The 252,783-nt window shown below is 39.0% G+C and overlaps 3 protein-coding genes and 1 non-coding gene across 8 annotated transcripts in view; 2 read left to right on the top strand and 2 right to left on the bottom strand.

Moving 5' to 3' along the window:
- Positions 1–12,136: 12,136 nt before the first annotated feature.
- On the bottom strand, positions 12,137–225,733 carry slc12a5a (solute carrier family 12 member 5a). Of its 3 annotated transcripts, XM_062997492.1 has the most exons (27): positions 154,829–155,043; positions 99,096–99,125; positions 79,650–79,744; positions 76,594–76,725; positions 56,751–56,897; positions 42,549–42,603; positions 40,970–41,100; positions 36,799–37,046; positions 35,347–35,558; positions 35,002–35,169; positions 33,991–34,089; positions 31,455–31,512; positions 31,164–31,338; positions 29,752–29,870; positions 29,569–29,667; positions 27,926–28,045; positions 27,537–27,641; positions 26,273–26,441; positions 25,329–25,524; positions 23,945–24,114; positions 20,065–20,196; positions 19,783–19,890; positions 18,881–19,006; positions 16,286–16,473; positions 14,148–14,162; positions 13,263–13,396; positions 12,137–12,470 (listed from the first exon to the last, which is right to left on the bottom strand). In XM_062997492.1, the coding sequence occupies exons 1-27, from the start codon at positions 154,881–154,883 to the stop codon at positions 12,379–12,381; spliced, it is 3,378 nt and encodes a 1,125-aa protein (XP_062853562.1). In that variant the 5' UTR covers positions 154,884–155,043; the 3' UTR covers positions 12,137–12,378. The 3 variants fall into 3 exon arrangements, with proteins under 3 accessions (XP_062853562.1, XP_062853561.1, XP_062853563.1); XM_062997491.1 differs by lacking the exons at positions 99,096–99,125; positions 154,829–155,043 and adding an exon at positions 225,589–225,733; XM_062997493.1 differs by lacking the exon at positions 99,096–99,125.
- On the top strand, positions 73,189–73,301 carry trnal-caa (transfer RNA leucine (anticodon CAA)). The gene is made up of 2 exons: positions 73,189–73,226; positions 73,256–73,301. It is a non-coding gene; the product is annotated as a tRNA-Leu (tRNA).
- A 9,016-nt stretch (positions 225,734–234,749) lies between the features above and the next one.
- Positions 234,750–239,658, top strand: nat8l2 (N-acetyltransferase 8-like 2). Of its 3 annotated transcripts, none has more exons than XM_062997494.1 (3): positions 234,750–234,793; positions 235,143–235,211; positions 238,203–239,658. In XM_062997494.1, coding segments are annotated over exons 2-3 (687 nt in total). In that variant the 5' UTR covers positions 234,750–234,793; positions 235,143–235,210; the 3' UTR covers positions 238,889–239,658. The 3 variants fall into 3 exon arrangements, 2 of the variants coding, with proteins under 2 accessions (XP_062853564.1, XP_062853565.1); XM_062997495.1 differs by lacking the exon at positions 234,750–234,793 and adding an exon at positions 234,990–235,066; XR_010013147.1 differs by lacking the exons at positions 234,750–234,793; positions 238,203–239,658 and adding an exon at positions 236,195–236,467 and having other exon boundaries at positions 234,998–235,211.
- A 10,383-nt stretch (positions 239,659–250,041) lies between these two features.
- LOC134316931 (1,25-dihydroxyvitamin D(3) 24-hydroxylase, mitochondrial) overlaps positions 250,042–252,783 on the bottom strand; it is a 7,996-nt gene continuing 5,254 nt past the window's right edge. The window contains exons 7-12 of the mRNA XM_062997490.1: positions 252,646–252,783; positions 252,270–252,436; positions 251,288–251,366; positions 250,944–251,141; positions 250,701–250,812; positions 250,042–250,598 (exon numbers count right to left, since the gene is read on the bottom strand). The exon at positions 252,646–252,783 is cut by the window's right edge and continues 8 nt beyond it. Coding sequence (XP_062853560.1) covers positions 250,702–250,812; positions 250,944–251,141; positions 251,288–251,366; positions 252,270–252,436; positions 252,646–252,783 — 693 coding nt within the window. The 3' untranslated portion in view covers positions 250,042–250,598; position 250,701. The remainder of the gene's footprint in view (positions 250,599–250,700; positions 250,813–250,943; positions 251,142–251,287; positions 251,367–252,269; positions 252,437–252,645) is intronic.

The following is a 252,783-nucleotide window of genomic DNA, read 5'->3' as shown; positions in this document are numbered from 1 at the left end:
TAGCTGTTTAGTAAGGAAGGTTTTTGTGCTTGTGTTTACCAGCAGTAAATCAGATGTGAATGGCAGTAGAAATCTAAACAAGTTAGAGTTCACTTCTTTTTAGGGTAGTCACAGGGCATTTGACTTATGCCTAGTTCACACTACATGATTTTTGCCCCGATTTTCCCTCGCCGACTGGTCGGCGCTATATTTGCCGGCTCAGGAACAACACTGCGTTAGTTCTGTGATTGACAGCCTAGGCTGAAGAGAGATATCTAGCATGTCAAATATCTGGATCTGAGTCGCCCAACTGGCAATGAGTGCTATGTCGAACAGCCAATGAGAACGCAAGATACGGTGTGAGGGGAAACCCGGGGGAGGAGTTGTAAAAAGGTGGGACAGGGGCATAATATAGTTTATATCAGAATACATCAGCACACACAAGTTTTACAGTATTTCTGACCTCATCGTTCTCTACAAAACAAAATATTTATTAACCTCCAACTCACTATACAGGGTGGGCCATTTATATGGATACACCTAAATAAAATGGGAATGGTTGGTGATATTAACTTCCTGTTTGTGGCACATTAGTATATGGGAGGGGGAAAACTTCAAGATTGGTGGTGACCATGGTGGCCATTTTGAAGTCGGCCATTTTGGATCCAATGTTAATTTTTTCAATGGGAAGAGGGTCATGTGACACATCAAACTTATTGAGAATTTCACAATAAAAACAATGGTGTGCTTGGTTTTAACGTAACTATTCTTTCATGAGTTATTTACAAGCTTCTCTTTGTTTACAGCCATTGACATGTCGCAGAGGTTAACACGTGAGGAGCGGATAGAAATTGTGTTGATGTCTGGTGAACGCAGTACCCGGGTCATTGCAGCAGATTTCAATGCCTACGAGACCACCCATCTCCCATGCTACAGTTAGCAAACTGCTTGCCAAGTTTCGTGAAACTGGTTCAGTGTTGGATTTGCCAAAATGTGGACGCATGAAAACTGTCACTAATGAAGAAACATCAGTGGCTGTCCTAGCTTCATTCAGCAAGAGCCCACAGCGTAGCACTCGCCGCATGTCACTGGAGAGTGGCATCAGTCGAACATCCCTTCGGCGGATATTAGCTACTCACAAATGGCACCCTTACAAACTCCAGCTGCTGCAGCATCTCAACGAGGATGACCCAGATCGGCGCACTGAATTTGCAGAATGGGCAAAACAAAAATTGGAACAGGACCCTCAGTTTACACAGAACATTTTGTTCAGTGATGAGGCAAACTTTTATGTGAATGGTGAAGTTAACAAACCAAACCACCGCTATTGGTCTGACACTAATCCACATTGGATAGATCCCTCCAAGACTGTTGGAACACAAAAATTGATGGTGTGGTGTGGTATATGGGGTACAAAGATAGTGGGGCCATTCTTCATCAATGGAAACCTCAAGGCCACTGGATATTTGAAATTGCTACATGATGATGTGTTTCCCTCTTAATGCACTGAAGCTGGCACGTTCCTGAAATTTTAAAGATGGTGCACCACCACATTATGGGTGTCCGGTCCGAGCATTCCTAGATGAACAGTTTCCTGGAAAGTGGATTGGTCGTCGTGGGCCAGTTGAATGGCCCCCAAGGTCTCCCGATCTGACCCCCTTAGACTTTTATCTTTGGGATCATCTGAAGGCAATTGTCTATGCTGTGAAGATACGAGATGTGCAGCACCTGAAACTACGGATACTGGAAGCCTGTGCTAGCATTTCTTCTGCGGTGTTGCTATCAGTGTGTGAAGAGTGGGAGAAGAGGGTTGCATTGACAATCCAACACAATGGGCAGCACTTTGAACACATTTTATAAGTGGTCAGAAACTTGTAAATAACTCATGAAAGAATAAAGTTATGTTAAAACCAAGCACACCATTGTTTTTCTTGTGAAATTCTCAATAAGTTTGATGTATCACATGACCCTCTTCCCATTGAAAAAACTAAAGTTGGATCCAAAATGGCCATGGTCACCACCCATCTTGAAAAGTTTTCCCCCTCCCATATACTAATGTGCCACAAACAGGAAGTTAATATCACCAACCATTCCCATTTTATTTAGGTGTATCCATATAAATGGCCCACCCTGTAGAACAATCCCTGCTGCTTGTGTAGCCAAATCCACTCAGATTCTTTTTTTTTTTTTTTTTCTCCTTGATTTTACGCCGCATATTGGCGTACAAACTTTGATCGCTCGCTACTTGTTGACGTGCATTTTTGTGGTATCATTTAATCCCTCGTCACTTCTTGCTTTTGTTTTCGTGACAAAACGTAGTTTGGGAGACCAGAGAAGCTCGCCTGCGATTCCTGTTGGTGATAGATCGTGTATTGTGAAACCCCCTATCGCCGATCAGTCGTGTAGTGTGAAAGCCACACCGACTTGAAAGACTCCCGATTACAAGAGATGAAGTTGTGTAGTGTGAACTGTACAGCGACCTGACGACTTGGAAAGTCATGTAGTGTGAACTTGGCATTAGGCCACTGACTCAAATTCAAGCAGAAAATGTCTGGGAACCAGCAATTAACCATTAGTCACAACTCCTGTTTTCTAAAATTTGTAACTTATTAAGAATAAGAACAATAAAATACTGACCACTGCACCTTTGGTTTGACTGAAACACTGCACATGTGTAATAAAATGGCATTGGTTTATTGCATTTTGTGCTGACGAATCTATAAAATGAAATGGAATTTGCCAGAAGCCATCGAGAGAAAGCATTAGAAATGTAAAACTACATTTTTTTCTTTTCTACCATGTACCACTATAGATAATATTTATTTCTTTAAAATATTATAGTTACACTGACACAAAAAATAAACACTTTAACACTAAACATCTATATACAGAACCCCCCACCGACCTGGGTCCAGTGATCCTAATACTTTTTGTGCGTACATACTTCTGCGCACACATGCATACATACACACACAAATGATAATCACAGTAAACAGTTAGTCATACTAGGTGTATACCAAGGAAAAAAGTCAGAACATCTACATCTTTGTTTTTTTGTTTACATCCATTCTTTCAAACATTTATACAAAATGGTTTGCACATCTTTCATGAGCATAAAAAGAAGCTTAAAGGTCTCAGACTGTGAATATTAAGATTTTTTTTTATTTTCTAAATGTCATCACGTGGTGTCACTTTAAAGTGACATTTACTTTCATGGGATACCTGATTCCTGGCTCTAAGGCCCCTGGATCCTCCAGAGGACATTAAGAGAATTGATAGGCTGGAGGACCTTTTGAGATGCACAGTTTATGACTGTTGTACCACTTAGGCTGGATAATGATTCGTTTTTTGATCCATGATTAAGGTGGATGCCTATGCACTATGTGGCATGTATATCGAGAGCTTTGGTTTAAGACTAAATCAGAGACTTGTTTAGGTTTAAATAAACAAGTCTTTGGCTTGGTCTAGTATAACATTGACTTTCTTAGCCAACTCTCCAGCATTACTATCACTGTACTTAATAGAGTATATCTAGTTGTGTTTAAGGCATTAGTGGAGATCTGTTAAAATTGTACAATTGGTTTGTACTCTGGCTTTATTAGACCTTTAAGCTACTTTTGTATTCAAAACAAAAAATATATAGAGAGATATCCTGTATGTCCAAGTCAATTTAAATATACTTTGGTAATCAGTTTTTTTCAGTCAATAAATTAACTCTATATCATATTAAATTAAAATAGCTTCTTCTTAGTACAACTATAATACAAAATAGACTTGGGTAAGCAATACACTCATTTATCCTACCCTTCTAACCTACTGATTTACCCAAATAAAGCATCTGTATACAATAAGTTACACAACACAGATTGTAAAAAGAACACATAGGCATTTAACCAAATCAAAATATTCATAATGTAAATGTAATACTAAGAACCACAAAACATTGAAATATACACTGAGTTATATTAACTTTTTCAGGATAATGTGCATGCGTCGAGATAGACAACAAAGCTGGGCTCCGGCTCTGTTAAAATCGCTTCAGCTGGACATAATCTGGTAAACTTTAAATATAGCAACCTCATCCCAGCTGATAGTGCTCCTTAATAATAAATACCGAGGTTAAAATGTAGCTTTGAACTAAACATATCACAATCTTTTTATGCATCATTTTTAATTTAGACACAGGTAAAACAAAAATAAATAACGTATGCAGACTCTTGTCTTTACCACAGCAGGCTGAGCATGACAATGTCTAGGGTTAGACTTTTATTTCAACCCTGATACCTTTACTGTCCCACAATGTCACTCAATACAAATAAATAAGTAAATACCTAATTTCAAATTAATGTATTTTTCCATACTAAAAACTGTTTAAAAAAATGTCAATAATATTAACCAGTTAACCAGAGCAAATTACGAGTCACTGATGTGGCGCACCAATGTGACCAGTTTTGATGTGCACACAAACAGCTGCAATCTTTATTGGGCCCACTTGTAACCATTTTACCTGATAACTGTAAGTGATGTGTGCTGATAGATTTTAATAATATTAAAATGTTTTAATCATTATCATTCCAGTAAAGTGTACTGTAATAATGTATTGTCAACTCATATGATAAATACGAAAACTGAACCTAACCTGAGGTTTATTAAACCTAATAATAATCTGATAACGTAAAAAAATCAAGCTGGATTAAGCACCAATGGCTGAGGAAAATAGATAATAAATGTATAAGTTAAGTCTGCAAATTAAAGTTTTGCCAGTAAGTTGATCTTTAACTGTGTATTTTATTAATCCTATATAAATTTAGTTAAATGAGGTTAATGTTCTGTGAATATAATTTGTGGACAGCAGATTTACACCCTGGGTAGGATTTAATTCAGTGACTATAAAATCAATTCAGTGAAATATAAAAATTATAGGAAAAATCAATTGGGATAGATCTTACTCTTTCTCTTTGGTCAATTGGTGTGTCTATGTAAATTTTACATAGACCACATTACAATGGACAACAATTAAATTGGTATCAAACCTCAAAATAAAACTGTTATCAAGAGCCTTTAATATTTATTATTTTACAAATAATAAAACGTTTCTTGATTGTATTTCTTCCTGTCATCCAAGTGTTATTTATCACTTGCTAAATATTAGCAAGCTTTGCAGAGCTCAGCAAGATTTTATTCAGCACAAGGTTATCCATTTGCTTACTGAGCTAGTTTCATTCCAGCACAATCACGCAGTAATGAACGAATATCGAATCATCATCTAGTGCCCAATATACACCAACCAGGCATAACATTATGACCACTGAGAGGTGAAGTGAATAACACTGACTATCTCTTCATCACGGCACCTGTTAGTAGGTGGGATATATTAGGCAGCAAGTGAACATTTTATCCTCAAAGTTGATGTGTTAGAAGCAGGAAAAATGGGCAAGTGAAAAGATTTGAGCGAGTTTGACAAGGGCCAAATTGTAATTGCTAGACGTCTGGGTCAGAGCATCTCCAAAACTGCAGCTCTTGTGCGGTGTTCCCGGCCTGCAGTGGTCAGTATCTATCAAAAGTGCTCCAAGGAAGGAACAGTGATAAACCAGTGACAGGGTCATGGGCGGCCAAGGCTCATTGATGCACGTGGGGAGCGAAGGCTGGCCTGTGTGGTCCGATCCAACAGACGAGCTACTGTAGCTCAAATTGCTGAAGAAGTTAATGCTGGTTCTGATAGAAAGGTGTCAGAATACACAGTGCATCACAGATTGTATATAACAGTTTTGTCTGTATACTTCAGCTACTGGCCTAACTACCCATGTACTGTAGGTACTGTGGTCTAAACAGAATAATAGTTCCAAAAGTGTATTATGGATTAGTTTGTGCAGCTTGAACATTTAACTACTACTATATTATAACTTCAAGGGTTTTTACAATATTTGTTCTCTAGATGCAGCACTACATGCAGCTTTGGGACCTGCATCCTTCACTTTCATTTTTGCTTCTTATGCTGTATTTATGATTATTCATTTTTAAATGTGACAGTCGTAGATGCTTGTTCTTTTTTGTCATTTTTTTGTATGATATCACTATAATTAGTTTAAGTAATTTTACCTTTTATAATTCATACATGTATGCCTTTACCAAACATTTAGTTTAGGAACAAAATATTCCCTGTATTGGTGACATTTGGTCAATCTCAGCCATTTGTTGTCTTGTCCTTGACAATCCTAAATAAGTATTCAGCAGTGCTAATGCAGCTGGTACTATTGTTGCTTATTAGGTAGGTTTCATTGAAGTCCATTGCCTGTTGTAACAGAGCCGAGCCCAGTAGTGGAAGCGCTTGTTCATAGTCTTTGATCAATATTTATAATTCTACTGCAATCACATTTTAATACAGTGCTGACGGGAGTCAAATGGTAGGTGATGAGGTGGTTAGGCAGGGCAGGTTGTGTTTGTGATTGAGTTAGTGTTTGAAGGGTGCCAGTGACAACACTGATTTAGTATCCGGTACAAAATATATATATATAACACTTGTTCAAACACCTGTTTTTTGACTAGAGGATTAAAACAAGGGAAAAACAAAGTAAAACTTTAGAATATGTCACTACTCTTCAGAACGAGAACCATTATACTCAGGTAGTATGTAAGTGCTGAGAACATCATCATGTTCTGCAATCTCACACTGTAGTGAACATGAATATCTATCACCTTCTTAGAACTGCACTACACACTCTTGCCACTAGAGAAAGCTTAACTCAACTCAAAATGATCCAGCTCAGACAGCAGAGGTGACCCAAACGACATTCGCCAGAATTAACGTCAACCCTGTGTAAAGTGCATTTCTGTCTCAGCCACCATAGAACAGATGTGACATACACTCCTCTAGCACACAAAGAGCACTGATGAAGGTCATGGCCTACAAAGGACCATGTTATATTCTTACATTTATGTAGGACAAGGAGAAAAAAAATTATACACACACACAAATGAAAGCCAATAACTCCCACTTTCAAGACAAATAATTTTGAACATAAAAAAAGAAAAACTAGGGATGTACCAACTTGATACTGCTACTGGCCCAAACTTCCAGACTGGTAAAATATCAATTATATTTTCAATCATCTCCAGAAACACTGGGAAAAGGACTGGAAAAAATGCAATTTATTGCACTTATTCACACTCACTCAGACAAAGGAATAACTTAGAGCAGCCTTTAGGTCTGTATATTCAGTTCACCTATTAGAATGTCTTTGATAGGTAGAAGGAAACCCAGGAGTTTTCAGAAGAAAGCCTTACAGAAAAATGGAGCACACAGCAGACTTTAGGCACACAGTAACCAGAGGCAGGATTAAACCAAGGTCTACAAAACTGTCCAGCCCCGACACTCCCTACTGTCCTGATACTAGTGTAGGATCTGATACAGGATACAGCTTATACAGACTGATATATTAAACAGTATGGATCTTCTGCATGCAAGAGTGCTGCTAGTAATTCTAGGTCCCCAAAAAGAATATTGCTCCGTGCCCTTCCAGCTATGAAGTTCTTGAATAATTAAAAATTTTCACCCTACTAGTTATGTCACTGTTTGCTTGATTAAAAGACACAAAGGGCCGGCACGGTGGCTCAGTGGGAAGCACTGTCGCCTCACAGCAAGAAAGTCCTGGGTTCAATTCCCAGGTGGAACGCTCCGGGTTCTTTCTGTGTGGAGTTTGCATATTCTCCCTGTGTCTGTGTGGGTTTCCTCCGGGAGCTCTGGTTTCCTCCCACAGTTCAAAGCCATGCAAGTGAGGTGAATTGGAGATACAAAATTGTCCATGACTGTGTTTGACATTAAACTTGACCTGATAAACCTTGTGTAACGAATAACTACCTGTCCTGTCATGAATGTAACCAAAGTGTGTAAAACATGACGTTAAAAAAAGTGAAAAAAAGGAATGTCTGGCAATAGAAAAATACAGATAAAAGCATGGAATAAAGAGTGAGAGATGAGCTACAAATGAGAGAATTACATGCAGAAACTACTAGTATAAATCTTAGCCTAAAAGATTGTGTTAAATTCAAAATGCTAACTGAAATGTTTGACTGAGCAAATCCGGTTGCTTAAATTTCCACACGAGTGTGATGAGTCTCGCTGTCTGCTTGGGCAGTTCCCTAAAATTTGATGGTGACTGGAATATCAGGCTAAAAATGTATTATGCACTAGTTGAGCATATACATATATAAGAAAAAAAGGCTGGTACATCCCTAGAAAAAAGACTAATCCCACTAAAATCTTACAGTACAACAATGGACCAGTGCAGAAGAGTAGTCATAATATACAAAGTCAAAGGAACAACATTCATACCACATACCAAACTGATCGAATTAACAGGAATCTATAAATATCAAAACACAACAGTATATAATGCATCCAGAACTATACCCGTCAAAGGCTTTAGAAAACAGTCACTTTGGCATGCTGCTATCAAGCATTTGCACTATAGCCATCAGCAACATGGCTCCAACAGATGCCCTTTCCTCCCTATTGTTTCTACCCTTCTACATACAGTGCACATATCAAACCACTAAAACAAATATTCATACACAAACCATGCAAACAACGATAAAAAATACAAGTGATCATTTTAAATCTTTTTTTTTAGACCAGCTAATGGTCGTCTTTTCTGGAAAGGCTCAGTCTATGCAGGCAATGCATGAGCAAAGATCTACTCATATACGTATACGGTGTGCTGATATTACTCAAAGCAGATCTGAGTGCGGTGGCTCAGAACAAATAGTTTGTTGTATAATGGACTAAAAACAACCATTTCCGCATATGGCCAAAAGTATGTGGACACCTAATAATGAGCTTGTTTGATGTTCCATTCAAAACCACAGACATTAATATTGAGTTGCCTTTTTACTGCACTTTACTGGGAAAGCTTTCAAATATGTCTAGGGGAAATGGTGTTCATTTCATTAAACAAACCTTCTCTACATTTATCCATTTCTAAGCTGTGTGGCTGAAACATCAACAATTAAGAGATGTGCCCACATATTTTTAGCCATATAGTGTGTGTTTTGCTATTGGATTTCATCAGAAGGATGTCAGCAAATAGTGGTTTGAGATAAACCTTAAGAGTTACACAGAAAGTCTGAAGAAAACCATTCGATTAATAATGAATTAATCACCAGCACTGATATGTCTAATCTTTACTACATTTTATATTCTTTAAATAGTTTTGTTTTATGTACATACACACGATATAAATATATTCACACACTAGCAGCATTCACAACTAATGAGAGGTGTTTAAATCCTTTGAAATGTAAAATATTGTAATTTTTAGGTTACCTATATCTTATATATCTTTATCTTATATATGTATACTGTATGTCTTATTATATATATATATATATATATATATATATATATATATACATATATATATATATATATATATATATATATACGTTTTTATTAATAAATATATTTATGTATACTGTATCTGAATACTATATAATAACGATAGTTTTAAGTGCAAGTGAGTGAATAACAGTTATATTCTCATGAAAACTAAACTATAGCCATGTTTGTATTTATGCTGTGAAAATAGCACAAAGTAAGACCGGCATATATAAAATAGTGTATATGCATACAAAAATAATGCGGTGAATACATGATTTCTCAGTTCGGATTCCTGTAATGTACAATCATTTCTAAATGCACTTTTTAAGTGTGTTTTTATGTTTAACTTTTTAAGTTAAGCTCTCATCTAGACTGAATGTAGACCTATTATATGCATACGATTGGCACTGCAGTCTTACTGCATAGAGTTTACGTTGGTGGAAATTTAAATCTATGGTCTAATTTTAAACTCGTACTAAGGACGTCTACGTTTATATAGCTTAAAGCTGCAGTATGTAACTTTTAAATAAAAAAATGGTAAGTCTACAATTTTAATTCATAGCTAAAAGCTGCCATGTTGAATTTGGCAGTTCTTTGAACTCATGCTTCATCCTCTATCTAAACTTCTTAGGAATTACATTAGAAAGACTTAGAGGCAGAAAAGACTGGTGTTTACATGTCTGGGCACCAGACGGCATTGCTGGTTAACTCTATACAAAATTTAGGGTTGCTTTGTTTGAATGCTGATGTCTGTCCTTGGGGCTCTGTCTTTTAAAAAAAATATGGTCAGCTACCCAAGGAAATTGCTTAAAGAATCCAGAGAACAGCTTGTGCTGCCTGGGATCCAGTAAGGTGAAACAGCTGTGTCTACACAACAAGCAACAAAAAGCTGCACTAGAAAGTTCTAGGCAAATAGTTGGCAATCCTTTATCTTTTACAGACTAGTAGCTGGTGTGTAACAGTTTATTGACTGTTACATACATTTGTTCTGTAATGGCAGTGTTAGCTTGGAGCTTAAGGTACTAGACTAGTAACTGGAAAGTCAGTGGTTCAAGCACCACCACTGTTGGGAACTTGAACAAGGCTCTTAACTCTCAATTGCTATGATTGTATAATGTAACAGTTGTAAGTTGCTTCGAATAAAAGTGTCACCTACAGTTTTTAAATTAAAGTGCTGGACATCTGATGCTACAAATGTTTTTCCATATTTGTGTAAGTAAAATCTTAGAATTCTGAAAAGCCCTATAGTTACATACTGCAGATTTAAATAATAATAATAATAATAATAATAATAACAATAATAATAATAATACAGCTGTTTAAAACTGTGCAATACTGCTTTTTTTACTGCTCATATGTTTTGCATGTGGAAACAATTCTTTTATATGGCACATGTATTGTCTATATAATACAGCTATTAAGAGCTTAAAAAGATATTCTGGTGTCATCCAATATAGATAATATATAAATTTGTTTAAGATAGTTTAAATAGATCTGTAAATGTAAATGTAACAAACATACTTTTATCTTTTTGTAAAAAGCTGAAAAGTGTCACATTCTCGCATATGGAACATACGCACACAGGTATCCGCATACAAAAACACATGTACATGGACACTTATTTAATGAATCTGCAGACTCATTAAATCACTTGTTGCACAGTGGCTGCCAGTGCAGGTTGAGTGCTTGTAAAGGGGGCTACAGTACAGTAGGGTACACTTTCCAATGCCACAGTGCAAAGCTTTATGCCTTCTAAAAGCATAACAGTGCTCACCTCTGTAATATTTTCTTAACAGAGATTCAGTTTGAGAATTCAAAATTCAAACAGGGTGAGGTGAAGTAAATCTGAACCACTATTTGACGTATATTTAAATGGTAAAAGTGGTGCAATTTACTTAACTTCACTCTACTGCACTGATATTTCTCTGTGCCTCAGAAATCTGCAATTTCATCCACTTATTTCCTTAAATATACAGTATTTTGTAAAGTTTCCTCTGTTACTTCTCTCAAATAACACTGATCACTGGTATACGGCTCATTTTTTTCTTCTTATTTGCTATTTTGACAAGTCACAGAGCTTCCCACTCATGTGTTGGCACATACTGTGGTTGGCAGGGAATAGCTAGCCACGTCCGACCAGGAGATGTGAAAAGATGTGGCATACAGAAAGAATGATTAGACACATACAAACAAATCAAATAACAGAACTGTGCCAAGAAAACAAATCACTTTTTAGTGCAATCCAGACATCTAATTTTTTCACTTTGAATTTCTCCAAGCCATGCCAGTTGGCTGGCAAGCACGGCTGCATCGGTCTGAAACGTCATAGCACAACAGTATTTACATGGCTGTCAGCCCTCTTCATGCCAGATGAGGCATCTGGAAAATCAGCCTACAATGTGGGAGAAATGGTCCACTGCCATCTCTATCAACTTATCCATCCGAGTCCATCCCAAAATTCATCTTTCCATCACAGTGATGTGATTACTGAGTGATTTCAGCTTGCCTGACAGCTGTTGTCCTCCTGGCAAGTTCCGTTTTTTGTAAACAAATAACTAAGTATGAATAAATAAAGCCCTAAGAGGAACGGACATTGCTCACCAGCTATCCTCTTTTCCCAACTTTCAAACATCTCCTGATTGGATAATAGGTGTACAGGGAATGCAGGAATGCAGCAAAAAACTTACTGACATCAATAGTGTCCCTTGTATCATTCGTAACACTGAACTTCCAAAATCACAGATCATCTGATTAGTATAAACACTGAATGATTCGGCCATATGAAGGATTGGGTGGCAATGATAGAACTCACTGGAGAATTAGTAAAATGGGCATTATTGAGGGCTAGTTAGAAACAGGAAGGGGGTAGTAACATGGCCCATGATGTCTCCATATCAAGATGAGGTAGGGTTACCTCAGGGAACACTGGGATATTGCTTAGATGTGGTACAGGAGTGGTTTGAGGTTGGCTATGAGGAGGGTACAATGTTGAAGGGGTGGGGCAGGGTGATGCAGCTGTTCTTTCAAGAGTAGATGGTGATGACCTCACGGCCTCCACCACGCACAAGGAGGACCCGGTTGAGACCCTCAGTTAGGACTTCAAGAAATTCCATGTCTGTGGGTGTGAGGTTAAGAAACCATTGCAGATTTATGTAAGCACATACATGTACATCCCAAATCAAACAAGAACAATGTTTGTGAACCCTGTGTAAGTGCTTGATTTTAGTATAAATTATATAAATACAACATGGTCTGATCCTCTTGCCATAATAATAGACAAACCCAGTCTGCCTAAATCAATAACAGCTACATTTTCCATAACTGCTTGGACTATTTTCACTGGAAAACACAAATGTCTTCTTTTAAAACCATTCTCTTGTTGACTGACATGCTGGTTTTGACTGATTGTCTTGTTGCATCATCCATTTTGATTCAGCTGATGAGCTGCTACTTTCACATTTTTGTGTAAAATATATACTATTTTCAATTATTTCCAGGTCCTGTCCATGTTTCTATTTCAAGCTCTGCAGGTCCTAAAGTAGCAGAACTGCCCCAAACTATGACGTCACTTTTGCCAAATTTTATTTATGATAAGGGACAAAAACTGAGGTTTTAGAAATCTAAGTTTTTGTATGTGTTTTGCTGTTATATTTGGACTCAGTTTCCTGTTCTTGCCATTGTTTCATGTCCTTACTGCATTGCTACTATAGCAACAACTAGCGATGGTAACCATGCATATAGTTATGTCAATTACAACCCCTGTGATAGACTGTTGACCTGTCCGGGGTGTTTCCTACCTCTCGCTCTGTGAATTGTAACCACCGCAACCCTTATGAATGAATAATTACAACCCTTATTAATTAGTAAACAATATATGCTTTACATACTAAGTGTAATTAAAGGATACAGTTCTCATCCCCAGTCCTATTTTTGGGAGGTCCAGGCATGTTGAGCAGGACCAGCTTGGCCTCCCCGGATTTCTTTATTATTTCACCATTAAGTCTGAGAGCAGTGTGCATACGCCTTAAGTTGGACTGATTGCTGAAAAATTAGGAATACAGAACAAGAATCAGAAATTATCATCAGTACATATTGTGATATATCACTATGGCCTCTTATACTATGGGCACACAAATACTAGTTTCTGGCTGGTTAACAGGTGGGCTAACATACTTTTTCTTAGAATTATTTTTAAAATAAATGCTTGTGTTAAAATGTAACCATTTTTAAATGCAGAATTCATCTACTAGCCAACCAATCCAGAAAGCTCAAGCTCTCAAGTTTTTCAGTGGTGCCATCAGCCTAGTGAGGAAAGGTTGACAAAGTTTCTCCTAATTGCTGCTGCAGAAACAAGATTTCTGCACTCTGGTTGAGTGGCCTGCATGACTGGTGGATGATTAACAGGGGGCATAGTGTCACTCTCCGTATGTGGTATGGCATTTTGCAGTTGGCAGAAGAATTGGAATTACTGGATTGGGAGAATAGGGGAAAATGCCCAAGGCCTAAAAAGAAATAAATAAATGAAATAATAATAAATATCCTTAATGAGATTTGTGTAAGGAATCTGTTATTTTTAGATAAAAACAAAAATTGTATTATTAAAAATCTTTCATAAAAACTAAAAAAAAAAATCTTTGCCTAAAAAACATTCCAGATGTTAGTTATTAAGAGATAATTAAAGGAGGTCTGAAGTGTTCAAATAAGTGGCAAATGTCCTGGATTTTTTTTTATCAGATGTACCTGATAATGTGTCTAAATCTATATGTGTATATGGTAAAAGTAGAATACTCACAGATTTTCCCACTCTCTGCAGCAAGGCAAACAGACAATACAATATTATAACAGATGTGTTTAAGATATGACTTATCTTATCAAGACACCTTTACCCATCTTATAGCAAACAATCAAACCTCTTTATGGCTGCCTAACTTTAATGATTAACCTTTTACAAACAAATAAAGACTGAAGTAGAACATTAAAAGTGTTTTTTTTTTTCTGGATGAGAACATCTCTTCACTCTTCACTCTTATCAAATCATGGTCTATAAGTAGCATGATTATGCAAATTGGGACTTCCGAAATTGCTTAAAAAACCATACACCAAATCCAATATGAATTGATTTAAATGTATGTCAAATTACTGCACTACCAATAGTATTGACAATACAGTACTTGAATACTATGTAATACACAGTATGTAATTTTAAATACAGCTAAAACTATTGATGCTGTACACTAATTAAGTTAGCAGGGTGGATACTAACTGCTAACACAATCTGGTATTGATAACTATGAGAAACGAATGATATTAAAATAAACATTACTATATTTTTAAATATTTTAACTTCTATAATATGTATGTGTATGCTGAGAACTAGCGAGTTAGCTAAACCTTGTATAAACTAAGTCACACTAAAAGTAAAAGCAAGTGGAGTTTCAGTCCTAACTGGCATTATTGATTTTTTAAAGTGCATTAACAGTATCCATATGAGTTAAAAAATACTATAATAAACTTTATAATGTTTTATGTAATGTAGGTAACTTGTGCACACAGCAAACAGGCTGGCAGCTAGCAGCTACATTAACAATCTGCATGTGTTCTGGGGCTTTGTAATATCTAAAATGTCATATATGACTGGCTAAAAATGGCTTTTAAGCTTAATTATCCTGCTTTAATTATCATTTAATGTAATTTGTGCTTGCAATGTTGTGTAATGTTCTGTTTTTGCTATTACATGACAGATAGTGTATAGCTTTAATTAATCAAAACCCTACATTAACTTCTCACTATCCAAAAAAGACTTTTACACGTTGATGATAAACCTGACTTCAAACACAACTTCTACAATCAGACTAATTAATGCTAACATTAAATTAATTTAATTTTAATTAATGTTTTAGAATTTTGGTGTTTTTTTAAACACCATTTTCAGTTCGAAATGTACTATTTGTCCAGCAGATGGTGCTGTAGCACTACACCACAGAATCAACTACACTGGCCAAGAAGCCATTTTCTGAGCACTGAACATACTGTACGTAGGTAACAGTGGCGATTTCTCTAAGACTGCAGGGGAAGCTCAGCTTCTCCTAAAATGTCAAAAATTAAATGGTCAAATATGTACAGTTGTGTTAACATTTCATTGACTACAAATGCGTTAGAACACGTTCATCTCGAAGAGGAGTTCGTTCAGAATCAGCTACTTATCACAAATCGACTGACTCGATTTTGTTAACTCCCATAGCGTCAATGCATTTGCCCGTAGAAGCTGAGCGTCTATTCACTTCTATGGGGCTGCATGGAACGTTTTTTTTCATTGCTTCAAAACTCCCCGGTCATTGGATAAATGCCATGATTTTGCCCCGCCCCCGGACACTGAGCATGTCTGGGGGTGAATGGAGCTGTGGGCGGGTCTGGACGCTGAGCTTCTGCAAGATGATTGGAGGATCAGTCGAAAGGCTGAATCCCGTTTTGATTGACAGCTATTTTGAGATCTACACGTCACTTAATCACTGGGAGCTTCAGTCCCATCGCGGATTTTGCGAGTGAAGTCGAAAGACAAACTGCAACCCATTTCTTGGTATTTACTTGGTGAAATTACTTGACCATTTCCATTGTTCATTATGTAAATAAAACACACTCATAGTATTTGTTTCAGGACACTGGTCAAGTCCCTGGAAAAGACGCCTACTTGGTACGATAGGATCACAGGCCATTTTCTTGAAAAGGAATGGAGGGCAGAATTTATGTATAAATAAATTGACAAATTTTATGATGTAAGCCGACAATGAGCTTCCCCTCTTTGAAAGACCAGCAGCTGCCACTGGTAGGTAATCATCTGCTTTTATCACAGTCTGACTGGATTTTCATCTGTAAAACCTTCTTTAATCATTAGGAAAAAAAAAAAAAAAAGAACAGTGTGTTGACACTCACGGCTTCATATTGAAGAGATCTTTGATAGCGCTAGGTGTACCAGCTACTGGATTGGGCGGTTCTCCATCACACTTGGCCTCAGTCCAGGTCATCTGGACAGCTGTGCTGGGAGTGATGGCCTCAGGAGCAGGACTCTGAGGGGTGGCGGGAGTCGGTGGGTTGGTGCTTTTATCATGAATGAGCTGCTCCTGCACAGGTTGGGATACATTGATACGCTGAGAGGCAGGGCAGGGTAGGGCATATATAGGGCAGTTTACAGGCATGGATAAGTGAGGGCAAAGATGAAAAAGAGAGAGCTGTTATGACTAAGGAAATTACTGATCTAACGTCAATGTGTTCAGTGTGTGTTTGTCTCTCTCTGTATATGTGTGTGGTTGTGTGTAAAAAAAAAGAACAATAAAGTGATATTTTCACCAATGAGTAATGGTGGTACAGCCACAAGTCTGCCAAGAACATGGCAACCAAAGTGTAAACAATATACTAATAGTGCCACCCTAAAACAGATGTTAAAAAAGCACAATGATAATCAACAGCAATTATACATTTTTTAACCAAATACATTTATTATACACCAAAGGGCCAGAAATTTGTGGACAGCTAAAACACAAACACCACAACCATATGTACTTAAAGATCTCCTTCCAAGACAATAGAGACCAATATGAGTTGGTCTATCTTTGCTGCTATTACAGTCTCTACTCCTAAACTTTTTAGTATTTTTTTTTAACCATTTTTAGAACATGAATGCAGCGGTTGTTCTTCTTTTTGCGACAAAATCTTTAAAGAGGTTGAGCACTAATAGTCAGTGATAAGTCCTAGCTGAGAATAGCCATTTCTCATTCTAAAGGTGTTTGATCTTCCATAAACTGTGTTTGTTTTTCCAACTGTTGACACAAAGTTAGGAGCACAATATTCTCCAGAAAATTACTGTGTTCTCTAGCTACGCTGCTATGCTGTAAATACTGTTTTTAATTTTGTTTTCTATTTTATTTATGCTTTTTCTCCCTTTTTCTCCCGATTTAGCATAGTCCATTTGTCTTCCATTGCTGTGGATTCCTGATATACATGCAGTCCTAGTGGACCCCTTCTTTACGCCCATGCTTCTGCACAGGCACCTCTGTCTGCTAACCAGGGTCTGTGCACAGCATTTGAAGACCCCATCCACTTGGTCCGGTCATATCCCCACCCAGCAGACATGGTGGCCAATTTGTGTCTGCTGCAGGCACTGCCAGTTGTGCCCGCTAGATGGCGCCCAGCTGATCGTTTAGCGGAGCCGAGATTCAAACCGGGGTTTCAGAATCTCGGCGCTGGTGTGCGAGCGGAATATCCCGCTGCGCCACCTGGGCACCCAATAAGTTTTTGTAGGCACTAAAATAACAATATTAATGTTTACTTTATGACTTCAAAAATCTTGTGCAATAGATTTAGCAAACTTTTGGCCATGCAGTGCATGTACAGTTTTGGTATATTACTATATATGGTTCAGTGTGGAAAAACAAGCATTTATATATTTTCTTTTGTTATTTCATATATTTGTAGTATATTCACTTTAAATGTATACACTGGATGCTCGTGTGGCCACTATGCTGGGATCCAGGGTATCTATCAGGGCTATCTGCTGGTCAGGCGTCTACCTACAGACGTAACTGGACAGCATGGCTGGTGTTGCGTTTGTCATGTTTATCGAGAGAGCTCTTTAATCTCTTGGAGTTATATTTTATTTTACATTTTATATTCACCTTTGTTATATTCTTTGATAATCAGCGATTGAGGATTAAGAGCATAACAGAGGCAACTTGGCGGAAGTGGCAACTTGGCGGTACCTTAACCACTAGTTAAGTCAAATTCATTTGTATAGTACTTTTTACAATAGGCATTGTCTCAAAGCAACTTTACAGAATCCAGGACTGACAGATCAAAAACCCTGTTAGGCAAGCCGAGGGTGACAGTGGAAAGTTAAAACTCCCTTAAAATTACAGGATGAAACCTTGAGAGGAACCAGACTCAGCAGGGACCCCAATCCTCTGTAGGCTATCATTGCCCTAGTGCTTACTGTCCACTGAGTGAGCCAAGCAGCTAGTGTGTAATCTTTAGTCACAGTTCCTTCTAGCGCTCTCACCTCTTGGCTTTAGTTATTTTGCTTCTTTGTTTCCTTTATTTCTTGCTTAACGATCAGGTTCTCTCTGTTCTCTCTGACTCTCTACAGCATCGTGTCAAATTCCACCCTGAGCGGTTAGATTTATTGTCTCTGTTTTGGCCAGTGTGAGCGTCATTTTAAATCCCACCTCAAGCAATAAGATTTTTCTTTCACACTGTGATTGTGACTGAATTTTAGATTGTATGGCTACCTTTTGTTCTAATTCTGTTGAGCCACTGCACTTGTGTTGGGAATTAACTTGGTGTTCAGTCATCCTAGTAGCCTTTCATTACCACATTGCTTCATTTAATGGCACCAAATAAAACAACAACAACAAAAGTAGTTTTTCCCTACTTTTCTACCACTTTATGTAGGAAGGAAGTCCAACAGATGTCTGATGATTGAGGGCATCATTATTATTATGTATTATAGTAACAAATGTGATATTTCATTGTTACCTCCTCCTCTGGTTTGTCCTCCTTGCTGCTGGCTACTGGTTCCTCAGTCACACTCAGCTGGGTTTTAGCAGATGCAGGGTTCTTGCGGCGAATTGAACCACGTGAACTATCAGTGATGCTTTGGATCTGCAAGAAAGACATTTAAGATTCATTCACAATATAATTCAGCAACATGCAACACCATGTTTGCACCAACATTTTTTACATACTTCATTATGATTAGCGTCATAATGGGTCCAACCACTTGGAAAACTCCCAGTCTAGGGGCAGTTTAGAGCAGCCAATCTAACTTGTGTTTTTATAATGGTTTGTCCAAGTCCGAACCAAAGTCTACTCATACAGGAAGCAAATAAGAAGGAAGCTGGGTTGTCATAATGGTCATCATGTGCAGACTGAGGGTAAGACGGCAATTATTTAATGTAGTTAACATTGAATCCACAAAACAATGTGTGCAAAGGTCAGGGGGTCTGAATATTTTCTAAATCCTTTGTATGAAAGGCATAAAAAAACAAACATGATGAATTAAGACTTTAATTATGTGAGCTTTATTTGTATTATTTAAAGTCATATAATAAAAAGCAGTTCTTAATAGCAAACTCAACAGATTTGGACCTCTGGACCCGACAGAACTAAAACATTTTATTATTAGAATAAAATTCTACTGTTGGTTGGAATAAGAGAACAGTATTAATGTGTAAACAGCTTAAAACCACAGCAGAATGATGTTCTGTTTTACTTCATTAGCACTTAGCTTAAGGCAGTGCTTTATCCAGTAATGACAGTAGTACTGACAGGACCATTGATATGCTGAGAGACATTATAGCAGAAAAATGTATTTACCTAGGACTTATGGTCTTGTCAGCTTTAAATGTGCGTGTGTGTGTGTGTGTGTGTTGGCTTGCCTCCCGCTCACGCTCTGTCTTGGTGAGATTGATCTGCTTGAGGATCTCAGAACGCTGCTCCATAATCAGGGTTTTCTCATAGGTGTAGGCTGATATGTCGCCATCGTGCTACAGACAGAAGGAGATTAAGAGAAAATTGAGAAACCTGCTCACAAATCTAAAAAGGCCAAACATTTTTAAATACGCCACAAAAACACCAAAGCCAGAATAAATGTAAAAGAGAAAAATGGGTAGAAATGGACACAGAGGGAAAGCAAAATCTTCTCTATCTGTGATCCTCACCATCTCCACAACTTCCACTGCAGCATCTATACGCAGGTGGTAGAGGAAGGTGGTCAGGTCCTTCTTCATCTGAATAGAGTTGTCATCCATCTGTGCCACAGTGAAGATGCGCATCTTGCACTTCCTCCACACCTTCAGAACAATACAACACACAAATACACACACCATAAAACATCAACATTTCTATTATGGTTTGAGGTAAAATATAAAGTATATGTAGACAAAGTCAAAAGGTTACATAAATTTTTAACATGTATATTATAGCAGCATTTTATGAGAGGATTCTGTATCTGTTCTTTTTCTGTGGCTGATTAATTGAATCATACTTTTACAAAGTTACATATGTAGGTTTATTTACTATATTTATTGTGGGTTTTCAAGTATACATTATTAATCTAATATACCCTATTAATATAATATAATATAACCCTAAATCAGAAAAGTGACAGTGGGACAGTATGGAAAATGCAAATAAAGTAAAAATGCATTGTTCCTTACATTTACTTTGACTTTTATTTAATCACAGACAGGATGAACCTGAGATATTTCATGTTTTATCTGCTCAACTTCATTTCATTTATTAATAAACATCCATTTCTGCATTTCAGGCCAACAACACAACTCTGGGCTCGGAGGCATCTAGGATGGATCACACAGTGGAAACGTGTATTGTGGTCCGATGAATCAGAATCCCAGGTCTTTTTTGGAAAAAATGGGCGCCATGTGCTCCGGACCAAAGACGAAAAGACTTTTCAACAGACTGTTATCAGCAACAAGTCCAAAAGCCAAGGTCTGTCATGGTATGGGTCTGTGTCAGTGCCCTTGGCAAAGGTCATTAACACTTCTGTTATGGCAGCATTAATGCAGAAAAGTACATTGAGATCTTAGAGCAACATATGCTGCCTTCAAGACATCATCTTTTCCAGGGACGTTCATGCATTTTTCAACAAGACAATGCAAAAGCACATGCTGCACACATTACAAAGGCATGGCTGCAGAAGAAGAGGGTACGGGTACTGGACTGGCCTGCCTGCAGTCCTGACCTGTCCAAAATAGAGAATTTTGAAATGAAAAATGCGACAGCGACAACACCGTACTGTTGCACATCTTAAGACAGATTTGCAGAAAGAATGGGACAAAATAAAAGCTGAAACACTAAATCACTTGGTCTCCTTGGTGCCAAAATGTCTTTTAAGTGTGGTGAAAAGGAACGGCAACATTACAAAGTGGTAAAAGTTTTACTGTCCCAACTTTTTTTGGAATGTGTTGCAGGCCTGAAATGCAGGAATGGAAGTTGAGCAGACAAAACATGAAATATCTCAGGTTTATACTATCTGCAAAGAAATAAAAGTCAAAGTAAATATAAGAAACTCTGTGTTTTTTAATTATTTGCTTTTTCCATGCCGTCCCAATTTTTTCTGATTTGGGGTTGTACTAAAAAACTATAAAATGCGATAACACATGACCTCAAGTGTTCTATTGCTTTTATACAACAGTTTTTACAAAATAAAGAAAGAAAATAAATCAAAGAAGCCCTGAATTTCATAATAAATATGCTTTAATATTGACAATACCTTCCGCCAAAAAGTAGTTCCACAACGAATATAAAGTTTAACACTACAAAGCAGACATCCCAAGTTGCAAAAACTCATTTCAGGGAGGTAAGAACAACAAGAAGAAAAAGTCAAGAACTTCCGAAGGGAAAAAAAAGAAATAAAAAAACCTCTCGCACACACCAAAGGATATAGGTGAAAACAGAACTACTAGATACTGCTAACAGGGCTATTAAGCTAACTGTTCACGTTACAAACACATTAATTTTCCCTACAAAGTGCACTAGATTGTGTATCAGATCATGGATATATGTTCCCTACATAGAGCACTAGATAGTGAATTAGACAAATGGTTATGTTCCCTACACAGTGCGCTAGATTGTATATCAGATAACGGATTTAAAACGTGACCGGGAAAAAAAGTCTGTGTCGCCTGCGTGCGCGTTTGTGTGCATGAAGCTTGTCGTTAATGGCAACGCGTCAGCGGAGTAATACCATTGTGGTGTGAAAAGACCGTGCTGTTGTCACGAATATCAGCACGGCTAGAACGCTTCTCAACCAATCAGATTGTAAGGTCGGAACTACCTGTTGTATAAAATGCAATAACCAACAAAAACAGGTCTTCCATGTTTTAGAAGCTGCTGAAACATAGGTAAAACTTTTTATGGTCAACGTGTTTTGCAGCACAATGGGCGTAAAGCCTAAAGATGCCCCTGCTTCTGCCTGAGCATTAAGGTGCCAGATTTTTGACCTCTGTGTAGGAGCCAAAGTAAATCCTGACAGTAAATCTTCTAGGATGATGTAGCTTTAAGAAAGACTTAAAGCTTTAGGTAAACGGGTTCTCTGAGGGACAACATTTTTGTGAGCAGAGCTTTTTAAATTAAGTTAAGCTGGGAGCCACAGGGTTCTTGCAGTGTCTACTTTGTTGTTTAGCCTACAGACAGGGAGTAAATCAAAATTATGTGTAATATAATATATTGTTAATAATTTGTCTCTGCTGTATGCTACTGGAGCTGTGTGGATTAAACATGTGTAACACTGGGCATAATGCTCTAGCCATACAGCTTCTACACATGGTTCCAAACAGTCAAACTAGCACTATTTATATAAGCATTGAAAGGTCATTAGCTTTAGTATTTATAATTAATAATGAAGTGATTGCATAAGTTACATAATATAACTTTACATCACTAAATTATTAACGTACACAGATCAGGCATAATATTATGACCACCTTCCTAATATTGTGTTGGTCCCGCTTTTGCTGCCAAAACAGCCCTGCAACTGTGATGCACTGTGACACCTTTCTATCAGAACCAGCATTAACTTCAGCAATTTCAGCTACAGTAGCTCATCTGCCACACGGGCCAGCCTTCACACCCCACATGCATCAATGAGCCTTGGCTGCCCATGACCCTGTCGCCGGTTTACCACTGTTCCTTCCTTGGACCACTTTAGATAGATAGTGACCACTGCAGGTTTTGGAGATGCTCTGACCCAGTCGTCTAGCCATCACAATTTGGCCCTTGTCAAACTTGCTCAAATCCTTACGCTCGCCCATTTTTCCTGCTTCTAACACATTAACTTTGAGGATAAAATGTTCACTTGCTGCCTAATATATCCCACCTACTAACAGATGCCGTGACAAAGAGATAATCAGTGTTATTCACTTCACCTGTCAGTGGTCATAATGTTATACCTGGTTGGAGTATATATGTATGGTTTTGACCCAGCATAGCTACAGACAAACATTTAGGGTGGCTGTATTGCACTAGTTTCCCAACTGTCTGTGTTGCTTTCGCTGTTATTTAAATGTGTCTACATTTTGTTTATGTTAAAAGTTATGCTGGGAGGATGGGAGTGCAAATTTAAAGTAGACACACAGTTATTACTGTGATATTGCTCTTACTCATGTACCTATTTAAATAAATGATTTTAATTACGATTTAGCAAAACCTGTAATTTTACTGAAGTAAGTTTTGGTTACTCGCACCACTTCTGGTATATAACTAGGCCTAAGTGTTAAACAGGAGTTTATGTGCAAACCATTCAGGGTGCTTGGGTAACACAGAGGTCTATATTGCCTCAGCATGTTTCAAGTTCAATTTTGACCTTGAAACGGTCAAACGGTCTGAAGAAGGAAATTACCTTCTTGCTGCAGCAGCAATACCCCTACTGTTAGGTCAAGGCACCGGCCCAAGTGGTAGAGGAATACAAAAAGATTACTGTGGTCCTCCATATGTGGTAATACTTTGTAAAAATCCATTTTACACATGTTTTTGTGCAAATTACGCAAATTCAAACTAAAAAATATAAAGAGGACTTACCTTGTGCTGACGCAGGAGGAATGGCAGGAGCATAAGCATGCCACCATCATGAACGATCCACCAGACGTCGATATGTCCTTCAGTGAAGCGCTCACTGTTGGATGGGAATGCTGCAGTGTTCTTAGCCACCAGCAGAGCTTTACTCGCAGCTGTGGTCTCTCTCACCAGCTCTACAAAGTGGTGATGATATTTTTTTACAAGTGGTCAATTTCACATTGTGTTTTATGTGCAGTTTAAAATGTACAACTTTAACAAGTGTTTAAATTGATATATATTAATGTCTACAACTTATTAATTTACTTACTTTTAGTACAGCCTCAAATCCACCTATCAATTATCATTTGAGTTCTTTTTTTAAGTAATATTTTTACTTTTTTTATTCACAAAGAAATGCACAAATTAAACTATCTATTAAACTTAATATATATATATACTGTATATATACTGTATGATAAATATCTAGTCTTGTTTTGCCCTTTACTGCATAGGTATCTATGAAAGTAATTTATGAAGAGAAGGTTGATTTTTTAATATTTTATATTATATTTATTACAATATTTTAAACAATAAACACTAATGTAATTTGTTTATCCTTTTAGTGGGTCTGGCAGCACCCTTATATGCTGGGGACCTTTTTGGAACAATGAAGGAATACCCACTAGACAGGGCATCAATCTATCACAAAGCACCACACACCTACAATGTATTTACTCATTCATACCTAGTGGCAATTTAGAACAGCAAACTACCTTTTGCATGCATTTGTGAGGTGGGGGAAAATGGATTACCCAGAGGATACCTTTCAGAAATTATTAAATTAGAATTAAATAAGTAATGTTTGTTTATTAGGATTTTAACATCATGTTTTACACTTTAGGTTACATTCATGACAGAAACGGTAGTTACTCGTTACACAAGATTCATCAGTTCACAAGTTTAATGTCATACACAGTTATGGACAATTTTGTGTCTCCAATTCACCTCACTTGCATGTCTTTTGACTGTGGGAGGAAACTGGAGCTCCCAGAGGAAACCCATGCAGACACGGGGAGAACATGTAAACTTCACACAGAAAGGACCTGGACTGCCCCACCTGGGGATCGAACCCAGGACCTTCTTGCTGTGAGCCAACAGTGCTACCCATTGAGCCACCGTAATAAGTAAAGCTTTAATAGTATTTTAATATGCGATAAAAACAAAGAGTTTTGGATAGTGGACTAAGCAAACTAAGATTATGGACCAAATATCAGGATAATTAATCTCTCACTTTAATTCTTTGCAATACTGCAGAGGTGATTCAATTCAGATTATTCGAGCCCTTTTTATTTAGCAGTTAACATTTACCTAATAGAAAGTGTAGTCTGACCATTTGAGCTGGACTCACCGATGAAGTTCCTCCAGTGCTCGTGGTCCTCTACTTGTTTCCAGTTACGTGGCCAGCTAAGGAGCACAGTGTTGTGCTGGAGGCCTCCTAGTCCACTAACCTGCACCAGGTGAGAGGTGGCATCGCGAATGTTGGATGAGACCACCACCTGACTGAAGCCTTTCACTTTCTCAGCCTCCATCAGCTTCCTTAGAGACTGTGAGAATGAGAAGGACAAAGTTGTAGACTATGGATAAAGTAAAGGTGTTCATGTATGTACATAATGTAACTGTTTTAATTGCTACTTCCACTCCATTATGTGCTCATTTCGGCTCCCCGAGATCTGTCAACAGCACATTTAGCACTATAAATAGTTCAACATTTAAGGGTAAAAGAGTATGAGGATGGCCAGCAATATGATCAATGGATACAATTAGAGCAACATAAACATACACAATACTGACTGTCACTATCACTCACACTAAACTTCACCATAGGACTGTACCATTGCACATGCACTTTAACTGACACTCTAGGGTTAAGCTGCTGACGCTGCCTCAGACCTGTCAATACACCTTGTCAGTGATGCACCTTTGTCTTGTACCTTGTCAATGCACATTTGTCTTTGTTTATGCACCTTGTCTAAGCACCTTTTATGTATGCACCTTTTCCCCTCTCCCTCATCCTTTCTCCCCTATTGTTTTTGCACTGTTGTATTTTGTATCTCTGCCTGACAGTGTTTCATTATACTGTACAACCCTGTATTGTATAATGAAAATAAAGATGAATTGAAGTAAATCTAGTGGATAAAATATTACAGTTGGTCTTGAACATGAGAAACTAGTAAATTCAAATATAATTCAAAGAGGAAGTCATAGAAAAAAGTTATTTATAGTTGTTTTAGTATAAGTTAAGTATAAATTGCAGCCAGTCATGCATTGTATGTAGTTTGAAACAGACCCTACCTGTTCAGCTTGTTGGGCCTGAGGATGGTTGTCCAGAAATGTGCCGGCCAGTGCAGTGCCCACAATGGTAAGTCCTTTTCCTGCCTTTAGCTGACTGGTAAGTGACAGCAGACGTGGCTGCTCGACATTCTGCTCTGCATCTACACTGACCAGCACCAGAATCTGAGGCCTAAGAAAGAGAGAGAGACAGAAAGAGTCTTATGAGTGTTAATTATGTCTAGCTTAAAGGACTGATGGCACTGAAGCATGAATTCATGAATGTGATGGCTGTTCTCATATTAAACACCATCATATCGGCACCACACCTGTTATTTCTCTAAAGGCTAGCTTTTAACAGTTTGCATTTTGTAACAGTGGACTGCTGAGCACAATAAAGGTCTGGCAAAGGTCCTGTATGTATTATGTATTCTACATACAAGAGTAAGTGTGGTCACTTAATGCTATCTTAGACTACAAAAGCAAGTGTGGTCACTTAATGCTATCTTAGAATACAAAAGCAAGTGTGGTCACTTAATGCTATCTTAGTGTACAAGAGCAAGTGTGGTCACTTAATGCTATCCTAGTGTACAAGAGCAAGTGTGGTCACTTAATGCTATCCTAGTGTACAAGAGCAAGTGTGGTCACTTAATGTTATCTTAGTGTACAAGAGCAAGTGTGGTCACTTAATGCTATCTTGGGGAACAAGAGCAAGTGTGGTCACTTAATGCTATCTTGGGGAACAAGAGCAAGTGTGGTCACTTAATGCTATCTTAGTGTACAAGAGCAAGTGTGGTCACTTAATGCTATCCTAGTGTACAAGAGCAAGTGTGGTCACTTAATGCTATCTTGGGGAACAAGAGCAAGTGTGGTCACTTAATGCTATCTTAGTGTACAAGAGCAAGTGTGGTCACTTAATGCTATCCTAGTGTACAAGAGCAAGTGTGGTCACTTAATGCTATCTTGAGGAACAAGAGCAAGTGTGGTCACTTAATGCTATCTTGGGGAACAAGAGCAAGTGTGGTCACTTAATGCTATCTTAGTGTACAAGAGCAAGTGTGGTCACTTAATGCTATCCTAGTGTACAAGAGCAAGTGTGGTCACTTAATGCTATCTTGGGGAACAAGAGCAAGTGTGGTCACTTAATGCTATCTTAGTGTACAAGAGCAAGTGTGGTCACTTAATGCTATCTTAGTGTACAAGAGCAAGTGTGGTCACTTGATACATTCACTTACAGGTCATTTGTGTATCTAAATGTGTGTTTGTCATTTTGCTGTCTAGTTTTCACCTCCAGTTCTTGGTGTGTGGTGGTCCCTCCTCCAGTCTCATAAGGGCGAAGCGTGCTGCACTCAAGGACAGTCCCCGTATGCCATCACCCCACTCCTTCTCCGCTCTGTCAACAACCCAAAACAACCTAAATTAGCCCCCCCCCATACAGATACACACTAAAAGATGTAATCCTGTCCCTGAACCATTTCCAAGCCTTCCTCGTTTTTCGGTCTTAGGTCATCAAATAGCTTGACACTCGCCGAGTTTAAAAAGAAAGGCACAAGATAAATCAAATCCTGGATCAAGTTCTGACTGGGAGGATTAGACTGGAACAGAATCAGTGACACGCCAAGTGCCAAAAAACCAATCTGTTCTTTTTCCCCACCATCCCGTTGGTTTTCCACTCACCCCCGGAACTCGATATACTTGTAGATACAGCCGGCGATTGCCATGGCAATGATGGCATAGTACCAAGAGCAGATGAACATAAGCGAGAGACACAGACTCATACCCAGAAAAGACAGAGTCCTGCAGAAACAGAGAAAGAGAGAGATATATTTAACATTTTTTTGATTTATGTCTGGATGTTATGTCATGTTATTCTAATTAAGTACTACCATACTTCCTTGCAAAAAACAAAATAATTCAATAAAAAAAAGCCCAACATTTCAAAACACAAAACTTCTGATGTCTTAATAAAAATAATTTGTCAATAAATTGAAAAAATAAACCACTGGGAATTTAAACATCAACTTCAAATCAAATCAAATTCATCAAAAATAATTCGTGAACAATAAGAGCCATTCCATTATCATCCAGGCAGTAGTTCCTGATGTGACGGGTTGGACCCAAATACTTTGTGACAGCACTATTAGTATGTGACATGAATATACACAGTCAAGTCCCACTATTATGACCACTTCATACTTTCGACGGCGGCAGCGCGGAGCTCATGAAGGAATTCATGTTTCGTAAGCTGGCTTGGTGGGTATATAAGGTGTGTGACAGGCTGTCTGCACATACAGTATATTCCTCGTTGCTTTCCTGGGGTGGATGGGATCTTTTAGCAAGACAATGCGACAAGTCACACGGCTAGAAATGTCCGACATTGGTTGGAAGAGCATGACCAAGACTTCCAAGTACTACCCTGGTCCCCTAATTCCCCAGACTTGAACTCAACTGAGCATCTGTGGGATTACCTCAATTGGTGTGTTTGCTCTATGGATCCTCCCCCACGCACCCTCCAGCAGCTGCAGTCAGAATGGCTCTAGATACCTGTGACAACCTACCAGGATTGAGTCACTCCCAGGTTGTCTAGCTGCTGTCTGTGCTGCTCACGGCGGTTACTCTGGATATTAGCGGGTGGTCATAATAATGTGACTCGACTGTGTAGCTATGATGTGCCATTTTAAAAATACATTGCTCTTTTTGAGAAAGTAGCACCTTTGGTCTCATGTTTGCAATAAACAGCTTTTAATCATTAAAGTTTACCTGCTGTTAACATCCTAATTGCCCTGATTCCATGGAAGATTGGTTGTGGAGCTGGACGTTGCAGCAATTTAATGTAACTTGATGCTCGCTTGTTTATAGAGCATTTTACCAACTTGCTATTTTAACTATCATGCTTTTGTGCAATGTGCTATTTTGTCCCACCTCAGAATTGAATCATATTTATTCACCTTAAAAATGTCTGGCTTTGAAATACACTGTCTGGCTTTTTTAGACATGAGGGGTAGAAGTTTCAAACACTGATCCACTCTAATCCACAATACAGCTACCTTGTGCCTTAAAGTTTTCCTTTTCCACAATGCAATACACTGTTGTGTGCTAAATTTACATTTACATTTTCAGCATTTAGCAGATGCATTTGTCCAAAGCAACTTACAGTACTGTGACAGTATACAGTCTAAGCAATTGAGGATTAAGGGCCTTGCTCAAGCTGGCAGTGATGGGGCTTGAACCAGTGACCTTTCGATTACTTTCGACTACTAATCCAGTACCTTAACCTCGAGGCTACAACTGCCCTGCGCGCTGGTGTGTGCTATACACACCAGTGGTAGAATTTGAAGCGGGGTCTCCAGTTAGGGGTCCGTAGTAGGGTCTGTACAGCACAGGCCAGGTTCACAAACATGTAGCACATCAGGAAAAACCTGCAAAAATAAAGAGATTTATTTTAAAATGTGATTATGATAATAAATAATAATGCATTGTTTAATTTGAATCAGAGTGTTTACATTGAGAGGATAGGTGCAACAGAGTCCAGAGAGGCGATGAGGATCCCAATCTCACAGATACAGGCAGTCAAGAGCAGAGCCCATGTGGGTTCACCGTTTGCCTTGCCGTGGCCGAATACCTATTGAACACATGCATAAATTATAAACAAGAAATGAACAAGAAGAAATGTTGTTTACATTGACATTTTTGGCATTTAGCAGACACTTCTATCCAAAGTGACTTTACAGTTACAGTCTGAGCAACCTGGCAGTGGTGGGGCTTTAACCAGTGACTTTCTGATTACTAGTCCAGTACCCTAATCGTTAGGCTTCAGCTTGCTATATCTGGGTAGGTTTAAACTTGTTGTGGGTATGTGCTTCTTTTAGTGGGTATCATATGTGCCTATAATAACAGAACTGCTTGATTGTTTAGATACATTAGGCATCAAAAAAGACCTATTTATGCATCAATAAAAATGTTTTATGTAATTGAAAGAACTAAGAGTGGTGGAATCTGCTCTTATTGGGGCATAAAACAGGCTAAAGGTCTGCCTGAAACTTTTTTGAGTCTGGTGCCACCCACTCCTACACTGCAAAAAAATATTTTGGTATTTATTTCTCACCCACAAGCATAATCCACACGTAGCAATGTCACCTTAAAGGTGAAGAATCATGCATGGCATGTCGTGACAGTGTTATTTAATGATTTAACAATTTCTTACTCACTCACTTTCTTAACTGCTTATCCAATTAGAGTCACTGGGGGGCCAGTCCATTACAGGGCAGACACACATACACACACACACACACAAACATACACACACCCATTCACCTATAGGGCAATTCAGAGTCTCCAATTAACCTGACTGCATGTTTTTGGACTGTGGGAGGAAACCGGAGCTCCCGGAGAAAACCCATGCAGACACAGGGAGAATATGCAAACTCTGCACAGAAAGGACCCAGACCGCCCCACCTGTGGATCAAACCCAGGACCTTCTTGCTGTGAGGCGACAATGCTCTAATAATTTCTGCAACTGTTTATTTAATAAGCAAATGGTTGGACTCATTTTTATACACATTCAATTTACGTGATTTAAACTAGAAAACCTTGCTGCAAACCTAAAAAGGTTCAAGGCCAATTAATTCAATTATTGTACATTATTCCTAAATATTTCCTATGGCCATTTTACAGGATTTATTGATAATATTTTTATGCAGCTGTCATTTATTCTATTTATTTGACCACCAGCTCTTGCCCACATTGCAAGCTATTGCATCAGGACTGGCAATAATATTCTAGTGCAGCATCAGTTTTAGGGACTGGCAGTGACAAATAACTGTAAGAGAATGCAGAAAAAATATGTGAATTCACTCTAAGATCATTTGCTGTATGTATTTATTTTTGTATGTTTGTGTGTGTATAAAAGACTCACTCTTAGAAACGGCACTATCCCATCCCTGGCTATGGCCTGCATAAGCCGTGGAGCTCCTGTCAAACTCTGAAGCCCCGCCCCACAAGTAGAGAAGAAGGAACCAAAGACGATGACCCAGGGAGATGGCCACGCCAGTGTTCCTATCACTAAATTCCCTCTTACTGCCTCACCAAACCTGCAGAACACACAACCATATAAACCATTATCAACATCTTAAAAATATATTCGTTCTAAAAAAAACCACCAAAATACTTTAAATTGTATGAGAAATAAACATTGACTGAATCTTACTTATCCCTCAGTACCGTTCCCTCAATGCAGCAACCAAACAGCACTACTGAGGACATGTCTGAGACAGAGTTATAGAAATCAACCACCTCAGTTTCTACTTAATAAACACATCAAAGGAAGTTAGCTCATGCAGTATTAATGTTATTGATGTTCTCCCCGTGTCTGCATGGGTTTCCTCCGGGTACTCCGGTTTCCTCCCACAGTCCAAAAACATGCAGCCAGGCTAATTGGAGACACTGAATTGTCCTATAGGTACCTAGCTGCTAGGATGCATAAACCAGTGCATTGTAGTGCCGGTCCCAAGCCCAGATGAATAGGGAGGGTTGTGTCAGGAAGGGCATCCGGCGTAAAAACTGTGCCAAATCAATAATGCGGATCACGATCCGCCAGTGACCCCTAATAGGAGCAGCTGAGGAAATAGATAGACTCAAGTGAAAGAACAAATACATATTTAAGTCAATCCTCAATATAATTTTTTAAAATGAATAATACATTCAGTATTTCAGTCAAGTTGAAGTATAACAGCTTATAATAATTTTTTCCCCCTTGTTCTCCCACTTTAGCGCACCAATGCTGGTGCCTGCTCCTGATTGGGGAGGACTAGGCTGCTCCATGCCCCCTCCGACACGTGCACAGCAATCGAACATCTTCTCACCTACACTTGATGAGTGCAGTGCAGTACAGTGCTGTGTACGGAGAGCCACACCCTCTACCGCACCCCTTTCCCATCTCCGTGCAGGCGCCACCAGCCAGCCAGTAGAGGTCGTAATCGAGAGAGAGTCACCATCCGGCTTAATCCCGCCCCTATCTGAACAACAGACCAATCGTTGTTCATGTGGCCGCTCAGCCTCAGCCGGCAGGCAGAGCTGAGATTCGATACGATGTATTTGAGATCTCAGCTCTGGTGAACAGCGTATGCTTTACCGCTGCGCCACCTGAGCGGCACTTTAGCATTTTTAATAAATATTTTTTTGTTGTTTATATTGTACAAAAATGTGCTGTTGTTTGGTATTTGTCAGTGACAGTTGAAGGAATGACTCATTGTTGCTTGCTAATATGAGCTTCAGCTTTGTTATGTCGATTCTACTCCAATTCAATGCAAAGTCCTCTCACTTCTCAGTGCTTGTAATTAAATAGTCGATTTTTGTATCCACCACATAGTTACACATGTGAAATGAACCACACTTGGCGCTTGATGTGGCTAATTGATAATTATTATTATTAAATGCCTTCAAGTTGATTCCTGATTCCTGGTGACCATGCAGATAGTGTTTCTCTAGAACATCCTGTCTTCTGTTTGGCTTGATCATTATTTCTTTATTTGTATCTATTCATCCATTGCTGGTCATATTCCTATAACTGTATTTATTCATCTTGTCGCTGTCCTCGTCCCATTTTACCTTTAACTCTATCAAGCATAATTGTATTTTTTAATGAACTGGTTCTTTCTTTAATGACCAAAATAAGTGAGCTTCAGTTTGTTAATTTGGGCTTTGACTAAGAGGCTGAATTTGATTCGGTTGAGGATACATTTCTTTCTTTTCTTTGCCATCCAAGGTACCCTCAAAGGCTTTATCGATATTTGTTCTATATCACTTTATTGTTGTTCAGCCTTTACATCCATAAAGAACCGCAGAAAATACCATAGTCTGGACAATTCTGATCTTTTTTTTTTTATATTTTCTTTATGCATTTTCTCCCTTTTTAGCATGTCCAATTGCCCCATTGCATCATGCTTCCTCTCCACCAATGCCAATCCCTGCTTTGATTGAGGAAAATGAAGTTAGCCCATGCCCCCTCCGACACGTGGGCAGCATGCGGTATGCATCTTATCACCTACACTTTGACGAGTGCAGTGCAGCCTAGCTGCGTGTACGGAGGGACACCCTAAGAGCACTCTTTTCTCATCTCTGTGCAGGCGCCATCAATCAGCCAGCAGAGGTCGTAATTGCACCAGTCATGAAAGGGGGACCCTATCCGGCTTAGTCCCGCCCATATGAACAACAGGCCAATCGTTGTTCATGTGGCCGCTCAGCCTCAGCCGGCAAGGCAGAGCTGAGATTCGATATGATGTATTCGAAATATGATACGATGTATTCGAGATCCCAGCTCTGGTCCCAGCATGTGTTTTTACTGCTGCGCCACCTGAGCGGCTGACAATTCTGATCTTTGATAAGAGATACAAATTGTTACATCTGAAGATCTTTGCTGATTTCCTCATTCTTGTTCTACCATTTGCCATTTGGTGTCGTATTAAAAAAAAAACCTTATAAGTATTAAGTATACCTGTAGGTTTTTCTTATAATATGTAGTAAGTAAACATGATATTTATTAATATTAACTTACACCAAAAAACAGTGACAAAGTACATATTCTTTTCCCACTTCTGCTAAATCATTTAAAATTGAACAAGCTGCTTTTCCTTTTTTGCCCGGGCTAAACTGATGAGTTAATACTATTTAATATGTAAGGTGTTTAATAGGTTAAAGTAAAGAGTATATTCTTAGGAAGTGTGTCTGTGTAAATATAAGGATACAGATGAAGGAGGTGGTGGTGATTGCCATGATGGTGCCAATAGGGATTGACTTCTGAGCATCACGCAGATCACCTGAGCGGTTCGAACCCGCCATGATGCCTATTAAAAACACACAAAAATACATATAAAACATCTTTAAAGTTCTGTCAGCACAAAAAAAAATCCTATGATGTTATGGTTGCCATAATGATTCAATGTAATTTTCTTTTCATTTGCATCAACCGCTTCATCTGGTCAGGCTGTAGTAGGTCTGGTTTCACTGGGAGAAACTGGGAGCAAGGCAAGAATACCTTGGAAAGGGCACCAATTCATTGCAGGGCTTCGGCCACCCCTCCTCAGACATAGCCAATCAATCTGTGTAGATTCACGGCCACCCGACAGCACAGGTCGCATTAGATCACTGCAGCATCCAAGCACAACACATTGTTTTATCAAATTATTACAGCAGTTTAGTATGCTAGTCCACCACTGAGGAGAGTTTGAGTCTCAGTTATACAACTGGCTTGGTCAGGAGTTCAGCAGATCAACAGACACAACTGGCTGTGTCTGAGGGGGGTCAGGGTTACTCTTTATTGTTGCAGCCACAGGGAATCTGGATGTCTGGTCAAGGCACTAACACAAGTAGCAGGAACACACACATAGTATAAAGCCACTACTGCCTGGTATAAAGAAGCAATCAGAGATGGGCACTAGTCTGTGGCTCTTCTCGGCCAACTTAGAGGTGGTGCAACCTGTTTATAAATGTCTTTTTGGTCAAATAGCTTAATCTAAAAAAATGTAAAGAAAATTTATTTATTTAATTATACATGGATGAGCACTCCATGCTCTCTGTATTCCCTCATCAATTGAAACATTTTAAGAAATTTATCCAAAGTAGTTTTCAAATGGACTGAATGAACTAATGGCAATGCTAATAATATAGTGTTTTAATCAGCAAACCTAGGAGGACAATTTAGTTGTTTCCCCATTTAAGATTCAGTGTTCTGTTGGTGCTAGATCCTAAGTACTGACCTGTGACAGAAGGGAAGTAGATCCCAACCAAGAGAGTAAAGAAGGTGGTAATGTCAGCTAGCACAAAGTTTTTAGTGTTGGTTGGCACAGCATCTGGGTCTTCCACAGATGAAAGGCCCACCTTTGCGACATAAGAACCCTTCTCCATGTAATTTCCAAACAAGTTCTCTGGGAAAAAAGAGAGAGACAAATGAATAATGTTAGCATGACAAAAATGCAATTTTATCAAGCTGGTGCGGCTATTGGTAACATCTATACTCTAAGGAGCCTAAAAGCTAAGCTATAAATCATTTTAGGTAAGACGTTTGGATAAAATACCAATTCTGTGTGTATGTGTGTTCGTACCTTTAATAATGCCACTAGTAATTCCAGGAATGCCCTGTATTTCAGTCACATTGTTGTTGGTGAAATAGCTGTCGCAGGTAGCATTGAGCAACTCCGAATCACAGAAGAGACTCCAGAGTTTGGTGGTGACTGTGGCATTATCTTTCTCTATCACCTTGGCACATACATCAAATCCCTTCCACACCAACGTCCGGTTCCCCAGAACACACACTCTGAACAAGATAAACATCCAAAAGAGATTTTGTTTTATATTCAATTTTTTTCAAATACACAAATCACCTGAGCCCCTTTTTTAAAAATTGGATTTATGCCTCTTTGCTTTTCCAATAAGACCTACAGCAGCTGTTTTTCCAGCCATGTTCAGCATTTGTTTTGTGTCCACCCAGGGCTGCGAGATTCTCGTAAGTAATCCTACACTGTCATTTATATTTAGGCATCATATCATTCCTGCTTTTACTATGTCAGTTTAATTTTAGGTTTTGTGTTATTTGGTATGATTTGGTAGTTTTTTGGCTTAGGAAACACTCACATTTATTCAAAACATCACATCTTAAAGTCTGAAATGACATGGGTTTTTATTACTATTAATAATAATACTATATTAAGGCCAAAAGTATGTGGAAACCTTACCATGAACTTGTTATACATAGGAAAACTATGAGACTTTATACAATGTTACCCCCCTCTTTGCAGCTATAACAGCCTCCATGCTTCTGAGCAAGCTTTCAACAAGATTTTAAAGTGTGCCTGGAAGTGTCACAGACCAAAGTGCCCATGCTAATCAGAAGCAACTAATAGCTGGTTTGATACATCCTACTTTCTCTTGGTCAAATGTGTTGTTTAACCAGAGAAGAGATGACACCAGGATGCACTGTAAGATAATTCAACTGTACAAGTAGTAGAAAAAAAAACTACTTGGTAATAACATGGTAACAGGTACCACAGGATTTTTTTAGAGGTTTAGAGGTTCCTGTCTTGGTGGGTCAGAAGTTTATTTTATATAAGGTGGATGGTCATGATAATTTGGCCAAACAGTGTATAATTTATTTTATATAATTGATTTTACACTTGTAGGAAATGGGTGTGGCTGTAACACTTAAACCCAGTAGTTGGGAGGGGTGTCAACACAGAATTAACCATTAATTAATAAATAAATTATTATTTAGTATTTTACTACTACAAAAGATTTGAGTCCATAGCCAAATATGTATATTACTACTACTTTTACTAAACATTTTGCTACTTTACCCACCTTATTACCTGTACCCTCCTTAAGACTTTAATAAGAGTACTATAGGAGGACTTGTCAATGAATACTAATTTAATTAGCCTATAAAAGCACTGCTACTAAATACATATTGTAATAGCCCGCAATTTACTGAACTATTTGATTTAACCAACTTAAGCTTTTAATAACACAAAAAAAGAACTAGAAAACCATCTTGTGCTTACGGAAACACAGGCGGATCAAAGGATGTTTTGATGACACCAGCATAGACGGCCAGGATGGAACAAATAACACAGGCCAGGAAGACCAGTGCCAGCTTATTGACGTACTTCACCCCTACAAACACCACCACCACCATGAAGGTCAGCACTATGGAGCCATACACTCGCATGTTATTTAACATGGCAGCCTCAGCTTCTGAGCCCTCCAAATCTTCCATTTTAAAGATGGCTGCCTGTGGCACTATATAGATCTACAGGTAGACAGAAAGAATTAACAGGTAAGATAAAAAGTGTCAAATAACTCGGTAAATATGCAGTGCATTCACTATAGTACTGTGTTGTAAGCAAACACAAATAGAACAATGTATAAATACTGGGAGCAATTGAACACTGAGAAGCAGTAGCTTACAACATACAACTATATTTACCTCAATAAAGTTTGCAACAATGAATGGCTAAGCCGTGCAGACTTTTGTGAGCAAAACTCTACTTATAATTAAAATTAGTGAACTTGAACTGCTTTTTAATAGTGCTTTTAAAAACAATAGTTTTAATACTCATTTGTAACAAGAAGCTGTTTAACTATTCTTAAACACATTTAGTATCTGTGCAAATCTAACTAGAATGCACTAGCATGTAGGCGTTTATAGGAGGAGGTAATTTTCCCAAAAGCAAACTCAGTCACATCACATATTGTTTTTACCTAATAAAATTAAAAATAAAACAGCACTAATGAACATAGATTTATTTATTAATTCAGAAGAGAAGGCACACTTCAGTAGTTAAGGTGCTTGACTATTGATTGGAAGGCTGTGGGTTCAACTCCACCAGCACAGAGTTGCTACTGTTGGGGCCCTGCTAGGCTATTAAACTTTAATTGCTTGTATTTTTTGTCACATTTGTTTCTTTGGTTAAAAAACAAAATGCCTAATGTAGTGAAGTATTAAGGTGTTTATAATGCAGACGGAGATGCTCATGAACAAATCTGTATATCCAAAATAACAGTACAGAATAAAACATAACATTTATAACAGTACATACACTTTTAGCATTTAAAAGTGCAAAAATATGGGCTACAGTCAATTACTGACTGTTAATCAATAGAAATAAATGACCTTGTTATTTAGGTGGTGGACCAATCTCAGCACTGCATTGACACTAATGTGGTAATGACATGGTCGTGTGTGTTACTGGTATTAGTGTATCAGATGCAGGTGCAGCCAGAAAGATTTGGAGCTGCTCAGGTGGCGCAGCGGTAAAACACGCTAGCACAGCAGAGCTTACATTTCGAACTCGTTGGTTCAAAACTCAGCTCTGCCATCTGGCTGGGCTGGGCGGCTATATGAACAACGATTGGCTTGTTGTTCATACAGGGTGGGAAGCCAAATAGGAAACCTCATAACTGATGCAATTACGACCTCTGCTGGTTGGTTGATGGTGCCTGCACAGAGTCGAGGGATAATGTGGACAGGGTGTGACTCTCCGTACACAAAGCTGATCCACAGATGAACTCGCTGTGTGCAGGTGGAAATATGCAGTCAGCTACTGCACACTAGATTGGGAGGAAAATTTTAAAATAATAATAAAAAAAGATTTATAGCAAAACTGGGTGAAAATTAAGCTTTTGGAAAGGCCTTTTAATATTTCAACTCTATTAAGAATATGTAGACTGTACTGAAAAGTCTGTGTCAGTAAATGATAAAAAAAATGACTAACGTCATCATATTTGTGCCAAAAATCACTGCCAACAGTCAAAAAAGCATCTGTGAAAACAGGCACTAAATTTGGGTGAGAAGGTTTGGATCAAAATAAGCGTTTATGTTCAATCCTAAGGTGTTTGAGGTCAGGGCTTTTTACAAGCCACTGAACGAAATGACCTTTAAAAATGTTACCACAAAGCTGAAAACATATAAAATTTTATATTTTTTATGTATAATTGATTTTATACACATGTTTTACCACTGGATCTGAACTCTAATAATTAGATGACTCTGGCTGAGGAATAACACCAACCTAAAACTCATTTTGTTCTGTGCCATTGTAACTAACTGAACCAGTCTGGTGTGGAATTAAGCATATAGATTACTTACCATTAAGGCACATTAATTCACTTTCTAATAAAGCTAAATGGGAGCACGTTGGACTTCACAGCCCCTTAAGTTTTATATCAGAATGCCTTGAATACTGCACAGTTAGTTAAACTGATTTCCACTTTACCCACAGGAAAAATTCATACGTTTTTATGATTTAATGAATGCCCACACATGCAAACGTGTGGATGGCTAGTTGTCATGGTGACCTATTCATCATATTACATCTCCAGGGTTACAATTTGTGTCAAAGTCTCAAAGCGCTTGTTTAAATTAAATTATTTGTTTCTTTTCCTTGACAGGAGAATAAAACTGGACTGAGGCCACTGAGGAGCTCACCTCCAATAATGGTGCACAAAATGTTAACTTAGCAGCAGTATAAACACCCATGGGTTCTGAAGGACACTTAGGAATGTTAATGTGTGTGTGTGTGCGTGTGTGTGGATAACTTAAAGCAACCTGACATGCTCATCACATTTTCATTCAGTAATGCACAATGTTTTTCTTCTACTCAGTAATGAGAGAGTGAGTGAGAGAGAAAGAGCGAGATCAAGAGAGAAAGAAATTGATTAAATATAGGGGAGCAACAGAGGTAAACCTTGGTGAAAAAGCAACAAATAATAGGTATATACACCGATCAGGCATAACATTATGACCACCTTCCTAATATTGTGTTGGTCCCCATTTTGCAGCCCTCATACGCAACAAACTGTGATGCACTGTGTATTCTGACACCTTTCTATCAGAACCAGCATTAACTTCTTCAGCAATCTGAGCTACAGTAGCTCCTCTGTTGGATCGGACCACACGGGCCAGCCTTCGCTCCCCACATGCATCAGTGAGCCTTGGCCGCCCATGACCCTGTTGCTGGTTTACCACTCTTCCTTCCTTGGACCACTTTTAATACATACTGACCACTGCAGACCGGGAACACCCCACAAGAGCTGCTCAGTCGTTTAGCCATCAAATTTGGTCCTTGTCTAACTTGCTCAAATCCTTACACTTGCCCATTTTGCCTGCTCTTAACACATTAACTTTGAGGATAAAATGTTCACTTGCTGCCTAATATAACCCACCCACTAACAGGTGCCGTGATGAAGAGATAATCAGTGTTATTCACTTCACCTGCCAGTGGTCATAATGTTATGCCTGATCGGTGTACATCATGTATCCCAAGAGCAAAAGGAGAAAAGAATCACATGTGAAAAAAGGACTCCAAAGTATTTAAATGACTTCAATACAGAACAGATTATCCTACCAAAGGAGAAAAAAGACTCCAACAATCTTAAAGTATATGCACACTGATTTTAACCATTAGTTAAATAAATATACAAATAATTGCATGTATAAGATTAATTAAGAACACAAATTGGCCCATAGCATGTTTATGCCTGACTATGAGCTTATTAGACATCCCATTTCAAAACCATGTGCATTAAAATAAAGTTGATCTTCCCTTTGTGGCTATAATAGCCCCCACTCCTCTGGAAAGCTTTTCCACAATATGATTCATTCATTCATTCAAAAGCATTTTTATTGTCAGACTTTGACCCTAGTCGAGGAGAGCCAAGACTAACACACGACCCCTCCAACACGTGTGCAGTAGCCGACTGCATCTTTTCCCCTGAAATGATGGGGGGGGGGGGGGGGGGGGGTGTCATATGTGGATCTGCGCCTCCAATTGTTTTTAAAGGTATTTTTTGGAAAAATGGTCAACGCTTTATCAAGATCAGGGTCGCAGTGGTTTCAGTTTTCTCAAGAATTACTGAAAGTATTACAGTTACACACCCTGGAGAGGAAGCTAAACCATTGCAGGCCCTCAACCACCCACTAGGACGAAGCCAATGATGTCTGAATGTACATATCCGACCAGCCTATAGCACTGTGGTCAAACCCTGGATTCCAGTGGTAGTCGGCTATAATAATTCACTGCTGCGCCACCTGAGCACACCCAATAATAATACACACACTGAACCATGTCCCATTAGAAGGTCAAAGACTTGTTGCATTAGGCAATGTGTCATTCAACTGTCTACTGGCCCAAACCTACTGGAATTGTGAAAAAAAGCATAATATCCTCATACCAGTAGGATCTCTATACAGCCCAGAATGTACATAGCTCCAGCAAAAGTGGTGCCCAGGTAGAAACAGATCCCCACAGCGCCACCAAACTCTGGACCAAGGGAACGAGAGATCATGTAGTAGGAACCTCCAGCTGTTAAAGCACACACATACAAACATCAGTAATAAAGTCAGCCACACTATTACACAGTGCATTTCATTTACTAGAAGTGAATTTTGTATTAGTGCTACTCTGACAAATCAGAAAAGCCCCCAATTACTGTAATTCCTGATATGTAGAATAAATGAGAGGCTGTGTACAGCGTGGACACAAGGACAAGGGGCTAATATTATCCTTTTAGTATTGGAGCCAGCTATTTTCTCCACTCTTGCTCTGCTCGATCAGGAGGTGAGGCTGAGACTGTTTATTTAATATAGAGTTTAATTAAAGATAATGGACGCATAAATATGCGTTTGGAGGACATTGATCTAGACATAGCCAGGAGGTACTGTTGCTAGTAGTTGAAATTTAAAGCAATAGTTTCCTGATCTGTGGAGTGCTTTGCCTAGGGATTGATTAATTATTCTATGTACATGTTCTTTCTAGTAGCCAGTTATTTAATGGGGTTTTATTGATGTAGAAAATATGTACAATACGTATTTGATTTTGAAGTCATTATCCCAAGTTAAGGAGAGGTTTATATAAAGGCTTTCTTTGTTGGCTTTTTTCTTATTAACAGAAGAATAGTAACCATGACAAACAAATGCTGGCAGTACAAAAAAATTATATTGCTAACCTCTTTTTTACATCAGGAGGAGCCACTTAAGCTTGTCTCTTGTTATTCCAGATCTATTCCAGAACTATCCATTGCACACATTCTCTCTCTGACACCTAGGGCCAATTCAGACAGACCACTAGACTGGTCACCTTCTGCAAGTTTTAGAAATGTAAAAGATTGGACTCTACTAACTGTACCACTAAATGCCTTTATATTATGGCAGCTTTTTATAATACAACCCCAAATCAGAAAAAGTTGGGACAGTGTGGAAAATGCAAATAAAATAAAAATGCAGTGTTCCTTTCATTTACTTTTATTTGATTATACATATTAACTTTTATTTCATTGCAGACAGTTTGGACCTAAGATATTTCATGTTTTGTTTGCTCAACTTCATTTCATTTAATATACATCCATTCCTGCATTTCAGGCCTGCAACATTAAAGTGGTAAATGTTTTACTGTCTCTACTTTTTTTGGAATGTGTTGTAAGCGTGAAATGCAGGAATGTTTATTAATAAATGAAACGAATAAATGGATGTTTATTAATAAATGAAATGAAGTTGAGCGTACAAAACATGAAATATCTCAGGTTCATCCTGTCTGCAGTGAAATAAAAGTCAATGTAAGAAACTCTGTGTTTTTTTTTTATTATTTGCATTTTCCATGCTGTCCCAACTTTTTCTGATTTGGGATTGTAGATCGTTTTAGATTTTGGACTAAATGTCTAAATATTATTGAGCAAGGGGAATGCAGGTAGTGAATATAAGTAGTCAATAGTCAATACAGACAAATGTATGGGTAGAGGAAAGGATGTCACTTACCTGGTACTACTCCATTGGTGGCAATGGCACTCATCGAGATTGCTGTCAACATGGTCTGTGTAAACAGTGCACAAATAAAATTTGTGATTAAATATGTTTATATGTCAGATTTTATAAGTATAATTTAAATGCCTAATATAGTCTTACAACTACAAATGTATATAAATCAGAACCATGGAACTGTATGAAAAGTTTTCATAGAAGGATTGGTGGTTAGCAATTACACATGATTTTTTACATATGAATTTTAATGAAATCCTGGCACATTATCTTCATTTATTTGAATTCTTATTCATAAATAATCCACCGCCTATATTATAGTACATCAAAACCTGTCTGAGGTATACTTTGGTAAACATTAAATGCAAGGTAGAAATACAACCTGGACACAATGCCCTTGGGTGCCTGAGAGCACTCACCTATTGGAATGAAACCAGTGTATCAGTAGGAAACTGTCATTTTTTATTAAAAGACAATGACTAAAGGTGAGGATAAAACCCAGATCCACAGAAAGGCAGTGAACCCTGGTCCTCAGGGTGTGTATTCATGTGCAAGAACCCAACCAGCAGAATACAGGCATCATTAGAAATCATAAATTTATAATACTTTTTATGAGCACTTATTGTAGCATATGTTACAAAATGCAACGCAATATAATGAAGAATCTGTGCTTTGCTAATTCTCTTGAATCTTTATTTTACTGACAAAAGTAGAAAGAAAAGATTTTCAATGTTTTCATTTTCAGGAAAATGATTCCCTGAATCCCTGAATTGAACTGACTGACAATTCTCTCTTAAAGTTTGGCACAAAATGTTGAGCCACAACCCACCATTAAAGACTGATCCTTTGGTGGATCCCCCATATGACTCCTTCACTTGTTACCAATTTACCTGCCATTCTATAAACTTTTCACTCTCATTTCGCCTCTGTCCCAACTTTTTTGAAGTGTGTTGCAGACATCAATTTCTAAATGTGTTTGTATTTACAAAATATCATGAAGTTGATTAGTGAAAACATTGGAAATCTTTTCTTTCCACCTTTGTCAGTTAAACAAAGATTTGAATGGTACTTGCTAGCAGTAAACTGTAAATGAGGAGTAGAGCATCTAGTCTCATTTTAAATAAAAATCGGGTTACCAAAAATGAAAAGAAAGAAAAACTAAGACAGGAAAGAGAGAAGAAAGGCAAGATAATTTTTTATGATACTTTCTTTTTACTATTAAAATTACATTAAAACTTTAAAAGACCATTTACCACCTTTGGAGGGTAACGGTCTTGGGTATAATAGCATATTCCATTGTAAGCAAAATGTTTTGTTTTTTTTTGAGTTGGCACAGCCTGGGGTGGTGTGACCTTATGTGATATCCTTTCATGTGATAGAGAATGAGAGTATGAGTGTGTTATTTAAGGTCAGGTGTGTATTGTGTGAAGTGCTGGAGGTTAGTGTAAATCAGATTAAATGAGTAATGAGGACTCTAAGGAGATCTGATAAGCCCTTTATTGTTTAAGTGCTTTATCTGATGAAGCCAAAGTAAAGACAAGTCCACTTGCACTCTATTAGACAAATTATAGTACCCAATGTACACTCCTAATCACAGTAGAATACACAAATAATCTTACTAAATAAATACATACAGTATGCTAATGTCATGAGAAATATATGCTCTGAATGGCTGGGGAATTTTGTATGAGCTGGAAGCTAAAATCAATCAGTTATAACATTTAAACTCCAGTCAGCCTGTATTACTGGGGCAAATACCCTAGTTAATGGAAACCCTTTTCTAAAGCTTGATTATTTCTGAGGTCACGCATTTAATCGTCTCTATTTAACTAATACGTGGTAAAAAAAGAGTCAAAGCACCACATTAAAAGATTATTCACTTCGCTGATCAGCAACTAACAGCATGTCAAAGCCATACAAGAGCTCTGACAATAAGCATTTAGATATATGACATTTTAAAGCATTTTACTGAGTTCCAGTAAGGACAGGTGATGGATGGTAAAGGTAAAGGCACATCAGTCACAATAATTAAAAAATATGCTAATGCTTTCTGGTGAGTGCAAGTCAAAGCTCAGTAAAAGAGGACTGGTGTGGTTGTAGGTTTTCATACCAGCCGAGCACAAGCACATTTGATTCTTGCTGTTTAATACGTCAGTACTGGTCTTTAAACCCATAAGCAGCCATGTTGACCGTTTGTGGATATGATTGAACCCCCCTGTTTTACAGGATAGCTAATGAACTAACCACGGAAATTAATAAAAAAAAAAAAACCTCTATAACCAAGACCTAACAAAAGCTTTAAATCATAGGCTTAACAAAATTGGAATTTATAACAATACAGCATTTTGTAATCAGCTTATATTAAAGGACAACAAGCCAACTTACTGTAAAGAGCACAAACCTGAACCCCTACACAATGGTAAAAAATCTAATATGGTCTGATGAGTCAAATATAACAAAATTTTCTACATAATGATATTTGTTTTGTTTGGAGACTGCCAGGAAACTGGCCAGCACAGAAAGAAATCCATAATGGTTTGGGCAGCTTTCATATTGACTCATTTTGTCCAACGATCAGTTTGTATGTTCTGTAGCCGTTAACATATACTGTAAGAGTTTTATAAGCATCAGGATGACGTCAAACACCTTTCACGGACTTTACAATAACCAGAATTAAAGATGGAATATAAGAAGTGCAGACTGTGAAGCAGGTCTCCACCTTCTTCACCCATTAAAAACGTTAATTTTCCAACTGAGATCAAGATTTTTCCTTGAAGAATGCACTAACATTATTCTGGATGTGTATGAGAACATTCCAAGAAGGATTACAGACATAAAACATCACAATCCTTATTAGCTTGTTTAAAAATATACTGTTACCAGCTTCATGGTAACAGTATGGGCCTCTATATTTAAATTTGCCTTCTCAAAAATGTATTTTGGACTGAATACCAGTACTTCATTTTTGTATTCTGAATACTGGTACTATGGTGCTACCCAACCCAGGACACTGTAGATAACTTAAAGTACTAACACTACCTGCTGTGCCACTGTGCTTCATATCAGTCTAAGGAAAGATACCAAAATAAATACAATAAAGTAACCCTAATCTATAATGGCTTTCTGTGGTAAAAGTGCAATGTTTACCAAAGTGGTGTTGGTGTAGTCTCTGTAAATGCTGGGACTGAATGTGTCTACTAATTTCAAGGTGTGTTGCCTTGCTCAGGTACATTAAGAGCACCGTGAATACATGTTTACACAACAGCAATCAAATTCACTATAACCCCGGGGTCAAACCACAACATACTGAGACAATGCCGACATTTTAGTACATGATTTGAAAACGTAACTGTCCTTTAAAATACCAGTATGTAAAAACAGTAATAAATGTACACATCAGCTTTCACTTGACCTCCTGCCATAAAACAAGGCCAAGTTATGTGCTTAAAATGGCACAAACGGGGGTGGCTCTGTTACTGGTATCCAGGGCCATTATTAATGTTTTAGGTTAGCCCTGGACATCAATTCTTCTGGATGAGTAATGTTTCTCTCTATAAAATAATCAGTTCTCTTTGCATTCCTGTTGCCATGAGAAACATGCTATAGTGAGACGTTGCCTTAGCTGCCTACCTCGTCAAGGTTCAGCTTTCAGCTGGCGAAAGCAAAGCATGGCTTCTGCTAGCCACGTACACAAGCACAGAATGATGAGATGTTGTACGCTTGTCTGGACTATGAAGGTACTATAAGAACTGGAACGATTGTTTAGAATTAGCTCCAATTTTAGGGGTGTTTCTCATGGGTCCACGGGTCCTGTTTCTCCATTTTTGGTGCATGGAAGCTTTACTTTTACTGAACATAATTAGATCAAATGGCCTGAGATGCAAATGTCACATGACTTTCCACGACTGTCTCTTGATTCACACTGTAGCTACTAAATAAATGATCATATGACTGTATTACTGTTATTTAGACATTGTGATTAGAAAAGAACATACACTGACCAAAGGCAAGGTTTGAACTCAGGTTCACTCACTACCTGCTGCAACACAATTTTATTCTATCCTCTTGAGACCCTGCGGTCACATATTCGGGCATTGCATTTTGGCTTTGTTATGCCTTATACATCGTTCTGCTTAACTTAGACCTGTTGTCCCCATTAGTAGACACTTTTGTCTGCCATCTAGTTGTAGCAAAAGTACTAGACAGTAAATAAGGTAAAACAAGATGCTGAAAAAATCAAAGCTAGGGTCTTTTTTTAAGTGCATTTTCTCCCTTTTACTCCCGATTTTTAGAGCGTCCAATTTTTACCCAATTGCGTTAGGCTTCCTCTCTTCTGGTGCTGACCCGAACTGATACACGTCCTGTCCGATAAGTGAGCAGTAGCCGACTGCATTTTTTCACCTGCACCAGCCGAGTTTATATGCGAATCAGCCCTGTGCACGGAGAGCCACACCCTGATCAGCATTATTCCTCTACTCTGTGCAGACGCCATCAACCAGCCAGCAGAGGTCGTAATTGCATCAGTTATGAGGTCCCTATCCGGCTCCCTAACCCTGTATGAACAACAGCCGAGCCTTGTTCATATAGCCGCCAAGCCCAGCCGGATGACAGAGCTGAGAATTGATACGATGTATTCGAAATCCCAGCTCTGGTGTGCTAGCGTATTTTACCGCTGCGCCAAGATCTTAAGATGTTATTATATAAATTAAGTTTAAGTTATAAGAGTATTATTATTCATTATCATTAAGAAGTGGCATTGTTATGTTGCAGGTGGTATTAAACAGTTTCAAAGACCTAGGTTTGATCCAAATATCCACCTACAGCCTGAGTGTATTTTCTTCAGGTACTTTAGTTTTCTTCCAAAAACATTTGTTTAGGGACTGGGAATTGGCAACACCGTCTAATGTCGGAGTACGACATTAGACGGCATTACGACATTAGACGGTGTTGCCAATTAAACTGTTCGGAACCATTTCAGAACCACTGATTTACAAAATATGCTTCCTGAGTCACTTACTTACTTACTTACAAGGCTGTAATATATGTTTATTTTCATATTTTACCACTGCTTTACCCTGGTCGGGCTGGCGATGGGTCCAAGTTCCCCAGACAGGGCACCAATCCATTCCACCCCAACATCTTTCCCCCGAAGGAATATCCAAATGTGTCTGTATGTAGAAGCCTGACCATCAAATAGCACCATTGGGGATTCAAATCCTGGATCCCAGCATAACTGGTCTAGCATAATTTACTGCAGCACCACCAAAGTACAAGCCAGTAATAATTATACAACAATCCCAAAGTTACGTACTGCAGCTTTAACTGTTATAACCCTGCATCCCTGGTCTGGACTGGTGATAATAATGACAATTTTACCTTAGTGTTAATAATACAGATTCCTCTATTTACCTGATTTAAATGAAAGATCTGAGACATTAGTCAGAGAAGAGAGAAGCAGAGAGAGAGAGAGAGAGAGAGAGAGAGAGAGAGAGCTTGGCATTAACACTTTCTATAGAGCTTAAACAGACATTATTGAATCTGACGTACTGGGCTCCTTTAGGGAGCAAGCCATTTTGTAAATGCTTGATCTTGGTAGTTGATATTGGTTATCTGGAGAATAGAGACTCAGAAATGCAGGCTGACTCTTAAACAGCCTTTTAAAACACACACATCGAGCTCTCTGGGTGAAAAAAAAATCTGAGGAAAAAAATCTATTTTCAGGCCTGTACCAAATGCATTTTTTTTGTAAATCTAATATAGTATAATACATTTCTCACAGTTAATGGAGCCAGTGATAGCTCAGTGGTTAAGGTACTGGACTAGTAAACAGAAGGTTGCCGGTTCAAGCCCCACCACCAGCAAGTTGCCACTGTTGGGTCCTTGAGCAAGGCCCTTAACCCTCAATTGCTCATCGTGTTCAGATCATTGTGTAAGTCGCTTTGGATAAAAGCGTCTGCTAAATGCTGAAAAAAAAAAAAAAAAAAAAAAAATGTATAATATGTATATGTAATAATAAACAGCTGAGACAGTAACAAAAAATGTAAACATTTAATGTTTCATCTAACCAACTATATTGTTTTTGTCTATATTCATTCATTTAAAATTTGATGGCAGCTACATTTTTTTACAGTTTTTTTTTTGATGCATACATTGTCACCTAGATACTCATTAATGCTCTTTTTATAGACATTTACATTTACTGCATTTAGCAGACGCTCTTATCCAGAGCGACTTACAGAAGTGCTTCCATAGTAAACATTACCTTACTCTAGTTTAAGTAAACAACAGTCCAAGAACACAAATCTGCTGAAACTCTGTTAGAACCAGTAATTTGTTTTTGTTGTTGCAAGAAATGAATAAGAGCATTAGTAAGTGAGTAAGTACAAGTCAGCTTAAGTGCTTAGTAAAGAGGTGGGTTTTTAATCATTTTTTAAAGACAGCGAGAGACAATCATGATGGCATCAGCTTTTAGCTAATTTGTGGAAAGTTTAAAAAGGGGTGTTTTTGATCGTCAACAAGCTTTCAGGTCTAAAATTACGACTGTGATTTTGCTTGAGCATGTGTTAGGAAAAGAAATAGTGTGTATTTACAGAAATCCATTAAATATTTTTTTTATGCTGATTTTACCCCTTTCTGTTTTTAGATACCTTTCCCAAACACATTTTACCTACTGTCCCAACTTTTTTGAAATTGGCTTCGTATTTATTCATTGTCATGATCATGGTTGTGGGTGGACTTAAGCCTGGCTGAATGGGAAAACAGTCCATTGCAGGGCACCTGTGTATGTACAGTAGAAAGCCTGACATGTTAACTTGTGTCAGTGTAGATTTGGCTTTGTCCCAACCCCCATATAGCTGTATGCAACTGGATGCTGCCTTTAACATATTAGTATTGAGCATTAGACTTTCAACTAGCTTACTTTTAATATTGTAATTTCTATTTTTATAAATACAGTCTTAATAACAAACTCTTTAATAGTTGCAAAATGGCAGAATATTCCATTATAACCAGAAGTTTATGTACATAAATAGCACAGCTTTTGAGTCCAGTTGAACCCACAAAAAAAAAAAAGCTATGAGTCCAGTTCACTGACTTAGCATTGCTAAAGAATGAGTGGGAGTCACTTTATTTTCATCATTAAAGTATTTTATTAAATCTTAAAACCAGCTGCTTATTTGTTTATATAGGTAACATCAACACACACCTAGCAAGCTCGGGCAACACTGTTGCCTCACAGCAAGAAGGTCCTGGGTTCGATCCCCAGGTGGGGCGGTCTGGGTCCTTTCTGTGTGGGGTTTGCATGTTCTCCCTGTGTCTGCGTGGGTTTACTCCGGGTGCTCCGGTTTCCTCCCACAGTCCAAAGACATGCAAGTGAGGTGAATTGGAGACACTAAATTGTCCAAGACTGTGTTCAATATAACTTTGTGAACTGATGAACCTTGTGTAATGAGTAACTACCGTTTCCTGAATGTAACCAAAAAACATGACATTAAAATCCTAATAAACCAAACAACCTAGCAAGCTCTTGTTTCCAGCAAAGATAGCATAGATGTTGCGAATGCTAAAAATATGGGAGACAGGTCACAGACCACCATCAAGCTAGTTGCTAAAAAAATAGTAAAATATACAAACATGTAAGAATTCTGTATCAAATTCTGAATATGTAGATTCATAATGATTTATTAATAATTAGCGTAATATGTCAAATTATGCCACAACCATGATTTTGTTGATTTAGGGGACGTTAGTTCATAGCTAACGTTGGTTAATTAGCCTGGCTTGTGCGAGTAACAAATAAAAAGCTTTTAAAAGACCTCATCATCCTCTAATAGTACTCTAGTTTCTGTTTTATGCACAAGAACGATTCATTTGAGCCAGAAATCATTCTGTATATTTAGAATCGGCCACCCGAGTGGGTTTAACATTAAAAAATCATTTTTTCAAGTTCTGGGGCATTAAAATCCTTACAAAGAGCATTACTGGAAACATCAAGCATCTGTAGAGAGCAAAAGTAACAAAAATACCATTTAATTACCCATAATTTACAACAAATTCAAATGTGAATATATAGCACTGTAATTATTTTAATCTTCAATGACAGTGATTGTTTTAAACTGCAATTTAAGAAAGAAAATTATACAGGACGGTTGTTTCCTTTAGCACAGAATAAAAACTGCTACATCCTCACCCAAAATGGTGTGCCTAATTGGTGGATTTAAAAAGGCAATTCATTGTTTTCTGTGACTTCAATTGCTGAAAAGGCACCGGGGACTATTCTTCCATTTTTGACTAATGACTAATTAGAAAGGACACATTTATTTACTGCTTTATTTGTTGTTTATTTGCATTATGTTAGGGTGGCTTGAGAGCCTATCCTAGGAAGACTAGATGCAAACTGGGAATACTGTATTTAGTCTAATGCTAATACAAAGACAGATCACCTAAATCCAGGGTGAATTTCCACCTACACAAAACATTTCTGAATCACATCCGATCCACTGCATCTTTGAATAGATTGAAATATAAAGGAACATTTTTATAGAGACAGTGGTTGTGAAGTGACTAGAGCTGTGAGTTAGCAACTAAAAGGTTGTGGGTTCAATTCCCACTCTGCCATGCACCACTGTTGAGCCCTTAACCCTCTCGGCACCGAACAAAGAATTGTATTGTATTGTATATGTGTATATGTATACACCAATTAGCCATAACATTAAAACCACCTCCTTGTTTCTACACACACTGTCCTTTTTATCAGCTCCACTTACCATATAGAAACACTTTGTAGTTCTACAATTACTGACTGTAGTCCATCTGTTTCTCTACATACTTTTTAGCCTGTTTTCACCCTGTTCTTCAATGATCAGGACCCCCACAGGACCACCACAGAGCAGCTATTATTTAGGTGGTGGATCATTCTCAGCACTGCAGTGACAATGACATGGTGGTGGTGTGTTAGTGTGTGTTGTGCTGGTATGAGTGGATCAGACACAGCAGCACTGCTGGAGTTGTTAAATACCGTGTCCACTCACTGTCCACTCTATTAGACACTCCTACCTAGTTGGTCCATTTTGTAGATGTAAAGTCAGAGAAGATCGCTCATCTATTGCTGCTGTTTGAGTTGGTCATCTTCTAGACCTTCATCAGTGGTCATAGGACGCTGCCCATGGGGCGCTGTTAGCTGGATATTTTTGGTTGGTGGACTATTCAGTCCAGCCGTGACAGTGAGGTGTTTAAAAACTCCAGCAGCGCTGCTGTGTCTTATCCACTCATACCAGCACAACACACACTAACACATCCACCACCTAAATAATACCTGCTCTGTGGTGGTCCTGTGGGGGTCCTGACCATTGAAGAACAGGGTGAAAGCAGGTTAAAAAAGTATTTGGAGAAACAGCTGCTTGGGTTACCACAGCCGCTATGGGTCAACATAAGTACGTTCAAACAAATAATTTCACTTTTAAGTTTTACCACCATTTTATCCTGGTCAGGGTCACTGGGTGCAATGCATTAACACACCTCGGGCAAGACCCCCCCCCCCCCCCCCCCCCCTTTTATCTCACTGCATTTTCAACAATTGTGTAATGCTGGTCAGGATTGCAGTGGGTCTTGTTTTACCAGGAAACACTGGGCATAAGGCAGGAATACCTTGGACAGGGCACCAATCTATTGCAGGACCTTAGAAATAACACCCCCATCTCAGAAATAACCAATCATGTCTGTGTAGATGCCCAGTCAACTGATAGCACCACTGAGACATGAACCTGGTTCTTCCGTATTACCCATTTTATCACATATAAATTGCATCTTGTTTTAAATATTGTACAATTATTCTCAAAAATACGTTTTGATTAGCTACTTTTATTCATGGCCAAAAGCCTGCTAGCCCCTTTTACCACAAGTCATTGAAATATTTTCTGCTGTGACCCAGAGGCTTATTCTATCTTTAGCTGCATGCTGCCCATAAAGGAACCCACTGGAGATGAGCTTTAAAAGTTCACGCTCGGTTAAAAGTATTCAGACATGCCCTACATTGCATCTTACTCCATACTTGGCTGCTACAGGACATCTGGTTAGACGTATAACCTTAAATGTAGAACGTTCTGAGGTCTGTTATAGGTTTATTTATTCATTTATTTAGTGTACATCTTCAGTAAGTGCTTTAACCTGGTCATAGTCAAGGTGGGTCACTTTTAATGACACTGAGGAATTGTGTTCCATCTCTTTAGTACAAATTTACAGGCTTTTAGAAACACATAACACTGTTCTGGTGCCTCTTGTTGTCTTAAGTCTACCTAGTAGAAAATGTGTTGCTTTTTTCTTTGTCTTCTGTCTGTAAATATGGTTACCATAACAATCATACAATACAGCATAATCGAGCATTTTGTATAATTTGGATACTTGGATACTTTGAATCACGCTGTATAACACTTCACTGGTTCGGGACATCATTGAACACTGAGCCACTATCAATCTGGCTGTCTGTCTGGCACTATCTATCTATCTATCTATCTATCTATCTATCTATCTATCTATCTATCTATCTATCTATCTATCTATCTATCTATCTATCTATCTATCTATCTATCTATCTATCTATCTATCTATCTATCTATCAGTGGCGATCTCTCTAAGACTGCAAGGGAAGCTCAGCTTCCCCTAAAATGTCAAAAATTAAATGGTCAAATATGTACAGTTGTGTTAACATTTCATTGACTACAAATACGTTAGAACACGTTCATCTCGAAGACGAGTTCGTTCAGAATCAGCTACTTATCACAAATCGACTGACTCGAACTTCTCATACATTCCTGTAGCGTCAATGCATTTGCCCGTAGAAGCTGAGCGTCTATTCACTTCAGTGGGACTGCATGGAAGTTTTTTTTTTCATTGCTTTGAAACTTGCCGGTCATTGGATAAATGCCACGATTTTGTCCCGCCCCCGGACGCTGAGCGTCTCTGTTGGTGAATGGAGCTGTGGGCGGGTCTGGACGCGGAGCTTCTGCAAGATGATTGGAGGAGCAGTCGAAAGGCTGAATCCTGTTTTGATTGACAGCTATTTGCTGGCCATTGAGAGGAAAAGACGCCTACTTGGTACGATAGGATCACAGGCCATTTTCTTGAAAAGGAACGGAGGGCAGAATTTATGTATAAATAAATTGACAAATTTTATGATGTAAGCCGACAATGAGCTTCCCCTCTTTGAAAGACCAGCAGCCGCCACTGCTATCTATCTATCTATCTATCTATCTATCTATCTATCTATCTATCTATCTATCTATCTATCTATCTATCTATCTATCTATCTATCTATCTATCCATCTAATCTATCTATCTATCTATCTATCTATCTATCTATCTATCTATCTATCTATCTATCTATCTATCTATCTATCTATCTATCTATCTATCTAACTATCTATCTATCTATCTAACTAACTAACTAACTGTCTGTCTATCTATCTAGTCTGTCTGTTTGTCTATTTGTCTGTCTATCTATCGTCTGTCTGTCTGTCTATCTATCGTCTGTCTGTCTGTCTGTCTGTCTATCTATCTATCTATCTATCTATCTATCTATCTATCCATCTATCCATCTATCCATCTATCCATCTATCTATCTATCTATCTATCTATCTATCCAACTAACTATCTGTCTATCTATCTATCTATGCTCTACTTAAGTTACAGTAAGTGGGATGTAAAATAAATGTGTAGAGAAACTGTTATCTGACACTTACAGTGGGGTTTTGTTTAATGTTACAGCTCATAAACAGCAAGAAATGCAAATACTTGGTCAGCATACCAGAACAATAACACTGGCAGTATCAGTCTGAAGTGGCTGCATGGTGCCACAGCTGGTTGAGTGGGTGCTGGACTGAGGTAATTTGTTTTCCTCTCATGACTCAAAATCATGAAAACAATACATTGTTTGCTTTAGATTGCCCCCAGATATTAGAAGGTGAGCAAATGTGTGTGTGTGTTGGCCTGTCTAGGGGGTCTTTCTGTTTGCAGCCAGTGTATTCCTAAGGGAACTGGGTTCACTGAAACCCTGACCATGATAAAGCAGTTAAAAATGAACAATAAGTTCAAACTGGAGCTCAGACCGGCACAGCTGCTGGATCACAGATGAGTCGTTTGTAATCATGGGATCGGATGAGCCGTTTGTAATGACAGGATTACATTTTGGAGAAGCAGAAGCATAACCAACGCACGTCCCAGTTTGCTCTGTACAGAACAAATTAGACAGCAGTTTAAATCAAGCGGTCAGGTAATTGTTTCTAGAACAAGTACAGAGTTTTTTCCACTCAATATGACAAATGTGACTAAAAGACAGAAATACTTGCACATTCTCATTATTTCACACTAATTTTAGCTTTGTTCAAATGCCACAGATATACTGGTGTATGACAAAGGAATTTAGCTCTGTCCTAGATGAACCGGGGCTGGATCTTAATTAATGACTATTTTGTCATTTCACTTCACAAAACAGCAATGCTAAATTTGAGGATGATAAGTAGTAATGTTCCTTTTTTAAATAGCTTAAGCTGACAGTGACATACTGAAACTGAAAATGTAAACAAATAATAAAATGATAAAAAAGCATGAAAGATTCAAAAAGGAAATAAAAAAATAACAATAGTGAAATATACAAGTAAAAGAAAAAATAGAATAAACAGAACACTCACTTTCTAAACAGCTTATTCTAATTAGGGTTGCGGTGGTGCTGGAGCCTATTCCAGCTCTTAATGGGTGCATTCACACCTTAACACACACACACACACACACACACACACACACATTTAAGGGCAATTTTAGTATCTCCAGTTAAACTGAGTGCATGTCTTTAGACTGTTTGAGGAAACTGGAGCTCTCAGAGGAAACCCCCACAGACACAGGGAGAACATGCAAACTCCACACAGAAAGGACGCACACTGCTTCACCTGGGGATCGAACCCAGAACGTTTTTGCTGTGAGGCGCCAGTGCTACCCACTGAGCCACCATGATGCCCCAATTAGCAGATTAATGATACAATTTAAAAAAATGCAAGCTGTCTAGGACCTGAGCCCTAGGACCTGAAGCTGTACAGCCCTAAATTATAAAGCTGCTTCCACCACACTTCACAGTTGGAATAAGACACATAAACAAATTTAGTAGCAAGCTTTAAAGATGTCTGCATCTTTTTACTTTTATTTTTTTTCAATAAATTAAATCAGACTAAACAACAACAACAAAATAACTTGAACTTGATGTTGTGGGAAAATTCCAATAATAATAATAATGATAATAATGATAATAATAATAATAATAATAATAATAATAATGATCATTATCATTTAAGTGGAAGCTTTCAGACAGTTTCAAAACAGAAAATAAAACAGACAGCATTAAATTAAAGATCCTTTTAGACCTGTATTTAATTAAAAACATAAGAAAGACAATATACGAGGGATCTTCAAAAAGTTTCTGCACTTTTATATATTCGATGGAAACGTTGAGGGTGGGAGGAGTAGTAATTGGTCGTGTCTGAGAGACTGAGAGAGAGCTCATAATCCGGATTTAGCGCCATCTGATTTTGACCTTTTTAGACCACTCAAAGAAGCTTTAAGGGGAAGAAGATTTTCATGCGTTGATGTGAAAGCAGCAGTGCATCAGTGCATTTTTTGCTGATGGTAATGAAAAGTTGGTATGACACAATTCTTAATAAATAGAGTAAAAAGTGCGGAAACTTTTTGAAGAACCTTCGTGAATGTCTTTGTAATCTATTAATATAAAGTGCAGGTTCCAAGCCTGGATAAAAATAAGGTTTGCGACAGAAAGGGCATCCGGTGTAAAAACTGTGCCAGATCACGTATGCAGACCAGACTGATCCACTGTGGTAACCCCCTAAATACAGGAGCAGCCAATAAAAACACCTTAAATACTCTAAAAGTGGAGAAAATGAATAAATTAAATAGTAAAAAAATGGTAAAATTAAATGATAGTGTTCTGGTATTGTTCATTAGGTGCACACACAGATTCAAATGACATTTTCATACTGGCCAAATGAACCAGACTAATGAAGCAAATTTCTCCAAATCACATGGCATGGAATAGTCAGTTTTAAGAGCTGACTGGAGGACATAGTAGAGAAAAGATAATAGTGCTGGTGTAGAGAAGTATAGTATGTATATGTTTTAGGCTGTGTTTATTTGAGACTTGCTCACCGTGGAGCAGCACATGAAGACGATGATGAAGGACTCGATGACTCCTCCAATGCCCACCATCCATGTCATCCTCAGAAACAGAATCACACCCAGAATATTTTGCATACAGGGAAGATAAACCCCCATCAGCGTTCCCATCCGTGGCGCCTGTAAAGAGAGATAAACTGGTTTTATTTATTCATTTATTTCCACTAAACTATTTATCCACGGTGTGTAGGGCACTACTCAGAGACATGGGGTGCAAAGCAGGCATTCAATTTGGGAGCATTAGCTTATCACAAGACAACACACACTCACACATTCTTTTATTCACTCACACTTAGGGGCAATTTAAATAGCCGGATCACTTTCTGAATGTTTTTGCAAGGTGAGCGCATGGGGAGACTAGAGTACTGTGGCTGTGCCCTAGAGCTGTTATACATTCACACACACTCTCACACACATACACACACTCACACTTAGGACATATTTTAGTTACTCAAAAAACCCACATGGACACAGAAGAACAAGCAAATTGCACACAGAAAGAACCCTGGCCATGTGGGAATGGGAAACAAACCCAGTCCCTTCTTGCTGTGATCCTACAGCACTACCCACTGTACCATCATTCATATACAGATGAGACAAAATAATGAAAACAACTCAAACACAAAATAATCAATGCCCAGACATGGGTAGTGTTGAGAATGCCAGCTGAGATTGCAATTCTTCTTATGCAGGCAGGGTCATACATACATAGATGACACAAAGGCTTATAGCTTGTAACGCAAGTGGCTTTTTCTATTAAATCAACCCGTAATAAATAAAAATAACATGTTAGAAGATCCAATAATCCATGCAAAACCGAGAAAAAGAATTCTATGTGATATTAGGTTTAACCTTAATGATTAGTTTAGGCATTAATGTGATCTAATGCAATGCAGAAATAATGTCTGACAACTAAAACGTAATAAGGAAATGTTATTAGATTAAATAGACTGCTATACAGTCAGATGTCATACATTCAACCTCACATCAGAAAAAAGTTGGGACAGTATGGAAAATGCAAATAAAATAGAAATGTAGTGTTTCTTACATTTACTTTGACTTTTATTTGATTGCAGACAGTTTGAGCCCAAGATATTTCATGTTTTGTTTGCTCAGCTTCATTTCACTTGTTAATATATCTCCATTCCTGCATTTCAGGCCTGCAACACATTCCAGAAAACGTTGGGACGGGGGCACTTTAGGGCTAGTAATGAGGTGAAAAAACTAAATAATGATGTTAAACAGGTGATGTCAACAGGTGATTGTACAAAAGCAGCATCCAGGAAAGGCTGAGTCTTTGATGAGCAAAGATGATCAGAGGATCTCCAGTTTGTCAACAAATGTTTGAGAAAATGATTAAAATGTTTAAAAACAATGAACCTCAAAGAAAGATTGAAAAGGATTTGCATATTTTTCCTTCTACGGTGCATAATATCATTAAACGATTCAAGGAATTGGGAGGAATTTCAGTACATAAAGGCCAAGGGAGCAAGCTAAAATAAAAGCTGAAACATTAAATCACTTGGTATCCTCGGTGCCAAAACGTCTTTTAAGTGTGGTGAAAAGGAATGGCAAGATTTAAAGTGGTAAATGCTTTACTTTTCTGGAACGTGTTGCAGGCCTGATATGCAGGAACGGATGTTTATTAATAAATAAAATGAAGCTGAGCAGACAAAACATGAAATATCTCAGGTTCATCCTGTCTGCAATCAAACAAAAGTCAAAGTAAATGTAAGAAATGTAAGAAAGTAGTGTCTTTTTATTATTTGCATTTTACTTTTTCTGATTTGGGGTTGTATTTTCCTGGTTCTGTATGCCTTTTCTGGTTCTCATCGCCTTGCTAGCAGCAGGTTTTTCTAAAAGCAAAATATACACCTGCGGATCAATAGTACCCTCACACATTTACAAGTCACCCATGCCGTGGACCCTGATGCACCCTCATACTATGACAGTTATTGCCTTTTGCAGGTTTTGTCGATAACACTCTGAATGGTCCTTTTTGTCTTCGACATGGACAACTTAATTTCCTTTTTTCCAGAAAACAACCTGAAACGTAGACTTATCTAAGCAGAGAACACATTTTCACACATTTAGAGTTCCCTTTCACTGTAGTATGCTCATTAGATTTAGCATCATTGTCCTTTAGCGCACAGTATAGGGTGTTCATTAGCTACAACAATTTCAGTTTAAAGAACAACATTCTTTTTTAACTCTATTTTAAGATTTTATCTATTTTGTTTTTCTTGTTCAATAACCAATATGTTTCTAACACAAAGCAGAAAATGCTTGCGTTTGATTAGCTGCAATTTAGCAATTAATTAAATGACCAGCTGTTTCCCAAATATTAGATTGGCATAATGGCATTGGTGGCTCAGGTACCTCAGGTTTCTAGTGACTGTGCATCTCAAACAATCTACAACTTTGGATTAGTGGTGAGAAAAGGATGTGCAGTGAACCATGACTCTTGTTAACACTGTTGCTATTCTTGTTGAAAAAAAGTTCACAGCCTTGTTTGTCGTGACCCTAGAATAATCCAGAGTAATGGTCTGCCAACAGCACTTTTCTCCCTCACAATGGACAGCTAAAAGCTTTCCAGCGGTGCTATCCCACCATTTTCCTGTGTCCCTTTGTAACTGGGAACATGGGAATGCTATTAAAGTTAGCTCCTCCTGATGCTTCAGGATAACAATAATAGGAAGAGCCAGCAGGACTTTGCAGTGTAGCGGATATACCGTCTCTTTTCATAATAGAAAAGTGCTGTTTCTATAAAAATGAGAGTGTGAATATAAGGTATAATGGGCATCTGAAGATAAAGACTATCAACAAAACAGAATCTGTACCAGGTACAGCACAAAAGAGCATAAACTATACAGCAAATACATAATAAACACAACCAAATACATTGTAACACTACAATTTAATCTTACAATTTTATAAAAACAACTACGGTCATTAATTAATTAATTAATTAAATAATTAATTAAATCATTCATTCATTCATTAATTGTCTATCACCGCTTTATCCTGTTGAGGGTTGCTGTGGGTCAGACAGGACACAGAAAGGACCCAGACTTCCACCTTTCTTGCTTTGAGGCAACAATGCTACCCACCGAGCTGTCCCTCATCAAAAAGAAGAAAATTTGCACCCATGGTACCATCTGGTAGAGTTTATTAACAGTACCCACACAAACTCAACCCACTGATGTATAACATATCCTCTAATTCTAACAACCACAAATCCACAAATTTGTAAACTGTACACCCCTATTTTGGTTTCCCCAGTTCATAAATTCAGTTCATAGATTGAAAACCAGGGCAGCAGGTTGCACATGTGGTGCACAGACACAAAGTTCCTGGGGTCCTAGGTTAGATACACTTTCAGTCAGTGTATGCACTTTCTCTTTACTGGCTTCCCTAGTACTGTAGCTGCCCACATTCCATTTAAAACAATGATGCTTGCCTACAAAGCCAATAATCCTCCACCCAGAACTCAAGGAAGACACACATCAAGGCTCTTTTCTGTACTTGCACCCAAGTGGTGGAACAAACTTCCTCTGTCTGTCCAAACATCTGAGTCTCTCAACATCTTCAAAAGACGATTGAAAACCTTCATCCTTCATCACCTCTTTACTAAGCACTAAGCTGAGAGCATGTACTTACGAACGCTCTTATTAAAAAAAGAAAAACAAACAACTTTGTTGTTTACTTGAACTAGAGTAGGGAAATGTTTACTGTGAAAGCCCTTCTGTAAGTTGCTCTGGATAAAAGCGTATGCTAAATGCCAAAAATGGAAACGTAAATTGGCTGCTCTTAAATTGCCTTTTAGTAAGTGTGTGAGTGTGCTTATGTGTACTTTTTTATTTGATTTGACCCTTAATTCACTTGTCCATTAGTTGCTATATCAACACAGCTTTGTTTTATGTTTGTTTTTTTACATAAAAAAATGTTTGTTAAATATTTTGTTTATGCATTTTCTCTTTTTTTTCTCCCGACTTTTTAGCGCATCCAATCGCCCAATTGTGTCACGCTTCCTCTCCACTAATGCCAACCCCCGCTCTGATTTGAGGAGAACGAAGCTAACCCACATGGGAAGAATCCATATGCATTTTGTCACCCACACTAGGCGAGAGCATATATGCGAATCAGCCTTGTGTATGGAGAGACACACCCTGATCCGCACTTTTTCCCCGCCTCCACCAGAAGTCGTAGTGGAATTTTCTATGATCTGAAAAGACTATGTTCAAAACAGTGACGTTATTGCAAGAGACTAGTAAATATGAATCACATTTAAGCATACAGCTTTTAAAAATACAGCTTTGTCTATAGGTAAATACACCAAATAGACCAGATCTTTAGTGTAGATGTAAAACAAACTACTCACAAACACTTTTTTTCTAATTACAACTGCAATCAATCCTATAGGATATTTTTAATCATTTATACCAAAATGCTTGCAGTGTTCAGGACTGCTCTGTCCAAGAATATTTCTGTATTTGGCACCATTTTGGAGCCAGCTTGCCAAAAAATTGTTGCTTTGTCACCGTGTTGGCTGGAATGAGTTCTCATTATCAAACAGGTGCTGTGTTGGGCAGGTGAGAGTGTTAAAAATCAACAGTGCTTGTCAGAGGCCACTTTTTCATTGCATGTCTGCGGAATTGAGGTCATTATAGCCAGCTCACATTCAATTTACTCTTCCAGTAACTGGAGCAGGTGTGTAATCCACCTCCTCTGCATGTGTGCAAAATTTATGACAGTGTGTGTGTGTGTGTATATATGTGTATGTGTGTGATTCTAATTTCCCCTGAGGTGCCCAGAAGCAGTAAGAGACTTAGGTACTGTGGCAATAGAGAGACACACCAGATGCCCAGAGGCCCCTTGGGAAAGATGTCAGAAGACCCTGGCTATGTGGACTCAGGTGCGACAGTCCCACTGCTAGGATTGCCAGATGTTTAGCATTTTAATCCCAGCCATCCTGCTGCTATGCCAACCTGTGCCACCCTGCTTTGGACACCATGTCAACCAGTGCCAGGCACCACCTGCCCAGCTGTGGGGTTCAGATGTGCAGGATGTAGATCCCACAGTACAAATTCTATCACTATATCCACACTATCACTAAAACATTAATGATACTTATTAGGAAGAAGTACATGATTTATTTTAATGTGTGAATATGGATTACATAATATTTTCAGCTTCTAACTGGACAGGAAGTTAAAAAATCTGCTAAATCAGTTTCAGTTAATGCTAAAAGAATACTTTCAAATATTAAAACCTTAATTTAAATAGGCAGAAATGCACCACACATTTTCACTGTGATAGGTCAGAACTGCATACAGGCCAGTCTAGCAACAGCAATTACTATAAAACAACACTGATGTAATATGTGCAGACTGTGGCTTGGTATTATCTTGCTGGATCAAGCAAGGACATTATCTAAATAGAATTACGTGTTGCAGGCGGCACGGTGGCTCGTGGGTAGCACTGTTGCCTCACATCAAGAAGCTCCTGGGTTCGATCCCCAGGTGGGGCGGTCCAGGGCCTTTTTGTGCAGAGTTTGCATGTTCTCCCCGTGTCTGTGTGGGTTTCCTCCCACAGTCCAAAAACATGCAGTCTGGTTAACTGAAGACACTGAATTGCCCTATAGGTGAATGGGTGTGTGTGTGTGTGTGTGTCTGCCCTGCGATGGGCAGGCGCACCGTCCAGGGTGTTACTGTGTGCCTTGTGCCCATTGAAAAGCTGGGAAAAATGCATCAGAAGGTGACTATGTAGAAAAGTGATGTGATTTGTCTTTGAAATTCTTAATAAATAGAGATAAATAAGTGCGGAAACTTTTTGAAGAACCCTCATACAAGTTGATGAGTGACTTTCAACTTTGCGCCAGAGACAATCTGAATAATTATTTTCCTCTTTGGCCCAGAAAACATGACATTTATTATCTACAACAAGAATTTAAATGGTGGACTAGTCAAGCACACATTTATATTTTGTGTTGGTATATCTCAGATGAGCTTTTGCCTAGTGTACAGAACTTTGAAATGGGGTTTAAACCTAATTTATAACAGGTCCATTAAAATTAAATAAGAGTTCTAAATTATACAGATGAGCTTTTGCCTAGTGTACAGAACTTTGAAATGGGGTTTAAACCTAATTTATAACAGGTCCATTAAAATTAAATAAGAGTTCTAAATTATTGTGGCTAGAATGCAACAATGCACCAAAAACAACAAACAAACCAAATGATTTTGCTTTTTGGGACAGTGGTAGCCTAGTGGGTAGAGCTTTGGCTATCAACTGAAAGGTTGAGAGTTTGAATCCCAGCTCTGCAATGCAGCCACTGTTGGGCCCTTGAGCAAGACCCTTAACCCTCTTTGCTCCAGGTGCGCTGTATGATAGCTGACCCCGAGCTCTGACCCCAACTTCCAAAACAAGCTGGGATATGTGACAAAAGAATTTCGTTCTACTGTACGTCTGTATATGTATATATGACGAATAAAGCTGTTCTCACAGCTGCCGAGCGGCAGGAGGTACAGGAGCATCATGTCAAGAACCAGACGGTTTCGAGACAGCTTCTTCCCCGAGCCATCAGACTGCTGAACAGCAATGGACAAGCACACCCCTCATAATCAACACAGTGATCTCCACAAGAACCCCCACCATACACACCCCATACAACCCATTCTGCACTCTGCACTTTACTCACTCGAACTATACTCACCACACCTGCACACATACCATGTATAATTCATATCTTGTACAATAACTGTACAGCTCTGACTTATTATTCCAAATTTTATATATTTATATTCATTCACATATCATATTTTTTGTACATCTGTACAAAGAGTCTTCGAGTAATCGATACCTGAATATATTGAACAAATCTGTTTTACTCAGTTTAAAGAGCTCAAGGGGTGCTAGGGTGGTGCAGCAGTTTATTATGGTAGCCCACTACTGCTGAGATCTGAGGTTTGAATCTTAGTGGTGTTATCGGCTGGTTGAGCATAAGTGTCTATATCTTGGGGGGGCTGACCAAAGCCCTTTGATGGATTGGTGCCCGGTCCAGCTTATTCTAGCATTTGATGAAAATGAAATGAAGTGAAATAGCACAAAATTTGGGAGAAATAAATGACATTGGAGTTTGCACTGTATAACCAACAGGACACAACAAAGAAAAAATCAATATAAGCATAAAAGTTCAAAAAATATTCTTTTAAACAAACAAAAAATACCCAGATATTGTAACAGCTTATTTGTTTGAAATGGAATTAATAAGTTGCTTTCTATTTCTATCTTTATCTTTTTTTTTTATCTTGATATTGCTATTAAAATGTGTATGAAACCACCAGCCATAATACAGCAGTGTAAGGGTGTAGGTAGAGATGAGAGGCAAAATGAACCAGGGATAGAAGACAGAGGTTTTAATATGACCCTGTCACTTTGCTGCACCTTTAGCAGCTGACAGCGTTAATATTCTCCTGCCGAGACGAAGTGAATTATGAAAGAGCCGAAGCAAGACAGCGAACACTTAAAGGCGAAAGAGGCTGGCTGACAGCTTCATACAGATTAGCATAAGTGTGTGTTTGAGTGTCTGTGCAGCATCAGGTATAACTTGTCAATATTCTGTTTTTTCCTGTAAATTTAATAGACTCTGGGGGAGCACGGTGGATCGGTGGGTAGCGCAGTCGCTTTACAGCAAGAAGGTCCTGGGTTCATTTCCCAGGTGGAGAGGTGCAGGTTCTTTCTGTGTGCTGTTTGCATTTTCTCTTCATGACTGTGAGGGTTTCCTCCAGGTGCTCTGGTTTCCTCCCACAGTCCAAAGACATGCAGTCAGGTTAATTGAAATTGCTAAAATTGCCTTGTATGTGTGTATGTTTGTGTTTGCTCTGTGATGGATTGGCAACCTGTCTAGGCTGTTTACTTTCTTTCACCTACTATGACCCTGAATAGGAAAAGTTGTGCTAAAACAGACAATGAATGAATTAATGAATGAATAGACTAGAATTCGGTACATAAGAGCAGGAGAAATAGAGAACAGTAATGCCATAGCGCAGTGATTTCCAACCACCGGTCTGTGGCCCGGTGGTTGGGAATCACTGCACTATGGCATTACTGGTCCATGGGTCATTTATTACCGGGCCGCACAGAAAGAATAAATAATTAGAGATTGCTACAAAAGCAATGAAAACACCGCTTCCATTTCCAACTTGCTATCTTTGTGAAGCATGACTTTGGTGAGTAGTATTGTTATTCACTTTGTGTTTTTTATTATGCTCGCTAAATAATTTTATTTTAATCCCTCACCCCCGTCGGTCTGTGAAATTATATCTTATATAAAACCGGTCCGTGGTGCAAAAAAGTTTGGGGACCACTGCCATAGCGAATTTGAAATGGTAAAAACAGGCTTTAGAAAGTTTTAAACCTTCTGCACTACACGGTTTTACTCTCATTCTCAAGCCAAACCTACAATCCCAAATCAGAAAAAATTGGGACAGAATGGAAAATGTAAAATTAAAAATGCAGTGTTTCTTACATTTACTTTGACTTTTATTTGATTGCAGACAGTTTGAACCCAAGATATTTCATGTTTTGTCTGCTCAACTTCATTTCATTTAATAATAAACCTCCATTCCTGCAATTCAGGACTGCAACACATTCCAAAAAAGTTGGGACGGAAGCAATTTAGGGCTAGTAATGAGGTGAAAAACTAAATAATGATGTGATTCCAAACAGGTGATGTCAACAGGTGATTGTAATCTGTGGTTAGAGCGGTCGCTTTACAGCAAGAAGGTCCTGGGTTCAGTTTCCAGGTGGAGAGGTCCAGGTTATTTCAGTGTGCTGTTTTCATGTTCTCTCCATGACTGTGAGGGTTTCCTCTTACAGTCCAAAGAAATGGATGTTTATTAATAAATAAAATAAAGTTGAGCAGACAAAACATGAAATATCTCAGGTTCATCCTGTCTGCAATGAAATAAAAGTCAAAGTAAATGTAAGAAACTCTGTGTTTTTTTTTATTATTATTTGCATTTTCAATACTGTCCCAACTTTTTCTGATTTGGGGTTGTAGATTCTGATACTAAAGTGTGTCTTTCTAGTGATAGTATGATTATATGATGTCACAGCCTGCATTGCATAGTGTGGAGACAAAAGCTGCATTACATACTGTGTTAGTTCACCAGCTGCATAGAACTACTCAAATATAATAATAAAAAAGATTATGGGAAGGTTATCATTGTCTGTTATCTTAGATAGTGACAATGTTAATCATAGCTTTCCTACCTGTGCTATTTTCTTAAGACAGGACTGACCAGTGCTAGCTTGAACGCTGCTTGAATTTGGTGGACTAAATTGTGGATTAGCCATCCTCTTTGATTATAAACTGTATGATGCTCATATTTTACCTTTAAGTATCAAAAACATATTGTTAAACCACTGCAGTGTGGTGAGGACAAATATAAATGAATAAAACATAAAGCCACAAATGATCAATGGGAATCTAAATATGAGCTAGCATTGTATGCTTGTGCAGTGTACATTATGACCACTGATTAAGAAAAGACATATGGTCAGAAAAAATACCACATCACCCCTCAGACCTAAACAACATATCATCTGACCTAAAAAATAAAACATCCTCACAAATCTCACGTGATTTGAAGCTTTTTTTTTTCTTTTACAATGTGCACCACCATCTATCGTGGTTAAATATGAGTGTGAAATTTCTGCTTAGGGTAATTATCAGCGCAATCAAGCGTGCAGCCAGAGCAATGCAACATGACATGACATTAATCAAGGTACTGCGGCTGAATTTTAATAAGGAGATTCAGCTCAAGGAGGAGAGAAGGACCTTCGTTTGAAGACACAGCAGAGCAACTGAAACATTTTATATATACAACAATGTAAAAGACAGAACCACAAGAAAATTATCCTAGTTATCTAATTCTTCTACATTTTACCACCGCTAATCATTTGGGTGATTGGGTTAGAAGCAGGCTACAGAACCTGGCTAAAGCCTATCTTAAACATTCATTCATTCATTCACTGTCTGTTTTGCCACTTCTTTATCCTGGTCAGGGCTGCAGTGGGCCTGATTCATTGTGTAAAAAGCAGGAAACACCCTGGACAGGTTGCCAGTCCATCACAGGGAACACACAGGACAATATGTAGTAGCTCCAATTAACCTGACTGCATGCCTTTGGACTTGTGGGAGGAAAGCAGAACACATTTACATTTTCAGCAGTTTGCAGACGCATTGATCCAAAGCGACTTCCAGTACTGTGACAGTATACGAGTGACAGTATACGATCTAAGCAACTGAGGGTTAAGGCCCCTGCTCAAGGGCCCAACAGAGACAACCTGGCAGTGGTGAGGCTTAAACAAGACCTTTTGATTACTAGTCCAGTACCTTACCCGATAGGCTACAACTGCCCTAGCCTTCAACACATTGAGAAAACCCACGCAGACACAGGGAGAAAATACAAACCCCACAGACCTTAGCTGTCTGGCTGGGAAATCGAACCCAGGCCCTTCCTGCTGTGAGGCGACAGCTTTACCTACTGAGCCACCGCATGGCCACTACCGTAAACAAGTACATAAAACTAAAGGATCATCATTGTTTTCCAAAAATGGACGACATATTAGTGCAGCAGCAAGTGGATGACACACAGCATTCAAACTGTAGGGTATCAATCAGGACTTTTGGTTACTAGCACTTATTCATCAACATTTCATAAAAACACAGTTCTGACACCCAAAATAACATACAAATGACTGTCTAATCATCTCAGTCATAAAAACCGTTTCTTTCGACTGCATCTGGTCTCTGTGACCCCCACTGACAGACTCTCTAGCCCTCATAGACGGCACATCTTGCACAAAATCATTTGCACATCTGTGATGTTTCACTTTAACATTGCAGGTTATCTATAATATAAATATCTATATATAAATGCAATTATCTGAACTTGCAACTACACAATACTATACTGCTCATACTGGGAACATCTGCACCAGACACTTTTCTCCATCAAAACTCTATCTATTGTATGTATTTAATATTACTATTTTTTTTTTATTCTTTCTATGTGATGCACCAGCACACCAAGTCAAATTCCTTGTATGTGAAAACTTACTTGCCTTTGTGTCATCATGGCATCAGTATCTTGTACAGCAGGGGTGCCCAATAGGTCCATCACGATTGCACAGTGCACGCTGGTAGATCGCGCATCATTCAAACAGGTCAACGTCATTGACATGAAATGTGGCCACTGTTTCTTTAATTTGCCATTTGTTACCATAGCTACGCCTCAGCCTGCCTAAAGCACCGCAAATCTAGAAAGTTTTCATTCATCAGTAGACAGTTTGTGCCATTTTTGCATTTTTCCTTTTGTAACCTACACTGTTTGTAAAGATGAGTGCACAACCAAGCACAAAGAAACCAAAAACAGTTCGATTCAGGCAAGAACACTGCAAAGACGGCTGTTTCGTTTGTACATGAAAGAAGCTGATGGAGAGCATTCAGATCGCATGTTACATACAGAAATTCATATGAAGTCAAGGGCCTCTGTAAGTTTTGGAACTTGCTGAAAGAGGAAAAATATCCAAACATAAGAAAATGTGCCACATATTTGACAGCATTTTTGGATCAACGTACTTGTGTGAATCAGCCTTTTTCAACATGAAAATAATTAAGTCTAAATATCGGTCCACCCTTACTGATGAACACTTGAGTCTGCTCAAGTCTGCTTGAGAATTGGCATCAGCCGCTACTGTCCAGACTACACAAACCTGACACCATTCAGACCAAATCATCAGAATAAGGTTTGTGTGATTTTCCAGTCTTTTGCCCTGTAATGCTGAATATCAATATAGGCAACTGAAGCGCATTTAAAAATAATGAGGCCATCCTTAAAAAGTAGATTGCGATGACCTGTCAACTGAAATAGTAGCTCTCAAGCCTCGAAAGTGTGGGCACCCCTGTTGTATAGCATCAAATCAAGCACTGATCTGAGCACACTTACCGGTAATAATTGGCTTCAGGTGTGAGTGGTGCACTAGCCCCATATTTATCTATTATCTGTGTTTAAACCAGCCCAGTTTACCATTATTTATGTAAAACGTCCAAAAACATGCAAACATAGCAAGTATTAGACAGGTCACAATCACCTCAGAAGCATAAATCATGATAAAATGAGTTAAATCTGAATATTTAGGAAAAGCAAATTAGAGATCTAAAGATGTAATTTTTGGTAGTGACATGAAGAAAGAACACAAACAAATCTGGAAATTTAATAAGACCAGATGTTACGCAGATTTCTTTAAGTGAGGGAGCTCAAGAGGTTTGTGGTTGGCAGAACGTCTATTACTGACATTAAAGATGCCATGTAGATGTAGACAGGCATTTTAATAATCTGAAAGTTCACAGAAAAGATCACGTAGATAAATTAGTGAATACCTGAAACTGATCAAAAACCACTAGTTGACTAAAAATGCATGTCATGTTGAAGCAGGTACATTTTCAGTGGTATAAATCGATCATTTCACTATTTATATTCATTATCAAAGCAACAGTGTGGGGTGGTAAGCGCTTTGTGACAGAGGCACCAGGTGTAACCCCTCTTCTGTGAGATTGGAGAATGAAACCAATTGCAGGAGACTTAACCAAGTAAGGCAAACTATACTATGGCTGAAAAGCCACACAAACAACTACAATTACTAAATAAATAAAATAATTAAAGTCGAGAAATCAACAACAAAAAAAATCAACCAATCCTAAGGTGCAGCCTGAAGCGGGACCCAGGAATAGAAAAACAGACGCTGCACCACTGGCTGAAAACACTGCATTAATACTGCACCAGTAAACACAGTAAACACATGGACAGACCTGAGATAAAACAAAAGAAACAGACAGAGAAAAAAAAGAAACAACAGTGGAAAAACAACCACAAAGCTGCCACACCACCCGTGGACAAAACTCATAACAACATAAGGATGCCTGTGACAACTACAGAACCAAATGTCACTCCCATTCAGAAACAAAAGCTGGAGAGTGCTAACAGAAGAGCCAGACAAAAGAAGCCAGTCGAAAAGTTTGAGGACTCAGCTGGTATGCTTTTAAATGTAACATTCCACCCAACTGTGCTCCCTGTGCATCTTTTCACCTGCACGAGGCGAGTTCTCATGCCAATCAGCCTTGTGCACAAAGAGCCACACCCTGATCAGCATTATTCCTCTACTCTGTGCAGACACCATCAATCAGCCAGCAGAGGTCGTAATTGCATCAGTTATAAGGTCCCTATCTGGCTCCCTACCTGGATGAACAGCAGCCAAACGTCGTTCATATAGCCACCCAGCCCAGCTGGATGGCAGAGCTGAGATTCAATACGATGTATTTGAAATCCCAGCTCTGGTGTGCTAGCGTATTTTACCGCTGCGCCACCTGAGCAGCCACTGCATGAATTCTCAATGACATACAACTCTCTTGTTGCATTTCACTTAAGCTTTAATTTTATTTTATTTCCATAAACTGCTTCATCCTGGTCAGGATGACCACTAGGATGACAGAAACACTGTCCACAAGGCAGGAATACCCTGGGCAGGGCACCAATATTTCGCAGGGCTTTGGTCACCCCTTCCCCTCAGATATAGCCAATCATGTCTGTGTAGACGCCCGACTGACCAATGCTGTAGAAACTTGAACACGAATCTTAGCGGTGGTGAACTAGCATAATAGCATATTGTAAGTAAGTAAGTAAAATTTATTTATATAGCACTTTTCACAGATAAGAATCACAAAGTGCTTTACAAAAGCATTGCAATACAAAATATATACACTCATCTACATAATAAAACACAACATAAAATAAATTAAACAATAATAATAAAAAAAAAATTTTGTGGTTTATATGTGCATTTATATATGCACATATAGGCGCTGTTCGCTGGAAATTTTTGGTTGGTGGATACTCATACCAGCAAAACACACTAACACACCACCACCATGTCAGTGTCACATGTCAGGCTAACAAACAGCATGCAGAGAAACAGATGGACTAAAGTCAGTAATTGTAGAACTACAAAGTAAGTGTGTGTATATATATATATATATATATATATATGTAGGGGTTCTAACACGTGATGTCGGCTATAATAAATGAAAATTCCTCTATTTCTCTGAAGAGTAAGCCGAGAGTTGAGAAATGCACCGACTGACCCTCTTAAAATGGAGGCTGATTGGAGCGCAGCTGCTTCGTCGACAAGCTAATTACGTTCAAGACGCACTCTGAAACTACGACAAGATTAAACTTTGACTCTCCAGTAACTGTACCAGGACAAATCCTCCTCCCTCTCCACAGTTCTGCAGTTGGAGACAGCTGGAATCAAGAACAAAAAACTTTCACTGGTGTTCAGTTGTGCTTCTGCATAATATCACATGCTATATATTATGACCAATAGTATGTGGACACCCCTTGTATTTAAACAGTCCAATTGTAGTTTGGGAAAAACACTTTCTTGATTTGATATGATTGTGCACAAAGCAAGGTGCCTGCACAGAACAACTCCAGGATGAACTAAAACATTGATTGAGAGCTGTGTCAGTATCTAACCTCACAAGTGCTTTTTCGCTTAAATGGCCACAAATTTTCATCAATTCCATAATTTTATTAAAGCCTTCCCAGGAGAGTGGAGGCTATTAATAATATCCATGTTAATGCCCCTGGTTTTGTAATGGAATGCCACACACACATGCCATATAGTGTATGTCATGAGAATAGAGAAAGCACTTAATTTTCATTAAACACTTTTTCCTGGTCATGGTTGGCTGGTCGGCTGATAGATCCAATAGATTCAAACTCGGATCTCAGTGGCAGCTAGCATAATGGACTGCGGTGCTTTCTGAATGCTCATGAGAAAGCAGTCATTTATATTTTAAAAATGTATTATGTTCCTGATGCCTAACATTGTAAAGGGATCAAGCCCCACAGGTACCAAGTTTCTACTCTTGGGCCCCTGAGCAAGGCCTCTAACCATCAGTTGCTTTGATTGTATTTGGGTTAAAACTGTAAGTTGTATTGTCCAAACTGATGAGATCAGGAATGCTGAAAACTACAGACTTCAGATTTAATCCATCTTGCCATTAATTCTGGAAGGTGCCTGATTGGGAAAGGTTTTATTTTTCTGTACTGTATATATAAAATTAATCTATATCTACATGTATATTTAAGTATACCAAAACTATTTCCAGAAAAGTTGGGACATGTAAAATGCAATAAGAAGAGGAATCTGTGATTTGTTAATTATCTTAAATCTTCATTTAACTAACAAAATAAGAAAGAAAAGATTTCCAATTTCTACTAATCAACTTCATTGTATTGTGTAAATATAACATGTAGAATTAAATGCCTGCTAACAATCATGGGCATGTTCCATCACCTTTCCTATTAACAAAGCTTTTAAAGGGTTTAAGAACTGGGGACACTAACTGCTGCAGTTTTGCATGTTGATTTTTTATCCATTCTTGCTGCTCAACAGTCAACTCCACTTCATAATGCATCATGCGTTTTAATTGGAAACAGACCTGGACTGCAGGCAGGCCAGTAAAGCACACACACTCTGTGTCTATGAAGCCACAATGTTGTAATTCACTGATGCACCCTCATACTATGACAGTTGTTGGCTTTTGCAGCTTTCGCTGATAACAGTTTAGATGTCTTTGTCACAGAGAACTTTTTTTCCAGAAAACAAGTTAAAATGTGGACTTATCTGACCACAGAACATGTTTCCATTGTCGTTCAGTCTGTCGTTCTGATATGAGCTTTGGTCCAGGTCACTCAGTTTTGTTTCTGCATAGAATTTCGTCTAGCTTTCTTTTTGCGTAAAAGAGTTTCAGGTTGCATTTCTTTATGCAGTGGTGGACAGTGTTAAGTTACAACAGTTTTCCAAAGTACTTCCGAGCCCAAGCAATGTCGTCTAAAGGGTCAAAGGTCACACACATTCAGTATTGTTTTCCATTCTTGCCCTTCATGGACTGAGATTTATCCATAGTCCATTAATCATTTCACAATAGTATGAAAGGTAGATGGTGAATTACCTAATATCTTTGCAGTTTACATTGACAAATGATCTTTTTGAACTGACTGACTCTCTGAATTCTCTCATGAAGTCTAGAACACGGGGTGAGCCACAGCACATTATTGTACGTACAAACTGAGTTTTTGCTGGATTCTCTTGTCATACCCAATCATGATTTCCTCACCTGTCACCAATTCACCTGTTTATTACGTAATGTTTAAAAACACTGTGCCTTTATTATTTAATGAACTTTTCATACTTATTTTGCCTCTGTTTTAACTTTTTTGGAGTGTCTTGCCGGAATCAAATTGTAATTGTGTTCATATTTATAAATACAATTAGTGTCAGGATGGCCGAGTGGTCTAAGGCGCCAGACTCAAGGTTCAAAAACCTTCCAGTATAGTGGAGGATTCTGGTCTCCAAATGGAGGCGTGGGTTCAAATCCCACTTCTGACATAATATTTTCTTGAATTTCCTCTGTGGGGAACAATAAAGAGTCTTCTTTGATTCTTCACAGATTCTTTGAAGTGAAGGGTAGAGTACAGAGCACCTTTACCAATAAGAAGTGTTCAATAAGAGCTGTTCCTACTTTAAACCTTCTGGGACCTCTATGTTTAAGGACAAAAGTTAGTGAGAAAGAAGACAGTTCAGATCTGTCATCACCACCTGTCTCACTAACAGTTACACTGCTCATCAAAAGTTTGGGAACACGTTGTCTGTTTTTCCAAAAATTGTAAGATATTTCTTAACCTTAAACACACTGTAGATCTGTGAGAGTTATTTGAAAAAGAACAGGTGCTGACTGGAATGTAATGGCCTGTATAGCCATCTGACCTTAACCTAATTGAGCTACCCCCAGAGATGTGGATTTAAAGTTTCCGCAAAAAAAAAAACACAGCAAAAGAAATATGGTGTCCACCAGCTCCATAAACTTTATTGATACAAAGTGGCATTTTTGAGAAAAAGCAACAGATACAACTGCTTTGGGGAGTTTAATAGATGTTTTTGAAGTTACTGTTATATTAATTGTCTAAACTTTGTCGGACCCAATGTCAACTGCTTGACCTTGTTCTTATAAAATGTTTAAGAATGAAAACACTGTATCTGCCAGTAATGCCAAAAACTAATCTTTCTTTTCCTTACTCCAAATTTTTTTTTTCCATTTTTGGCACAGTCAATAGTTATTTTAGATTCCAGTTTCTTTTTTGCCACCCGGCTGGTCCTGTTGCAGGAGCAGGGGCGGCTCGTTCCTTAGGGTGATCGGGCGACGCACCACCAAAGGGCGAAAGGGAAGAAATTTTTCTATCAACCAGTGTTAAACTAGCTGTGACTGTTCTGGAGTCTGTCTTGCCTCTGAATATTGTAGTCCAATCAGCGTCGAGTTGTGTTCCGTACAGTACCGCCCCTTTTGGGGCGACTCCACTCTAAGTGAAAATCGCCCCGGATCGCTCTCATAGACTCTCATGTTAAAGCTCTTTTTTTCGAACTGCAGGCACTGTAATGCATCACACGTAATCGTTCCTTATTTGGAAACTAAACATGGTGTTCCGTATTTTTATCAATGGGAGAGAAATGCTGCAGGTTAGACTGAGACAGAAACAGAAGGAAACTGCTGCTACCGTGGAAATTAGAAAGCGTTTGGTTAATATTTTAAGTAGTGTTCACTTTTAGGCTTAGTAACGCCGTGTGTGCACAGGTTTATCAGCGTAACAACCTGTTATTACTTCAATGTTTGAGTAGCGCAGTGGATAGAGCGTATCGCGCATATTTTTCCGCCCTAGGTTCGAATCCGGCTTAGGGTGAAAGTAAAGTAACACAAACAGAGCCGGCACTTTTCTCACTGCCAGCTAAGCAACGCAGTCCAGAACCGGGGCTGCAGTGTGTCAGTGTGAAAATGGATTATGTCAAAATATTGTTTGCACTATTGAGAAAAAAAGTTACATGATGTTCTTTATGTTGTTTTGTCTAAAATATGGTTCTGATTTATTATTATAAAGAATGATAATAATAAATGTTAAACAGCCTAAATAAAACATTTTGATCATGTTCCTATGACGGCGTAAGGCCCGTTATATTTTTTATATGTGCAACACTAACCGCCTACCCCCCGCTCCCGCTCAGGTAAACACCTGCCATACCACCCCCCACCCTATGCCTTCCACCAACCTGCCAGCCCAGGGTGTTCCTTATTTCCAGTTCTAAAAGCTGGCAACCCTAATTGGAGCAGCTAGCGATCTCGTCAACATGACTACCTTTACCTCACGATCTGCTGCACCTAAAATAAAATGCTGATGAAGACTGAATTAAATTATTAGTGTGAAGGCTTTACTAAATTTTATGATTAATGGTAAAGCTGGTCTCTCTCCATGTTCAAAGTTATTTGTGAGGGCAAACTGACAGATGACTTAAGATGTTAGTTCTTTAAGCTTTAATTTACCCATTGAACGGGTCACCTTGACCATCATCGCAACAATTGCCCCCCCTGAGAGATTTGGCAGGAGCCGCCACAGTGCAGGAGGATAGTGATAACCACAGCAGTGGATTTTCTAACTTGACTTGTGAAATAAGATTTGGTTACGCTGATTATTTAATCAGTACCTCATTAAATAGAATGAATTGTGACCACCTCCTTGTCTCTACACTCACTGTCCATTTTATCAGCTCCACTTACCATATAGAAGCACTTTGTAGTTCTACAATTACTGACTGTAGTCCATCTGTTTCTCTACATGCTTTGTTAGGCCCCTTTCATGCTGTTCCTCAATAGTCAGGACCCCCACAGGACCACTGACTGTAGTCCATCTGTTTCTTTACATACTTTTTTAACCTCATTTTACTCTGTTCTTCAATGGTCAGGACCCCCACAGGACCACCACAGAGCAGGTATTATTTAGGTGGTGGATCATTCTCAGCACTGCAGTGACACTGACATGGTGGTGGTGTGTTAGTGTGTGTTGTGCTGGTATGAGTGGATAAGACACAGCAGTGCTGATGAAGTTTTTAAACACCTCACTGTCCCTGCTGGACTGAGAATAGTCCACCAACCAAAAATCATCCATCCAACAGCTCCATGTGGGCAGTATCCTGTGACCACTGATGAAAGTCTAGAAGATGACCAACTCAAACAGCAGCAACAGATGACCAATCGTCTCTGACTTTACATCTACAAGGTGGACATACTAGGTAGGAGTGTCTAATAGAGTGGACAGTGAGTGGACACGATATTTAAAAACTCCAGCAGTGCTGCTGTGTCTGATCCACTCATACCAGCACAACACACACCAACACACCACCACCATGTCATTGTCACTGCAGTGCTGAGAATGATCCACCATCTAAATAATACCTGCTCTGTAGTGGTCCTGTGGGGGTTCTGACCATTGAAGAACAAAGTAAAATGAGGTTAAAAAAGTATGTAAAGAAACAGATGGACTACAGTCAGTAATTGTAGAACTACAAAGTGTTTCTATATGGTAAGTGGAGCTGATAAAATGGACAGTGAGTGTAGAAACAAGGAGCTGGTTTTAATGTTATGGCTGATCAGTGTATGATCCTATATTGTTATATCTATGCTGTATGTGTGTTGTGTGTATGTGTGTACTGTGTATACATGCTATATGGTTATTGCCTTGATTTGACTGACGGAGATTGAGGAATGCCCCCAATCACTGGCAACAAGACCTATCATGCTCCCAAGTTGTGTTTGTGTGTGTGTGTGTGTGTGTGTGTGTGTTTGTGTGTGTGTTACCTGTACAGGTTTCTTCCGGGAACCCTCGTTATTCTCAGCTTCCTCATGCTCCTTACTGCCCTGAGGCAAGTTCGAGTAGTTGGCAAGGTTGCTGAGCAGAGACGATACCATGGGACTGGTGTCCATTTCCTCCTACAGCACATAAACACAGCAGAAAGAGCATCTGTGGTAATGCACATGAGATGGCAGTGTGCTAAAATGTAAAAGCTGGTAACCCTGAATAACCTCTTGTCCAGTATGCCCACTGTTACCTTATACAAGTAAATGGTATTCACAGACTTAAGGTTTAAGTAGTGTAAGGTCTGCTGCACTATGTGAACTCTGATACACTTTTTATACTTAACATAGGTTATATAGCCAAAAGTATGTGGACACACTTATACAATCCTAAGTGTTATTTCAGACAGACCTATTGCATTTAGAAAATGACAACAGTTAGAAAAGCCTTTTCTGTTCCAGCATGTCCAGCTGTGCACAATACAAGGTGCATAAAGACATCATTTGATGTTACTTTGTTGTAAAGAAACTTCAGTAGCCTGACAGAACCCTGACCTCAACCCTACTGAACACCTTTGCAATAAACTGTAATGTAGATTTCCAATCAGGCCTTCTTGTCATCATCAGTGTTTGACCTAATTTGCAGAAATGCACCTAGGGCTGAATAGGGCAAATTCCCACGGGCACTGCAACGTCATTGGGCAATCAGAGATAAGTGGAGGCTAACATATCTGCAAAGGATGTGGCAACTCTATAATAATGCCCATAGTTTTGGAAGTAAGAGGGATCTTTAAAAAGTTTCTGCACTTTTATATTTTCCTTGGAAACATTGAGAGTGGAGTGGAGGAGTAGTATCTGGTCATGTCTGAGAGACCGAGAGAGAGCTGATAGTCCGGATTTAGCGCCATCTGATTTCCACCTTTTTGGACGCTCCAAAAAGCTTTAATGGGAAGATTTTAATGTGATGATGACGTGAAAGCGGCAGTGCAACAGCAGCTACACAGTCAACCAAAAACATTTTTTGCTGATGGCATTAAAAAGTTGGTACGATGCTGGGAAAAATATATGACTATGGTGACTATGTAGAAAAGTGATGTCATTTGTATGTCATTGAAATTCTTAATAAATTTAATAAATTCTTAATAAACGTTTTGAACAACCCTCGTATATGTCAAACAAGCTCATGGTCAGGTATCCAGATATTTTGACCATATAGCAAAGTCTATTTTATCATGTCATTTTCTTCTAGTGCTCAAGATTAGTATTTGATCTGACCAACTTTATGCTACATAGTACATAGTGTATCGTCAGTCTACACATGTACATAGTTTAGATAAACCTAGCATTGTTCTCCAGATGAGGTTCCTGGCATTTACCTGTGGGGTTACATTTCTTGTGGCCTTGCTGCTTTTCTCACCAAAAGACAGAGGTGGAAAGTAACGAATTACATTTACTCGCGTTACTGTAACTAAGTAGTTTTTTGTGTACTTGTACTTTTTAAAGTAGATTTTACAACCTGTAATTTTACTTTTACTTAAGTATGTTTTGTATTAAGAATTGTAATTCGCTACATTTTAAATAACATCCGTTACTGAGTAAAAAAAAAAAAAAGAAAACAATAAAAAACTCGACATTAAACCCGTCCGTTATGCTGTTTGATCCGGCCCGCTGAGCATTTACGCATTTGTGTGCTTTAGAGTGGGGTGGAATTTCAATCTCTTTCTTCATTGGTTGTTGTATAAATGACAGTTTAGTGAACAAATCAGCAATTTAAGCTTTTTACCGGGAAAGCCGAGAGAATAAATATAGTTTTCATTAGTTAGGTGGATAAAACAGTTGGGTATGGATTTATATATTCTGGGAAACATACAAGATGGTCTTATATAAAGTGGATTATATCCCTAATGGAACAACACATGGATATAAATCAGGTAAGCAGATAAGTGGTTATGATTTTCTGTTGCTGTGTGACTGATCTAGGTCGCGGTTCTGCTGTTTACGGTTGGCTTTCATTTTGCAACGATAGCAAAGCATTATGAAATATTGTGATTTTTTATGTTCATTTATTTTTGAGTATTTATTTAAGTAAAACGGACAGCATAAATGTGATTGTGAGATTCTGCTGGTTTGTTTTTGATTTTGATCATGTTCCTATGACGGTGTAAGACCCATTATATTTTTTATAGGTGCAACCCTAACCGCCTAACCCTTTTATTGAGGAGTGGTTAAATCCACACATGAACTGCTAATATGCTGCATGGCTGGTGAGCTGTGTATAGTCTGCTGTATCATTCATCTATCAACTTCTGTTTGAAAATGATGTTCCTCCTTCTGTTAAAAAAGTAACTAAGTAATGTTTACTCTGAGTACATTTTAAATGAGTTACTTTTTACTTGAGTAGATTTTTAGACTAGTAATTTTACTCGTACTTAAGTAAAAAATCATTAAAGTAATAGTACTTTTACTTGAGTACAATATTTTAGTACTCTTTCCACCTCCGCCAAAAGATAAACTGTAGCTTTATAATGTTAGTTTCCAATGCTAATATGGTAAAATAAAGCTAAATAAAAGAAAAAAAATAACTACAAAATATACATTGGTTAATTTCACTTAAAAAGAGAGATAGAGCAATGTAACAGCCATCCACTCTCAGGTAGCACCAGAAGATTTAATTCCATATTTGTATATAGCCGCATTCATCCATCCATCCATCCATCCATCCATCCACTTATCTAATTTCACTTTATCCTGGTCAGGGTCTCTACATCATACAATCTATAACTATATGGTCGATGGGCCTGTTACACAATCATCCTAAAAATGAACTAAAATTAAATTTGAAAAATAAATTTAAAATAATATCAAGGCACACTCAGGTGGAACAGTGGAAAAAATGGGTATTACTGCTCAGTGTTTCTGGGAATACCAGACTCACTATGACCCTGACCAGAACAGAACCAGAATCTGTGGTAAAACATGAAAACAAAATTAAACAAAATAATATCAAGATCAAAACTAATAAAAATGTGAAAACAACAACACCCCTATTGTGTACGTACCTCAAACAGAGCCATGTGTTTGCCATCATACTGCTGGGCTTTCTCTGGATCACTGCTGTTGATGAAAGGACTGCTCTCCTTGGGATTTCCATCTCCTAAAAAATAACCAAGATTTATTTATCATGCAGTCAGTTCAAACAAGATACCAAATACATACATACAAGTTTTACAGTCCTTACACACTGGAGTTCATAGTGGCTGAACTCAATAAAACAATAATATAAAAGTCAGCATAATAAATTCCATTTTGGTTCTTCAAGGTAAAATATCTGTATATGTATTTTCTAGTTCCTGACAGCCTGCTGTGCTGTCATGTTGCCCTTGAATAAATCAAAGGTTCAGTCCTTCAGACAATCTACAGGGTTATTGTTCTGTAGCACAGCAAACCTTATCCAGATAAAAAGTACTCGTCTGTCTGGCTCAAGTGCGTCAGTCACTGAAGTAGAGTCCAAACCCAGATCCACAGGACTCTTTAAAATCAGTGTTATTTAATAACCAAGTTTAGATAAAAAAGGTTGGTATCACACACTGATGATTTGAACGCAGTTCTGACTAGGGATGCACCGATCCGATATTAAGATCGGATATCGGTCCCGATATTACCAAAATGAGATGGATCGGATATCGGATAATCAGGCCGATCCATGGGTCCGATACGTTCACTTTAGTTCTTTTGCGACGCATGCTAAGCCCATACAGGACGGGCTGCTGACGTATGGCGTATAACACAAACAAAAAGAGCAACATGCAGCGAGCCAAAGAGTCAGCTGCATGGAGGTATTTCACGCTTGCTATGCTAACAAGTTCGATGGCAACATGTTTATTACTCAGGTTTAGCTGCTATATTTTATTTTTAATTACTGTTTCACTAAATATTTACGGGTAAGTTTATTTGAAAAAGTTATTTAAGCTACTACTGTTTTCGAAAACCTAAGGAGCTGCCTTGCTGTCTTACTGTCTACATAAGCGGCTGCCTCAGTAGAGAGGATTCTAATAAGTCATCAACTCATAAATCAGGTTATTCGAACGCGCTACTTACACAGCGATTCCATCGGGTTTAGCATTTAGCATCTTGCCATTAAAAACAATGAACTGAGGTAGCACAGCGCTAACGCTAACGTAAATATAACATTTCCCTTCATGTACCGATAACGGTTACATTTCCTGACAAGCTTTACAGTTTACAGTTATGGCAATCATGCAAAGACTGTTGATCTAAACCAGGTAGTTAGCAAGTTAATTATGTTCAGTGTTAACTTATAATTAAGTATTATATAGTTTATGGGTACCACCACATGACATTTACAAATTTCTAGAAGTCACTGAGGTTTGCATCAAGTACCTCTGATACAAAGTGCATGTTTCTTTTGATCTGTGCATGGTGACCTCAGATTTCTTTTAATAGCCTACGAGCTGTCAGTAAACCACCTGGAGTCAGGACATGGCTTGCTCCTGTACTATTTATAGACCTGGTTTTCAAGTTTTTTTTGTCTGGCGACAGGGACTTCTGGACTCTCATTAGGAGAGGAGAATACTAAAGAGTTTGATCAGTCTAAGATCCACCTATACTGTACACAAATGATGGCCAGTAAATGCTCTTACTTAAAGCACAGTTCAACTAAGTCTCTTATAAGGGAATGTGAACTTATAACTTAAACTTGATATGCATATAATTTATGACGGACAATCTGGCATCATCACTTAACAATGAGTCTTTATAAATAACACATTTTTTCTGCTGTAATAGAAGTAAGCAGTGAGGTCAAAATGACGGCTGCAGTTTTTCTATAGAATTCTACAACGTCTACAATAAAAGCCTTTTTGTGGACCCCATGGTTTGGTTTGTCTAGTTTACTAGACTACTAGACAATTGAAGAAGAGAAACACTCTTTGGCAGCTATTACCAGTCATAAAAGAACAGCCTTTTATTACTCCGATGGCAGCATGTGCCTCTCCAAAATCCTAATATACACCTTAGTGTCAATGGTACCTCCACACACATGCTGTGTGATTTTGGCTTTTGAACCTTTTACTGATAAAAGTCTGGAAGCTTGTTTTAGTCTGGCACAGAGAACAACAGAGATGCCTGTTGTTTCAATAAACAAGCTGTAATGTGGACACATCGGACGACAGCACTTCTGGGATCACAGCACAGCAGCATTTCTGTGTAGAAGTTAGAGTTTTAGATTGCATTTCTAGGCGGATTTTGTTAAGTCACAACTGTCCTTTTTACAGAAGCATGACCGTTTCACATGTAGTGCTGTCTGAGAGATTCCCTGATTGACCAGTGACTGCGCTTCAGTAAAGTAAAGGACAGTAAAGGAAAACAGGTCATCCAGTAAGTGGCATATACATTTCCCAGGTGATGCCGTAGTCATTAGAGCTAATGTACCACACCTGACCTCAGTGCTATAAAGAAGCGTGGGTAGCTTAGTGTGGCGCTGAGTCTTTGCTTTTTGCATGGCCCACATGGTAGTTGGTAGTTGTGCTTTACTTATTAAAAAAAAAAAACAATTAAGCCCTCTGTGTTAATAGATAATTTTCCTTGCCCTATGCTAGTTCTCAAACACATCAGTAAGTGTATCGATTCATTTTGCCAAACCAAGTGAACCAAATGAATCAGCACCAAATGAATCCTTTCTTTAGTTAGGATAGAGAGAGATGCATTTGTCTGCAGTTTGATCCCAGTATTTTTGTGGACAGTGAAACTGTTTTGTCGTGTTCAGTTGTGGTGTTCAGGGTTTGCCGTTTCGGCTCATTCACTGTCAATTCTAGGGTTTAAGCACTCAGTATAAGTTTGATGAGCTCTCACTTAGTGCCTGCTGTAGAGTGACACCCTACAACTTAGTATCAAGTGCATTCACTTTTTGTTCTAAGGGCAGCTGTAGCCTAGTGGTTAAGGTGCTGGGCCAGTATTCAGAAGGTTGCTGGTTCAAACCTCACCACTGCCAGGATGCTGTTGAGCTAAATGCTGAAAATGTAAAGTCGTCCTTTATTCTGAGTCGTTCAGCCCATGCATGTTCAGAATCAGCTTGGTGAAGTCACCCTACAGCACCATCATTACAACAAAAAACAGTGAACGACTTAAGTTGAATAATTAATGAATGCAAATGTAAAACACATATTTTTTTAAAATAACATCTAACTAAAATAAATTATTTTGACAAATCATCCATTTATGGTGAATAAAAAAAGTGATAAAATGAGGATCTGAGCATTTCAATAAAATGTCAATTATCTCTACTAACCAAAGTCTAATAAATGTAACATTAAATGGTGGAGGAGGATTTATATAAACAAGTTACTCCAGCAGATTTACACAACAATATTATTTCTGATAAGTTTGTAAATAGCAATGAAGCACATAAACATACCTACTTACTCTCAATAAAATAAAGATTTTAGAAGAGTTGTTTCTACATTCTAATACAGTAGTACTTTAAAACTCAACGTCATTTGGCTCTGGGAGTGGCGTTGAGTTTAAAAGGCGTTGAGTTTCAAGGTATTTTTTTCCATAAGGATGTATGTGAAACCTGTTAATGTCTTCCATGGACCCGTGGACTTGCATATATTTTAGGCATATGTAAAATAATGGGGTTGATTGGTTGATTGGGGTTGAAAATAACATAAATATAATATAAAACACTGAAATAAAAGCTGTAACACAAGTTTAAAAGTGAAACAGTGAGGAAAATCCAGCTAAACACAGATACATGTGGATACTTTCAGAGTGAATCTGACTGTTATTCCACACAAATGCAGATTCGTCTCATATTCGCACTTTGATGATTTATTACCGCACCGCTCAAGCCGAGTGCTGAACAAAGCGACTGTACAATGTTAATTTGAAATTTTTTAAAAACAAACTGAACACAATGAGTTTAAGGGAAATGTTGAGTTTAAGGGTACAAATTTCTCGATGAAGGGCGCTGAGTTTCAAAAATTTTGAGTTTAGGGGACGTTGAGTTACAAGGTACCACTGTATTAACTAACTTTTCTTGCTGTCAATTGTTTTAATTCAATTGTAATTAGTTTAATTTGTTACTAGGGCTTATAAAACTCACTAGTTAAACAAGTAGCTTAGTTTCTTAATTTCTTTATGTACCATTCTTAGTACCACTAGTGTCTGTACTAGCTTTTCTTCTAACTGCAGTACTAGCTTTTATACCAAAGCTTTTTTAAGCCTCTGAATTACACAGTTTCAAGAGTCAAGCTACATTATGCAGTGTAATTTTGAAACAGCGTGGTGCATCATTAAAAAGTATATCTAGCCTCTGTGTATGTTCCTGTTTCTATGGTGATAAAACGCTGCTAAGAAAGGAACCTTAGTGATTTATAAAGAAGCTACTCACCAGCCCCAAACACAGTCATCTATACCTTCATACATAACCAACACCTTCATGTGCTAATTAATTTGAATATTAGTGGCCATCTGCAGTCCTTTTATTTCTTCTGTTTACATAATTACTTATATTTAGAGGTCCAAAGGTGCTGGAACCCTGTTGTTTTTGTTTGTATTCATTACTATTCCTTTTCTCTGATAAATGTAAACACACAGACCAAACCTTGGTCAACAGGTACTCAGGCGTTCAAGCTCAGCCCAAATGGCCTTTGAGATAAAACTTTGAGATACGTATTTCCTACCCTGTATGACGTAGATGCAAAATCCTTTTCCCCTGATTTCTTGTTGCATGCCCTGTAAAAAGCCTCAAAAACCATATAGCTCCACCCACTTAGATTTTGAGCTAATCTGCATATTCTGCAAAATCACCCCACATACACAAACCACTTGAAATGTTTTATTTATTTATGCATTTTCTCCTGATTTAGCATAGTCAATTTGTCTTCCGCTGCTGGTGATCCCTGATTGCATTTGAGGAAGGCATATTTCCTACTCACGCCTCCTCCGACCTGTGCACAGTCTTTAGCGGATCCTTTCTTTTTCACCCATGCACTCTGCACAGGCGCCTCTATCTGCTAATCAGGGTCCTTGCACAGCGTTAGAAGCCCCCACCCACATAGTCCGGTTATCCCGCCCTAACAGACACGGTGGCCAGTTAGATTCTGCTGCAGGCACTGCCAGTTATGTTTCTAACCGAGAAGTTCAGAATCTCGCCCAAGCACTTACATTTTAATATTCATCCAAAAAAATGCTGGAATTTCTATAGTGTTGGTGCCAGATGCCAATCAAAAACATGAGTGGAACTTGTACATGTAATTAGCATGATTAAAGATGAATAAATCATGAGACACAGCTGTTGAAGTGTGTTCAGTGTGTGCATTCATCATGGTTAACTCTCAAGCTGTTTCAAAGGTAAAAAAAAGAAACATACAAGCTGTTATTTATTTGTTTTAGTTGCTGAATATACAATAGATCTCACTTATTTTGAACTTTACCATTAATGTCAAGCAGCATGTGAGCTGATAAAAAATGTGTTTGTAAAAGGTTCGCAAAACCAAAAGCCATTGAAAGTCCAGTGAACCACAGTAAGAGCCATTATCTCCAAATGGAGAAATCCTTAACATAGTTGTCATGGATATGGCCTCCTGCTGGAGCTCCTGTGCACCTGCCACGCCCACCTTTCCAAGAGCACATGGTGGAGGAGTGATTATATTTCATGACAGGCCAACGTCCCCTCTGTATGATTGGTCTCCTGTTAAGGACCCACAGTTGAACCTTGTTGAGGGCTAATTCTCTGTGCATTAAAAAGGCAACGGTGGATCATTTAGAGGAGACTATTTTGATTCCACTCTGTCATGGCGGTTTGGTTTGCAGCTTCTTGCTCAGTTTGTCAGTTCAGTCTTGTTCATATCTTGTCTTATGCCAAGTTCACACTACATGACTTTCCAAGGCGTCAGGTTGCTGTACAGTTCATACTACACAACTAGATCTCTTGTAATCGGGAGTCTTACAAGTCGGTGTGTATTTCACACTATACGACTTCTCCCAAACTACATTTTGTCACGCAAGTTACGAGGGGTTTAATGATACCACCTCCAAAAATGCACATCAACAAGCAGCAAATGATGAAAGTTTGTGTGCTATTATGCCCTTGTCCCACCTTACAACTCCTCCCCTGCGTTTCCCCTCATCCCGTATCTTGCGTTCTTATTGGCTGTTCAACATAGCACTCATTGCCAGTCGGGCAACTCAGATCAAAATTTTTGACAAGCTAGAAATCTCTCTTCTCGGATCGAGTTGTTGAGTAGTTCACACATAGCGTTCGAGAGCCGAGTTTCGATCGCCGAGCGAACGCCGAGTTGCTCCCGAGCCGGCTTTGTTCACGTGTGTTTAGCGTTAGCATTTAGTTTAGCTTTGATTAGGTTCATTGTATGTTTAGATTAGCATTTAGCTTAGCCATTAACATTTAGTTTAGCTTTTGCATTGTTTATGTTTAGATAAGCTTTAGCAGTTAGCATAGTTCATGTGTTAGCGTGTTGTTTAAGCCTGTATCTTGTCTTTTTTTATTATTAAATACTTTCTGAAACATCAGTAATCATGAAAACACACACTCATGATCAACACAGAATATTCTACTGCATTACATAAACCCAATCTTGTAGTTAATCTATTAAGCAGCAAGCAAGCATATGCTCAACATGACTACATTATCCTCCAGGCTTCTGAAGTGCAGTCATCTTTTCCTACTCTCACTAACTAGCATATTGTGCCTGAGGGGCTGACCAAACATCACAAATCTAAAGAACTTCTTTTCCTGTCTAAGTGTATTGTACATCAAGCCACATCACACACTTCAACTTTGCTCGTTAGAAATGATTTAGTATTTCTTAATTGAAAAATGTTTATCATGATCTACAATTCTGTGAATGTGTATTTGCCACCTTGTTTACCTATTTAACCAGTTAACCAAACTTCACTGGTAAGCCAGTGTCATTAAATGAACACAGCCAGGCTTGTTTTAGCCAGTTATATAGAATACACAATAGATCTAATTCATCTTAAACTTTACCATCGGCATGGTGGCTAAGTGGGTAGCACTGTTGCCTCACAGCAAGAAGGTCCTGGGTTTGATCCCCAGGTGGGGTGGTCCAGGTCCTTTCTGTGTGGAGTTTGCATGTTCTCCCCATGTCTGCGTGGGTTTACTCCGTGTGCTCTGGTTTTCTCCCACAGTCCAAGACATGCAAGTGAGGTGAACTGGAGATACTAAATTGTCCATGACTGTGTTTGATTTTAAACTTGTGTTAAAAATATTAAACATGACGTTAAAATCCTAATAAACAAACAAACACTACCATCAAACATCTTAAAAATAAATTAAAATAAATTCATTAAAACCATTCCTAAACCTCAAGAACTACAGTGAGCCACACTATTTAATTATTTTAACGTCGTATTTTACACACTTGTTTCATTCATGACAGGACACATAGTTACTGGTTGCACAAGATTCATCAGTTCAAGTTTAATGTCAAACACAGTCATGGACAATTTTGTATCTCCAATTCACCTCACTTGCAGGTCTTTGGACTGTGGGAGAAAATCAGAGCTCCTGGAGGAAACCCCCACAGACACAGGGAGAACATGCAAACTTCACACAGAAAAGACCCAGACTGCCCCACCTGGGGTTTGAACCCAGGACCTTCTTGCTGTGAGGTGACAGTGCTACCCACCGAGCCACCATGCCACCATGCCACCCTGAATCACACTAAGAGCCATTACCTCCAAACGGAAAATAATTTTTGACTCCATTCAGAATTAACCAGCCTGATAAAACGTCTCCACAGACATTTGGACATCTCATCTAGGTAGTCAAAAAGCATCTGCAGATGTCTCCAGCCTCAGCTAGGCTCAAAATGGAAAATGTAAAAATGTAAAAATAAGAAGAAAACACTGTTAACCAAGAGACTCAACTACTCATCTGGCATAAGTAAAAAAAAGAAGAGGATAGTCCCTAAACCTTTTGGAATACTGTTTTAGGAACAGAGAAATTAAAATTTGAACTTTAATTGAATGCGTGGTAAAAAAGCAAGTACGCATTTCATATTCAGAACACTATACCAACAGTTAAACGTGGCAGTAAGTGGATGCTGTGTTGCATCAGGACCTGGAAAACAAACTACAATCAAGGGAACAATAAGTTGGACTTATGGAAATATAAGTTGGAAATATATTTGGGTTAGTGATCCAAAACTCAAAATTAACCCCACATCTATTGTAAATAACTGACAATCATTAAAGTAAATGTTTTCGACTAGTGAATCCAATAAAAATACTGTTGCACGATCTGTATGAACGTGTTAATATGAGAAAACGTAGCAGTGTCTGGTTAACAGTCTTTTTACGACAAGTGTAAATAACCATGGCATTAGATCCACATAAATTTCACAATCTAATAACTAAGGTAAAATCAACAAATATTAGCAATTTTAAACTCATTTTGATTTATTTTTCAAATGTAAGACCAAATAATATGGTAATACATGTTAAAAAATATAAGCCATGTATTTCTTGTGTTAGCATGCAGGTCTGTGAACAGACTATATAATGTGACTGGCTGTCTGACTGACAGGTTAGCCTCAAGAGGTTTTAAGAACTTCCTGTCAGTGGTGAAGAGTTGATGATATTTTAATCTTGATTTCAGTACTGCACTGTGTTACTAGAAATTGGTTGGAAAATGGCAAAATGACTATGAGCGTCTCAACACATAAAGATGTCTATAAAGACACCAAAAAAGCGTCTTTCTTATGAACATACATTATGTCAGTGGGTCTTTTGTGGAAATCTGTCAAGGCTCTATCACTTTAGGCAAAAACCAGTCCTGATTAATCAGATCTAAACATATACAACTGAAACATTAAATGTGATTACCATTATTAAGTATTGTTATTTATTTATACAGTAGTACCTTGAAACTCGGCGTCAATTGGTTCTGGAACTGGCGTCGAGTTTTAAAATGCGTTGAGTTTCAAGAAATTTTTTCACATAAGGTGTTCTGTGGTCCTGTGGAACTGCATATATTTTAGGCTAATGTAAAATAATGGGGTTGTTTTTGACACTTATACTCTGAAAATAACACAAATATAATATAAAAAAACTATATAAAAATACAATAAAACCTGCACTTCTTTATTGTTTCATTATGCTTCTTAATCGTGGAGATGCTTGATCTTGGAATACCGTATTCTTTAGCAAGTAAGGGCGCTTTCACATGAGAAGCGGGAAAAAACGCTTTTGCACTGCTGTGCCGTTATTTCCTAAGGAGTAGGGTGGAGCACAAAGCTTAATGTGACTTACTGTACTAAAACAACGAACGAGCAATTTCATTAGTGGAGGGAACTTAAGAGCAATAATAATTAAAAGAGGTTTAGTGTTCCTATGTCATTCTTTTATTTTTTTTAAAATGCATTTTCTCTCCTTTTTTCTCCCCCTTTAGCGCGTCCAAATGCCCAATTGCATCATGCTTCCTCTCCGCCTATGCCGATCCAAAAGATACCAAAGAGATCGAAGTTAACCCACGCCCCCCTCCGACACGTGGGCAGCAAGCCGTATGCATCTTATCACCCACACATTGACGAGTGTTGTGCCACCCAGCGTTGTGTATGGAGAGACACACTCCTTTCTCATCTCTGTGTAGGCGCCTCTATTCAGCCAGCAGAGGTCATAATTGCACCAGTCTGACAGAGAGAGACCCATATCCCGCCCATCTGAACAACAGGCCAATCATTGTTCATGTGACCGCTCAGCCTCAGCCGGACCTATGTCATACTTTTAATACATTAAGTCACATCAAGCTTTTTTTGTACGATAAGCGTTTTATACTCTCTTGGATAAGCTGATTCTCACCACTTCGCAATGACAAGTTTAAAAGTGAAACATTTAGGAAAATTCAGCGAAACACTGATACATGTGGACGCTTTCAGAGTGAATTTGATGATTATTCAACACAGATTCGTCTCATATGAGCACTTTGATGAAGTTTTTTTTTTCATTTAAATAAATAAGTGTAAAAAAAAAGCTGAACACGTAGCGTTTAAGGGAAACGTCAAGTTTAAGGGTACAAATTTCTCCACAAAGGGTGTCGAGTTTCAAACATTTCGAGTTTAGGGGGCTTTGAGTTACAAGATACCTCTGTAGTTGACTGCTTTCTATACATTTTCCACATTTTATACAGCTTCCACCCATGCTGTTTGCCGACTAGCTACAATTTTCTATTCTGACAACACAAGGCTGTTTTAACCGCTTGTGTATTAGAATTAAAATACCCTAACACTTATATCCAGCTGGATTTCATGAGTCAATAAATTATTGATTTACTGTCACCTTGATAGATAGCCTCTGTTGGAAAATGTTGAACTGCGGTGATTTTAAAACAAGGAATCGTGTAGACACACTAAAAATAGGGGATTTTTCGGCTTTATTTCTTAAGCTCAGAATCTATTAAATGCAGAGCATAAAATGATGGAACACAAGCTCTGTTAGGGATATAACAGTCCCATTTTGCGGAGCCTTAAGCTCTGTGCAGTTTTCAGAAATACAAGGGAAGTGCCGCTTAGGTGCTGAAAGCTGTACTCAGACCTATAGCCGATTTACCAGACCATTGAGCTGTCAAACTGATAGAGGAGAAAATCTGAACCCTGGAGAGGAAACACTGTTGAAGTAAAGTAATTTGCACAAAGAACATGAGGCATGGAAAATGTCTCCCTTAACGGTAAGGAAGCGTTTTATAGATGTTGCTGCAGACCGTAATGTTGAATGCAGTTTGGAGACTCCTGTTAACATCATTCTTCTTGGAGTAACAAAGATCAGAAGGGAAGAAAAAAGAAAAGCAGAGCTTTATGCATTCCCGCTCGTTGCTACGACTCGTGATGATAAATGGGAACATTTTATAATTTCTTCACAATGGGGTGTATGTGAGAGTGTGTGTCAGATTTCATTTTTCTTTCTCACGGACCCCACTAGCTCCACAGCTGGGTTCAGTGACAGCATATTATTTGTGGAAATCTAATAAACGAAGAACAATCAGTGATGCTACTGTTCCTCAGACTCCCCATATTTGGTGTCCAGAAATGCCCAATGCTCTTGAGCTTTCCTCCCACTGACAAACAAATGAGGTCAAGAAATTAAATGCTGGTAGATTGGATCAATATCGGCTCGCTGTCCAAACAGTCTAGTTGAAAGAAGTATTTGTGATCTGCATTATTTGGAAATGCATTGCACTTGTGTTACACCCCCCTAACAGTCAACTTGTACATGTTAGTTGGTGTGCTCCTCCCACTTTGTTAGTAGCAGGTGAGGTGTGATAGTCAATGGATCACTGTTATTTTTTGAAGGCTGAGCATCAACCACCAACCAGAGCAGCACACCTGCATGCAGGAGGAGAGACATTATCTTTAACAAACAGCGGACTGCCAGTTGTCATTAGCCGAGTCTAGGGTTGGGCGGTATGACGGTATTACGGTATACCGCGGTATTTAAAAATGTTGACGGTATTTAAAAATGGTGACAGTATTTTAAAAAATGTGAAGCACCAAATTTCTGCTTCAGGTTTACCTTGAAAACTGAGACTTTAAGACATTCGTGCATCCACAGTAAGGGAGGGGTGGGAGGGGTAGGCGGTTGGAGCTCACTGATTGGTTGTAGTGATGGGAATTATGGCTCCTTGAAGGGAGCCGGATCTTTTGGCTCAGTTCCTTTTAAAGAGCCGTTCAAAAAAATGACTCTTCGTTCCTCGGGAAGCGCTACTGGGTAAACTATAAGACAGCCCCGATATTAATATCAATGATGAACAATCATGAACATTTTGCTTCCTTGCCTTAAATGTAGGCCTAATTCAAAAAACACTTAAATGAAAAAAAAAAAATTTATTTTAAAAGAAGAGACGTGCCTGTGTTTATTTCTGCTTTAAAACATACGCACCATGAAATAATCAGATTTAACATAATTAAACAAGTTTATTTCTTAGTTATTTGTGCTCGTTTTCTGTATGTTCTCTCTGTAGCTCGGTTACGTCTCTCTCTCTCTCTGTGTGTGTGTGTGTGTGTGCGCGCGCGCGTCTCGCTCGCTCTCCACGATATTAAAAGTGTTTTCGGATTTAAATTTCGACAATAAACAGCTCTTATTATGACTGACTGATTCCTTCTACTGATGCCAAGCTGAATGGGTGAATTACAGCCGATAAGAACTGCGCAGAAATAAAAAAAATATATAAAGAGACGCATTTACACTTATGCGTGAAATATTTATTATAGATCAGATAGGATAAGCAATGTTTGACGTTCTGATTGTTTAATTTTTTTAAATAAAACATTTGAATACTGTTATTACACTGTAAAGTTTGTACACTGTAAAGTTTGTCCAACCCCCCCCCCCCCCCCCCCCATCCCCCGCGGTAATACCGTATATCGCGGTATTTTCTGAAGACGGTATGACGGTATGAAAATCGGCAATACCGCCCAACCCTAGCCGAGTCATTAAAAATAAGAGACAAAACTCAGTCTATATGACTTATTCCAACCATGGCCGACCCACACAGCACAGCACAACCATAATCTGTTGTTCATGGCTGCTGATTATGCATTAGTGTGGCTGTTTGAAATGATTATAACACTGAGAGGAAAAGATTGCTGATCACAACTTTATGTGATATCTAGTTATGGATATTTCAATATCGCAGTTCTGTCTGTTATAGTAATTGCTAAAGCAGTATGACTGATGTGTTTAATGTGATGGGGTAGGTCTCAGGACTTTAATCCATGTTAGAGTGTATCTAATAGGAGGAAACGAATTCCATCAGCTGTACGTGATGCAACTGGATAATCAGAGGAAGGTCTGTGGGTGTTCATTAGAATCTTAAATTTTTTATAATGATTTTGCCTAATGGTGATTGATACTTTATACCAGGGGTTTTCAACCTTTTTGGACATGCGCCCCTTTCTGTGTGCCGACCCCCCCCCATCAACCCTTGCCCAGAAACCATTGCGAAAGCTCCTGACAAGCTAAAAGCACATCATACATACGATGCAATTTTGCTGATTTACTTAAAAAATATAACATTCTCAGCTCTGCCATCTGGCTGGTCTGGGCAGCTACATGAACAACGATTGGCTGTTGTTCACACAGGGTGGGAAAGCCGGACCAGGGTTCCTCATAACTGATGCAGCTACGACCTCTGCTGGCTGACTGTTGTCGAGGAGTCAAGGAATAATGTGGACAGGGTGTGGCGCCCCATACACAAAGCTGATCCGCATATGAACTCGCCTCGTGCAGGTGAAAAGATGCAGTCAATACTGCACGCATGTTTGAGGGGGCATGTGCCAGATTAGGGAGATAATTTGAGAACCCTACCTTATTTAATGCGATGGCTGAGACTGTTTCTGTGAGCACATCATAGAAATTCGTAGTTCAAGATCAGTTACAGCCAGTCATAAATCGTAAGCGGTACTTGCTTTTGATGTAGATGAGAGCAGAAAACGTTATATATGTATAACCACTTGTTGCTCAGTGTATAGTTTAGTTAGTGTGTTAAAGTGTGTACAATGTGATAGTAAGCTAAATTTAGGACTCATTGCTTTTAATAATAATAAAAATGATAATAAAGCAAATGCTTGTTTTATTGTGTTAGCCTCTGAATCCCAGCCAATGATGTTATTCAGAATATAATCAGTTTAGAAGAGCTGAAATCAAGCAAACTAAGCCATCGATGTTATCAATACCTTGGACGGTCAGAAGAACAAACAAATCAATTTTGGAACAAATCAAGCCAGACAATGTCACTCGAATCAAGGATCACTAAGCTACGACTTGCCTACTTTGGACACATCATGCGAAGAGAGCGATCACTGGAGAAGGACATCATGGTCGGAAGAATAGAAGGAACAAGGCGAAGAGGAAGACCAGCAACTCGATGGCTCGACACAATCACAGTAACGGCAGAGAAGACCCTGGTGGACCTATCTAGACTTGCACAGGATCGATATTCCTACAGATCGTTCATCTATCAAGTCGCCATGGATCGAGATAGAACCAAAGGCCAATAAAAAAAAGCCATTATAGAAAACTAAAAATACTAAACTACATGTAATGTCTAACTGAAAACTAGCATTAAGCTAATAGTGTGCCAATGTAAGACGCTTCTTTATCCACTACCTACAATCTCACTAGCCACCTTTTTAAGGACACTAAATCATAGGCTAAATCTACTCTTCTTAAAAACATCTGTGTATTTTAATTTCTTAAATAAAACAGAACAGTTGCATTAAACTAAAACGGCTCTAAATGGGTGTTTATTATTCCGGAAGTGGAAACATTAGTAGAATAATCTTCCAAGGAATGGAGATCATGAAAGGAATAAACCAAGAGCTTAAGAAGCAATGCTAAAGGGAGTGAAAGAGAACCATGGGTAACATCAAAAGATCTGTGAAAATGAGAGAATGGACTACAATTCTTTTTAACCATTGTGAAAGTCTAATTAGCAGCCACAGGAAACATTATTGCTGCCAAAAGTATTAAACACAAGTGTTCACACACTTTTTCCAGCTTGTATATTGAATGCTAACCTTGTGTTTAGTAATGTAACATTTTAATGGTTTGTCAGTTGTTTAGTAATGCCTAGTTCACACTACACGATTTTTGCTTGCCGACTGGCCGCTGGATGTGGCAGCTCGGAAGCAACTCGGCGTTCGCTCAGGGATCGAAACTCGGCTCTCAGTCACTATGTGTGAACTGTTCAATGACTCGATCCGAGCGGCTCACCGAGCGCAGACTCGAGAAAAATATCTAGCATGTTAAATATCTGGATCAGTCGGGCGACTGGCAATGAGTGCTAATGAGAATGCAAGATACGGGGTGAGGAGAAAAATGGGGGAGGAGTTGTAAAAACATGGGACAGGGGCATAATATAGTTTATATCAGAATACATGGGCACACACACAAGCTTTACAGTATTTTGTGATCTTGTCGTCCACGTCAAACCAAAATACCCATGCTCTATTGCAAAAAATATTTATTAACCTCCAACTCCCTACAGAACAGACAATCCCTGCTGGTCGTGTAGCCAAATCCACTCGGATTCATTTATTTTCCCTAATTGTTTTTACGCTGCATATCAGTGCACAAACAACTTTGATTGCTCGCTTATTGTTGACGTGCACTTTTGGACATGGTATCATTAAACCCCTTGTCACTTTTTGCATGTGTTTTTGTGACAAAACGTAGTTTGGGAAATCAGACAGACTCGCCTATGATTCCTCATGATGGTAGGTCGTGTAGTGTGAAACCCCCTATCGCCGATCAGTTGTGTAGTTTGAAATACACAAAGACTGAAAACACTCCAGAGTGCAAGAGATCCACTTGTGTAGTGTGAACTGTACAGCGATCTGAACAACTTAAAAGTTGTGTAGTGTGAACTTGGCATTAGACAAATAGTTAGGGATTAGATGCTGGATTAACACCAGAACACATTGTCAGAATTTACATTTATGACATTTTGTCCAGATGTCTTACAGATATGACTGGATACAAAACAATTGAGGTTTAAGGGTCTTGCTCAATGACCCAATAGTGGCAACGTGGTGGTGGGGCTTGAACCAGCATTCTTCTGATTACTAATTCAGTACCTTAACCACTGAGCTATCGCTGCCCTAGTTTAAAGTTTATAAATTTTTTACGGGTCACTCCAGTGGCTGTCAGCACTGTAAGCACTGACATTTAGTCACATTTTATATAGACTTACAAAATTACAACTAAGATGTATTTCATCAACATAAAAATAGGTTTGGGCAAAAAAAATAGATATGCAGGCAAGTGAAAGAGTGTCACAACTCTGTAGGAGTAAAGTGACAATGCAGCAATTGTGTAGGAGCTATTAACTAGTCACATCCAAGACAGCCTGTGCCATCAATTCTCTGCATCATAGACAATGCATTTAAGCTTTCTTTGAGCACAAGCAGACGGCAGCGCAAAATAATGAGGCAGTGTTCATCTGAACAGCTGATGGGCTGAGATGTAGTCTATTAACCAGTTATGAGCCTCCTTCACCCTCCTATTTTCAGCACTGGGACAGAGACATGACGAGAGAGTGAGAAAGAGATGGAAAGAGAAAAGACGGTGCTGTTGAAAGGCTCTGGCTAGAATAGATATGGCGGAGAGTGACAGATGTTTTCCAAGGGTTCTAGACACACATCTGGAGCTGCCTTACTTGTAAATCAAATAAATTTTTTTTTACAATGAGCATTGTCTAGGGCCAAAAACCCTTAATGAGCAAGCCTAGGGCAACAGTGAAAAAATTTAGAAGAAATATTGAGAGGAAGCAGACAATAACAACAGCTTCCTTAACTGCAGCAGCTATAGATAAAGTCTTTCACTCAGGGCAATAAACATCTGCTGAAATGTAATTTTATAAGAGGTGCAGTGGGTGCACTTGAACCCTCAGACCTACTTTTAAAGTATTTCTGACCAAGCAAAGCTTTTTGAACAAATATAGACAAATTTGTGTGTTTAACCCTGATTTTGTCTTGCAAACTTACAAAATGTGCAAAATGTGCAATAGGGTTTTTATGCCTAGGGTGAAAGAGGCCGTCATTACTGTTTTGCCAACTTTGATCAATTTATTTGCATTTAGTTACTGTCTCAGTGCATAAAAACTAGGGAATTATGGAAATGAGCATGCTCCTGAAACTACAAGTAATTACTTGTGATTACACCTGTTAAAAGCATGTATTATTTTTAAACCGAACATTCCTGTGGTAAATCTGTTTGCAGTCCAACGTTGAGTCCAACAAGAACAGTGTATGTAAAAAGAGAATATGTTTTTTCTATTTATTTATGCATTTTCTCCTTTTTCTCTCGATTTAGCATAGTCAGTTTGTCTTCCACGGCTGGGGATCCCAATTGCATTCAAGGAGGGTACATTTGCCTGCTCCCTTCTCCCCTCAACAATCCTTGCGGACCTCTTCTTTTACGCCCGTGCTGCAATGGATTTGCACATGAGGCTCATTCACTTTTTGCACAGGCGCCTAGGTCTGCTAACCAGGGTACTTGCACAGCGTTTGAAGACCCCACCCGCTTAGTCCGGTCATTTTCCCACTTAGTCCGGTCATTTTCCCACCCAGCAGACACAGTGGCCATTTATGTCTGCTGCAGGCACTGCCAATTTTCCCGCTAGATGGCACCCAGCAGACCGGTGGCAGAGCTGAGATTCGAACCGGGGTGTTCCGAATCTCTGCATTGGTGCGCTAGCGGAATATCCCGCTGTGGCACCTGGGTGCCCAAAACGTATGTATTTTAATGACAAAAAGCATATCACCAACTATTTAGGCCTGTGTACGTATATTCATAAAGTTCAAGTGAAATGTTGGTTTCAGGCAAAATATTTCCGTAAAATAGTTTTTGGGTCAATACATAAAAAACAAACATAATTTTAATGGGGTAATGACCACCTCAAAATGAGGTGCCAAATTTTAACCCATTGCTTAGCTTTAATATACAGTAGATGAAACCAAGTGTAAGAGACTTATGATACATGATACAAAACAATTCACTAGATAAAGAAAACAAACAAAAAAAATAATAAAAGAAATTGAGAAAGCAAGTATATTCCCCTAAAACTAATAAAGAAACTGCTTTTTAAAAACTGAATTTGGACTGAATATAAATGTAATCTGAAGATGTATTTTACTTACTTGCATTGATGCAGGCCTGCTTCGATTTACAGCAGGCTATGTCATCCTATGTTTTCCCCTATACCTCCTATTTACTACACTATTAGAAGTGTAAATATATCCTTCTAGTTAACTTAAAATCCTCACTTTTAACTTTTTGAAATGAGTAATGAGCATTACATTTAGACAGATTTGAAAGTCGTATTCATTTCAACAGCAAAGAACACATTATTTTTTGAATCCAACCTTACAACATGCCCCTACATGCATCATGCCTGTCAAACTCTCAGACCTAAGTCAGGTTAAAGGGAAAGCAATGATGGTTTGATTACATAGACTTGCACGACTGTAGAGTAGCACAATTTCAAACCATCATTGTGCATTCATGTTTCCCTCAAGTGTATTTCCTTTGTATGAGGAAATAAACATACTCAGTAAGATTTCATATGTTTCAAGGTTTTCAACTGTAGGTCATGCAACCATACTAAAACTGCATATGTCTGCATAATCTTTTGATAAAAAAGTAAAGGTTTATTTATTTATTTGTTTTTATTTATTCATTCATTTTTTAATTTATAAAAAAATCATCATTATATTTTTAAGACATAAATTCCTATATTCCTAACTTTTGACCGGTACAAATGGTTCTCCAAGCCTTCAAAAAATGTTCTGGTTGTATGATTTATTGGTTTCAATATATATAAATATTATATAATCTTGTATATATCATAACTGTGATTCTACACATTTTAATTAAATAGCAATTTTAAAGGAATTATTAATACTATTGTACTAATTTAACGTTACAGCCACAGTCTGTCTACACTAGATCACTTATGTTATACATACTGATACTGTGCCACTGCTTTGAGGGACAGCAAAAAACACTTCATACTTCACTTGGCATCAAACACGCCAACATACTCAGACAGACACATAATAAAATAATAAAAAGTTAAGAGCGTTATAAAATAATTATATTAATAAAAACATACAAAACATACAGCCTAGGGTTGTATAATATTGCTCATTCTTTAACTCATAACCAACAATTATTTACTAATAGTTAACTGTTGACTAACATGGCTATAGAGTCAATGATTATTATTATTATTTAAGGTGTTTAAAAACAGAATATGAAAAGGCATATGGACCAGCTATGGGTAGCTTTATTTTTATAGTTTAATCTACTTGCATTACTTTGATTGAGTTTTTTTTCCATCAATTTACAATTTTTTTTACTTTTTAGATAATTGTACTTTATGTAATTAAATGTCAATGACTGTATTGCAGCTATGTTGTGTTTTTATTTAATTAATACACAGTATGCGGTCTGAGATAATGAACAATGTATGTTTTTTCAATCCAATTAAAGATAAACATTTACCTAATAATATGTTTACTGAACTAAAATACAGGTGGTATTTATAATATTCATTATATGTCTTTAATGTCAATACAAAAACACAAACAAAAAAACACAAAGACATGACAGTAATAGATAGAGACCAGTTATAGTAATTGTCATTACGTTAACCCAATGTTAACTAAAACAGCTCGGTCTTTATTCTAAAGCTATTTTTTTTTTTATGTGGCATCAACACTAGCACTCTCAGCTCTGCTCTCAATACACTGTACCTGCATATTTTTTATTAATTTAAATTTTAACAGTTAATGCTCATTTGGTTAATTAGCATAATTGACACATAAATACAGTCCAGAAAGATCAAATGCAAGACAAGACAAAAGCACAAACAAAAAGACACATCAGACACTACAGTAAACACAAACATCTCACACACACATATGTTGCACACAGTCCCTCACCTTGCGGAGCTGGACAGTTGGTGTTGACCACTGGAGAGAAATGCACATAACGGATACGAGTTTGAAATGAAAAATTACACACATTAAATTAAAGACATAATAAAGAAATGCACATAAAACAGAGATTTAGAACAAAGAAACACACATTGAACAAAAAATATAAAGACAAGATAAATTAAATAATATGGTTTTAAATAAAATGTTTTTGAAACACTCCAGATTTATAATTGGAACGAGGTGAAGGGAGATGAAGTATTTAGTGTCATGCTGCAATTGTTCCTAATCCCACTTCAGTGGGCTCTGAACCTTGATTCCCTTTCATGTATAAAGTAATATAAAGATCCAAAATGTTATGTGTAATTTGACTGATAGGTTTACATACACCTCTGCAGTAGTACTTTTTAACCTGATCAGGGTCATGGTGGGTCTGAAGCTGAGTCTGATAATACCAGGTGCAAGACTCATCCATAGCAGCACATCACACTCCCACATTTATTTACTTACATAAGGCAACACAAGGCAATTTAGATGAGCAACATTCTAGTTTATTTTAAACAGGTGAAATGTGTTATGAAACCCATACATAGTAATAGGAAATAGTACACAAATAGCAACATGAGAATAAGAGTAATAAAAGAACCAATGTGTAATGGGGAAAGACATTTGAGAGAGAGTGAGACAAATTCTCACACTCCTGGTAGAAGGATAATAGATCCCCAGTGCATTGTCTGTTTTACCACCGCTTTATCCTATTCAGGGTCGCGGTGGGTCCAATTCACAGAGCAAACAGCAGGAATCACCCTGGACAGGTCGCCAGTCCATCACAGGGCAAACACACATATACACACATTCACCCACACTTTCACACCTAAAACAATTTTACTAATTCCAATTACCTGACCGCATGTTTTTGGACTGTGGGAGGAAACCAGAGCTCCAGGAGGAAACCCACATAGACATGGGGGTTTGTTTGTTTGTTTTATTAGGATTTTAACGTCTCTTTTGTTAAATTCATGACAGGAATGGTAGTTACTCATTACACAGGGTTCATCAGTTCACAAGGTTATATCAAACACAGTCCTGGACAATTTTGTATCTCCAGTTCACCTCATTGCATGTCTTTGGACTGTGGAAGGAAACCAGAGCACCTGGAGGAAACCCACACAGACATGAGGAGAACATGCACACATCCACACAGAAAGGACCCGGACCGCCCAACCTGGGGATTGAACCCAGGACCTTCTTGCTGTGAGGCGACAGTACTGGCCACCAAGCCACCTTACCACCCCAAATTTAGAAAGTAAAGTGGTCAATAATTCATTTAAATTAATTATGTCAACAAATACAAAATATAAGGTCCGTAACACACAACAGAGAAACACAGAGGGGATAGCACAGGGATAGCAAAGAGATGAGAGATGGATGCCACAGTTTTGTGACAGGCTTTCGTTTAACCACACTCTCAGAAAGTAGGACAGAAAAACTTTTTTTGAGCTGTCCGAGGAGGGTATATGTGCCTGACAGACCAGTCTCATGCACGGAGAGTCACGCACTAATCTCCACATTCCTCTACTTCTATACAGGCACCTTAGACTACTAACCAGTGTCCTTACACCTCGTCAAAGGCCCCGCCCACATTTTAGTCCAGTCTTTTTCCATCCAGTAGACTAAAAGACAATTTTGTCTGCTGCAGTCACTGGCAATTGTGCCTGCTAGGGAGCGCCCAGCTGACCAGTAGCAGAGCTGAGATTTAAACTCAGACAGTTCAGAATCCCAGTGCTGGTGTGCTAGAGGAATATCACGCATCAAGATGTGCAAATTTCGTACAATGTCATATCGTGCCTTTCTCTATATGCAAGCCCGGCTGAAATCAAGCCATGAACAAAGCCGCCTCTAATCTCCTCACGGCCAGCTTTCTCTTTCTTACATCCCAGTGGAGGCTAATGACAAAAGGACTTGAAACTGGAGCTGTCACATCAAACCAGGCCAAGTGGAAATGCCACTGTGTCTTGCTGCCAGTATTTAAAACCCTCTCTGAGGCGACGATTTTGCATCAGAGCCAAAAACTAAGATTCATTGAGGCAGACTGGGAGAGATTAAGTAAGAAACGGGAAGGGGAAAATCTGCACTTTATCCTGAAGGACAATATAATGGAAAAGCAACAGTATTTCTTGACCCTGCTAGCGACTCACAACGTTTACCAATGGCTCTGTGTAAGCTCGTAAGCACATATTGTAATGAAAATGATAAGATCTGAGTTTAAAACCTTTACATGCTTGGGATCTGTAAGCAGGGGCATTACAAGAGGAAGGGCCAAAGTGGTCAGTTGTTAAGTTTCAGTAACACTCGATTTGCTGTAGTTAATGTATTTATTTATTTTCCTCCCACTAGACGTGTCCAATTTCCCATTTCTTTCATGACCTCTCACACATGCTTGCCAGCATTGGTTTGTACAAAAAGCTTTAACTCAAATGAATGAACATGCTATGCTTTTCATATTTCTCCACCTCTGCCACGTCTTAACCAGACTCCCAATCTGGACGCGCTGGGTTGTAGTGATTAATAAGCTCACTCTACAGTATCTGAGTGAGCTTATTAATCACTACAACCCAGCGCATCCACTTCGCTCACAAGATGCAGGGTTACTTATAGTTCCTAGAATTAAAAAGATCACGGCTGGTGGAAGAGCATTTTCTTACAAAGCTCCACAACTTTGGAATAATCTTCCTGCCTCTGTTCGGGATTCGGACACAGTCTCAATGTTTAAGTCTAGACTGAAAACATATTTATTTTCTCAGGCTTTTGATTAGTATAGACAAAGGTGCAGAGCTTGGGGGTTCTTGGTCATAGAAACTTGTGGTGATCAGGGATGTTGGGTTGCTGTCGTTCTGCCTCTCCTGTCCGATCACTCTGGTTTGGGTAGGGGAGGTGGGCGCTGATGTCCTGTGAAAGCCTTCATGACCTTGTTACCTGCTTGCTCTCCCTTTTAGTTATGCTGTAATAATTAGGGCTGCCGGAGTCTAAAACTCTCTGTAAAACTGTTTTACTTAACTAGCATTGTACATTATTAACTACATTCTCTATTGTTTTACCCCAAGGGCATTCTGATGGAAACCTGTTTACCCGCCGAGGTTAAGGATTAAAGTCGAGACTGCCGTGCCAACGATGCTGCTCCTGCCGGATGTGACGGATCTAGAGTAATTGCACCAAGAATGACAAGAACTCACTACAGACTTTATTAAAGATTAGACCGAATAATAACTCTATTATTATTATTTATTTATTTATTTATTTATTTATCGCTAGTTATAACTTTTAGTTCATTTAATTCTGTGTTTGTATGATTTGTGTAAATCCTATTTATTTAAAGTATCCTCCAGACCACCCAAGAAGGATGGGCCCTGCTGAGTCTGGTTCCTCTCAAGGTTTCTTCCTGTAAGTTTCAGGGAGTTTTTCCTTGCCACAGTCGCCCTCGGCTTGCTCAACAGGGGTTTTTGTATCTGTTGGTCCTGGATTTTGTAAAGTTGCTTTGAGACAATGTCTATTGTAAAAAGCGCTATATAAGTAAAGTTGACTTGACTTGACCTTATCTTCCCTAAGACACAGCCAATTGTGTCTGTAGCGCACCCGACTGGGCTGGTAGAACTGCTGAGACCGAAACCAGGGTCCCACATAGGCAAGAGTACTCAGCCTCTGGTCCACCTGATCATAATAATGCTTTATTTTATATTGTGGCGACTGGCTGGTCTGCCATTGTAGTAAGGCAGGGGGAGATTAAGGTTTAGGAAGCAATGTTTTTGAAAAGTGGAGACAAGGAGGGCCAGAATCAACAGAAAGGATTTTAAAAAGTCCCCAAGACCCCTGGGCTGTGAGCCACTTCATTTTAAATGTGTTTCATTTAGATTATAATTAATTATCTGTGGATGTCAGGTTAAAGCTTTCTGGTAGCTTACAATAGGACCTGTTTAGCAATATAAATGTTAATTAAAAAACAGAACAGTTTTATTTATTTAATGGGTAAAATGTCCTGCTAGGTAGAAACAGAAGCCCTAAAACAAGATACAGCACAGTAATTTTTTCCCCTTTTTAAGCGTGTCCAATTTCTCGATTGCGTCATGCTTCCACTCCACCAATGCCGATCCCTGCCCTGATTGAGGAGAACGAAGCTAACCCACTCCCCCTCTGACACGTGGGCAGCAGCCGTATGCATCTTGTCACCAGCACTTTGACGAGTGCAGTGCAGCTCAGCGTTGTGTATGGAGAGACACACCCTGAGAGCACTCTTTGCTCATCTCTGTGCAGGCGCCATCAATCAACGAGCAGAGGTCGTAATTGCACCAGTCATGGGATAGAGACCCTATCCGGCTTAGTCCCGCCCATATCTGAACAACAGACCAATGGTTGTTCATGTGGACGCTCAGCCTTAGCCGGCAGGCACAGCTGAGATTTGATACGATGTATTTGAGATCTCAGCTCTGGTTCCAGCGTGTGTTTTTACCGCTGGGCCACCTGAGCGGCCAGTACAGTCATGTTTAATGGTATAGAATAATAGTAGCCAAATGGGTGATATACTGTATAGCACTACTACTAATAATAATCACTTTTATTTTTTTTTAGTTTTTTCTCTTTTAGATCCATTTACATTAAATGGCTGCCAGCTTAGAAAATAACACCTATTACCACAGTAGGACACAGAACGAATAATAATGATGATGAAAGTGCAGAGCAATAAAAAAGACTGGTTCATCCGATGATGACTCACCACTGATCTAACCAAGGTAAACGTGGTTCTGCTTGGAACCAACAGTGCCAGAAAGTTGGGAGAAGCAGAAGGTATAAAGTAGCTCCTCTGTGGCATTGGACCACACAGGCCAGCCTTCACTCCCCATGTGCATCAGTGAGCCTTGGCCGCCCATGACCCCACTGTTCCTTTCTTGGCCCACTTTTGATAGGTACTGACCACTGCAGACTGGGAACACCCCACAAGTGTTAAGAGGGGAGATACAGGACCCAAGACGCAGAGATTATAAACCAAATTAATTTTATTAACAGAAAAAGAAAAGAATATAAGAAGAGCAAACACAGCTGAGCCACAAACCCCGATCGCCGGCTTGCGAAGCGGTCGTGCTCAATGCTGTGCCATTTCGGAGCGGGTTTAGCCCGAAGGCCGTGCACTATTAAAGCGCCAAAGCTGTACGCACTGAACTCCAGAGTTCAGGGGAATGAGCCCGAACTCGCGTAAGCGCAGTCCGGGTGATCAGATGGCCACGTCACCAGCCGCGGGTCGCTGTCACTGGGAAGGAGCCGATCTGTGGAGCACAAGAAAAAGGGAACCGAACTCGCATAGGCGAAGTTCGGGAAATCAGATGGCCACGTCACCAGCCGCGGGCCGCTGTCGCTGGGAAGGAGCTGATCTGTGGAGCACAAGAAAAAGGGAACCGAACTCGCGTCAGCACAGTTCGGGTATACAGATGGCTATGTCACCAGCTGCGGGTCACTGCCGCTGGGAGGGAGCCGATCTGTGAACACAAAACAAAGAAACATGCACGTTAAGTAGAGAGCGGGTTCGAACCAGGGCTGCGGGTGGCAGAAACATGCACTTATCCCGATGCCCTATGACGATAGTAGCGAACCCTTCTGCTTTAACGTCCCAAGAACGCAGTGTGGCATCGGTGGCTTTGTTAAAGCTGGCCTCCTGCTAAATGCAGGGAGGAGCTAGCGATGCGCACTGAAAATAAATACAACACGAAGGCTGTGCGAGGTCGCACCGGAACTTTCCCTATCTTAGAAAAAATAAAAACCCTAATTACCTCAGCCTTTCAGCCTACACACCCGACCGTCCTATCAATGCCCGGGGTACCTGCTGACCCTAACAAAAGGCAAATTAAACAAATGAAATCAATACAAATGAAACCAACTTAAATGAAACCAAACAGAAGGCGCGACAACCTGTGGTTGCACAGTACCTGCTTAAATAAGCAGGCACAGCTGCAGGTTGTCAGCCTTAATTAGAAGGCCTCTGATTTAAGGCCTTTGTTCCAGTGGCTCTGTAATTCCTGCGACGCCGGGAACCAGAGGTAAGTTCACCTGACGCTGCAGGAACCCTTACAACAAGAGCTGCAGTTTTGGAGATGCTCTGACCCAGTCGTCTAGCCATCACAATTTGGCCCTTGTGAAACTCGCTCAAATCCTTACGCTTGCCCATTTTTCCTGCTACATGTAAAGAATTTGAATAGGTACTTAGAGCATTAAAGCACAAAAGTGTTATACCAACCTGAAACAGTGAAACTTAATATTTAGTTATAACCAACAGTGGTTGACATGATGTATGCTGACACACACACTCCCACGCACTCCCACAATCCCTGGGGCCTGTTAGTTCAGCTATTTTTTAACTCCCAGTAGATGGGTCTTAACATGGCCTATAATCGCTTAGTGTCTGTCAGTCTGATTAAAACACTTAATCTAGAAAGTCTCCAACAGGAAACTGCAGTGCTTACAGATTTACTTTCCTTTTGCTCTCTGTAAACGCACAGAAAACATATGGTACCCAATCTGCCCCCCTAACAACAATCTAAGAGTGAGAATGTGCCTGATATAGCAGAATGCAGTCTTACATGATATTTCATTTATAGAAATGTGATCGTTAGAATACTTTAATAACTGCTTTTCTGGAAACAAAAAATGTCCACAGTCTATCTTGGAATCACATACCCATGAATGACTTAAATAGGATATTGGGAGCATCCAATCTGCTGACTGACATGTCATTTAATGTGGAAGGAAACCGAATGACAAGAAAAAAAACAAACATGCAAAATAGGGATGACATGCCGTATCACAGACTGCATATTTCAGCAATCAAAATGTTTATATCATTAATGAAAAGCATATTTAAAAATGAAAAAATAAAGTGCAACACTGGATTGGCTCATTAGAAGGGGAGAAATTGAGGGGTGCCTGTTAATCTGCTTATACTTTATTATGAATAAAACAAAACATGAACATACATATTTGTCTGTTTATCTAGTCTTGGAATAAATGCATTCACATAACTGCATCTAACTGTGAGCAATGTAGGTTTAATGTTAAAAGATCACATACACTGATCAGCCATAACATTAAAACCACCTCCTTGTTTCTACACACTGTCCATGTTATCAGCTCCACTTACCATATAGAAGCACTTTGTAGTTCTACAATTACTGCCTGTAGTCCATCTGTTTCTCTGCATGCTTTGTTAGCCCCCTTTCATGCTGTTCTTCAATGGTCAGGACCCCCACAGGACCACTACAGAACAGATTTGGGTGGTGGATCATATTCAGCACTGCAGTGACACTGACATGGTGGTAGTGTGTTAGTGTGTGTTGTGCTGGTATGAGTGGATAAAACACAGCAACGCTGATGGAGTTTTTAAACACCTCACTGTCACTGCTGGACTGAGAATAGTCCACCAACCAAAAATATCCAGCCAACAGCACCCCGTGGGCAGCGTCCTGTGACCACTGATGAAGGTCTAGAAGATGATCAATCTCTGACTTTACATCTACAAGCTGGACCAACTAGGTAGAAGTGTCTAACAGAGTGGACAGTGAGTGGACACGGTATTTAAAATCTTCAGGAGCGCTGCTGTGTCTGATCCACTCATACCAGCACAACACACACTAACACACCACCACCATGTCATTGTCACTGCAGTGCTGAGAGAACGATCCACCACCTAAATAATACCTGCTCTGTGTTGGTCCTGACCATTGAAGAACGGACGGATGAAAGCAGGCTAAAAAGTATGTAGAAAAATAAAGGGACTACAGTCAGTAATTGTAAAACTATAAAGTGCTTCTATATGGTAAGTGGAGCTGATAAAATGGACAGTGTGTGTAGAAACCAGGAGGTGGTTTTAATATTATGGCTGATCGGTGTATATGCTGTTCTCAATGTACTCAGTCACCTCCTGCCCTAACCAGTTCAATCCAGTCTCATCTTACCACTAACATCTGTTTTGTGTGCATCTGTATCTCAGTGTCTGTGTATCGCAGCTTGAGGATTTTCTACAATTACCAACACACGCCCGCTTAAGATAAAATGATTAAAATCCACAACTTCTTTAAAGCTGCATTATGTACAATACACCCAAGGTTACACCATTTTTTAAAACTATGGCTTTATGGATCTTGCTTTGTGTTCAGAGACACACCGACAAGGCATAGCATTATGACCACTGACAGGTGAAGTAAATAACACTGATTATCTCTTCATCACAGCACCTGTTAGTAGGTGGGATATATTAGGCAGCAAGTGAACATTTTATTCTCAAAGTTGATGTGTTAGAAGCAGGAAAAATGGGCGAGCGTAAGGATTTGAGCGAGTTTGACAAGGGTCAAATTGTGATGGCTAGACGACTGGGTCAGAGCATCTCCAAAACTGCAGCTTTTGTGGGGTGTTCCCGGTCTGCAGTGGTCAGTATCTATCAAAAGTGGTCCAAGAAAGGAAAAGTAGTAAACTGGCGACAGGGTCATGGGCGGCCAAGGCTCATTGATGCACGTGAGGAGTGAAGGCTGGCCCGTGTGGTCCGATCCAACAGATGTGCTACTGTAGCTCAAATTGCTGAAGAAGTAAATGCTGGTTCTGATAGAAAGGTGTCAGAATACACAGTGCACTGCAGTTTGTTGCGTATGGGGCTGCAATAGGGGGACCAACACAATATTAGGAATGTTATGCCTAATCGGTGTACATGCAAACACAGGAATTGATTTTGTACACTTGCCAGCAATAAGCAATGACCTCTAACATCAATAGGAGTGTACAGGTCCTTCTCAAAAAATTAGCATATTGTGATAAAGTTCATTATTTTCCATAATGTAATGATAAAAATTAAACTTTCATATATTTTAGATTCATTGCACACCAACTGAAATATTTCAGGTCTTTTATTGTTTTAATACTGATGATTTTGGCATACAGCTCATGAAAACCCAAAAATCTCAAAAAATTAGCATATTTCATCCGACCAATAAAAGAAAAGTGTTTTTAATACAAAAAAAGTCAACCTTCAAATAATTATGTTCAGTTATGCACTCAATACTTGGTCGGGAATCCTTTTGCAGAAATGACTGCTTCAATGCGGCGTGGCATGGAGGCAATCAGCCTGTGGCACTGCTGAGGTGTTATGGAGGCCCAGGATGCTTCGATAGCGGCCTTAAGCTCATCCAGAGTGTTGGGTCTTGTGTCTCTCAACTTTCTCTTCACAATATCCCACAGATTCTCTATGGGGTTCAGGTCAGGAGAGTTGGCAGGCCAATTGAGCACAGTAATACCATGGTCAGTAAACCATTCACCAGTGGTTTTGGCACTGTGAGCAGGTGCCAGGTCGTGCTGAAAAATGAAATCTTCATCTCCATAAAGCTTTTCAGCAGATGGAAGCATGAAGTGCTCCAAAATCTCCTGATAGCTAGCTGCATTGACCCTGCCCTTGATAAAACACAGTGGACCAACACCAGCAGCTGACATGGCACCCCAGACCATCACTGACTGTGGGTACTTGACACTGGACTTCAGGCATTTTGGCATTTCCTTCTCCCCAGTCTTCCTCCAGACTCTGGCACCTTGATTTCCGAAAACAGTACTTTGGACCACTGAGCAACAGTCCAGTGCTGCTTCTCTGTAGCCCAGGTCAGGCGCTTCTGCCGCTGTTTCTGGTTCAAAAGTGGCTTGACCTGGGGAATGCGGCACCTGTAGCCCATTTCCTGCACACGCCTGTGCACGGTGGCTCTGGATGTTTCTACTCCAGACTCAGTCCACTGCTTCCGCAGGTCCCCCAAGGTCTGGAATCGGCCCTTCTCCACAATCTTCCTCAGGGTCCGGTCACCTCTTCTCGTTGTGCAGCGTTTTCTGCCACACTTTTTCCTTCCCACAGACTTCCCACTGAGGTGCCTTGATACAGCACTCTGGGAACAGCCTATTCGTTCAGAAATTTCTTTCTGTGTCTTACCCTCTTGCTTGAGGGTGTCTATGATGGCCTTCTGGACAGCAGTCAGGTCGGCAGTCTTACCCATGATTGCAGTTTTGAGTAATGAACCAGGCTGGGAGTTTTTAAAAGCCTCAGGAATCTTTTGCAGGTGTTTAGAGTTAATTCGTTGATTCAGATGATTAGGTTAATAGCTCGTTTAGAGAACCTTTTCATGATATGCTAATTTTTTGAGATAGGAATTTTGGGTTTTCATGAGCTGTATGCCAAAATCATCAGTATTAAAACAATAAAAGACCTGAAATATTTCAGTTGGTGTGCAATGAATCTAAAATATATGAAAGTTTAATTTTTATCATTACATTATGGAAAATAATGAACTTTATCACAATATGCTAATTTTTTGAGAAGGACCTGTATATGTACTTTTGGCTGTATGGTGTATTCGATTAATTCCCAAAAGTTTAATACTGCCGCTTCAATAGAGCAGCACTTATATAACTAGCCTTGACATTTATGTCATGGTTTGGTGGGTCTGCTTATTGCTTTATTAATATGCTAACTAACCTGCATGCTGCTACTAAGGGTAAAAAGCTTCTATGTTCCAGGTGATCAAAATTATAGATTAGAAATAGTGTCAGAAATAAGAATAGCCAAGATACCAATTACCGTCCTGGTGCACATTAAATTACAACCTGTTTTTGAGCTTGGAGAAAATGCATCATTCCAAGCCCCCATAAAGCTACAGTGTGTTGAAGACACACAGACATCTTCAAGAATAAAAAAAAATACTGGAACAATTTCTCTAAGACCAGCTGTGAGCTGTGTAGGAACAAATATTTGGCTGAAGAAAGCTACAAGCATGTTTATTAAAAAGGGACGATGAAGGATGTGACATCTGGTGCCTTGCTTCATCTGGTCTTCGGGTTCATACTTGTTTTTAATGAGAAACCATGCTTCAAAGCTTAGCTGCCTCTTTAAAACATGGGCATTGCTAAAAGACTAATTAAACAGTGCAAATTAAATAAAGAAAATAAATAAATAAAAGGAAGAGGTTCAAAGGCTTGCAGGATCAGAATGCACAAGGACAAGTGCCGCTCAGGGATCAGAGGCTCGACTGCTAAAACCAGAGCAGCTTGATCATTCAATAGAGCTGTAGAGACTTTGTGAAGTAGAATAATTTGTGAAGCACTGAAGTGTTTTGTAGGCGATGTGAAGAAACTAGGGATGTCCCGATCCGATCTCAAAGATCGGGATCGGGCCCGATCAAGGCATTTTTTAACTGATCGGAATCGGCTTTACTAAACCCGATCGTAATCCCGATCTTTTGTTTTACATCAGCATGTCCGCTGTGTGGAAATACTTTAAATTGGAAAGTGAAACAAGTCCAGCAGCGACGTGTAATGTCTGCAATGCGAGCGTTTCACGAGGTGGTAGGAGCAGAGCTGCGTTCATTACTGTACAATTTTACTGTTTATATGGTGTGTGAGTCAAGGATCACACCGGTTTACAAAACAACGTAGTGATGCACTCGTTTAATAAAGAAATAAATACACAGTATATTCACATATTGTCGGGAGCATAACACTTTATTAACTTCTTCTGTTACTGTACCGAATAGCGGACAGCTAGAGTCAAGCACGCTATTCCATGCACTATGGAAGCCCCAAAGGGTCAAAACACACTCACTTCGCATAGAAACGTCCATCAAACCACTGTCACAATACAAGCACTTTAAAAACTGGCTTTCCTTCATAACAAAAGAGCCTTTCCATTTTATTTTGGTATTCAGGTTTTACTGTAATGCTTTTAAGTAACTTATTTTCTTATATTCAAGTTAAGCTGCTACACAGATTTCTGTTCATTTTTAGTGCATCACTGCATTAAACAGATTTTTTTTCTTCGAATGTAAAGTTTAAAGTAAAACTGTAATCATCTCACTCATTGTGATTGATTTTGTAAAAATACAAAACATTAAGCCAATAGCTTGGATGCAGTATTTTTCCCTACAGCACTGCAGAGCTATTTAGTTGTTAAACATATACATTGGATTAATTTGAATAACTGTTATGTACTTGAAGTGTGCACTGTGTGAACAGTATTATCCAGTTCTTATCTAGACAATATCTAGAAAATACAAGTATCGGTTTGAGACTCGTGATCGGGACATCCCTAGAAGAAACAGTAGGGTGGTAACTGTGGGTTAAAAACATGTGTTTTTGTCATGAAAATATCAATTCAGTTTGAACAGTGCTTTTATTTTTTTCGATTTATTAATGCATTTTCCTCCCATTTTTCTCCTGATTTTTAGCATAGTCAATCTGTCTTCTGCTGCTGGGGATCCCTGATTGCATTCAAGGAGGGTATGTCGCTGCTCACATGCCCTCCAACGCCTAGCGGACCCCTTCTTTTCGCCCATGCACTCTGCACAGGCGCCTCTATCTGCTAATCAGGATCCTTGCACAGCGTTTGAAGACCCATTTACATTTACATTTTTGCCATTTAGCAGATGGTGGGGCTGGAACTAGCGACCTTTCGATTACTAATCCAGTATCCTAACCGCTAGGCTACAACTGCCCTACCAGACCCCACCCACAGACTTGTCATTCCGCCCTAGCAGACACAGTGGCCAATTAGTGTCTGCTGCAGGCACTGCCAATGATGCCTGCTATAGATTGCGCCCAGCCGAACGGTAATAGGAACAGCCCTTCTTATTATTAACTTTGTGTGGTTTAGCCACTACAATTACTAACAGGTGTAATAAATCAGTTACAGAAAGGAAATTATATGCTTCCAACTTCACAGCACAGCTTGTTTAGCTGTGCACAAAGCAATGTATATAAAGCTTGGTTTAAAGAACATCCAGTGGTCTGCACAAAGCCCTGACCTCAGCCCCACTGAACAGCTTTGGAATGAACTGGAACATCAACTGAGGCTTTCTTGACCAACAGCATTGTCCAGCCATATGATAATATAAAATTTCCACAAACTACAGACAAAAGTCTTGTGTGAAGCCTTCTCAGAAGAGTGGCAGTTGTTATAGCAGAAAAGACCACATAGAGGTTGCTCTATTTTAGTATCATTTGTTTTTAAAATGGGATTTCCAACATGCTCATGGTTGGGTGTCCAAATACTTTTGGCCATATACTGTATGTGCAAGCTAGGTGATATATACACAGTAACATGCAAAGGTTTAAAGTAGTGTTGTTGGGATTTTTAAACACCTCCATTGTCCATGCTACTTAAATAAATATAATGCTAATAGTGTTGTCCACTGGGACCTTGACTAGGATAAAGTGATGGTATAACAGACAATGAATGAATGAAAGAATGAATGAATGAATGAATGAAGGCTAAAGAATTAACACACAATGTGGGTGAAAAGAGAAAACAGCTCTAGTTTTGTGTGCCTGATCAGGAGAGCAATAACCTGTGGGCTGCACCTAAAACACTCGTTCATGCAATTACCATGTAAGTGTCATTGAAGTACTGAGAGTGGGACACCACCCAAACAATTTCAGTCAGTGGGTACTATGGCAATAATATTATATTTCCCAACACTTTATACTTTAGGGGCATTTAGTTACTATCCTATAATCTTTAATTTGCAACCACTGTTCCTTTTTTGCTAATGTTGTTTGTCAATGTTAGACAAATATTGCTTTAGTGTCCCTTTTTTTAATTTTCCTCCCAATCTAGTTGTTATTACCCGATTGCATTATGCCTCCTTTCTACTGATGTTGATCTCCACCCTGACTGAGGAGAGCCATGACTAACATGTGTGCAGTAGCCGACTGCATCTTTTCACCTGCACGATGCAAGTTCATATGCGGATCAGCTTTGTTTACGGAGAGCCACACCCTGATCAACGCATTATTTCTCATCTCTGTGCGGGTGCCATCAATCAGCCAGCAGAGGTCGTAACTGCATCAGTTATGAGGACCCCTTCAGCACCCCCCTTGAACAACAGCCAATCGTTGTTTCTGTAGACGCCTAGCCTGCCGGATAGCAGAGCTGAGTTTCGAACCGATGAGTTTGAAATGTCAGCTCTGGTGTGCTAGCGTGTTTTACTGCTGCGTCACCTGTGTCACTTTACATAATTTTACAGGTTTGGACCATAATTAAACTTTATTATGCAATATTTCAAAGAAACGTAACAGGTAACAAGTAATCTAATTTATTGTTAGGTAACAATAAATCTATTTAAAATTTCATGTATTAACAGATGTAGTACATGTGGTCTTTTCTCACACACACCCTCCTGTTCCCATTTTTAACACTGGTATGGCATTTATTCATTTTCTTATGGTCTGTTTCATATGTATGATATTAATACAAGACCTTTTAAGTCCAATCAGTGAATAAATTATTTAGGATAATTACATGATTTAGTTCTGCTTGTCCATTGGTTTTCTATTTAATTGACCATTAAGCTGACCTTTTCATGAAGATCTTTTAAACCTTGGCTCTAAAACCTAACAGGCTTTATAATGATGCTCCATGATCTAAAGGGCAAATGCAGAAATTGCTTTAATGCATATGTTACCATCCTTTCCACTAACCTATTTTTTTAATTATTGGAAGTGGAAAGTTTAATATGCAGAAGTTTACTGTAATGTCATAGCTTAATACAAGAAATGCTTCATTTATTAGGAAAATTGGAGCCGCTCAGGTGGCGCAGCAGTAAAATACGCTAGCACACCAGAGCTGTTACATCGTATCGAATCTCAGCTCTGCCATCCGGCTGGGTGGTTATATGAACAAACTTTGGCTGTTGTTCATCCAGGAAGGGAGCCTGATAGGAACCTCATAACTGATGCAATTATGACCTCTGCTGGCTGATTAATGGCGTCTGCACAGAGTAGGGGAATAATGCTGATCAGGGTGTGGCTTTCCGTGCACAAAGCTGATTCGCATATAAACTCGCCTCGTGCAGGTGAAATGAGGCAGTCGGCTACTGCACACGTCGGAGGGGACGTGTGTCAGTTCGCTCTTCTCAATCAGGGTGGGGTCAGCACCAGTAGAGAGGAAAATTGGCTTGGCACCCTAATAAAATAGGCAAAATCTTAAAAATTTAGAAAAAAACTTAAGAAATAAAAGAAAACAAAAAAGGTGACAATCACTGGGTGAAAGGCAGAAAACACTCTGGACAGGTCATCAGTTCATCACATACACATATTCACACACACTCATATCTAGGGTGACATTAGTATCACCTATTAACCTGACTGCATGTCTTTGAACTGTTGGAGAAAACCGGAGCACCCAGAGGAAACCCACATAGACAGAGGGTGCACATGCAAACTCTGCAAAGAAAGGATCCTGACCGCTTCACCTGGGAATCAAACCCAGGACCCTCTTGCAGTGATGCGACAGTGCTACCCACTGAGCCACTGTTGCCGTCTGTTTGTTGTTGTTGCTGTTAATGTCAGTAGTCACTATGACACTGACATAAAACAGTATCCCATGTTTGCCAGTGGTAGAATGACTAGTCTACAAATCTGAAGAACACAGCAATTAGGAGTTTTGCTGTTCAGCGACACAACCTGTCTATCTGTCTGTAGAGCTTTTCAGTGACCTGGTTCATTTCAAAGTTATTACAGCAGTGAGGTGAGACAGCTGGATTGTTTTCTTTTAGCCTGCAGATCTGGTGTTCTTATTATCTAATGCTACTGTCCAGCCTGGGCAGCCTTCCGCTTTTATGACTCTGCTACATGCCCACAGGTGAGCTGCAAAATGTCTATTCACATAGAGTTACTACCATAAGAGCATTATAATGATCAGAAAACCTACACAAACAAAAAACAGACTGTGCCACTGATGGCAGAACACCTAATGGGCAGAAACACAACAAGAGCCAACATTTCTTACTCAATGTGTGGTTAGAGTAGCAGACAATTCTGTATTTCTGTATTTTTTAAGTCTAGAAACTCACAGCAATTACAGTTTGAACAAAAGCCAGTATAAAAGATGCTCACACATTTTGAGGCAGGTGATTTTACACAAAAGCACATTAAAGCTACAACAACAATAGAAACTATTCAAGCAAACTAAGAGCGCTTTTATACCTGCCTGATTTAGACTATTTATTTTTGAACCTGGGTACAGTTACTTCCCACCAAATCATCAGAGTATAGTCAAACTTTCTTTTTTTCAGGGTAAGGGGGTGGATTTTTCCCCTTCTTCTCTCAGTTTAGTCATTTTTAGTTTCTTTGCCGCTTGCACCACCTCCGCACTGGCTGAAGTGGGCATCAGATTAGCCTGTCCACACTATAGGCAAGCTTCTTTACATCCAATGCTATCCAAGTCATCCAAAGCCCTATATGTTCTTTCTCCATTTGTGCTGGCACCTAGACCAGAAAGCAAGATTTGCTGTTGCAGAAGCAATCAGGAGAAAATCTATCCAACATTCAGTCCCTCAGACAATGCGTCTGTACAAAAACCTATTGAGCTCTGTACATAGAGAGCAGTTTACATCATCCTACACATGCTCCCAATAAGAAGGCTGTTTGATTTCTTAGAAACCTTAAAATGCTGCCTTATTTTGAAGCTATAAACTGCCTGAATAATGAGAAATCAATCTAATTAGCTTCGATGACTAATTAGAACCCTTTCTACTAGGCAGCTACCTAGGTAGGCAGTAGACAGCAAGACAGCTCACTAGGTTTTCAGACAGACCCACTGTCTGTGTCTGGTGACTGCCAGACTAGAAGCGCCGCTCAGACTCAAACTCAGAAGCTCAAACACTCAGTGGTGCTGGCTAGAATATTAGACAGATGTGCTAGCCCAGCACCAAGGGTATGTTTAGCTTGACACATCTAAACAAAACTTTCCTTTGTTGATCTTCGTTATGCTTAATTTATGAAAGTTGCTTGGGTATATTTGTGTAAGTCAGGGGAGTTCTTTTTTAAATATGTATGTGTCCAAAGGTTATGGAACACCAACAGGCTGTTGGAGAAACCCTTGCAAACACTTGATACTACTGCCAAGCATCTCTGCCAGGTTCGTCAATAAGAGGCACTTGGCAAATAAATCTTGTACAGACCTACAAATGACTCATGAGTACTGATTGTGAAAATATGTAGAATGCACTACAGGACTAGATGGTTTGTGTTCTTTGGGTGGCATTGATGAATAGTGCCTGCTGAAAATGTATGACCGTGGCACACTGCTTATCAGAAGCAAACAGTACACAGACCTTCTTACTCTTTACAGTATTTGGCTTGGATATTCCATTCTGATGTGTGCCACTGGCTTCAGAATTGTTAAAAATTGACACAATCCACATGAAACTACAGTGGGGTCAAAAAGTATTTAGTCAGCCACTGATTGTGCAAGTTCTCCTACTTAGAAAGATGAGAGAGGTCTGTAATTTTCATCATAGGTACACTTCAACTATGAGAGACAAAATGAGAAAAAAAAATCCAGGAAATCACATTGTAGGATTTTTAAAGAATTTATTTGTAAATTATGGTGGAAAATAAGTATTTGGTCAATAACAAACAAGCAAGGCTCTCACAGACCTGTAACTTCTTCTTTAAGAAGCTCTTCTGTCCTCCACTCGTTACCTGTATTAATGGCACCTGTTTGACCTCGTTATCTGTATAAAAGACACCTGTCCACAGCCTCAAACAGTCAGACTCCAAACTCAACCATGGCCAAGACCAAAGAGCTGTCGAAGGACACCAGGAAGAAAATTGTAGACCTGCACCATGCTGGGAAGAGTGAATCTACAATAGGCAAGCAGGTTGGTGTGAATAAATCAACTGTGGGAGCAACTGTAAAAAAATGGAAGACATTGATAATCTCCCTTGGGGTCAAGATCTCATCCCGTGTGGTCAAAATGATCATGAGAACGATGAGCAAAAATCCCAGAACTACATGGAGGGACCTGATGAATGACCTGCAGAGAGCTGGGACCAAAGTAACAAAGGCTACCATCAGTAACACACTACGCCGAGAGGGACTCAAATCCTGCAGTGCCAGGCGTGTCCCCCTGCTTAAGCCAGTACATGTTCAGGCCCGTCTGAAGTTTGCCAGAGAGCATATGGATGATCCAGAAAAGGATTGGGAGAATATCATGTGGTCAGATGAAACCAAAATGGAACTTTTTGGTAAAAACTCAACTTATCGTGTTTGGAGGAAGAAGAAAAACCCAAGAACACCATACCTACTGTGAAGCATGGGGGTGGAAACATCATGCTTTGGGGCTGTTTTTCTGCAAAGGGGACAGGACGACTGATCCGTGTTAAGGGAAGAATGAACGGGGCCATGTATCGTGAGATTTTAAGCCAAAACCTCCTTCCATCAGTGAGAGCATTGAAGATGGAACGTGGCTGGGTCTTCAATGGGTCGTGGCTGGACAATGATCCCAAACTCACCGCTCGGGCAATGAAGGAGTGGCTCCGTAAAAAGCATTTCAAGGTCCTGGAGTGGCCTAGCCAGTCTCCAGACCTCAACCCCATAGAAAATTTGTGGAGTCCGTGTTGCCCAGCGACAGCCCCAAAACATCACTGCTCTAGAGGAGATCTGCATGGAGGAATGGGCCAAAATACCAGCTACAGTGTGTGCAAACCTGGTGAAGACTTACAGGAAACGTTTGACCTCTGTCATTGCCAACAAAGGTTATGTTACAAAGTATTGAGTTGAACTTTTGTTATTGACCAAATACTTATTTTCCACCATAATTTACAAATAAATTATTTTAAAATCCTACAATGTGATTTCCTGGATTTTTTTTTCTCATTTTGTCTCTCATAGTTGAAGTGTACCTATGATGAAAATTACAGACCTCTCTCATCTTTCTAAGTAGGAGAACCTGCACAATCAGTGGCTGACTAAATACTTTTTGGCCCCACTGTAGGTGGAAAAAAGATGCAACACAGTGAAGAAATGTGACAGGACTGTCAACTAATGATACTGACTGACCAAATAAAATTGGACACCCCTTTTAATAAGTTTGTTGGGCTATTTCAACATCTGTTGCTAACAAATACACAATATGCAATTATCACTGACAAACAATGGCTTTAGAGTCACTAAATGCCACCTTTTAAGAAGTACACAGCTTTCAATAAATAGCTGACCGGCTCTCCTGGTCAATTGTAACTGCTGCTATTTTGGAATAGGAATGGAGACCATGACCTAAAGTTGAAACACATAGCTTCAGGACACTCAGTAAGAACTTTTGCTTTGAAGGCAGTTAGGGCCCTTGGACATTTAGTTTAAAGCTTTCAACTATTTGGTGTCCATAGGGGAGGCAAGTAGGGGAAACAAATGGACAAAAACTACAATTCAAACATTCTCTGTGTTGTGTTAAACATTATTCAGTACATCTGGGGCAATGCTTTAAAAGTATACCTAGGACTCAACTCTGTACTCTTTTGATTCCCAGGTGCCCTCTCTATCTTAGTTTACCTAGTTTAGTAATTTTTATTTCCTTTGCCGCTTGCACCACCTCCACACTGGCAAAAGAGGGCATAAGTCTAGCCTGTCCACTCCATAGGCAAGCTTCTTTAAATCCAATGCTATCCAAGTCATCCAATGCCCTCTATGTTCTTTCTCTATTTGTGCCGGCACCTAGACCAGACAGCGAGAAATGCTGTTGCAGCAGCAATCAAGATAAAACCTATCCAACATTCGGTCCCTCAGACAATGGGTCTACACCTGCTCCTGAGAAGTAGGCTGTTAGAATTCTTAGACACCTTAAAATGCTGCATAATGAGGTGCCTTATTTTGAAGCTATAAACTGCCTGAATAACGAGGAATCGCTGTCTAGGTAGTTTTTTTAAATAGCCTTTCTTATAAGTCGATGACTTAACTATTTTGGAATAGGAATGGAGACCATGACCTAAAGTTGAAACACATAGCTTCAGGACGCTCAGTAAGAACTTTTGCTTTGAAGGCAGTTAAGGCCCTTGGACATGTTTAAAGCTTTCAACTATTTGGTGTCCATAGGGGAGGCAAGTAGGGGAAACAAATGGACAAAAACTACAATTCAAAGCATTCTCTGTGTTGTGTTAAACATTATTCAGTACATCTGGGGCAGTGCTTTAAAAGTATACCTAGGACTCAACTCTGCACTCCTTTGACTCCCAGGTGCCCTCTCTATCTCTCACTAGTTCTCTTGTTAGAATTCTTTAGCTTTTGTTCCCGTGAGCTTATTCGGTCAACAGTAGTCAGTTTTAGTGTCTGCAGTTGCCATGAACACCATACAAATTTTAAATTTGCATCTACAATTTAAAAACTACTGTTTTTCTAAGGATACCTTTCTGATTTTATACTAAGCATTTGGGTCGTAGCTCCCAGTGGACTGAGTAGCTGGTAGAGTTGCACCCAAGCACTATTGTTTTGCCTTAAGTCCGTCCCTTTTGATTCCCAATTTCCAGGTTGATAGCAGTTCAATGGCACTGCTTCAGTAATACAGTTACTATGGCTTTTGCATATAATTTGGTTTTGTGTCATTTACTTAATGAGTTTTCTTATTTTGTATCATCAGTTATTAATTATGTGGTATTTGAACCACAATATTGTTCTGCCTTGGTTAAGCCTCCTGCAGTTGGATTAATCATCTATCATCTTGGGTTTGGAGTTACATCTGGCACCTCTGTCACAAAGCCTTCTGCCGTGTTACAGGTCACTTCTTTGCACTGGCCAGTGAATTCTTACAGATGTTGTGGCAGAATTAAGGTGAATCCTCATCCGTCCTTTCATCCCCCAGGGACAGTCTCAGACAAGTTGCTTGCTAACTGCTGCACTCCCAGACACCCTCTTTTTCAATGTATTTCATTTTCATGTTTCACCACTGCTTTATCACGTTCATGGTCATGGTGGGCAGTAGGCACCACACTGGTTGACAGGTAGTAGGATGGTATAATTTACCACAACGCCATCTGAGTGCCAACGCACTTCTTTTTCTGATTTATTTTTTTCTTAAAATCTGGGTCCCAAATGGTGCTTTACTACTGCAATCATTTATTATAGCAATACAATAGAATAACTATTTTGGTTCCTTTAAGAAAGCAACATGATAAGAAATTATTCAATACATTTTCACCATAAATGTTTATTAGGGAGGGTTTTTTATGTAAAAATAACTTTTTGGGGCCTTTAAAAATGAGTAGTAAAAATTTGTCATTTCTGTCTCACTGTATGTTTTCTACTTAAAGAGTTTTACAGAGAAGAACAAAGGGTATCAAATAAAAATTATAAAGTACTATGTTTTAAGAGGAATTTTAAAAGGGAGAAGGAATCATTTCATACAGCTTAATTAAAAGTTAAGCATCCCACACTACTACACTATAGGCTCAATTGTTCTACTGTACATTTTAAAGCATGTGTGGGGCCAGACAATGTTATTTGGAGCATATATTAAATCTACATCATGTATACCAAATATATGTACACTTTTTATTGTCCTTAATTGCGCATTTTTGCTTTGCTGCCTTTTCGCATGTTGGCTCAGATGTTTGCAATAAACTAATTAAAATGCAAGAGATGCACACTTGGTAAGCCAGAAAATATTCTGCTCTGCCATGCCTTACAGGGTATTGTGTTACCATGAATTAATCTGTTTCATAATCTTTCCCATGTTACCTTACCAACATTAAATACAATATAGGTCAATATATTTGGGCACCATACTCAGACTCAGAATTGGTAGGGCTTGCATATCTGAGCCATTTATGCTGAATAATTCAAGACAACTTTAATATTCAGTTTGTTCTCTTATATCTCTTTCTTCAGATGGTGTTATGGAGCGTTAGGAATTTTAGTGGATGTCTGGGTCATCGTCATCAATCTTTCTCATTCTCATTCAGCTAAAAAAAGGCCTAGATGACTGTGACTCACCTGGGAATGTTTGGTACATGTCAACATTTTTATTATACTTACTATACTATAAAATTTACTATAAAAATTACTATACTTTGTATACGTAGTAATTAGCTTTAAAGGTCAAAAAGTAGAGCAATAAAGAACTACTTCTGGCTGGGTGAAGGACCAAAAAGTACTTCCATGCATCAAAGCTTATCAAAATCTAAAACAGGATCTACATGTGATTTATGAGCTCCCCTTGCTTCTGCACCATGAAGACCTCTTGCTATTCTAAAGCCCATGAGTACCTGTGCCAGCTACCTAGATTCCACAAGCTATTTCACCAATCTGGATCCTTGTGTTGCTGTCCTGAGACTTAAAAGCTCCAGCTCCCATCCAGATCACACTTCTGCCACCATGTGGTCCACAAGCCTATGTTCCATCCTGATCCTTTTCCTTCCATCCCAAGACCAAAAGTTCCTTCTTCTATTCAGATCTGTCTAATCTGTCTGACTTCACTAGCTTGTGCTTACTTCATATAATATTTCTGCCATTCTAAGACAAATAAACGTATGTTCTATATGAGCTGCTGCCCACTAGCTCCCTATTCCTTTTACTCTGAGCCTGTAGGCCACTAGGCCAATATAGATTCTACTCTAGCCAACATGAGGCACAGAAGTTCTTGTTGCTGTATTTTGAACTTCAAGCTCTAGACACTACTTTCATCTTATTGGTATTTCTTTCTATTTACAGATCCTACTTCTATCATCCAGAACATTACATATATATATTTTTTAACTTGCTTTACTAAAGCCCAAAGTTCCTGTTGTTTTCCTAAAATGGCAAGTGCATGCTCCATCCAGATATTTCTTTTGCCATTATAAACACCAAAAGTCTACTCTTTTATACAGATCGAACTTTTACTTTTTGAAAAAACACAGGCTCTATCTTTCAGCATGATCATGCCCTCACTATTATGAGTTATATTTATACCATATATATATACTACAATGTGCTCTGGTCTTTAATTGATTAATGATAAGGACTATTAAGTCTCCCTGATCTAAGGTGCAGTGATTGAAGTGATAATTAGTATAATTACATCGTTATAGCTAAGTATTAAGTCATACCTTTTATGAACTATAATTTCTAGACTCAGTAGCTGGTATAAAAATAACTCACTGTTTGCTGCACCAGCCAAAGTAGGATGGGCTTTCAATGCTAAGTCTTGGATTCTCATTATTCTCACAATTTCATTTCCCCATTGTCCCTCTTAACTTGTTTATTCGGCACTATGTCACACATATTTGATAAGACTATACACTGATCAGCCATAACATTAAAACCACCTCCTTGTTTCTATACTCACTCTCCATTTTATCAGCTCCATTTACCATATAGAAACACTTTGTAGTTCTACAATTACTGACTGTAGTCCATCTGTTTCTCTGCTTGCTTTGTTTTAGCCTGTTTTCACCCTGTTCTTCAATTATCAGGACCCCCACAGAACCACCACAGAGCAGGTATTGATTAGGTGGTGGATGATTCTCAGCACTACAGTGACACTGACATGGTGGTGGTGTGTTAGTGTGTGTTGTGCTGGTATGAGTGTGAGAATTGCTAAATTGTGATTTGACTTATCGGTTTAAAACTCAGCTCTGCCATCTGGCTGGGCTGGGCAGCTACACAAACAATGTTGATGGTGCCTGCACAGAGACGAGGAATAATGCATTGATCAGGGTGTGGCTCTCCGTACACAAAGCTGAGCCGCATATTCGCCTCATGCAGGTGAAAAGATGCAGTCGGCTACTGCACACGTGTCGAAGGGGGAGTGTGTCAGTCTCGCTCTCCTCAATCAGAAGTGGAGATCAGCATCAGTAGAGAGGAAGCGTAATGCAATGGAGTAATTGGATACAACTAGATTGGGAGGAAAATTGGGGAAAAAGCAAAAATCCTGTCCCAATTTTTTTTTGTAATAGCAAAAACATTAGCAAAACCTCTACAAAATGTCATTTTGTTTAACTGCTAAACTGCGATTTAAATTTAATAATGATTCTGTATTAAGACCTGAAATGAGCAGCTCATGCTTAATCACCGTTTGGTAACAGTTTGCTTGAAAATTCATCAAAGTGATGTGAGAAACTAGTATCAAATTATAGAAAATGTTTATTTTGGGTCATTTCTACTAAAGGTGGGGCAGCAAGCTATATAACACAGGGCGCTGTTGGATGGATGATTTGGTTGGTGGACTATTCTCAGTCCAGCAGTGACAGTGAGGTGTTAAAAACTCCATCAGGGATGCTGTGTCTTATCCACTCATACCAGCACAACACACACTAACACACCACCACCATGTCAGTGTCACTGCAGTGCTGAGAATGATCCACCACCTAAACAATACCTGCTCTGTAGTGGTCCTGACCATTGAAGAACAGCATGAAAGGGGGCTAACAAAGCATGCAGAGAAATAGATGGACTACAGTCAGTAATTGTAGAACTACAAAGTGCTCCTATATGGTCAGTGGAGCTGATAAAATGGACAGTTAGTGTTCAGTATATACAGTATATTCTTTTCTATGGACAGAACTGTGGTGTAGAAAAATCTAACTTTAAATGATCTGTAAACTATTCAACCAGTTAATATTTATGTATTACTTAACAAAATGCACAGAATAAATACCTGCAGAATCAAACACAAGTCCAAATATAGATACAGCAGCTCAGTCTTTTTCAATAGCATGATGCCTCACCATGGAACCTGCTGCCTGACCTACTTAGAACTGTGACGTTTATGCCTGTTAAAGGATTCCGGCAACCATGCAGCTCAGCTCTCGTTTTCTTCTCTCTTTCTCTTCATCTCTTCCTTTCATATTTTTATTATTTCTCTCTCTCAGTATGCAAAAGCTACCTATTAATACCACATCCTCCAAATACCAGCTCTTTTCCCCTTTTAATATGCAACTAATACTCCATACTGAATGAGCCCTCTGTGTTCTGTTCTCACACATACCCGAGATAAATGTTAACACAATGAAGGCGATCAATCAAACCCACCCAGGTGTCTCTTAAGAAAATGTTATGATGAGAATGAAGAGCAGTTCTAAGGGGAATGTAATGCTAAAAGCTGGCACATAATAGTGCATGCATAATAGTGTCTGCATAATAGTGTGTTTCGATGTTTAAAAGGTCTCCTTATTTGCAGTTCACAGAATCTTTAGAGAATGAAAACCTTAACCTCAATACATAACAAACACACCCCAACCCAAAGTGGTAGGGAAGCACAGCTGGTGAAGTCAGTGCTACCCAGCAACATGGGTTCTTAAGTCCTAGATTTGATCCACAGTCTGTCATGTTTGCTATGCTCTTAGTCTATGTGGATTTCCCTTGGTTTCTTTCTTTGAACCCTCTACTTAAAGTCTTCCCTCGTTCCCTAGTCAGTGAATGTTTATGTGTTTAATGGTTTGCAATGGCCTGGCAACGTGTTTAGGTTTTTCAGCATTACGGACATCATTTTTAGGTAAATAATTCTGTGTAAACAGTCAGATGCTCATGGTTTTGGAATGGGACGTCCAGCATCTCATGATCAAGTGTTCACATATCCTTAGCCATATAATAAATATTTGAAATGGGCTTTGCAACTATTACAGCTTCCACTCTTTTGGGAAGGCTTTCCTCAAGGATTAAGAGTGTGTCTGTGTGCGCATTAAGTCAAAAAATTAGGCAGTGATGTTGGGCAAGAAGGTCTGGCTGAAAATCAATTTTTCAATTCTTTCCATAAGTCTTAAATGGGTTTGAGGTCACTTCTCTGTGCAGGGAACTAAATTTCCTTCTTAAACTTGTTTCTCAAATCATGTCTTCATGGACCCTGCTTTAAACACAAAGGCATATGGTTGAATGTAAACCTAGAACATCCAGCTACGGTCTCAAAGACAAAAATTCTCATCCGGGTTTTGACCCCTTCCCCTCCTGCATCCACAGAATTGGTTGGGAGTTTTCGAAACTCAGTTACCCGAGTCTTCTTAGCTGCTTTAGACTTCAACATCTTGCACATTTTGACTAACTGATTGCTAACTAAACTGCCATAGTATTGCTAGTGTCACAGACTGTTGACAATGACAAACAGTGTGCTGACAATGTTTGATGTATGTGTTTACATATTGAGTGCGTTTTGTCCTGCTGGGGATTCCATAATCAATGTAAAAGTGTACTTCTCTACATATGTAATCATCTCTCTGTGGTCTGTGCTGCGCCACAAAAGAAGTATTTTGCTCCCAATTATTTGCCTATGTACAGTTTATTTCTTTCTTTCTAAACTCAGCAAACTTTAAAGATGCTTGGTTACATTAGGACCACCTAATAGTGCAAATTAACCAGTAAACTTAAGGCACTTGAATGCTACATGAATGAAAAATGTTAAATCGCTAAACACAAACCTTAAATTTTGAATTTCACTGCAAATTGCATATTAGACAGGAAAAGGCTCATTTCATGGTCTGTGACATGATTTTCACAGATTTTCACATAATTTAGGCTATATAGTGTATGTCCCTGTTTTCTATGCCCACTTTTTAAATGTCTCAGCAAGACGTCCATGTACCACATACACTCACAGCGATACTTATTCACAATGCAATAGCCATGAGTCTATAGATTCATGTGCTGTATTTGTCACCACTGGGCCGTACACACCATATCTGTTACAGCGTGATGGCATGAGTGCTTACTGGAGTGTGAATGCTTAATTCAATAATTACATACAGCCTCTAGAAGAATATTCATTATCAATGTACATGTGCAAAGGCAGGCAGTTTTTCCCACCCTGATGCTCACACGCCACACTTTTTACAATGGGCATCTGAAATCCTTGTTTCTGATTGGCTACCATGTGTATATCCATTTCTCATTGAAAAAACATCAAAGTAGGTCCAGTTAAAAGTTTAAAGCTAATTAAAAATCTATCTGCAGGACTAAATGTAACCATATTGGAGAGTAATAATCACAGATACCATAAATAAGAGTGATACTAAATCAAAATTTTAAAATTTTAAAGTTAATTTTTTTAAGAGAGCACAAAACAAAAGACAGCAAAGTTTACACTGAGGTACCGAGATAACAGCAATAATAAGGATTTCCCAGAGCAAAAACTCAATACATCAGATAAGGTGAACATAAGGAGAACATGCGCTCAGGTGGCACATAGGTAAAACACGCTAGCACACCAGAGCTGATATCTCGAACTCGTTGGTTCGAAACTCAGCTCTGCCATCCAGCAGGCTGGGCGCCTACATGAACAATGATTGGCTGTTGTTCAAGGGGGTGCCGGAGGGGACCTCATAACTGATGCAATTACAACCTCTGCTGATTGATTGATGGTGCCTAATAAGGGATAATGTGGATATGAACTCATCTTGTGCAGGTGAAAAAACGCAGTCGGCAACTGCACACGTGTCGGAGGGGGCGTGTGTTAGTCACAGCTCTTCTCATTCAGAGTGGAGATCAACATCAATAGAGAGGAAGCGTAATGCAATAGGGTGATTGGATATGACTAGATTGGGAGGAAAATTGTACAAGCATAACATTTGTACATTAAAGATTTTCATTAATAAAATGAGCTTCAACTTTATAGCAAACTTGGCTACATTAATACATTTTACACCTAAACTCTGGTGATGACGGCAAAGGTAAGATTGCAGTAGTAAAATGTATTATTTGATTTTTCCAGTAATGTCTTCACATTAAAAGTATTAGACTAACAATAATGATACAATTCCTTAAAGGCTACAGCATATGGAAAAAAAATAGTTGATTTGCGGTACTATAAGACCTGTTGTTAAATGAATAAACATCAGCCTTAGTATAGCTAGTTAACACCGTTCATTAACTTGTCATAAAGTGCTAACAGACCAAACAGGACAAGTGGTTGGCTGTTGTCCCGTACATATCTCCCATTACCTGGATTAATGCAGAAATTGCTTTAACGTGGATTCTAGCCAACCAAGCATCTTTACTGATGAGATTCTCCATGTGGGGACAGCACAGATGGTTAAACGGTACCATCTGAAATTCTCTAAGGTCATTTGTGATCATTCAGTGTAAAGTGAACCCATTTCACTGCATCTTCAACAGCTGGTGGAGAACAAGAACACTAACTAGACCTTTTAAAGAGGCACAGGGTTTTCACGGAGACCGTTTTTCTTTTCTTAATATGACAGTACAGTTTGTGCACAGTGATCACTATTTATTTATTCATTCATATTCCTAAACTGAAGTTGGCCTTTCTTGTGCACAACAAAAAGCAGAAAATAGGTTTTCAAAAGGCCTCAGGGTTTGCCTCAGGGTTTAGCTCTAACATATTCAGAATGCCTCATTAGTGAGTACTAGTCAGTAAAATGATCTGTGATTGTCCCCAGACTACTAGCAAAAATTGCATTTCAATTTGGAAGCGGCTATCAGCATTGTTACAATTGTAACTCACCATTTACAACATACTGTGGTGACCAGTCGGCTTGCTGTTATAGTAAGGCAAGGGGGTGTTTCCCCTATGTGTGTCATTCCATGATGCTGTGCGGCCACGGACAAAGCATTTTTAGGGGATAAAAAGTGGGTTCTGTGGTTAAAATGGCATTTTGCTTACATGCACATTGTTATGATGTGATTAATGGTGTACTTTGTGTTCGTGTTTATGTTGAATTTATAAGGTACCATTTTCATAAAGTGTGTTGCATCTGGGCTGGGTGGGTAGCACTGTTGCCACAGCAAGAAGGTCCTGGGTTCGATCCTTTCTGTGTGGAGTTTGCATGTTCTCCCTGTGTCTGTGTGGGTTTCCTCCCACAGTCCAAAAACACGCAGTCAGGTCAATTGGAGACACTGAATTGCCCTATAGGTGAATGGGTGTGTGTATGTGTGTCTGCCTAGCGATGGACTGGCACCTGGTCCAGGGTGTTACTGTGTGCCTTGCGCCCATTGAATAGCTGGGATAGGCTCCAGCATCCCAACCCCCAAGCGACCCTAATTGGATTAGCGGTTATGAAAGTGAGTGAGTGAGTGAGTGTTGCATCTGCTGACTTGTTCAGTGTGTTCACTTGGTCAGCATTGTGAAAGTGTTGTGTGTGTTTCAGATCTAGCCTCTTCTTCGTGGTTTTGTAACTGGCCAGAAGCAACTGAATAAAGAGTGCTGCCTCCTACAGTTTGACGAGCAGAAGTGTCTTGTTCCTTCTTGCTGTTTGTGTCCCAAATTGCCCTCTATTGTACTAATTAGCATGTTAAATTAGTGCACTACTAACAGTATATAACATACTTAAAAGCCAAGAGAATGTTATTCAAGGCTAGGTGGGTAATTTTGCCAACTGGCTGATAATTAAGGTTTATTTGATAGGTGATTCTCCAAACAAACTCTTTAAGCCATTTCTTTTTAGACTTTGCATTGTACACTGGGCACTGTCATGCTGGAACAGGAAAAAGGCCTTCCCAAAACTTGTGCCACAAAGTTAGAAGCATATACTTTAATTTGCACACATCAGCGATTGGTATGGTTGAAACTCCTGAACCTAATAATAAGGAATTATGTTCTATTACACCATTCTAGATATATAGCGACAGTGGGACAGACAGAAAGAAAAAAAGAAAGATGATGAAGTAGAAAACAACAGAGATGGCTAGATATATACAGTGTATCACAAAAGTGAGTACACCCCTCACATTTCTGCAGATATTTAAGTATATCTTTTCATGGGACAACACTGACAAAATGACACTTTGACACAATGAAAAGTAGTCTGTGTGCAGCTTATATAACAGTGTAAATTTATTCTTTCCTCAAAATAACTCAATATACAGCCATTAATGTCTAAACCACCGGCAACAAAAGTGAGTACACCCCTTAGTGAAAGTTCCTGAAGTGTCAATATTTTGTGTGGCCACCATTATTTCCCAGAACTGCCTTAACTCTCCTGGGCATGGAGTTTACCAGAGCTTCACAGATTGCCACTGAAATGCTTTTCCACTCCTCCATGACGACATCACAGAGCTGGCGGATATTCGAGACTTTGCGCTCCTCCACCTTCCGCTTGAGGATGCCCCAAAGATGTTCTATTGGGTTTAGGTCTGGAGACATGCTTGGCCAGTCCATCACCTTTACCCTCAGCCTCTTCAATAAAGCAGTGGTCGTCTTAGAGGTGTGTTTGGGGTCATTATCATGCTGGAACACTGCCCTGCGACCCAGTTTCCGGAGGGAGGGGATCATGCTCTGCTTCAGTATTTCACAGTACATATTGGAGTTCATGTGTCCCTCAATGAAATGTAACTCCCCAACACCTGCTGCACTCATGCAGCCCCAGACCATGGCATTCCCACCACCATGCTTGACTGTAGGCATGACACACACAAATTAATCTTGGTCTCATCAGACCATAGGACATGGTTCCAGTAATCCATGTCCTTTGTTGACATGTCTTCAGCAAACTGTTTGCGGGCTTTCTTGTGTAGAGACTTCAGAAGAGGCTTCCTTCTGGGGTGACAGCCATGCAGACCAATTTGATGTAGTGTGTGGCGTATGGTCTGAGCACTGACAGGCTGACCCCCCACCTTTTCAATCTCTGCAGCAATGCTGACAGCACTCCTGCGCCTATCTTTCAAAGACAGCAGTTGGATGTGACGCTGAGCACGTGCACTCAGCTTCTTTGGACGACCAACGCGAGGTCTGTTCTAAGTGGACCCTGCTCTTTTAAAACGCTGGATGATCTTGGCCACTGTGCTGCAGCTCAGTTTCAGGGTGTTGGCAATCTTCTTGTAGCCTTGGCCATCTTCATGTAGCGCAACAATTCGTCTTTTAAGATCCTCAGAGAGTTCTTTGCCATGAGGTGCCATGTTGGAACTTTCAGTGACCAGTATGAGAGAGTGTGAGAGCTGTACTACTAAATTGAACACACCTGCTCCCTATGCACACCTGAGACCTAGTAACACTAACAAATCACATGACATTTTGGAGGGAAAATGACAAGCAGTGCTCAATTTGGACATTTAGGGGTGTAGTCTCTTAGGGGTGTACTCACTTTTGTTGCAGGTGGTTTAGACATTAATGGCTGTATATTGAGTTATTTTGAGGGAAGAATAAATTTACACTGTTATATAAGCTGCACACAGACTACTTTTAATTGTGTCAAAGTGTCATTTTGTCAGTGTTGTCCCATGAAAAGATATACTTAAATATCTGCAGAAATGTGAGGGGTGTACTCACTTTTGTGATACACTGTAGATGCAAAGACAGAAAAAAGACGTGGTAGAAAAAGGTTACCTAAGTGTGAATTGATAAAAACAGCAGGTGAGATGGTATGCAGAGTCAAATCACCATGGCAACTGACTGCAAAAAGACAAGAGGACATAGACTAAAGCATCACTGCCCTGGCAAGCAAGTACACACACACACAACTACACACACCACTTTGTTGTCATTTTGACAATGACAGTCTTCATCTAGAATATACATGAAGCAGACTTGGATTATAGTGGGGGGGGACCTGCGATGCATTTACGTCTCTCACTTCCCTCGCTCTCATTCTCAAGTCAGGACAACATGGAATATGATTGGACGCAGTGGGTGGCTGAGAAGCACTGCATGCCCAAAGAAATTGAATCTATTTTTATTTATTTATTTTTGTTTTTGGGTGGGTTCAAGTCTTAAATGTCAAACACAGTCACACATGGACAATTTTGTATCTCCAATTTACCTCAGTTGCATGTCTTTGGACTGTGGGAGGAAACCGGAGCACCTGTAGGAAACCCACACAGACATGGGGAGAACATGCAAACTCCACACAGAAAGGATCCGGACCACCCCACCTGGGGATCGAACCTAGGACCTTCTTGCTGTGAGGCGACAGTGCTACCCACTTAGCCAATGTGCCGACACTGTGTAAGGACCCTGGTTTGTAGCCCAGAGTGGAGGAACACAGAGATCAGTGTGTGACTCTTCGTTGCCAAATCTGGCCTGACGCTCAAATCCACTAGTTAAGTATGGACGAATAAGAAGGTGTCATGGACTGTGCACATTTCGGAGGGAGCGTGTCAGGCAAATATACCCTCCTCGGACACTCCTCCGAGTCCCCAGAAGCTGAAAACTAATTGGCTATGCTAAACTCAGAGAAAAAGAGAGAAAATGCATAAATAAAGTAGAAAAATTTTCTATCAGGCACATAGTAAACAAACAAATCCAACAGATCTTCAAACTAGACAAAAGCACTGTGTGAAATCTGCTGACAACCAAGGTTAAAATTCGAGTATATATCTCTCTATATCTTTAGGCAAGTGAATCAAAGGCTGTTTTGTTCACCTTCTGCAGGTAGATTAATGATGACAGCCTGCTCCCAGGAGGATCGAGGCCAGAAGGAGAAAGAGATCAGATAAGACCTGACACTGACTTAGACTACTGACTAAACTAGAATCTATGCTGTGTTGAGCAGGCCGAATACCAAAATGACAGGACACACCTGGAATAATGCACCTCTGGGATAAACCAATAACTTATTTGACAGTACTACCAATGATAGGAATGAAAACGCTCAGGTGGCACAGTGGTAAATTATGCTAGCCCACTACTAATGGGATTGACACTAACATGGTAATGACATGGTAGTGTGTAAGGTACTGATGAAAAGGTTATTAGGGTATGAGTTCCTAATAAATAGGGCAGTTATTTTAAACTGTATTAAAAATCCCAACAACATTGCTGTTCCTGATACATTCATTACAGTCATTGCAGTGCTGAGAATGTCCAGCACCCAAATATCATCTGGTCAGTGGCAGACCTATGGAGGTCCCTTTTTATTAATACATAAAGTACAGGGAGACAGAGGGGGGGCCAGAAGGACAAGTGTGTCTTATAAAATAATTAATGGATGTTTGGAGCAGATAGGTGTACCTAATAAAGTGCTCAGGTAGTGTATATGCCCTGTGCATTTTTCATTGTTTATTGCAAAGACATACGCCTGTATTTCGACCCATGCTATAGATATGGACATTGATTTCTTGAGGATTTTTTTTTTGCATTTTTCTAAATTTTCCTCCCAATTTAGTCATATCCAATTACCCGATTGCATTACGCTTTCTCTCTACTGATGCTGACCTCCACTCCTGACCAAGGAGCGCTGAGACTGACACACACCCCCTCCAACACATGGCCGACAACATCTTTTTACCTGCACGAGGCGAGTTAATATGCGGACCAGCTTTGTGTACGGAGAGCCACAACCTGATCAACGCATTATCTCTCGACTCTGTGCAGGCGCCATCAATCAGCCAGCAGAGGTTGTACCTGCATTAGTTATGAGGTCCCGTCCGGCTCCCACCCTGTATAATCAACAAGCCGATTGTTGTTTGTGAAGGCACCCAGCCCAGATGGATGGCAAAGCTGAGTTTCGAACCGATGAGTTTGAAATGTCAGCTCGGGTGTGCTAGCGTGTTTTACCGCTGCGTCACCTGAGCGCCTTGGGGACATCTTTAAGTACTACCAAAAATAAAGTATTGGTGGCAGTTGGCTACCAGTGTAAATATTTGACAGTAGAGATTACTGGCATTCACAGCAGAACAATGTTGCTCATTGGTAATTATATATGTATATATACAGTGTATCACAAAAGTGAGTACACCCCTCACATTTCTGCAGATATTTAAGTATATCTTTTCATGGGACAACACTGACAAAATGACACTTTGACACAATGAAAAGTAGTCTGTGTGCAGCTTATATAACAGTGTAAATTTATTCTTCCCTCAAAATAACTCAATATACAGCCATTAATGTCTAAACCACCGGCAACAAAAGTGAGTACACCCCTTAGTGAAAGTTCCTGAAGTGACAATATTTTGTGTGGCCACCATTATTTCCCAGAACTGCCTTAACTCTCCTGGGCATGGAGTTTACCAGAGCTTCACAGGTTGCCACTGGAATGCTTTTCCACTCCTCCATGACGACATCACGGAGCTGGCGGATATTCGAGACTTTGCGCTCCTCCACCTTCCGCTTGAGGATGCCCCAAAGATGTTCTATTGGGTTTAGGTCTGGAGACATGCTTGGCCAGTCCATCACCTTTACCCTCAGCCTCTTCAATAAAGCAGTGGTCGTCTTAGAGGTGTGTTTGGGGTAATTATCATGCTGGAACACTGCCCTGCGACCCAGTTTCCGGAGGGAGGGGATCATGCTCTGCTTCAGTATTTCACAGTACATATTGGAGTTCATGTGTCCCTCAATGAAATGTAACTCCCCAACACCTGCTGCACTCATGCAGCACCAGACCATGGCATTCCCACCACCATGCTTGACTGTAGGCATGACACACTTATCTTTGTACTCCTCACCTGATTGCCGCCACACATGCTTGAGACCATCTGAACCAAACAAATTAATCTTGGTCTCATCAGACCATAGGACATGGTTCCAGTAATCCATGTCCTTTGTTGACATGTCTCCAGCAAACTGTTTGCGGGCTTTCTTGTGTAGAGACTTCAGAAGAGGCTTCCTTCTGGGGTGACAGCCATGCAGACCAATTTGATGTAGTGTGCGGCGTATGGTCTGAGCACTGACAGGCTGACCCCCCACCGTTTCAATCTCTGCAGCAATGCTGACAGCACTCCTGCGCCTATCTTTCAAAGACAGCAGTTGGATGTGACGCTGAGCACGTGCACTCAGCTTCTTTGGACGACCAACGCGAGGTCTGTTCTGAGTGGACCCTGCTCTTTTAAAACGCTGGATGATCTTGGCCACTGTGCTGCAGCTCAGTTTCAGGGTGTTGGCAATCTTCTTGCAGCCTTGGCCATCTTCATGTAGCGCAACAATTCGTCTTTTAAGATCCTCAGAGAGTTCTTTGCCATGAGGTGCCATGTTGGAGCTTTCAGTGACCAGTATGAGAGAGTGTGAGAGCTGTACTACTAAATTGAACACACCTGCTCCCTATGCACACCTGAGACCTAGTAACACTAACAAATCACATGACATTTTAGAGGGAAAATGACAAGCAGTGCTCAATTTGGACATTTAGGGGTGTAGTCTCTTAGGGGTGTACTCACTTTTGTTGCCGGTGGTTTAGACATTAATGGCTGTATATTGAGTTATTTTGAGGGAAGAATAAATTTACACTGTTATATAAGCTGCACACAGACTACTTTTCATTGTGTCAAAGTGTCATTTTGTCAGTGTTGTCCCATGAAAAGATATACTTAAATATCTGCAGAAATGTGAGGGGTGTACTCACTTTTGTGATACACTGTATATATATACACACACAGTACATAATTAATAATCTTGTGCTTGCATGCTAGGTAAAATTTCTACATACCCTGTACTGTACAGTAAAAGCAAACATGTTGTTTCTTCCTCAGGCCAGGTAGACGTTTTGGTAAATCTAGAACCACTAAGTACATGTGTCAGAGCTGATTTGGCAGTTGTGTGCTTTGGCCAGCTACTGCTGAAAGAATGGAGTGGGATTATGAACTGCTGTGAGTCTGTAATCTCTGATCACTGCAAGCCAGGCTGCTAGGGTACGCGGGGGATTAACTGACCTCGCCGAACTAAAGGTATTAGTGCACTCTGGAGATGGCTATGGTTTGATGTCAACACCTCACTCTTTTTTTTCTCTCCATGGCTGAATAGCAAAATGCAGACACAATCAGCAGGGGTGCCAGTCCTGAAACAGCATGCTTTTTGAAAACATCAATCAGATTTTTTTTTGTGTTCAGCAGGAAATCTAAAGCCCTTTTTACACTCAAAGCCTGGTTAATTATAAGCTACCTTAAGCTTTTTCATCATTTACACATGCAGCCTGCACAGGATAATTCATTTATCATATGATGTGATGTAAATTTCACTTACAACAGTGTGCTGATTTTCAGGGAGGAAGAGGGGGACCCACATGTAAGGAGGAACAGAAGGACAAGTGTGTCTTATAAAATAATTAATGCATGTTTGGAGCAGATAGGTGTACCTAATAAAGTGGTCAGGTAGTGTATATGCCCTGTGCGTTTTCCATTGTTTATTGCAAAGACATAAGCCTGCATTTTGACCCATGCTATAGATAGGGACATTGATTTCTTGGGGAAAATGTTTTTTCTCCCAATTTTGTCATATCCAATTACCCGATTGCATTACACTTTCTTTCTACTGATGCTGACCTCCACTCCTGACCAAGGAGAGCTGAGACTGACACACACCCCCTCCGACACGTGTGCAATAGCTGACTGCATCTTTTCACCTGCACGAGGCGAGTTCATATGCGGATCAGCTTTGTGTACAGACAGCCACACCATGATCAATGCATAATCCCTCGACTCTGTGCAGGCGCCATCAATCAGCCAGCAGAGGTCGTACTTGCATCAGTTATGAGGTCCCATCCGGCTCCCACCCTGTATAATCAACAAGCCGATTGTTGTTCGTGTAGGTGCCCACTTACAACGGTGTGCTGGTTATCAGCAATGCCTAACATCCTTACTTGATAACATTAGTACTGAGTACAAAACAGAGATCCATAAGGACATATTTTGATTCATTTGGTATAGAGGAACTTCATTGGCTTGCACACTTTGGGATGAATTGGAACATTGATTGATTCTAACCTTAATTTCTGATCTTACAAATGCTCCTTTCACTAAATGGGCACAGATTTCTACAGACACTTAAAAAATTTTAAAAGCTTTCTCAGAGGAGCGGAAGAGAGCAGCTCCATACTAATGCTCATGGTTTTTAAACGAGTTTTTCAGCAGGCTTGCAGTCACATACTTTTAGCCATTAGTAGGTGTGAACTGTTGTTTACACTTCAAAATAACAGCACTTACAGTTGACCTTTGCAACTCTAGCAGAACCAAAATGTAAATAATTGACTTGTTGGGATGTTGGCATTCTATGACAAGGCAATTTATCAAGCAGTTTTTACAGTACAGAAGCTTTGTCTATAGGGATTACATGGCTAAATGCTTGAGTGGTTAAATAAACATCTTATACAGTGTCCATATACTTTTGGAATGTAGAGTAGATATAAAACGGGAGCAAGATAAAGTGAGCAAATGCTTTTAACTTAGATGATTAATCATATGATATGAATAACAGATCACCTTAATTTTTAAAGCTTTTAGCTGGCCAATTACTGCCCAACACACAACCCCCCACCCAAACACACTCTCTCACACACACACACACACCCACACACACACACACACAGAGAGAGCTTCAAGATCCTGCTGAGATGTGAGAGTATAAAAAGATTAGATCATAGCAGTCACAACAAACAGAAGCTCCTCGCCAAACGTTTCCAGTTCCACTGTCAATTATTAGCAGTAGCATCACCACTAGTGCCCTAATAATAGAACTAATGCTTTCATTAGTAGCCAACATAAAAACAATAATAAAAAAAAAAAAAACATACATAATTCTTAAAAATGCCAAAACTTGAGGCAAGTAACTACACCAGGGAAAGACCATCCTGGCTTTGACTCGTTAGACGAGAACATATTTATGCTAAATTCAGAACATCTGCATGCATGAAACACCGGGGACTCAACAGGAGGATGAGGATCAATTTGCAGTTTAATTAAAACACCAGACAGACAATATTGAAGCCCAAATAAAAAAAACCAATCCAAACATAGCAAGCAAAAACATCCAAAACAACATACAGTATAATTCACATTCAATTAGAAATTAGCATTAGAAATAACAGGCCTAAGAACTTACACAGGTTTGGAAAAGCTTTTGCACAATGTGCATGAGCATCAGATTCTTTTTTTAAAATAGGAAGTAAGCATCAGGGTAAGTAAACCCAGGCCAGGTTGCCCTTTGGTGGCCTGAAGTGGTTTTGCAACCATACTACTTGTTACAATGACTTAAAAGTAATTAAGATTCATCAGACTTTTCCCAAATTTTAACTGTCCAGTTGAACCTGTGCCCACTGTAGCCTCATATTTCTGTATTTGAAGCTGTCAGAGTTATTGCCTTACCACACCCCACTGCCTTACAAATGTTACAAGGTACACTATATGACCAAAAGTAATTGGACACCATTCAGTCAAGAGGGCAGTTGTATGACTGGGAAAAAGAATTTATTTAGGTAACATACACCTACTTAAAAGTATGTTGCCATTGCTATTTACTAATAATACTGTTAACAATTATATTACTACTACTTCTACTGCTACTACTATTGCTACTACTACTATTGCTACTACTACTTCTTATAATAATAAATATGCTACTGCTACTACTACTACCAATAATAATAATAATAAATATACCACTACTACTACTACTTCTAATAAAAAATAAATATACTACTGCTACTACTACTACTACTTCTAATAATAATAAATATACTACTGCTACTACTACTACTACTACTACTAATAAATATACTACTGCTACTACTACTACTACCACTAATAATAAATATACTACTGCTACTACTACTACTACTAATAATAAATATACCACTACTACTACTACTACTAATAATAATAATAAATATACTACTGCTACTACTACTACTACTAATAAAAATAATAATAAATATACCACTACAACTACTACTTTTAATAATAATAAATATACTACTGCTAATACTACTACTAATAATAATAATAAATATACCACTACTACTACTAATAATAATAATAATAAATATACTACTGCTACTACTACTACTACTACTAATAATAAAAATAATAAATATACCACTACTACTACTAATAATAATATTAATAAATATGCTACTGCTACTACTACTACTACTTCTAAAAATAATAAATATACCACTGCTACTACTACTACTACTTCTAATAATAATAAATATACTACTGCTACTACTACTACTACTAATAATAAATATACTACTGCTACAACTACTACTACTACTACTAATAATAATAAAAATAAATATACCACTGCTACTACTACTACTACTACTACTAATAATAATAATAAATATACCACTGCTACTACTACTATTACTACTTCTAATAATAATAAATATACTACTGCTACTACTAATAATAAATATACCACTGCTACTACTACTACTACTAATAATAATGAATATACCACTGCTGCTACTACTACTACTAATAATAATAATGAATATACCACTGCTACTACTACTACTACTACCAATAATAATAATAATAATAATATTAATAATAAATATACCACTGCTACTACTACTACTTCTAATAATAATAAATATACTACTGCTACTACTAATAATAAATATACCACTGCTACTACTACTACTACTAATAATAATAATGAATATACCACTGCTGCTACTACTACTACTTTTAATAATAATAAATATACCACTGCTAATACTACTACTACTAATAATAATAATACATATACCACTGCTGCTACTACTACTACTACTAATAATAATAATAAATATACTACTGCTACTACTACTTATAATAATAAATATACTACTGCTACTACTACTACTGATAATAAATATACCACTACTACTACTAATAATAATAATAATAAAAAATATACTACTGCTACTACTTCTACTACTACTAAAAATAATAATAAATATACCACTACTACTACTACTACTACTAATAATTAAAAATATACTACTGCTGCTACTATTACTACTAATAATAAATATACCACTGCTACTACTACTACTACTAATAATAATAATAATAAAAATACTACTGCTACTACTACTACTACTAATAATAATAAATATACTGCTGCTACTACTACTACTAATAATAATAATAAATATACTACTGCTACTACTACTACTACCACTAATAATAAATATACTACTGCTACTACTACTACTACTAATAATAATAAATATACCACTACTACTACTACTACTAATAATAATAATAAATATACTACTGCTACTACTACTACTACTACTAATAATAATAATAAATATACCACTACTACTACTAAAAATAATAATAATAATAAATATACTACTGCTACTACTACTACTACTTCTAATAATAATAAATATACTACTGCTACTACTACTACTAATAATAATAAATATACTACTGCTACTACTACTATTACCACTAATAATAAATATACTACTGCTACTACTACTACTACTAATAATAAATATACCACTACTAATAATAATAAATATACTACTGCTACTACTACTACTACTACTACTACTAATAATAATAATAAATATACTACTGCTACTACTACTACTAATAATAATAATAATAAATATACCACTACTACTACTACTACTTCTAATAATAATAAATATACTACTGCTAATACTACTACTACTACTAATAATAAATATACCACTACTACTACTACTAATAATAATAAATATACTACTGCTACTACTACTACTACTATTAATAAAAATAATAAATATACCACTACTACTACTACTACTAATAATAATAAATATGCTACTGCTACTACTACTTCTAAAAATAATAAATATACCACTGCTACTACTACTACTACTTCTAATAATAATAAATATACTACTGCTACTACTACTACTAATAATAATAAATATACTACTGCTACTACTACTTATAATAATAAATATACCACTGCTACTACTACTACTACTACTTCTAATAATAATAAATATACTACTGCTACTACTACTTATAATAATAAATATACCACTGCTACTACTACTACTACTACTTCTAATAATAATAAATATACTGTACTACTGCTACTACTACTACTACTAATAATAAATATACTACTGCTACTACTACTACTATTAATAATAAATATACTACTGCTACTACTACTACTATTAATAATAAATATACTACTGCTACTACTACTACTATTAATAATAATTATACCACTGCTACTACTACTACTAATAAATATACCACTGCTACCACTACTACTACTACTATTAATAATGAATATACTACTGCTACTACTACTACTAATAATAATAAATATTCCACTGCTACTACTGCTACTGCTACTACTAACTTTACATCAACATAGCAAGTATGGCATACAAATTCTCGACACTTATTTTAAGATCTTATAATTAGTCACTTAATTAAAAAATATATATATATTCTGAATCACCCCAACTGAGATTCACAAGCATGAACATAAGCAAATTCACCATGAACATAATAATAAATCTGATTATCAGATTCAATCACCAATACAAGATGTATGATGCTTATATAACTGCTTGCTTTGGACAATCCAACAAAAATGAAGGTATGCGCTTATTTAATCAAACACTTCAAGTGGGTAGGCTGTGAAGCACACGGGTATGCACTCCAGAGAAATCAACAGTGGTTTTCCAGCAAATTGACTGTACACAATGATTTTCACACACAGCGTTCTGGTGCAGGACTGGGTTCCAAGGGACAAACACACACAAGCCTATCGTTTATCACACTCCCACCTCAAGGCACACGGCCAGACTCTATGCAGCAACGTGTTTTCGAAGAAATTAACAAGAATATACAAAGAGAAAACAATTCAGCTACCCTGAGTACCTGTGTTATATCAGAAAGCCATTATACCCAAACATTAGGGAATCGTCACTAAATGGTACAATATTACAAGCACTGGGCTTTAATGGGTTTTCTTTTTCTCTAAATGAGCAGAGGATGGGTGCGTGTGTGCACAATGAGCTTACCAGTCAGGGCCAGAGAAACGTTGCCAACAGTGGGTATCCATGGAAATGCATATTATCTTCGTGTCTATTTCTGTGTTTGAGGAAAGGCAAACAGTTTGCACAAACAATTTGTCTGCATGTCAATAGTACTCTGTTGCCAACAAGGTACACAGTAGTGCACAGATATTAAAAGACCTGAAAAGGACTAGACGTACTTAAATAGACCAGAGGTAATGCTTTAATTGTTTTTCATTCCTGGCAATGGCCATGCAATGGATTGCCATCCTGCCCAGTGTGTGTTGTGAAAAACAAACCCATCATGACCCTGACCAGGATAAAGCAGTGTTAAAGCAGGAAAATTAAATAAAACTATTCTTATTATACATTTGCATTATTTTTCTTACATGTCATTTTCTGTGTACCACCACTTTATCCTGTTCAGTGTTGTGGTCGGTCAGGAGTAAAATAATCCGCAATTTCAACCACAGCAGACTTATTGCTGGTCTCTACCAGACAAATTAGCTTTTCTTGTCCCCTGGCATCAATAAATCTGTCAGTGGTTTGTGGTTTGTCCCTCTTTAGATCACAGTCAGTAGAAACTAACCTGCCTGTAAGCACCCATTGTTGTTTTGAAAATACCTCTAACCAGATGTCTAGCCATAATGATTTGGTTCTTATCAGAGTCTCTCAGGTTTGTGGAACTGTCCATATCTGCTGCATTTAAAATGCGTACTATGAGCAATTACCGTAGTAACTACCTACTGCATGTTCCACTTTAAGCTGATGCTTTGATTTTGTTTTGTTTTATGCTCAAGTTATATCATGTTATTATCATTTAGTAATCATTCTTGTCCTGTCGTTTGTTGTTGTATTGTATTTAGCCTTTTGTAATTGTGTTTACCCCTCTATTACCGCAGTACAGGGCTACCTGGCACCTCTGTGACGTAGCGCTTACCAACCCATAACAGTGTTGGATTCAGGAGGTCTTTGCAAACCTGAGATGTGTAGTAATGTTATCTTTCCAAGCGTTTGTCTAAGTGGTATCCTTTTATTAACACTGTTTATGTATTTATGCATTTTCTCCCATTTTCTCCCAATTTAGTGTAGTCAATTTGTCTTCTTCTGCTAGGGGATCCATGATTGCAGTCGAGGTGGGTATATTGCTGCTCACGCCTCCTCCGACCTGTGCACAGCCCTTAGCGGAACCCTTTTTCACCTATGCACTCTGCACAGGCACCTCTCTATCTGCTAATCAGGGTCCTTACACGCCGTTTGAAGACCCCACCCACATAGCCCGGTCCTCCTGCCCTAGCAGAACCGTGTCTGCTGCAGGCACTGCCAATTATGCCCACTAGATGGCGCCCAGCCGACCGGTGGCAACGCCGAGTTTCGAACCGAGTAGTTCAGAATCTGGGCGCTGGTGTGCTAGCAGAATATCCCGCTCCGCCACCTGGGCGCCTCCATTAACACTGTTTTAATTTAATTAGACACATAGATTTTAGAATATTTGGAGATTAATGCATGGAGTTACTGCCCTGTGATGGACTGGCGACCTGTCCAGGGTGTTTCATACTGTTTGCCCAGTTAGTTGTACACACACACACACACTAGTGTTGTGATAGCATTCTCTGTGGTGAGATTATATGCAGCAGACAGCATTTAACACTCCCTCAGTCTCTTACTCACAAGAACACCATGTTCATAAAGATCCAGCTCATTAAACATCTCCTCCTTCCAGTGTAAATGAACTCCTCCATTCCAGCCATTTTTACAACATCCTCTGAACAAAAGGGGAAAACCCCCCACAAAATACTCCCCTTCCCACAATTTAAGAACAAAATGTATGTGCCATTTAAAACTTCTTCTGTTGCTCACTTACTAAAGTAACCTGGATTTCTATTTTAAATACTTGTGGTCTGATCTTTTTTTCATCCAAGTAATACTAATAAATCAACACATTTTGTCTGGCAACAAAGAAACAAAGCTGGTGTAACTTCCTGCAGCTGCAATATTTAATCCTGTTGTTGTTGGTCAGCCTGAAAAATGACTTTGACCAGTTTGAAATCGACCTCCTGTCTAGCCCTCTGTTGCTGATATATTTGTGTGGGTCAATGTCTTGTTGTATCATTTAACCTAATACTTCTACACTGATCAGGAATAACATTATGACCACCTTCCTAATATTGTGTTGGTCCCCCTTTTGCTGCCTCATACACAACAAACTGTGATGCACTGTGTATTCTGACACCTTTCTATCAGAACCAGCATTAACTGCTTCAGCAATCTAAGCTACAGTAGCTCGTCTGTTGGATGGGCCAGCCTTCGCTCCCCATGTGCATCAATGAGCCTTGGCCGCCCATGACCCTGTCGCCAGTTTACCAGTATTCTTTTCTTGGACCACTTTTGATAGATACTGACTGTGGCTAAAAAGCCATAATCAAAAGGGCAAAGCATTCAGCCATAAAGTAAAATAATCCCTTTTGCCCTAGACATGCGCCTAAACTTACCTGGGAGAACAAGAAGAAAGGGGGTATCCATAATAAGCCCCCAGTGAAATGCATGACCACTAAGAAAAGATGGAAAGAACACATGAAAGGAAAAGCATGAAGGGCAAGTCACCACTAATACCAGCTGCTCGATCCACTGGCAATCACAAATTAGGCTCTCAAGACAAAAAACATTGGCAGCAGCTAAACATAGAACAAAGGTGGACTGCCATGACCATACCTGATGCCACCCATATCCAGAAGGGATCAACACAAGAAGCCTTAGAGTTCCAAGGAAAATATTCAAAAGAATGCCGGCATAAGAACCGGAGGAAAAGAAACCAGTCCAGAGTCCAGGGCAGGCCATGATAGCGGCCTCACAGATTATGCAAGGTCAATACACACCACACACCACCGGTGATGAGCTGTTCTCTGAAGCCGGAATTTGGAATTTAAAGCTTCTTTTGGCTGTAGCACATAAATGCTTAATGAGGCGCAGGGGCAGTTGCTTTAAGGAATCAAGACTATAAGTCTTCTGAGCTTCTATGCCCCTGCAGGTCCTAATGGATAGCAGGTGAGCATGGTACTGCAATCTGTAACCCTCTGTCCACGACAGGTGGACCCATTACAACTATAAATCATTTTCACTGCTTAATCACACAATACTTGCTACACATAGAGGCAATACCTTATAAATATACCTTTATTAAACTGTTTGTTAGTTGTTAATTTATCCTGAATAGGATGAAGCTGTGGTAAAACAGACAATAAAATAATAAATAATTTTGTTGTACAGTACATGTGTATATGTACACTGATCAGCCATAACATTTAAACCACCTCCTTGTTTCTACACTCACTGTCCATTTTATCAGCTCCACTTACCATATAGACTACAATTACTGACTGTAGTCCATCTGTTTCTCTGCATACTTTTTAAACCTGCTTTTACTCTGTTCTTTAATGGTCAGGACTCTCCCAGGACCACTACAGAGCAGGTATTACTTGGGTATGAGTGGATAAAACACAGCAATGCTGCTGGAGTTTTTAAAACACCTCACTGTCACTGCTGGACTGAGAATAGTCCACCAACCAAAAACATCCAGCCAATAGTGCCCCGTGGGCAGCGTCCTCTGACCACTGATGAAGGTCTAGAATATGGCCAACTCAAACAGCAGCAATAGATGAGTGATCGTCTCTGACCTTACATCTACAAGGTGGACCAACTAGGTAGGAGTGTCTAATAGAGTGGACAGTGAGTGGACACGGTATTTAAAAACTCCAGCAGCGCTGCTGTGTCTGATCCACTCATACCAAAACAGCACACACTAACACCACCACTACACTGTCATTGTCTCTGCAGGGCTGAGAATGATCCACCACCCAAACAATACCTGCTCTGTGGTGGCCCTGTGGGGGTCCTGACCATTGAAGAACAGGGTAAAAGTAGGTTAAAAAGTATGTAGAGAAACAGATGGACTACAGTCAGTAATTGTAGAACTTCAAAGTGCTTCTATATGGTAAGTGGAGCTGATAAAATGGACAGTGAGTGTAGAAACAAGGAGGTGGTTTTAATATGGCTGATCAGTGTATAGATGACAAATAAAGGCATCCTTCTTCTTCTAAATGTCTGACATTTGTAGACAGATTGTATTATTGTGTATTGAATAAACACTAATGCTTTAAGAAAAGCAGATTCAGGCACTGTCTTTTTTAGAAAGACAAGAAGGTAGGGAACTTCTATAACCCGAAGCCTTAATGTCATCTTGTTATTTGAACCATTTGACATGCAGATAAGTTACTATATCATACGTGATAACAAACCATTGCTCTTTTCAGTCAAGAATGGAGTATGTACAGACAGAATGTGCTATTATATTATTAAGACCAAAATAAAGATCAGACCACAGAATATGACTCAGCTTCATGTTTTTTGAGGAGAGGGGTTTAAAAGAGACAGTTGTTTTTCTAGCCTCACACATACAAGGAGAGAACGAGAAGGAGAGAGAGCTATACACATAATGCCACCTTCTTTGTCATTTTACTAATTACATCCTCCATCACTGAGCCATTTTGGAGTAAAATGAGACAAGGCTGGTATAACTACCTTAAAACTGCTGTATGTGTGTATATACCACACACTACACAACATATAATGTTTTATTCAGAGACCCATTTTTCTGTTCTTTTTTGAAACAAATACACAGCGCTATAATTGGATGACTGCATGTCTGTGTGTGTGTGTGTGTGTGTGTGTGTGTGCATGTATGAGAGTGTGAAAGAGAAAAACAATCTCAGCTTTGACCAAAGAACTGAAGAACTAAAAACAGCAAATCATTTCTTCTAATGAGTTGTCATTAATCCCTGTTACAATCTGCCAGACTGTGTAACTGTTCATTTGTGTGTTTGTGGGTAGAACAGGTGTCCAGTTCCTTTTTGGCTAACCCCGGGTGATTATCTCATTATTTATTTAGTCCATTTAATGACAATTCATTAGACAAAGAGCCACAATTTCTAAAAGATCTGTGGTGGAACAGGTGGAATATTAATGCATTAAGTGCATGTTGGTTCACTGTAGGGTGAGAATATGATAGATTACCATTTAATTTCATGGTCAATGCAACAGCAGCATGTGATATACACTGATCAGCCATAACATAAAAACCACCTCCTTGTTTCTACACTCAGTGTCCATTTTATCAGCTCCACTTACCATATAGAAGCACTTTGAAGTTCTACAATTACTGACTGTAGTTCTTCAATGGTCAGGACTCCCAGGACCACTACAGAGCTGGTATTATTTAGGTGGTGGATGATTCTCAGCACTGCAGTGACACTGACATGGTGGTGGTGTGTTAGTGTGTGTTGTGCTGGTATGAGTGGATCAGACACATCAGCGCAGCTGGAGTTTTTAAATACTGTGTCCACTCACTGTCCACTCTATTAGACACTCCTACCTAGTTGGTCCACCTTGTAGATGTAAAGTCAGAGATGATCGCTCATCTATTGCTGCTGTTTGACATGATCATCTTCTAGACCTTCGTCAGTGGTCATAGGACGCTGCCCACGGGGTGCTGTTGGCTGGATATTTTTGGTTGGTGGACTATTCTCAGTCCAGCACTGACAGTGAGGTGTTTAAAAACTCCAGCAGTGCTGCTGTGTCTTACCTTATGAAAGAGGGCTAACAAAGCATGCAGAGAAATAGATGGACTACAGTCAGTAATTGTAGAACTACAAAGTGCTCCTATATGGTAAGTGGAGTTGATAAAATGGACACTGAGTGTAGAAACAAGGAGGTGGTTTTAATGTTATGGCTGATCGGTATGATGTATTTGGCTTTGTCAATGTTGACAGAATGGTAAAGAAAATAAAAGAACTGTTTTTATTTATTTTTCACAGCATTTAATTCTGATTTAAACAGTGGCAACCTGGCAGTGGTGGGGCTTGAACCAGTGACCTTTTAATTAGTAGTCCAGTACCTTAACCACTAGGCTACAACTGCCTCCTTCAGCAGTCATCAAAAACTCGGCTAGAAAGACAGATACCAAAACAAGGCACATAATTTACTAGCAAACCAGCACTATTAAACCAGAGCTTACATCTCAAACTCATGAATTCAAATCTCAGGTCTGCTACTGGCATCTTACATCTACTACTGGCATCTCAGCTCTGCTACCGGTGAACATAATTACATTTCGAATTCATGAGTTTGAATCCCAGCTCTGCTACAATGATTGGCTTAATCATTAGGGTTGGATGCTGGAGGGGATTCCTCATAACTATTGCAAATACGACCTCTGCTGGGTGATCGAGAGCACCCGCATTAGGGGTGGGGGATAATTACTGGAGGATTACTGAGTGACTGTCGGTGCACAAGACTGAGCCCCAATGTGAACTCGTCTCGTGCAGGTGAAAAGAAAGCAGACTACTGCACACGTGTTGGAGGAGGTGTGCGTTAGTCAAGGCTCTCCTCGATCAGGATTGGACGTCTGCAGCAGTAGAGAGGAAGCGAAATGCAGGCGAGTAATTGGACGAAATGGTTTTTCTGATTACAAGTCTTTTAATGTCTACTTAAGACATGCTAACCAAACCCTGTATGTCATGATCAGCACAGTTACATAACATGCATTTATATTCTGTATGTAAGATCTATGAGCTGCAATCGGAAGCAGAAATAATGCCACCTCACTGAAGGGGCTATGATGCAGCTCAGACAATAGAAAATAGCCTCGATACAAGACTCAAACCTGGCTGTATTTGGTAGATTAAAGCCAGCTGTATGACTCGGTAGGCCTGTAATAAATCCACTTAGATCTCAGTCACATCAAAGATTAAATAATAAACCAAAACACTTTACCAGTCCTGATTCAAATAACCTTCCAAAAAATAATGAACATTGGGTCTGTTTGAAAACCTAGTGAGCTGCCTTGCTGTCTCCTTCCTACCTAGGCAGCTGCCTAAGTAGAGGGAATTGCAATAAGTTGCACTACTTAGACAGTGATTACTGTGATTAAGTCACCGCAGTTTTTACTTAGTAAGCTAACACAGTTAGGTTGAGGCGGCACAACCCGCTAGCATGCCAGCTAACATCTCCCTCTGTGTACCGAAAACGGTTAAACTGTCACTGACAAGCCCGAATTTGCAAACAAATGACATTTTCTACAAATTTAAAATCAAAGAATATTTATTTATATTCGAAAAGAACTCCGTTTGTTGCTCTGCATTCGTCCGTCATATTTGTCATTTTTTATTAGGAAAATTTGTGCCACACTGAATGCTGGGATTGCTTTTATCGCTAAGGAAGCATCGGATGCTCCCTCGTTATCATTTAGAATTAAGGCACCTCATAAGGCAGCATTTTTTTCTACTTATTTATGCATTTTTCTCCCATTTTCTTCCACTGCTGGGGATCCCTGATTGCATTTGAGGAGGGTATATTGCTGCTCACGCCTACTTCGACCCACAGCTCTAGCGGACCCCTTCTTTTCGCTTATGCACTCTGCACAGACGCCTCTCTATCTGCTAATCAGCGTTCTTTTTTTTGTGTGCATTTTTTCCCCTTTTTCTCCCCCTTTAGCGCGTCTAATTGTCCAGTTTGCATCGTGCTTCCTCTCTGTCAATGCCGAACCCTGCCCTGACTGAGGAGATCGAAGCTAACCCACATCCCCTCCGACATATGAGCAGCAAGCCGGATGCATTTTTGCCACCCACATATTGATGAGTATTGTGCCACCTAGTGTTGCATGCGGAGAGACACACCCTAAGGGCACTCTTTCCTCATCTCTGTGCAGGCGCCTCTAATCAGCCGGCAGAGGTTGTAATCGTATTCTGACAGAGAGAGACCCACATCCGGCTCTTTGTCTCACCCCCCAACTGTCGTGGCCAGTCGTTGCTCATACAGCTACTCAGCCTCGAGCCGGCAGAGCTGGATTCGATACGACATACTCGAAATCCAGCTCTGGTTGCAGCGTGTGTTTTTACCGCTGCGCCACCTGAGCGGCCTAATCAGAGTTCTTCCACAGCGTTTGAAGACCCCACCCCCTAGCAGACACAGTGACCAATTAGTGTCTACTGCAGGCACTGTCAATTATGCCCTCTACATGGCAACCGGTGGCAACACCAAGAGTGTACTAGCGGAATATCTGACTACGCCACCTGGGCGCCATAAGGCAGCATTTTAAGGTATCTAAGAATTTGGACAGCCTTCTTTTCGGGAGCGTGTGTAGGATGACTTAAAATGCTGTCTATGTTTGTTTGTTTATTTTGACTTTAACGTCATGTTTTACACTTTGGTTACATTCATGACAGAAATGGTAGTTACTCATTACACAAGATTCATCAGTTCACAAGGTTATATCGAACACAGTCATGGACAATTGGACTGTGGGAGGAAACCGGAGCACCCGGAGGAAACCCACACAGACACGTGGAGAACATGCAAACTCCACACCTGGGGATGATGTCTATGTAGAGAGCTCACTAGGTTTTCAACCAGACCCATAGTATACTGCTACTTTGACATTGAGCCCTGCTGTTGAAGAAAACCAATCAGAATCTAGGATTCAACCATGCTGTGATATTTGGATAGAACAGTCTCCCAATTATGAGCTTGGTGGAAATACTGAAGGGGAAAAATCCAGAGAAATCTTTGAGTTTTTTTGTCCACCTGTTTCTAATGTGGTATAATACTACAGTACAGGTGAGTCTCAAGGGAGCTTTTACAGTGTTGTGCACTCAGCAGAAATGACATCATCACTGCCAACTGAGCACAATGACTGAATAAAAACACACACACTCAGAGACACAGTCTTGACTACATAATTAATAATACATAATTGAGTTATCTTTACATGTTCTCATTATTTACTCATTGTTATTCTAACATTTTAGTAACAGAGGCACAGAAGAAAGTGGTTATTATATTATTGGGGATTGTGTGTTCTATACATGACACTATTACAGCCATTCATGGCTAAGTGTCTAAGAGAACATTACTGGCTGCTCTCTGGGTTGATAGTGTTGATCTCCTCTATTGATTACAACTGACACCTGTCAATGTAGGGCACCTGTAAGCTCATGTGTACATAAGGGGGCTGTTAGTACCCTCTGTGACTTAGCCAACACCCTCCTGGATTAAAAGCTGACATGCATTTTGAGAAAAGAACCGAGTGGGTGGGATTTAGTAATGACTACAAATCTGGAGAAGTAATTGAAGTTTAATCTTCATCATTTTGAATTCCATCTGTCTCGTCTCATGCAGTGAATTCTGGGTCCCTCTAACACCCCACCCCCTTTCTTTTCCTTATCTTCCTTCCTTCCTTTCATTCTTCCTTCCTTCCTCCTTTCTTCATTCCTTCCACTCTTCCTAACTCCTTCCTTCCATTCTTCCTTCCTTCTTCCCCTTACTTTCTTTCCTTCTTCCTTCCTTCCCCCTTCCTTTCTTTAATTCTTCCTTCCTTTCCCCTTCCTTTCTTTCCTTCTGCCTTCCTTCCCCCTTCCTTTCTTTAATTCTTCCTTCCCTCCCCCTTCCTTTCTTTAATTCTTCCTTCCTTCCCCTTCCTTTCTTTAATTCTTCCTTCCTCCCCCTTTCCTTCCTTTCTTTCCTCCTTTAATCTTGCTTTCTTCCTTCTTTCCTCCTTCCTTCCTTCCCTCTTCCTTTCTTTCCTCCTTTAATACTTCTTTCTTTCCCCTTTCTTTTCTTTCTTTCCCTCTTCCTTTCTTCCCCTTCATTTCTTTCTTTCCTTCTTCCTTCCTTTCTTTCCTCCTTCCTTCCTTTCTTTCCTCCTTCCTTTCCACTTCCTTTCTTTCTTTCCTTCTTTAATCCTTATTTCTTCCTTCTTTCCTCCTTCCTTACTTTCCCCTTTCTTTCCTCCTTTAATCCTTCTTTCTTTCCCCTTTCTTTTTTTCTTTCCTTCCTTTCCTTCTTCCTTTCTTCCCCTTCCTTTCTTACTTTCTTTCTTTCCTTCTTCCTTCCCTCCTTGCTTCCATCCTTTATTTAATGTTTTCATCCTTCCTTCCTTTTTTCCTTCCTTCCTTCCTTCTTCTCATCCTTCCTTCCATCCTCCCATTCTTCCTTCTTTCTTCCTTCTTTCTTCCTTCCTTCCATTCTTCCTTCATTCGTCCTTTATTCTTGATCTAATATTTTTAAATATTTGTAGTAATAATATATAATATACAATATAATGACCTACATGTTTGTTTCTAATCCTTTACCTTTTATTTCCTTCCTTCGTTCCTGTTTTCCATTCTTCCTTCTTTCCTTCCCACATTTTTAAACAAACAACCTTTAATAATAACAACCTAAATCATAACCTTTGTTCCATGCATTTATCTTTTTAAAATGTTTATATTTTCGTTACTAAAATGTCAAGAATGATGAATGTTGGGGGAAAAAAGCCTCATTTGGGCAACATGCAGAAAAATAATAATTTGCACTTTGTCCTTTATGAGTTTTTGTCCCTTTATTGCTAATGCGTCCTTCACTAGTAAACACTGCCCGAACAGATTCCGCTCTAACTGCAGTCACTCAGTCAGTCAGATCTGTGTATGATTCATGTATGATCCACGTGTGATATGTGTATAATCCATGTATCCCTATTTACTAACATCCAAATAATAATAAAATATTAAGTATTATTAAATATATTTTAAGTTAACATATACATGTAAGGCCGCTCAGGTGGCGCAGCAATAAAGTACGCTAGCTCACCAGAGTTGGGTTTCTAGATGCATCGTATCGAAACTCAGCTTGTAAGGGTCACATTGTGTGTCACAGTTGCACTGCCATGGCACACATTATATACATTTTACACTATAGGGTCAAAATTGTGTAGTCATGAGTTTATAGGACAAAACCATAATGTGAAGTTACCCCCTCCCCTTTGTGACTACAACAGCCTCCACTCTTCTGTACAATCTTCACATCTTGTGTTGACAAATTCCTATGTGCCAACTGGTCATATCGGATAAAAAAGCCTGGTTCACTATCAACTTTTCAATTTATTAAAATGCTGTAGAGGTTAAAGTCAGTGTACACCTAATTAATGTGACCTTTGTGTTGTTGACCTTGAAGGGGGCAGTGAGTGGTTCATCAGGTAGCATGGGTGTTGTACAACTGGGTTCAACATTGTCTCAGCTCACTGTCTTTGAGGGGATTGGCATTTTCTCTTCTTTGTCCACATTGTTTTGGGCGCTCTGGTTTACATGGGTGCTCTGGAAATACACTGCAGTCGGTGGATTGGCTTTTTTAAATTGTCCCTATGTGTCTAGCCTAGAATGAATTGGCATCATGACTATGGTGTGTTCCAGTCCTGGACCCAGTGTTTCTGGGTAGGTTCAGGACTCTTCACAGTTCTGATTAGTAAATATTAAGGGTGAATAAAAGTATGAATGAATAAATATTTTCCCACTACTATGCAAGCAACACAATTTCATCCTTATAATAAACAATACAGCATAATGATACTTAACATAACACACAACACACAATGTGCCACAAAAGCCATGACAAGCCTCTCAAAACATGTTTGAACCAGGTCAGCACTTGCATACAAGATAAAAATAGGTTTCTTATTTTTCCTCTGTTGAGTGAGCAGCCATGTCTTCTCTCGCTAATGAAGAAAACGGCATAATCAGACGGCATCTCATGAATACACAAACACAGAGTGTGCTGAATGCATTTGGAGATGAAAGCCTTCGAACTTGATGGGATGGAGTGAGATGCTTTCTCAAATCTCCAAATCGAGCTGCTGGGACTGGAACTGTGATAAATCAGGACCATGGACAGCGTTACAGTTACATGAACAAGAACACTGAGGTTTTACTGCAGGATAACGTGAAACAAGGAAAAGAAATAAATAACACCAGTGGATTTAATATCTGTGGACTGAAAAAGACTGAAATATTTTAGTGTTTACTGCATACTGATTATGTAAATAAAAATCTACACCCGAACAAATACTAGAACTATTGTCTCTTAAACAAACTGCATTTCAATAAAAAGCAGACTTTCATACCACAAACCTTCAGAAAAATTTAAAAGCAGTATAATAAAAAGGTTTTGTGTGGTTTAATATTTTTAAAAAGGTTTTCCTTATTGCAGTGGTGTTACACAATGTGCCGTTTGTAATTTGTGCATGCCTCTTAAAAATTTAGACTTAACATCAGCTTCCCTTACATTGTATCATGCTAATGCCTTGCTAAAAAGAATTAAATGAATAATGTATTAATTACTAGAGTTAATAAATACTATATTTATATGTACACTGTTACTTTGTGTAAAGATCCATGTATCATGCTATTAAACTGTAGTTAGTGTATAATAATTTCATTGTAATTTAATGGGGTAGAAAAGGTTGCTGGAATGTTTGTAACCAAACATGTTTGAAAATCAATTTTATTATATATATTATATACACTCACTGTCCATTTTATCAGCTCCACTTACCATATTGGAGCACTTTGTAGTTCTACAATTACTGACTGTAGTCCATTTGTTTCCATGCATGCTTTGTTAGCCCCCTTTCATGCTGTTCTTCAATGGTCAGGACTCTCCACAGAGTAGGTAGTATTTAGGTGTTGGATGATTCTCAGCCCTGCACTGACATGGTGGTGGTGTGTTAGTGTGTGTTCTGCTGATATGAGTGGATCAGACACAGCAGTGCTGCTGGAGTTTTTAAACACCTCACTGTCACTGCTGGACTGAGAATAGTCCACCAACCAAAAAAATATCCAGCCAACAGCGCCCCATGGGCAGCATCCTGTGACCACTGATGAAGGTCTAGAAGATGACTAACTCAAACAGCAGCAATAGATGAGCGATTGTCTCTGACTTTACATCTACAAGGTGGACCAACTAGGTAGGAGTGTCTAATAGAGTGGACAGTGAGTGGACACAGTATTTAAAAACTCCAGCAGTGCTGCTGTGTCTGATCCACTCATGGATGGACTACAGTCAGTAATTGTAGAACTACAAAGTACTTCTATATGGCATGTGGAGCTGATTAAATGGACAGTGAGTGTGGAAACAGGGAGGTGGTTTTAATGTTATGGCTGATCAGTGTATAAAACTTTATTCACAATGTGCATTTTAATCTGTTGGAGTCCTTTATTAAATATTTCTCTTCTGTATCTGGCTTCCTCATCTCAATTACATGAAAACTGTGTAAATCTATTCTTTACAGCTCTTTAATGATATAGAGCAAGGTGAAACAGCAGCCCCATATGAACCAGTAAACATTTCCTATCAGCACACAGTATATATCATCACATCACATTACACAGTCCTGCTTTAAACCAGTGCGATGTTGTCTGATATGACACATGCCTTTGATATTTTGCACAACTTGTCGTATCAGACCTGAATGAGGTATCAACCCACAGTCAGAGCTTTCCGATTAGTAATGTATGGAAGAAATAGATTCACATCAGGCTGATTTAGTTTTACTAAATATATATATAAAAAATGTCATAATATGATAACAAGATATTACTTTACTTTAGATTCATAGCTGATCATGATTTAAATTGTAAAACAATAATACACCTTATGGTGAAGTAGATGCTACACATATAAATACACACACACATGGTATAATTAATTTGTTCCACATTAAAAAAAAAAATATATAATTAAAAAAGGTTAGGTTCAACAGATACAGCAACATGTGCTCAACACACCCCTCATGCCATCCAACAATACGCCTAGTTCCAATTATTTTCATATCCATAGAAAAATCAGGTACCAGTGTTGAGGAAGATCATTTAGTTCATCAGTGACATAGTGTCAGTGCCGTTACATAATCACTCATCATGCTTTAAGAATTTGAATTGAGTTGTGCTAAACCAAAAAATTACAAATAAAAAAATGCGTGAGCACTTGGCATCACCTGGTACCCATTTCTCAACGGTGGCTCCATGAGTAGCTCTCTAAAGTGAGTATCTAGGGCATCTTGGGCATCTTGCTAGGGCATCACACATACACAAAAGAGCCAATTACTATTCTAGTCACGGCTGCCATGCAGTAAAAAAGAGGAGAGAGGATCCGATGCAGGCAGCAACAGCAAACCAAGAGCACCCTCCTACTCATTCTCTCACTCCATCACTCCCTCAGCCTCTCCTCCTCCTCCTCATCTCCTCATCTCCACATCCATCCATCTATCCATGCACTTCAGTATACGATCTGCCTGTTACGCCGTGTACGAGTGGACGTTCGTACTGGTGCTGGTGCAGTTTCGTGCAGTAGTGTGCGTTTTGTTTATATGTATGGCTGGTTGCAGCGTGTTTGTGTGTGTATGTGTGTGTGTTATGTGAGGGAGAGATTCCAGCACTCACCCTGACTGTTTGCTCCCCCCTCTCCCTCCTCACACTCGGTGAGGTTGTTGAGCATCGTGGCTCTCAGCTTCTCCTCGTCCCTCTGGTCCCTCTAGAAACTGTCCTCCGGGGGACGAAACGCACGCTCCCAGCCAAACAGAGAGGAAAAGGTGGACAGTCACCTCCTGTCCTCCTTTTTCCCTGCTAGAGCCGAGAGGAAGAACGATGGAAAACGAGCGCTTGGTTTTTCTCCTACGCTTCTCTTCTCGTCGTCTCTCTCTCTCTTTTTCTCTCTTTTTACAAGGAGGAGGGTATCACACAGAGCAAAAGGAGTTGGATGATGACACGTTCTCCTTTACTCGCCCATTCGCCTGCACTCATGGGACTCATAATCTTTTATGTCTGATGACAGGACTGACCAAACGCACTAAAGTTATTGACCATAAAGCTCAAATTGAGTGGAGCTAATATGCTGGGTGCCGCACAAAATATGGCACTGAGGACCTGGGTTTGATCTTAGTGTCCAGACTATCAAAAACATACAGTAGCAGACCTAATTATTCGTAGGTGTAAGAGATTAAGTAAACAAATGTGTAAGTGTGTGATCCCTGGCAATGGATCGGCACTAAGACAGCTGTCCAAGCTGCAGTTGTCTTAAGCTAAGTGTTTCTGGTTGGCACCAGACCCACCATGGCACTAACCAGAAAAGTGATCAGTAAAAATGAATAAAGGAATTAATCAGGTGATGATGCAGCAATCTCTTAGGTTAGCCCACCACCCATGAGATCTGGGTTCAAATCACAGCGGTGTCTTGGGGAAGGCTGAAGCCATGCGATAGATCAGCATCCCATCCAGGATGTTCCTGCCTTGCGCTCAGTGTTTTCAGGTGGAGCTGGTTTATTTATTTATTTAATTGTATCAGGATTTTAATGTCATTTTTTACACACTTTGGTTACATTCATGACAGGACAGATGGTAACTCTTTACACAAGTTTCATCAGTTTAATTCTTTAGTGTCAACCACAGTCACAGACGATTTTGTATCTCCAGTTCACCTCACTTGCATGTCTTTGGACTGTGGGAGGAAACCGGAGCTCTCGAAGGAAACCGACACAGACACAGGGAGAACATGCAAACTCCACACAAAAAGGACCCGGACCGCTCCACCTGGGAATCGAACACAGGACCTTTTTGCTGTGAGTTGACAGTGCTACACACCGAGCCACCGTGCCACATAGGTGGAGCTGGGTTCAATCCTCTTCTACTGTCTATGAGGAGTTTTTCATGTGTTTCCGATTTTTCTTTATTCCAGTTTCCTAAACCATGTAAAACATACAGATGGTGGATTGGCTGTTCAGTTTTGTTTTCTGCCTACTTACATAAACCTGCAGGTCATTTGCCGACTCCAAATTGCCATTCGTTGTGAATGAGTGAGTGAGTAAGTGAGTGAGTGAGTAGGTCTGATACACTGTGGTGCATTCCTGCCATGAGTCCAGTGTTTTGTGGTGGCGCCAGTCCCATCCTAACCCTGACCAGGATAAAGTGTTATGTAAAAATTATTACTAATTACTAAGGAGAGTAATTTTTGGAAGAACCAACGGGGACTGAAGATTGAAGGACTGTTTAGGGAACAGTAGGTAGTGCTGCACAGTACCAGCACCTTAAGGGGTTTAAACCTTGTCTCTGGTAACTGTCTGTGACAAGATCTACCATGTCTGTTTGGGTTTCCTCAGGGTACTCTGGTTTCCTTCCAACTCAAAAATAATATGCTTTGAGTTTCTGCATCCAGTGTATCCAGAAGAAATAAATAAAGGTCTACGCTTGCTCAATTTCTCTCTACTTTTGTATCGGTAACTTAAAGGTTGGTAACAACAACTGTAGCTTTCTCTGCTCTACATACATAATAGTAACTTCGCAAGCAGCTTTAAGACAACTTGTTTTTACACACATAATCTGCATGGTGTCAGTCAACATCACACGATCACAACATAAAATACAGCCGCGGATCAGATCAGAAAATATGTCAACACCATGTGGGTTTGTGTGTGGATGTGGGTGGGCGGTGCCGAGACTGAGCCGTAATAAGACAAGCCTTCTTGTTAATCTGGTGAATCCAGCAATGTCCGTCCTGCTGCCGTGGCAACCATAGTTATTAATCCATCTTGCACAGAATATTTAGTCTCTGAACAGACGGATAAATGATGTGTATCTATGGAGATAGAGTGAAGGCCAAAAGTCTGAAAGCATTAGTGAAAAGGCTTCTATTTTGCATTTTTCATTGCAAATCATATAATCAGCATAACACTTTGAGTAAAAAGTTAAAAAAAATTTAAAAATACAACAAATTTAGAAGTTTTTAGTCTTTAGCATTGGCAAAAAAGAGGAATTAAAAAGGACAGTTTCACAAAAAGTCTTACTTTGAGCAGGTGACTGATCTACTAGTCAGAAATAGTACTCATCATAACATTATAGTTAATACATTAGCAGCCACTGGTCATCTGCTGTAAATATGACCACAACAAATGCTACAACGTTTCAAAATTTGTGTACATAAGCCAATTTTTTTACTTGGTGTTTTGCTAAATAAATGATTTGCAAAAAAAACTATGCATTAAATAAAAAAAATAGAGGAACTAGAATATGGAGAACCAAATACATTGTTGGCCAAAGGTCTGAGATCACTAACGACCTGTCATATAAAATCAATATATGAAGTGAACATCAGCTTTCCCTACATTGTACCATACTAACGCCTTGCCAAAAAAAAAGTTGAATGAATAATTAATTAATTAATACAGTACATTAATACTGAACTTAGATGTTCACTGTTACTTTGTGTAAAAATCCATCTATCATGGTGTTAAACTAGCAAAGAAGCAAGTGAGCACATTAAAAAGGTCAGTTTCACAAAAAGTCTGACTTTAAGCAGGTGACATCTACTCATCAGAAGTAATACTCAACATAACTTTATGGTTAATACATTAGCAGCTATTGATCATATATTTAAGTACATGAGCCCAATTTTTATCTGGTGTTTTGCTAATTATATAATTTGCAGGAAAAAAAAACAATGCATTAAATAAAGTAAAAAAAGAGGAACTAGAATAGAAAGGTCCAAGACCACAAACAACCTGTGTGGGACCTGTCATGAAATTCAATATACAAAGTAAATTTTTAGACTGGCAATTTGAAGATGAGAACAAGCATCTAGATAAATGTCTAGTATGAAGAAACTAAAGATTCACAATTTGCCTTTTTTTAAATGTAGCAGATCAGCCAAGAAATGTGCAGTATAACACTGGTACCAAAAAAGAAAGAAGCAAGTCAGACACCAGTCATTTTAAATAATTGATGTAAGGTTACATGGCAGTCGAAATTGCTGTCGAGTCTCTTTGTTGCCCCATCCTAGCCAAACACTCATCAAAAACAGCTTGATGTGGTTGAAGGAAAAGCTACATGATTCACATCCTTGCAGCTGCAACTGTAATTTCTGTCTGATTTAGGCATTGGGATGAATGGTGGAAGAATATGGCGAGTGTAGCGGGGTCCCTTGTATGTACTGGGTCTTTTGGCAGGAATCAGCTGCTGGGTGCCCATAAGATAGATGGATGGATGGATAGATGGATGGATGGATGTATGGATGGATGGGTGGGTGGGTGGAGATAGACAGACAGACAGACAGACAGACAGACAGACAGACAGATAGATAGGCAGGCGGGTAGGCAGAAAGACAGACAGACAGACAGACAGACAGACAGATAGATACATAAATCACTTTATTAATCCCATAATAGTGAAAGTCAGTTTAAAGGGAAAGCCAATCTTGCTTAGAATTTGAGCATCCAAGTTAAAGTCTCAGCTGTACCTTCGGCTTGGATGGGTGCTTAATGTGGTCGGATTGCTGTACAGTTCACACTACACAACTTGATCGCTTGTAATCGGGAGTCTTTTAAGTCGTTGTGATTTTCACACTACACGACTGATCGGTGATAGGGGGTCACACACTACACGATCTATCACCAGGAGAAATTCGCAAATGAGTCTGTCTGATCTCCCAAACTACATTTTGTCATGAAAACACATGCGAGAAGTGACGAGGGGTTTAATGATACCATGTGTGAGATGGGTTTTTAGCTTCCAAAAATGGACGTCAGCAAGAAGCGAGCGATCCAAGTTGTTTGTGTGCTGATATGCCGCGAAATAGCAAGGAGAAAAAAGAAAAGAATCTGGGTGAATCACAGCCAGCAGGGATTGTTTATTCTGTTCTGCAGAGTGAGTTGGAGGTAAATAAATATTTTTGCAATGCAACGTTGGTATGATGCTTTAGCGTGGACTATAAGGTCACAAATACTGTAAAGCTTGTGTGCGTGCTGGTGTATTTTGATAGAAACTCACAACTCCTCCCTCGGGTTTCCCCTTCGCACCGTATCTTGCATTCTCATTGGCTGCAGTACTCACTGCCAATCACAACCTGATCGCCGACTGGTCCAGATATTTAGCATGCTAGATATTTTTCTTGAGTCTGTGAGCAATCAGCAAGCTGCTCAGTTCGAGCCTTTGAATAGTTCATACACAGTGATCAAGAGCCGATTTTCGAGCCCCCAGCAAATGCCGATTTGCCTCTGAGTTGGCACATTTGTTGGAAACCTGCTGGCAAGTGAACATCAGGGCTAAAATCATGTAGTGTAAACTAGGCATAACAGGCACTGTTGGTTATGTCTGAAGGAGAAAATGTCAAACAGGGTTTCTGCTCATTGCCAATCACTTTTATACTTTTAAGTCAGTCAGATCCACAAGGTTAAAAAGTGGTGGTGTGGGAAGTGTTCATCTGAAATGTAAACAGCTGTTACAAGCTGTTAGCCCTGTCATTGGCTGCACACACACTGAACACACATTGATTTTTGCAGTTCAGTTTGATGAATGAACAGTATTTGAAGTTATGTACAGGGAATGAAGTTATACTGGCAGAAAATTGTGCTTAAACCAAAAATATAAAGCCTCACACAGCACACAGCCTCCTGTGATTAGAGCATGTCCACTGATAAAAGACTAAACAGGGTATGTGTTCCGAATAATATGTTTCTAATACACATTATTACCAGAGCAACACACGCTACCATGTCATTACCATGTTAGTGTCACTAACACAGCAGTGCTGAGAGTGCTCCACCACCAAAATCATCTTATCAGTGGTGGACCTATGGGGAAAACCTTTGATTGAAAGGGTACAGGGGTGACAAAGTGTACAGACCAAAAGATGGGCTCAGTGAGTAATTATACGCTGATCAGCCATAACATTAAAACCACCTCCATGTTTCTACACTCACTGTTCATTTTATCAGCTCCACTTACCATATAGAAGCACTTTGTAGTTCTACAATTACTGACTGCAGTCCATCTATTTCTGTACATACCTTTTTAGCCTGCTTTCACCCTGTTTTTCAATGGTCACGACCCCCACAGGACCACCACAGAGCAGGTATTATTTAGGTGGTGGATCATTCTCAGCACTGCAGTGACACTGACATGGTGGTGGTGTGTTAGTGTGTGTTGTGCTGGTATGAGAGGTATCAGACACAGCAGCACTGCTGGAGTTTTTAAACACCGTGTCCACTCACTGTCCACTCTATTAGACACTCCTACCTAGTTGGTCCACTTTGTAGATGTAAAGTCAGAGACGATTGCTCATCTATTGGTGCTGTTTGAGTTGGTCATCTTCTAGACCTTCACCAGTGGTCACAGGACGCTGCCTACGGGGCGCTGTTGGCTAAATATATTTTGGTTGGTGGACTATTCTCAGTCCAGCAGTGACAGTGAGGTGTTTAAAAACTCATCAGCATTGCTGTGTCTGATCCACTTGTACCAGCATAACACACACTAACACACCACCACCATGTCAGTGTCACTGCAGTGCTGAGAATGACCCACCACCCAAATAATACCTGCTCTGTAGTGGTCCTGACCATTGAAGAACAGCATAAAAGGGGGCTAACAAAGCATGCAGAGAAACAGATGGACTACAGTCAGTACAATGTGCTCCCATATGGTAAGTAGAGCTGATAAAATGGACATTGAGTGTAGAAACAAGGAGGTGGTTTTAATGTGATGGCTGATCGGTGTATACCCCAAAGGTTTATCTGTAGCTTATAAAATAATCAATAAATGTAAGCACCAGATGTGCATACCTATATATTAGAGCACTCAGCGCTGTTTTGTTGGCAAGGCAGGTTTTACAAAAAAATGAAATGCAAAGGAAACAATTTTAATAACCTTGTTACCCTTCTTCACCAGGGGTGCCATTAATTCTGGAGCTGACTGTATTGTTCCAACAGTCAAATCATTGACCTTGTCACAAACAATAATCTGCATGCGTACGCAGGACAATGGTTTAAATTCAAACATCAGATAAGCAAAACCTGCTTTGGGTCACAGTGCTACAGGAGTGAGAACTGTGGTAGATAGGCCTGTCAAACACTTGGCTGCTGTTATACCCAGGAGAAAAGCTCTTAATCCCACACTTCTCAGGAAACGCTGCATTTTCTCCACACTAAAGCCCAGTGGAACCGGAAAAGCACTGAACACTCTGACCATGATTATGCAGAAGTAAATAAAACAGCTGGATGGGATGATGTAGGCTCAAGACACTGAGGAGTTTAGTTTTAATTTGCTTTAATATAGGCATGGAAACTGCCACAAGCAATGATTAGTTTTACACACTGTACTGAGTCAGAAGTTGCTATTGTCTGTCTGTGCTTATCTTTGTAGAAGAATTGCAAATAATGTTTTTTTTAGTGATCATTTAATCTGTGGCTTATTCCTTTAATTTATAATTGATGTAGTTAGGTTATATATAAAAGTAATAGCACCACTGGGATTCAATGTCAGATCTCAGAGCTGGTGGGCCAGAGTAATAGACCTCTGCACTACCCGAGTACTGGGTACATAAAATACAGAGGGCGGCACGGTGGCTAAGTTCGGTAGCACTGTCGCCTCACAGCAAGAAGGTCCTGGGTTCAATCCCCAGGTGGGGCAGTCCGGTTGCTCCGGTTTCCTCCCACAGTCCAAAGACATGCAAGTGAGGTGAATTAAAGATACAAAATTGTCCATGACTGTGTTCAATATAACCATGTGAATTGATAAAGCTTGTGTAACGAGTAACTACCATTTCTGCCATGAATGTAACCAAAGAGTGTAGGACATGACGTTAAAATCCTAATAAACAAACAAACATATAATACAGATCAAAAATGTGCTGGAAATAAACTTTATTGTTACTTAAGGGAACACAAAATAAATTAAATATGAAATACTGTTCAGGAACTAGTTGCATATTAATTCATTCATTTACCACCCTTTACCCTATTCAGGGTCGGAGTGGGTACAATTCACTGGGCAAAAGGTAGGAAACAACCTGGACAGTCTGATAATGCACAGTGCTCAAGGATTTCTGCATCACATACACAGCACATGCATATCCACACAATACTGTCCCAAAACAAACCTGCAATAAAGCAACATTTGCATCTTTTTCTCCTTTGCAGTTGAATTGCATTACATTTTCATTTTCCTGTGCCACAAGACATTATTCATTCATGTGCAACAAATATCATTGTAATATTTTCAGCCGGAAACCCTGATCTCCAACTGCATTAGAATATATTATTATTATTTATTTAGTTTGTATAGACTCATTTTACTTGGTATGGAATTATAGTTAAACCAGTCATCTGCAACTCTTTCTATAGGGAATAAAAAAGAGGGCAACTATCTATAGTGCGTGTGCATATATATGACACATTATACATTAGCTTACAGACATGACAATGTATGATTGGTTTATTTAGGTTTGTTCAAACATATGGGATGAATATATATTTAGGAAATGTATGGTTTACTGGTGCCTTCTAAACTTGTTATGGTGTGATAGTAACTTAGTTTGTCACAATGTATAAACCTTGTTTCTGGAAAGGCTGGACCACTTTCCAAAATGCAATAAAAACAAGAATCTATAATTTGTTACATTTCTTGAACCTTTATTTAACTGACAAACTTGAATGGTTGTTTTCCCCAACACTTTAAAAAGTTGGCATAAAATGTTTTAAGTAAAACACGAGGGATCTTCAGTTTCTGCACTTTTATAGCTTTTGGTTGGAAACGGTGAGGGCGAGAGGAGTAGTAATTTGTGGTTTCAGAGAGACTGAGAGAGAGCTTATAGTCCGGATTTAGTGCCATCTAATTTCCACCTCTTTGGATGCTCAAAGTAGCTTTAAGACACCCAGGTGGCACAGCGGGATAGTCCCGCTAGATTCTAAACTCCTCAGTTTGAATATTGCCACCGGTTGGCTGGGCGCCACCTAACGGGCATAATTGGCAGTTACTGCAGCAGACGCGTTTCTGCTAGAGCGGGATGACCAGACTATGTCCGTGGGGTCTTCAAACGCTGTGTAAGGACCCTGGTTAGCAGATAGAGAGGCGCCTGTGCATAGGTGAAAAGGGTTCCGCTAAGGGTCAGATTAGGCATGAGCAGCAATATACCATCCTCGACTGCAATCGTGGATCCCCCAGCAGTGGAAGACAATGCTGACTACGCAAAAATTGGGTCAGAGGAGGCCTGAGCAGCAATATGCCCATCTTGACTGCAATCGGGGATCCCCCAGCAGTGGAAGACAACACTGACCATGCTAAAATCGAGAGAAAATTCATGAATAAAATAGAAAAAAAAAAGCTTTAAGGGGAAGAAGATTCCCATGTGATGATGACGTGAAAGCAGTGGTGTATCAGTGGCTACACTCAACCAAAATCATTTTTTGCTGATGGCATTAAAAAGTTGGTACGACTCTGGGAAAAATGCATCGGAAGGTGACTGTAGAAAAGTGATGTCATTTGTTTGAAATTCTTAATAAATAGAGTTTTAAAAATGCAAAAACTATTTGAAAAACCCTTGTATTGTGGTTGTTAGACAACTAAGCTATATATTGCTTAACTGAGTATGACAAGAAATAGGGCTTTATTTTAAATTGGGAATGAGAGAAACACCCTCTGCCCTGTGCACAAGCACTGCTTATACAAAAATACTACGGTCTGAATACTGATGTACAAACTGCTTTATGAACTTGACTCTGAATATGACCTATTAGTACTGCTTCTCTTTATTCATAATTCCTTTTTAGATTTCCAGGTTATTACACTGTAACCTTGATTTCCATAAGCCCGACAACAATCCAAACTGTTATCAGTGAAAACAAAATGTTATTTTATGCACCAAATATGGTCTTTTTCTTTGTACTAGCATTCTCAGACTATAGCTTACAAAAGAACATTGTTGTAACTATAGACATTTTGCTGTAGTAATATAGTGGTTTGTATGAGTTGTTGTCTTTTTTGAAGGACATTAAGCCAGTTTTAAATCTGAATTTAATTCCAGTTATTTAAATGTGTCTGTGTGGCACTGGGAAACACAGAAGGGCCTAAAATGTCCAAAATTGCTTTAGTTGAAGAAGGTAGATTGTGTTCTGCCCACTAAAACATTCTGAAGTAATTTTCCTAAAGCATCCATTGGTTGCCAAGGGTGAAGAACCATTTTACTGAGAGTTAAAAAAAACATTTAAAAGGAAACAAAGCAAAAAACAGTGCCATATAATTTTAGGAGGAGAGAAAAGTGGAGAAAAAGACACTGTCTGAGCCGAAATGTTTCTGCTTTTATAAGCCACTCTGTTCCAGACACTAAAACACACAATGACCCAAAACCCTGAAGACTGGAGTAACATCATCAAGCAAAGTGTGTTTGCTCCGGTTTCCTCCCACAGTCCAAAGACATGCAAGTGAGGTAAATTGGAGATACAAAATTGTCCAAGACTGTGTTCAATATAACCTTGTGAGCTGAAGAACCTTGTGTAACTACCGTTCCTGTCATGAATGTAACCAAAGTGTAAAACATGATGTTAAAATCCTAGTAAACAAAAATCCTCTTCCCAGGAGCACATGTTACAGGAGTGTGTGTTTGCTCTCACACTCAAGCCAACTGTCCTTTTGTGATTGGTCTCCATTTAATTATCCACAGCTGCACCTCATCTCAGGTAATGTGCTCATGGCATATAAGAATGCAGCTGTAGATCAGTCGGAGAAGACCATTTTGCCTTTGTCATGTCAGTTGCGTCATAGCTCGGGTTAGTTTGGTTTGGTTTGGTTTGCTCGTGTCTAGTTCATGCTCTTGTCTAGTAGCTGCTTATGCTTCTTGTTTAGTTCATGTTTTGTGTTAGTCAGTTCATGTTCAGTTCAAAGTTTATCAAGCATTTAAACTCATTTTAAACTTCCCTGTTTATGGTTTAAATAATTTAAGTGATTAATAGTGTCAAGGGCGGCACGGTGGCTCGGTGGGTAGCACTGTCGCCTCACAGCAAGAAGGTCCTGGTTTCGATCCCCAGGCGGGGCGGTCCGGGTCCTTTCTGTGCGGAGTTTGCATGTTCTGCGTGGGTTTCCTCCGGGAGCTCCGGTTTCCTCCCACAGTCCTAAAACATGCATTTAGGTTAATTGGAGACACTAAATCGCCCTATAGGTGAATGGGTGTGTGTGTATGTGTGTCTGGCGCCCAGTCCAGGGTGTTACTGTGGGCCTTGCGACCATTGAAAAGCTGGGATAGGCTCCAGCACCCCGCTGTGACCCTAACTGGATAAGTGGTTAAGAAAGTGAGTAAGAGTGAGTAATAGTTTCAAGGTTTTTTGTTCCACGTTACAGGGGCAGCACAGTCACAGAGACAGGGTAGACAGGGTAAACAAAACTGGCACGCGTGCACTAAGAGTAGGCGTAAGGTAAGGTGAGTCACATTTCAGCACTGTTACTACCATCTCTGCACTCTTACTAACACTGATTTTTACAGAGATCACAGTCAGATATCAGAAATGGATTTAAATGACATTCATAACCCACAGCATTACTGAAACAATGCCTTCTTTTTCATTTCCTGGTTAACTGATGATCACTAATTCCAATATTCTCAGATTTGCCTATAGTCTGATCCCTGAACCCTTTTCTAAAAAGATCATTCGGAATTGCTGACTGAACATTAAAGACCAAAAAAAAATCACATAATATGTCCATGCACTGTGTTACAGGCGGAGATTCAATCAATAGAAGATCACAGATGGAATCTAGGCTCACTGCTGGAGCATTAGCCATAATAACTGGAACCCACAATAGCTACAGTACATTCACAGCCAACTCAGAAAATCTGATTCCCCTTAATGAATTGACTCTAAACACTAAATAACTCAGCCTGCCAGCCATCTGTCAGTGTACGAGTGGTGGAAAGCAGTGTACAAGCAACTTAAAGAGAAGATCAATTGACACCTGCGCTGGTGATCAAAGATAAGAGACATTCTGAGGATAATTCTGTGTCTGAGTAGCCTGGACTCTCGTCACTCTTGCTTCTGGCTCATTTCTGCAGATTTAGATAATGAAATAAGAACCTCCTGGACAGCTTGATTGAATTAATATGATCTAAACAAGGCAATTCTGGATAAGCTCGAGTGTGGGGTTTAAGCTGTTCATTACAGAAATGTATTTGAATCAATTAGTCAAGTGAAATGATTGAATGAATGAATTGTACCCTGGGTGTATACCTGCTAACGCTTTAAACACTGCAACCTTGACCTGGATGAACCTGCTACTGAACATTATTTCCTATTCATTTTCACTAACTGCTTCATCCTGGTCTGAACTTTGGCAGGTCCAGCACCACCCGAAAATAGCGAGTGCCAGATAGAAATACCCCTGACAGGGCGCCAGTCCATCACAGAACAACACATTCTCACTTACTCACACTTCACATGGGGTCACATGGTGTCAACAAGTTTTTTTTTTATCCCTTGGTCGTGGTAGCCTAACAGATGATCACACACTCAACTTGACACCCAGTGCAATTAGGGCACATATAGTATTTATGGGTAGTGACTAAACCTAGGAACCCATGTGGACACAGAAATGACCACTATGCCCACTGCATACTCTGACTGATTGATTAAATGGTTGCCAAATGTATTCATCAAACACTAACTCACTTACTCCTTCACTCAGGTGGCACAGTAGCTAAGTGGGTAGCACTGTCGCCTCATAGCAAGAGGGTCCTGGGTTCGATCCCCAGGTCAGGCGGTCCAGGTCCTTTCTGTGTGGAGTGTGAGGTGAATTGATGATACAAAATTGTCCATTACTGTGTTTGATATAACCTTGTAAAGTGATGAATCTTGTGTAATGAGTAACTACCATTTCTATTGTGGATGTAACTGAAGGGTAGAAAACATTATGTTAAAAATCCAAATAAACAAACTCCTGTCATTTATGTTCCATTTTATAATTTAACATAACCAATCCAGCATTTATTTTCTCATTTACATTTAAAGATACATTTTGTTATGCTTGGGACAGTGGTGGGGCAGTGGTAGCACAGTGGTTAAGGTACTGAACTAGTAATTAGAAGGTTGCAGGTTCAAGCCTCACATATGCCACTGTCACATACTGTATGTCACATATGGGCCCTTAAGCAAGGCACTTAACCCTCAACTAAAAGTGCCAGCTCAATGCCAAAAATGAAAAATGCAAATGTTAAAATAAGACACTATTCTTAGATGGCTGTTGTAGCCTAGCAGTTAAGGTACTAGACTAGTAATTGAAGGGTCGCTGGCAGGGCCGGCGCTAGGGGGGGGCTGAGGGGGGCATTGCCCCCCCAAATTGTGTCTTTGCCCCCCCAAATTGTGTCTTTGCCCCCCCAAGCAAAGCAGTCCAGAACCGGGGCTAGGGGGGGCTGAGGGGGGCATTGCCCCCCCAAATTGTGTCTTTGCCCCCCCAAGCAAAGCAGTCCAGAACCGGGGCTGGTCGCTGGTTCAAGCCCCACCACTGCCAGGTTGCCACGGTTGGGTCCTTGAGCAAGGCCCCTAACCTTCAATTGCCTAGACAATATACTGTCACAGTACTGTAGGTCACATGGATATAAAGCGTCTGCTAAATGCAGAAAATGTAAATGTGAACTGTTGGTGATGGATCCCAGAGTACACAAAAAACGTGGACAAAACAATCACTACATTTGAGCAATTGAGGGTTTAAGGCCTTGCTCATGGGTCTAACAGTGGCAAATTGGTGTGGTGGGGCTTTAACTGGCAACCATCTGATTACTACACCAGTACCTTAAGTACAGAGCTACCACTGCTCACCAAGGTTCATGTCAACAATAGTCTCTGCGCCACCACCACTATGCTGTGCTCATAAATAACTTTCTATGATGTGCTAATACACTATTACTCAATTAAATATTAATTGCTCATATTGACCATTCAAGTTTCCACTTCATGTCCTCCAGTAGCTATGTAAAGGCAGTGAGGCGGGTAAATGCACTGATCTAAATTAGGAGTTCCATTATCATTTCTTTCTATTAAAGTAATGGGCTGGAAAATTTCCTTCAGGCTTATGGGCTTCAGGCTGGGACTATTTGTGGTCCTTAGAGTTTTGAACCAAAACCCAATTTTTTAGTCCTTACTGCTTCATGCACTTGGTGCAAACGCCTCAGTTCTCTGTAATGCACTTATTCCGATGAGAATAGTGTTGGCTATATATGCAGTATGTGCAGTAAATGCTGAATGTACAGTGCTCAAATATGCACTATATAAATACGATGGGATAATATGAAGTATTATCATATCTTAGGTCCAAATATTGCTGTAATGATCTGGCTATGGTTAACAGAAAAATAGGATAATAGGAAAACAGAACATCTAAAAAAAATTACTGATTACTTAATCCAATATTACACTTAGATTAGACCAACCAGCCATGCAAGTGGTTTTAAAGACCCACCACTTTGACTGTCTTAAATCACACACAACTTACTGAATAGAATGTCAGATTTGTGTCTGGCAATTGCTGTCTTTAGTATGTTAACCTTAGTTGGTACACAGCATTAGCACAGCATTGACAGTGGGTACACAGTGGTGCAGAGACTTTAAGATCTAGGAGGGTCTAGGAGAAAAAAAGTTTGGGAACTTATAAAGAAAGAAGTACTGTGATTTAATAAGTAATCTAGTAGCCTAGATAAATTACTACTCTATATCAAGTCTGTCATCTCTAGTGTGAAGAGATATATTCCCTGTTAGCTAAAGACCTCCTAATAGACCGATAATGGTTACACAAAAGAAAGACTTCAGCTCAGCTCAGTTTTTCCAATGATAAATAATCAGCCTAATGTTAATCACACTTCTAAAGCTTTAAAACAAGGGCTCTTAAGAATGAGAACACCTTTATTATCTAGAGCTGCATTATAGTTGAGGCCAGACAATGACAGCACCAATTAAAAAGCTACAATCTCCACAGAGCTTAGAAAACTAAGCAGAGATGACATAAATAACAGTTGTCTACAGGCTCATGTCAAGCTTTGAGCAGAATAACACTTCAGGTAGATCACGTTTCTCTTAACGTCCCAGCAACATTGCAATTATACGTATTTGTCAAGCTTAAATCACAAAACCAATGTGGTCATTAATCTAATACGGCTCGCTCGAGTGCTGCTGCAGCAATTATAAATCCTGTATAGCAAATGAATAGCAGGGAAATAAGCAGAAATGTACTCTTAAGATGACCGAGAGAAAAAGAGGTGGTCGCTTCCCCTGCACACATACACAAACAAACTGGTTCTGTAATTCTGGACACTTTTACATTTACATCTTCAGCATTTAGCAGACACATTTTATTCAACTCGACTTACAGTTGTGACTATACAATTTAAGCAATTGAGGGTTAAGGGCCTTGCTCAAGGGTCCAACAGTGGCTACCTGGAAGTGGTAAGGCTTGAACTGTCAACAAACTACGGCTTGAATTACAGCTGGACGCAAAGTAGATACATATGGGTCTATCACTAGAAATAAATTAATGTACACGCCATACAGTGTCCTCTGTACTGGCATCACATAAATAATGTTTTTCCCTCTTAATTTGTTTGCTAATTAAAAAAAAACCCTGTGAACTGCATTTTTGAAGCTGCCAAGTTTCATCTTATTATTATTTATATATTTCTTTTGCTAAATATACATATACACTATGAGACCAACAAGAGCTTCTTGTACATAACATTTTAAAACAATGGGCATTAATACCAAGTTCATTTTCTTGTTTAATCACCCCTTTATCCTGGTCAGAGTTGCGGTGGGTCCAGTTCTTCCCAGAATTACTAAGCACAATGCAGTACCACACCCCAGACAGGACGGCAATCCATTTTGGGGCTTCAGCCATCCCACCTCCCCTCAGACATAGCCAATCATGTTTGTAGGTAGACACCCGACTAGCAACTAGCTCTGGAGGAGATTCGAATCCTGGATCCTAGCAATCGTGGGTTAGTATAATTTACCGCTGCACCACCCATGTGCCCTTAAACCGATCAGGCATAACATTATGACCACCTTCCTAATATTGTGTTGGTCCCCCTTTAGCTACCAAAACAGCCCTGCAACTGTGATGCACTGTGTATTCTGACACCTTTCTATCAGAACCAGCATTAACTTCTTCAGCAGTTTGAGCTACAGTAGCTCGTCTGTTGGATCTGACCACACGGGTCAGCCTTCGCTCTCCATGTCCATTAATAAGCCTTGGCTGCCCATGACCCTGTCCCTGGTTTACTAATGTTCCTTCCTTGGACCACTTTTGATAGATACTGACCACTGCAGACTGGGAACAACCCTTTGAGCCAGTCATCTAGCCATCACAATTTGGCCCTTGTCAAACTCACTCAAATCCTTACGTTTGCCCATTTTTCCTGCTTCTAACACATTAACTTTTAAAATAAAAGGTTCACTTGCTGCCTAATATATCCCACCTACTAACAGGTGCTGTGATGAAGAGATAATCAGTGTTATTCACTTTACCTGTCAGTGGTCATAATGTTATGCCTCGTCGGTGTATTATTGTAATGAATAATAATAATAATATTATTATTTTCTCATATTATTAATTTTATTATTATTAACATCTTGAGTTACCTCAGGGGAAAGTTGTAGCCTAGCGGTTAGTAATCAAAAAGTTGCCACTGTTGGGCCCTTGAGCAAGGCCCTTAACCCTGAATTGCTTGGACAGTATACTGTCCTCCTAAATGCTGAAAATGTAAATGCAAATGATCCTGCTAGTCTCTAGCAAGCTTGGTGTGAAATATTTAAGGCAGTTGTAGCCTAGTGGTTAAGGTACTGGACTAGTGATTAAAAGGTCACTGGTTCAAGCCCTACCACTTCCAGGTTGCTGAAGTGTTTGCTAAATTCCAAAAATGTAAATGAGTTACCTAATGTTTTAAAAATAATATTTACTTAATTTTACTGTGGGAAACAGCAATGGATTAATCTCATATGACAAATCCGACCCTCTTGCTAATAAAACACAATGACACCCCTAATTAAGACTTCACATACATACATGTTTGTGCTTGTCTGATGAAGAGTTCAGTATAATATGCCAATAAATAGTTCAGATCCCATCAGGCATGCAGACATTTCTTATTAGTCTATTTTCCAGGGTGAACATAAACAAAGTAGTCGGGACACCTAGACATCTTGGCATGAATAATAATATAGACATAAACAAAGCCTGAGACACTAAATATGCTAGCAGCAGGGTGTATATGTGTATGCATGTGTTAATCATGTTTATATATGCATGCAGGAAAAAAGCATGGTGGTTGTTCTGACATACCTGCTTGCACATCTGTGTGTGCCAGGCTGCTGTGCAGGCAATAGATAGGCAGGAGTGAACATGAATTAAAAATGGATTAAACTGAAATTATTTATTACAAAGCAAAGACTTTGGTGCAGAAGCAGTATGATGTTTGCATTAGTGTTATCATTTTAGTTGCACCAGCCAGAAATTTATGGCTGAGAGGAATATAAGTGAACTCTACAGTCCTGTCTGACTACACAGGCTAAATACACGTCTGACAGATGGACATTGCTTATCATTTTTTAATATTAAAATTCTCTTTAAGATCTTAATTTAAAATAAAGAAGTGTAAAAAGACAAGTGCAACAGCTTCAGTTACCCACTTTGTCAACCAGCAAATCCATATTTTGTACTGAAAAAAACAAACAAACAGATAATAGCAATAAAGGACTAATTCCTACTTTAAAAATGCAGGAAAGATATAAATATCAGCACCAACGCTAACTAACACATCTCATTACTCTTCATCCTCATTAGTTCCCTTCAAATTGGCTGCAAAAAATCTTTATTCAAATTTGCTGAAGGGCAAATAAATATTCTTTTTTACAAATGGCACCAGTGAGCAGAACAACACATCGTAATTAACTACAGTGGCACTAATAAGCAAACACTTCACATATCACATGTAGCTCTATGAAGCATTACATTAATTGATTATTTAAAAATGATTCACGATCCGCTAATACTACAAGGGAAAGGGAGTCGACAACATGTTAATGACAACAAGCTCATGGTCAGATGTTCCAAAAAATTTAATGGCTATGCTGCAATCACTTAGACATGTCATGATTAAAAACCAAAGCGGGCTTATTGCAAACCCTGCTGGATTTTGAAGAGGAAAACGGGAAACGATGGAGTTTGTTTTATTTCATAACACTAATGGATTAAATGTCGTTGAGGAAGTGAGATATCTCCAAGCTGAACTATATACAATAAACGACACTCTGGAACGTATCTTTGTGTGTTATTTGCTTTACACACAAACAATGGCCTTATTTACATTAAGTGTTATTTACATTAAGCAACAGTACCGGATCGGATTACATGTTTTTTTTCCTTCCGATATCCGATCCAGTGATTTGGGCCAATATCAGCCCGATACCGATACAGAGTAGCCCTAGTACAAATGTATATTTACTTTTGACTTTAACTGAAATAAGAGGCTTTACATTTAGTCAAGTTTTAATTGTTTTTACCAATAGTATCACACTACTTCGTTACTACTTACCCTGTTACAGAATAAAGATCTTAGCTTGGCCGATGAGGCCTCTGGTGCACCAGTATCTTGAGAGATCATTGATGCTTGTGCTTGCTAAGCATATGACTTGAAAACCAAAAGCACCTCTGCCTTGTGGGCTTGCTGATAAGAGTCCACAGTCAGCCTGGATTTATGATAAGGCATCATAGTCCTAGGTGTTGCAAACCCATCTCAGGGAAATAACAGAAAATCAGTGATCTCGACACTTAAATATGTTTAGTTTCACAGCTAAGAGATTTTAGGTGAGTAATACTAAACACTTAGCATTAAATACATTGATTTCTACTTTCTATAAAGATACATAATAAATAAACCTAGATTCATATAGTTTTTCAGTATGTTTTTTTTTTTTTTTTTTTTTTTTTTTCCTCACCTATTTGCTTCCAATTTAGGATATTTTTCTGTGCACTCTAGTGACCTCCACGAGTTGAACAACATCCACATTGGCTGAGGAGAGGCATAGCGGCAGCAGCAGCCAATAAGAAGGGATTCCTTCTACGGCCGGGCGGCACGGTGGCTAAGTGGGTAGCACTGTCGCCTCACAGCAAGAAGGTCCTGAGCTCGATCCCCAGGTGGGGCGGTCCGGGTCCTTTTTGTGTTGAGTTGGCATGTTCTCCCCGTGTCTGCGTGGTTTCCTCCGGGTGCTTCGGTTTCCTCCCACAGTCCAAAAACATGCAAGTGAGGTGAATTGGAGACACTAAATTGTCCATGACTGTGTTTGATGTAACCTTGTGAACTGATGAATCTTGTGTAATGAGTAACGACCGTTTCCTGTCATGAATGTAACCAAGGTGTAAAACATGACGTTAAAATCCTAATAAACAAACAAACAAACTTCTACGGCCTTTCCACTATCAGAAACAGTAAACTGAGTTGGATGAACACGCAGCCTGCAACAGCTTTTTGCACACTACTGTTGTGGATTTGATTGTATATGGATATAATTACTATGTCTACCCATTAGTCTACACTTAATCACTCATAATTTTAGTTTGACAACATGTTTTTAGGTTTTTCTTTAATAGTGGCAAGAATGGGGTCAGGTGCAACATGTTTGCTTTTATTATACTTAAAATGTGTCTAGAACTACATTTGAGTCCATAGTTTGGACATAGTTTTGAAAGGCACATACTTGGGTCTACGAGGGATCTAGTTTCCTGACTTATAATTTCGTTGAAAACGCTGAAGGTGGGAGGAGTAGTAATTGTAAACATTTTTTGCTGATGGCATTAAAAAGTTGGTACGACTCTGGGACAAATGCATTGGAAGGCGACTATGTAGAAAAGTGATGTCATTTGTTTTTGAAATTCTTAATAAGTGTGGAAACTTTTTGAAGAACCCTCGTATAAGGGCCCACAATTTACCCAGCACTGTTAGGACAAAAACCATGTCATGAAGTTCAAGGAGCTGTCTGGGAATCTTGACATTCAAACTGTAAAACACTATCTAAAGCTTTGAGTGTTCCCGGGACCACAGTGGCCTTAAACATAAAAAAAAAGCTTGGCACAGCCCTACACCTTCCTAGACTTCACAATCTGGCCAAATTGGGCACAGGAGGGAATTTGGTCAGGAAGGTAGGAATGAACCCAGCAGTCACTCTAAAAATAGCTGCAAATGTTTTGTTCAGAGATGGAGAACCTGTTGGATGGAAAATCAGTTTGCAGCACTACATATCTTATTTTATTTGATTGGAAAGATGAAAGCCACCCATGAGTACTTGGAGTTTGATAGGCATCATGTCAAGGATCTTTGTCAACATTAGGAAAAAGATGCTCTGATCTGATGAGACCAACATTAAGTCAAAACTGCAAACACCATGTCTGGCTAATAAAACACTGAATCACTTCAATGTAAATGGACAGTCAAGTTGCAAAGAAAATCATCTTCTACCCCACCTCACACATCCATCACTATTATTTTTCCACTTGTTTCCCTCTCAGCAAGCGGAAAAAAGCTTCTTGCTGATATTTTCGCACTGCTACCTCCTGCTGTTTGTTGTTTACTGTATCTGCTATCTATGTCAAGTCTTCAGTGTGGCTGTAAAATATATTTACTACTATGTGTTCTGCACTGCAGAGTCACTTATTCACAGCACACTATTAGATTACCTACTATTGTTCTCAACCAGGGTGGCATGGTGACACAGCAGGTTGTTTGGGTCCAGCCCAGAAACATGGTTCCTGGAGAACCCTTAGGTCATTGTTTGTGAGGAGTTTTGCATGTTGTACTTATATTTGCACTGGTTCTCAATTGATATTTTTATAACATACCAAAGGTGGATTGGATACTATAAGCTGGCCCCAGTCATGACTAAGTGAATACATAAGTGTGTGATTGGTGCCCTATCCAGTGTTCAAGTGTAAAGTTAAACACACCCACAGCCCTAAAAAGGATGAAGTGGTTAGTAAAATGGCATAAATGTGCTGAATTATTGGTGATGTTTAATTCCTCTTTGTACCAAAGATAAAGGAATTAAACATATCACACTATCTGTTAGCAAAAAGAATTACAAACGCTTATTTGAACATGTAGTAGATGTAAAAATGATCCTAAATTTAAGAGAACCCCAGTAGTGTATTTTTCAGTTATACTACTGGAAATTACATGTCCATGTTCTACTAAGCACTACAGTCCAGGGCAAGGGTTTTCAACCTGTGCGGCGAGTACCTGTCGAGGGGGGCGTGACATTACACGATTGTTTTACTTCTAAAACAAAAGCAATTAATTTTTCTTTAAAATAGGGCTAACGGTGAAGATAAATCAGTGATAAAAACAATGACTGTGTTGTTTCAACCGAGGACTCCACTAGCAAGGCCATCCATTCTGATAAGCAATCTACATCAATAGTTTTGGCTGTCGGTCAAAGCAGAGTATCCTGAACTGGCAAACTTAGCAATTGATGTACTTTTGCCTCTACTTGGCTCTGTGAAGTAACGTTTTCTGCTCTCATCTACATCAAAAGCACGTATCGCTTACGATTTACGACTAGCTGTAAGTGATATTGAATTTCAATAATGTGCTCGCAGAACCAGGCTCAGCCGTCACATTGAATAAGGCACGGTTGTATTATCTTTTTAAAGTAGATATTCAAATTAGCAGAATTGCATCCTATGTATAATGTGCACAACGTTTATTATATTACTTTAGCCTGTCAGGAGCTTTCGCAATGGTTTCTGGGCAAGGGTCGATTGGGGTGGGGGGTGGGTGAAGGGTGCAAGTTCAAGGTCGGCACACAGATGGGGGTGCATGTCCAAAAAGGTTGAAAACCCCTGATCAAGGGGACCTAGGATCAATCCCTGCTTTCTGTCACTATATGTTAAGAGTTTGGCACGCCCCTGGGGTATCTCTGGGTACTCAAAATTACACAAAGGTATAAGTGAGTTAGTAAGTGAGTGTGGATGAATGGTGAAACCTAATTTAACATGACACTGGTGAGGACAGAGTGGTTACTGAAGATAAACAAATAAAATAACATGTAAACATACTGGATACTTCCTTTGCAGTGCTCAAAAAGCCCTAAGTATAGGTGCAAAAGGGGAACAACTTTATATTAATGTTTATTGTTTTTTGGAATGGGATGTCCAACAAGTTAATGGTCAGATGTCCACATATTTTTGGCCATATAGTGTAAGTTATAGTGTAAGGCAGTGGTACTTCAGTTTTTAAAATAGAGGACTATTGATCAGGCGGTCGCTGTTAAAGACCAACCACCACCAAACTGCCACTGTTGGGCTCGTAAACAAAGCCATTAGCCCTCAGTTGCTTGCATTTTATTCAGTAACACAATGTGTAAGCCCGAGTTGCACGTAAGTCATGCATACAGCGACTTCAGACTCGACTCGGACTCGTATCAAATGACTCAGACTCGACACATGACTTGCAAAAAAATGACTTGTGAACAACAAGAGTCGCTAGTGTCAGCATGTGTTAACATTAGTTACGTGTGACAATTATTATATAATTATTATTATTATTATAAATATTCTGCTCTCTAATAACACTCTGGCCGTCTTAACCTGCAACGCCCGTAGTGATGAAGCGTCGTTTAAAGTTCACTTCATTTGAACATTTTCGTTAGCTTTGGATTGGAATATCACTTAAAATGGTGGAATACCCTACGTAGTGCACTTCACAGGAACAACTGGGTTGAATGGAACGGTCCTACAAAATTGGCGCTAATGGTTGAAAGACCGCTTTCTGAACCAATCAGACTCTCTGAGTTGAATTTTTAGTTTATTCCGTTTACGTCACATTGGCTTTCTAACGAGTTTGTGTTTTACTTCACAACCAGGAAAAGTTTAGAGGTTTTTAATTATAAGCACATTTACAAAATAACGAATAATATTCCTAATGGGACAACACACAGTTATAAATTTAATAGCATCTGGAAGAACATAAGCTAATGTAAGCAGTGGTTATGATTTTTTTGCTGTGATTTGGATTTTGGCCGCTGTGCCGTGATTTATCATACGCTTTTGTTCAAGCTTTTAACTGGTACCTTCTTGTTACAGAAATTACATTCATTCAATGACAAGGAAAGTAAAGGCACTAAGTAAAATGGTAAAATACAGTTGCTAATCTGTTGTTGGTTTTTATCTGAACTTACATATTATTTGTTTATTTCTACGCTATATGTCCAATATATGTTTTGTGTACAGTACATTATATTGACTCATGACTTGACTTGGACTCTAGCCTAAAGACTCGTGACATGACTCTGACTCATATTTTGTGACTTGTGAACATCTCTGCTTTGTACTGTATAAAAGCATCTGTTAAATGCTGTAAATTTAAATGTAAAATGTACATTTTAACAAAGCTTAAACATGACATTAAATTAATAAATAATTATTTAGCTGCAGGTGATAAGATCCTAAATAATAATAACGTTAAATCTACAAAACTGACTAATAAATCTGTAATAACAATGTAAGTAATAAATATCCTAAACTGTAGTTAGCACTGAGCCAAATGAGCTAAAAATAATACAGAGCAAATAGGCCACAGTGGTTATGTGATTTTAAAGAGCTGGGAAAAAAATGAGAATCCCACATTAGCATTTTCTTTTTCACTCCTTGAGCCTGAAGGTAGACATCACATACTGTGAAAGCCAGACTTTATATAAGCATGTACAGTCCATGCATGATTTCACACTGACATGCAAATTTTAAACACACACACACACACAAAATATAAATATACCAGCCATAACATTATGACCACTCACAGGTGAAGTAAATAACACTGATCATCAGTGGTGGGCTAGCGTGATAGACTGCTGCGCTACCTGAGCACATTAAATATTGTATTTTTTTAATCCTATTAAATAAAATTGTAACTATTTTAATATCCTACAAGGTTAGAATTATTTGAGTAAGTATTTAAGTATTTTATTAAAAATAATTAGTACTTTATTTCGGTTCTTGAGAAGCTATTCTGCAAAATATTCTGTAAGACCTTAAAAAATATAAAAAGTTAAAATATATTACGCTACTCTGGGCTAGATGTTTTAAAAGTTTTCTTTGTCTGTTTGTCGGTTCAGACAAAATTAGCCTGCATTCTGCTAGAGAACATAGCATTTTATGTATAAAACTAAAACAGGAGCCAAAATGCACAGACTGCCCTTGGCAGCCCACCTAGTGTGTTAGTCTCTCTCATACGAGCAGTGAGGTGAACCTAGTATTACTTCTGTTTTTGTTATGTAATATACTGCCAGTGCATCGGGTATATGCTCGGTTTAAAGACATAATGCTTTTTGACTTTGTGCATACAAATATGAACAAAACAGTATATAATTATAAGCATGAAGAAGAAAAACTTAATAGGGAAAAATAGGCACTCTATAAAGTATACACATGTAAACATGTTAAGGTGTTAAGGTAACACCACCAAGTTCTAGATATTATGTTGCAAATTAGACTATATACTAGAAATTGAGCTTTTAGGGACAGAATAATGTACATATGAATTAAAAAGGCTAGACAGCCAATGCAAACTTTGTCACCCCTGTGAGTATAATTGGTTCAACAATCTACAAGAAGAAAGTTCATGACACCACAAATAATCAGAATAATTGGAAGCCAGCAATCACAGCAAAACTATATATACACCGATCATGCATAACATTATGACCACCTTCCTAATATTGTGTTGGTCCCCCTTCTGATGCCAAAACAGCCTTGACCTGTCGAGGCATGGACTCCACTAGACCCCTGAAGGTGTGCTGTGATATCCTTTAACTCCTGTAAGTTGTGAGGTGGGGCCTCCATGGATCCTACTTGTTTGTCCAGCACATCCCACAGATGCTCGATTGGATTGAGATCTGGGAAATTTGGAGGCCAAGTCAACACCTCAAACTCGTTGTTGTGCTGCTCAAACCATTCCTGAACCATTCTTGCTCTGTGGCAGGGCATATTATCCTGCTGAAAGAGGGCACAGCCATCAGGGAATATTGTTTCCATGAAAGGCTGTACATGGTCTGCAACAATGCTAAGAAGGTGGTACGTGTCAAAGTAACATCCACGTAGATGGCAGGAGGTTTCCCAGCAGAACATTGCCCAAAGCATCACACTGCCTCCGCCGGCTTGCCTCCTTCTCATAGTGCATCCTGGTGCCATGTGTTCCCCAGGTAAGCGACGCACACGCACACGGCCATCCACGTGATGTTAAAGAAAACGTGATTCATTAGAACAGGCCACCTTCTTCCATTGATCCATGGTCCAGTTCTGATGCTCACGTGCCCATTGTTGGTGCTTTCGGTGGTGGACAGGGGTCAGAATGGGCACCCTGACACTGGTCTGTGGCTATGCAGTCCCATACTCAACAAACTGCAATGCACTGTACCACAATCATGTAATTTAGTGGCTTAAAAATTCAGCTTTGCATGTAATTTCTTTCCCCTCCCAAAACCAGATGTAAACCTGATGTAAATTATGTGAAGCCTTGTTGCTGGGAGTGTTGCCAGATTTCTGTTTATCCAGCAACTTGGATTACATTTTTATTACGTTTTGGGAATGGGCTTACATTACATTAATTAGACTAGTCCTGCCTTATGCCAAGTGTTTTTATAAACACTGCACTGAGAGATCATCTTGATTTATGGCTTATTACCATATAAACAGCATAATACACTTATTGTCAGTATTGGGCGGCATGGTGGCGCAGTGGGTAGCACTGCCACCTCACAGCAAGAAGATCCTGGGTTCAATTCCCAGGTGGAGTGGCCTGGGTCCTTTCTTTGTAGAGTTTGTATGTTCTCCTTCTCTCCTACGGAAGCTTCTGTTTCCTCCCACAGTCCAAAGACCTGCAGTCAGGTTAATTGAAGATTGCCCTAAGTGTGAATGTGTGTGTGTGTGTGTTTGCCTTGTGATGGATTGCCCTGTCCAGAGTGTTTCCTACTTCTCGCCCAGTGAATTGTACCCACCGCAACCCTGAATAGGATAAAGCGGTGGTAAAACAGATAATAAATAAATAATACAACATTATTTGCGATGTCTTGGCAGCAAATTTTAGTCATTTTGTATTTATCTTCATAACATCACCCCAGGGGTTGCTTGATAAGCCTGATCTAAGGCTAGATGCCACTGCAAACGTCTCCAAAAATCTATGCCTGGATCATAGTTTTACTATCTAATCACAGTGTCAGGATCCACATCTGTACATATATCGTCACTCTGACACCCAGCACCAGAACGACACATCAGGGAAAAGCTCTGGCATAAGAGAGCAACACTAAATGTAGACACGTGTCATTGCATGGTGCTAGAGAAGAACAAGCATGCAGTGATAAAAGAAGATTGGATGGCCTCCCTTAGGGGTTGAAGACCATACGAAAGGGACTGTTTGGATGAGGATAAGACAGGGAGATAGCGCTGATACGCATGAAGTATTAGTCGGCCCCAGATGAGCACAGAACATCAAATCCTCCGCAGCTATTCCACTGGAGCGCTGCTCCAAATACCAATCGTGAGTCCCGCTGGTTGCCCTGGCAACAGCACTCCTCTCCAATATAGCGAGCAGCAGGCGAGCACGGAGAAGGCTCTTTTTTCTTTTTACTCTGTCACTGTCTCTACACTTCACTCCTGTCTTTCATAACCCCCTCCTTTTTCACTGCTCACTCCATCTCTGCACCTGCAACACGTCCCACATCCCTCACAGTCCTTCCTCGTGTTTTTCTTCACTCTTTCAGACGTCCCACAGCTCACATTCACCTCTTTTCGACAGGAGCAAAATGTAAGGACATTAGTAAATGAAAACTGGAGTGGAGGTGGATTAACTAGTCAGGTTCCCACTGGATGATTTAGGTCTTATATCATCATTTACACAGGATCTGTGAAGATGTGTGAATTTATTCTCTGACCACTTCTATTAACAGCACATTATTTTACTATATCTGTATCACTCTGCTGACCATGAGTTTCAAAGTAACAATAATAGGTCGGCTCTGACCAACGGTTTAATCATTATAAATACAACCCAAAATCAGAAAAAGTTGGGACAGTATGGAAAATGCAAAGGCTGAGTCTGGCAGTATGGAAAAGGAAAGGCTGAGTCTTTGATGAGCAAAGATGATCAGAGGATCTCCAGTTTGTCAACAAATGTGTGAGAAAATGATTGAAATGTTTAAAAACAATGTACCTCAAAGAAAGATTGAAAAGGATTTACACATTTCTCCCTCTACAGTGCATAATATCATTAAACCATTCAAGAAATCAGGAGGAATTTCAGTACGTAAAGGCCAAGGGCGCAAGCTTAAGCTAAATGCCCGTGATCTTCGATTCCTCAGATGGCACTGCATCAAAAACCGCCACTCAACAATAGCTGATATAACAACATGGGTGAGGGATTACTTTGGCAAACCTTTGTCAAGCACTACAATATAGAGTTACATGCACAAATGCCACTGTGCCAAAACTTTACTGTGCAAAAAAGAAGCCTTATGTTAACCATGTCCAGAAGCGGCATAGACTTCTCTGGGCTCTGAGGCATCTAGGATTGACCATCACACAGTGGAAACATGTATTGTGGTCAGATGAATCAGCATTCTAGGTCGTTTTTGGAAAAAATAGATGCTGTGTGCTCCGGACCAAAGACCAAAAGGACCATCCAGACTGTTATCAGCAACAATTTATCTTTTGTTTAGCATTATGTTAGTTATATTTTTAATTACATACAGAGGTAATCTGGGGACAGTTGAAGCCTAGTGGGTAGAGCTTTGGGCTGTCAACCAAAAAGTTAAGAATTCAAATCCCAGTGAAATTAAAATAAATGGATACTTAATTGTAAGTTTGGTCAAAAAAACAAACAATGAATATAAACCCTCACTCTCACTCACTTTCTTAACCACTTATCCAATTAGTGTTGCTGGGGGGTGCTGGAGCCTATCCCAGCTTTTTAATGGGCGCAAGGCACACAGTAACACCCTGGACATACATACACAGACATACATACACACACACATTCACCTGTAGGGCAGTTCAGTGTCTCCAATTAACCTGACTGCATGTTTTTGGACTGTGAGAGGAAACCGGAGGTCCCGGAGGAAACCCACGCAGACACAGGGAGAACATGCAAACTCCGCACAGAAAGGACTCGGACCACCCCGCCTGGGGATCGAACCCAGGACCTTCTTGCTGTGAGGTGACAGTGCTACCCACCGAGCCACCTGAATGTAAACCAAATGCCAAAATAAACAAAGTTCAAATGTAATAATTAGGTTTAGGATTAATGGTAAGCAACCCAAATGTAATCATTTTGATGAAGCATAGTAGAACTAAATTAAAAGTTTATTTACATTTGTCAGACTGTTGGCTTGAAATGAGTCCTGGTGTGTTTAATAGTGTGATTTGTTTAGGTGTTTGGTTTTAACTTCATTTACTTCATAATTCTTGTTTATTCTCACTTTTCTCTTCACTGCCCCTCTTGTATTCATGGTACTGTGTCCTCTGTCTCCCTGTCCATTCTGAAAAACAGCATGTTCTCTTTTTACGCACTGTTGGTTTCACTCCTGCCAGACTGGTCTCTTCCAGTCCAGTGCCACTAATGCTTATCTGTGCTCACAGACATACAACATACCTACAGCCAGAAAACTGAAATTAAAAAAGCATTATTTTATTTAAGCATAAATGTGATTACCTGATTACAGTTAGGGACTCTTTTCTCAGCACATATATCATTGCATTATTGAAGCATAATGGTAGCTGTTTTGAATCAAAAACGAATCCAAATTCACTACTCCAGCACTGGTGATGTTGGAACAAGACCATCTCAATTTCAGTTCCAATCCTGCATTCTGCCAGGGCAGTGAAAGAGCCCTGGATTTGTTTGCAGTGCCCTCTATTGTTTACTGCAGTCAGTATTAGTAGAGAAAAAATAGAAAACAATGCCACTACATTGCCCCAACAAATGTTTAACTCAGTGTATTGACCTGTAAGACCTGTAAGACCTATGTGACCTGGCTTCTGGCAATGGAATAAAATGCTACAGTAGAATGTGTGTTAGAAAGGGTCAGAACAACAGAAAATGCAGATTGTAGTAGTCTGGTGTATACAGCTAAGGTTAGCAATCTGAAGACTGTAGGTTCTAATCCCAGCTCTGCCTTGCAGCCACAGTAGGGCCATTGAGTAAGCTCCTTAACCCTGTCTGCTCCAGGTGTGCCATACAATGGCTGACCCTGCACTCTGTCTCCAGCTTCCAAATAAGCTGGGATATGCTAAAAAGCAGTCCATTGTACTGTACATGTGTATGTGTATATATGACAAATAAAGACATTTTATTCTATGTACTAAAATTTTTTGTATTTTATTTTAGTTCTCAGTAGAGAGCTTTGTGCCCTTGTGCATAAAGAAAGGTCCATAAAGATGTGTTGTGATGAGTTTAGTTTGAAAAATGTCCAGTGACCTGCACATAGCGCCAACCTTAACCCCATTAAAGATCTTTACAATGACACAGGTCTTCTTGTCCAACATCAGTGTCTGACTTCACAATTCATTTTTAATGGACACATTTTCCAACAGACACACTTTGCCTGTGCCATTGGTGCAAAAGAACTGAAGCACTGGAGGGACATGCCAGGAAGCCTAAGGCAGCTAGAAAGAAAGACTGGTCTGCAAATTGTTCTGTTCGTTAAATGCTAAACTGGTAAATTAAAATGATTGGATGTCAATCCTATTGTCAATCCTAGAATTCTATTTTAAAGGACATAGACATCCATTTTTATGTATTTATTAGCAAGATCACCATCCAGTTCCAATGCAAACATCATAAACACCAAACATATCTTGGCTGCTTGACCATGTTATTGTGTGAAATGAATCTGGTCTACAAAGGAATTAAAAAAATCGGCTAACTTTAAATATTGCTTAACTGTTTCTTTTACTGCTCTCTCTTTTGCTTTACTGTCTCTTTTAAAGCTTAGTATTTGGATTTTTTTAAACAAGGTCATTTATTACCATTAATTTAGTATTAACATATACCGTCATTCCTGTTTTACCATGGTAAACATGTATTTAAGTTTGTTGCAATATCCAAGAACATATTGGGTTTCCTTACACAACTAGATAGATGGACGGACGGATGGATGGATGGATGGACGGACGGACAGACAGACAGATAGATAGATACAACAAAGAATGTACAGTACAAGTACAAAACAAACAGAACAGCTAAATATTTCTTGTACTTCACATATAATGGACAACTGCAGCAACCAACACTGCAATAAGACAATTATATGGATAACGTCATGTCACACACACAAGTCTCTGCAGTGCAGTAATTATAAGCAATAAATGAATAAATGTGGATATTCATATATGCATATACAGTGTATCACAAAAGTGAGTACACCCCTCACATTTCTGCAAATATTTCATTATATCTTTTCATGGGACAACACTATAGAAATGAAACTTGGATATAATTTAGAGTAGTCAGTGTACAGCTTGTATAGCAGTGTAGATTTACTGTCTTCTGAAAATAACTCAACACACAGCCATTCATGTCTAAATAGCTGGCAACATAAGTGAGTACACCCCACAGTGAACATGTCCAAATTGTGCCCAAATGTGTCGTTGTCCCTCCCTGGTGTCATGTGTCAAGGTCCCAGGTGTAAATGGGGAGCAGGGCTGTTAAATTTGGTGTTTTGGGTACAATTCTCTCATACTGGCCACTGGATATTCAACATGGCACCTCATGGCAAAGAACTCTCTGAGGATGTGAGAAATAGAATTGTTGCTCTCCACAAAGATGGCCTGGGCTATAAGAAGATTGCTAACACCCTGAAACTGAGCTACAGCATGGTGGCCAAGGTCATACAGCGGTTTTCCAGGACAGGTTCCACTCGGAACAGGCTTCGCCAGGGTCGACCAAAGAAGTTGAGTCCACGTGTTCGGCGTCATATCCAGAGGTTGGCTTTAAAAAATAGACACATGAGTGCTGCCAGCATTGCTGCAGAGGTTGAAGACGTGGGAGGTCAGCCTGTCAGTGCTCAGACCATACGCCGCACACTGCATCAACTCAGTCTGCATGGTCGTCATCCCAGAAGGAAGCTGACGCACAAGAAAGCCCGCAAACAGTTTGCTAAAAACAAGCAGTCCAAGAACATGGATTACTGGAATGCCCTGTGGTCTGACGAGACCAAGATAAACTTGTTTGGCTCAGATGGTGTCCAGCATGTGTGGCGGCGCCCTGGTGAGAAGTACCAAGACAACTGTATCTTGCCTACAGTCAAGCATGGTGGTGGTAGCATCATGGTCTTGGGCTGCATGAGTGTTGCTGGCACTGGGGAGCTGCAGTTCATTGAGGGAAACATGAATTCCAACATGTACTGTGACATTCTGAAACAGAGCATGATCCCCTCCCTTCGAAAACTGTTTTCCAACAGGATAACGACCCCAAACACAACCTCCAAGATGACAACTGCCTTGCTGAGGAAGCTGAAGGTAAAGGTGATGGACTAAACCCAATTGAGCACCTGTGGCGCATCCTCAAGTGGAAGGTGGAGGAGTTCAAGGTGTCTAACATCCACCAGCTCCGTGATGTCATCATGGAGGAGTGGAAGAGGATTCCAGTAGCAACCTGTGCAGCTCTGGTGAATTCCATGCCCAGGAGGGTTAAGGCAGTGCTGGATAATAATGGTGGTCACACAAAATATTGACACTTTGGGCACAATTTGGACATGTTCACTGTGGGGTGTACTCACTTATGTTGCCAGCCATTTAGACATTAATGGCTGTGTGTTGAGTTATTTTCAGAAGACAGTAAATCTACACTGCTATACAAGTTGTACACTGACTACTTTAAGTTATATCCAAGTTTTATTTCTATAGTGTTGTCCCATGAAAAGATATAATAAAATATTTGCAGAAATGTGAGGGGTGTACTCACTTTTGTGATACACTGTACATACACACACATGCATGTGTACACACATACATCAACATACGCACATGACTACGTATAGGACCCTCAGTCTTTAGCTGCAGCCAACCGCCCCTTCCAGTTGGGGTTGTAGAGCCTAATAACTCTGGGGACAAAGAACCTTCTTAGCCTGTCTGTGGAGCAGCTCTGTGACAGCAGCCTGTCATCGAACATACTCCTCTGTTATATGATAACTGTATGTAGAGGGTGACTGTCATTGTCCATGATGGAGTGGAGTTTGCTCAGGGTCCTTCTTTCTACCACAAATTCACTGATAACTAAAGTAAATGTTATATTTGAGTAACATCCTGTATCCTTCAGCATATTACATAGTTGCCCACAGTTTGGCAAATGTTAAAGATTTCTGATGATGAATTGTCCTGTTTAAGGTTTCTCAGTTTAAGACACAACAGTATAAATCTAGTCTTACAGCAAAGCATATTTGCCAACAGGATTACAAATCAGGACCATCAAGTCCATGACAAATCATCCAAAAGTCCCAGTCAGTGTGCCATTGCTTAAGCCTCTTACACAGTCCTAAAGGAATGTCTAATTTCATACTGGCAAATAAACACCAGGTTTAAGACTGATTACATCACTTCTTATCACATGCTAATTAAATTAACTGTCAAGTTTGATAAAATATTGTAGATAGCATGCAGTTACATACAGGTAACACCAGATTACGTAGCAGTCAGCAATCTTCGCTGCTGTAGTGAATACAATGTTCTTTTTGTGACCTTATATGTTTATTAGCACTTATCGGCACAGCCTAAATTGGCTATTTGAAACAGCCTGAACAGCAAGGATGTCCAAACTGGCACTGATAGCTTTGAATTATGCTAATCTGCCCTATGAGTAACAAGCACCTTTAGCATGGTAGAGATTGCTAAACGACACCCTGGAGTATTAACATTTACACATTGTAATCAGCCTCAGAGTGACAGTGGGAATAATCAAACCTAGAGGGCAAGGTAAATGGAGCAACAGATAATCAACGGCACAGACCAGGGTTCAGAATAAATGAAATTACTGTATATTATATTGGAGATATAATGTATTCAGTACTCAGCAGGGGCAATGCTTTATTTTTGCAATAAAAAAATAACTTTACATTGCCAGAAGAAGAATGTAAATGAGTGGAAACTGGTGATGTCTTTTGATAATCAACTGGTGCATCTAAACTTAAAGCATTATTACTAATATGAAGCAATTAACTACTAATTCAAATCTCACATGCGATTTTAATTTGTAATTCACCTGAGAGAGGCTGAGTTTGATGTAGCCCATTTAACACTAACACAGTAGGCGCCCAGGTGGCACAGAGAGATATTCCGCTAGCACACCAGCACCGAGATTCTGAACTCCTCGGTTCGGAAATCCTGGGTAATATGACATAGTGGTTTAACTCTGTAAGGTAGTATAACTCTTATGTGATGACCAATGAAAAAGATGAAACAATGGTAACACCAGGTAACACCACTTGATGCAGCCTTTTTAAAACATTACCACAATAAAGACAGTATAAATGGGTTTTAAGGCCCATAGAAATACAGTATGTACAGTGGGGCCAAAAAGTATTTAGTCAGCCACTGATTGTGCAAGTTCTCCTACTTAGAAAGATGAGAGAGGTCTGTAATTTTCATCATAGGTACACTTCAACTATGAGAGACAAAATGAGGGGAAAAAATACAGGAAATCACATTGTAGGATTTTTAAAGAATTTATTTGTAAATTATGGTGGAAAATAAGTATTTGGTCAATAACAAAAGTTCAACTCAATACTTTGTAACATAACCTTTGTTGGCAATGACAGAGGTCAAATGTTTCCTTCACCAGGTTTGCACACACTGTAGCTGGTATTTTGGCCCATTCCTCCATGCAGATCTCCTCTAGAGCAGTGATGTTTTGGGGCTGTCGCTGGGCAACACGGACTTTCAACTCCCTCCACAAATTTTATATGGGGTTGAGGTCTGGAGACTGGCTAGGCCACTCCAGGACCTTGAAATGCTTTTTACGGAGCCACTCCTTCATTGCCCGAGCGGTGTGTTTGGGATCATTGTCATGCTGGGAAGACCCAGCCACGTTCCATCTTCAATGCTCTCACTGATGGAAGGAGGTTTTGGCTTAAAATCTCACGATACACGGCCCCGTTCATTCTTCCCTTAACATGGATCAGTCGTCCTGTCCCCTTTGCAGAAAAACAGCCCCAAAGCATGATGTTTCCACCCCCATGCTTCACAGTAGGTATGGTGTGCAACTCAGCATTCTTCTTCCTCCAAACACGACGAGTTGAGTTTTTACCAAAAAGTTCCATTTTGGTTTCATCTGACCACATGATATTCTCCCAATCCTCTTCTGGATCATCCATATGCTCTCTGGTAAACTTCAGACGGGCCTGGACATGTACAGGCTTAAGCAGGGGGACACGCCTGGCACTGCAGGATTTGAATCCCTCTCGGCGTAGTGTGTTACTGATGGTAGCCTTTGTTACTTTGGTCCCAGCTCTCTGCAGGTCATTCATCAGGTCCCTCCGTGTAGTTCTGGGATTTTTGCTCACCGTTCTCATGATCATTTTGACCCCACGGGATGAGATCTTGCGTGGGGCCCCAGATCGAGGGAGATTATCAATGGTCTTGTATGTCTTCCATTTTCTTACAATTGCTCCCACAGTTGATTTATTCACACCAACCTGCTTGCCTATTGTAGATTCACTCTTCCCAGCCTGGTGCAGGTCTACAATTTTCTTCCTGGTGTCCTTCGACAGCTCTTTGGTCTTGGCCATGGTTGAGTTTGGAGTCTGACTGTTTGAGGCTGTGGACAGGTGTCTTTTATACAGATAACGAGGTCAAACAGGTGCCATTAATACAGGTAACGAGTGGAGGACAGAAGAGCTTCTTAAAGAAGAAGTTACAGGTCTGTGAGAGCCAGAAATCTTGCTTGTTTGTGGGTGACCAAATACTTATTTTCCACCATAATTTACAAATAAATTCTTTAAAAATCCTACAATGTGATTTCCTCGATTTTTTTTTCTCATTTTGTCTCTCATAGTTGAAGTGTACCTATGATGAAAATTACAGACCTCTCTCATCTTTCTAAGTAGGAGAACTTGCACAATCAGTGGCTGACTAAATACTTTTTGGCCCCACTGTATGCTCATCTATGTGTAATAAATTTTTTGACATATATTTAACATATATGTCAAAAAATGCTTATTTCTATATATAGGTTACTCAAAAATATGTAATAACCCCATTGGTAGCAGAGCCAGCGGATTATCATGCTGCGCCACCTGAGTGCCCTAAATATGGCCTTTTAATACTACAAAGTCAACTTCTTTTGAACTCAAAACATTTCCATATTATATTACATTTCCAAGTGGGCAATTCAATTTTTATATTAGATATTTATGTTGCATTGTGTATGATGGGTATTTTCTGGTGGATCATGCATTGGATTTGATCAAATCTGAAAGTCATTTCAAGGACAGAAATCAGATGTAAATAAAACACCACTTAAATTTTATGTAGAGTAAGGATAAGGATAATTTTAGGCAGATGAATGCCTTAATTTGTAATATATACAGGATCTTCTAAAGGTTCTGCACTTTTATATTTTTGTTATAAATGAAGCTCAAAGAAGCTTTAAGAAAGTTACTATGCTGGGAAAAATGCATCTGTAAGTATCTATGTAGAAAAGAGATGGAATTTGTTTTGGAAATTCTTAATAAATAGAGTTAAAAAGTATGGAAACCCTTGTGCAGAACCCTCGTACATGTATACAATATAGTATACAATAAAGTTTATTTGCATGTTCCAGCTGCTTTAGAAGCTGGGGTCAGAGCACAGGGGCAGTCATTCCTCAAGGGTCCAACAGTGGCTGCATGGCAGAGCCAGGATTTAAACCCACAATTTTCTAGTTGGTAACCCACAGCTCTATCCACTATGATACCACTGTCCATGTACAATGTCATGTGTGCCATGAATAAACTGCCAACATTATTGAAATATTACGGGTCAAAATAATAGTTTGCAGTTTTATTCCACATCTTCCTGCTAAAATCAATTTCTAGCAGCATTAGACCTAAATTTAGGACATTTCAGTTAATGCCCTCTGTTTACTTCTAAAGATTTTACTAGATGTGGTATCTCAGTGGTTCACATGTCACTACACAGCAATTACGCAATAGTGACAGGCTAGTTTTACACTGACCTGTAAATTAGAACGTGTTAGCATCCAAACAGCACAATCCAGTTTAGTCCTGCCTGTGCCCTGACTCACTGCTAATGGAATCAGGGCCACATAAAGCCAATGTGTGGCCCATGGCTAATAAACAAATATGGCCCCCCATGGACCCTTGCTTTGGAGTTGTTTGTTATTTTGAGCTTTTAGTTGTAATAACGTTTAGTTTTACTTAATTTGCAGTGGAGTATATTGGTTGGCATAATTATATTCAGTCATTCAAATAACACCTGAATTTAAAAGTTCAATCATGAACGTAAATAATGGTTTGTGATATATTGTAGGTATACACTGATCAGCCATAACATTAAAACCACCTCCTTGATCCTATACTTACTGTCCATTTTATCAGCTCCACTTACCATATAGAAGCACTTTGAAGTTCTACAATTACTGAATGTAGTCCATCTGTTTCTCTGCATGCTTTGTTAGCCCCCCTTCATGCTGTTCTTCAATGGTCAGGATTCTCACAGGACCACTACAGAGTAGGTATTATTTGGGTGGTGGGTCATTCTCAGCACTGCAGTGACACTGACATGGTGATGGTGTGTTGGTGTGTGTTGTGCTGGTATGAGTGGATCAGACACAGCAATGCTGATGGAGTTTTTAAACACCTCACTGTCACTGGTGGGTTGAGAATAGTCCACCAACCAAAAATATATCCAGCCAACAGCGTCCTGTGACCACTGATGAAAGTCTTGAAGATGACCAACTCAAACAGCAGCAATAGATGAGCGATCGTCTCTGACTTTACATCTATAAGGTGGACCAACTAGGTAGGAGTGTCTAATAGAGTGGACCGTGAGTGGACAAGGTATTTTAAAACTCCAGCAGTGCTGCTGTGTCTGATCCACTCATACCAGCACAACACACACTAACACACCACCACCATGTCATTGTCACTGCAGTGCTGAGAATGACCACCACCCAAATAATACCTGTTCTGTGGTGGTCCTGTGGGGGTCCTGACCATTGAAGAACAGGGTGAAAGCAGGCTAAAAAGTATGTAGAGAAACAGATGGACTACAGTCAGTAATTGTAGAACTACAAAATGCTTCTATATGGTAAGTGGAGCTGATAAAATGGACAGTGAGTGTAGAAACAATGAGGTGGTTTTAATGTTATGGCTGATCAGTGTATGCTTGTGGGGTTGTGTGAACTTTTTTGTAACCTTAGGATCGATATAAATGGCTATATACTGTACACCTACAACACAACAATTACTTTAATAATAAATAAAGTACTACAAAACACACACCTCTTGGCTTTTTTTGTAATTCCCCATGTTGTGTTCTTGTTTATTGAAGACCTGCTTAATACTTCACCCGTTTGAATTTGGGCAGGTGTCGTTTAATTGAGGGTAAATTGATGCATCGGCTACCATCAGACATGGAGTATTTTGTATGCCACCCTTGGTGATCTTTTTTTTTTTAAGCAACTTTAATAAATAATGGCCAAAGTGAGGAAATGTGGCCCTTACACCTCTGGATCTCCTCCTATGTGGGGAAGTGTGAGAGAGCAGCCATTGCTCAAGGGTCAGTGAGTGCATGGTCAAGCCAGGATTCAAACCCACAACCTTCTAGTTGGTAACCCCACAGCCTTACCCAGAAGGGTACCACTGTCCATGTATAATGTCATGTGTGCCATGAGTGTACTTATTAACAAGAATAAGTAATTGTGTTGACACCTGACATTTTATTTCACATCCTCATGTTGTGTTCTAGTTCATTGTTTATCTGCTTAATACTTCACCTGTCAGAATTTGGGCAGGTTTCGTTTAATTGCGGGTAAATTGATGCAGCCACTACCATCAGACATGGAGTATTTTCTCTGCCACTCTTGGTGATCTCTTCTTTTTTAGGCAACTTCAATAAATAATGGACAAAGTGTGGAAATGTGGCACTTACACCTCCGGATCTCCTCCTATGTGAAGAAGTGTGAGAGAGAGAAAGAACTCATTATCTGAGGTAAGATAAACTCAGTCACTACACATCCGATTCAATAAAGCTAAAAGTAGTACCAACCGGTCTGGCCCAATCCAATTAGAAGGAAGCTGTGGGCTCTAATTGGTTTGCCAATTGTAGGCCATTTAATTCTGAGTAAAACTCCAGGACATATATTCTCTCCCTATATTGGTTGTCTGCCAAAGAGGAGGAAACACACCTACTCCTAAGTTATATCCTCTTACCACTATATATATTGTTGCATGGCTACATTTGGCTGGAGAACAAGAACAAAAAGACCAAATACAATAGAGACAAAGAAAAGTATGGAGGTGGAAGTGTAAATAACCCCATATAAAGACATGTTTTGACAAAAACTGTTAAAATATTTGATGTTTTGGCTTATCAAGAAGAAAGCAGGTAGCCAGTGTTTGTGCGTATGCATGTTTGAGTAGCTAAGAGACCTAATTTACATTCCCTACCGTGTAGGATATCACAGCTTGTATTTTCAATCTGACTTCAGCAACGATCTTCTATTAGTAATCAGGCAGCTGTGCACAGCTCATCTGGCTACTTGTCTATCCATTACCTCTACTTCTCAAACTCACCCCCAAAATCAATTTTAATTAAAATAATCATTACAATGAACTTGTCACTCCTCTGGTGCCAATTCTCAACTCTAGAATGAGAAATAGTGAAATACTAGTGTCTGTAGACTGAAATATAGAAAGAAATATATACATTTTCTTTTTCTCTGATTTCCCCCCCAATTTTCTCCCCTAATTTAGTCGTATCCAACTACCCTGGTTGAGTTACACTTCACCTTTACCGATACAACCCTCCGACACGTGAGCAGTACCGACTGCCTCTTTTCACCTGCACGAGGCGAGTTCATATCAGCCTTGTGTACGGAGAGCCACACCCTGATCAGCATTATTCCCCAACTCTGTGCAGGCGCCATCAATCAGCCAGCAGAGGTCGTATGTTTTGGCTTATCAAGAAGAAAGCAGGTAGCCAGTGTTTGTGCGTATGCATGTTTGAGTAGCTAAGAGACCTAATTTACATTCCCTACCGTGTAGGATATCACAGCTTGTATTTTCAATCTGACTTCAGCAACGATCTTCTATTAGTAATCAGGCAGCTGTGCACAGCTCATCTGGCTACTTGTCTATCCATTACCTCTACTTCTCAAACTCACCCCCAAAATCAATTTTAATTAAAATAATCATTACAATGAACTTGTCACTCCTCTGGTGCCAATTCTCAACTCTAGAATGAGAAATAGTGAAATACTAGTGTCTGTAGACTGAAATATAGAAAGAAATATATACATTTTCTTTTTCTCTGATTTCCCCCCCAATTTTCTCCCCTAATTTAGTCGTATCCAACTACCCTGGTTGAGTTACACTTCACCTTTACCGATACAACCCTCCGACACGTGAGCAGTACCGACTGCCTCTTTTCACCTGCACGAGGCGAGTTCATATCAGCCTTGTGTACGGAGAGCCACACCCTGATCAGCATTATTCCCCAACTCTGTGCAGGCGCCATCAATCAGCCAGCAGAGGTCGTAATTGTACCAGTTATGAGGAACCCTGGTCCAGATCATCCCTCCCCTGAACAACAGCCAATCGATGTTCATGTGGCTGCCCAGCCCAGCCAGATGGCAGAGCCGAGATTCGAAGAAAAATACATTTTTGAAAAACTAAATTAAATAAATTTGCCTTTTCTTTGAACATGTGATCAGCAACAACATGCAGCCACGCTTTGAGTGCTGATTTTGTAGCAGAGGCTTCTTTCTTGTATGGCCAGCCTTCAAGCCTATAAAGATGTTTGTTTGAGAGTAGTGATGGGTCGGTCGCGAACGATCCGGCTCTAAGAGCCGGCTCTTCAAAGTGAACGACGGGATCCGGCTCCTGATTGGGAGCCGATTAGTTTTTTTCCCGTTGTTTTTTTTCTGTCAAAGCCGCACGTGATTGGTCAAGATACGTGGTGGCGTTTGTGTGTTTACACTGAGGTTACACACACACACACACACAGACAGCGTGCACACGAACAGGAGGGAGAGAGAACTCAGCGCTTTACACAAGTCAAATCAAATCACTTTATTGTCACATCACATTAACACAGGTGTGAAAGGTGAGTGAAATGCTTAGGTGCTCAGTCCCTCACAGTTCCAATACACATTAATTACAAAAAATATACACATTAACTTACACAGGCAGACACATGGGAGACCAAGTGTTCAGTCTACCCACAACTTATACATGTGATGGCACACAGACTGTGTATCTGTCCACTCAGAGAGAATCTTTTTTAACAGGGCAGATCATAACAGAAAAGAGAAACAGGATCAACCCATCAAAGATGAGCTCCTTGGTTTTTCTGAATGCTGATCTTCACTAAACTATCTTCTTTTTGTTTTGCACATTTTCATTTATATTTTGTTGAGTGATGCTTCGTTGATGTTGTGTTGTTTCACTCTAGATGCTTGTTTATTTTGTTTTGTTTATTAGGATTTTAACGTCTCGTTTTACACTTTGGTTACATTCATGACAGGAAAATTCACCTCACTTGCATGACTTTGGACTGTGGGAGGAACCCGGAGCACCCGGAGGAAACCCACGCGGACACGGGAAAGACATGCAAACTCCACACAGAAAGGACCCGGGCTCTTCACCTGGGGCTCGAACCCAGGACCTTCTTGCCGTGAGGCGACAGTGCCAACCACTTAGCCACCATGCCGTCCCACTCTAGATGCAAATTTACAAATAATATACACAATCGGATCTTTTTGTCTAATTGAGATGGGTCTTTGTTTTTGTATTTTATAATTTATTGTTGGAGCACTCTGCTCCATGTTGAGTATATAAATAAAGCAATTTAAATAATAAACATTTAATACAATGTTTTTTTTACATTAGTAATTCATTTTACATGTAATTTGGGAATAAATGAATTTAAGCAACAAAAAAATCTATGGAGCCACTTGGGAGCCGAAAGAGCCGGCTCTTTTTAATGAGCCGAGCCAAAAGAACCGGCTCTCTAAAAGGAGCCGAAATTCCCATCACTATTTGAGAGTAGACAGTGTCACTCATGTTATAGCATCTTGTCTTTTCTTGGATTATTTCTGGCCATTCCGAAAATTCCTTTCAGCAAAGGGTGACAGGACAAAGTAGGGAGAGTGGTAGCCTAGTGACTAGAGGTTTGGACTATCAATTGAACGGTTGTGGGTTTGAATCCCAACTCTGCTATGCAGCCACTGTTGGGCCCTTGAGCAAGACCCATAGTCCTCTCAGCTCTAGGGGTGCTATACAATGGCTGACCATGCACTCTGACTCCAGCTTCTAAATGAGCTGAGATATGCAGCAAAAGAATTTCATTGTACAGTACACATGCTTACGTATATAAGAGAAATAAAGGCATTCTGTTCTTCTTTTTTTATCCTAAAAAGAAAACCCCATTATACACTGTAACGGACTAGTAGTTACCAAGTGTACTTAAACTAGCATTAGTCATGGTGTTTGTTATATCTATTTTTTTAATCAAGTGAAAGCCTTTTTGTGCTGTATTTATGTGCTTCATTTAATAGGTCGATAAAAGCTTCTCAGATAAAGGTTAACAAATCGTAGCAGAGTAAAGTTATTTTAAATTTGTCTTAGGGGTGTCATTTATTCCGAAAACTTGGAAGAAAAAGAATATAGGATGCATGGAAGGGAGATGTGCAGGAGGGGATGATAAGTTTGTAATAACACATGACAAATAAACCAATCAATTTAAACCAGTGCTGACTTTATGGCATAGTTCAGGGATGGGCAATTAAATTCTGCAAGGAGCCACATGAGAAACTGGGACTGTTGTGAAGGGCCGAACCAATAGGCTGATCTTAATTCTGCTTAATTTTAATTTTATCTCTGTATAAGGGCAGTAAATTGTACGTTTTTGCTAAGCTGTTACTGGAAGAATAGATGTTAAGCAATGAAATGAATGAATCAATGAATCAAGCAATGAGAATGAGCAGAGTAAAAAACATCAACATCACTTAATTATTTAATTAACTGTCACAAAAACAGTTTTGAACAAAATGTGCCGGTTTCAAACTTAAAAACCTGTGTTTTTTTTTTTTATATGCAGGTCCTGGATGTGAAAAACCTTGTTGCTTTTGCAGTTCAGATGTGAGCGCTTTGCATCGTACAAGTTCTTGTCTTTCTCTGTGTGTTTAGTACCGTAATGGCGATTTTAATTGTAATCCTTAACACAGCAATCTGGTCGCCACAAACTAAATACACAGCTTTACATCTGACTTAAATAAATAAATACTTAGAAGTCCATGTCTTGTTAAAAACTCATATATTTTGTATCCATCACACTCACAGTTCTTTCTGCCAACACATTACAGTAAAGCTGGATACTCTCACACACACGCACAAACAAACTAATTTGGGTAAGTCCTTTCAAAATAAAAACAATTCTATTGTATTGCATGTATTGTGTACAATTATTTATGTATTATTTTTAATTACCACTGACCTCATGCAGGCCGCTCAGAGACACCCAACGGGCTGGATGTGGCCTGGGGGCCGTGCAATGCCCAGGTGTGGCATAGCTTGTTGTATAATGTGAGTAATGATTCGAGTTATCACTATTTATTTGTGGCCTGAACCTAGTGGAAATGTCATGTCTCTCATTAAACCATGGTCAATACTGCTGGGTATTAGTTTAGTTTAAATTGTCCAACTGTATCGCAGTACTTTAAATGTTTTGGTGCAACATTCTTTTAATATTTCGGTGCATAAATGCATCCTCTTGTGTCCTCATTATCCAGTAACTGAATGTCAGGATGTTATTGTAAGAATGTCTGTTTGTATTGAAATGAATACCTGGACCATCCACATAATGTGCTGTCAAAACAGTTCTGACTCCACAAGACAACAGTTCTGTGGTATCTGGTGCCAAGACATTACCAGCAGGTCCTTCAAATTCTATATGTTCACCTGTACATCTTGGTGCTGTCTCTTTTTTGAGTTGATTAAATATAAAAAAAACTACTTAAATTAATAATCATTAAATAAAAAAACAACAGATGAATTATCAAAATATACCCATATTTGCAACTCTTTAATAAAAACTCCTTTGGTTACACCTTGGATGTAACTGATCCATGAACGCTGCCGTCAGTGTCACAAGAATCAGTTTCCTTCTATCGTATAAATCAAAGTCAGAGGCCTGACGTGACCTATGCATTGTGGCTGTAGTTTCAGTCTTACTCACTCACTTTCTAAGCCGCTTATCCTAATCAGGGTAGCAGGGGGTGCTGGAGCCTTTCCCAGTTCTCAATAGGCACAATCCACTCAGAAACACCATAGACAGGGCGCCAGTCCATTGCAGGGTAGACACACAAACACATTCACACCTTAACCCACACCCACACACACACATCTAAGGGCAAGTTTAGTACCTTCAATTAATCTGACTGCATGTCCTTGGACTGTGAGAGATAACCAGAGCTCAGGGGTAAAGCGCACGCATGCATGGGGAGAACATGCAAACTCCACACAGAAAAAACCCAGACCGCTTCACTTGGGAGGACCTTCTTGCAGTGAGGCGACAGTGCTACCCACTGTAGTTTTTATATTTTCTTATTTTGTATGCTGGAACAAACTGATCTATTTTCTGAGGTATATTCATTGCCTTTGAGATGGTCCTGTAAACATCTCATGATTTGAGATTGTTGATCCCTGACTTATTCTGAATGCTCTGTTGATGTATTTTTTATTTTATTTATTTATTTATTTATTTATTGTTATGGACGGTTTCAGCATACTGATACCTTACAACAAGACAAGCTATGTAGCATTGAAACAGTTCATGGATTGAATACTTCGTCACGCCACTGTGTGTGAGGGATGACCTTGTACTGTTCATGTAACATGACTGGCCAATCGCTCTTAAATTTCAAGAACTCTTGTTTTATTAATAAATGATGCTTCTTTGCCTTCATTCCTCTCTCTCTGCCACCTGAAGAGATGAGGCATGAAAGACAAAAGGCATTATGTAAGTCATGCCTGGAATATCTAATATCAGTGGATGCCTCTGTTTTTTATGTGTGGGAGGATATCTCTAAATAGATCGGATTATGTGCTAGCAGTGATGGCAGTAATACTGTATTTGCCCTCCTCCTTTAAATTTAAAGTGAATTTCTGGATGTCTAAAACTCACTACGACTTCCCAAATAATGCTACAGAACCCCCATTATCTTCCTTTGTTGAATCTGAAGACTGAGTTGGAAATCTGTCATTGGCAAGTCTTTATTTTGTCTTGTTTAGTGGATATAAAGAGATACAATGCATCAGTGTGCTCTTTTTCTGCATCAATGCATTAAATAAAATACAAAATCAAAAGACACAGGTATCTTATTTCTTATTACCAATACATTTTATACTCTTTCTGAATATAACTTATAGTTATTTTTATACTATATATTATATTGTGTTTTAATTCCACATTTGTATATATTTGAAGGGGACAGTGGTAGCCTAGTGGGTAGAGCTTTGGGCTATCAACCGGAAGATTGGGGGTTCAAATCCAGGCTCTGCTATGCAGCCACTGTTGGGTCCTTGAGCAAGGCCCTTAACCCTGTCTGCTCCAGGGGCGCCGTACGATGGCTGACCCTGCGCTCTGACCCAGCTTCCAAAATAAGCTGGGATATGCGAAGAAAGAATTTTATTGTACTGTATAACTGTATATGTATATATGACAAATAAAGTATATCTTCTATAGCAAAACTGCTGTGTATCCCTTCCTTATTGTGTTTTCTATTTTCGTATGGTTGTGCAACACAGGTTGGTGATGTTCTATGTTCCTGCTGCTGTAACAAAACAATTTCCCTCGGGATTAATGAAGTTCTATATATCTATAAATTATTTTACAATCTGCCAGTCTAGAGACGAATTTGAATTTAAAAGATGTATAAATACACAGTCGGGTCACATTATTATGACCACCAGCTAATATCCATAGTAACCGCCGTGTGCAGTAGGGACAGCAGCTAGACGGGCTGGGAGTGACTTAATAAGGTCTTGGTAGGTTGTAACAGGTATCTGAAGCCATGCTAACTGCAGTGCATCCCACAGCTGTTGGAGGGTGCGTGGGGAAGGATCCATAGAGTGAACACGATGATGGAGGTGGCCCCACATATGCTCAACTGAGTTCAAGTCTGGGGAATTAGAGGGTCAAGGTAGGGTCAAGGTAGTACTTGGAAGTCTTGGTCATGCTCTTCCAACCAATGTTGGACATTTCTAGCCATGTGACATGTCTCATTGTCTTGCTGGAAGATCCCATCCACCCAATATATGTACGATATATACTGTATGCATATATATATATATATATATATATATATATATATATATATATATATATACAGTATATATATACAGTGTATCACAAAAGTGAGTACACCCCTCACATTTCTGCAAATATTTCATTATATCTTTTCATGGGACAACACTATAGAAACGAAACTTGGATATAACTTAGAGTAGTCAGTGTACAGCTTGTATAGCAGTGTAGATTTACTGTCTTCTGAAAATAACTCAACACACAGCCATTAATGTCTAAATAGCTGGCAACATAAGTGAGTACACCCCACAGTGAACATGTCCAAATTGTGCCCAAATGTGTCGTTGTCCCTCCCTGGTGTCATGTGTCAAGGTCCCAGGTGTGAATGGGGAGCAGGGCTGTTAAATTTGGTGTTTTGGGTACAATTCTCTCATACTGGCCACTGGATATTCAACATGGCACCTCATGGCAAAGAACTCTCTGAGGATGTGAGAAATAGAATTGTTGCTCTCCACAAAGATGGCCTGGGCTATAAGAAGATTGCTAACACCCTGAAACTGAGCTACAGCATGGTGGCCAAGGTCATACAGCGGTTTTCCAGGACAGGTTCCACTCGGAACAGGCTTCGCCAGGGTCGACCAAAGAAGTTGAGTCCACGTGTTCGGCGTCATATCCAGAGGTTGGCTTTAAAAAATAGACACATGAGTGCTGCCAGCATTGCTGCAGAGGTTGAAGACGTGGGAGGTCAGCCTGTCAGTGCTCAGACCATACGCCGCACACTGCATCAACTCGGTCTGCATGGTCGTCATCCCAGAAGGAAGCTGACGCACAAGAAAGCCTGCAAACAGTTTGCTGAAGACAAGCAGTCCAAGAACATGGATTACTGGAATGCCATGTGGTCTGACGAGACCAAGATAAACTTGTTTGGCTCAGATGGTGTCCAGCATGTGTGGCGGCGCCCTGGTGAAAAGTACCAAGACAACTGTATCTTGCCTACAGTCAAGCATGGTGGTGGTAGCATCATGGTCTTGGACTGCATGAGTGTTGCTGGCACTGGGGAGCTGCAGTTCATTGAGGGAAACATGAATTCCAACATGTACTGTGACATTCTGAAACAGAGCATGATCCCCTCCCTTCGAAAACTGGGCCTCATGGCAGTTTTCCAACAGGATAACGACCCCAAACACAACCTCCAAGATGACAACTGCCTTGCTGAGGAAGCTGAAGGTAAAGGTGATGGACTAAACCCAATTGAGCACCTGTGGCGCATCCTCAAGTGGAAGGTGGAGGAGTTCAAGGTGTCTAACATCCACCAGCTCCGTGATGTCATCATGGAGGAGTGGAAGAGGATTCCAGTAGCAACCTGTGCAGCTCTGGTGAATTCCATGCCCAGGAGGGTTAAGGCAGTGCTGGATAATAATGGTGGTCACACAAAATATTGACACTTTGGGCACAATTTGGACATGTTCACTGTGGGGTGTACTCACTTATGTTGCCAGCCATTTAGACATTAATGGCTGTGTGTTGAGTTATTTTCAGAAGACAGTAAATCTACACTGCTATACAAGTTGTACACTGACTACTCTAAGTTATATCCAAGTTTTAGTTCTATAGTGTTGTCCCATGAAAAGATATAATGAAATATTTGCAGAAATGTGAGGGGTGTACTCACTTTTGTGATACACTGTATATATATATACAGTGTATCACAAAAGTGAGTACACCCCTCACATTTCTGCAGATATTTAAGTATATCTTTTCATGGGACAACACTGACAAAATGACACTTTGACACAATGAAAAGTAGTCTGTGTGCAGCTTATATAACAGTGTAAATTTATTCTTCCCTCAAAATAACTCAATATACAGCCATTAATGTCTAAACCACCGGCAACAAAAGTGAGTACACCCCTTAGTGAAAGTTCCTGAAGTGTCAATATTTTGTGTGGCCACCATTATTTCCCAGAACTGCCTTAACTCTCCTGGGCATGGAGTTTACCAGAGCTTCACAGGTTGCCACTGGAATGCTTTTCCACTCCTCCATGACGACATCACGGAGCTGGCGGATATTCGAGACTTTGCGCTCCTTCACCTTCCGCTTGAGGATGCCCCAAAGATGTTCTATTGGGTTTAGGTCTGGAGACATGCTTGGCCAGTCCATCACCTTTACCCTCAGCCTCTTCAATAAAGCAGTGGTCGTCTTAGAGGTGTGTTTGGGGTCATTATCATGCTGGAACACTGCCCTGCGACCCAGTTTCCGGAGGGAGGGGATCATGCTCTGCTTCAGTATTTCACAGTACATATTGGAGTTCATGTGTCCCTCAATGAAATGTAACTCCCCAACACCTGCTGCACTCATGCAGCCCCAGACCATGGCATTCCCACCACCATGCTTGACTGTAGGCATGACACACTTATCTTTGTACTCCTCACCTGATTGCCGCCACACATGCTTGAGACCATCTGAACCAAACAAATTAATCTTGGTCTCATCAGACCATAGGACATGGTTCCAGTAATCCATGTCCTTTGTTGACATGTCTTCAGCAAACTGTTTGCGGGCTTTCTTGTGTAGAGACTTCAGAAGAGGCTTCCTTCTGGGGTGACAGCCATGCAGACCAATTTGATGTAGTGTGCGGCGTATGGTCTGAGCACTGACAGGCTGACCCCCTACCTTTTCAATCTCTGCAGCAATGCTGACAGCACTCCTGCGCCTATCTTTAAAAGACAGCAGTTGGATGTGACGCTGAGCACGTGCACTCAGCTTCTTTGGACGACCAACGCGAGGTCTGTTCTGAGTGGACCCTGCTCTTTTAAAACGCTGGATGATCTTGGCCACTGTGCTGCAGCTCAGTTTCAGGGTGTTGGCAATCTTCTTGTAGCCTTGGCCATCTTCATGTAGCGCAACAATTCGTCTTTTAAGATCCTCAGAGAGTTCTTTGCCATGAGGTGCCATGTTGGAACTTTCAGTGACCAGTATGAGAGAGTGTGAGAGCTGTACTACTAAATTGAACACAACTGCTCCCTATGCACACCTGAGACCTAGTAACACTAACAAATCACATGACATTTTGGATGGAAAATGACAAGCAGTGCTCAATTTGGACATTTAGGGGTGTAGTCTCTTAGGTGTGTACTCACTTTTGTTGCCGGTGGTTTAGACATTAATGGCTGTATTTTGAGTTATTTTGAGGGAAGAATAAATTTACACTGTTATATAAGCTGCACACAGACTACTTTTCATTGTGTCAAAGTGTCATTTTGTCAGTGTTGTCCCATGAAAAGATATACTTAAATATCTGCAGAAATGTGAGGGGTGTACTCACTTTTGTGATACACTGTATATACCGTATATATACATATATATTGACTGTTCATTTTTATTTATTGTCACATTAAATGATCTCAGATTATTAAAGAAATAAATGCCACAAAGGGAACATAAATAAAAATGGAATAAAATCGTTGCAAAACTGCTTTAAATTAGGCACACCACAGGTCATATCACTATTGGTTAAGTCAGTACTCAAAGGCTAGACCATCTCCATATAAACACCCATTGTTGCCAAGCCTTATAATCATCCAAGGTGTCAACAAACCTTTGGCCATGTACTTTAGAATTCTAGATCAATCAAGAGAACACACAAACTGATTCTGACTCCTACAGCCCCTGCTCTATGTGTCTCCAAGGACAACTTCCTAGTAGCACATTCTGCAATATACACATTTGTTGCAATATGAAGGTCACTCATCAGCAACAGATGCAAGATCGAATCGTGTCCATGCATGATGAGAAATCTAATGTGTGGTCTATAAAAATTACGAGCCAGTGAAGAAAACAGGGGGATTGGTTGCAGAGCTGTTTTTAAACAGCAGAGCTAAATGTGCTATTGAGGGCTGATGCTGCCTATGAATAAAAAGTTAATGGGCTTATTTCCATAAACAGTATCAGAGCAGTTGATACCAGTATGGTTTATAGACAAATATGGACCTAGGGAGCCTTTTCTTAATAAATAAATAATTTCTATGATTATAGATAATTAGTAAAAAAAAAAAAAAAAAAAAAAAAAAGACAGGGGTACACTATCCATCTCTTCTGTCTGTCTGTCTTGCACTTTGGACTGACTAGTTAGGGTGGCTTAAGCCCCAAAACAGTTCATTCACTGATTGTCTGTTTTACCATCACATTACCATCTTCCTATTCAGAGTTGCAGTGGGTGCAATTCACAGGGTAAAAGGCAAGAAACACCCCAGACAGGTCAGTCCATCACAGGGCAAACACACATACACACACTCATACCTAGAGAGACTTTAGTATCTCCAATTAATCTGACGGCATGTATTTGGACTGTGGGAGGAAACCAGAGCCCTGTAGGAAACCCACACAGACATGGGAGAACAAGCAAACTTCACACAGAAAGGAATAGGACTGATCCACATGGAAATCGAAATCAGGACCGTCTTGCTGTAAGGTGACAGTGCTACCCACCAAGCCACCGTGCTGCCCCCAAAACAATTAAGTTCCAGTTATTACCTTTATTCAAAAATATTTATAATATTTAAATGAAAAGAAAGCCATTACCCTGCACAACTCCTGGTTTAAAGATGCAAGCCTTAAAAGGATCTGGCATACCTTTCCACCTTAAATTGCCAACTCCGGATATGACCCTGGCTCTTTAAAAAATACAAAATAGCAAAGGAACCACACGACACTAAATTATCATATCATGCCGACATCATATTAAGCTCACTTGCACCGACATTTAGCTTCTGGCAAAATTGCCTTCAATATTTTACGCATGGACCTATAAATAATAATGAACATGCCAGCAAGATCCATCATTGACAGCAGTCTTTTGCAACAGAGCTGGACGCCAAATGTGTCAGCTTGTCTCCAAAGTGACAAGACACATATGGTTGCAAGCCCTGCACAGCATGTGAGCTCTTCGATGCAGTAGCTGCCTGCTACGCTTTCAAGCACACGGCTTATGTACCGAATAAAAAAACAATAAAGCACAAGGACAGATTTTATTACAGCTATGTGCTGTCATCTTGTGTTCACTTCATGTTTTATATCCGAAGATACACTGCTTATGTACTGTCAAGATCTAGTAGTGTTAAATGTGCACCAGGGCTCGTACTGTTTGTTGTGTATGTGTAGGTGTTTCTATTAAAATGAGGAAACCTGGAGCCGACAGAGGTGACCTTTGGGTAGGGGCGTATGAAAGATGAGGAATGACAGCTCACTGCCAAGCAGCTCTAATACATTAATCACACACACATACACAAATATGTATACACACATACACTTACTGACCAACCTTATTGTATTTCGTAAATATACACAAATTTACAATTTTGTGTCTGCAAAACACTGAGAAAAAAATGGGAAAGAGGCGTGTTTACCACTATGTTACATAACTTCACCCATTAATTACAGATTTGAATGGTTCGAGAACTGAGGACACTAATTGATGGCGGTGGGGGAGGTGGGCACTGACATTCTGTGAAAGCCCTCATGACCTTGTTACCTGCTAGCTCTGGCTTTTAGTTATGCTGTAATAATTAGGGGTGCCGGAGTCTCATGCTACTCTCTGCCATTTTTTCTGTTAATGATTTCACATTTTAACTACATTTTCTGTGTTTTACCCCAAGGTGGTTCTGACGGAAACCTGTTTATTTTTGTTATTATTATTATTTTTCTTTATGCATTTTCTCCCCTTCTTCTCCCTTTTTAGTGCGTCCAACTGCCAGATTGCATCATGCTTCCTCTCCACCAATGCCGATCCATGCTCTGATTGAGGAGAACGAAGCTAACACACGCCCCCTCCAACACGTGGGCAGCATGCCGTATGCATCTTATCACCTACACTTTGACGAGTGCAGTGCAGCTTAGCGTTGTGTACGGAGAGACACACCCTAAGAGCACTCCTTCTCATCTCTGTGCAATCAGCCAGCAGAGGTCGTAATTGCACCAGTCATGATAGAGAGACCCCAGGCCAATCGTTGTTCATGTGGCCGCTCAGCCTCAGCCGACAGGCAGAGCTGTGATTCAATACGATGTATTCGAGATCCCAGCTCTGGTTCCAGCGTGTGTTTTTACCACTGCGCCACCTGAGTGGCCGGAAACCTGTTTATTTAATACCAGCTCATACCAGCACAACACACACTAACACACCACCACCTCATTGTCACTGCAGTGCTGAGAATGATCCAACACCCAAATAATACCTGCTCTGTGGTGGTCCTGTGGGGGTCCTGACCATTGAAGAACAGGGTGAAAGCAGGCTAAAAAAGTAGGTAGAGAAACAGATGGACTACAGTCAGTAATTGTAGAACTACAAAGTGTTTCTATTTGGTAAGTGGAGCTGATAAAATGGACAGTGAGTGTAGAAACAAGTAGGTGGTTTTAATGTTATAAAATGTATATATAAGCTCAAAAATAGCGATAGTGATTAAAAAAGGTTGTCTTCCAAACCACATTCTCTATTATTAATTACTACAGTATGTTTAAGTATTGCATTACCTGGTAGACTTGCACACTGTAGCTGTCTAGAATGTAAAAAGGTAATTGGTTGCTTCCTGTCATAACCATCGTGTAATCTGTCAAGGCTTAAAAATCGCTACATAATATGTCAGTTAGGTGTAAAGGTAGTTTGTTGTAAGTGTAGAGGTAAAAGTAACTTCAGATATACAGTAGATCAAATTGACCCCACAAGACAAGGATCAATATACCAATATGTCATTGTCACAGAATGTTACTTTTAAAAACAACTTTCTGACCTGTTTTGACCCCAGACAAGAGTCTACTAAGTGCAAAAGCATGTATCTCACAAAGCTGTATTTCCTCTATAATGTTCCTGCCTCTCAAGGCTACACCAGCAAAAGAACTATTTACCAGGATCTTCAAGAATTGGGCTTTCAAAACCCACCTAAGCTTGATTCGTCCTATGGAATTCCAGGTGTCCACAGCCACTAGACTGTAAAGCAGTAAAAAAATGTTAGCTCTTTGAAGTGATGAATCAGAATCTGAGGCTTTTCTTAATGCACTGAGCTGGGTCCCTTAAGTTTACACTCCACGACTTTAAAGGTATCGAGAGTCTTTTAAGTCACTGTGGTTTTCGTAGACGAGTCTGTCTGGTCTCTAAATCTACGTTTTGTCACGAAAACACACAAGTGACAAGGGGTATAATGATACCATGTGTGAGACAGGATTTTAGCTTCCAAAAATAAACATCAGCAAGAAGCGAGCAACCCTAATTGTTTGTGCATTTATATGTAGAGACAAAGCAAGGAATAAAAAGAAAAGAATCTGGGTGAATCACAGCCAGCAGGGATCGTCTGTTCTTGGTATTGTTGGTATTATGGTTTGGCGTGGACGATAAAGTCACAAATACTGTAAAGCTTGTATTCTGTTAAAAACTACATTTTGCTGTAACCATGCTTGCTGACATTTACAACTTTTCCCATTACTTTGTATCATTAGACACTGCACACACTGCCACTCACAACCTGATCGCAACACTTTTCACACTACAGGATTTTGAATCGCCAAAAAGTCCAGATATTTAACATGTTAGATATTTTTCTTAAGTCTGCAAGAGATCTCGAATCGAGTCCTTAAACAGTTAACACATAGCAACCTAAAGCTGATTTTCGAGCCTTGAGCAAACGCATCTGTCGGGGACCTGTTGGCAAGCAAAAATCAGGGCAAAAATTTTGTACCGTGAACTAGCCATTAGTTTCATGAGTTCAGTCATTCATTTACATTTTCTGCATTTAGCAGACGCTTTTATCCAAAGCGACTTACAGTAGTGCGACAGTATACAGTCCAACCAATTGATGGTAAAGGGCCTTGCTCAAGGGCCCAACAGTGGCAACCTGTCAGTGGTGGAGCTTGAACCAGCAACCTTGTGTTTTTACAAGTCCAGTACCTTAACCACTAGGCTACAACTGCCCAACATTCATTCATGAATTCACTTATTTACTCAGTCATTTATCTTTTATTACCATCATGATTAGGGTTGTGGCTGTTTCAGTGTCACATAGAGACACTGATCACATGGCAGGAATACCCCAGAACTGGGCACTATGCCATCACAGGGCATCACACACTTACGCATTCCCTCACTAACTTGCTCACTCACTCACATCTCTGACCACAGACCACACGCCACAGGCCATTTTTGATTCAGCATTACAATGTTGCCTTCTTCAATCTGGCCATAAAGACATTTGGCATGTAAGAACCTGACTGGCCTGCAGTGTGCTGAGTCTCTTTCATTCAGAACTATGACTCGCTGCCTCATTCCAGATCATTATTAGGGTTTCAGCAATAAATCCCTCAAAGGTTCATAAATGATGAGGTTCAAGTATCTTATCAATCTTATTCTGTGTGTAATCTGACAGTTAGTCAAGGGGGCACTGAAAAATGCTGTTACCTTTCTGACCCTGTTCAGCTGAGCTGTTAGAGACGTAGCAGCTATTCAGATTCTAATGACTGAATGTGCTCTGGTAAGTTATAAATGAGGTACGAACCCTATTTCCATAAAAGTTGGGACATTTTGTAGAATGCAATAAAATAACCATCTGTGATTGTTTATTCTTTTGAACCTTTATTTTAGTAACAAAACATTTCTAATGTTTTAACTGACCAACCTGATTGTATTTCGTAGATAGGAACACATTTAGAATTTGATGTCTGCAAGATACTCAGAAAAAGTTGGGATAGAGGTGTGTTTACCACTATGTTACATCATATTAGCTATTAATTACAGATTTTAATGGTTTGAGATTTGAGGACACTATTTGTTGCAGTTTTGCAGGTGGAATTTTTGCTCAGCATTCCATGATCACTCTTATTTAATGCATTATACATTTTAATCAGAGACAGATATGGACTGCAGGCAGGCCAGTCAAGCACAGACACTGTCTACAAAGCCACACTGTTGCAGTGCGTGCAGAGGCCTGACGCCATCTTGCTGAAATTACCATCGACTTCCCGGGAATGTGTCTCTCTCCTTCTGCATCAACAGTACCTTCACACATATGCAAATCACCCATGCTGTGGGCACTGACGCATTTAGTGGAAGAACAGAGGCAATAAAGCGGCAAAAGATATATTCAAGAATCTGCAAATCAGTTCTTTTTTTATGCATTTTCTCAATTTTCCTCCCAATCCAGTTGTATCTAATTACCCCATCGCATTCTGCTTCTTCTACTGCTGCTGACTGACTAACACATACCCCCCTCCGGCATGTAGTAGTCGACTGCTTCTTTTTATCGACACGAGGTGGATTCATATGGGGATCTGTACTGCAAACAGAGAGTCAAGGACCGATCTCCATTGATCAGCCAGCAGAAGTCATCATTGTAACAGTCCCATTCTCGGACATATATATATATATTTTTTTATTAGGATTATTAGGATTTTAACTTCATGTTTTACACACTTTGGTAACATTCATGACAGGACAGGCAGTTATTGCTTACACAAGATTTATCAGTTCAAGTCTTTAATGTCAAACACAGTCATGGACAATTTTGAGACGACAGTGCCGTCCCTCATTCTCAGACAAGCCAATCATTGTCCGTATAGGCACCCTACCTATTGGTAGCAAAGCTAAAATTCTTTTACATTTAAATTCTTCTTTCTCAGCTTTAGTAAATGTTCTAATATGCACTTTTTTTCTCTTTCATTTTTTGTTCTCTGTTGGATTGGAAAACGTTATCTGCTGAGATGAAAAACATTATCTAATGAGAGATCCTGTGTTGCCGTGAAGACTGAAGGTGAAGTGGTTTGAATTTTACTGTTCACTCTATTCTTTCTTTAGCAATATTCCATTTCCACAAAACGCCTCAGGATACAGGCAATAGAACAGAGGTAGACAAGGAAAGTAGAAAAAGAGCAAAACGTCAATGAGAGAGAGAAAGAGAATATCATTTACCAGTTTTAACAGCATCCTGAAGTAGACAAGGAAAGTAGAAAAAGAGCAAAACTTCAATGAGAGAGAGAGAGAGAGAGAGAGAGAGAGAGAGAGAGAGAGAATATCATTTACCAGTTTTAACAGCATTCTGACGTAATAAGGTCATGCTGGTATCCCGGTACCACAGAGGGGCATTAGGAGAGTGTGGGCTCACAAGGTATGACTCACAAAAAGCAATCAACAGCATTTCACCTTCAGGTTTCCTCAAAGTTGATGTTTAATAGTCTGCAATGTTTGGCCATGGGCACTTTTTACCCAGCCTAAAATGGAGTGAGAATTGCTCTTTTCTCCCATTTACCATTTAGCTAAGAACCGCCACTTTACTCTTATCTCGATCTGTACCCATAACTCTATCTCTCACCTGTGTTGGTCCTTAGAGATTACGAGTGCTAAATATCACCGTTGCCCTGCAGTCAGGATATGACCTGCATTTTCGGTCCGTCAGATCTGAGATCAGTATTGTTAGATGTAATTCTAGCTTCTGTAGGTTATGCAATACCATCTTGATAAAATGAAATTTGTAAATAAAATAAAGTGGGGTGGAATGTAATTGTAAAGTGGATTGGTTGTAGTTAACCTTAACTAGTGAAGGTTCTCTATAGGAGTTTATCCTTTTTTTTCAAACTACCCACATTTTGTCCATGATTTTTACAGTGACTCAGGCAACACAAACAATGCATCAAAACAAAACACAAAACGAAATATACCTCATTAATGAAAATGGTGGAAATCTGGTCCCACGGGGCGTGTGGTAAAAGTTCATTTCATGTTTATGTGCCTGTTAAAATTAGTTTTTAAGTTAGTAAGTAAAGTACGTAGTTTTTAATTAGTATTTAATTGTTCATTTTTTTGGCTTGCGACCAACCCAACGGTTGCAACCCAGGGTTTGAAAAACCCTGTTCTACACCATCGGGGTGCAAATAGGACACAACAACACAACAATTTATAGTGTCTGCTTTTTGTTGTTGTAAGTAATCCAGTAATACAGGGTGGCACGGTGGCTTGGTGGGTAGCACTGTCGCCTCACAGCAAGAAGGTCCTGGGTTTGATTCCTAGGTTAAGCGGTTCCAGTCCTTTCTGTGTGGAGTTTGCATGTTCTCCACATGTCTGTATGGGTTTCCTCCGGGAGTTCCGTTTTCCTCCCACAGTCCAAAGACATGCAGTCAGGGTAAGACAGAAGTGTCAATACTAAATCCCCCCTAGGTATGAGTGTGTGATGGACTGGCAACCTGAATAGGATAAAGCAGTTGTAAAACAGCCAATTAATGAATAACAAATCAAGCAATACATAGAATACATGTAATAATAATAATTCACTTTTTAGGGGCCACCTATACACTGATCTGCCAAAACATTAGGACCACCCCCTTATTCATAATATGTCACAGTCAGGGATTCATTAAATGTTGGGGTGACACACATGTTCAATACAGCAAATATGATCAGGCATAAAGACATGAGTGACTTTAATAAGGGCCAAGTGCTTATGGCCAGATGACTGGTATCATCAGGAGATGCTTACATACATCTGTAGTGAGTACCCATTAAAAATTATACAAGGAGAGACAAGCCACAAACCGCTGACAGGTTGATGGGCAGTCTAATTTATGCCAGAAGACATGAAGGCTATAGTGGCTGGTATCTGCAGTGAGAAGGAACATAAGGAGAACCTTACCATAACACTGTAAAATATTTGAGGAACAGCACTATTTTGCAAAAATGCACGTGTTGGCTTTCAGAATAAAACTGAAAGAATTTCAAAGCATCACAGCGACAAAAGGAAAACAAAAATTTCTGAAACCATCCAAAATGCTTTTTATGTTAATGCTGTGCCTCCAGCAACCATGATGAAATCAAATGTAATGTCTAGTCTCGGCACAAACAGGTGCTGCTGGTAATGCAGACACATCAGTGAATGACAATTCCCAAACCAACTTTTTTCAGGTCTATGTCATGAGCGATGGGTGTAGGGCAGAAATACATCACGGACAGGGTGACGGCCCATCACACGCTCATTCATTCACAGCTAAAGGATATTTATAGTAGTTAATCATTACTGGCTGTAATAGTATGTACAAAGAGCAAGCCAAACACTACAGACAGTGAGAACAGGAAAGGATCAAACCTATGTACCTGAAGCTGTGTGGGGCTAATGTTACTTGCTTTGCCACCATGCCTAACTCCATTTAACAGGCTGGAAAACACTGGAAAAGCAAAATGCAAATGTGTACAAAATCAAACACATTTTTTATACATTTATCTTTAGTAACTGCTTCTCTTGCTGATTGGGGTTGCAGTGAAAAGGCTACTGTGACTCAAATTAGTAGCTTACCAAACCTCTCTCTATAAAGAGCTGCACAGGGGTCCTTTTCTCTTCAAGGTCATGTGAGCAACCGGGTACTTGTGCATCGCTCACCCGTAGAGGAGATAGCACCAGGATGAACTGTAGGATAAGCCACATCGTAGGGCTGGGTGATATGACCAAATTGTTTAAGATTCTGATGGTTTCACGGTATATCATGGTATGTTTTATTTTTTGTATGACTGGGACGTTTTATATGTCTGTGGCTGATTCTACTGTCATAAGTACATAGAATATTAAACGTTTTCATTTCACCATGTACATAATGAAGGTTTTGGGTACTATAAGGTTTGTTGGGCCCCACAAAATGACACAATATATGATGCAATCAGTATGTATGAAACAGAGGCAATATATAAATTTTTTATTCTTTATATAATATTTAAGTATTATACAATGACGTTTGCAGTCTCCCAGTCACCACTGATGAAGTGCACAGTTATACCGTTATACTGAGGTATGACTCCAATGTACAACTTGATCACAGGTCTGTAGTAGAAAAGTGGATGACTTTAAATCTACGCTTCTAGCTTGCTTCGGTGTTGTTGGTATAATGTCGGTATAGCAATTAAACTGAAGTGTTTTTTCCCCGGTAGTAACATCTCTTAACCATTTTCTTTTTAGCAACAACCGTGCCCCGACAAACCGTACAGTACATAGTGTTTTAATCTGTGCCGGAACAAAACAAACTTCTAAACTGCAGACACGGCTCATTTCTTTGCTGTTATTGTTTCTTTTTTCCACCATATCGAGAAAACCTCTCTCATCCGTTAACACTGTTATGCTAACGGTACCTGGATAACAAGTCAGCTGTATCTAATCTGCACAATGCTCCATAGCGCTTTTAGCGGCAAACAATATCTAAATTGCTGCCTATTGAAGCCTACTGCTACTAAAATGAACTGTGCTATATGAAAAATCCATACTGTACGAGGAATCAAAGCCAGTATACCAAATGTACCGCCATACCGCCCAGCTCTACCATGTCGCAACATGCAGAAGTCAAAGGACTTACTGATAATTCAGGCCCTACCTGAGGCGTTTCCTGTCTATTATGCAACTTGCTGTGAAATTTAAAATTTAAAGCGCGTAGCATATGAAATGTGAGGCGCAATATGCAATATGAGGCGGTTCTAGCAATCATATGGCAATGAAGTTAGTGTAACAGACTTTTCTGTGGTGTAGTGTGCTGACGATGTTTGGCGTATGTGTTCACGTATTGAGTGCATTTTGACCCTTTGAGGATTCCATAATCAATGGAAAAGTGTGTTTCATTACACATGTGATCATCTCTCTGTAGTCTGTGCTGCGCCTCAAAAGAACAAGCCAGTAAAGTATTATGCTCCCGATCTATGTACAGTCTATGTACAGTTTATTTCTTTCTTTATAAACTCAACAAACTATAAAGATGCACGGTTACACTGGCAATCGGTTAGACAAAATGTCCAGGATGTCGCAGTCTGAAGCAGCTAAACACAACTCTGGTAACTGAGTTTGGAAAACTCCCAACCAATTCTGTGGACGCCGGGGGGTGTCAAAACACAGACGAGAATTTTTGTCTTTAAGACTGTCACTGGATGTTCTAGGTTTACATTCAACTATTAAGGTAGGCTGTGCTGTGTATTGAAGCTTCTATTTATTCTATCATTCAATTTATGAGTGTTATTCAAAGACTGCCGTGAAATGTGGCACTTTTCTTTAAAAATCTGTGAAATCTGTGATTTAAAAAAAACCCACCAGAAATAAAGCACATAAATTGAATTTAGTAGGGCCCTACTGATAATGTTCTGGTTCCAGATACCACAGGACCTCTTTAGATGTCTCTTAGAGTCCACGTTTATGCAGGTCATAGCTGTTTAAACAGCATATAAACGGTCCAATGTTTCGGCTCATCAGCATATACAGGGTTTACATTCACATTGTGGTTGATTTTTTGTACTGCAGGATAATTACATTGTCAGAAATACGCTTCTTCTCACCCTCCTCTTCTTTGGTGCAGACACTGGGTTACATAACAGGCGTATTATGACTTTACTTCATGCTGACAGTATGCCTTCCTCATTCCATTTTTTAAACACTAATATCCAGCTTAAAGGGCAAAAGATAGACAAAGGCAGACAGAAAGAGAGAGACAGGTCTCTACAACTTCTTCACTAAAGCCTATGTACAGTTCTGCAGAACACAACTGCCCTCTACTGTTTTCAAAAAACAACAAAGCAGGAATTAATTCACACTAAATGACTAAATAAATACAAACCTTATTTACAGACTTTTAAATGCAATAAAACAGCATTTGCCTATTTTTTTTAAATGTTAGTTGACTGACAAAAGCCCAAAAAAGGTTTCCAGCTTTGTTGTATTTAGGTAAATACAAACAAATTTAGAATTTAATGTCTGCAACACAGAAAATGTTGGGACAGAGGCATGTTTACATTTACATTTCCGACACTTTTATCCAAAGCGACTTACAGAACAGCATATTTTCTAAGCAATTGAGAGTAAAGGGCCTTGCTCAAGGGCCCAAAAGTGGCAACCTGTCAGTGGTGGGGCTTGAACCAGCAGCCTTTCGATTACTATTCCAGTCTCTTAACCACTAGGCTACAACTGCCTACAGTTTACTGCCTGTGTTATATCACCTTTCCGGGTGGCACTGTAGCTCAGTGGGTAGCACTGTTGCCTCACAGCAAGAAGGTCCTGGGTTCGATCCCCAGGTGGGGCGGTATGGGTCCTTTCTGTGTGGAGTTTGCATGTTCTCCCTGTGTCTGCGTGGGTTTCCTCCGGGAGCTCCGGTTTCCTCCCACAGTTCAAAGACATGCAAGTGAGGTGAACTGGTAATACAAAATTGTCCATGACTGTGTTTGAGATTAAACTTGTGAATAGATGAATCTTGTGTAGGAGTAGCTACTGTTTCTGTCATGAATGTAACTAAAGTGTGTAAAACATGACATTAAGATCCAAATAAATAAAATAAATAAACATCACCTTTCCTATGAACTACATTTTCTATTAATTAGGTAATTGACACTATTCATGAATCTTGTTTCATTTTAATATGTACTTGTACATAGCTAAAATGACAATAAAACCTCTCTTGACCTCTTGAAAATATTAAAGCAAAAGACAAAGGCTTTCTTGTCATTACTGCACTTCGATCCATGCAAACACAATTAGCCTGTAGCTAACACACTTGATTAGCCATACAGCATGAGGCCGTGTGTGCTTAGCTTGTTAATTAACAGTAAATCCACTTTTTAAATTTGAAACTTAAATGCTGTGTTACATGGCCAAAACTAAATGGTCACCCCATATATACAGCTGTCTCTACAATTATACTGGCAGTAGAATTAGTTCTACAGACATGACTGATTTCCAGTATGGTACCTCAGGCATATCAGGTAAGTACATTATATTTCTGCTAGAGTTGCCCCTGGTTAACTGTAAGTGATGTTTTTGTGAAGTACACCAACACAAGCCTACATAATGGGACCCCAGAGTACATAAAAATAGTTTGTCTTTGGCTGCAATACTTAAAGTTTTAAACTGCATTAGGAAACTAAGGCCCAGTAATTGTTTGACAAGTGATTCCTGGTTTACATTGATGTAAAGTGTAGGAGGACAATTCAGTCAAAGGAAACCCTAATGGCAACACCCTCTTACATGAAGTAAGGCCCATTAAAAAAGAACTTGACCTGCCTGCACGGAGTCCTGACCTTACCCTAACTAAACATATTTGAGATTAATTGGAACTGTAAGCATTTCCATTACATTTACATTTTTAGCATTTAGCAGACGCCTTTATCCAAAGCGACTTACAGTACAGTTACAGTATACAGTCTGAGCAGTTGAGGGTTAAGGGCCTTGCTCGAGGGCCCAACAGCAGCAACCTGGCAGTGGTGGGGCTTGAACCAGTGACCTTTTGAATACTAGTCCAGTACCCTAACCACTAGGCTACGGCTTGTCCCACGGCTGCTACGGCAGCTTTTATTACACATCATTGCCTGACCACACTAATGCTTATGAGACTAAATGATAGTGAATTCCTGCAGTCAGTTTTAATTCTTAAAAAAAAGCAACAAAGAATAAACCAATACTAAACATTTTAAATAATGATTTGGGGAAAAAGGCATATGGACACATTGATGTGATGTTTGTGACCAGTTACTTTTTGGGATGTTGTGTATTTGCAGTCTGAATTCAGTTTAAAATCAGATCACTAGTGGTTTTAATCATTTAATGCTGCAAAATTTAATGCATCATAAACATGCTTCTTATTACAGCAGAGATACAAATAATATAATATATCCACAATATGTGGCTAAATGTATGTGGACACTGCCCAGCTTTTAAGGAGAGATGTTTCTAAACTTCAAAAAAACACTCATTGCTAATATGTATAAAATACACCGATCAGCCATAACATTAAAACCACCTCCTTGTTTCTACACTCACTGTCCATTTTATCAGCTCCACTTACCATATAGAAGCACTTTGTAGTTCTACAATTACTGACTGTAGTCTATATGTTTATTTGCATGCTTTGTTAGCCCCCTTTCATGCTGTTCTTTAATAGTCAGGACTCTCCCAGGACCACTACAGAGTAGGTATTATTATATCAGCACTGCAGTGACACTGACATGGTGGTGATGTGTTAGTGTGTGTTGTGCTGGTATGAGTGGATAAGACACAGCAGCGCTGATGGAGTTTTTAAACACCTCACTGTCACTGCTGGACTGAGAATAGTCCACCAACCAAAAATATCCAGCCAACAGCACCCCATGTGCAGCGTCTTGTGACCACTGATGAAGGTGTAGAAGATAACCAACTCAAACAGCAGCAATAGATGAGCGATTGTCTCTGACTTTACATCTACAAGGTGGACCAACTGGGTAGGAGTGTCTAATAGAGTGGACAGTGAGGGCAGTTGTAGCCTAGTGGTTAAGGTACTGGTCCAGTAATCAGAAGGTTGCTGGTTCAAGCCTCACCACTGCCAGGTTGCCACTGTTGGGCCCTTGAGCAAGGCCCTTAAGCCTCAATTGATTAGACTGTATTCTGTCACAGTACTGTAAGTCGCTTTGGATAAAAGCGTTTGCTAAATGCAGAAAATGTAAATGTAAATGGAATGGTATTTAAAAACTCCAGCAGCACTGCTGTGTCTGATCCACTCATACCAGCACAACACACAGTAACACACAACCACCATGTCATTGTCACTGCAGTGCTGAGAATGATCCACCACCCAAATAATACCTGCTCTGTGGTGGTCCTGTGGGGGTCCTGACCATTGAAGAACAGGGTGAAAGCAGGCTAACAAAGCATGTAGAGAAACAGATGGACTACAGTCAGTAATTGTAGAACTTCAAAGTGCTTTTATATGGTAAGTGGAGCTGATAAAATGGACAGTGAGTGTAGAAACAAGGAGGTGGTTTTAATGTTATGGCTGATTTGTGTGTATATATACTGTATATATATATGAGGTAAATATTGTGTTTCCAACTTTTTGGAAAAAATAACTGTGCTCTGTGTACAAAGCAGAGTCCATAAAGCCCAGGTTTGACTAGTAGAAAGACTGCAGAAAGTAAAATGTTATTTACTGACATCTACTTAAATTGCATCCACTTCGTAAAAACTAGTGATTAGAATTTGGATGGACTCTGAGGTTTTCTTTAAAGCTGCATTAAGTAAAACTTTTAGAAATTAAATATTTGGACCCCTACATTTTTCCACATAAATTCCATCTAATGCTCTATTGTTTATCCTCTGCCAACAAAAAATAAAAAGACACAGCAGACACTTACTAAAGAAGTCTTACTAAAGAAATTCCAGTTGCTTTGTATTTACTTTTATTTTATTATATCCTTTAATTTCCTTTCTAGCCCTACACCCCACACAATGAAAGAAAGGTTTCCCTTTTTAGACATCAGTTTATTATGACGGTACTTTAATATACTAAGAAATAGTTGTGCCATTATGTGAAGGTACAGTAATGGTAAACCACCTGCCTGATACAGATCTACATCACCTCAGGGCTAGTTTGCCAGACATACACTAATCCTGTGTCTAGCCTTCTTTAACACAGGAGCCTGAGACTTAAGACATGTGCATAATACAAGCCTGGAAGTATGTAGTCTGGTATAATGACTAGTAGAGGTCAGAACACCAATGATGTTTAACAATGTCTTTAAAAAATAATAATAATAAAACGTACATAATCAAACAAAATTTACAAAGTTGAGCTCTTGCCTATCTACAATTTGAAATCCTTTATGTAATTGTATCTTCTGGCTTATTAGCTAAAACAAATTTCGCTGTTGGCTCATTCCACCATGCTGTTCCAGTAAATGCTTACACAGATGTTTTTGCTGGCTGAATCAAGACCCACTATGATCTTCCTCAGCATGTCTTGCATGCATCGACCACTTAGAATATATAATAAATAATGCATTAATAATAAAAATAGCACCTAATGACTTATGATTTATTCTCTGCTGATGTTATTTGTTGAAGAGGGTTCAGGTGGGTCTGGAGCTAAGATAATTGATTCCACTAAATCATGCTCTAGATGTTGTATATATGGGTGATGCAAGGCTTCATGCACAGGGAGACAGTAATCTTGGAACAGAAAACAGCTTTCCCAGAGCCTGACAAAAGCTTGCTTTACAGGGGCAGTGAAGACTATAGTCTTAAGCAGATCAGTAAGTAAAATCATTCAGGGCTTCAAACATCATAAGAGGGACTTTGTAGTCTGTGAGTGCCAGTTATAACCTAATAGCCAGTTTAAATTAAATATGGTTTGGGAAATATGGTCTGACATTTAGAACTACAGTAGCTGAAGCTTAAAGAAACAGTCATGCAGCCAGTCTGAGACATACTTCAGTTGTGCAATTTAGAGGTAATAGGAGAATATAGGTCCTCCTGAGGGTCATGTGATATATGTCATATTGTAATATGTTTCCCACATAATGAATACCATAATAAACAAACCTCATTTGCTTAGACTGTATACTGTCACAATACTGTAAGTCGCTTTCAATAAAAGCATCTGCCAAATGCCAAAAATGTAAAATGTAATGTAAATGTAACAAGAAATGTAATGTAACAAGCACACACAGCAGCTAGTGTCAATTCTACACAGCACCAGGAACCTGGAGACCTGGGTTCAAATCTACCACTGATCACTGTCTGTGAGAAGCTGGGCATGTCCATGTCTAACTGTTTTCTTCAGGTATGCCATTCTAATCTTACACCATCTAAAACATGCAAAATACAAATCAGCTGTTGCACCTAGTATGTGTAATTAAATGAATAAAAAGGTGTGTGATGCCTTCAGATGGACCACAGCCCTGTCCAATGTGTATTTCTGTCCTGTGTGTTTTCCACCAAAACACTGCTCATAATAAAGCAGGTTTCTAAATACAAACGATTGATGAATATTATCATTAATCAAAATAAAAAGCATGTTTTCTTTAATTCAGTATATTCATAGTCTTCCTTCTACCATTTCTGGTAAGTACAAGTATGAACCATCAATTTAGAACACACACTAAAAGCCACACCAGAGCTGACATTTCAAACTTGTCGCTACATGAACAACGATTGACTGTTGTTCATACACGGCAGACAGATAGGGACCTCATAACTGATGCAATTAAAACCACTGCTGGCTGGTTGATGGTGCCTGCACAGAGTCGAGGAATTCGCCTTGTGCAAGTAAAAAGGTGCAGTCGGCTACTGCACATGTATCGGAGGGGGTGTGTGTCAGTCTGTCCTCAATCAGAAGTGGAGATCAGCATCAGTAGATTTGGAGGAAAATTGGGGGAAAAAACACAATACACGTGTGGAACACCATATTACAGTATTTAAGGTTCTGGAAAATCTTAATTAATGCTAGCAAACTGGTAGAGATGTTTTACATAAAAATTTCAATTAATTTCCATAACTGGTCTGCCTATCACTCACGGGCGTAACTACCAGGGTGGCGGGGGAACAGGTGCACTGGGGCCCATGGCGTGGGGGGGCCCTCCACGACATGAACTCAACCCCCCACCGCACTGCCCCCCCCCCCCCCCCCCCCCCATTGGCTGCACTCGCCAGGTCGCTGTTCTTATTATATTACAATATTGTAGCAGCAATATGTGAGTAACATTCAGCTCAGCCAATCAGAATGCAGCACCCGGTACCCGTATACACTGTAAGCCCGGACTTTATATTTAATCAAACATTTTTAGTACAACATACATAAATTATTTAAGTTTTTTTGCTCTACTATAAAATGCAGAGTACATTGTACTAATTTGAGTACACATTTAAATGTGCTAAAAGATTTAAGTTTACTAAACAAAAAAAATTACTTTTCTATCAGATTAACTTCAAAAAGTTAAGTTAAGGTAATAAAACAGAAAAACGCCCCCATTTACATGTAAGTCCGCCTTTTTTCTGCTTGCTGTTGGTGAATCAGGCAGCCATTTGTTTTAACTTTTGAAACCTGTTGTTGCAAATTACTTTTTACTTTTCATTGAAGGCTTTTTGCAAAAGTAAACTTGTCTTCCTGAAATGTCTTTTGTGAAGTGGAACCTTTGTTAAACTAAGTGGACAAACATTTTCTTCCTCATTATGCTATTTTTGAGTAGCATGTACACCAGTCTGATGGGGCTTTTTCATCTTCCGTCTAATTTTGGTAAGTGTTGTACTTTACTTAACAATTTTGTTTAAAATAAATGATCTTAATGTTGACACTAAATAAATAATCAAACAGCGCTGCTTTATTTGCCGTATTTAGGCTACATGTTAGCATGCTAGCCTTCATACGAAGCAGAGTGTGCTGGCTTGCTTTATTTTAATCCTTAAATTAGTGCTATTAATGTTGATTTTAATACTTCTGTTTCTTGTTTCTTTTTGTTGTTTTACAGGTTCATGGTTACTGTGAGGAGCTGTTTGTGTTTCATCAGAACTTTATATACAGTTTGTACAGTTTTAAAGATGTTTTCTTGACATGTTGTATTTTAAGTAAATACTTCTGAAGTGAAATAAAGAAAAATAATTTTATAATTGTGTCTGTTTCTCTATAAACATTTGTAATTCATATTTAAAATGTAATTAACATGAAAACTAAGAAAAAATCAATAGTTTTTTCCATTGAGCTCAAGATAATAAGTAGAATTATTGGGAAAAGCAGTTGGTATAACAAAAAAAAGAAAGTTTAATCAACTTGCCTTTTAGGTGTAATAACTTAATGTTTTAAGTTATGCTAACTCAAGTTTTCATTATCCATTACTTAACTTTTTTAGGGCAACCGGTTTCCTCAAATTTTTTAAGTAGATTGAACTTATCCGGGCTTACAGTGTACATGTGCGTTCGGACGTTCTGCAGTTAGTTAGTTTTGTATATGAGACTCCCCGTATGGCCCCAGCATTGAACCCAATAGGTAGTTCGGGTGCTGGAGCTAGTCAGTCTAAAGTGTTGTAACTCTACCTTGTCGTGTGCCTTTATTCCCACAACTCCACCACCGCACGCAGCAAAAGACCCGTAGCATCCCCGCCGGATGAAATTAAATTAAATTTGTTACTGCATCTGTCAAGTTTAATAGTATTAAAAAGAACCACGTTCTCCACCTCAGCCAAGTAGCAGGACATTGATTAATTTAGCAGTTCTGATTCTGTACTCTAATCAGCAAAACAGGAAATTAAGCAGAGTGTGTCCTTTTATGCTCATAAGAAAGCCAGTGTCACGGTGTTTACATATAAGATCAGACTGTGATTACATTTCAGCAACGCATCAAAGTAAAAACAGCATCAGGAACCAAGGATTAGCTCCTGTTATCTGTGTAGCTTTAACAAATACAAAGTGATCTCATTGCCTGCGCTAAATATAAACAAGATCAGCAATAGTGTAAGAATAGCACTGTCACCTCGTACACATCATGGGCTTTTTGCTGCCATCCCATAAAACACAGGTTTCTATGTGTCGGATAGACACTTTGGGGTTTTGCTCTTTCTTCTACACAACTATTCTTAAAATGACAGATATTTAATTTTTTGACATCGGAAATAACGACATAGAAAACGACCGGTATTCCTGTCTATTTTGTAAGCAATTTGGAATTATAAATAGACATTACTATAAAGGAAAGCTTAAGAAAGTGCAGCTATTATTATTATCTCTGTACATTAAATATTGAATGCAACTGATCATTGAACAAATAGCAGCAGTTGCCATGGAAACGTTGTCAGAGATTGAACTGGAGACAAGCGACTACCCGGTCGGTCTCTAGGCGACTACAGGTTCGCACTTTGTAAAAGTCTCCTTCATTGCTAAGAGGAAAAAATACTTTAGTTTCTACTCAGATGCACAACTTGGAGTCTTCAGGTCTGTTGATAAGGAAGAACATTTGGAAGTTTACACTAGCAGTAATTCATAAAAATATAGAAGAATGACTGATACACAAAGGGTGTGTTCGAAAACCTAGTGAGCTCTCTACACAGACAGCATTTTACGTCATCCTACGCGCGCTCCCGAGAAGGAGGCTGTTTGAATTCTTAGATACCTTAAAATGCTGTCTACTAAGGCACCTTAAATCTGAACGGTATTTTGACAGAAAAATGAGGGAGCATCCGATGCTTCCTTAGCAGTAAAAGGCAATCCCAGCATTCAGTACGGCCCAACTTTTCTTACAAAAAATAAAAAATGTGCCGGACGGTGAGGAGCACCGAACGGAGTTATTTTTAAGCGTAAATAAAGTATCATTGATTTTTAATTTGTATAAACGTGCACAAGTGTCATTTATTTGCAAATTCTGGCTTGTCAGCAAATTTAACCGTTTTCGGTACACAGAGGGATTTGTTAGTTGACATGCTAGCACGTTGTGCCACCTCATCCCATTGGTTTAAATGGCATGAGGCTAACTGTGTTAGCTTAGTAAGCGAATCGCTAAGTAGTGCGTTCGAAAAACCTGACTTATAAGTCAATGACTTATTAGAATCCTCTCTACTTAGGCAGCTGCCTATGTAGGAAGTAAGACAGCAAGGCAGCTCACTATGTTATCGAACAGACCCAAAGATTCATCAAAATTGACATTCTACTGGATTAGATTGTTTTTTATAGTGCTTAGTAATAATTGCTGAGTTAATTTCTTCATAGAAAAAGTGCTACTGTAAACTGCACTAAATGCTCGATTAATGACAAGACAAGCCCATTCCACAGCTGACACAAGATGTCCCCCACCTTCACCCTACCTCTGGAAAAAATTTGCTTTCAATCTAGACCCCCTGTCTACTCAGCACCCAGAATCCTTTTGGTTGATCAAAATTTACGTATGTATTTAAAACTAAAAATAGAGACAACGCTCATACACTCAGACATGTCTGGCTTGTAGTAGATGCTTTTATTCAAAATGACCTACAATTATGACTAAATACAATACAGATTGAAGATGCTTCTGATTTATTTCCACCTGAAGATTTACAATATCAGGTGTAAAAAAGTTCAAATCCCATGAAAGGTTTTGCACATGATTATAACTACAGATTTCAAAATATATGTATATATACATTCCTGCCATATTAACTGATGGAAACGTGGATAGATCCTAATATAACACAAAGCTAACGAGTGGAATATGTTTATTTATAATTTTAACATCATTATATTGTGTTGGGGGGGGCACATTACATATATATATTGTGATTACAGCCTTGATATGAGCACATCATAGCAATGCATTTATGCAGTTACATACTGCTTGTATACATTTTGTGCAATATGCATTAACAGTGTGCATTAAAGAGTAAATATCAGCTGGTTCATGGCAAAGAGAAAAATCCCTACACCAGCATTCAACCGTGCTACTTTTCCTCCTTTACATTTGTAACTGGACATCATATTTATTTAAAACATGGGTTTTGCTCCTGTACATGATTATAATGGGGGGGTCTACAGTGATTGGAGGACGGGGCATTCTAAAACATTCCTGCCATATTAACTGATAAAACATGGACATGGGTTTTGCTCCTGTACATGATTATAACTACAGATTTCAAAATATATGTAGGATATGAGCCAAGGACATAGCCATTAATTGAACTTCGGGGAGGGGGGCAAATCTACAGGGATTGGGAGATGGGGCATTCTAAAACATCCCTGCCATATTAACTGATAGAAACATGAACAGATCCTAATACTTAATATAACACAAAGCTAATGAGTGAAATATGTTAATTTATAATTTTTACATCATTGTATTGGGGGGGGGGGGGGGGTGTCTTGAGCATACCCCCACATTATATATATTGTGATTACTGCCTTGATATGAGCACCTCATTACAATGCATATTGCAATTACATACTGCTTGTATACGTTTTGTGCAATATGCATTAACAGTGTGCATTAAAGAGTAAATATCAGCTGGTTCAGAACAAAGAAAAAAATCTCTAAACCAGCATTCAACCGTGCTACTTTTCCTCCTTTACATTTGTAACTGGACATCATATTTATTTAAAACATGGATTTTGCTCCTGTACATGATTATAACTACAGATTTCAAAATATATGTAGGATATGAGCCAAAAACATGGCCATATATTGAACTTGGGGGAGGGGGGCAAATCTACAGGGACTGGGAGACGGGGCATTCTAAAACATTCCTGCCATATTAACTGATAGAAACATGGACAGATCCTAGATCCAGCTTGTATACGTTTTGTGCAATATGCATTAACAGTGTACATTAAAGAGTAAATATCAGCTGGTTCAGGGCAACGAGAAAAATCCCTAAACCAGCATTTAACCGTGCTACTTTTCCCCCTTTACATTGTAACTGGACATCACTACAGATTTTAAACTACATGTAGGATATGAGCCAGAGACCAGAGCCATTAATTGAACTTGGGGGGGGGGCATTCTAAAACATTCCTAACATAAACCATGTTAACTGATAGAAACATGGATAGATCCTAATACCTAATATAACACAAAGCTAATGAGTGAAATATGTTAATTTATAATTTTTACATCATTGTATTGGGGGGGGGGGGTCTTGAGCATACCCCCACATTATATATATATTGTGATTACTGCCTTGATATGAGCACATCATAGCAATGCATTTATGCAGTTATATACTGATTGTATACTTTTTGTGCAATATGCATTAACAGTGTGCATTAAAGAGTAAATATCAGCTGGTTCAGGGCAAAGAGAAAAATCCCTACACCAGCATTCAACCGTGCTACTTTTCCTCCTTTACATTTGTAACTGGACATCATATTTATTTAAAATTAGGATTCAAAATCATGAACTTATGCTGAGGCATTGGTCAGGTATGACTGCAGTCACGTCGTACAGTCCCACCTGTAGATGTAAGTGGATGAGGATGACAGTGAATGACAATGTGGTGCTTGACATTCCACACACGTACGCCTGCCACTAATGAAATCTTACTGTGCACTCGGGCGGTTTGATGTGCACGTATTCAGGTGCAATTTTAGATACCACATCCTACCTTTAACCGAGTCCTCACACAGGTTTGAGGCGCCTTCTTTGCTTGAACAGCTCGGATTGGGCTCGTCACCCTCGAACAACTGGTTGATTTCTCCCAGTTCGCCGTGGCTGCGGGAGGATGCGCTGACAGTGAATCTCAGGCTCATGCTGCTGATGGTGCTGCTGATGCTGAGACTGAGAACCAGAGGCGATGCTCGCTGATGGAATTCCACAGCAATGCAAATAGTATAGCGATCGGCCACCAACAGCGGCGGACCGACTGCTAAACCACCAAGTCCTTATTTTAGATCTGAAATGCACTGCTCATTGACTATACTCCTGCAATAAAACGATTCTGCAACAGAATCTCCGGCCCCGGGGACGCGGTACTGTCTGTTACGGATGTTGAATGAGTTGCACGAGCTAGTACACATCAACCGGTGTCTGGGACCGCCCGCGCATCTTGGTCCTAGCGCCTGCCCATCGATGACATGCTAAGGTTTGGGCTAGAACAGCTATTAGCTTGTTTTAGCAACACATTGCTACCAGAAGTATGAAATTAATTATATAAATGAATTATATGCTCCCTACTTTGTGGTTACAGTTTGGGGAAGGCTCCTATCCTGTTCCAGCAAGACTTGGTTTGGTGACTTTGGTAATGAGTTATGACCTCAACCTCAATAGGCCTCAACCTCAAAAGTGTTCACATACTTATGGCCATATAGTTAGGGTGACCATATGTCCTCTTTTTCCCGGACATGTCCTCTTTTTGAAACTTAAAAAATGCGTCCGGCCGGGATTTTTAAATCACCGGGATTCGGCTTTTCTAGTCTGCACTCGCTATTCTGTGTGTATGTTTTTGCATTGGTTTGCATTGGTTTGTTTTTAGGTCTTTTTAGGAGTGCATCTGTTTTGTTAAAATAAGTCTGATTTTCACATGCATGTACTAACACAGAGGCTCTTGTCAACACCGTGATGGCACTGCATTCTGTGGAAATTGCTCAGCAAGCACTAGAAGACACATCTTACTGCTGGGTTTCTACTGATGGGAGCAAGTAATTAAAGTGAATCAAATTAAAGTTAAAAACACTCCTAAAAAGTCGGCTGATACGATTGTACAATACATCAAAGAAACAAAAAAATAAAGGGATTTTTATTTATAGGTGACAACTGTTTTTTAATTTGTTGTTATTATTGTTTAGGGCCTAACGCTGAATGTGAAGGAATGAGATTATCTGACCATAAAGGCCCTTGTTAAAGAGCAGCTGTACATTTATTAAAGTTCAGTAACACGGCTGGATGGTTATTGACTCATTTGTCAACTATTTAAACCTCTACACCAGGGGTGGGCAATTAAATTTTCCAAGGGGCCACATAAGAAACTCGGACTGTTGTGGAGGGCCGGACCAATAAGGTGAACTTAATTCTGCTCAATATTAATTTTATATTTTTATTTACATTTACATTACATTTTCAACATTTAGCAGATGCATTTATCCAAAGCGATTTACAATACAGTTACAGTATACAGTCTGAGCAATTAAGGGTTATGGGACTTGCTCAAGGGCCCAACAGCAGCAACCTGGCAGTGGTGGGGCTTGAACCAGCAACCTTCTGATTACTAGTCCAGTACCTTAACCTCTAGGCTACAACTGTCCACTCTTTATGAAAAGCAGTGAATTGTACAGTTCTAATAAGCTGTTAATGTTTTGATGTTACATTTAGAAAATTAGAAGTATGCAGAGTAAAAACATCAACATTATTTTACTATTTAAACAAACAAATGCAAAAACAAATGTGAACAAAATGTGCAGGTTTTTAAACTTTACACTATTTTGTTTTGAGTCTAATTACCTCATTTGTTTTTCAGTCCTTTAGAGCTGGTCCTGACTGCTTCAGTTCTGGACGTGTTAAACTTTATAAAACAGTCTTTGTTGCTTTTGCAGTTTAGTTAGAGAAGCTTCAGGTGTGACGCTCCGCATCGTTCATGTTCTTATGTTGCTGTGTAGTACAGCGATTTAGAGCCTAAATTCTGATCCTTAACCAGCGTTACATCTGACTTTAGTAAATAAACTATTCAGAAGTTCGTGTCTTGTTAAAAACTCCACCGTCAGTCACACTCAGTTCTGTTCGCATTACAGTGAAGCTGATGCACTCGCACACACACGCGCATACGCAAATCAAAACGTACGGATATTTAAAGACACAGCGCTCTCGTCAAAGTTATATTGCATGTTTGATGTACATTTATTTACATCTAATTTTTAATTGCCACGAACCTCACGCGGGCCGGTTGGGGATGTCTCGCGGGCCGTACAATGCCCAGGTCTGCTCTACACAGTGCCATGGTGTAACCAACAACAACATGGTGTAACCCCCCCCCTCCCCTTCTTCCCCGAACCAGGCGTCCTCTTTTTTAAAAAACAAAATATGGTCACCCTACATATAGTGAATGTATATAATAGTAAAAAGTAATGTATTTAATTTAGGGCTGTCAAACGATAAAAAAATTTAATCGCGATTAATCTCAGAATTTCATATAGTTAATCGCGATTAATCGCATTTTTTTTTTTTTAAAGGAGGTGGTTTTATTGTTATGGCTGATCGGTGTACATACACTAACATACACAAAAACTCATTCACAATCAACACAGTCTTGTTCCCTGGGTTCTGACAACTCATACTAGTGACTATATTACTTGCATCTTTGCACAATATTGCATTGTTTTTGCACCTTATTCTCACCTTATTCTACCTGCTGCTATATAAACCCTACGCTGCTAACTGGATATCAGAATACGTTTTTATTAGGGCTGTCGAAGTTAACGCGATAATAAGAACGCGTTCCAGTGTTGCCAGATTGGGCGGTTATCCGCCAAATTGGGCGGATTTTGTTGGAAAACAATTTAATAGCATTTAAATAACACTTCTGTTTAAAAGAAAATATTCAGTTTTAAGAAGCACCAGCATTGTAGAAGGCTATTAAAAGTAAAGTAAATTTTCAATGCTGATTTGGCTTAATAGTGTTGGTCAGTCTGTATCATATTCTTAAAATGATAAAGTATTGCAAAGGAATATCTTTGAAATTCTTCCTCATAATGTTAAGGTTGCTATATTTTGGTTTTTCACTTGTCAGGAAAAATTAAGAGAGAAAAAAGCTTATTATTATCATGCGTGTGATATATATCATTTACGTGATCTGCGTATCACGTTACCACTGTGTGTTGTACGTCACTGAGCTGATATGTGTATCAGGTGACCAGCGGGTAACGGCGTGTTATGTTTAAGTGTGATGCTCCAAGTTGTGGATTAAGCAATAAAGACAACACGTTCTCCACATAACTAGTGTCATTTGTATTTCGTGGTTAAGTACAAAACATAACAATGTGGGTCTTCGTGATGTAATTCTACATGGCACTTATTGCCTGTACAGGTAAATGAGTGAGTGACCACATAAAAAAGGTATCAGTTTCTGTGCCACCGCTGTGTGAGCAATGGTCTCAGTCTGGCCACCCCTGTAAAAATTGTCTGGCTCCGCCACTGGGCACTTACTCCTCTACTCTTAATGAGAGATGCCGTGCACGCAGTGTTGCCAACTCCTCAGTAAGGAAAGTAGCTATTGGCTGTCCTAAAAGTCGCTAGAAGTCGCTAAATGACGTCATCGCCTAATTTGCATATGATTCATTTGCATGTAATTGACGCTGTAGAAGAGAGGAATAACATCGTGGGAGAGACAAAAAGTGGGTAAAAACACCCTAAATATGTTTAGAACTACAAATGAACATTCTTCTGTTAATTCGTGGTTTGTTTTTGTTTTTTAAGAAAACACTGAGCTACTCTGGGCAGGGTTGCCAGATTGCGACAGTAATTTTCAGCCAAAATGCATGAAAAAACGCCCAAAACACAGGATAAGCAGATGATGTTTAGCATTTCACAAATAATAAACCAGTTAAACCATCATGACTTACAAATTAATATCTTAAAATGTACATATCAGTAATTATACATTATTAAGGACAATTTTTTTTTTGCTTGCATTTCTTTAAAGTAGCCTACCAAGTTTGTAAAATGCATTATTTTACAAGGACACAACCCTTTGCATGTAAATAAAAATAAACTTGCAAGAAATGAAAGTTTGCCCTCTCGTACATATGAGAGGTTGTATGTACGAGACTTGCTTACCTTCATATTCAACTCAAATCACTTGTCTAACATATGAATTAGTGTATTGATGGGCGTGGCAACAGTGTCTTGGACTGGAAAGAATAACCTGTCAATCAAACTTTTGACAACGGGTTGGATGTGGTGGGAGAAGGTAGGGAGAAGGGAGACCTATTTATATTCCACCTGCTTTAGCAATAGCTTTTTTTATTTATATTTTAAGCTGCCAAAATAATTACAAACCAGCCCAAATTTTGTCCACCTGCCAAAGTGTGTTTTTCCCTGCCAATTTCCAACAAAATCCGCTCAATTTGGTGGAAACCCGCCCAATCTGGCAACACTGACTGTGATACTGACCGCCCGTGCTTTGGGACGGGGGAGGGGCTCACGGCAGGACCCGCTGCTCGTTGAGGACAGTAACTGCAGAACAATGTGTGTTTTCACGTTCGAGTCTCCAAAAGTCTCCAATAACACCAGAAAAAGTCGCTAGATTTGTCGCTAGTCGCTTTTTTGAAAAAAAGTCGCTAGAGGGGTCAGAAAAGTCGCTAAATATAGCGACAAAGTCGCTAAGTTGGCAACACTGCGTGCACGGTCAAGTCTCAACATGAACTACGGATGACTCGCAGGGCCAAATAGAATTTGCGTTAACGGCACTATTTTTTAATAGACATCGTTAAATTGACATCACGTTAATGCGTTATTATCGCGTTAACTTCGACAGCCCTAATTTAATTGGATTTTAACTTTATGTTTTACACACTTTGGTTTCATTAATGACAGAAATGGTAGTTGCTAATTACACAAGATTCATCAGTTCACAAGTCAAACACAGTCATGAACAATTTTGTATCTCCAATCAAACCCAGGATATTCTTGCTGTGAGGCGACCCACTGTGCCATTGTGCCACCCTAGTAAGAAGTAACATTATAACAAAGTACAGGACTCTTGGGTGATTATGTATTTATTATACTCTTTCACTCACTTTCTAAGCCGCTTATTCTTATCAATGTTGCTGAGGGTGCTGGAGCTTATCCCAGCTCTCAATGAGCACACAGAAACACCCTGGACAGGGCGCCAGTCCATCGCATGGTATACATACACATTCACACCTTAACACACACAGACACACACACACATTTAGGGGCAATTTTAGTATCTCTTACCAAGCCACCATGCCACCCTGTTATTATAGTTATAATTAATTATTAAGATTCCTTTATTGATTCCCATTTTGGTTGTTTGTATTATAATTAATATGATTAATACAGTGGCTTGGTGAGAAAAGCCTTGGTTTGACTTCCAGGTGGTGCAGTCTGGGCCCTTACTTTGTGAAGTTTGCATGTTCTCCCCTTCCTGTGTGGGTTTCCTCCTGGTGCTCCGGTTTCCTCCCATAAATTCAAAGTCATGAAATCAGGGTAATTGGAGCTACTAAAAATTGTCCATAGATAGGAATAAGTGTGTGTGTGTTCTTCACATTAAAACAAAAGGCAATTTCACACCCCTTCCCATCCAGACAAAGAACACATCACAGGACTGAAAAAGACCACAAGCATGCACGCACACAAACATACTTACATACACATTTACATCTTCAGCATTTAGCAGATGCTTTTATCCAAAGCGACTTACACAATGAGCTGAACACGATGAGCAATTGAGGGTTAAGGGCCCAACAGTGGCAACTTGGTGGTGGCGGGGCTTGAACCGGCAACCTTCTGTTTACCAGCCCAGTACCTTAACCACTGAGCTATCTCACACACACACACACACACACACACACACACACACACACACACACACACACACACACACACACACACACACACACACACACACACACACACACACACACACACACACACACACACACACACACACACACACACACACACACACACACACACACATGTACATTACTTATGCAAAGTGTAAATAATTTTTTGTGATTTTTTACTACTACTATTTTTTCCTATACTGCTACTACTACCTCTGTTGGAGAGATGCCATACAAAATTTCATTGTACCTGTGTATAGTGACAATAAAGATTCTATTCTATTCTATTCTATTCTATTCTATTCTATTTAGTAGCTCCGAACAACCAGACTGCAAAACTGCAAACTGGAGCACCCAGAGAAAACTCACGCAGACGTGGGGAGAACATGAGAACTCCACACAGAAAGAATCCCAACCGCTTCACCTGGTAACCCAGGACCTACTCAATGAAAGGCGACAGTACTACTTACCATGCTGCCCCTATAAATGATAATAACAATAATAATAATAATAATAAGTATAGTAATAATAGTTGTTAATAATAAATAATATAGTAATAATAGCTGTTAATAGTAAATAATATAGTAAAAGTTGATGTTAATAATAATAAGTATAGTAATAATAGATGATAATAATAAATAATATAGTAATAGTTGATGTTAATAATAAATAATATAGTAATAATAGATGATAATAATAATAAATAATACAGTAATAATAGATGTTAATAATAAATAATATAGTAATAATAGATGTTAATACTAAATAATATAGTAATAACAGATGTTAATAATAAATAATATAGTAATAATAGATATTAATAATAAATAATATAGTAATAATAGATGATAATAATACATAATATAGTAATAATAAATGTTCATAAATAATATAGTAATAACAGATGTTAATAATAAATAATACAGTAATAATAGTTGATAATAAATAATATAGTAATAATAAATGTTAATAATAAATAATATAGTAATAATAGATAATAATAATAAATAATATAGTAATAATAGATGATAATAATACATAATATAGTAATAATACATGTTAATGAATAATATAGTAATAACAGATGTTAATAATAAATAATACAGTAATAATAGATTATAATAAATAATCAGTGGTGTATAGTAACGAAGTAATAATACTTCGTTACAGTACTTAAGCAGTTTTTTGAAGTACTTGTAATTTACTGGAGTATAAAAATTTTCGGCAACTTTCACTTTTACTCCACTACATTTTCCAAAGAAATTGTGTACTTTTACTCCGTTACATTCGCTGTATGTAAATTCGTTACTTGTTACTACAGAATGAAAGTTAAATGATGTGAGATGTGTGACGGACTGCACCTGCGCTTGTGAGTTACACGGTGGTTAAACACATGAATGCGCATGTGCAAACGTTCTCTAAAAGCTATCGGAGTTTTCTAAAAAAGCGTCGTTCACCCAAAGACACGCAAATATGGAGATTTCAGAAGCTCCCCGTCCAACACACTGAAGTAAATTCACAATGATTAACAAAGTGAAGCTGCAGCATCAGCGGTTTTTTAATATTATTAGCATTAACATTGTTCAGATATCTACCTACCATTTTTACCGATTACATTCGAACCACAAATAAAACGTTTCACTAAATTTGTTTGGAATTCATTGACTGCAAAACTCATGAAGACACGTCCATTATTTTTAAAAACTCACCTACGGACAAATATTTCCTCAGATAACTTCTGTATTAGACCGGCAGAGGAGAGATTCATGGTGCTGAGGAACATGCAGCACGTCTATAATGATCTCAACAAGAACTCAATTTATCCAACTTATTATTAATGATTTTTCAGCTGTTGGCTTCAAGTTAGAAATGGTGTTTTCTTAAAGTAAGAATACCAATATTTTTTTAGTTTAACACATGCCATTCAGTGAGTAGATACAGCCCAAAAAAGATTATTTAAATACAGCTTATTTTACTCAAATATTTTGATTTAAATTAATGGTTGAACAGATCATTAAAGGGATAAAAGTGCCACACGTTTTATTAAACTCTCTTGAGTTTTGCTTTAAATTAATTATGCCAAAATTATTTTTTGTTATTGAAATATACTACCCAAATTAAAAAATGGGACAGTATAGAAAATGCAAATAAAATAGATGCAGTGTTTCTTACATTTACATCGACTCACATTCTAAAAACGTTGGAACAGGAACATTTAGGGCTAGTAATAAGTTAAAAAAACAACCAAATAATGTCATGATTTCAAACAGGTGATGTCAACAGTTGATTATGATCATGAATTGACACAAATCATGTTCAGATGAAAGGAACAGGTTAAACAGGTTAATTGTTAAGGTGGTTTACAGGCTTAAAAAAACAATCGTTATATTTAAAATGACCGCTTCCATTTATACTAGCATTTACTTTTACTTCTACTTTTAATACTTAAGTACATTTAATATCAAATTACTTTTGATACTTAAGTACATTATACATCAGATACTTTTAGACTTTTACTCAAGTAATATTCTAAAAGGTGACTTTTACTTCTATCAAAGTAAATTTCTGGTAAGATACTTGTACTTTTACTCAAGTATGGCCTTCCGGTACTTTATACACCACTGTAAATAATACAGTAATAATAGATGTTAATAAATAATATAGTAATAACAGATGTTAATAATAAATAATACAGTAATAATAGATGACAGTAAATAATATAGTAATAATAAATGTTAATAATAAATAATATAGTAATAATAGATGTTAATAATAAATAACATAGTAATAGTTGATGTTAATAATAAATAATATAGTAATAATAGATGTTAATAATAAATAATATAGTAATAATAGATGTTAATAATAAATAACAGTAATAATATATGGTAATAATAAATAATATTGTAATAATATATGATAATAATAAGTTATATAGTAATAATAGATGGTAATAATAAATAATATAGTAATAAAAGATGTTAAAAATAAATAACATAGTAATAGTAGATGTTAATTATAAACAATATAGTAATAATAGATGTGATTAATAAATAATATAGTAATAATAGATGTTAATAATAAATAACATAGTAATAGTAGATAATAATAAATAGAATGGAATAGTTAATAATAAATAATATAATGTGTTTCCCACCAGGACACAGTATAAGTCAGTAGTAAAGCAGAACTGTTCCTGCTAGATGGCGGTAATCAGACGAGTAAAACTGGCGGAACAAAAACTTATAAAAGAGTAAAAGAACCAGACAATCCACTTTCTCCTCAGATTGTGTGAGTTTTGATTTATAAATTATTTATGTGTAAATAACTGATAACTGCAAACAAGAAACAGTCTTCCTCACATTTACGTGACTTGGATATATTTAATGTATTTCTGACGTGTCTCTTTTTGCAGACAGTTTGTACTTTGGACTGCTGTAAATCGTTCAGTTATAAGAGGAACATAACTTTATACTGCATGTGTAATGTATGAATGGAACTGCTGACATCTCTGTCTGTAATGCTGAACTTTAGACTGATGTTAAACTGAAGTGGATAAAATAGGTGTCTAATCAGTGACTAAAGTTTGAAAATAAGTGTCTATTTAAACGTAAATGAATCTGTTTGAATCTCTTTGCAGAGCTGCTTTAGAAAGAAAAGGAAACTCTGCGAAACCAGTGCTTAAACGGAACAACGAAAAGAATCAAAAGTAAGTCTGAGAATGCAACTTCATTTCACATATGAAACACGAAGACTTAAGTAATGTTACAATTACTACCATATGGTTTGGGATAAATGTGTTACCTATAGAAAGGATTAGGTCCATCAAAGTAATCAAACCTAAATAGATGGTAAATAGATGTGACTTCTAATACAGTAGAACAATTCATATAGACCCGAAATTAAACATGTAAAAAATTAAATATCTGCCTTTCAAACACTGTAAATATTGCAGAAGAAAGCTGTTACCAATAATATATATGTATTACTTAATTTATCCTCACTTACTGGCTAGGGTTGTAGTGGTTGTGTGCTGAGCAGTTATATACCCTGGTCATGGTATCAGTCCATCAAAGGGCAAAATACACATTTACTCACTAACACCCAGGAAATTTCTTGCAGCCAAGCTGCCTTTTGCATGCTTTTAGAAGGTGTAAGGAAGGAGTAACCTGGAGGGAACACACATGACATACAAAAAACATGTCACTATTTAATGCAGTGCTGTTTAATGAATCAAATATCAAGAGCACCTTCTTTTCTTTAGTTTTTGGCCTTGACATTTATGCACAGAGATTTCTCCACATAATATAAATCTTTTAATAATGTTCTGGATTGTAGGTGGAGAAATCCCTAAATTTCTTTAGTCGTGCTTGGCAAAACGTACTTAAAATGTTCACTCATGCAGTTTTTCTTTTACTAAGTGGCAAAATTTGACCCATTTCTCCTAAATGACTTTTATAATCCTTCTGTAAGACTGGGCTGTGTTGCAGAGATTAAATTACACATTTCATTACAGTTGCTAAACTAAAACATTATTATTTTGTAGTTAAAGAAATAGTTACCCGGTCATATGATAATGACGAGAACCCCACACACACCAATGTATTGGTAAAAGTGATTTATTTGGATGTGTGCATGTGCTTTATCATTATCAATCAATATATCACCTGATTTTTCTGTTTCTCCCGTTAGGGGTCGCCACAGTGTCTTGAACATGATCCTCTTTTTTTTTGTACGTTCTTCTCCCTTACCACATCCATAAACCTCCTTTTTGGCCCTCCCCTTGTCCCCCTGTCTGATAGCTCTGTCCTCAGCACCCTTCTTCCAATAATACTGAAATCCCTTTTCTGCACATGCTCAAACCATCTCAATCTGGCCTCACTAACTTTGTCTCCTGCACTAATAATAATAATTAAAAACGAATAAATAATAAATAATTAAAAACTAATAATAAAAATGATAATAATAACCATAATAATAATAATTATAATTAATAATTAATAATTATTATAATAATATTCTATATATAAGTATTATAATAATTATTATTGTTACTATATAATAAAGAATAGTTAAATAATAATTGTTATATATTATTAAATATTAATTTTATACTATAGAGTAAAAAAAAAAGAGTTTCTGCAGATTTGTGTTTTTGGACTGTTGTTTACTTAAACTAGAGTAAGGTAATGTTTACTATGGAAGCACTTCTGTAAGTCGCTCTGGATAAGAGCGTCTGCTAAATGCCGAAAATGTAAATGTAAATATATAATTATGTAAAATATATCATATAATATTAAATATATATAATTGAATAAATATATATTAAAGAATATTAATATTAATATTGTTTATTAGTGTTTGTTTATTATGTTTATTAATGTTTATAATATTATTATTATTGTTGTTGTTAACAATAATTATAATAATAATAACAATCACTGTTCCTTTTAAATGACAAAGTGTTAAAAAAGATAAATGAATAATTAACTGAGCATAAATATGTGAATATGTCTGATATACTATCCTGTATACTGATATACTGTGGCAGTAGTATTGTGAGTGTTTACACAATGTAGCTGAAAATTTAGCACAAGAGTCTGCCATGTTTGTGTTAGATAAAGGCATGGCCTATAGGGATGTGTATTTAACATGACTGACAGAACAAATTAAAAATAGTAAGAAGTTAAATTCTGACCAGTAATTTCTCAGTTCTATACAGAGGTGGAAAGTAACGAATTACAGTTACTCGCATTACTGTAATTGAGTAGTTTTTTTGTGTACTTGTACTTTTTAAAGTAGATTTTACAACCAGTAATTTTACTTTTACTTAAGTATGTTTTGTATTAAGAATTGTAACTCGCTACATTTTAAATAACATCCTTTACTGAGTAAAATAAAAGCGCTAAAAATCACGTCTGAGAAACTGCTGCAGTGAATTCTACGATGGAAAATAAACTGGTGCTAGAATAAAGGAGCTGTAATCTAGGTATAGAGTAGGGAGGGAAGGGCGATTTTTAAAAGTTTAACATGTTTGGAGTTTGATGTTTCGTTATTTGATAACATAGTCTGATATCAAAGAATGGCAAAGTTTTGTCTTACATCTTGAAGGTTTTCTTTGGGTCATTTAGTGAAAGTCACAACACTTGTAACCTTGACTTGTTTTGAGTTATGAGATTTGCAGTATGACTGTTGTTTGGTATTTGTTGGTGATGAAAAGAAGGCTTCTATAGTTTCTATAGAATTCACAATTAATGCCAACTTCAGTGTTATACAGTTTGAAAAAGTTTTATGGGATGGTCTGTACTAAAATTACAAATGACACATCCCTAAATGTTTTAAATGTTGTATCAACATGTTTTTTCTATTATATTTTAATTAAAAACAACTATTGTGAGATTTATATCCATTGGTCCTGTTTGCATTACAGAGACAACGCCCCCCTCCCCCTGCTGATAAAAAAGTCACTAAGTAGCGTTTATTCTGAGTACATTTTAAATGAGTTACTTAAGTAAAAATTGTTTAAAGTAATAGTACTTTTACTTAAAAACATTATTTTAGTACTTGTAATAATGATTAACTTAAACAGGGAATATCATATATAATATATTTGTAATAAATAAATGTATTTAAATACAGCCTCTAACTTTTCTTTCTTTCTTTTTCTTTTTCTTATACACTCTAATGTTCTGTGTCCCAGTGCATGTAACAATTAGGAAATTCCTGCCCTCAGACCGTGAAGCTGTCAGTAAAGTATATCGAGATGGAATCCATGAGCACATCATTCCATTGTTTACCTGGGCCATTTCCCAGCCATTCCACATTTCTCTGACCATGTGTATGTTTGTTATGGGTTACATGCTAAGTGGAGGATCAGTCGGTCTGGCTCTGCTAGCTGCAGTGTCCTGGATCAGCCTGGTGTTCTACTGCTGCTACGAGTTCTTTGCAGGATATGTCCGAACCAGGCTGCACACAGACATGCAGGACATTGCAGGATTTTACCTCAGTAATCCAGACAACTGCTTCTGGGTTGCTGAAGCTGAAGTCAACGGGCGGCCACAGATTATGGGTTTGGTTGCTTTGAAAGCCAAAAAGCTTCCAGGCACTAACGGGCAGAAGTATGGAGAGCTTTTCCGAATGATTGTGTCGTCTGAGTGTCGTCGTGCTGGTCTAGGCTTACGACTGGGGAACACAGTGGAGGACTTTTGCAAAGAACGAGGGTTCTCAAAGGTTGTGCTTGAAACTACCTCAATACAGAGAGCTGGTGTCGCCCTTTATGAAAAGATGGGCTTTAGGCTTGTGCAGACTCATACAAGAACCGAAGGTCCTTGGTGGGTTTTCAGACTGACTAGATGTACAATTCTTAGGATGGAGAAAGGCCTGTAAACATAAATGCTGTTCAGTTTGGATGCTAATAATGTGTAAAATGTAATAATTTCTAGTGATTTGTATTATCAGAAAAGCATATAATCACTGTTTTTCTTTTTTTTAATATGATGCTAATAACAGAGCTCTTAAGTTTTGACTATAATGTAATAATGACACACTGCTTTTTCAAGCATTATAGCAACCGGTTTTAGAACAAATTGCTTTCTATGTAGCTCCGTAGTTAATGTACTGGACTAGTAATCAGAAGTAAGATTGACAGTTCCTACACTTAATATCACACTATGGGTCTGTTCCCTTGTTATTCAGTCAGTTTATCCCCTCAAATTAACGCACCTTAGTAGGCAGCATTTTAAGGCATCTAAGAATTTGGACTGCCTTCTTTTCTGGGGCACGTGTAAGATGACATAAAATGCTGTCTATGTAGAGAGCTCACTAGGTTTTCGGACAGACCCAATACGGCCAAAAGGTTTTTAAATCCATGTTGCCACACTCCTCCACTCGCCTCCCCTGCAGCTATAACAGACTCTACACAGAATAATAATATTAATAATCTCACTATTTTTTGAACCACTATTTTTGTACAAGGTGTTTTATTTTGGGCAATTATTAGTATTTCAAAGCAAAGGTTAAGAATAAAGTTAATAAGCCTATATAAAGAGCCGTAATGTTTGTCATTATACACCAATTAGCCCTAACATTTAATAATGTTTGTCATTATACATCAATTAGCCATAACATTAAAACCAGCTCCTTGTTCCTACACTCACTGTACATTTTATCAGCTCCCCTTACCATATAGAAGCACTGTGTAGTTCTACAATTACTGACTGTAGTCCATCTGTTTCTCTGCATGCTTTGTTAGCCCCCTTTCATGCTGTTCTTTAATGGTCAGGACCACCACAGAGCAGGTATCATTTAGGTGGTGGTCATTCTCAGCACTGCAGTGACAATGACATGGTGGTGGTGTGTTAGTGTGTTGTGCTGGTATGAGTGGACCAGACACAGTAGCGCTGCTGGAGTTTTTAAATACCGTGTCCACTTACTGTCCACTCTATTAGACACTCCTACCTAGTTGGTCCACCTTGTAGATGTAAAGTCAGAGACGATCGCTCATCTAATGCTGCTGTTTGAGTTGGCCATCTTCAAGACCTTTATCAGTGGTCACAGGACGCTGCCCACGGGGTGCTGTTGGCTGCATATTTTTGGTTGGTGGACTATTCTCAGTCCAGCAGTGACAGTGAGGTGTTTAAAAACTCCATCAGCATCGATGTGTCTTATCCACTCATACCAGCTTAACACACACTAACACACCACCACCATGTCAGTGTCACTGCAGTGCTGAGAATCATCCTCCACCTAAATGATACCTGCTCTGTGGTGGTCCTGTGGGAGTCCTGACCATTGAAGAACAGGGTGAAAGCAGGCTTAAAAAGTATGCAGAAAAACAGATGGATTACAGTCAGTAATTGTAGAACTACAAAGTGCTTCTATATGGTAAGTGGAGCTGATAAAGTGGACAGTGAGTGTAGAAACAAGGTGGTCGTAATGTTATGCCTGATCGGTGTATGTTTACACTTTGTTCAGATGATCAGTATGAAGTGAACATTTGACTTGTCACCATATTGCACTCCACTGTTTACTCATTGCAAATTGTTTTGAATTAGAGTAAACACAAGGTGAAGGTGGATGACACTGGTTCAGTCCTAATGCAAATACAAGTTGTGAAACTAGGGCCAAAGTTACAGTAGCCCATGTTATATCACCTGGCAGTGTGTTTGTGTATTTTTCCTTCGAAGCAACAGGTTCATACGTTGTGAAATTCCAGAACAGAGTGACATTGAATATGTCAGCTGAGTGTCCTACCACCTCCTACACACACACACACACACACACACGTGGATTAGCCTTGAGCTCTTGAGCTCTAGTAAACAGGTCATTCGTGTCAATTTGATGTTTTCTTCTTTTACTTTTACTTCTCTAATACATAATTAACCTGGATTTATAAAAAACTGAACTTAGTAAAAGCAGAGTTGGTTGGCAAAGTACTTTTAAGGAGTGTTACCTTCCAATTGAGGATCACTTGTGTTTGAAAATGTAACTGCAGCATGAGTTTACATTGTTCTATGTTGTGCTTTAAGTCGATTTCACACAATAAAAACTTGTTCAAAGTTCAAACATGGTTATCCTTTAAACCTTTTTATCTAAGTGTGTATTGGGGGAAGGGGGTATTTAACCACTTTGTTTTCTTTCTGATCTAGTTGTTTCCAATCCTTGCAATTCCCTTGCTGTTTACACCACCCCCTGATGTACAAGGTGGGATGCAGACTATTATGCCCCCTTTAACAGTCTGTGGCCTCTTCTTTTCACCTGTCGGCAGCTAGAATCTCACAGAGAGTAAAAGTTGCATCTGCAACAGCGATGAGTAAACCTATTGAAATCGCTTCCTCAGGTATGGCCAGTTGTACTTGTTAAATGACAGCCAGACAAGATCTGAACTTCAGAGCTCAAGATCTCATTAGTGGTGGGGTATTCACCCAAAGTTAGTTTTTGTTATTGAAAATGCTTTCAGTTCATACACAGATTAGGCATAACATTATGACCACCTTCCTAATATTGTTGGTCCTCCTTTGGCAGCCCCATACGCAACAAACTGCGATGCTCTGTGTATTCTGACACCTTTCTATCAGAACCTGCATTAACTTCTTCAGCAATTTGAGCTATAGTAGCTCGTCTGTTGGATCAGACTACACGTCTTAGCCTTCGCTCCGCATGTGCATCAATGAGCCTTGGCCGCCTATGACCCTGTTGCTGGTTTACCACTGTTCCTTCCTTGGACCACTTTTGGTAGATACTGACCACTTCAGACTGGGAACATCCCAAAAGAGCTGCAGTTTTGGAGATGCTCTGTCCCAGTCGTCTAGTCATCACAATTTGTCCCTTGTCAAACTCACTCAAATCCTTACGCTTGTCCATTTTTCCTGCTTCTAACTCATCAACTTTGAGAATAAAATGTTCACCTGCTGCCTAATGTAACCCACCCACTAACATGTGCTGTGATGAAGAGATAATCAGTGTTATTCACCTCACCTGTCAGTGGTCATAATGTTATGCCTCGTCTGTGTATATCCACTGTAAATACACATAGATTCTGGTTTGTCTTGACTTGGTGTATTTATAAGCATAAACAGAGATACGTAAAAAGAAGCAGTTAAAACGGTAAACAGTAGTACACTACAAATATAAGTCTTTTAGGACCTTTTAATAAAAAAAAAAGCTTTTTGGCTGCAGTTTTATTTTTAGACCATTGTAATCATTTTTTTCTGAATTTAATTTCTTGGTTGACAGTTAACTTTTCCTGTAATGTGTCTTCTTTGATGAAATGTAATGCTCTATACCTTTAGCTTAATGCTTCCATCTTCATACTTCACTGTAAGTGTTTATGGGTTTATATACACAATCATTTTTCATATGGTTTTTTTTTGTCATTTTTTGGTATAACACCAGAAAACCAGTAAAAACTAATTTTAATAAAACTACAATGTACTTATATTTACTGAAGCAGAATTTAACCCTCTTAATTACAGTGGTAGCCTAGTGTGTAGGGTTTTGGGCTATCAGTTGGAAGATTGTTGGTTCAAATCCAGGCCAGACAAGGCCCTTAATTTGCTCGGCTTTAGGGGTGCCGTACAATGACCCCAGCTTCCAAACAAACTGGGAAATGTGAAAAATAATGTCATTGTACTGTACGTGTGTATAAGTATAAATGACAACTTAAGCCTTCTATGTTTTGTGTCTATTTTTACTACTTTTGAGCTCCATTTGAGCATAATGTGACACATTTAAAAATTAACAGGTTAAACATCCTTGCTGGATTAACCATTTATAACTGTGCTGAGAACTTGTAATAGTAAGAACCAGCCTATAGGTGGCATTGTTGTGAGTTTAATAGTGAAGATGCAGATCACCTTTTTCCTGCAATACCCTTCGTTTCAATTGATTCCGCTAGATGGCGCACGCCAAACACTACCGATCTTTGCTAAAGCCGAGTCTATCTGGTCTACACTAGAGCTGGGCGGTTCCTGAATCACCCGGGTTAATGATTCGAATCTTTGTACTGAATTAGGAATCACCAGTCCGAAATCTCAATTAACCCGGATCCTACGAGTCCTCTGACAGGCTGCTGCTAAGTACACAAGGCGAGTGAGCAGACTCACTGGAAACACCGCAGACTCGGATGATTTGGCTGAACCGACTCTACTCCAGTCTAAGTAATCTGAGTAATAAGTTAAATATTCCAGTAAACAAGCAGTTAAACACACTGGTGTTCATTATGTGGCTGATTTTATGCACATGCTATTATTATTATCAGTAGTCAAGGCATAGATTAGTAATGCAGCATATTTTCTTGTAAGCAAAACAACAACAAAATATAGTTATATTATTATTAAAATGCAAATGCTTACAGGCTACTTTAGTACTGTACCAATTAAGTAGTATCATAGCCCACATGGTAAGTTTAAACCTTTGACCCATTAATATACCCGTCTGATCAAGATTCCACTTAGAAAAAAGTGTAAACTTGTCACTGATGAGAGAAGTGCACTGTAAGCCCGGATAAGTTCAATCTACTTAAAAAATTTGAGGAAACCGGTTGCCTTAAAAAAGTTAAGTAATGTATAATGAAAACTTGAGTTAGCATAACTTAAAACATTAAGTTATTACACTTAAAAGGCAAGTTGATTCAACTTTCTTTTTTTTGTTATACCAACTGCTTTTCCCAATAATTCTACTTATTGTCTTGAGCTCAATGGAAAAAACTATTGATTTTTTCTTAGTTTTCATGTTAATTACATTTTAAATATGAATTACAAATGTTTATAGAGAAACAGACACAATTATAAAATTATTTTTCTTTATTTCACTTCAGAAGTATTTACTTAAAATACAACATGTCAAGAAAACATCTTTAAAACTGTACAAACTGTATATAAAGTTCTGATGAAACACAAACAGCTCCTCACAGTAACCATGAACCTGTAAAACAACAAAAAGAAACAAGAAACAGAAGTATTAAAATCAACATTAATAGCATTAATTAAGGATTAAAATAAAAAAAGCCAGCACACTCTTTGCTTCGTATGAAGGCTAGCATGCTAACATGCTAGCATGTAGCCTAAATACGGCAAATAAAGCAGCGCTGTTTGATTATTTATTTAGTGTCAACATTAAGATAATTTATTTTAAACAAAATTGTTAAGTAAAGTACAACACTTACCAAAATTAGACGGAAGATGAAAAAGCCCCATCAGACTGGTGTACATGCTACTCAAAAATAGCATAATGAGGAAGAAAATGTTTGTCCACTTAGTTTAACAAAGGTTCCACTTCACAAAAGGCATTTCAGGAAGACAAGTTTACTTTTGCAAAAAGCCTTCAATGAAAAGTAAAAAGTAATTTGCAACAACAGGTTTCAAAAGTTAAAACAAATGACTGCCTGATTCACCAACAGCAAGCAGAAAAAAGACGGACTTACATGTAAATGGGGGCGTTTTTCTGTTTTATTACCTTAACTTAACTTTTTGAAGTTAATCTGATAGAAAAGTAATTTTTTTTGTTTAGTAAACTTAAATCTTTTAGCACATTTAAATGTGTACTCAAATTAGTACAATGTACTCTGCATTTTATAGTAGAGCAAAAAAACTTAAATAATTTATGTATGTTGTACTAAAAATGTTTGATTAAATATAAAGTCCGGGCTTACAGTGTGTGAGGTGCCAAGAGAAGTGATATTTGGATGCATTTTTATGCAGTAAATCAATCGCAATCAGAATGTCAGTACAAGTGACTCAACTGACCCAAGTGAACCGGATCAAATTACTGAGTGACTCAGATTAACCCAAATCCATAAAATGAACCGAATTTACCAGCACTAGTCTACACACAGATATTCATCACATTTGCCATCGCACTAAGCCCTACTACCCCTCTGGAGTCGCCTAACACGCTAGCGTGATCTAACCACTTGGCTGGTTTAAAACATCACACATAAACCATTAACTTATGTCGAAAGTGCTGCTTTAAACAAGTTGAATTGTTTTTTTTTAGACGGCGAAACACCAAGTAGAAACATGGATAAAAATACATTAAAAAATCACATTCACGCATGTGTAAACATGCACACAATGTGATGAGTCTGGCGTTTCATTTACATTCAATGTGAATTCAATGAGTGTGAATTTATATTAGTTCCAAACCTACAAGCCCCCCACCAGTGTGGCCCTTGAGCCGAAAAGTTTGCCCACCCCTGAGATTGAGTAACCATACAACTTTCTGAATGTTGTGTACGGTCTCAAACAAAACGTATTGGATCTGGATGAGATGATGGTGTGAGAAATGTTATACTTCTTTGGAGGAGGTTCATAAAACTCATATGACTGTAATATGATACATTTGATGTGGTACACAACGTACTGCAGCTACAAACCTCATTTCCAAAAAAGTTTGGACATTTTGTAAAACGCAGTACAAAGAAGAATCTGAGATTTGTTAATTCAACGGAGTGTTTATGTATTTATAATATAATATAATTCAGTGTTCCCTAAGATTAATGTATTTTGTAAATATAAATACATTTTAGAATTTGATGCCTTCTTTATAGAATATTCAAGATACAGCGTTCCACAATGAACAGGTGAACTGGTAGAAGGTAAGCAAATTATGATTGGGTATAAAAGGAGTATTGACCAAAGGCTCAGTACGTACAAGCAATGATACAAGAAAACTATGGACCAAATTTTGAAAGATAATTGGCAATCGGATCAAAAACAACTTTTTTTTTATGCAAAGGAGAGATCTTAGTCTGGAGAGGTCTCTGTCAGTGTTGGGCAAAGCTGGAAACCACTGTTAAATGTGCTTGACCTTTGAGCTCTCAGAAGGCATTGATTAAGAAACCATCATATTAAGTATGATAAATATAGCCTAATTGACTTGGGAGTACTTTGGAAAACCATTGTCGCTAACGTTGCATTAAAAAAAATTTAACCTAAATTTCTATTCCCCAAGAAGAAAGCCAGAGATAAAATATACACAGAAATGCTTCAGAGTTCCCTGGGCTCTTACCTCTTATGGTCCGAAAGACAAATGATTCCACGGTTCAGCCAAAAACTTCTCTGAGTTCTCTGTGCCAAAAAATGTAAAGGACCATCCAGACTGTTGTCAGAAAAAGGTGCAGAAGTCTCATTTTGCATGCATTACAACAGCATGGCTTTGTAGGCACAGAATGTGTGTGGCTGACTGGCCTGCCTGCAGTCCAGATCTGTCTCCTATTAAAAATGTGTGGTGGAGCAAGAAGAGGAGAATCAGACAATGATGACCATGAACTGTTGATCAGCTGAAGTCTTGTATCAAGCAAGAATTCACAGCAATTCCACCTGTGAAACTGCAACAATTAGTGCCCTTAAATCCCAAACCATTGAAAAGTCTCATTAATAAAAAGGTGATGTAACATGGGTAAACACACCTCTGCTCCATCTGTGCTAGATCATGATAGATCTGCTTGGTCTCTTTGTGTTATAATATCCTTTAAAGTAATGTTTTATTTAAATGTTATTTAACATCTAGTGCAGATGCTTAATTCAAGTGCTGTCCACTTGTTGGCAGTGCTGGAGATGAGGTAAATGCTATCCAGGGTCCTGAAGGTTGGAACGTTTTAGGGGTAAGGTGCCACTTTTTTATACACATCATGGTATCTTAAGAGAAAAATACTGTAATTGTGGTAGCTCAGTGGTTCAGGTACTGGACTGGTAATCATAAGGTTGCAGTTTTAAGCCCTACATCTTCCAAGTCTCCAATTTCCACAGACATACTTCAAATTCTTTTGAGAAGCTGTTTCAGAAGAGTGGCTGTTATTGAAGGGATCACATAGAGGTCACTCTACATGAAATTGGATGTCCCAAAAAGCTGACGGTCAGGTACTCATCATTAAATGTGCATGTGAGAAAGATAATCTTAATACTATAGGGAAAATATAGAACCAAGTGATCTATCTCAGGGAACCTTACACTTATACATTTACTTAAACCTTAGGGTAATTAATCCATTTACTGAGAGAACACTTTGTGCCCAAAAAGTCATATAGGCACAAGCAAAACATGATCAACTCCACAGCTTTCCTCAGTTTCTGCTGTTTATCCATGTGAAATTTAAAAGCCGTAAATAAAAATAACAACACATGTAAATGATGTCACAAATTGGTTATCCATGCCGTCTTTTATTTGCATAATTATTAGCTGGCTAGCTAGGATGTTCAGTTTTGTTGTCTTTGCTGTGTATCTGAAAATCAACATGTTTGTTGATTTCACATTTTCACTAAGAAATGTTGTATTTGATTTTTGTCAGATATAATAAGATGCTTGTTGTATAAAGAGTAAAAATTTTGATGTATTTATTCATAGAACATTGTCCTAAAGGGCTTTGTAAATGTCACAAAGCACTGAACTTCTTGTGTCTCTCTATTTTAGGAACATGAACACTGACCTTAGCCAAGGCTATATTTACATTAATGGCATTTAGCAGACACTTTTACCCAAAGTGACCTAAAATTGTGACCATTTACATTCCAAACAGTTGAGGGCCTTATTTAAAGGCCTGACAGCAGCAACCTGGCAGCAGTGTGGCTTGAACTAAGGATCTTACAATTACTAGTCCAGTACCTTAACCACTGAGCTACCAATGCCCCAAAGAAGGCTACAGAAAATAGCTTTTTTTTAATGACGTTTTAGATTAATTGTTAATAAGCCTTCGAGAAAATGTGGGCAGTTTTAACCTCTCATAGTGCTACAGAACACCCTGAAGTCTTAATAATAGCTTTGTAACGTCATTTTCTGGGTGGCATGGTGGCTCAGTGGGTAGCACTGTCTCCTCATAGCAAGAAGGTCCTGGGTTAGATCCTTAGGTGGGGCGGTCCGGGTCCTTTCTGTGTGGAGTTCGCATGTTCTATTTGTATCTGTGTGGGTTTCCTCCGAGAGCTCTGGTACATTTTGGTACATTTGTTTTAATAATCTGAAATCATTCAAGGTGACAAATATTAATTTCGGACTCCATGATTTATTTAATTATTCATGAGCATTTAACATTAGCATATATATCTGAAGGTGGGCCTAGGTGGCTGCCTATCTTGGCCTAATGTCCTGGCAGTAATACCCTGCTTAAACTTTCCAATCTCCAAACCATGTGCTGTTTTTCTCAGTTTGTGGAAAAGTTAAGTGCTTCTGAATATGACAGCCTCTACACAGCCATGAGTATAAAGCTTCACATTAACATTCCTCCATCCCTCCTGCCCTTTTTTTCTTTTCTCTCTACTACAAATATCTGGCTGCATTCCTTCGTACATAGGTCAATCAGTTTACTACAACTCTCTCCCCCTTCCACACGTGGCCTCTGAAGGAAAAACAGCACATGCTGTTCACATGGGTGAGCGGTGCTAACAGAGGGGGCCAGCTCAAGGAGGAATGTACAAGTATATACCTGACTGGAAATGAGCTGCAAGTGATTACTAGTGCTAAAAATACAATCCCGAGTAGTTGTGTGGTCTCGCCATGGCTTTGTTTTCAAACACTTATGAAATCACTTTCATTCATTCAAATGTTATTAGTCAGAATTTGTGGCCCGTTTAAACTCTGAAATGCGTAACGCATGTGATTAATGACCCTTGGACTCATTTGTAGACTTTTTCCAGTAAGGCTCCACCTTCATAGTATTTCTCAGTCATTAAAGTCATTCAAAACAGCTCACCATTCTTGTAACACATTCATTAAGTCATTTTTGTTTACCACTTCATTCTGGTCAGGGTTGTAATGGGTCTGGCACCACCTAGAAACACTGGGCACAAGGCAGGTACACACCCTGGACAGGGCAGCACATTTACACATTTAAGTCTACACAACTAGAAACACACACATTACCTGTTTTCCTTATAGACAGCAACCAATTGTAAGAATCAAACCAAGCTTCCTACCACCCATACAGCTTTGTGGCACTGGCTCTACCAATGCACCAACTTAACACAATGTACAGTACAGTGACAGTACATAGTATATAGTCTAAGCAATTGAGGGTTAAGGGCCTTGCTCAAGGGCCCAACAGTGGTAACCTGGCAGTGGTGGGGCTTGAACCAGCAACCTTTGGATTACTAGTCCAGTACTTTAACCACTAAGCCACAACTGTAGGTATCTGAACAGGCAGGGAACAAGACTTCCTGCGGTGATACTTTCAGAAACAGAATGATGCAAATAAGAATAGCTCTTGATACTCATGATCTGTACACGTATGTTGAACAAAGGCTGTTCTGCTTTCTGGTTGAGCTGTTGTTGCTCCTGGACAGTTCTATTTACATTATTGTTTCTAACAGAGAAATTTGATGATTTTGTATCACATCTTTCTTGAATTTGTTTTGAGAAAAATAGCATCAGTCTGTGAAAGAGAGTACATTTTTTGTAATGAAAATAACACATCTTTAGATGAATCTTTTAATATCAAATTGGTTTTAAGAATGAATATGGAGTGATAAATCCATTTTATATTAAAATCAATCCATCTTTACAACATGTACTTATATTTGATCAACTAGCTGTCATTACGGGCCGGTCAGGTGGCGCAGTGGTAAAACACAATAGCACACAATAGCGGAGCTGGGATTTTGAATACATCGTATCGAATCTCAGCTCTGCCATCCAGCTGGGCTGGGCCGACCACATGAACAACGATTGTCTGTTATTCTAGGTGGGGTGAGCCGGACCAAGGTTCCTCATTACGACCTCTGCTGGCTTACTGATGGTGCCTGCGCAGAGTTGGGGAATAATGCTGATAATGCTGATCATGCTGGCGATAGTATATGAACTCACCTCATGCAGGTGAAAAGATGCAGTCGGTACTGCGCACATGTCAGAGGGAGCGTGTGTCAGTTGTGAAACTCCTCAGTCAGCAGTGGAGGGTTGTATGGGTAGAGGTGAAGCGTAACACAATCAGGGTAAATAGATACGACTTGATTAGGGGAGAAAATTGGAGGAAAAGAGAAAAAAAACTATTCCTTGTTTAAGTCTTGTTTTAACGTACTGGTTTGAATGAAATAGGTATTGATAGAAACAAATCCATTGTTTTATTAAAGTTGTTAAGTTTATTTCTTTGTTTTTGACAAAATGTATAGATACTTACAAAGTAAACAAATAACATGTAAATGCAATATATACAAAAAGTATTACATATATAAATGTAATATTTGATCATTTGTAATATACGAGAATGTATTATCAACATACAAACATCACACACTCATTGTTTTACATACTGTAGTTTACATAGATTTACATACGTGTATTCCAATGCTTAAATAAAATAGTTTACATGCAAGGCTATATAATAATACACTTTAATACAATTATACAGTTTGTGGTACTTATTACAAAATTACACTTTAATGACAGTGGTCATCTAAACTAATAAATAGATAATACTCATTTATAACATGGAATACATAATTAGGTACAAGGTAAACTAAATATTTATAATCTGAGGTATATCTTAGGTAATCACATTCTGAAAGATATATTTTAAAAGTTAACAGCAACATAGCAGCAAAATCTAGCCTTCTTGAAACCTCTTGGAAAGGCTATGGAGTTATCCATTACCAAGTGAGACTGGAGCACAAGCGCTGAAAAAGACACAAACAAATGAAAAAATGTTAAGTACAATAAATCATATCTAATTTTATATGCTATTAACACGTTCTGCTTTGCAGGAGTACGAGTCTTACCTTATCTGCGCCTGAAAGCCACGGGAAGTTCTCGACTGGGCACCAGTGTTCCTGTATGTACAGAATCCACTGGCTCATTATCTGTTGCCACAATCTCATAATTACGAATTAGCTGTCAAAAAAGGAGAAAATAAATATGAATAAAATCATCAGTTTAGGTAAACTTGACTAGTTCTTATTAGTTAAAGATACTCCTTTTTAGGGATAATAAAGGTGTTGGAGAAGTAAAGGATCTAGTCTTACCCAGCACAGAGCGAGCTGTATCTGTAGCTCAGCCAGCCGCCGGCCGATGCACATCCTTTTGCCGATGCCAAAAGGTACATGTGCGAACGGGTTGATAGAGGTTTTGTTCTCAAGCCAGCGTTCCGGTCTGAACTGTTTCCCGTCGTCAAAGCATTCCTCATTAGAACCCAAAGCCTGGCTGTTAATCATCAAAACAGTCTGCAAATTGAACAAAATGTAAAAGTTAATTAAACTTGGTTTTATTTAACGCTGATGACAATGTTTGCGGTAATTTGTAGCAGGTATTTGTTATGATGGAGATCTGACTGTAGCTGTCAGCACAAAGAAAATTACAAGGCACTCACTCCTTTAGGCAATGAGTAGTCTCCCAGCACCATGTCTTTGTCCAAAGTCCGGCTTGTGAATGGAATGGAGGGTGAAAGTCTGTTCGCATGAGAAAAGAGAAAATAAATAAATAAATTAATTAATTAAGCCATCTCTTAATAAACAGTAATAGATCTTTTAATTAGACATTTGCATAATAGAGTGAGCTACATTAAGGAAATGTTAAGAAAATGTTCAGAAGACCTTGTGGGCCACTCGTATGGTGCAGCGGTAAAACACGCTAGCACACCAGAGCTGACATTTCAAACTCGTCGGTTCAAAACTTAGCTCTGCCATCCGACTGGGCTGGGCGGCTATATGAACAACAATTAACAGGGTGGGAAGCCGGATAGGGAACCTCATAACTGATGCAATTACGACCTCTGCTGGCTGGTTGATGGCACAGAGTCGAGGGATAATGTGGACATAGTGTGTCTTTCTGTACACAAAGCTGATCCGCATATGAACTCGCCTCGTGCACGTGAAAAGATGCAGTCAGCTACTGTCTCGCTCACCTCAATCAGAAGTGGGGATCAGCATTAGTAGAGAGGAAGCGTAATGCAATGGGGTAATTAGATATGACTAGACTGGGAGGAAAAATTGGGACAAATGCAAAAAAAAGACTCATTTTGCATTATTTTAACTGGTATAGAGTGTTTAAAGTGATGCACATTTGACTATTTAAGAAGAACCTTAATCTTTAACTTAATCTGTTATACATATTTGGAGGAATCTCAACTCCTGGCTTTATTATAATTGCCAATTAATACACAGACTGTCCAATTTGACCAGTGTCAAAACACCTTGTGCAGTGTTTGAGTTCAATTCACAACACACATAAACAAATTAGCTTCTAATTTAATGAATTTTATCCACACTGGCAACATCATTGTTTGTCTTTGATTATTTAAAGCTCACTTTGTAATATTTTCATCTACTGAATGCTTATAAGCATGTTCTAACCTCATGGACTCCTTCAGACAAGCCTTAAGATAAGGCATGGTTTTAATATGCTCAGCGGTTGGAGCCTGTCCATCAGGTACCACTTCTTTGATCTCCTTCAGCAGCCTGTCCTGAACGTGTGGGTTCCTTGAAAGGTTGAAAATGGCCCATAATGCACTGTTGGCAGTCTGAATGAAAAAAAGAAGGTTTGTTTTGTTATTATGGTCCAGTGCTTGGTAAAAAAAATTGTAATATCTAGACAGGATGGTGATAGTGTTTATGAGGTGCTTTTACTACTAACTTAAGTGCTTGAGTGAACTAGAATTAGGTCACGTATGATCCTAGGGAGCTTCAAAACAAACTCTGGGAGGGCGCTAGCTCCTGTTTTTGTACTCACCGTTTCCACACCCCCGATCTGGAGTTCAGTTATTGCTGCATACAGCTCCTTTTTGGTGAGCTGACTGCTGATGTAGACATCACTAAGGAAGCCATCGGTTTGTCCATTTAAGTGTCTCTTCAGTTTCTTGTCAATGTA

Source organism: Trichomycterus rosablanca, chromosome 6 (genome assembly GCF_030014385.1).
Source record: "Trichomycterus rosablanca isolate fTriRos1 chromosome 6, fTriRos1.hap1, whole genome shotgun sequence".
NCBI classification, from domain to species: Eukaryota; Metazoa; Chordata; class Actinopteri; order Siluriformes; family Trichomycteridae; genus Trichomycterus; species Trichomycterus rosablanca.
Note: the sequence above shows the minus strand (reverse complement) of the source record. Positions and strands in the feature narration are given on the sequence as shown.

Coding starts and splice junctions, on each gene's coding strand:
- slc12a5a (XM_062997491.1), bottom strand. CDS start 225,733: ATGAGCCTGAGATTCACTGTCAGCGCATCCTCCCGCAGCCACGGCGAA. Junction 19,007..19,782: donor AGACAGAGCGTGAGCGGGAG/GCAAGCCAACAC, acceptor TCTTTCTTGCAG/ATCCAAAGCATCACTGATAG. Junction 16,474..18,880: donor AGGACAAACCAGAGGAGGAG/GTAACAATGAAA, acceptor CAACCTGTGCAG/GAGCAGCTCATTCATGATAA.